This window comes from Strix aluco, chromosome 16, assembly GCF_031877795.1.
Source record: "Strix aluco isolate bStrAlu1 chromosome 16, bStrAlu1.hap1, whole genome shotgun sequence".
Taxonomy (NCBI): Eukaryota; Metazoa; Chordata; class Aves; order Strigiformes; family Strigidae; genus Strix; species Strix aluco.
Genome location: NC_133946.1, coordinates 11,020,433 through 11,248,065, shown reverse-complemented (window position 1 = coordinate 11,248,065; position 227,633 = coordinate 11,020,433). Strand labels below are relative to the sequence as shown.

At 55.1% G+C, this 227,633-nt stretch overlaps 26 protein-coding genes across 52 annotated transcripts; 15 read left to right on the top strand and 11 right to left on the bottom strand.

The window, feature by feature from the left end:
• Nucleotides 1-222: 222 nt before the first annotated feature.
• Nucleotides 223-9,727, top strand: PLEKHG3 (pleckstrin homology and RhoGEF domain containing G3). Of its 6 annotated transcripts, none has more exons than XM_074842088.1 (16): nucleotides 223-324; nucleotides 3,550-3,869; nucleotides 3,975-4,075; nucleotides 4,168-4,237; nucleotides 4,320-4,366; nucleotides 4,435-4,585; nucleotides 5,472-5,606; nucleotides 5,695-5,877; nucleotides 5,949-6,041; nucleotides 6,119-6,205; nucleotides 6,325-6,358; nucleotides 6,443-6,550; nucleotides 6,687-6,761; nucleotides 6,909-6,947; nucleotides 7,070-7,374; nucleotides 7,681-9,727. In XM_074842088.1, exons 2-16 carry the CDS (start codon nucleotides 3,588-3,590, stop codon nucleotides 9,313-9,315), a joined length of 3,345 nt encoding a protein of 1,114 aa, XP_074698189.1. In that variant the 5' UTR covers nucleotides 223-324; nucleotides 3,550-3,587; the 3' UTR covers nucleotides 9,316-9,727. The 6 variants fall into 6 exon arrangements, with proteins under 6 accessions (XP_074698189.1, XP_074698194.1, XP_074698192.1 ...); XM_074842093.1 differs by lacking the exon at nucleotides 223-324 and having other exon boundaries at nucleotides 2,743-3,869; nucleotides 7,681-7,752; nucleotides 7,951-9,727; XM_074842091.1 differs by lacking the exon at nucleotides 223-324 and having other exon boundaries at nucleotides 2,743-3,869; nucleotides 7,681-7,752; nucleotides 7,825-9,727.
• Nucleotides 9,680-30,037, bottom strand: SPTB (spectrin beta, erythrocytic). Of its 2 annotated transcripts, XM_074842072.1 has the most exons (37): nucleotides 29,972-30,037; nucleotides 28,959-29,033; nucleotides 25,432-25,629; nucleotides 25,200-25,351; nucleotides 24,839-25,012; nucleotides 24,630-24,721; nucleotides 24,467-24,547; nucleotides 24,249-24,364; nucleotides 23,922-24,034; nucleotides 23,654-23,841; nucleotides 23,454-23,571; nucleotides 22,705-22,863; nucleotides 22,327-22,629; nucleotides 22,001-22,151; nucleotides 21,040-21,907; nucleotides 20,824-20,961; nucleotides 19,970-20,729; nucleotides 19,681-19,883; nucleotides 19,502-19,592; nucleotides 19,284-19,430; nucleotides 18,920-19,183; nucleotides 18,503-18,718; nucleotides 18,337-18,426; nucleotides 17,959-18,234; nucleotides 16,386-16,516; nucleotides 15,896-16,100; nucleotides 15,440-15,814; nucleotides 15,105-15,349; nucleotides 14,868-15,006; nucleotides 14,710-14,794; nucleotides 14,417-14,613; nucleotides 14,189-14,298; nucleotides 13,769-13,847; nucleotides 11,752-11,921; nucleotides 11,502-11,675; nucleotides 11,381-11,423; nucleotides 9,680-10,766 (listed from the first exon to the last, which is right to left on the bottom strand). In XM_074842072.1, the coding sequence occupies exons 3-37, from the start codon at nucleotides 25,577-25,579 to the stop codon at nucleotides 10,590-10,592; spliced, it is 6,978 nt and encodes a 2,325-aa protein (XP_074698173.1). In that variant the 5' UTR covers nucleotides 25,580-25,629; nucleotides 28,959-29,033; nucleotides 29,972-30,037; the 3' UTR covers nucleotides 9,680-10,589. The 2 variants fall into 2 exon arrangements, with proteins under 2 accessions (XP_074698173.1, XP_074698174.1); XM_074842073.1 differs by lacking the exons at nucleotides 9,680-10,766; nucleotides 11,381-11,423; nucleotides 11,502-11,675; nucleotides 11,752-11,921; nucleotides 29,972-30,037 and adding an exon at nucleotides 13,039-13,523 and having other exon boundaries at nucleotides 28,959-29,114.
• Nucleotides 30,038-30,539: 502 nt separating this feature from the next.
• On the top strand, nucleotides 30,540-32,473 carry CHURC1 (churchill domain containing 1). The gene is made up of 5 exons (XM_074842210.1): nucleotides 30,540-30,638; nucleotides 30,712-30,847; nucleotides 31,309-31,379; nucleotides 31,998-32,107; nucleotides 32,247-32,473. Exons 1-4 carry the CDS (start codon nucleotides 30,600-30,602, stop codon nucleotides 32,088-32,090), a joined length of 339 nt encoding a protein of 112 aa, XP_074698311.1. The 5' UTR covers nucleotides 30,540-30,599; the 3' UTR covers nucleotides 32,091-32,107; nucleotides 32,247-32,473.
• Nucleotides 32,474-32,970: 497 nt separating this feature from the next.
• GPX2 (glutathione peroxidase 2) lies at nucleotides 32,971-34,511 on the bottom strand. Its single transcript, XM_074842190.1, has 2 exons — nucleotides 33,582-34,511; nucleotides 32,971-33,502 (listed from the first exon to the last, which is right to left on the bottom strand). The coding sequence occupies exons 1-2, from the start codon at nucleotides 33,804-33,806 to the stop codon at nucleotides 33,152-33,154; spliced, it is 576 nt and encodes a 191-aa protein (XP_074698291.1). The 5' UTR covers nucleotides 33,807-34,511; the 3' UTR covers nucleotides 32,971-33,151.
• A 145-nt stretch (nucleotides 34,512-34,656) lies between these two features.
• RAB15 (RAB15, member RAS oncogene family) lies at nucleotides 34,657-38,221 on the bottom strand. Of its 5 annotated transcripts, none has more exons than XM_074842173.1 (7): nucleotides 38,007-38,221; nucleotides 36,570-36,630; nucleotides 36,352-36,412; nucleotides 36,159-36,236; nucleotides 35,974-36,063; nucleotides 35,244-35,309; nucleotides 34,657-35,160 (listed from the first exon to the last, which is right to left on the bottom strand). In XM_074842173.1, the coding sequence occupies exons 1-7, from the start codon at nucleotides 38,128-38,130 to the stop codon at nucleotides 35,005-35,007; spliced, it is 636 nt and encodes a 211-aa protein (XP_074698274.1). In that variant the 5' UTR covers nucleotides 38,131-38,221; the 3' UTR covers nucleotides 34,657-35,004. The 5 variants fall into 5 exon arrangements, with proteins under 5 accessions (XP_074698274.1, XP_074698276.1, XP_074698272.1 ...); XM_074842175.1 differs by lacking the exon at nucleotides 38,007-38,221 and adding an exon at nucleotides 37,390-37,452; XM_074842171.1 differs by lacking the exon at nucleotides 38,007-38,221 and adding an exon at nucleotides 36,995-37,357.
• A 1,280-nt stretch (nucleotides 38,222-39,501) lies between these two features.
• Nucleotides 39,502-44,304, top strand: FNTB (farnesyltransferase, CAAX box, subunit beta). The gene is made up of 12 exons (XM_074842146.1): nucleotides 39,502-39,669; nucleotides 40,917-40,981; nucleotides 41,207-41,279; nucleotides 41,609-41,700; nucleotides 42,140-42,286; nucleotides 42,404-42,487; nucleotides 42,601-42,687; nucleotides 42,780-42,909; nucleotides 43,044-43,176; nucleotides 43,513-43,624; nucleotides 43,712-43,826; nucleotides 43,943-44,304. The coding sequence occupies exons 1-12, from the start codon at nucleotides 39,577-39,579 to the stop codon at nucleotides 44,051-44,053; spliced, it is 1,242 nt and encodes a 413-aa protein (XP_074698247.1). The 5' UTR covers nucleotides 39,502-39,576; the 3' UTR covers nucleotides 44,054-44,304.
• Nucleotides 44,305-44,466: 162 nt separating this feature from the next.
• On the bottom strand, nucleotides 44,467-48,217 carry MAX (MYC associated factor X). 4 transcript variants are annotated; one of them, XM_074842192.1, is made up of 5 exons: nucleotides 48,099-48,217; nucleotides 47,859-47,885; nucleotides 46,297-46,404; nucleotides 45,591-45,714; nucleotides 44,467-45,501 (listed from the first exon to the last, which is right to left on the bottom strand). In XM_074842192.1, exons 1-5 carry the CDS (start codon nucleotides 48,132-48,134, stop codon nucleotides 45,314-45,316), a joined length of 483 nt encoding a protein of 160 aa, XP_074698293.1. In that variant the 5' UTR covers nucleotides 48,135-48,217; the 3' UTR covers nucleotides 44,467-45,313. The 4 variants fall into 4 exon arrangements, with proteins under 4 accessions (XP_074698293.1, XP_074698292.1, XP_074698294.1 ...); XM_074842191.1 differs by having other exon boundaries at nucleotides 45,591-45,721; nucleotides 46,298-46,404; XM_074842193.1 differs by lacking the exon at nucleotides 47,859-47,885 and having other exon boundaries at nucleotides 45,591-45,721; nucleotides 46,298-46,404; nucleotides 48,099-48,211.
• Nucleotides 48,218-48,396: 179 nt separating this feature from the next.
• UNC93B1 (unc-93 homolog B1, TLR signaling regulator) lies at nucleotides 48,397-51,244 on the bottom strand. Its single transcript, XM_074842631.1, has 9 exons — nucleotides 51,064-51,244; nucleotides 50,866-50,995; nucleotides 50,678-50,771; nucleotides 50,464-50,588; nucleotides 50,208-50,390; nucleotides 49,863-50,136; nucleotides 49,501-49,619; nucleotides 49,114-49,378; nucleotides 48,397-48,986 (listed from the first exon to the last, which is right to left on the bottom strand). The coding sequence occupies exons 1-9, from the start codon at nucleotides 51,201-51,203 to the stop codon at nucleotides 48,397-48,399; spliced, it is 1,920 nt and encodes a 639-aa protein (XP_074698732.1). The 5' UTR covers nucleotides 51,204-51,244.
• A 42-nt stretch (nucleotides 51,245-51,286) lies between these two features.
• Nucleotides 51,287-63,174, top strand: LOC141930799 (aldehyde dehydrogenase family 3 member B1-like). The gene is made up of 11 exons (XM_074842135.1): nucleotides 51,287-51,408; nucleotides 55,014-55,208; nucleotides 55,590-55,752; nucleotides 58,259-58,369; nucleotides 59,102-59,222; nucleotides 59,343-59,428; nucleotides 59,644-59,725; nucleotides 60,050-60,436; nucleotides 60,518-60,684; nucleotides 60,889-60,988; nucleotides 62,601-63,174. Exons 1-11 carry the CDS (start codon nucleotides 51,332-51,334, stop codon nucleotides 62,792-62,794), a joined length of 1,683 nt encoding a protein of 560 aa, XP_074698236.1. The 5' UTR covers nucleotides 51,287-51,331; the 3' UTR covers nucleotides 62,795-63,174.
• A 319-nt stretch (nucleotides 63,175-63,493) lies between these two features.
• On the top strand, nucleotides 63,494-70,707 carry LOC141930801 (aldehyde dehydrogenase family 3 member B1-like). Of its 2 annotated transcripts, XM_074842137.1 has the most exons (10): nucleotides 63,494-63,821; nucleotides 63,998-64,160; nucleotides 67,103-67,213; nucleotides 67,330-67,450; nucleotides 67,579-67,664; nucleotides 67,880-67,961; nucleotides 68,407-68,793; nucleotides 69,037-69,203; nucleotides 69,384-69,483; nucleotides 70,435-70,707. In XM_074842137.1, the coding sequence occupies exons 1-10, from the start codon at nucleotides 63,736-63,738 to the stop codon at nucleotides 70,626-70,628; spliced, it is 1,497 nt and encodes a 498-aa protein (XP_074698238.1). In that variant the 5' UTR covers nucleotides 63,494-63,735; the 3' UTR covers nucleotides 70,629-70,707. The 2 variants fall into 2 exon arrangements, with proteins under 2 accessions (XP_074698238.1, XP_074698239.1); XM_074842138.1 differs by lacking the exons at nucleotides 63,494-63,821; nucleotides 63,998-64,160; nucleotides 67,330-67,450 and having other exon boundaries at nucleotides 67,191-67,213.
• A 284-nt stretch (nucleotides 70,708-70,991) lies between these two features.
• On the top strand, nucleotides 70,992-73,085 carry NDUFS8 (NADH:ubiquinone oxidoreductase core subunit S8). Of its 3 annotated transcripts, none has more exons than XM_074842187.1 (7): nucleotides 70,992-71,057; nucleotides 71,821-71,868; nucleotides 71,951-72,013; nucleotides 72,145-72,234; nucleotides 72,343-72,515; nucleotides 72,620-72,748; nucleotides 72,848-73,085. In XM_074842187.1, the coding sequence occupies exons 2-7, from the start codon at nucleotides 71,829-71,831 to the stop codon at nucleotides 72,977-72,979; spliced, it is 627 nt and encodes a 208-aa protein (XP_074698288.1). In that variant the 5' UTR covers nucleotides 70,992-71,057; nucleotides 71,821-71,828; the 3' UTR covers nucleotides 72,980-73,085. The 3 variants fall into 3 exon arrangements, with proteins under 3 accessions (XP_074698288.1, XP_074698289.1, XP_074698290.1); XM_074842188.1 differs by having other exon boundaries at nucleotides 71,028-71,057; nucleotides 71,787-71,868; XM_074842189.1 differs by having other exon boundaries at nucleotides 71,041-71,057; nucleotides 71,801-71,868.
• Nucleotides 73,086-73,671: 586 nt separating this feature from the next.
• TCIRG1 (T cell immune regulator 1, ATPase H+ transporting V0 subunit a3) lies at nucleotides 73,672-79,941 on the top strand. Of its 2 annotated transcripts, XM_074842120.1 has the most exons (20): nucleotides 73,672-73,778; nucleotides 74,150-74,323; nucleotides 74,926-75,004; nucleotides 75,095-75,324; nucleotides 75,428-75,522; nucleotides 75,940-76,066; nucleotides 76,139-76,221; nucleotides 76,368-76,461; nucleotides 76,544-76,756; nucleotides 77,111-77,261; nucleotides 77,361-77,500; nucleotides 77,720-77,877; nucleotides 77,951-78,041; nucleotides 78,122-78,240; nucleotides 78,392-78,605; nucleotides 78,799-78,915; nucleotides 79,011-79,121; nucleotides 79,207-79,327; nucleotides 79,420-79,591; nucleotides 79,687-79,941. In XM_074842120.1, exons 2-20 carry the CDS (start codon nucleotides 74,207-74,209, stop codon nucleotides 79,766-79,768), a joined length of 2,514 nt encoding a protein of 837 aa, XP_074698221.1. In that variant the 5' UTR covers nucleotides 73,672-73,778; nucleotides 74,150-74,206; the 3' UTR covers nucleotides 79,769-79,941. The 2 variants fall into 2 exon arrangements, with proteins under 2 accessions (XP_074698221.1, XP_074698222.1); XM_074842121.1 differs by lacking the exons at nucleotides 73,672-73,778; nucleotides 74,150-74,323; nucleotides 74,926-75,004; nucleotides 75,095-75,324; nucleotides 75,428-75,522 and adding an exon at nucleotides 75,578-75,600 and having other exon boundaries at nucleotides 75,656-76,066.
• A 67-nt stretch (nucleotides 79,942-80,008) lies between these two features.
• TBX10 (T-box transcription factor 10) lies at nucleotides 80,009-82,864 on the bottom strand. The gene is given in 10 exon segments (XM_074842630.1): nucleotides 80,009-80,387; nucleotides 80,476-80,543; nucleotides 80,629-80,784; nucleotides 80,874-81,045; nucleotides 81,115-81,216; nucleotides 81,289-81,472; nucleotides 81,740-81,893; nucleotides 81,895-81,945; nucleotides 82,033-82,189; nucleotides 82,758-82,864. Coding segments are annotated over 10 exon segments (1,530 nt in total).
• Nucleotides 82,865-85,759: 2,895 nt separating this feature from the next.
• LOC141930817 (olfactory receptor 5G25-like) lies at nucleotides 85,760-88,136 on the top strand. The gene is made up of 2 exons (XM_074842163.1): nucleotides 85,760-86,675; nucleotides 88,120-88,136. Exons 1-2 carry the CDS (start codon nucleotides 85,760-85,762, stop codon nucleotides 88,134-88,136), a joined length of 933 nt encoding a protein of 310 aa, XP_074698264.1.
• A 5,004-nt stretch (nucleotides 88,137-93,140) lies between these two features.
• LOC141931020 (olfactory receptor 5AR1-like) lies at nucleotides 93,141-96,637 on the top strand. The gene is made up of 7 exons (XM_074842628.1): nucleotides 93,141-94,121; nucleotides 94,755-94,824; nucleotides 95,245-95,383; nucleotides 95,509-95,565; nucleotides 95,677-95,723; nucleotides 96,247-96,294; nucleotides 96,573-96,637. The coding sequence occupies exons 1-7, from the start codon at nucleotides 93,141-93,143 to the stop codon at nucleotides 96,635-96,637; spliced, it is 1,407 nt and encodes a 468-aa protein (XP_074698729.1).
• A 1,238-nt stretch (nucleotides 96,638-97,875) lies between these two features.
• On the top strand, nucleotides 97,876-98,874 carry LOC141930812 (olfactory receptor 5AK3-like). Its single transcript, XM_074842155.1, has one exon. It carries the CDS (start codon nucleotides 97,876-97,878, stop codon nucleotides 98,872-98,874), a length of 999 nt encoding a protein of 332 aa, XP_074698256.1.
• Nucleotides 98,875-102,241: 3,367 nt separating this feature from the next.
• On the bottom strand, nucleotides 102,242-105,477 carry LOC141930816 (olfactory receptor 9G19-like). 3 transcript variants are annotated; one of them, XM_074842161.1, is made up of 3 exons: nucleotides 105,453-105,477; nucleotides 103,734-103,746; nucleotides 102,242-103,166 (listed from the first exon to the last, which is right to left on the bottom strand). In XM_074842161.1, exons 1-3 carry the CDS (start codon nucleotides 105,475-105,477, stop codon nucleotides 102,242-102,244), a joined length of 963 nt encoding a protein of 320 aa, XP_074698262.1. The 3 variants fall into 3 exon arrangements, with proteins under 3 accessions (XP_074698262.1, XP_074698263.1, XP_074698261.1); XM_074842162.1 differs by lacking the exons at nucleotides 103,734-103,746; nucleotides 105,453-105,477 and adding an exon at nucleotides 103,429-103,445 and having other exon boundaries at nucleotides 102,242-103,178; XM_074842160.1 differs by lacking the exons at nucleotides 103,734-103,746; nucleotides 105,453-105,477 and having other exon boundaries at nucleotides 102,242-103,177.
• A 3,199-nt stretch (nucleotides 105,478-108,676) lies between these two features.
• LOC141930818 (olfactory receptor 5T17-like) lies at nucleotides 108,677-110,134 on the top strand. Of its 2 annotated transcripts, XM_074842164.1 has the most exons (2): nucleotides 108,677-108,712; nucleotides 109,241-110,134. In XM_074842164.1, the coding sequence occupies exons 1-2, from the start codon at nucleotides 108,677-108,679 to the stop codon at nucleotides 110,132-110,134; spliced, it is 930 nt and encodes a 309-aa protein (XP_074698265.1). The 2 variants fall into 2 exon arrangements, with proteins under 2 accessions (XP_074698265.1, XP_074698266.1); XM_074842165.1 differs by lacking the exon at nucleotides 108,677-108,712 and having other exon boundaries at nucleotides 109,190-110,134.
• Nucleotides 110,135-113,102: 2,968 nt separating this feature from the next.
• On the bottom strand, nucleotides 113,103-114,062 carry LOC141931019 (olfactory receptor 5AP2-like). Its single transcript, XM_074842627.1, has one exon. It carries the CDS (start codon nucleotides 114,060-114,062, stop codon nucleotides 113,103-113,105), a length of 960 nt encoding a protein of 319 aa, XP_074698728.1.
• A 4,323-nt stretch (nucleotides 114,063-118,385) lies between these two features.
• Nucleotides 118,386-119,333, top strand: LOC141930815 (olfactory receptor 5G9-like). The gene has a single exon (XM_074842158.1). It carries the CDS (start codon nucleotides 118,386-118,388, stop codon nucleotides 119,331-119,333), a length of 948 nt encoding a protein of 315 aa, XP_074698259.1.
• A 6,272-nt stretch (nucleotides 119,334-125,605) lies between these two features.
• LOC141930811 (olfactory receptor 5G9-like) lies at nucleotides 125,606-127,597 on the top strand. 2 transcript variants are annotated; one of them, XM_074842154.1, is made up of 2 exons: nucleotides 125,667-126,578; nucleotides 127,267-127,597. In XM_074842154.1, exons 1-2 carry the CDS (start codon nucleotides 125,667-125,669, stop codon nucleotides 127,351-127,353), a joined length of 999 nt encoding a protein of 332 aa, XP_074698255.1. In that variant the 3' UTR covers nucleotides 127,354-127,597. The 2 variants fall into 2 exon arrangements, with proteins under 2 accessions (XP_074698254.1, XP_074698255.1); XM_074842153.1 differs by lacking the exon at nucleotides 127,267-127,597 and having other exon boundaries at nucleotides 125,606-126,605.
• Nucleotides 127,598-131,659: 4,062 nt separating this feature from the next.
• Nucleotides 131,660-137,282, top strand: LOC141931018 (olfactory receptor 8U3-like). The gene is made up of 2 exons (XM_074842626.1): nucleotides 131,660-132,478; nucleotides 137,142-137,282. Exons 1-2 carry the CDS (start codon nucleotides 131,660-131,662, stop codon nucleotides 137,280-137,282), a joined length of 960 nt encoding a protein of 319 aa, XP_074698727.1.
• A 1,920-nt stretch (nucleotides 137,283-139,202) lies between these two features.
• On the bottom strand, nucleotides 139,203-143,389 carry LOC141930814 (olfactory receptor 5J3-like). Its single transcript, XM_074842157.1, has 2 exons — nucleotides 143,078-143,389; nucleotides 139,203-141,541 (listed from the first exon to the last, which is right to left on the bottom strand). Exon 2 carries the CDS (start codon nucleotides 141,514-141,516, stop codon nucleotides 140,548-140,550), a length of 969 nt encoding a protein of 322 aa, XP_074698258.1. The 5' UTR covers nucleotides 141,517-141,541; nucleotides 143,078-143,389; the 3' UTR covers nucleotides 139,203-140,547.
• Nucleotides 143,390-145,285: 1,896 nt separating this feature from the next.
• FEN1 (flap structure-specific endonuclease 1) lies at nucleotides 145,286-149,406 on the bottom strand. The gene is made up of 2 exons (XM_074842147.1): nucleotides 149,374-149,406; nucleotides 145,286-148,905 (listed from the first exon to the last, which is right to left on the bottom strand). The coding sequence occupies exon 2, from the start codon at nucleotides 148,902-148,904 to the stop codon at nucleotides 147,762-147,764; it is 1,143 nt and encodes a 380-aa protein (XP_074698248.1). The 5' UTR covers nucleotide 148,905; nucleotides 149,374-149,406; the 3' UTR covers nucleotides 145,286-147,761.
• A 103-nt stretch (nucleotides 149,407-149,509) lies between these two features.
• Nucleotides 149,510-150,634, top strand: TMEM258 (transmembrane protein 258). Its single transcript, XM_074842211.1, has 4 exons — nucleotides 149,510-149,596; nucleotides 149,723-149,832; nucleotides 149,942-150,115; nucleotides 150,488-150,634. The coding sequence occupies exons 1-3, from the start codon at nucleotides 149,594-149,596 to the stop codon at nucleotides 150,066-150,068; spliced, it is 240 nt and encodes a 79-aa protein (XP_074698312.1). The 5' UTR covers nucleotides 149,510-149,593; the 3' UTR covers nucleotides 150,069-150,115; nucleotides 150,488-150,634.
• A 1,032-nt stretch (nucleotides 150,635-151,666) lies between these two features.
• On the bottom strand, nucleotides 151,667-215,815 carry MYRF (myelin regulatory factor). 6 transcript variants are annotated; one of them, XM_074842083.1, is made up of 28 exons: nucleotides 215,694-215,815; nucleotides 189,832-189,919; nucleotides 188,706-189,032; nucleotides 185,124-185,185; nucleotides 179,158-179,467; nucleotides 178,525-178,697; nucleotides 178,088-178,211; nucleotides 169,349-169,544; nucleotides 168,826-168,902; nucleotides 168,424-168,534; nucleotides 168,020-168,110; nucleotides 166,093-166,293; nucleotides 165,338-165,446; nucleotides 164,763-164,872; nucleotides 163,271-163,431; nucleotides 162,674-162,746; nucleotides 162,308-162,396; nucleotides 162,046-162,114; nucleotides 161,283-161,363; nucleotides 159,363-159,448; nucleotides 158,993-159,154; nucleotides 158,093-158,198; nucleotides 157,905-157,993; nucleotides 157,267-157,354; nucleotides 156,919-156,993; nucleotides 156,680-156,782; nucleotides 155,806-155,880; nucleotides 151,667-155,552 (listed from the first exon to the last, which is right to left on the bottom strand). In XM_074842083.1, the coding sequence occupies exons 1-28, from the start codon at nucleotides 215,737-215,739 to the stop codon at nucleotides 155,466-155,468; spliced, it is 3,369 nt and encodes a 1,122-aa protein (XP_074698184.1). In that variant the 5' UTR covers nucleotides 215,740-215,815; the 3' UTR covers nucleotides 151,667-155,465. The 6 variants fall into 6 exon arrangements, with proteins under 6 accessions (XP_074698184.1, XP_074698181.1, XP_074698185.1 ...); XM_074842080.1 differs by having other exon boundaries at nucleotides 157,905-158,198; XM_074842084.1 differs by lacking the exon at nucleotides 161,283-161,363.
• Between the last annotated feature and the right edge of the window lie 11,818 nt (nucleotides 215,816-227,633).

Genomic DNA, 227,633 nt, shown 5'->3' with positions numbered 1-227,633 from the left:
GTGGCCCCGTGGCCAGTGGCACCCGGGGGCTGGACCCCACGGGGTGTCCGTGTCCTCTCGGGCAGGGACCCCACGGGGTGCCCCGGTGGGTGCGGGCTCCCCCCACGCCGTCTCTCCGGGGCAGTGCCAGGACCGTACCGGGACAATACCGAGACCGGAGGCTCCGGGACCGTGTCCGGGAGCGGGAGGGGGGTCGGGGCGATGCCGGAGCAGCCCGGCAGCCCGGGCGGGGCGGCCGCAGTCCCCGCCCCCGGGGCTCTCCCGCCGCTTCCTGCGGGCACGGCCGGGCCGGGGCGGCGGCGGCGGCGGGAACGGGGGCGCGCGGTGAGTCCGGCCCGGGGCGCGCGGGCGACGGGAACGGGGGCGCGCGGGGACGGGGCGCGCCGGCGGGAACGGGACACGACGTGCGCGGCGTCCGGGGTCCCCGTGAGGGAAGCAGATGTCGGTCCCGGTGGGGAAGGAGGTGGCGGTCCCGGTGGAACGGGAGCTGTAGGGGTCCCCGGGGGTGCCCGGCCCCGTGGAGGGGTGGTGGTGTGGGAGCCGTGGGTCTCGGTGGAGCAGGCGCCGTGAGTCGTGGGGGTGCCCGCTGCGGTGGGTGCCAGTGGGGTGGGAGCCATTACATCCCAGTGGAGCCGGATCCGTGGGTCCCGGTGGGGTGGGAGCTGTTGCACCCCCATGGGGCAGGAGACGTGGATCCCGGTGGGGCAGGAGCCGTGGGGCCTGGAGTGCTCAGTGCTGGGGGTGCTGGTGGGACAGAGAGCTGTGGGTCCCGGTGCCCGGCACTGTGGGTGCCAGTGGGGCCAGTGCCTTGTGTCTCAGTGGGGCAGGAGTTGTGGGTCCCAGTGAGCTGGGAGCCATGGGTCCTGGGGTGCCCAGGGCCGTGGGTCCCAGTGGGGCAGGAGCTGTGGGTGCCAGGGGGAGCGTGGGGGTGGAGGGTCCTGGTGAGCTGTGGGGCAGGGCCCTGGGTCCTGGGGGGTGCTGGGAGCCAGGGCAGGCAGCTATGGGGCTGGGGGGGACCCCAGGCCCAGCCAGGGGGTGCAGGACAGAGGCTGTGGCATGTAGGGTGACCCCCAGGAGTGGAACAGGGGGCTGGGATGGGGGTACCACACCGGGACCCCTAGCCACGGGTGGGTTGGGGGGTGCCCTGCGCCCCTCTGGTGGGATTAAGTGGCTGCTGGCCACGCAGGCCACCGCCAGCACTTGGCACTAAGAGGCTTTGGCAGCCCCGCAGGGTCCTGGGAGCGTGGCACTGCCGGCGCGGGCTCTGGTTCCGCCCAGTTATGGTGCTGTGGGTGCCGTGGTGTGGGGGACACCCTGCTGCGGCACGGGGACCCCCGTCGTGCCGGCCCACCTTGCAGCACCGCGATGCCGCGAGCAGGAGTGCCAGCACCCAGCTTGTGCCCGCCGGGCACCGGCGGTGCCAGCCGGGGCCGGGAGCGACGGCCGCGCCGAGCCATGGCAGCTGGGCTGGAGGCGGCAGCGACCTTCCCCGCTTCCCAGGGCTGCTGGGATCCTGGAAAATGCCTGGAAATGGTGAACCGCCTTCCCTTATATGGCTCCGCCAGGCTGGCTCTCCTCCGACCCCGCTCGGCCGGCTGCCCGAGCCGGCACCCCCGGCCTGCCCGCCCTCTCCTCTCCTGGCGTGCCGTGCCGGGGCCCTGGGAAAGCGCCGTGGGCCGTGCCTTGTGCCCCGTCTCCCGCTCAGGAATGTGCAACCAGGCCGGCGATCCCACGGTGGGGAGAAAATCCCACCTCCGTCACGCCAGCACCGGCAGCTTGGCACAACCCCAGCCCCTGCCTCAGTTTCCCCCAGCTGGGGAGTTTTGGGGACCCACCGTGCCGGAGCCAGGCAGCAGCCCCCCGGTGTCCTTGCCTGTGCCACTGGCAGCACCCAGGGGCCACATCCAGCCCGAGGGGCTCTCCCGTCCCCTGCGGCAGAGCTGGGGGTGCCCAGGGGGTCTGGCAGCCCCCAACTTGGGGGGAGTTGGGGGGCGCAACCAGGGGTGAAGGTCAGGGCTAATCCCCACCCGGAGCAGGCGGAAGCCCAGGAGCTCTGGCCAGACCGCAGTGGTGCTGGGGGGGTAAGAGGATAAACCCCCCCTGCCCGGCGGGGCGGGCCAGTGGTGGCCGAGTGGCCGCAGTCCCTGTGACGTGGGGCCGGCGCCGTAATCCCGGCGCGCTGAGCGGATTAGGGCGGCCGGGGGCGGCCTTCGGGGACGAGCTGCGGTGGCCACAAATCCCTGACTGGACATCGTGTGGGGGAGCCCCCATGGGCATCGGGGTGCCGTCCCCTCATAGCTGGCATGGAGCAGCTGTGCCCCTGTCTGCCCCCCGCCCCAGTGCCACTCGGGTGTCCCCTCTTGTCCCCCGGGAGGGACCTGGTCATGGGTGGGGATGGGGGTCGGACCCTGCTGGAGGTGGCTGCTCGGGGTCTGCTGGCCCCAGTGTCCCCGGTGGTATGGGCTGCCCGTGAGGCTGTCCCCCCCCTGGCTGAGGTGGCCGTGGGGCTGGGGCAAGGCTGAAGGATTTGGGGTTTGGGGGGGCTGCTCCCCATATCACCCAGTGATGGGGTGCCCCACAGCAGAGCCAGCTGTGCCGGCACCTGGGGGCCCAGGCTGGGGCACAACCTGGGGATGTGGGGCTGGGGTCTGCTTGGGGGGCACCACGGTGGGTTTTGGGGGGGCTCCTGGCTTGCACGGGAAAGCCATGGGGAAGGCAGTGGCAGGACGGCGGCCATGCGGCACGGTGGGTGCGGGGAGGAGCAGGCGGGAACCGGCCTGACCGGTTGAGTGCCGGCACCCCCAGTGCCGGGGGGCTCGGGCAGCCCCGCCGCCGGCACGTGGCCTGGCTGAAGGTCACTGTCCCTGAGGCCACCCGCCTGCCAGGGTAAGCGGGCTTGGTGCCCTGCCACAAACCGTCCCTCTGCCACAAAGCACGGCCGTGAGCCCTCACCGCTCCGGCACGCTTTGCCGCTGGCGGCTGGTTTTCGGGTGCCCCAACGGGTTGGGTGGCACCGAGCGGTTTCGGTGACACAGGAGGATCCCAGTGCCACGGGGGAGCGGCCAACGGTACCGACGATCCGGAAGGGCGAGCCAGCGCTGAGCTCACCAGGAAGGTGTCCTGTGGGCGCGGCAATGACGCACGGTCCCGGCGCGGGGTGGCAGCGGGTGGGGGCTCGGCGATGGCACCGGTCCCACCAGGGCACCTCGTCCTGTGGGAGCATGGCCCCCGACTCCTGGGGCGTATCGACCAGGTCTGGGGTAAGGTGGAGGTGACTCCCCAAATCTCAGGGCCCTGGCGGGTGGCAGACCTCGGTGGGTTGTGCCAGGATCCGGCTGGGCCGTATCCTGCCTCAGCTGATCCGTAGCCAGGGATTTTTGGGGTTCAGGGATGCTGGCACCCACTAGCCTGGAGGGTTCAGCCATCAGGTCAACCCCAGGGGGTTGTGAGCCATCACCATGGGGGGGTGTGAGCCCCCCTCAGCCCCAAACACTTCCCAGACCTCAGGGGGTCTCCACACCCCCTAACCACGCTGCTCTCCCCCCCCAGACCCACCCTGTGCCCCACCGGTGCTGGGGGATGCCGGCATGCCGGTGCCTGCCTGCCCGCAGCGCCCTGCCCTGAGCCCGGTGCCGGAGCCCGGCCGTGCCATGGAGGAACCAGCCGGCGGCGGGGCTGAGCCGTGGGCTGAGGGGCTGCGTAACAGCAACAACAACGCTTCCCCGGGGGGGTGGCCGGGCGCCCGCGGCAGGCACCCCCTGGCACCTTTCGGCAGCCCTGGGGCCGAGCACAGCTACCTGGGACGGGTGGTGCTGGAGATCGTGGAGTCGGAGCGCACCTACGCCCGCGACCTGCGCAGCATCGTGGAGGTGAGTGCTCAGAGAGGGGGGGACACCCCTCGGATGGGGTTTGGGGGGGGAGGGGGGGGCGCATCTGGGTGGTGGCACCGGTGCTGCAACTGCCAACCCTGGCAGGGTTACCTGGGCAAGATCATCGACACGGAGGAGCCAGTGCTGCGGCCGGAGCAGGTCAGTGCGCTTTTCGGCAACATCGAGGACATCTATGAGCTCAGCAGGTGGGTGCTCCCGGTGCTGCCAGGGTGGGGGCACAGCTGGTGCCACCCCTGGGGGGGGTTTGCCATCACCCTGTCCCCTCTTTCTCCCCTAGCACCCTGCTGCAAAACCTGGAGAGCTGCGCCAGTGACCCCGTGGCCGTGGCCGTCTGCTTCGTCACCCGGGTAAGGGTGGGCACAGTGGGGGGCACCGGGGTGGGGGGTGCGGGGCCGTGCCGCGCTCTCACCGCGCTCCTGCTGCCCGCAGAGCCAGGAGTTTGCCATCTACACCCAGTACTGCAACAACTACCCCAGGTGAGTAGCTGGGGGGATGCAGGCGGGCAGGGGACGGGCAGGGGGTTGAGCCCGCTCCCTGCCCGCAGCTCGGTGGCGGCGCTGGCTGAGTGCATGAGGAGCAAGCCGCAGGCTCGGTTCCTCCGCGAGTGCCAGGACCGGCTGCGGCACGCGCTGCCCCTCGGCGCTTACCTGCTCAAGCCCGTCCAGAGGATCCTCAAGTACCACTTGCTGCTCCAGGTGAGTCGGCGCCCGGCGCAGCGTGGGCATATGACACGGTGTGGTGAGCACCCGGCGGGGCGCTGGCACCCAGCACGGTCAGGGTGCCTGGCGTGGCGTGGGGATGTGGCAGAGCGTGAGTTCCTGGCACGGTTCAGGGAGCTGGTGTGGCACCGGCACCTGGCACAGCCTGGGTACCCGGCACAGCACAGCCTGGGCGCCTGGCACGGCACATTTCCCTGGCACAGCTTGGGCACCCGGCATGGTGTGAGCTCACGGCACGGCATGGGCACTTCACATAATCACAGACCCACAGAATCATCTGGGTTGGAAAAGCCCTTGAAGATCATCCAGTCCAACCATGAACCTCACCCTGCCCGTTCTCAACTCCACCAGATCCCTCAGCACTGGGTCAACCCGACTCTTAAACCCCTCCAGGGATGGGGACTCCACCCCTGCCCTGGGCAGCCCATTCCAACGCCCAACAACCCCTTCTGCAAAGAAATACTTCCTAAGAGCCAGTCTAAGACTTGGCGCAGTCTACAGACACCCAGCACGTCACATCTCCCTGGCACAGCCTGATCCCCTGGCATTGCATGGGCACCTGGCATAGTCCAGGCACCTGGCGTAGTGTGAGCTCACGGCACGGCGCAGGCACTTGGCACAGCCTGGTGCAGGCTCCCGGCACGGCACGTCTCCCTGGCGCAGCCCAGGCCGCTGCCGTGGCACGGACACCCTTCCCTGGCACAGCCCGGTTCGCCGGCATGACATGGGCACTCGGCACGGCACATTTCCCTGGCATGATGCACACACCCAGTGTGGCACACATCGCTGGCACAGCACACCTTTGGCACTGGGCACTGTAGCCCCGTTGGCGCTGCCCTGACACCGCATCCTTTACCGGCAGGAGATCGCCAAGCACTTTGAGCACAAGTCGGGTGACGACTACGAGGTGGTGCTGGAGGCCATCGACACCATGACCTGCGTCGCCTGGTACATCAACGACATGAAGCGCAAGCACGAGCACGCCATCCGCCAGCAGGTCGGTGCCGGCGGTGGGGCAGGTGGCACTGGGTGGGCGCCACGGCAGCAGGTGACCTGATGTACACGTCCCTGGGGGACCCACACAGGAGATCCAGTCACTGCTGCTGGGCTGGAAGGGGCCAGACCTGACCAGTTATGGGGAGCTGGTGCTGGAGGGCACCTTCCGGGTGCAGCGGGTGCGCCACGAACGCGCCGTCTTCCTCTTCGACAAAACCCTCCTCATCACCAAGCGTCGCGGTGACCACTACATCTACAAGAGCCACATCCCGGTGGGTGCTGGGGATGGGGGGGGCCCGGGGTGCCCCCGTGGTTGGGGATTACTGATGGCTTCTCCCCGCAGTGCTCCTCGCTGATGCTGATCGAGAGCACGCGGGACTCGCTTTGCTTCAGCCTGGCTCACTACAAGCATGGCAAGCAGCAACACAGCCTGCAGGTAGGGGGGCACGGGGTGGGGGGCACCCTAAGGACCCCTCCCCTGCCCGGCCCCACCACCTTCCTTGTCCCCCTCAGGCCAAAAGCGTGGAGGAGAAGCGCATGTGGACCCACCACATCAAGCGGCTCATCCTGGAGAACCACCATGCCATCATCCCCCAGAAGGTGAGGGTGGAGGGGGGTGGGCACCACGCTGGCACCGGGGACCCCCCCCACATGGCAAGGAGGGGGTGACTGCACCCCGGTTTCACCCCCCGCCTCTCTCCATCCTCCCTCCACCCCAGGCTAAGGAAGCCATCCTGGAGATGGACTTGTTCTGTGAGTGCCGCCGGAGCCCCGTGGTCCCCTCCCTGCCCTCTCTTGTCCCCCCCCATCCCCCAGTGTCACCCCCTGTGCCTGCAGGCCCCCCGCGCCTGCCCCGCTGCAGCCCCGAGCGCCTGAAGAAGAGCTGGTCCTGCCAGCCCCTGGGTGACGCTGCTGCCGAGCCACGCCAGGGCCGCCGGCAGTCTGGTGAGAGCTGCATGTCCCCGGTGTCCCTGCTGCCACTGTCCCTTCCCCAGGGTGAAGCCACTGCCGGGTCACACTGATGCCCGTGGGGATGGTGGGCACCGGGTGCCAGTGCTGACGGGTGCCCCTGTCCCCTCAGAGCCCTTCCAGTGCCGGGACCGTGCGGAGACGCTGCCAGACCGGCTGCACGGGCCCACGGGGCGCAGGCAGTCGGGTGCGGACACCGGTGGGGAGTGGGGACCCCAGTTGGGGCGAGGGGCTGGGGGCTGGGTTTGGGATGCTGGTGGGGTTGGGGACGGGTTGGGGGATGCAGGGATGATGCCACTGTCACCCGATTTGGATGGGCGCCTTCTCCTCGTAGAGCCCGCCAAGCAGATCCTGCGGCAGCTGGGCGAGCAAGGTGAGCCGGCACGACCGCTGGCACCGGGCGGGGTGGGCAGAAGGGGACTGGGGGCTGTGGAGGGGGGCTTTTTGGGGTGCTGTCCCTCCCTAACCTCTGCTTTTCTCTCTCTTGGCTGGCAGAGCTCAAGGTAAGGCCAGGGCAGAGGGTAGATTGGGGTGCCTGGTGCCCCCCAACCCTGGCACGCCACTTGCCGGGGGGGCACAGGGCGCTGAGCCCGGCGCTTGCCCCCGAGCAGCACGCTGGCAGCGACGGGGCTCTTCTGGATGTGGGGGAACCCTCCCAGCACCCCAGAGCCTGGGCGGTGGCTGAGGGCCTGGTGGAGGAGGAAGAGGAGGAGGAGGAAGAGGAGGAGGTGGCTTTGGACAAGGACTGCCAGGAGGAGTTGCCCAGGGCCGGGGACCTACCGGTGGAACCCCAGGAGCAGGTACCCGCCTGGGCCCCCCAAACCCTGGGGAGGGCACCCACAGCAGAGTGCTACCCAAGGCACCCCGTATTGCTCCTGGGGCACCCTGCATCACTCCTGGGGCACGCCATGTTTTTCCCAAGGCACGCTACATTGCCCCTGGAGCACCCCCAGCACTCCTGGGGCACCCTGTATCACTCCTGGGGCACCCCATGTTCCTCTTGGGGCTGCTGCAGGGCCCTCAGCCATGGACCAGCCGTGGTCCTGCTTGGAGCAGCTGGGGGTTCCCCCCACAGCCCATGACACCCCACGTTTGCTCTTGCCCAGGCTGGGGGGCACCCACCGGCAGCAGAGGGACCCAAGCGGCCGAGCAGCTGGGGGCCGGGGAGCTGTGAGAAGGTCAGTGCGGCCCCGCAGCCCCTGCCTGGGGGTCCCGAGAGACCCAGCACCCACCCACCCACCCCTCCCCAGGCCGGCAGTGCCGTGGAGCACCCCGATGGGCTGGGGGCACCCAAAACCCCATCCTCGGCGGGGACCCCGGCACCGGTGCTGCCTGGTGGGGAGGGGGAGCTGGAACGCGCTGCGGAGGATTTGCAGGGGCTGAGCAGCGAGGAGGAGGAAGAAGAGCAGGAGGAAGAAGAAGCCGCCAGCAGCATCCTCCCACCCTCAGTGCTGGACCAGGCCAGTGTCATCGCTGAGCGGTTCGGTGGCGGTGGCAGCTTCTCCCGCCGCAGCAGCCTGGCGCTGGAGGGGCCAGCGGGGCGGCCCGCTAGCCGCAGCGGCAGTGCCCTCAGCTTGGATGGTGGACCCCAGCTCGAGGCTGGGGAGCCCGGGGGTTCCTGTAGCACCATCCCCTCACCCGAGCCCCTCACCGGAGCCCGCCGGGAATCGGTGCTCTCCAGCCGGGACCGCCTGCTCCTTGACAAGATCAAGAGCTACTACGGCCATGCCGAGCACCGGGACGCCGGCTTCAGCGTCCGCCGCCGTGAGAGCCTTTCCTTCATCCCCAAGGGGCTGGTGCGAAGCTCTGTCTCCCGCCTCAACGGCCTCCCCCGGCCTCCGGCGAGCCCTGAACCCCCCGCCCAGCTGGTGCCAGCAGGGCCCGAGGCGTCACCGGAGGAGCCATGCCGGGAAAACGGGCTGCAGCCCCCTGAGCCGCTGCTTATCCTCGAGGAGGACGACCTGGGTGCCAGGGGCGAGGGGCCACCAGCCGGGCCAGCGCCGCGTCTGCTGCTGACCCCCCCGCACCCTGGCACCAAGGTGTACCAGCTGGCGCGGCAATACAGCCTCCGCATCAAGAGCCGCCGTGCCGGTGCCCGGAGCACCCCAGTCCAGCCAGAGGAGGGGGACCCATGTACCGGCACCCCCTTGGCAGCTGTGCCACAAGATGGGGGGCTGGTGGTATCCTCCTCCCCGGCTGCCTCCCGCAGCCCCTCGAGCCCCAGCGCTGCCGAACCTTTCACCTGGCCTGACGTGCGGGAGCTTCGTGCCCGTTTCGGTGCCCCACGGCCCCCGCCAGTGAGCCGCAGCCGCTCAGCGCCTGAGGGGCCGTGCCGGGGTGGCCGGCCGGCCGAGAAGGAGCGGGGCAGCGGCCGGAGCCGGAGCGCCGAGGCAGGAGGGGGGCCCAGCACCCCCGGGCCGGCACCGGCACGGCACAGCAGTGATGGGGCGTTGTGGGTGGCGGCGGAGGCCCCCCTGGGCACCGGGCAGCGGGTGCTGGTGCTGGAGCGGCTGCCGGCCCCCACTGAGCCCCCTGCTTACGTGCAGATCCGCTCGCCCACCACCCGGGAGAAGATCTGCTTGAAGGCAGTGGTGGAGCGCTGCAAAGCCTACCAGGCCTCTGAGGAGTATCGGCGGCGCTGCCCTGAGCCCCCCGACACCCCTGAGCCCCCCTCACCCCCTCGCCACGGCCTCGTCAGGGACCTGCGGCAGAAATTTCAGACCCTCGATGCCACCAGCTAGGGGGGAGAAGGGGCGTCCCATGAAACCCCAGGAGAAGGAGCACTGCATGGACCCCCAACCTGCCCAGGAGAAGGGGCACCCCATGGACTTGCAACCTGCCTCGAAGAAGGGGCATCCCATGGACCCCCAACCTATCTGGAAGGAGGGGCACCCCACGGACTTTCACTTTGCCCAAGAGAAGGGGCACCCCATGGACCCCCAACCTACCCAGGAGAAGGGGCACCCCCTGAACCCCCAGCTCACCCAGGAAAAGGAGCACCCTGTGGACCTCCAACCTACCTGGAAGAAGGGGCACCCCGTGGCCCCTCCAGTCCTCAGAGGTACCCCACACCCTCCCCCGCCGGTGCCCAGCACTGCGCCCAGCTCGCTTTCACATCTTTATTAGAAAAAAAAAACCCAAACTGAGCCAAAAGTTCCTCTCTGGTTGCCTGCGCTCCTCCCCCGCTGGGGCTGCTCAGCCCAGCTGTGGGTGCAAGGTGGAGGGTTCCCCCCGCCCTGGCAGCGCCAGTGGGGGGCACAGGTTGGTGGGTGTGGGCAAGGGGCGATGGCGAGTGGTGCCCCCCCTTCCCCCACGCCGTCACTCTTTGGTTGGTGCCCACAGGGGCTGGGGCTGCCCCCTCTGCACCCACACACTGTGGGGGGTGGGGGGTGTTTGTGTGTTATGGCTTTGAGGGGGCACCCACAGCAGACCCGTGAGGTGGGGGGAGGGGGGGGGCATGCACGTGTGTGGGACATGCACACCCGTGGCCGTGCACGCGGAGGGGTGGGTGCACCTGCATGCGGGGACACACATGTGCACACGTGTGCATGCAGGGATGTGGGTGTGTGCGTGGGGGGAGGGCACCCCTGGGTGCACACACGTGTGTCCACGGGGCCGTACGTCTAGAATCTGTGGTTACCTCCATGTCGGTGTGTGCATACCCTTAAGCATGGGAATGTATGTATATATATAAATATAAATATATATATACACATGTGCACACAGGCACGTGTGCGATGGGCACGCGCGTACGCGCTGTTCTCTGCGTACACGTGAGCCCACGCGGGCGCTTGCAGGGGTGAGGGCTGCGTCTCCACGTGCCCGTATGGGGGCTGTACGGCCCCTGCACGTGCACGAAGCCTGGCAGCTGCCCCTATAGATCCAGCTGCACCTATAGATACGCGCACACGCGGGTCCCTGGGCACACGTGGCCGTGGTCATTGCCAGTGTGACAGCTTCCCAGGGCGTGAGGTGTTTGTCATGTGTGTCCCCCCCCCACCCCGCCTTGGGGGGGTTATTTCTTTTTTGGAAAGAAGCTGAACCGTTTCTCCTTGTCCTTGCGGGGTAGGGGGGGCTCAGGGGGGGCCGGGGCCGGGGGCAGGGGTAGGGGCAGGCTCTGTGCCTTCCCCTGGCTGCTCCGGCACTCGGTTATTGCTGTGCTCAGCCCCTGCAGCCAGGCCTGCAGCTCCTCCTGTGGGCACGGGCATGGGCTCAGGGGGGGGCTACCCTGGCCCCCCCATCACTTTCCTGGCCACCCCATGTCCCCCTGGGTGATGGCAGCTGCCCCACATCTTCCCCAGCCACCTGTGTCCCCCTTGGGAACCGTCAGCCCCTCAGCACATCCTCGTGGCACCTCTGGCCACCCAATGGCCCTGCAGGCAGTGCCAGCCACCATGTGTCCCCTCCCGGGCCCTACTGGTCCCCCCTGTGTCCCCTGGGCATCTCTGGCCACCCTCATGTCCCCCGGGCACTGCCAATGTCCCCCATGTCCCCTGGGCATCACTAGCCCCCCTCTGTCCCCCTGGACATCTCTGGCCATCCCCATGTCCCCTGGGCATCACCAAGCCACCCTATGTCCCCCTGCCCCCCCTCCCTGTATGCCACTGGCCATCCTGTGTCCCCCTGGGCACTGCTAGTCCCCCCCATGTCCCTTGGGCACTGCCAGCAACCCTGTGTCCCCCCTAGCACTGCTGGCCACCACCATGACCCCTGGGCACCACCAGCCACCCTGGGTCCTCCTGGGTGTCCCCTCTGTCCCCTGGGCATCTCCAGCCACCCCACGCCCCACCCCGGGATGCCCCTCACCTCATCCTTGCCATGGAAGAGCCACTCGCTGCCATTGCTGAGCCTGGGGACAAGAGCAGAGGTGACTGTGAGGTGTGTGCCACACCACGCCATGCTACGCCACACCATGCTGTGCCATTACCTGAGTTTGAAGACGTGCTTCTTCTTCTTGTAGCCGGCGGCCACCTCGCAGAGAGCATCCTGGAGCCCCAGGGGCTCCTCGCCGTGGCAGGGCAACCCCAGCGCCCGGCTTTTGGCATCTTTGAAGAAGGCGAGCTGGCCACCCCGCAGCACACAGTACCGTGTGCTCCATGACCTGCCACCACACCACCACATCAGCCCGGTGCGTGCCCACACCGCCTGGCACTTGCCACCATTGCCACCGTGCCTACCGGTTGGATGCCCGTTTGGTGGCCGCTTCCAGGTCGTGCTTGCGGCCGAGGTAACCCTCCAGCTGGATGCTGCAGGTGTGGGCCGGCAGCGTGGCCGGCTCCTCTGGTTCCTCCCGTGGTGGCCGTGGGCTCGGTGACGCCGGCTCCTCGTTACCCATCATCCGCATCAGCTGCCGCGAAGTAACAGCCGTGTTACACCACGATGTCACCGCCCGCCACCAAAAGCCACATCTTGCGGTCCCATCCCCTCCCTGTCCCCAGTGGGGGCTCATGGTCCCCAAGCCAGTGGCCTGGTGGTGGGTGCCAGCTCTCCCAGTACCAGTGACCCCACCAGCTCCCATACACCAGAACTGGTGGCTACTGGGAGGATCCCAGCGAGTGGCTGGGACATGCTCCAGCCCTGGGAGCTGCACCCTGGTGTCAGGGCCCCCCATGGATTTGGGGTGATGGGGTTGAGCTGAGCCAGGTAGACAGCCCTGGGAGCCACCCCGGTGTTGTCCCCTGCTCAGGGGGCTTGGGGACAGTGGGGGATGCCAGCAGGCAGACAGAGTCCAGTCAGGGGCCGTGGTGCCTGGCGAAGGGGGTGTCACAGGAGGGGCTCAACGATCCTGGGGTGCCCGTCCCCTCCTCCTGCGCCCTGGGAGGGCCCCAGCCCCGCACGGCCACATCTGCCAGCACCACAGGGAGCACGTGGAGGTCCTGAGGTGTGTCCTGCCAAGAGGGACAGGAGGAGGGACAGCTGTCCCTGGCAGCTGGAAGGTGACTGTGTCCCCAAGCAGGCAGGCAGTAGTCTTGTACCCAAGCAGAGGGGGCTCCTGTCCCCGAACAGGTGAAAGTGGCTGTGTCCCCAAGCAAGCAGAGGGAGGTCCTTGTCCCCGAGGAGCCAGAAAATGTCCATGTCCCCAAGCAGGCAGAGGGGGACCCTGTCCCCAAGGAGCCAGAAGATGCCAGTGTCCCCAAGCAGTCAGAGGGGGACCCTGTCCCCAAGGAGCCAGAAGATGCCAGTGTCCCCAAGCAGGCAGAAATTATCTTCTCCCTGAGCAGATACTCAGGGATCCAGTCCCCAGGCAGGCAAAAGAGATCTTGTCCCCAAGGAGCCAGAAGATGCCTGTGTCCCCAGGCAGGCAGAAGAGGCAGAAGGGGTTCTTGTCCCCAAGCAGGCAGAGCAACCAGAAAGCAATCCTATCCCCAAGCAGGCAGGAGGAGCAGAGAGGGTGGCAGCGAGCGCAAGGTGGCTGTCACACAGGGTGGCAGTGCCCTGCGGGGTGACGACGCCTTGTAGGGTGACAATGCCGTGTGGGGTGACAATGTCTCACAGGGTGCTGATGCCTTGTAGGGTGACAGAGTGACAATGTCTTGAAGGGTGACAATGCCCCATAGAGTGATGATGTCTCTTGGGGTGACAATGCCTCACAGAGTGACATCTCCATGGGGTGATGACGCCCCAAGGGCCATGTGCCATGGGGCTGACGTGAGCAGGGCCAGCAGAGCCGTTGCTGTGTGTCCGCAGGCAGCTCTGCGCGATGTCCCCTCCCAGGGCTGGGTGCTTGGAAAGCTGGGTGCCACAGGGCCAGGTGGTGTCCCCCAGGGGTTTCTCCCGGGACTCACCAGCAGCGGAGGATGATGGCCGGGATCAGCCCACCCTGGGACGGATGCTCTGTCTCTGGCTGCTGCCCCAATCCTGGAGACACCCAGCACCCATGGGTGCCAGCCCGCATCAGTTGGCCCAAGCAGAGGTGGTCTGAGCCACCACAGGGACTCCGCGGTTGCCTCTGGAGCCAGGGCAAAGGGGAAGGTGCAGCACCCGCACGCCCACCCAGCCTTTTTGGGGTCATTTAGCATTTATTCAACTCAAGGCAAAGAACAAGGCAAAGGCTGGGGGTGCAGGGAGCCATTGACACGCCATGGCCACAGTCATGGCCACAGAGAATCCATGGGGTCTGCCAGGAGCCTGTGGTACACGTGGGGACACTTTTTTTGTCATCAGGGAAGGAAAAAGCTAAACTTGAGAACTGACCGGCTCTGGTCCATCTGTAGTGGGCGGAGAGGCGTCCCGTGTGCTCACGCCCTTCCTCTTCTCCTCCTCCTCCTCGGACCTGTGGCAGGGAGGCAGCCCTCTCAGCATTCCCAGCAGAGCATGGCACCCCCAAAATCCTCCTCCCAGCAATCTCACTGGGGAAACACAGCCGTAGGCCTGCAGGGACCTGGGGCTGGCTGCTGGTCCCCACCAAGGGTTGAAAGCCCCGACATGGCAGGGTTTAACCTTCATCTCTCTTCACTGCATCAATTTACTGCTCAAAAATGGCAAATTGCTAAAAATAAACCCTAAATGCTTTGAGAAGAGGGGTGCTGGAAACAATGCCCATGTGCCAGGTGGGAGCTGCAGGCTGCCCCGCCTGAGATGCTGCCATGGGCACTTGGTGCCGGTGTCTCTTACCCGGCCTCCAGCTCCCCATCCAGATCCAGGTGGTATTCAGGAGCTTCAGGGTGCGTCACCCCGTCCCGTGCCAGCCCCTCACGCAGCGTCCGCCCGCCCAGGAGCTCCAGCTGCCGGGGAAGGGAGCGGGGGTATTAGGGACTGGTGGGGATGTGGGGTGGGGAAACTGAGGCAGGACAGGCAGAGACAAGCCAGGACTGTCTGTGGCCCATCCTGAGCCTTCCTCACCGTTGTCAGCTTCCTCAGGGCAGCGATGCGCTCCTCCCAGGTGGCCGAGGACTTCTCGAAAGCCTCGTGCCGCTTAAGCAGCTTCTCCACCGCGTCCACCGTCTGCCCGTAGTCGCTGCTGGCCAGGTAGGGCTCCTGCGCCATGAGCCACGACTCAGCCACTGAGGCGTCCCGGGAGAACTGGCACACCTCCAGCACTGCGGGCAGAGACAGGCAGTGCTCAGCCCCCTGCCACCACCACCACTACCCCCAGGCCGAGCCGCCATCCTCCCCAGCACCACCAGCACACTCACACAGCCGCAGCCGGTCCCAGCGCTGCTCCCACATCTCCATCATGGCCTTCCTCTTCTCCACCAGCTCCACCAGCTTCGCCTTGATCTGTGAGGGGACATCGTCACAGGGTGGCCCCGGTGGCACCGTCCCACCACCCTCCAGTCCCGGCTGCCCTCACCTCGGGCGAGTCCTGGTGCTTGCGCTGCACCAGCTTCTTGCCCAGCTCAATGCAGGTGGTGAAGTTCTTGCCCCGGGCATCCACCTCAGCCCTGATGGTCTGGTGGTACTTCATCAGCAGCTCCACCGAGGAGACATCCCTGGAGACAGAGGGGTGATGGTGTCGGTGGCGGCATCAGTGCTGGGTCCCAGCCAATGGCGCTGGGTCCTAGCAAACAGCGCCGGGTCCCAGCCATACCTGGGTTTCTCCTGCGTCTCTATCTGCCGGACGGTGCTCTCCATCCAGGAGAGCAAGTCCCGTGCCATGCCAAAGAAGCGGTGCTTGTCGGCCGTGTCCACCAGCCGGGCCCGGCGCCCGCTGCACGCCTCCAGCAGCGCCCGCAGGGCTCGTGCCACCTCCTGCTCTTGCTCCTGGATGCCGGCCGCCTTCTCCCCGGCGTAGGCAGTCTGCAGGCGTGCCGCTGTCTCCCGAAACTGCTGTACCTACCCGGTGGAACCAGAGAGCGTGGGGGATGCTGAGTGCTGGCAGCGGCAACGCCAGGTAGCCCTGTCGGCTCTGGGGTGCAGCCTCACCTGCGTCTCCAGCAGCTGGAGGTCCCGCTCGAAGGCGCTGTGCATGCGGTGGAAAGCTTCCACCGTGCCGGCATCCTCGCCCAGGTCCTGGGGCAGCTCCTGGCGCCGGGCGGCGATGAGGGCCAGCAGCTCGGTGCCGTCATAGAAGTACTTGTGCAGGTCGTGGGAGGCGGCGAGAAGCTGCATGCGGGTGTCAATCAGCTCCAGGAGATCCGCCCAGCTCTCGTTCAACCCGTCCTTCCACTCGGCCATGGTGGCCGCCTCCGCGTGCCCCGCATCAATGAGGTCCTCGATGGCCAGGTTCACCCGGTCTACGCGCTCCTGCCCCACGCTGCCTGTCTCCCGTGCAAACTCCCGAAACTTCTCCCGCAGGAGCTGCACAGGGGAGAGAAAAGTTGAGTTTGTCCCTCCAAAACCACACACTGGCACTGCTACTCGCACCCTGGGTGTCCTCACCGTGACGTGGTCCAAGTCCTGCCCCATCTCCTGGGAGGAGGCAATCACATCGCGCTCGGCAATCCACTGCTCCAGGTCTTCCACCTCCCGCTTCAGCTGGAAGAGGTGGGACATGTTCTCCAGGCGCCGGCGGCGCTCCTCGGCCGCCTCCTTCAGCCTCGCGTAGTGCTTGTCCACCTGGCCCTGCAGCCGGATGATCTGCTCCCTGCACGGCCCCGGCACACAGACACCCCAGTTCTTACCCAGGAAAAGGTGCCCCTGACCCACCCATGTTGCCAACTGGGGGGGTTTTTAGGGGAGGAACCCACTCTGCGCTCCCCGTGTCCCTCTGCCATCCCCTTCCTGCCACAGCCGGGGCAATGCCACCCAGCTGAAGTGAGGCACCGGGGCGGCCAGTGCTGCTGGAGCTCCAGCCAAACCACCCACCCACCCTGGTGCTGAGGGCACGGGGTCGCCCCAAGAGACAGGGGACATGTGGTATGGCACCTACCCCTCAGGGTGGCCGGCGGAGAGCAGCTGCTGAGCCCTCCCCGCCAGCTCCTTGATGGTTTGGCCGTAGTCCTCGATGGACCGCTGCTGCCGGACATGTCTCTTCAGCATCACCAAGCTGCTCTCCTCATCCTGTGGCACGGCAGAGACCAGCACCCATCAGCACCTGGCACGGCTGTGGGAGAGGAACCAGGGTCCAGCCCTGGTGCCCATCCTACAGGCACGTCCTGCCTCCATGTGATGTATCAGGGAGCTCAGGGGGGTACAGCGTGGCGTGGCCCAGACGGTTGGTGTCGTGGTGTGTAACAGTATGGCATGGCACAGGGTGGGATGGCATGTAATGGCATGGGGTGGCACAGGACAGAATGGCATGTAATGGCATGGGGTTGCATGTAAGGGCTTGTAACAATGCAGCACGCCATGTAATGACAAGACACGGCATGGCGTAGGGTGGAATGGATGGCAGAGCATGGCGTGGCATGTAACGGCACAGCATGACACAGCATGAGATGGCGTGTAATCACAGAATCGTCTGGGTTGGATTGAAGATCATCCAGTCCAACCATGAACCTCACACTGACCATTCTCAACTCCACCAGATCCCTCAGCGCTGGGTCAACCCCACTCTTCAACCCCTCCAGGGATGGGGACTCCACCCCTGCCCTGGGCAGCCCATTCCAACGCCCAACAACCCCTTCTGCAAAGAAATACTTCCTAAGAGCCAGTCTGACCCTGCCCTGGCGCAGCTTGAGGCCATTCCCTCTTGTCCTGTCGCTTGTTCCTTGGTTCAGGAGACTCATCCCCCCTCTCTGCACCCTCCTTTCAGGGAGTTGTAGAGGGCGATGAGGTCTCCCCTCAGCCTCCTCTGCTCCAGACTAAACCCCCCCAGTTCCCTCAGCCGCTCCCCATCAGACCTGTGCTCCAGACCCTGCACCAGCTCCGTTGCCCTTCTCTGGACACGCTCGAGTCATTCAATGGCCTTTTTGGAGTGAGGGGCCCAAAACTGAACCCAGTCATCGAGGGGTGGCCTCACCAGTGCTGAGTACAGGGGTAAGATCCCTTCCCTGTCCCTGCTGGCCATGCTAGTGCTGATACAAGCCAGGATACCAGTGGCCTTCTTGGCCACCTGGGCACACTGCTGGCTCATGTTCAGCCGGCTGGCAATCAACCCCCCCAGGTCCCTCTCTGACTGGCAGCTCTCCAGCCACTCCTCCCCAGGCCTGTAGCGCTGCTGGGGGTTGTTGTGGCCCAAGTGCAGGACTCATCCAGTTGGCCTTAGCCCAGCGACCCAGCACGGCATGTAATGACATGGCATGTAATGACACAACATGGCATGGGATGGACAGTGTGTTAGAACACGGTGTGACACAGCACGTAATGGCACGGCCTGACATGCCCTAGGATGGGATGGATAGCCTGTAATGGCACAACATGGCATGGGATGGCATCTAATAACATAACACAGCATGGTACCGGGTGTTAAGCACGGCAGGGCCTGGCTTGACATAGGATGACCCAGCACGGCACAGAGCCCCCCCCAAGACACAGGGGCACCACGTGGAGCCACCCCTCACCTTTGGCTTCTCCTCAGCTCCCATGAAGAGCTCCTGCTCGCTGACCCAGGCCTCGGCCTCGCCAGCATCGAGGTAGTACTGCTGGGCCTCACCGGCCTCCCGCAGGCGCCGGTGCCGGGCGGCCGCCTCCTCCCTCAGCGTCTCCCACAGTGTCCGCAGCTCCTGCGCCCGTGTCTCCAGCTCCGGGCTGGGCTCGTCGCCGCTTGCCACTGCCTCGCCACGGCTCAGCACCTCGGCCAGGCGGGGGGCATGACCCGCCAGCTCCTTCTGCAGCGTCTGCCCGTGGGATGGGTGGTCATGGTGGGGCTCACCCATGGGATGGGTGGCCCCAAGGGACCGGTTAGGGTGGTGGGTGCTGGCCACTGCACCTGGGCTCACCTCGTTCCTCTTGGCCAGGCGCTGCACGCTCGGGAGGTCGGTGCCGTGCTCCGTTGACCTCGCCAGGGGCAGCCGCTCCTGCACCCACAGCTGCAGGCGAGAGCACACACTGAGCACCCATGGGTGCCCCCAGCACGCCAAACCCCACCACAGCAAGGATGCTCACTGTCTCATCCTCCAGATCCCGCCCGAGCTGGTATATGGCCTTGGCGGTCTCCAGCTCCTTCCTCCTCTTCTCCAGCGGCTCCAGCAGATCGAGGAATCGCTGCCGGAGCCTCTGCTCATGCCCATCAGTGTCTGGCACATCCCCAGCAGCAGGGAGGCCCTGCCACCCCAGATCCTCCAGCTCCTTCATCCGTGCTCCCACTTGCTCTTCCAGTCTCTGGTGGGGCAGAGCCGTGTCAGCCGGGGGGGCAGAGCCAGGCTGGGGACACCCAAGGCACCAGCCAGCCCCATTTGGGGATATGACCCAGTACCTCAGACCCCTCAACCTTGAATGGTGGGGGGCCAGCATGAAGGAAAGGGTGAGGTGCTAACACCCTTCCTCCCTCCCAGCCGCTCGCCTGGCAGTGCCACCACCCACCATCAGCCTCTTCAGCAGCAGGTTGGTGGCGGTGAGGTCCTTGGCCTGCTCGGTGGCGCGCAGCTCCTCCTCCGCCTGCCCCAGCCAGCTCTCCAGCTCTCCGTAGCTCTGGGCGTACAGCGCCGAGCGGTTGGCCTCAAAGAGCCGACGGCCCTTCTCCTCGGCAGCACCACACAGCCCGTCCCACCGCCCGCGCAGCTCGGCCAGCCGCCGCACCACCACCTCGCTGTGCTGCGGCTTGCGGCTCGCCAGCTCCTTCCCCTCCTGTCAGCAAAACCAAAGAGGTTGGTGGCCACCGTGGCACAGAGACCTCCCACCTGGCTGGGGGGTAACAAGGCTTCCAGGCACCGGTGCCAGCACCCACCGTCTCAATCTTCTCCAGCCAGCCCTGGTTGGGTGCCAGCTCAGCCATGAACGCCTGGTGCTTCTGCCACTTGCCGTGGAGGCCGCGGGCTTCGCCGTAGGAGACATCCTGCGCTGTCAGCATCTTCTCCTCCACCCAGGTGTTGAGCTGCAGACCAGGGGTGTCAGGGCTCAGCTGGCAGGGACCCCCTGGCTCCACCAGCCATGCCCTGTCCCTACCTCCCGGCAGCTCTGGAGGAAAGTCTGCAGCTCATGGTTGTCCTGCAGCAAACCTGCAGCCTCCTCCGCCTTGGCCACGACAGCCCCGTGCCTGGCAGAGCAACCAGAGACAGGCAGCATCAGCGCTACTGCCTGCACACCGTCCACCTGCCTGCCCACCGGCCCCTCGCCGAACTCACCGCTCCTGGAGGGCCTGGCACTTCTTGGTGATCTTCTCGGCAAAGATGTTCCCCTTGTCCACCAGCTTGGTGCCGCTGGCCACCACCTCGGGGACCTTCTCGGCGCTGCTCTCCACGCTGGCACGGAAGTCCTGGAAGCGGCGCAGGGCAGCAGTCGAACCCTCCAGTGTGGTGGGCAGCTCCAGATGGGCCAGCGTGTACTCCTGGGGGGGCACAGCAGGGGTTTGGCACCTTTTTGGGGCACCCATGAGCTGCGGACACCCCCCCGGGACCTACCTTGGGCACCCACCTGGTTGGTGAGGAGGATCTCTGCCTGCTTGGCATCGCGGAGGAACTCCTGGAAGCCGCGGCACTGGACTAGGAAGCGGTGCCGGGCTTCTGCCATCCTGCCCAGGGCGGCCCAGCCGGCCTCCACGCCGCGCAGACGCTGCCGCAGCCCCTCATACTGGGGGTCCTCCTGCTCCCCCACCACCCGCTCCCCCGCTTCCACCAAGGCGGCAAAGGCAGCCGCATGCTCTTCTGCGTCCCGCTGCGCTGCCTCGTGCCGCCGCAGCAGCTCCTCCGCCTCAGCCAAAGAGGCCGGCACCTCGTCGGTGGCTGCAACGGCTTTCTGAGCCCCAAAGAGCCAAGCCTGGAAGTCATCCAGGTCCTGCAGGAAGCGCCGGAGCTGCCCAGCTTCCCCCAGAGAGGCTGCCTGCTCCCCCAAGGCTTCCTGCAGCTCCTCCCAGGCGGCCACCACTGCCGCTAGCCGCTCGGCCACCTCCCCAGCCACCTCGGGCCGTTCTTCTGACAGGCGGTTGGCTTGGGAGCGCAGGGTGGCCAGGCGGTCCTGGGCAATGGCCAGTTCCCGCTCGATGCCATAGAGCTTGCGTTGGGTGGCCAGGACGCCGGCCAGGTCCTGGCCCAGCTCGGCGGTGGCCTGGACCGCCTGGGCTTTGCTCCGCAGCCATTGCCGGGTCTCCTCGCACTCCAAACGGTAGTTGAGGAGGCGCAACGCTGAGCCCACAGCCCGGCAACGCTCGGCCACCAGCTCCCTGAACCGGTCCCACCTGCATGGCGGAGGCGGGTGACAGCGGGGGATGCAGCTGGTGGGGACCAGCCTAACCACTCCAGCGTCACCCACTCATCCCAGTGTCACCGTACCTCTCATTGAGCTGCTCTCGGCACTGCCGGACTTGGGGGCTGCGGGGATGGCCGCTCGCCAGCAGCCCGTCGGCTGCCTGGTTGACGGCGGTGATTTGGGAAGACACGGTGGCCATTTCCTGCTTTAGCCCGTCCAGCCTGCAGGGATGAATGGGCTGAGAACGGACCACACCTTGGGACACGGCACAGCAGCAGCGCCACTGTGGGAGCCTCTACCTGTGCTGTGCCACATCCAGGTCCTCCAGCGCCTGGGGGACCTCCGGTTGCCCCAGCCAGGTCTCCTTGGCCCCCATCCAGAGGTGACAGGCATCGCTCTCCCCAAAAACAGTGTAGAGGTCAAGGGCATCCTGCAGCTGGCGGCCTCGCCGCTCAGCCAGGGCGGCTGCCTTGGCGTGCAGCTCCCGCAGGGCCGCCAGCCGGCTCTGTGCCTCGGGGCCAGCCCGCAGCTCTGGGGGAAAGCCCTCAGCTTGCCGGGCCAGCCCGTCCAGCTGCTCATGGGCAGCTGCCATCTCCTCCAGCAGCTCCCGGTGTTGCCGCAGCAGGACCCGGGTGCGGGATTCATCCTGGCCCAGCTCTTCAGCGGCCGCCCGCCGGCGGGCATCCTGCAGCCCCTCTGCCAGCTCCTCTGCCTCTGCCTGGAACTGGAAGAAGCCTTCGGCCTCCCGCAAACCCCGCCAGCGGAAAGCTGCCAGCTCCTCCAGCTGCGCCCACAGCGCCCGCACCGTCGCCCCCCGCTCCCGCAGCTGCCTGGCCGCCCGACCTGCCGCTGCCAGCCCCTCGCCCGCCGCGAGCACCCGCTCCAGCCGGCCGCCCCGGTTCCTCAGCTCGGCCTCAAGGATGGCGTGTCGGCGCTGGAGCAGCAACACGCTTGGCAGGTCCTTCCCGAAGTCCAGGGAGGAGTAGAGCTGCTCCTGCTCCTTGATCCAGCCCTCTGCCTCGTCCAGCTCCCACAGGCAGGTCCAGAGGGACCGGGACTGCTCCAGCAAGGCTCTCCTCCGGGCTGCCAGCACTTGCAGCTCCCGCTGGCACAGCTCCAGGTGGCTCACACGGTCCCGGATGATTTTGGGGTCGCAGGGACGGTAGCCTGGCCAGGGAGCGGGGTGGGCACCCATCATCAGGGTGTCCTGGTTTCCCTCACCGGCCGTGCTGCGGTCCCAGGGTATCCCAGCGCACCTACCCTCGGTGTCGGCGAAGCGGAGGGCAGCGGCGCTGATGGCCCGTGTCTTCTCTGCCTGCAGGGCCATGTCTCCCTCCAGCAGCTGGTGGGTCTGCAGCAGCTCCTCCGCCTCCAGAAGGTGCTTCCCGGATTCGGGCGATGCCAACTGCACCTGAGGGAGAGCCACAGCCATCATCCACTGCCAGCTCCGGCAGACAACACCCGCTGCTCCCCAAAAGCTGCCACCAGCACCCCAGCATCTCAGCTGCCTCCCCAGGGGCATCCCACCAACACCCAGTGGGACAAAGGCACCCCATGCACAGTGGCACCCAACACCTGTGGCTCACCTTGACCTCATCCATCCAGTCAATGCTATGAAGCATCTCCTGGAAGAGGTGCTGCAGGGCGAGGTTCATCTCCAGGCGCTGGCGCCGGGCAGCCAGCAGCTCCAGAAGGTGCTCCCAGAGCCGCAGGATGTTGTCCTTGCGCCCGTTGATGCGCTGGATGTCATGGTAGCGCTCCACCTCCAGCTCCTTCGCCACCGCTTCAATGGCCTGCACTCGCTCCTTGTAAGCGGCCGTGTCCGTCTCAATGGCCTCGTGCTTCTTCTTGGCTGCCTCCACTGCTGGCAAGTCCTGGCCGAAGTTGTCCTGTCCCAGCACAAAGCCTGTGGTGAGGCTCTGGTGGGGTGCCCTGGTCCCCAGAATGGGTGTCCCCAGTCTCACCTGGGCCACCAAGCCCTGGTTCTCGCTCAGCCAGGCCTCCCGCATGGCTGCTTTGCGGTCGAAGCGCCGTGCCAGCTGCTCCAGCTTCTCCTGCCGGATGAGCTCGGTGCGCAGCGCCAGCTCCCGCTCGTGCTCTGCCTTCTCCAGCTGCTCCCAGGCCTGGGGGAAGGTGGCACAGGACCAGGGTGGCACCCGTGTCTCATGTCCCCCCACCTACCCTGTGTCTTGGTCTGCTGGCGAACCCCAGCGAGACCTGCGGGTGGGAGTGTGGCTGGAGGAACCCAACCTGCCCTGGGATGGACCTGACCTGTCCGAGGATGGACTCAGTGTGTCCTGGGATGGTCTTGAACTTCCTTGGGAGATGGACCCGAACTGCCCCAGGAGATGGACCTGACCTGCCCCCAGGAGATGATGGACCCAAACTGCTCCCAAAAAATGGACCTGATGGACCCATACTGCCCCCAGGAGACGATGGACCCAAACTGCCCCCCCAAACATGGACCCTAGGATGCATCCTAGGACAGACCTAAACTGCCCCAGGACCTGAACTCTCTGGGATGGACCCTACCTGCCCCCAGGAGATTGACCCAACCTGTCCCTGGACAGCCCTGACCTCCCCTGGGACAGCTTGGGGAGCAAAGTCCCCAGAGATACCAGGGGAAGAGCTGCCCCGCCGGTCACAGGGTGTCATGGGAGCAGCCGCCCGGCAGGGCATGGCACACGGGCAGGCTGCGGGATGGGGCCCGTACCCGGTTGATGTCGGAGACCAGGCGCCCCTCGTGTGGAGTGTAGACACGCTGGTTGTTGGCTCGCATCCGCGACTGGATGGTGAAGAGCAGCACCTCCAGGTTGCCCTTCTCCTGAAACCTGCCCCAGAGAGAGCTCAGCCTGGGGCACCCATGGGTGCTCAACACCACCACGCGGCCATGGGGGGCTCAGGGGTGCTTACTTGGGGGGCTTCTCCACAGTGCGGTAGGTGCTGAAGGCTTGCAGCTGGTGCTGCACCCCGGCCAGCGAGTTGGCGAAGTTGCGGCTGTTGAGGGAGACAATGGTCTGCTCGATCCAGGTGAGCAGGTCGGAGGCCAACCCCCCGTAGCCCTCGATCATCCGCTCCGTCTCCTTGGCGTGCTCAATGACCTGCAGCAGGGCCGGTGGTGAGCGCGGGGTGCCGGCACCCCCAGCAAAACCACCCCGCAACCTCAGCGCCATTCCCTCACCTTGCCCAGACGCCTGCCCTCCACCTCCAGCACCTTCATCTTGGAGAAGTAGTGGTAGAAGGCCACCACGTAGGTAATGATGGACTTCTCGTCGGGGTTCTCTGTGAACACATCTGCCCAGTGCGAGCGAGAAGCGTCAGTACTCACCCAGCCTCTGCACTGCCCCGGCATCACCCCAATAGCAGTGGGCCACCACGGCCTCGTGAGGTCCCCACCCAGACCCCCCTTCCACGGGGTGGAAGCCTCTTTGTCTTTCCACAGGTCCTGGGCGTGTCCCAGGGTGTAATGGGGAAACTGAGGCAGGAGAGTTGGCAGCGGCAGCCTCACCTTCGGGGTCGAGGAGCGGGGTGATGCCCAGGTGCCGCTCTGCCACGCTGAACGCGTGCTCCAGGTTGTGCCGGGCATTGGATTTGGTCAGGTTTTGGAAGTCAACCAGCTCAGGCCTGGGGACAGAGGGTGTGGGACAGCGGTGGCGCTCCCGTAGGACATCCCCTGGTGCCACCGGTGCCCTGGCACATCCCGGTGCCCACCACTGTGCTGCCTACCTGTGCTTGTGGATGAGGGCGTTGAAGGCCAACCCGTCCTTCCAGCTCGAGGTGAAGTTCGTGATGTTCACGTGGGGGTACCTGCGATGGGGACAGGGTGTCACTGTCACCCTCCGGGCACCCCCGCTCAGTGGCACAGTGTGGTGTGGGTGCCACCACCTACCCCGCTGTCTTCATCTGGCACCAGAGCAGCAGCGCGTCCCTGGCAGAGCGCGTCTCCTGGCCCTCCTGCGTCTGCACGATGATGTCCTGGATCTGGGGGCAGAAGGACATTCTGGTGTCAGAAGGGGACATCCACGAAAGAGGGCTCTCACCCGGGAATGAACCATGGGGTGCTGAGCTGAGGGGTGCCCCCCACCAACCCGGCCCCACCTGGAAGCGAAGGATGATGGTCCAGATGAGGCCAAGGACGAGGCGGTGGTTGCCATCCACGATGTCGTGGGAGCCCATGTTCTCGAGGTGGACCCTCTGCTCCTTCAGGAACTGCAGCGCCTTGTCCACATTCTCCAGACAGTGGATCCGCATCCGGCCCTTGGTGGGCTTGGGCTGGGGTACAACAGTCAGCACCCTCCCCTTCCACTCCAGGCACCCCTGACCCTTGCCCTGGGACACCCCTGTGCCACCCCAACCTTGGTGGAGCCTTGGTCAACGCCAAGGTCAACAACCTTGGTGGAGCATGGCATGGCATGGCATGGCATGGGTCCCAGGGTCTCTGGCCGGATGGGAGTCCTACCAGAAGCTCTCCTGACAGCACCTCCAGCAGCTTGATGAGCACCCGCCCATCCCGGAGGTCCATGTAGAGGTCTGAGATACGACAAGTGACGCGAGCCAAGTGCGAGTTCACCCACTTGGTGAAGGTTTTCTTCTGCACGGCCTCCCGCTCATCTGCAATGAGAGCGGGCATGGTGGCACGGGTGGCAGGGAGAACCTGGGAGGACTGAGGGGACCCGAGACCCGTTCCCGACCTGCCAGGGCTTTGATGCGGGAGCGCTCGAAGAGGCGCGCCGAGCTGTTGTCATTGTCCAGCTCATCGTCGGAGGCTTCCCAGCGGTCGTTGATGCGGCTGTACGGCTGCTGCAGCTCCAGCTGCTCGTAGTCGTTTGCTGAGGTCATGGTCCCGGCGTCCCCCGGCCGGGTGGCCGTTGGCTACTGGCAAGAGGCCCCTGGGGAGAGCGGGGGGCCATGGGCATCGCTGCGGCACCTCGCCAGCCCTGCCGCGCATGGGGATTTGTGGCTCAAAGCTGCTGGTTAAGCTGCTCAGAGGGATTTAAACTCGCCCCCACCCAGGTGTTGGGGGGCACCTGGGTGCTGCACGCTTGGGGACTTGCCCTGCTGGCACGAACCCCCCATACCAACAGCGACTTACAGCGGTGCTCCCCCAACCCAGCATCCTGGGCCAGGTCCCCAGGGGCGTCCCCCCAACCCTTGGGTGCCCCCAGGGGGGAAGCAGGTGCTGCTCGCACCCACCCCGATGCCGGCAGGGTGAAGGAACTTTGCCAGCGCCTGCAGCAAAAAGCGGGTGACAGCTGCCGGGGGGGGGGCCTGCTCGCCCCCGGGGACATTTGAGACACAGATAGGACATGGCTGGTATCTAAAAATGCCAGCGAGCAGCTGTCAGTGGCCGGGCTGGGCAGGAGGAGGCTGCTGGGGGCCCCCGAGGGGTGCGGGAAGCCAGGCTGGGACTCCCCTCAGCACCCCAGAGCTGCCAGGAGCCCTGGGGTGCATGGCACAGCTTGGGGAAAACCTGAGTACCCCCAAACCCCTCGTGTGTCCCCATGAGCCATGACAGCCCATGGCCACCCGGCCCCCAGGGACCCCCCAACAGCCGGCAGGCAGGGGAGCTTTATCGGGGCCAGCAAGGGCTGGGCTGGGCCCCATCTCCTCAACCTGCACCCTAATCGCAGCCACGCAGGCAGGGCCTCGCCTCAGGGACTGGCTTGCACCCAAGAGTGTGCAAGGACATTAAGGAGCATGTAAAAGCATGCACATGCGAGCAAGGACATGTAGGAGCTTGCCAGAGCGTGCATGTGTGAGCAAGGACATGTTAGAAGCGTGCCAGAGCATGTACATGTGAGCAAGGACATGCAGGAACATGCCAGAGCATGCACGTGTGAGCAAGGACATGCAGGAGCGTGCAGATGCGAGCAAGGACATGAGAACTCATGCAAGAAAGCACATGAGTGTGCAAGGGCATGCAAGCGTGTGCAGGAGTGTGAGAGCAGGGCCCGCAGCCCTCCGTGCCGTGGCACCAGGCTCGCCCTCCTGTCCTGCAGGAGGAAACCCCTGGGGAAGCCCAAATTTGGGGACACCCCCCCCACCCAAAAGCACAGGAACTGCAGCCGGTCTGCCTGGGCACCAGGAATGGGCTGGGTGTGCCGAGTTGTGTTGGGTCTCTGCGGCATGCTGCAGCCCGGCGCTGTCATCCCAGTGGGAGACCTTGGCCTTAGCTGGGCCTCCCCCACACCACCACCACCACAGCGGGGCCACAAGCATCCGAGGAGGAGGAGGAGGAGGAGATGATGATGCTGAAGGGAGCCACAGCGGGGCCCAAGGGAGCCACCAGCGTGCATTTCAAACGCAGACGCTCACCAACCCTTTAAATCTCCCTCTGCCGCACCGGCGCCTTCCAAACAGCCCCGTCTGGCAGAGCCACGCCACCGTCGGCACCCGCCGCCTGGGGATTGCCATTCTGCCAGCTCGGCAGGAGGAAAGCCGAGAGTGCCGGGGTGCCAGCCCCACCGCAAGCATCCTGCGGCCGGGGCCAGGGCAGCGTCGCCTTCTCCAGCCGGCGGCTCGGCGCCGTGAATCAGCACTTCCCAGCAAAGGGCTGGCATCATGCTGCCGCCGAGGTCCCCCCACCGGGACCGGGAGACGTCCCCCCTGCACCCCGAGCGCAGCCGGGGCAGCAGTTTGGTGCCTGCCACCCGCAGCACCCTCAAGCCCCTTCCCTGGCTCAGCCCTCACCACCGCAGTGCGTTGCTGAAACAGCGGCTGCCAGTGCATGAAAGCACATCGGGGTTCCCCCAAACACCCCAAAATAGCTGCCCCATCACCTCCACCCACAGCCTGGCAGGTTCCTTTGGCACCCACTGCCTGGCATCGCCCCGGCTGCTTCGCTTCACCAATTAACACTTTTATTTTGCATCCCCACCAAGTCAGCCAGCGGTCTAGCCCCCTTGGGAAGGGGCAGAAGAGCTGGGGGGCATCCCCACAGCCCCCCGACAGCCACCTGCCTCCCAGGCACACGGCCAGGGCCAGGAGCAGATGGTCCCCGCTCCGCAGGGCCGCTCGGCACAGCATGGGGTCGTTAGGCATGGCGAGGCACAGCTCCTCCGGCTGGCGATGCCCCGCTCCGGCCGTGGCTCCCCGGCCACGCTCTCACCCGGCGGGTGAAGGTTTGGGTTTCCCCAGGGCCGGAGTCGGTGCGGATGCCGGCCATGCCAGGACTGTTCCATGTCACCTAACCCGCCAGCGCACCGAGCAGTGACACACACACGTGCTGACACTCCACAGACATTTTTGGCTATAAATAGGCCTCCCCTGCGCACGGCGCGGGCCAAGCCCCACTCCCTTCTTAGGAGCTGCCCCTCTGCACCTCCTCGCCTACCCTAATATCACCAGCTGGGGCCCTAAAAACACCCAATAGCTGCAAAATATTCCTCAGGGGGCTCTGCTGGAAACCACTGGGGTTGCAGAGGGTCTCCTTTGCTTGTCACCCCCTCAAACACTTCTCATTGGCTTAATGCAGTGGAGCGAAGGGTGCTGCAATCCCCTGACTCCAGGAGCTGGAGATTTGCAAAGGCAAAAGCCACCTGAAAGGAGGGCTGGGAAATCAGATCCCCAGCTTATTGGGGTGCGGGCAGGAGTTCCCCCAGCTCAAGAGCCACCCACAAGCATCCTCCTGCCACCACCCTGGGATGAGGGGGGCCAAGGGCATGGCACCCAGAAAACTCTTCCGAGTAACTCCAGTTTGTCCAGCTGCTAAAAATCAGTGGTTGAAGCGGGCTGGGTGATGGGCCCCACCGAGACCCGGGCACGTCTCCTCCGCAGCCGACTCGCCCACCACGTCCCACCGGCACAGTCTGGGGACCCCACTGGGGGTTGTCACCCTGCGGAAAGTGTCCCCAGAAAGCCACCGCCGCTCACCTGCCCCGACCTTCCCGGCAGCCGCGTGTCCCCCGCGGGGAGGGGACACACCGGGTGACATCGGGCCCCCCACTGTGGGGGAGAAAAGGGGGTGCTGAGCACCCCCCCCCCCAGGAGGGATTCCCTCGCCAAACTTTGCTCTGTGCCCGCAGCCCCCGGTGCCGCACCCCAAACCCGGTGTCCCCGGGGCGGGCAGCCTGTCCCGGTGCCCCCCGCTTTTCCCCGGGGAGCGGCGCCTCCCGGTGCCCTCCGGTTCCTCCCGTTACCCGCCCCCCCCGGCTCCAGCCCCCGGAGGCGGCGCATCCCGGTACCCGCCGCCGGTGCCCGGGGCGGCCGCGGTTCTCACCTGCGCGGGGCGGCGGGCGGACGAGCGGCGGCGGCGGGCCCGGGACCGGAGCGGGGTGGGGGGAGCAGAGCCGCCCTGTGCCGCGATATAAATAACATTATCTTGAGCGCGCAGGGACATTCCTGCCCTGGGCCAGCGAGCGGCCCGGCCCAGACAGACCCGCTCCCCCCCGGGAGGGCCGGGCGGAGGCGGGCGGGGACGGGCCGCCCGCCCCGCAATGCAGCACAACGGCGCCCCCCGGCCACCGCCGCCACCGGCACCTGCCGGGCGCGGAGCGGCGCAGCGCCCCGCTGCCACGGGCGGGGCTCCCCGGCCGGCCCCGCTGAGCCCCCCCTCAATACGGCTAGCCCCCCGGTAATTCGGGCTGGCCCCACCGTACCACCCCGCCGCCCCCCCGTCAGCCCCCGCTGTCCCCCAGCTAGCCCGGGGCACACCCCAGCTGTCCCTGGGAGGGGGGGTGTCCCCCAACTAGCCCTGGGCAATCCCCCAGCCAGGCTTAGGTGTCCCCCAAGTAGCCCTGCTTGTCCCCCACTAGCTCAGGTGTCCCCCAGCTCTCCCTGAGTAGCCCTGGTTAGCCCCAGACAGTCCTGGCTAGCCCTGGCGGTCCCTCAGATAGTCCCAGGCACCCCCCAGCTAGTCCTGGGTACCCTCTGGCTAGCCCTAGGCATCCCCCACGAGCCCTGGGTGCCCCCCTCTAGTTCTGGGTTAGACCCAGGTACCTGCCAGCTAGCCCTGGGTGTCCCCCAGCTAGCCCCAAGCACTCCACAGATACTCCCAGGTGCCCCCCACTAGCTCAGGTGTTCCCCAGCTAGCCCTAGATACCCCTCAGCTAGACCTGGGTGTCCCCCAGCTAGCCACAGACACTCCACAGATACTCCCAGGTGTCCCTCACTAGCTCAGGTGTCCCCCAGCTAACCCAGGCACCCCCACAATTAGCCTCACTTGCCCCCAGGTAGTCCTAGGACCACCCTAACTCAGCACTGGCTACCCAAATGCACAGCTGTAGGGCTCACCTCTGAGCCGCTGGCCTAGCCATCCCACCTTGCCTGAGGTAGTCCTGCAGGGGCCCAGCCCGGGGCGGGGGCAGGCTCTGGTTAAGGGCACCCTTAAGGACCCAACAGAGCCTGCACCCACCTCACCTTAACTCTGCCCTCGATGGGAGCTGCCACTCTGGCCCCACCCACCCTCACACAAGCCCCACCCCACATATACAATCTCCATGCACAAGCCCCGCCCTCCTCAGCACCAGCACTGCCCATATAGACACTCTCCGTGCTCAAGCCCCGCCCACCTCGACACAAGCCCCGCCCACTTGTAGACACTTGTCGCACTCAAGCCCCGCCTCCCTTAGAACAACCCCGCCCATATATCATCTCCACGTTCAAGCCCCACCCCCTCAGTATAAGCCCCGCCTTCCTTAACTTAACCCCGCCCTCCCTAGTGCAATCCCCGCCCATATATACCATATCCATACTCAAGCCCCGCCTACCCAGCGCACGCCCCGCCCCACACACGCCGTTCTCTGCTCTCTAGCCCTGCCCACAAAGGCGGAGCCAACACCCCTCCGTCACGCCCCCGGCGCCAAGCCCCGCCCCTCCCCTCGGCGGAAGGCTCGCGAGATCTGCTGGCGGCGGCGGCGGGATGTGCGGGGGTTGCGTGGGCACCGAGTACCCGGAGCGGGTAGGCCGCGGGGGTTGGGCCCGGTGCCGGTAGCTGGCCTGTCCCCGGTGCCAGCCGTGTGCTGTCGTCCTAGGGCACCACCTGCCTGGAGGGCGGCTCCTTCCTCCTTAACTTCGTGGGGTGCGCGCAGTGCGGCCGCCGGGACTTCGTGCTGCTCGGCAACCGGGCTGCCGGCCTGCACGGCGGGGAGGAGATCGTCACCTACGACCGTGCGCCGGGATGGGGGCTGAGGGGGGACGACCCTTGGGGCCTTGGGGTGTGGGGCTTGGGGGGGGGGTGGGGGTTGCTGAGGGAGGGTTAATTTGGGGGCCCAATACTCGTGGGGGGATGATTGATGGTTTTGGGGGGCCGCAGGGGCTGGGGAGGTGATGCCTGGGGGGATCTGAAGGCTTGGGGAGAGGAGTGGGGTGTCAAGGAGCTGATGGCAGTTGAAGGGCGGTTAAGTGTGAGAGGGGAAGTTGGGGGGTTTGATGTTCTGGGACCCCCCTGGGGACTGGGGGGAGGTCAGTGCCCCAGGGGGTGAGGGCAGGCACAGAGGGTGGGGGCTTGTCCCCAGGGGACTGAGGGGATTTGGGGAGGAGGGAAGGGATACCCCCAGGACAGCAGCACCAGGGCTGGGAGCAGCCGCATCCCCTCAGCTCCTGACCCTGCCGCCCTCCCTCCTCCACAGACCTCTGCAAGAACTGCCACCACCTCATCGCGCGCCACGAGTACACCTTCAGTGTGGTGGATGACTACCAGGTACCCTCGGGGGAGCCACCTTCTCCCCCCACAGCCCCTCTTCTGCTCCAAGAACATCCTAAACTGAGCCCTGGGCTGTTCCTCTGTCTCTGGATTTCCAAACCCACCCTGCTGTGGCCAGCCCAGCTGATTCCCGCCCACCCCGGCAGCCGCAGGAAGGAGCCACGCAGCTTCAGACAGAAGCCACAGTGCTGGCTTTGAAGATTTCAGAGCCACGTCCCTGTGTTCGGGGCTACCTAGAGCCTCCTGGCACTAGTCCCTGCTTTGTGGGGGGCTGCCCATCTCACCTCTCGCCTCCTGCGCAGTCCCTGCGTGGGGATGTCGGTGATGTGCGTGGCCCAGAACAGCAAAATGTGGCTGCATGGTGGGGCGGGGGGGCCTGCAGCTCTCCCAACCCTCCTCCCTGGCACATTTCTTATTCAGCAGCTAAACGCTGGAAAATGGGCTCAGGGAAGCTGGTGGGGCTCATCCTGGGGGATGAAACGAGATCCCCCCAGGTCTGATTGCAATCGAGGATCGGGTGCCGGCTCCAGCTCGGGTTTCCCTGGCTGTGCCTGGAACGGGGCTGTGGCAGAGCATGGTTACGGCAGCCCCCCCCTCTCTCCTGTCCCACCGCAGGAATACACCATGCTGTGCCTGCTCTGCGGCCGGGCCGAGGACTCCATCAGCATCCTTCCTGACGACCCTCGCCAGATGACCCCGCTCTTCTAAACCCGCTTTGTATCCTGGTATGAGCCCCTGGGTGCCCCTGACCTCCCTCCCTGCTCTCCACTGCGCAGAACCGCGGCACTGGGAGCTCCCTGGATCCCTGGGCGAGCCCTGGCTGCAGCATCATCCCTTACATGAGTCTTTTCTCCAAACCTCCAGCCTGGATGTGGCCGATTGCCGATGCCGGATGCTCCCACGCGGCCCCAGCTGCAGGGATGGGGTGAAGCACTGTGGCCTGAGTCCCCCTTGTGCTGAAGACATGAGGGGGGTCCTTTGTCACCCCAAAAAGGGGTCCTAAAGGATGTCCGCCCCATCCTGCCTCAGGAGCCCATGTGTGTGTGGGCAATAAATGTGACGTTACAGCTCGGTGGTGCAGGCAGGAGCGCTTTGGAAGTGGGCTTCACTCCTCTGGACACCCCATAGTCAGTGAAGGGTGTTGGGGCCCAATGCAGGGGTTGGGGGGGGCTTTTCCCTTCCTGCAAACCTGTGGAATCCCTCCCCCTGTAGCAGATCTGGCCCTTCTCCGCATCCCAGAGCCCACTCTGCTCCCCGGCGCTCTCCCAAACCCTGCTGAGAAGTGACTTTATTATTTTCGCTCCTCCAGGGGCTTCGTGGAGCTCGTGTGGGGTCCCTGCACACCCCACCCACCCCGCGGGGCCCATTTCCCTGGGGAGTGTAACCCATCCCTGCCCCGCCGGGGGCAGGAAGGAGCTGGGTGCTGAAATCACTCCCCTGCGGTGAGGTGCTGCTGTTGGCACCCAGCCCTGGCAGCACCGGCGGGGAGCTCCCGGCACCACCATTTCCTGGATCTGGCACCACGGGGCTGCTTCCTCCTTCCCCACGGCAGCCCCCTCCCCTCAAAAACCACACGGCCACGGCCACGCTCCCTCCGGCTCATTTATTGCCACCAGCCCGCGCCGCCCCGGTTGCCCCGGCCCTCTGCCCCCATCGAGCCCCCTCCCCGCGGCAGTTTCGGAGGGGGCTGTCACCCGGCGGAGAGCTGGGGCTGTCCCGGGGAGGGGGTGGCAACCGGTGGAGGGTGGGGGGGGATGCTGGAACTGGCCCTACTTGGCCAGTTTGAGGAGACGCTGGATATCAGGCTCCAACTGGGCGGTGGGCGTGCGGGGGCTGTAGCGCCGGAAAGGTTCCCCTTCGGGCCCCACTAAAAACTTCTCGAAGTTCCAGGAGATATCGGAGCGTCGTACGGGGCTCCAGGTGAAGAAACGGGGCTCGGCCATCAGATGGGCCACCTCGTCGGCCGGCGTGGGCAAGTGAGCCTTCAGGTAGGCAAAGACGGGGTGGGTGTCTTGCCCGTTCACCTGGCACTTCTGGAAGAGGGTGAAGTTGGGCTCGAAGCCGCCTCCCGGCCGGACGTGCTTCAGGCTGTTGAGAATCTCCTCGTTGGTGCCATTCTCCTGTGGTGGGGAAGGGAAAAAAGCCAGCGCCGTGCCCCCCTCCTCGCGCCAGGCGCCACGGTGGCCCCCAAGAACTTACCTGGTAGCCAAATTGATTACAGGGGAAGCCCAGCACGACCAAGCGGCGGGGATAGCGGGTTTGCAGCATGTTGAGCTGGGTGTAGTCCCGCACCGTGGTGCCTCAGAGGGATGCCACGTTCTCGATGAGGACCACACGGCCCCGGAAGACGTTAAAATCCACCTTCTCCCCGTGCAAGGAGGTGGCACTCAGGTCGTAGAAGGACTTGGCGATGGGGACGGTCATGGCTGCGGACGCACGCTTCTGCCTTTCCCCGCGCGTCCGTCGGGGCGTCTTAAGGGCTGCCTGGTGCCCACGTGATGCACCAGTTCCAAAGGTCTCCTCGCCTCGCCGTGACTTGGCAGAAACCGGAGCTGTCCCACCCGCTGGCACCCACCCAGGGCGGGGAAAGGAAGAGGCCAGGGGTGGCGTGGGGCCAAGGAGATGCTTCTACCTGCCTCAATAATTCATGGCATGGTCTGGTACAACGTGGCTGCTCTTACCCGCGCCTGCGAGGTGGGGGATGCTGTGGGGCTCGGCACCTCTGGCTGGGGATGCTCGGGGGAGTCGGGAAATAACAGGACTCCGGGAGCTGGCGCTGTGCAGGGTGGAGGATGGGGTGACTTGGACCCAGGTGGGGGGGGGGACAAGGCAGCCCCAGCGCATCCCCTTGGCATCACCTGCGCGGCCTCCTGTGCTTGCCATCCCCCCCAGTGCCCACCAGTTCCAGCACCCAGTGGTCCCAGAGCCACCCTCCTGGTGGCCGCCGCCATCCTGGTGGCCACCACCGGCGATGTCCCTGTCCCCACCGGGGCTGTCTTGTGGGAAAAGCCCCCCCAGGCCAGTGGTGGGGGCATGGTGCCCTGCCATCATGGTGTCCCACGGACCTGTCCCCCCACCCGGAAAGGGGACACCGTCCCGGCAGCCCCGGAGCAGCCTCAATTATTGATAACCGCTCAGGTTGCTGGGGCCTGGCTCGGCCCGTGGCACGCTGCCCCACTTGCCCGGTGGCCAGTGGCTGCCCCGTAGTGCTGGGGGCTCCACAGTGTCATGGCACCGTGCCCGCAGCCTCCCCCCAGCAGCAGACGAGCCACTGGCCACCTCCAGCATCACCTTTATTCTGCAAACTCTGTGTGTGTGTGTGTGTGTGTATGTGTGTAAAATCGAGGGGGGAGGGGGGCCACGGGTACAGGGTGGGCACACAGCGCCCGCGACACCCCCCACCCCATCCCCACATGAGCGCCGGGATGGGGGGGGACCCCCGCCACGCCTGCCCGGCCCCCACCATCTCTGGGGGGGGGGGCGGGTCCTGGGTTGCCACCAGGCACCCCCCCGCCTTTCCCGCCCCTCCATCAGGGCTGCCCCAATCCCGCACCCTCTGTGCCCCCCCCACCCAACACAGCCCGGCAGGGACGGGGGAGGGGGGTCAGGGGGGATCCAGGCTTCAACACCAGCAGGTTTTGGGGCTGTCCTCGCTCCCCACGGGCTGCTGCTCGTCCTCATCCAGGCGGGCCAGGGTGGGGGTGCGGGGGGGGGCCCGCAGCCCCTCCAGCTCCTTGCGGTGCGCCTGCAGCACCAGCTCCGTCAGCCGTGTGAAGGACTGTGGGAGAGGAGGGGGAGCGGTGTGTGAGCTGGGGGACTCCCCCCAAATACCCTCTCCCCACCCCTCCAGTCCCCCGTCACCTCCTTTATGTTGAGGTTGCTGCAGGCGCTGGTCTCGTAGAAATCCATCCCGTACTCCCTGGCCAGCTGCAGGGCGAGGGGCCGGCGGCAGCACCATGATTTTTGGGGGGGGTGGTGTGTCAGCACCCCCCCAGCACCCCCCCCCCCCAGCTTGTACACAGCTGGGCATGGACAGACGGACGAGCTGTGCTGCCCATGCTGGCACTGGGGGGGGCTGGCGTAGGGGCGTCCCCTGGGGCTGGGCACTGGGTGCAGGGGTTGCAGGGGGTGGTTACTGGATGTTTTTGGGGGGCACTGGCCATGCTGGAGGTGCGGGGGGAGGTCTGGGGGTCCCCGGGGGGGGACTATTGAGAGGCTTAAGACCAGCCCCGGGCACTGTGGAGGGTTCCCTGGACTCACTGCGGGGTGCAGGAGCCCATGGGGGGGTTGTCACTGGACACACTGGGGGCTGAGGGGTGGGGGGCGTGGGTTTAGGGGTCCCTGGCTTCAAAGGAGACTGCAGGAGGATGGGGGGGGCCTGGCCATTCTTGGGGGGGGGTGTCCTGGGGATGCTTGGGGTGCCGGGGGGATCCCTGGATACAGGCAGGGCTGCAGGAAGGTTGTTGGGGTCCCTGGAAAGAGCAAGGGGGGCTCATAGGGGGGGTCCTGGCCATGCTGGGGGGGCCTGGCCACCCTGGGGGCGCAGGGGGGGGCCTGCCCCCCCCGGGGGCACACGCCAGCCCCCGCTCACCTGCAGCCCTTGCTCTTTGGCCACTTGCCTCTTGTGCTCCTCGTCCGCCTTGTTCCCGATGAGGATTTTCTGGACGCCATCGGGCGCGTACTGGGGAGGAGGAGGCAGGGTGAGGGGACACCCCCCACCCCGCCATGGTGGGGGGGGGGCGCCCTAGACCCCCTCAGACCCCCCAGAACCCCCACCTCATCCACGTCGCTGGCCCACTTCACGATGTGCTGGTAGGAACGCTCGCTGCTGATGTCGTACACCAGGAAGATGCCCTGTGGGGGGCGGGGGGGGGGGGCCAGAATTTACACCCCCCCCAAGCCCCCCCCGTGCCTCAGTTTCCCCTCTCCTATGCACCAGGATGGGGGGACACCCCCCCCTGCCCCGTACCTGTGCCCGCCGGTAGTACTGCTTGGTGATGGTCTGGTACCGCTCCTGGCCTGCCGTGTCCCTGCAGCCGGGGAGAGCGGGGTCAGTGCCACCACTCACGGCATGAGTTACTCAGGGCTCAGCCTCCACTCTGGTAAGGGGGTGGGGGGGGCCACGGGATTTGGGGAACCTGCCCCCTCAAATCCTCCCCCCCTCCAGGGCTCGGCGCCAGCACTCACCAGATCTGTATCCGCACTTTAATGCCGTCCACTTCGATGGTCTTCATCTTGAAGTCGACGCCTGGGATGGGGAGGGGAGCGGTTACGGGGTGCCCCGGTGTCCCCCCATCACTGTCACCAGGGTCCCTCCAGTCCCCTCACCCTCTCCTGGCCCACCCCACGCTCCGCCGTGGCCCAGTGCCCCAGTAGCAGCCCGGTGCCAGTGCCCACACCTGGTCCCAGGCCTGGCAAGTGGCCCCGGTGCTGGGTCACTGCGCGGGCGCTGGCTCTAGCCCTGCTGCCGGCGGGTGCTCCCAGTGCTCCCCATACCCCCAGTTTCACTGTGCTCGGGCTTCCCAGTGCTCTCAGTTCCCCGGTGCTGTGGCTGCCCAGTGCCCTCGGTTTCCTGGTTCCACAGCTCCCTGGTGCCCCCAGTTTCCCGGTACCGTGACTCTCCGGTGTTCCCGGTTTCCCGTTTCCCGGTGCTGTGGCTGCCCGGTGCTCCCGGTGCCGCAGTTTTCCCGGTGCCCACAGCTTCCCAGTTCCCAGAGTTTCCCATTTCCCGAGTGCTGTGTCTGCCCAGTGCTCCCAGTTCTCCGGTGCCACCACTCCCCAGTTCCCTGGTGCTCCTGGTTCCCACGATTTTCCCATTCCCAGGTGCCCATGGCTGCGCATTTCCCACGGTTTCCCATTTCCCCGGTGCTGCGGCTGCCCAGTGTTCCTGTTTTCCCGGTGCTACGGCTCCCCAGCGCTCCCGGTTCCCCGGTGCTCACGGCTGCCCGGTCCCCATAGTTTCCCATTTCCCTGCTCCTGCGGCTCCCAAATTTCTCCCGGTGCTCACGGTTTCCCGTTTCCCTGGTGTGTGGCTGCCCGGTGCTCCCGGTGCCCACGGCTGCCCGGTTCCCTGTTTCCCCGGTGCTACCGCTCCCCTGTGCTCACGGTCTTCCCGTTTCCCCATGCCCACGGCTGCCCGGTTCCCCTGTTCCCCGGTGCTGCAGCTTCCCGGTTCTCCTGTTTTCCCGGTGCTGCGGCTCTCCAGTGCTCCCGGTGCCCACGGTCTTCCCGTTTTCGGGTGCCCACGGCTGCCCGGTTCCCACGGTTTCCCGGTGCTACGGCTCCCCAGTACTCCCGGTTCCTCGGTGCCCACAGTCTTCCCGTTCCCCGGTGCCCACGGTATCCCCATTCCCTGGTGCCCACGGCCCCTCGGTTCCCCATTTCCCCGGTGCTACGGCTCCCCGATGCTCCCACTGCTCCCGGTTTCCCGGTGCCCCCTGCTCCCCGGTTCCCCACTTCCCCGGTGCTACGACCCCCCGATGCTCCCGGTACCCACCATTTCCCGTTCCCCGCTGCCCACACCTGCCCGTTTTCCCCCGGTGCCGCCGCCCCCCAGCTCCCCGCTGCTGCCGGGTGCTCCCCGCTCCCCCTCCCCCGGTTGCCGGTTGCCGGTGCCGGTGGTACCGATGGTGGAGATGTGGGCGGGGTGGAACTGGTTGTCGGTGAAGCGGCAGAGCAGGCAGGTCTTGCCCACGCCCGAGTCCCCCAGCAGCAGCAGCCGGAAGAGCACGTCGTACTGCTTGGCCATGGCGGGCCGGGGGGGGCCGCGCCGGGGCCGCCGCTGCCGCCGTTACCGGGGGCGGGAGAGCTGCGCCGCCGCCACCGCCGCGCCGGGCTGGCACCGGGGCGGAGCGCGGGGCGGAGGAGGAGGGGGGGGGGGGGGGGATGCACCGGGGAATGAGGTGGGAGGGGGGGAAGGAGGGGGACATGGATGCACCGGCGGGGGAGTGGGGGGCACCGGGGACGGTCTGGGGTACCGGGAAGGGGATGCGGGGGGCACCGGGAGATGCTCTGGGGAACGGGGGGAACACCGGGGATGCACCGGGGGATGATGTAGGGAACGGGGCGGGGACACACACACCGGCGGATGGTTTGGGGAACCGGGACGGGGGGGACACGGGGGGGAGCATCAGGGGTGTACCGGGGGATGCTTTGGGGAATGGGGGGGGGGGACACGGGGGATGCACCGGGGGGGACGCCGGGGGATGCTCTGGGACACCGTGGGGAGGACACGGGGGATGCACTGGGGAATATGGGGTGGGGACATCCGGGGACGCACCAGGGACCCCCCCCCAAGAAGAGAGCGGGGGGGTGAGGACGGCCGGGGGTGCAGCAGAGGACACTGGGCTGACACACGGACTAGGGGAGCCCCAGGGGACCCCCACCGAGGGACTGGGGGGGCACCCAGGGCCGCATCAGGGGACACCGGGGTGTCCCTGGGGCTGAGGGACCCGGAGCAGCGCAGGGGGCTGGGGGGTCCCCGGCGGGAGGGGGGCTGCAGGGGGTGCTGGGTGCTGTGCTGGGCGCTGGGTGCAGCGCTGGGTGCAGTGGTGGGTGCTGGGGTGGGTGCAGTGGTGGGCACTGGGTGCACTGGTGGGTGCTGGGGTGCACTGGTGGGTACTGGGTGCAGCACTGGGTGCACTGGTGGGTGCTGGGGTGCACTGGTGGGTACTGGGTGCAGCACTGGGTGCACTGGCGGGCGCTGGGTGCAGCGCAGGGCAGCACAGGCCGTGGCGGCACAGCACGGGCCCGCGTAGTGGTGACCCCGCCACGCCACCCCGCCACAGGGTGCCGTGACACCGCAGCACCCGCCCGCCGCGAGGCAGCGCCACGGCATGAGGGCCCGGCACGAGGCGCAGCGGCGGGACCACGATGACGCAATGCCGTGGTGATGTGATGACGCAACGCAGCGCCGGAGCGTTGTGATGCGGTGCGATGACGCAGCAACGCGGCGCGATGACGCAATAACGGCAGCACGGCGCCTTGCCGGAGTCAGGTAGCTGGGGTGTGACGTCACAGCGCCGTGACGCAGCGCCCGCCCTTCTGGCCGGCTCCTCCTCTGCGCATGCGCGCCCAGGGCGGGGCGGGGGCGGGGCGGAGCGGGGCGGGGCGTGGCCGACTTGGGGGCGTGGTTAAGTGTCCCCGCCCGGCCGCCGTCGTCCCGCTGCCCCCGCCGGCGCGAGCCGCCCGCAGCATGGCGGGAGCCTCCCCCCTCCTCCCACCTCCTCCCGGCGGGCGGCGGCGGCTGCGGGACGACGGGCTGCAGACCGCCACCTCCGCCGAGCAGGTGCGGGGGGCGCGGGGGGGGATGCGGGGAGTCCGCCGGGCCGGGGGGTGCCGGGGGTCTGCGGCGGGAGGGGGCCGGGCTCGGAGGGCTGGGCTGTGGGGTGCCCTGGGGGTGGCTGTGAGGGGGCCAGGCTGTGGGGTGCCAGGCTGCCCTGGGACTGGCTCTGTGGGGTGCTGTGGGGCTGGCTCTGAGGAGGTCAGGGTGCCATGGGGCTGGCTGTGAGTGGGCCAGGCTCTGGGGTGCCAGGTTGCCGTGGGACTGGGATTTGGGGTGCCGTGGAGCTGGCTCTGAGGGGGCCAGGTGGCTGTGGGGTGCCAGGCTGTCATGGGGCTGGCTCTGTGGGGTGCTGTGGGGCTGGGCTGTGGGGTGCCGTGGGGCTGGGTGATCCCTACCCCAGTTCCTCCCCACACCCGCCTGTCAAAGCAGCCCGGGCACCCTGGGGTTTTGAGGGGCTTGGGGGACTGCTACCTCCCAGCCCCAGGGGGTCACCCACCGGGGGCTGTGACACGTGTACCCCAAAACCAGCTTGGTGGAGGGTGAGGGGGTCCTGGGGTACAGCCAGACCCCCCCCTTCCCTGCTCCGCCTGAGCCTGATCCAGCCCTGGCCTGGTGGGGTGAAAGGTGACGCTGGTGTTTCTCAATCCATGGGGTTCCCGCTCGCCTCCAGCCTGGCAGGACACGGTGGAGGGGGGCTGCCCATGTGCCCCATCTCCTCACCCCCCCTAAAGCCTGGGGTATTTTCTGGAGGGCTGCGGGGATTACCCTGCCTTGGGACGCACCGGCTGGGGTGCTGCGTGTTAAGCTCAAGTCTAAAGTGAGGGGACGTTGTCACAAGTCCCCAGTGTTAGCAGGAGGAGGGTGGCCGGGGTGTTTGACGTGAGGCTCCTGGGACAAACCGAACTCTGTTTTTAAAACTGCTGCATTTGAAAAGTAACAGCGGACGGTGCTTAAGTCTAATCCTGGGTGCAAAGCTCCTCGGCAGCTCCCACTAAGCTGCTCCATGGGCAGGCAGGACCGAGCGGCTTTTGGTTGCTTTGGTTTTCCCAGAGAAGGTGATGAGATGGTGCTGCCGGTAACAGGGAGCGGCCGTGAGCTGGATGAACCCCTGGGATGGGGCAGGAGCCTCCCCAGACCGGGCCCATGTTTTGCGAAGGACAGAGCCACTTTCCAGAGCTCACCGTGGTCTTTATTTCTTTATTTCTCCCCTGCCCTCGCCCTGCTCTCCTCCACGCTGCGGCCGGCGGCAGACCAAGGTGGAAGAAATTGTGCAGGAGGTCTTTGACGCCTGCAAGACAAACCATCACGCCTCGCAGTAAGTTCCTGCGGCAGAAACTCTCAATAAATAAATAGCACCCCTCAAAACCAGTGACTCCAGTGGCTGCCGAGACCCCCAGCGAGGGACTGGCTGCTCCCACAGGCGTTCGAGTGGGATCTGGCCACAGGCCCTGAGCACAGTGGCATCGGCTCGGGGCTCATGTCCCCTCTCAGCTGGGCTGTCCTGCCTGCCAGCGCTCTGCCTGTCCTGCCTGTCTTCCAGATTCATCCTGCAGCGGGAGAAGCACTTCCATTACCTGAAGAGAGGCCTCCGGCAGCTGACCGAAGCCTACGAGGTACCTGCGCTGCCAGCAGCACTGCTGGGTGTCCTGCCCCAGAGCTGCCGGCTCTGCCCTCCAGCCGGGGCCAACCCTGCGCCCCGGGGCTGCTCCTGGAGTTGTCACCGGGGTGTTTGCCATCCCTGATTTGTCACTGCCAGCCTGGGGGCAGAGGCAGCGGTTCCTTATGTCCCCTTGGGTCATGCATGTCCCCATGGTGATGCTCTGGAGCAGCAGCGCTGGGGATTTTCCTGCCTGTTCTGCGGGAGCTCTGCCTGCTCCTGCCTGCACCCCCAGGCCCCGCATGGCTCCCCGGCTGCCCTGACTGTCCCCTCTGGTCCCCGCAGTGTCTGGACGCCAGCCGCCCCTGGCTCTGCTACTGGATCCTGCACAGCTTGGAGCTGCTGGATGAGCCCATTCCCCAGTCCGTCGCCTCTGAGTAAGTGGCACTGGCACGACAAGAGCTGGGGGGACCCCAGTGGCAGCCTGGGGACCCCCACTGCGGACCCAGCTGTGGCCAAGAGGCCCCACGGGCCACCCGCGTGATGCTGGAGGTGCCACCTCCCGCTGTCCCCGCGCGCTGGCGGGAGCAAAGGAGTGCTTTGTCTTCTCCGCCACCGTCAATGCTGCCTATTCTCCCAGCCAGCGCCTCGCGCTCTGGCGTCTCGTGATGGATGGAGATGGAGGAGAGAGATAACCCCCAGCTTTGACCTCTGGGGGGGGGGGGAACTGGGCGGGGGGGTTAACAGGGCCACCACGAGCCTCCTGTGGACTGGGGGAGCGGTTTTCCCTCACCCAGGTGGGAAACCTCACACCACCAGGGGTGAGTCTGGGGAGCGCCAAGCCCCTTCCCCACCCTCCCCTCTGTGTCCCCGCAGCGTCTGCCAGTTCCTGAGCCGCTGCCAGAGCCCCCAGGGTGGCTTTGGGGGGGGCCCCGGCCAGCACCCCCACCTCGCCCCCACTTATGCCGCCGTCAACGCGCTCTGCATCATCGGCACAGAGGAGGCGTTTGGCGTCATTGACAGGTACGGCCATGCGGGCCTGGTTAGCTGGCGTGGGGCTGGCGCGGGGCTGGCGGGGGGGGAGGCAGGACGTGTTTTGCGTGTGTGTGTGTGTCCCTCACAGCCTGCTGGCTTTCGCAGGGAGAAGCTGCTGGAGTATCTGCACTCGCTGAAGCAGCCTGATGGCTCCTTCCTCATGCACGTCGGTGGCGAGGTAGACGTCAGGTGGGTGAGCACCACAGTTGTGGGGTGGGAAACAAAACACTGGGTGGCGCGGCGGGGAGCCAGTGCCGCAGCAGGGAGCTGGTGCCGCGGCTCTGAGCGCCTGTTTACCGCAGGAGCGCCTACTGCGCCGCCTCCGTGGCCTCACTGACCAACATCCTCACACCCGCGCTCTTCGCTGGGACGGCTGAGTGGATAGCGAGGTGAGAGCCAGCGGGGATGGAATTGGGGACACACACACACACAGGAGCCCCTTGCCTTGGTGCCGTCCTGACCCTGCTGCTCGCTGCTCCAGGTGCCAGAATTGGGAGGGTGGCATCGGCGGGGTGCCGGGCATGGAGGCGCACGGCGGTTACACCTTCTGCGGCATGGCGGCCTTGGTCATCCTCAAGAAAGAACATCTGCTGAACCTCCGGAGCTTGCTGGTGAGCGGCCCCACGGCCCCGCAGCTCTCGCCGGGATTTGGCTGGGGGTGGGGGGTGTTTTGGCCCGTCGGCAGTGCCGGGGAGGGGGGTCCCTGCCCTCGCACTGGTGTCTGTTCCTGTTTGTCCCCGCGCAGCACTGGGTGACCGGCCGGCAGATGCGCTTCGAGGGCGGCTTCCAGGGCCGCTGCAACAAGCTGGTGGATGGCTGCTACTCCTTCTGGCAAGCTGGCCTCCTGCCCCTGCTCCACCGTGCCCTCCATGCCAGGGGTGAGTTGGCTGCAGGGAGTTTGGGGCGTGGGGGTGGCTCTCAGCTTCCTCCATCCCCAAAACGTCTCCGTCTCCGGAGGAGACTCTGTCCGCCTCCGTTTCCCAAAACGTCCAGCGTCTCTGAAGGTGTTTTAGCGCGGGGACAAAGCGCGGAGTAACTCAGGCGTCCAGATCTCCTTGGTGTTGTGTGTGTGGGCTGCTGAACTGTGCTTCCCTGCAGGCTTTTTGGCAGCAAGGCTTCCTGGGGGGGTGCGCAGGGAAGGCACTGAGTTGCAGGCGGGGGGTACCTTTTTGGGACCCCCCCCCTCAGGCATTTCAGCGGTTTTCCCCCTCTAGGCGACGCGGCGCTCAGCATGACACGCTGGATGTTCGACCAGTCAGCGCTGCAGGAATACATCCTCCTGTGCTGCCAGTGCCCAGCCGGGGGGCTGCTCGACAAGCCGGGCAAGTGAGTGGAGCAGGGAGTGTGGGGGGAAAACTGCCTGGTACCCCAAAACCCCCCACTCAGCACCCTAATATCTCCCCCCCACCTCAGATCCCGGGATTTCTACCACACGTGTTACTGCCTGAGTGGGCTGGCCATCGCCCAGCACTTCGGCAGCGGCGATCTCCACCATGAGACGGTCCTGGGTGTCCCCGAAAACCGCCTGGTAGGTGCCGGGTATCGCCAGGGCAGGGTGGGCTGAGCCACGCGGCCTCCCCAACACCAAAAAAAAGGCGTTAACCTCTTTTTTATTATTTTTGTTTTTTTCTTCCTCTCTTGCAGCAGGCCACGCACCCTGTCTACAACATCGCCCCGGAAAAAGTGGTGAGCGCGGTGATGCATTTCTTGCAGCAGCCTGTGCCCAGCTTAGGGACAGCAGCTGCTGCCAATTAGGGGCCCCGCTGCCCCCCCCCCCACTGTGCGGAACAGCCCTGCCCGGGGCCGGCGGGGAGCCCCCCGCGGCGCGGACGGGGCAGAGAGCGAGGTCCTCAGGGTGCTAGCAATACCAAAAACCGGCCCGCTCCGTGGCCACCAGGTCCGGGCACCCCGTTGCCCTCCCGGCAAGAGCCGAGCTGGCCGAGACGGGGAAGGGGGGGACACGGGACATGGCAGAGCTTTTTGGCATTAATAAAACAGAACCGTCACCTGCCGTCTCCTGTGCGCGGGGAGGGCAGGTCACTGATGGTGGCTTTGGGGGACATGGGGGCAGGAGGTGACACCGAGCTCAGGCTGTTCCCAGCCCCCACCCGGAGGCTGCCCTGGTGCCACCTTCCCTCCCACCCCAAGAACATGCGGCTACTACGGGGAAAGGATAAAATAATTTTTTTTTTTTTTTATTATTTATAGTCTTATAGTAAAGGGAAGCCTTAACTTGCAAGACAACTCTGGGCAGTATGTACAACATACCTTAGATCCATGGAATGAATGGCATCAAAACGGGGAGGGGCAGGGGGGGGGACAGGGTCACCTACGGGGCTGGGACGGGACACTAGAGTTCAGAAAATGCCACGGAGGTGGGGAAGAGCCAGGGGAGGTGTGTGGGGGCGAGGGAGGGAAGGAGGAGGGGGCAGGACACACACGCAGACCCCCCAGCCTGGCCCCCTCCCGGCTCTGTGCCGTGAAAAGGGGTGCAAGGTGCTGCCCCCCCTGCCCCAGCTCTCGCAGGTGCTGGGGGCAGGTGGAATTGCAGACGCAAAAAATAAATAGCGAGGCCCCCCAACGCTTGCTGGGGAGGGGGGGTGGGGGGCAGGCACAGTTCCCTGCGGGGCCTGGCCTTCTTGGGGGGGCGCTGCCTGGCTCCTGCACAGCCTCACCCTTCAGCTCAGGACTGCTGTGGTCCCCGGGTATAAATAGAAATGCTCATATAAAATCAGAAGGGAGAGGGCAGAGGGGCGCGCTAGGTGTAGGAGGGCAACAGGGGACATCTCCTCGCGGCCCCCCCCGCAGCCCCCCAAGTCTGTCGGGCGGGCGCTGCGAGGCCCTGCCTGGCCGGCAAACACCCCCCCCACCACCACCTCCCCGGGGCTGTTGCGGTTTGAGCGGGGAAAGGGCCGGGGAGGGCTTGGGAAGCTGCAGTCCGAGAGCCTCTACGAGAGAAGAGAGAGAAGAGTCCTTACGCAGCCGGCGGGCGGGCAGGGGGGCCGCGGGGGGGGCCTAACTGGCCTCCATGCGCAGTTTCTTCCTGCTCTGCGGCTCGTCGGGCTCCGAATCGGAGCTGGAGTCGGAGCCGCCATCAAAAGCGGAGATGGTGCTGCCTTTGGGGTTGGTGTAGAGGCTGTTGTCCGTCGAGGGGTAGTTGGCCTGCAGCTGGGCACTCGACCGGGCCTTCTCCAGCGCCCGCACTGCAAGGCAGGGCCACCGTGTCACCCCCGGGGGCTCTGTCCTGGGTGTCACCCCCATCCCCTGCTCCCCTGGGACCCCCCTCACTCACCTTGCTGCTCCAGGAGAGCGTTCTGCCGCTTGAGGTCATCAATGTCCTGCTGGTGTGTGTGGTTTTTCCGGCGCATGTACTGGATGTACTCTGTGGCTTTGTCCAGGATTTGGGCCCGGGATGCCTGTTGCAATAGTGGGAAAAGACAGAGGCGAGATAAAGACCTTGCCTGGGGGTTACCGATGGCGTTTTGTCCGCCCTGTCCCACCCGCCGCGCAGCAGAAAGGATTTTGCCGTCGCTTTGCATTGCCGGGCAAACCGAAGCGCAGGTCTTGTCCCCGCCGGGGACCCAACCGGGGAACCGGGGACCCAACTGAGGACCCCCGTGGCAGGGCAGAGCCTCGCTGGCACCAGGAAGGGTCATTTCTAGACCCCGCCGAAATGGCTGAGCTGTTCCCAGCCAAAACAAGAAGCCACCGAGGCTGCTGCCGGCCGCCAAGCAAAGCGCCGCTATCCCCGGCGGGCAGAGCTGCCCCGCGGCCAAGCACGGAAGATCCGGCTGCACGAGGTGGATTTACCCCCTCCACCTTCCCCCCAAAAAATCCCGGCGGTGCCGGAGGCTGGCTCCAGGCACAACCTGCCCCCAGGAATGCCGCTCGGCAGGCCCTGCGGGCAAGGCACTGCAGAACTGCCCTCTCTGAGGTGGAGATCCCTGTCCGGTCGGGTGGGTGCGTGGCCGGGCTCCCACCACGCTCCATAAACTCACCTTCTCTCCTTGGAGGGAGGGGACGGAGTCCCGCAGGCTGTGGAAGCTGTCCTTGATGTGGTCCCTGCGTTTGCGCTCCAGCGCGTTGTGATGAGCCCGTTTGTCGGCCTGCGAGGGGAAGGGAAAGGGGAGCCTGAGCGGGTGGCACCACAGCAGTGGGGTAGCGGGGGGGGAAAACCACAACTGTGGGTGCTGCAGGGCAGCCCCCTGAGTCCCAGAAACCAACGGGAAAAGCCTCGTTAGCGTGGCGGTAGCCACCCCTGCTTTGCTCGGGCAGGAGTAGCCCGGCTGCCGACCTTCACCCCGAAACCCCGCGCTGGCAGCTCCGGCTGAGGTGCCCGGAGCCGGGGCGGCAGCGCCAGGGCGTGGGAAGGCGGCGGCTCCCGTTGCTTTCGGTTTCCCCCAGCCCGTCGGAGCCCACAGGGAGCTTCCTGCTGCCAGGGCGCCCCAAATCCTGCCAGGGGTGGGGAGAGCACAGCAGCGCCCCGAGGGGCTGCAGCACCTCGCAGCCCTCTGTCCTACACCCCCCGAAATATCTCTCCCCACCTCCCAAGACCCAGGCCCATTATCTACCCTCTGCCAAGAGACACAACCCCAAGTGCCCCCCCAAAACACAACCCCACGTGTCATACCCACCACATACACCCCCAAGATCTGTCTCCCTGCCCCGAGACAGCCCCCCGCCGAGAGCTCCGCAGATGCCCCCGAAAGACACAACCCCCACATCTCCTCCCCCCAAAAGGACACAGCCCCACACATAACACCCCACCCCTCAAGAGAAACACCCTCACTTCCCCCCCAAAAGCCCCAGCCCCACATTCCCCCTCCCCTAAAGAGCCCCAGCCCCACAGATCCCCCCCCAAACACATGCCCCTCAGGAGACACAAGCCTCATATGTTACACCCCAAACCCACAACCCCACCTTCCCCCCCCAAGAGCCCCAGCCCCACAAGTCCCCCCAAACCTATGACTATGCCCCTCCCCGCCAAGAGCCCCAGCCCCACAGGTTTTCCCCCCCTCAAGAGACACAAACCCCATAACTGTGTGTCCCCCCCAAAAGCCCCAGCCCCACAGGTTCCCCCCACTTCCCACCCATCTTAAGATACAGAGCCCCACAGGTATGTCCCTCTTCTGACACCCAGCCCCACAGATTTCCCTGCTGCGAGGGACACAAGCCCCACAGGTCATCCCCCCCTCCAGAAGAGCCCCAGCCCCACAGATTTCCCCCCCCCAAGACTCCCAACCCCACAGATTCCCCCCTAAAGACCCCCAACCCCACAGATTCCCCCCTAAAGACCCCCAACCCCACAGATTTCCCCCCTACAAGAGCTGCAGCCCCACAGGTGCCCCCTCCCCAAACACACATCTGCCCCTCAAGAGCTCCAGCCCCCACACGACGCCCCCAACCCCCCCCCCCCAAAAGACAGGGCCCCACAGGTGTGTGTGTGTGTCGTGTGCCCCCCCGCCCCCCCCAGCGCAGGCGCACTGCACACCCCCCCCCCCCCCCCCCCCGCCCCTCTCGCCCCCACGTGCTCCCGGTACCGGGGGCGGCAGCGACATACCGCGGACTGAAACCTCGGCTGCTCCTCCTGAGGGGACCAGGCCAGCGGGGAGGAGGAAGAAGAGGAGGAGGAAGAGGAGGGTGGCGGTGGGGGGGGAGCACCGGGAAACGGGGCCGTAATGGGGAGGGGGGAAGGAGAGAGAGAAACCAAATGTTACCCCCCCGCTACCCTTTCCCCGGAGTTGCGGGCAGCAAAAAGGGGGGGTGGAAGGTGTTGTCCCGGTGGCGGGGACCGACTCACGTCACTCTCCACCTCGATGTCATCGTTGTCGCTCATCGCTACCGGCCGGGTGAGCCGCGGGCCGCGCCGCCACAACAACAGCCCGCAGCGCGCATGCGCCACCGGCGACACACGTGACCGCTCGCCCCCCCACCCTTTAGGGCGTGGGGGATTGTGGGTGTGGGAGTCCGAGGAGGGAGGCGGGGCGGCCATGTTCCCTGGGCGGGAACTACAACTCCCGGCGTGCACCGCGCGGCCGCGCGGTGCACGCCGGGAGCTGTAGTTCCCGCCCAGGGGCGGCACTGATGCCTCTTCCCCCTCATGTAGGGCGGTGAGGCCGCGACGACGCGAAGGCAGAGTAAGGCGGCTGTGAGCGCAGCAGGTGGGGGGCAAGAGAGCTTTTATTGAGTCCGAGGAGAGCAAAGGGGAGGCGGGCGCTGTTTGCATGTGGTAACTCAGGGGGTGGCGGGGCCCTGTGGGCCTGACCCGGGGGGCTGTGGGCCTGCCTAGGGGTCTGTAGGCTTGGTCTGAGGGTCTGCGGACGTAGCTGGGGGCTCTGCAGGCTTGGCTGGGTGTTCTGAGGGTCTGTGGGCCTGACTGGGGGTTCTGCAGGCTTGGCTAGAGATTCCGTGGGTTTGGCTAGGAGGTCTGCAGGCTTGGTCTGAGGCTCTGTGGGCTTGGCTGGGGGCTCTGCAGGCTTGGCTGGGGGTTCTGAGGGGCTGCAGGCTTGGTCTGAGGGTCTGTGGGCCTGGCTGGAGGCTTTAGGGGGCTGGCTAGGAGCTCTGTGGGCCTGGCCTGAGGGGCTGCAGGCTTGGCTAGGGGGTCTGCAGGCCTGCCTAGGGACTGCAGGCTTGGTCTGAGGCTCTGCGGATCTGGCTGGGGGGGCTGTAGGCCTAGCCTGAGTGGGGCCTATGGAAGTCTGGGCCTGTTCCAGGGGGTTTGGGCAGCCCCAGGGAGGTGCTGTGGACCCCTTCCTCAGATTCAGAAAGTAGTGGGGGGGCACCACGGCAGAGGGCCAGGACAAGATATCTCTAACCCAGCTGGTCGTCATCATCTTTTGGCTGCTCATCCCCGTTGGTGGCCTCCGCTGGGTGGTCATCACTGTCGTCTTTGCTGCCATCGCCCTCTGAGCCTGTCTCATCCGAGTCGTCCTCCTCCAAGTAGCGGTAACCGCACATCTTGTGGCGTGGGCGGGGGATGCGGGGCAGGCGGTACGCCACATGCTGCGCCAGCTTGTGCTCCATCCAGAGGTAGGTCCCCACTGCCACTGCCAGTGTCAGCAGCATGATGGAGAGCTTGGCCTGCAGGACGGCAAAACAGGGGATTAGCATGGCACTGCAACCCCCACTCTAAGCCTGGCAGGCCCCAGAGGTGATAGAACCGGTTGGGGGGACACAGCGGGGATGGCCACCCACCCGCTTACCTTCATGGGCAGCCCCGACCACAGGTAGACGGTGAAGATTGCCAGGGCCTGCCACCAGTGGTAGATGGTGAAGATGAAGTCCTGGCGCTCCTTGTCCTCATACAGCATGCCCAGGAGGACTGTGCCGGAGGAGACCGGCTGTCAGCATCTCCCCTCCCGTGCTCATGTCCCCTCTTGGGGCACTGTTAGCAGGACGCAGCCGTGAGGGGTCTGTCCTGCTCCTTGTCAGCAGGTCCAAGGAGCTTGGGGGGCACCAAGTTGCAGTGCAAGGGGACGTGAGAAGATGCATCGGGGAGCTGGGGGCCAACCTGGCTGTGCCAGGGGACAAGAGAGGCTGCGTCAGGGACCTTCACGGTACTCACTGCTAATGCTGGTCTTGTTGAGGGCGCTCCCTGTGCCCCAGAGCACGATGATGGCGTAGAGTAGAGGTGCCTGGACCAGATTCCGGGGCTCGGGTGCCCAGCAGAAAAGAGTCACCAGGAGGGCAGCGTGGAGGAGGGCTCCGGCCAGCAGCGGGATCTGCCGCCGCAGGCGCAGCATGCAGAGGGCCAGGCTGGAGCAGGCCGAGGCGGAGAAGCCGTAGGCCATGAGGAGGTATGCCAGCTTCTCCAGCCCCAGGGCACACACACCGTAGTTCTGCAGCGAGGACAGGCTCAGCGTCGCTCTGTCCCCGCTCTGTCACCCCCCGCCCTGTCCCCGGGCCCTACCAGGGAGAAGCCAGTGCAGACGAAGAGCACCTCGAAGCCGCTGTAGATGAACAAGGGGAAGAGGTGGCGCAGGCGATAATCCCGCATGTGCTTGAAAGGCAGCTGGAAAATGTTCCCCCAGCCGATGCTGCGCAGGTCGATCTCCTCCGTGGGCCGATATGCTGAGCCGCAGAGCACCAGGACCTGCAGCGCAGCCGTGGGTGAGGCACCAACAGCCTCCCAGCCCGCCCCCTGCCCTGCCTGCCCCGGCACTCACCACCAGCATGGCAAGGAAGGCAGCCGCCATCAAGGCGCTCTCCACGATGATGAGGTTGACGCTGCGGGGCAGGCTCTGCAGCACTGTCTTGTTGAAGCCAGGCAGCGTGCCGTGGCTCAAGGTCCCTGCCGGGGCAAGGAGGGGAAACACGCCGCGGCTCAGCCCCAACCGGCAAGCTCCCCGCACCGTCCACTGTGCCATCCCATGCGCTCACCGCAGTGCTTGACCCCAAAGAGCGTGTGGTTGAGCTGGTAGAGGTAGTTGTTGAGGAAGAAGAGCATCGGCATCTGAGCGCAGACGAAACTCAACTGGAAGACGTATAGAGGGGGATGCTCAGCCCCCCGGGCTGCCCGGTGTGGCCTCCCCACCCCGACCCGTGCCGCGCTCCCCGCCAGTGCTCACGTGGAAGCAGGCATAGAAGACGGTCTGGAAGACGACGACGTAGGTGTTGCAGGCACCCCGCGGCGCCCGCTGCTGCTCCTGCACGTGCTCCTCCTTGTAGTTGACGTGCTCGTAGTACTTCTGGGCCATCCTGCATGGCATGGCGGCTCAGCTGGTGCCCCCCAGATCCCCCCCAACTGCCCCCCCCCCACTGCCTACCGCGTGATGTAGTTGCCCATGGAAGCCCAGAGGGGCACGATGGCCACCCCGATGGCTACGGCGGAGGGCACCAGCGTGTAGTAGCGCTCCCAGTAGTTGCTGGAGACGAAGAGGGCGTAGATGCCCACCGCCAGGAACATGGCCCACTTGGTGCCGAAAAATCTGCCGGGGTGAGGAAGAGGAAGAGTGGGTGACCGTGCCGGCGTGCTGGCGGGGAGTGTGGGCGGCGCTGTACCTGATGAGGACGGGCGTGTAGAGCAGCGCCGCGATGGGGGTGATGTTGATGCCCATCAGCACCTTGTGGTCGATGTCCTCCAGTTGTATGTTGCTGTACTTCACCTCCCGGTAAGTCTCGTCGTAGTGCAGGATCAGCTGCATCTGTAGAAGGCCTGGCGGGGGGGGGGGGGGGTCCAGGGGCTGTCACCCCCCTCCCTGAGCCCCCCACAATGCAGCGGGGGGGGGGTGTGTGTGGGGGTGTCCCCAGGGAGGGGCAGGGCCATACCCAGGTAGACACCGTAGGTGAGCGTGCCGGCCAGGCTGGCAGCCACCACGTTCTTGACCACGCCGAGGCGTTTGCGGCGGAAATATTTCTGCTCCTCCTCCTCCTCGTTGTAGTCGGGGTGAGCACCCACAAAATCATCCAGCTGCGGGGCACCCTGGCTGTCAGAGCCCTGGGGATGGCCACCGAGGGCACAGCCCCCCGTGGGTGTCCCCCCCCTCAGCCTCACCTGTGTATCTGTCCCCTCGGCCCCCGGCCCATCGCCCGCCACTGTCTTGGCTGCGTCCTGGTAGCAGCTGGGGTCTTTCTCCATTGCTGCCTCTGCAGGGGGGTGCCTGGATGGTGTCAGGGGACCCCGTTGGCACCCCCAAACCCTGCACCCATGTGTCTTGTACCCCCAGAGCTGCACCCATAGGCCCAGCACCCCCAGCCCCTGTACCCATGTGCTTTGCACCCCTATGTCTTGCACCCCCCAGCCTCTGCACCCATGTCTTGGCACCCCCAGCCCTTGCACCCTGCACCCCGACGCCGTGCACCTATGTGTTTTTCACCCAGCACCCCCAGATCCTGCACCCAGCACCCCCCGGGACCCTGCACCCCAGCCCCAAGCTCCCCGGTACCGGCGCTAAACGGGGCGGGGCGGGCGCCGCTTCCTCTTTCGGACAGCGCGGGCGGGACGGGGGCGTTTAAAGGGGCCGCTCCCGCACCCCCTAGCACCCTGTGCCCCCCGAATCCCACACCCCTCGTGTCCTGCAGCCCCCCCTGGACCTGGTCCCGGCCCGTCTGCGCTGCTGCTGCTGCCTCCGGTCCGCACCCGTTGCACCCCCAACCCGTGCCTGTTCTCAGCACCCTGACCCCCCCTGCACAGCACCCTGACCCTCCTGGACAGCACCCATTGCACCCCTCCCTTGCACAGCACCCACCCCAACCCCCTCAGCCCCCATTCTGCTCCCTGCACAGCACCCCGCTCCCCAGCACCCCTGTGTCCCCCCCCAGCACTCCCACCAGGCCCTGGTGTGGGTGCTGCCTGCTCAGGCTGGTGCTGAGTGCCTGCTCTGCTGCTCTCGCTTCCCCTTCCCGGCCCGGGTGATGTGGCAGGGTGTCTGGGTCGGGGGGGGGGACGCTCCATTTTAGGGGTGTGAGGCTGGTTTGGGGGGTGGTAGGGCATATGCCTCTCCCCACATCACCCAAAACCCGGGGTCAGGCAGGTGGCGATGCTGGGGTGCCCGTGGCCGTGCTGTGTCGGTGCCCCAGGGCAGGGTGGGGAGGGGGAAATCTCCGTCACGGGGGCAGGATCCGGCCCAGCCGGTAGCGGAGGATTCTTGAGATGCGGTGGAGGAGCAGCCAGTGCCACGTGGGGAGGGTGCTGAGCCAGGAAGGGCCACAGCAACGGTGCAGGATGCGGCCCCGGGGGCTGCCAGGGAGCCACACCCACCCGAGACCCCCTTTGCCCCGAAAAGAGCCAAGAGGAGCCACATTGGGGTGCCAGGGGGAAAGGGCTGTTCCTGGGGGGTGCAGGTTTGTGGCCCCGAAACTGAGCAGTGGTGGGCAGGGGGGACAGTCTGTGGGTGCAACACCTCCTGCAGCGTGTTCCCTCTGGGACCAATTTGGGTCCCCAGCACCCTGCAACCCTCAGGTCTGCAGCCGCCTCCGTTCGGGCTCTGGTGACACCGATGGGCAGCGGGTCCCCTGGTTTTCCCCATCCCTGGGGGCGGTGCAGGACATCTCCTCCCCGGTCCCAAATTGGGATGGGGGACCCTGGTACGCCCCATGAGCTGATTTGGGGTACTGATCCACTGCTGTCCCTTGCGGGTGGACATGTGGCATCGTCCGGGGAGGCAGGGGCTGCTTGGCGACAGCTGTGCCCCTCTCAAAACCAGGGTTTCCCCAGGCATCACGGCCCAGCTCATGGTGCCAATTTGGGGTGCTGTTGGGGACACACACACACACACACTCCCCCATTCCCCTTTCCCTGGGGGGGCTGCTGTGGGTCCCTGGGGAGCATGGCCAGGGGGGCTGAACCTGGGGCACAGTGGCAGGGTGTGTGGGGCAGGGCTGCTGCCCTTCCTGTTTACAAAGTGGGGTAATTAGGGCCTGGCAGGGGGGAATGGCGTGTACAGTGATGGGTGTCTCTGGGGTCCCCGTGGGTCAGGATGGTCCCAGAGAGCTACGTAAGGGGTGTCTGTGGGGTCCCCATGGGTCAGGGTTGCCCAGGGAGCAGGGTGACGGGTGTCTGTGGGGTCCCCATGGCCCAGGGGAGCAGGATGATGGGTGTCTGTGGGGTCCCTGTGGGTCAGGGTGGCCCAGGGAGCAGGGTGAGGGGTGCGTATGGGGTCCCCATGGCCCAGTGGAGCAGGGTGAGGGGTGTCTGTGGGGTCCCCATGGCCCAGGGGAGCAGGATGGTGAGTGTCTGTGGGGTCCCTGTGGCTCAGGGCGGCCCAGGGAGCAGGGTGAGGGGTGTGTATGGGGTCCCCATGGCCCAGGGAGCAGGGTGAGGGGTGTCTGTGGGGTCCCCATGGGTCAGGGTGGCCCAGGGAGCAGGGTGAGGGGTGTCTGTGGGTCCCAGTGGGTCAAAGTTCATGGTGGTGGTTTGGTGGCCATGGGAGTTCCCCAATGTCACCGTCCCATGGGGGAGGTCCCATCCCAGGCCTTGTCCCCACTGCCAGCCCCACGGAGGCGGGGTGCTGTCTCCCCACTGCCAGCCCCACAGAGGCGGGGCACAGCCCTGCCCGCCCCTGGCCGTGGGGCCTGGCCACCAGCCCCACAGCATTTAGGAGGGGGCACCCCAAACCTCGGCAGTGCCAGCCTGGCCTCGCGCTCTTCTGGCCACCCCTCAGCGCCCCCCGGTAGGTTCTGGGGGACTGGGGACACCCCTGTGCATGGCCCCATGCAGGTGGAGGCTGTGGGGCACTGGACACCCCGCTGGGTGGGTTTCCTCAAAGGGTGGGTGCGTGGGGCAGGAAGGGGGGCAGATGTGGGGCTGCAGCTCTGGCCCCCAGCTCTGGGGATGGCTGCATTGCGCTGGGGGAGCGATGCCATCACCCAAAGGCGAGCTGGGCTGTGGCAGAACTGGTGCTGGCTCACACAGCCCCACAGCGGGGTCCCTGGGGACCCCCATGGAGCAGCTGGGGATGCTGCCCCACACCGGGGTCCCTGAGGTCCCCGTGGGGTGACCCCACATCAGTCCTTGGCTGGAGGTTGGTGGCCATCCCAGAGCACGGGGAGGGCCCGGGAATCTCAGGCATCCCCCGCTGGGCGCACCGGGGCCTCTGGCAGCCGCGCCGGGCTGAGTCACCCCATGGCTGGGACAGCCCCGAGCACCAAGTCACCCTTCAAAGGTGCCGCGGGCAGCTCAGGGCACAGGTGGCTGTGGGGTGACTCCTCTTGGGACCAAGCCGGCATCTCCGGCGTTTCCAGCCCCGGCGTAACCCACCCCGTGTCTCTTCCCCAGGGCCACCACGCTCTCCGTGGAGACCAGCAGCTCCTCGCCACAGCTCGGCATGTACCAGTCCCTTGAGCCCTCTGGCCAGCAGCCCCCGGGCTACGGCAAGTGCAGCTCGGTGGGCAGCAATGCTGGGAAAGCTGCCAGCTGCGGCGCAGGCAGCGGAGGCGTCGGGAAGGGGCCGGAGATCTGCAGTGCCGTAGGGTGAGAGCGAGGGGCAGAAGGGAGATGGGGTGCTTGGGGTGAGGTGGGCAGGGAGGTTGCTGTGGCAGTGCGGGGGGTCCCCGGGTTGGTGCTGATGAGGGGTGCTGGGAGGACAAGTTTGGGGTCCGTGGGCCACCACACCCCAGCGTGGCCCAAGGGAGGAGACAAGGAATGGTGCCGTAGGGGAGCTGCTCCTGGCAGCAAGGGGAGGACTCAGGGTGTGGACTCCCTGCCCTCTCCCCAGGGACTCTGGGCTCCAGTTTGATACTGGATTGGGGCGACGCGGGGCTGGGGTGATGTGGAGCTCCTCTCCCTCCTCACTGGGAGTACAAGGGGCTGGGATGGGGCTAGGGGGTCCCTTTGACACCCCCATCCCCGCAGCGGGAACCCCTACGCTGGGCTGGTGAGCCACCTGCGAGCAACCTGGCTCTCGGGGAAGACACGGCCCATGGAATATCGCGTGGCGCAGCTGGAGGCCCTGGGCCGCTTCTTGGATGAGAAGAAGCAGGACATCCTGGAGGCCACCGCCGCTGACATGGGCAAGGTGAGAGGAATCCGGGTGCTGAACACTGGGGTCACGTCTTTGGGGCCCTTTGTACGCCCCTTGTCTGGGTTTTGCATCTTCTTGGGGGCAGATGTGGAGCTCTGGGCATTGGGCTTCCCCTTGTCAGGGTCCTGCATCCCCCTTGATGTGCTCCAGGGCTGGTGGGGAGCTCCCGTGGGTGCTGGGTCTGTGGGGAGCACCCATGGGTGCTGGGTCCCTGTAGAGCTCCCCACAGCCAGGGTTAGCAGAAGCGTGTGTAGGGCAGGCTCGATGCCACTAAGCCTGTCCCTGCTGCGCTTAAACCGGGCAAAGCCCCCGTTGGCCGCTACAAGGTGGGAACCTTGGCATTCCCGAGCTTCGCCCCCATGCATCGAGCCCCCGGTGGCTTCATGCGACCACCGCAGAGGGTGATGTCCTGGGGTTGCTCCTTGCCAGCCCGGTCCCACCTGGGATTATCGGCGTTGTGCAACATGCTGGCCTTGCACATTCCTCCCAGGGCTGCTCAGGGCTCATCGGCCTCGCAGGGACTGGTTTTGCTGGCACGGCGCTGAGCCGTGTGGTGGCACGGGCAGGGATCTGGATGTGGCTCTGGCTATTGCGGCATGCCAGGAGCTCCCGGATGATCCGCTGAGGAAGCGGAAGCATTCTCAGCTCGCTTCGTTGTCCAGCTGCTTCAGGACCCTTTTCTCCCACTTTTTCCCTTCCTGGCGTGTGCTGCAGCCCACCCCACGCTTTGCTCACGTATTCAGAAATGTTTTCAGAGGTGCGGCTTGCCCTGGCGCAGTGTAACTGGTCTTATCTGGTAGAGATAACACTCGGACCCAAAGGACTTGTATCTGTGGGCGTATCGGCGCAGCAGCCCGTGCCCTCAGACACAGCTTTCAACACCCTGACATCTCCCAAAGCTTGTAATTGCCTTGTTTGTTTGAGGTGAGGGCCTTCTCCTTCAGCCAGGGCTTGATAGGCATCAGCACTTGGAGTGCGTCCTTCATCTCTCCTAATTGTATGTAATTAGAGCCGGTTGTCTAGTAATATGCTTGTTATGCAGCCGGGCCCTCATAGTTAGATGGACAATTCATCTGGTCTTACGTCTCTGAGGTGGGTACCTCCCCTCCAGGGATGCCGGTTTCTGTCTGTCGATGATTGAAGGCCCTTGGATGACCTCAGACTTAATATCCCATCTTACAACCTTCGTGTCCTGTCCAAACCCATAATGGCTCATCTTCATCGGCAATTTCCTCATTGTCCTAGTGATGCAACTGTCAGCCCGGGCCAAGAGCGGCTCCGTTGCTTCACCAGACATCCGATGGGCCCACTGTGAGCCCTCATGTTGAGGAGCAGCTCGGCCTCCTGGCAGCGGCGCCTATCCAGGCGCTTGAGCGGCGTTGGGGACCTGAAAGTCTCTTTGAGCTGGGCTTGGTGATGGAACGAGAGAACTTTCTAACCTCAAAGCGGTGTTTTGCTGTGGTGACGGGGGAAGGCTCCTGCCCAGGGATGCTTTTTGGTTGGAGGAGTCCAAAGGATGTCGTGGTGGAGCCCACTGCGCTTTGCCAACACGGCTTTGCAGCACGGGAGCTTTGCTCCTCCCGCTCTCCAGGGCGACGAGGGGCTTTACTGAGTTATCTTCTTGTGTCTTCACGCTTCTCCCACAAGAAGTCCTGAGCTGTGTCTTGCGGCTGCGCTTACAGCAGCGGGGAGCACCCACTGCGGGCAGGAAATGCCTCGGCGGCCCCTGTGATCCCGGCTCTGACATCCCGCCGCCGCTCCCGAGTCACTGTCCATTTAGTCATTGCCTGTTGGGACAGTGTATCTTGGAGAAACCTGCTGGGTTTGTTTAATTCCTCGACCGGGGTGTCTCACCCAGCCTGCCTCTCCCAGCCACGTGCCGGCTCGGTGTCGGAGCCCCGGCAGCTACAGGGGGGTTTCTGCCTGGAATGGGGGTCTGGTGGCGCTCAACCAAGCTCTGTCACAAGGCGTCTATTTGTATTTCTTTTGGAACAAAGCAAGGGCTTAAGTTCAGCTTTTGTGCATGGGCTGTAGGAGGGAGCTCAGGGCTTTGTTTCCAGCTCATGTCCCCAAGTGGAGGGACACAAATGCACCAGTGCCAGAGCACTGTCCCGTCCCAGGACAGCAGCGCGGAGCTGCCTCTCACACCAGTACCAGCTTCTCTGGAGCTCCTGGAGCTCCGGTGACGTCGCTTGGTCCCCTCTTGGCTCAGGGCCCTGTTGCCAGGTGAACAGTTCACAGATGCTGAGCTCAGGAGGCTGTTAAATCTTGTGAAGATGTTAAATATGTTTTTTTTTTTTTTCTTTCTGGCCATACACCTATTTTCATAAAATTCCAGGGACTGTGATATTCCCTGGGGGTTGCAGGAGGTGACAGCAACTTCTGCTTAAAGCTTCTCCTCCTCTTCATGGGCGGAAGAGGGGGGAGATGTCTCCTGCGGAAGGGGAGGAGATGGGGTCAGTGTTGGGGTGATGCTCATGGGATGTCTGTCTGTCCCCAGCCGTCCTTTGAGGCTTACTTCACGGAGATCCTCCTCTGCAAGAACGAGCTCAACGACACCCTGAATAACCTGTGCCACTGGATGAAGGACGAGCACGTGGACAAGAATCTGGTAAGGCCGAAGCTCTGGGCTGACCTGGAAGGGAAGAGGGGGAGGTGAATTACCAGCAGGGACAGGGAAGGGATCTTACCCCTGTACTCAGCACTGGTGAGGCCACACCTCGATGACTGGGTTCAGTTTTGGGCCCCTCACTCCAAAAGGCCATTGAATGACTCGAGTGTGTCCAGAGAAGGGCAACGAAGCTGGTGCAGGGTCTGGAGCACAGGTCTGATGGGGAGCGGCTGAGGGAACTGGGGGGGTTTAGTCTGGAGAAGAGGAGGCTGAGGGGAGACCTCATCACCCTCTACAACTCCCTGAAAGGAGGGTGCAGAGAGGGGGGATGAGTCTCCTGAACCAAGGAACAAGCGACAGGGCAAGAGGGAATGGCCTCAAGCTGCGCCAGGGCAGGGTCAGACTGGCTCTTAGGAAGTATTTCTTTGCAGAAGGGGTTGTTGGGCGTTGGAATGGGCTGCCCAGGGCAGGGGTGGAGTCCCCATCCCTGGAGGGGTTTAAGAGTGGGGCTGACCCAGCGCTGAGGGATCTGGTGGAGTTGAGAATGGTCAGTGTGAGGTTCATGGTGGGACTGGGTGATCTTCAAGGGCTTTTCCAACCCAGATGATTCTGTGATTCTGTAAATTGTGGTGGGAAGGGGCCGAGCGGGCTGGGGAGGGTAGTGCCGCGTGCTGGGCTGTGGCGGGGCAGGAGGTGCTGGGACCGGTGCTGAGGTTGTGGCCTTTCTTGCAGGTGACGCAGCTGGACTCGGCCTTCATCCGCAAGGACCCGTATGGGGTGGTGCTCATCATCGCGCCCTGGAACTACCCCATCCACCTCTTCCTTGTGCCCCTCATTGGGGCCATTGCTGCTGGTGAGCTGAACCTGGAGGATCGTGCCCAGCACAGCACCTTGTCCCCAGTCTGGGGTGGGGGGCAGAAGGGCTGGCAGTCACCATGTCACTGCGCTGACGGCCTGTCTCTCCCCCCTCCAGGTAACTGTGTCGTTGTCAAACCCTCGGAGACATCCAAGAACACGGAAAGACTTGTTGCTGAAATGCTGAGCTGCTACCTGGACAATGTAAGCAGCTCTCCCTGGCCCTGTCCCAGGGCCGTGCTGTCCCCAACCCTCCCGTGCACACACCAGCACCACCCCGGGGGGTTTCAGGTGCTGCCGTACCTCCTTCCCCCACGCTCAGCCGGTGCCCACCAGCCCAGGCTGCTGGTGGGGGGGACAGGGACAGCGTGGCCCCGGGAAGATGCTGACAGCAGGGGACCCTCCCTCTCCTTTTTCAGGACTGCTTTGCTGTGGTGACAGCTGGCGTGGAGGAGACCACCAGGCTGCTGGAGAACAAGTTCGACTACATCTTCTTCACTGGTACGTCCTGCCGGCCAGAGCAGAGCCTGGTTCTTGTGCAGTGCGAAAGAGGGGTTCCCTCTGACATACCACTGTGGCTTACCCTGCCCCTCGATGTGAGACAGCAGGCAGCCTGCCTGCAGACAGGCCCCCTTGCCCGCCCATGAAGGCGGCACGGCTTGTTGTGTCGGGGATCTGGTGTCAGGATCCGTTGGAGGATCCAAGGGGTGTGTTTCCGAGGCTCTGGGGGGACTTGGTGCATTTCCCCTGGCCCCGGCTCCCCAGAGCACCACATCCCGCAGCTGGTGGGATCCTCACCGCAATGCACCTCTTCCCTGCCCGCAGGCAGCCCCAGGGTGGGCAGGATTGTCATGACAGCCGCTGCCAAGCACCTGACGCCAGTGACTCTGGAGCTGGGGGGCAAGAACCCCTGTTACGTGTCTGACACCTGTGATGTGCAGAACGTGGCCCGGCGGGTGGCCTGGGGCCGCTTCTTCAATGCAGGACAGACCTGCATCGCTCCTGACTACGTGCTGTGCAGCGTGGAGATGCAGGAGAAGCTGATGCCCGCCTTGCGCGAGGCCATCACTGAGTTTTTTGGCTCCAACCCTCGGGAATCCCCCGATTTTGGCCGTATCGTGGGGGACAAGCAGTTCCGCCGCATCCGGGCGCTGCTGTGCAGCGGGCGCGTGGCTATTGGAGGACAGACGGACGAGAAAGAGCGTTACATCGGTGAGGGCCTGGGGTCTGGGGTTTGTGGGCCCACCCGTGCGTGCGCCCGGGGTGACACGTTGCTGTAACCCTTCTCCGCAGCTCCCACAGTGCTGGCGGACGTGCTGCCCTCTGACCCTGCCATGCAGGAGGAGATCTTCGGCCCCATCCTCCCCATCGTCGTCGTGGCCAACATGGATGAAGCCATTGACTTTATCAACGCGCGGCCGCGGCCGCTGGCCATCTACGCCTTCTCCTGTGACAGCAAGGTGCGTGCGGTTCTACAGAGCGGAAGGGGGATGAGGGAAATGGGGTGGTGGAGTCAGTGCCCACCTCAGCGAGCTCTGAGGGGTTTTTTGAGCCCAGCTGCTCCGGGACAGTGGCGTGATGGATGAGTTGGGTGATATTTGCCAAGCGCTGCTCATGGAGCCAAGGTGCAAGATCCACGTCCACCTTCTCTGTTTCCCTCCCAGGTGGTGAAACAGGTGCTGGAGTGCACAAGCAGCGGTGGCTTCTGCGGCAACGACACCCTGATGCACCTGACATTGACCTCGCTGCCCTTCGGTGGGATCGGTAAGTCCAAATCCCCCAACCTCCCAGCCCCGGCCAACGTGAGCCAGGTGTGATCCTACCCCTGGCGCTGAGCCATGTGGGCCATGGCGAGGAGGGGTCTCGGGGTAGATGGGGCACCCAGGCCTGGGCTGCGGGTCCAGGGGGCTTAATGCTTTGTCAGAAAATCCAGGTAGGGCCCCACCAGAAACCCTTTGCTTTAGTGCGCCAGGGCTGAGCTCTGGGGTTTTGTTTCTGCTGAACACACATGGAGCACTCTGAAGTTCCTTCTCTCTGTTCAACCGCAGCGTTGCAAATTCTTCATGTAGAAAGCAGGGAAATCTCTACCACTTGATTATTTCCCTGGTATTTCTGAGCAGTGTGGGCATGGTGAGTGAATTTTGTGCCGGGGTGGGGTTCCTGCGCTGCTCAGGCTCACCTGGGAGCTCCTCAAGCGCTGCTCCCGTCGGTCTGTCCGTCACTCTGCCCCTCGGGTGGGAGCACGTCCGGCTCGTGCCGCTCCCTCCTGCAGACAGCGGGGTGCTGGATAGGAGCCCTTAAGGTCGCTCAGGAGCTGGCTTGTACGTTCATTCTACCTTTTAGGAGTAAATATGAGCAAAACACTTATAAATGTTTGGAGAACCTGCTTGTGGTAACTTGGAGGTTGTCCTGGGCAAAGAGGGAGTTTCTGCTCTCCAGGGGCAACAACAATTGTTTTTCCAGGTGAAAAATGAAGTCTGCCCAGCCCTGGGCCCTGGTTGTAGCATTGCCCAGGGAAGAGCACAGGAATACAGGGAGCTGCTGCTGCTGTTTCCCAGCGATACTTTCCCAGGGTCCTGGTCTCTTCCCCAGAATATTCTCTGGGGAAAATACCTCGTTTTTACACTGCACGTGCCCAGCATCTCTGTCGGGGCTGAGGGCTGATTCAGACATAATAAGACACCGTGACAGCAAAGCACAATTAATTCCTCGCCTGACTGTGGCTCAGGGAACAATTTTTGGTGGTTCCCATCCTGTAACTTATCTTTATGGAAATGATTCAGACAAAGGGCCTCAAATTATCCGGTGAAGCCGTTTTTATAGCAGCCCGGTCAGGTGAAGGGTCTGAAGTCATCGGGGTGAGATGGCGTTCACCAAAGCTTCCACGGTAGCTTGGATGTGAAGTCACTGGGCTGTTAACCACGACGTGCAATCCCGAGCTTAAACCAGCCACAGGAATTGGGAGAACTGGCGTTGCCAATGTGGTTCCAATTTTTTTAAGAGCTCTGGGAAGAAGCTGCCCTTTGTAGGGGCCACGCTGGCGGCTCCTAACCAGGGGTAGGTACGGTAGAGCACTGTAGAGGTTGGAGAGGGGAATGGAGCCTCATAGACCCAGCAAAATTTATGTAGATACACGTAGGCCGTAAAAATAACGCACCAGGGGTGAGCTGCGGAAGGATTTGCTGGACTGAGTAGCTGTAGAACTGGAAAAGGTGCAGGGAAGGGTGAAATCTCTGCCGCCGCGTCCCCCTGTTGCTCAGCAGCGGGAGCGTTTGCATTGAGCAAAGCCTGTAAAGTTTTCTGTGTCTTGCCGCTGCTCGGCGTGGGCAGGACCAAGAGTCCCATAGCAAGTTTGGACCTGTGCTGTGCGTTGCAGGAAACAGCGGTTTGGGGAAATACCATGGTAAATTCACCTTCGACACCTTCACCCACCACCGTGGCTGTCTGCACCGCAACATGGGCCTGGAGGCCCTCAACGCCCTGCGCTACCCGCCCTACAGCCAGCAGAAGCTGGGGCTGCTGACGGCCACCTTTGAGATCAAGCGCAAGGGCACGTGCACGCTGCTCTGAGCGTCCCCTGCTGCTCACGGACTCGGCGGTGGGGGGACGACACGGACACTCCTGGCTGGATCCCCTGCCACTGGGGTGCGAACCCCCCCCTCCGCAGCACCTTAGTCCATGTCTTTTTGCCTCACTGCCACCCTGCTGCACATGGGACGGTGGGGACGGACATGCCGCTCCTGCCGAGCTGCCTCAGCTCCGGACCGTTTGCCACATTGGAAATGGCAAAAAGTTCTGGGCTTTTTTTGCCCTGTACTTCGAGAAACGGACCCTGCCAGGCTGAGGACTGGCTGTTAGCCCCACCACCTCTTAGACAGACCTTTCCTTTGCTTTCCCCCGGTGCCGGTTGTTGCTTTTCCCTCCAACTGTAGTAAAGACATTGCATTGAACTCTCCTGCCTGGCCTCGCCTCGCGCCTCAGTCACCCGGCTTTTGGGGGGGAACTGGGCAGGAATCTGGCAGCCGGCCGGACCCCCAGACCCCCTCTCTGTGTCCCCATCCGTCCCCCTGCCACCCTCAGCCCCACCATCACACCCCGCTGGGGTTGTGTGTGGGGCTGTGTGGCAATGGGGTGCCCCGGGGTTGGGTTTGGGGTGCGTTTTGCATCCCAAGTGGTTTGGAGCGGAGCCAGCGGTGACGCGCGGTGGGGCGGGCAGCCAAGGGGCAGAGCAGGAAACCGTCAGCCTCCCTCCCCTGAGGGAGAGCGGGTTGTAGCGGGGACTGGGGTGGCTGCCTGCACCCTGCCTGCACCCTGCCTGCCCCACGACTCGGCAGGGTCCCAGTTGCAGTGCCGGGCTCCCCGAGGCCACCTCCTGGGGGGGGGTTAAAACAACCCATTAGCTGGGGCGGGGGACCTGCAGTTTGCATCCCAAACAGCACAAGACCGCCGGCTGCCTGTCCAGCCTGTGGGCAACCCCGGTGTAACTCGTCCCACGCCGCTCCCGTGGGACCATGGAGACCGGCAGCAGCGGGGCCGGGAAAGCCCCGGAGGATGATGGTGATGGCGGGAAGGGGAGCATGGACGGCGATGCCGTGAGGTGAGAGCGTGTGGCCGGGATAGAGGGGAGGCAGGAGGGGTGCGGACGCTCTGCCCTCACCCCAGGGCTCCGGTTTGGTGCGAGGGTGGAGCAATGTGGAGCTCCTCTCTCATCACCGGGAGCATGAGGGGCTGGGATGGGGCTGGGGGGTCCCCCTGACACCCCCATCCCCGCAGCGGGAACCCCTACGCCGGGCTGGTGAGGCGCCTGCGAGCAACCTGGTTCTCGGGGAAGACACGGCCCATGGAATATCGCGTGGCGCAGCTGGAGGCGCTGGGCCGCTTCTTGGATGAGAAGAAGCAGGACATCCTGGAGGCCACCGCCGCTGACATGGGCAAGGTGAGAGGGGGGGCTGGGAACTGGGGGACCCCATGGCCAGAGGAGCTGAGGGGCTGCCCTGCCCACAGCCCTGCCCGCAGTGTGGGCAGAGCGGGGCTGTGGGGAGCGTCCAGCTGTAATTCGCCATTCCCAGCCTCAGTTTACGTCTTTTCTGGGCAGGTTCATCCCCAACTCCTGTCACCCCCTCTGTGTCCTCCCTGCTTTGGATTTTCCACCTGATGTTGTCCCAGTTCCCCTCTCCCAGTGCTCAGCTGCAGCTCTCAGAGCTCCAAACCCACGGCTTTGCATCATCCCCTGCCTCTTTGCTCCCCCCCTCCCATGTCGGGGTCACCAAGAGCAGAGCAGACCCATCCCCTACGTCTCCAAAAGTCCTCAGAGAGCTCCAGCCCCTCCCTTCCCACCCCCCAGCTTGATCGTTCCCCCTTTGGTCCAGCTCATCCACCCACAGCCAGAGCCTCACACCCCACCCAGGGCTCATCATCTACTGTTTTCCACCCTCAACTTCCCTTTGCATGCCCTCCCCACCCTCACCGTGCTCTGCATCAGGGGGATCCACATCACTTGTCCTATTTTTAAGCAGCCAGCTCTTGTGCTGAGAGCAGACGTGCCTTAGTAACACCCCCGCCAGCTCACACAAGGAGCGAGACCAAAGGTCTGTCCAGCCCAGGCTTGCAAAAGGATGCTCAGAAACAGGGTAAATACAGACGATACTTCCAAATTATTTTTGGAAGGCAGCAATGCTGCCTCCTGTCCTCATCCTTCTGTCTGTGGTTCATCCAGCCTCTTCTTACAGGCTTGGGGAGGAGTGTCTGGAGAGCTGCCAGTCAGAGAGGGACCTGAGGGGTTTGACTGCCAGCCAGCTGAACAGGAGCCAGCAGTGTGCCCAGGTGGCCAAGAAGGCCAATGGCATCCTGGCTTGTATCAGCAATAGTGTGGCCAGCAGGGACAGGGAAGGGATCTTCCCCCTGTACTCGGCACTGGTGAGGCCGGCCCTCGATGACTGGGTTCAGTTTTGGGCCCCTCACTCCAAAAAGGCCATGGAATGACTCGAGCGTGTCCAGAGAAGGGCAACGGAGCTGGTGCAGGGTCTGGAGCACAGGTCTGATGGGGAGCGGCTGAGGGAACTGGGGGGGTTTAGTCTGGAGAAGAGGAGGCTGAGGGGAGACCTCATCACCCTCTACAACTCCCTGAAAGGAGGGTGCAGAGAGGGGGGATGAGTCTCCTGAACCAAGGAACAAGCGACAGGACAAGAGGGAATGGCCTCAAGCTGCACCAGGGCAGGGTCAGACTGGCTCTTAGGAAGTATTTCTTTGCAGAAGGGGTTGTTGGGCGTTGGAATGGGCTGCCCAGGGCAGGGGGGGAGTCTCCATCCCTGGAGGGGTTGAAGAGTGGGGTCGACCCAGCGCTGAGGGGTCTGGTGGAGTTGAGAACGGTCAGGGTGAGGTTCATGGTTGGATTGGATGATCTTCAAGGGCTTTTCCAACCCAGATGATTCCGGGATTCTTGAAGACTCATTGGACCCTTCCTGGTCGCTGGGTCTCTGCTTCTTCTTTCTTCTACTCTACAGTGAGGTACCAGGCTCGGTGTTTTCCAGCCTCAATTTGGAAAGCCCCGGCACAAACCCAACTGCTCCAGCCCACCTGAGACACCCCGCTCGCCCCAATGCCCACCGCAGTGGGCCAAGAGCCATCGTTAGTGTTGGTTTTGCTTCCTCATTTGCCTGAGGTTCCCTTTTCCTTGGAAGAGCCATCCAATGTGTCAGTCTGCTTGTGTTATCCCCTTTCTCCCTCCCTGGAGGGGCAGCCCAGCTTCTCCCTTGGTCCTGCTTCTCCTCCTGATGTCGTGCTGAGCCACGTGGCTGTGCTGCTCCCAAACTCTTCGCCCTTTGGGCTCCCTCTCTGCGTGACCGTCACTCCTCCCGCCCTGCTGAGAACAACCTTTGCTTCCTCTGCTCCTTCCTTCCCAGACTCTGTTGTGGATCTCCTCCCCGCTTTCTCAGCTCACTACCAAAAAGCCCTCCACAAACAGGTTCCAAAATCTGGATATTCCCTTTTCTCCTGTATTTCCTCCCAAATCTTGACACCTGGGTGGTGGATATCCCCCAGGACCGGCTGGTTTTATCCTTCAAACCTGCCACTTCCCCACCAGTCCCTGTCCACCTTCACCTGCCACCGTACCCCTGGGTGAGAAGAAACCCAACTGTGGGACAAACACTGAGGGGTCCCCTGTTGATCGAAGGTGAGGAGCTGCTGGCAGAGCCCAACTCGGCACCGGTGCTATTCCCATGCCGGTGACACCTCCTCAGAGTGAAAGTCAAAGCCAGGTGAAGGGGGATGGTGGCAGGATTTGCACCCGGACGTCTTCTGAGCTTTTATTGATTGGGCTAAATCCTTGAAGACTTAGCTGAGTTGCTCTCTGGCAGGTTGTAAAAACCAGTCTGTCCTGCTGGAGTCCATCAACTTGTTCTGCTTGCGTGTGAAAACACACGTGCTAGAAAAAGGGGTTGTGACTTGGGATGCTCTTGCCTCCAGACCAAACAGGATTCAGTAGCCAGACCAGCCCTTTCTTCCCCCAAATGCCACCACTGCCTTCACAGACCCCTCTCCTCCCCAAATTCTTAATTTTCCTGGACCTCAGCTGAGCTCCCAGCAGGGAAAACCCGGCCACAGGCAGGTTACTGCCTACAGGACAGGCCTGGTGATACTGCAACAGGACTCTGGAGCTCAGCAACACCCCACATTGCAAGCGCAGTGGGGCTCCCCCCTTCCCCGTGGCAGGCTGCGCCGTGCAGCTCGGGGGTGAGAGCGAATTGTGCATCCACCGTGGGACATGAAGGGCTTGGCGCCCTAAATCCTGAATAAAAAAAAAAAAAAATATGCAGGGTAGGGGTAAGAGGTGCTGCAGCACGTGCAGAGCTGACACGTAGGGTGCTCTGTCTGCAGCCGCCCTTTGAAGCCGAATTCACCGAGGTCCTCCTCTGCAAGAACGAGCTCCATGAGACGCTGAACAACTTGTCCCGCTGGATGAAGGACAAGCACGTGGACAAGAATCTGGTAAGGGGGAAAATGAGGGAGAGGATGGGGGGCAGGACCCCCTTGGCCAGGCAGAGATGGGTGGGGTGTGGGCACGGCGGCGGTGGGGCAACGGAGCACTCCGGGGTGTCCCACAGGTGACACAGTTGGACTCGGCCTTCATCCGCAAGGACCCGTACGGGGTGGTGCTCATCATCGCGCCCTGGAACTGCCCCATCTACGTCATCCTGGTGCCGCTCATTGGGGCTATCGCTGCTGGTGAGCTGAACCTGGAGGATCCAGACTGTGCCGGGCACCGGCAAGGGCACCTTGTCCCCAGGCTGGGGGGGCCAGAAGGGCTGGCAGTCACCATGTCACTGCGCTGACAGCCTGTCTCTCCCCCCCAGGTAACTGTGTCATTGTCAAACCCTCGGAGATGACCAAGAACTCAGAGAGACTTGTGGCTGAAGCGCTGCCCAGCTACCTGGACAATGTAAGCAGCTCTCCCTGGCCCTGTCCCAGGGCCGTGCTGTCCCCAACCCTCCCGTGCACACACCAGCACCACCCCGGGGGGTTTCAGGTGCTGCCGTACCTCCTTCCCCCACGCTCAGCTGGTGCCCACCAGCCCAGGCTGCTGGTGGTGGGGACAGGGACAGTGTGGCCCCGGGAAGATGCTGACAGCAGGGGACCCTCCCTCTCCTTTTTCAGGACTGCTTTGCTGTGGTGACGGCTGGTGTGCAGGAGACCACCAGGCTGCTGGAGAACAAGTTTGACTACATCTTCTTCACCGGTACGTCCCGCCGGCCAGAGCAGAGCCTGGTTTTTGTGCAGTGCGAAAGAGGGGTTCCCTCTGACACCCCGCTGTGGCTTACCCTGCCCCTCGATGTGAGACAGCAGGCAGCCTGCCTGCAGACAGGCCTCCTTGCCTGCCCGTGAAGGCGGCACGGCTTGTTGTGTCGAGGATCTGGTGGCCGGATCTGGCGCAGGATCTGCCACAAACCTGTCTGAGGATCTAACAGCCATAACTGGCTTTTGTAATGGCTGAACTGGGGGATGCAGTAGAGCTGGAGAGGGTGCTGGGGGCGCAGGCTCAGCCCTAAGCTGCACACCAAGGTGGGTGCAGGACAGGAGTGGGACTTGACGTATCTCGTCTGGCTCCTCATCAGGTGAAGCCCACGGGTCGGGCTGTAGTGTGGTGGGATCCTCCCTGTGATGCATCTTTTCCTGGCCCGCAGGCAGCCCCTCTGTGGGGAGGATTGTGATGGCAGCTGCTGCCAAGCACTTGACACCGGTGACGCTGGAGCTGGGGGGTAAGAACCCCTGTTACGTGTCTGACACCTGCGATGTGCAGAACGTGGCCCGGCGGGTGGCCTGGGGCCGCTTCTACAACACGGGACAGACCTGCATCGCGCCCGAGTACGTGCTGTGCAGCGTGGAGATGCGGGAGAAGCTGCTGCCCGCTCTGCATAAGGCCATCACTGATTTTTACGGCCCCAAGCCTCAGGAATCCCCTGATTTTGGCCGCATTGTGGGGGACAAGCACTTCCAGCGGGTGCAGACACTGCTGCGCAGTGGGCGTGCGGTCATCGGAGGACAGACGGATGAGAAGGAGCACTACATTGGTGAGGGCTTGGACTTCACCTAAGTCTTCATCTTTCAATGGAGCAGACTTGGATTTTGGAGAGGGTCTTGCAGCTGAAGGGGAGGTTCTAGATGGAAGTGACATTTAGGGAAGGTTTGCAGGGGAATGGGGGAGCTTGGCGAGGCGTCCTATCTTAGAGGATGTACGGGACTTGGCGAGAGGACCGAGGTGTCATCTCCAGCCTCCGGGCATGGCTGATGCCTTCGGGTTTCTTTCTCTGCAGCTCCCACGGTGCTGGTGGACGTGCAGCCCTCCGATCCGATCATGCAGGAGGAGATTTTCGGCCCTGTCCTGCCCATTGTCACTGTGGCCAACGTGGATGAAGCCATTGACTTCATCAATAGCCGTGAGCGGCCGCTGGTTGTGTACGCCTTCTCCTCCGATGACAAGGTAGAGCGTACAGGCCAGGGCTACGCTTGCCCCATGCCCCTTGGCAAGTGTATTCAGCTGTGTTCAGGCTCCAATAATTTTTTTTAGAGCAGACAGCCCTGGTTGTGGGGGAGGGATTGCAGCTGGAGGGGTGGGAACAGGGCACGAGACCCACATCCACCTTCTCTGTTTCCCTCCCAGGTGGTGAACCAGGTGCTGGAGCGCACAAGCAGTGGTGGCTTCTGTGGCAATGACACCCTGATGCACGTGACATTGACCTCGCTGCCCTTCGGTGGGATCGGTAGGTCCAAATCCCTCAACCTGCCGGTCCCAGCCAATGTGAGCCGGGCGTGATCCTACCCCTGGTGCTGAGCCATGTGGGCCACGGCGAGGAGGGGTCTCGGGGGAGACGGGGCACTCAGGCCTGGGCCCAGGGGGCTTAATGGTCTGTCGGAAAATCCTTTTGCACCAGGTAGGGCCCCACCAGAAGCCCTTTGCTTTGCTGCGCCAGGGCTGAGCTCTGGGGCTTTGTTTCTGCTGAACACAGGTGGAGCACTCTGAGGTTCCTTCTCCCCATGTTTGTCATCCCAAGCACATTGTTCCTTGTGTACATGGAAACGTCTTGTTTAAAAGACAGGGCATTTTGAATGTGGCCACCAGAGAAACATCTCTAGACCTTCCTTTCCACACGCAGTGCCTCCGCAGGGCACCAGCAGCCAGCCTGTCGCACCCATCCCACTGCTGTGCTACCCCTTGTCTCTGCAGGAGGGAGCTTGGAAATTGTCACTTTATCACCGTTTTCAGGAACTCAGAACTTCAGTTTTTCATGGATCTCCTTTTTGGGCTGTGGGTCTGAACACAACTTCCTATGAAATCCCAAATGTACACATGTTCCTTTATGCAATGCAGGTCTTAAGGAGTTTATTGAGGAGTAAACAGCAGGGGCTCCAGCTCACAGCACAGCAGAGATTCTGTGAGGGTGAAAAACTTTACAAGCATTTGCCATCATCCCACCTCAGATCTAACAAATCACCCAAGGGTGATATTTTTAAGGCAAACTTACTTAGATGTGCAATTTCTGACGGCCCTCCCTCTTGCTTCACGCGAAGCTTTTGTAAACCTGCAGGCCTTGAAAAGGTCTAAATTTTGTTCTGAACCTTTTTGTTGAAGTCTCCCGCTGGAAAGAGGCAGCCGAGGAGGCTGTTGCTTCGTTTCCTGGTGTCCAATCGGGGCCCTGTGCTCTGCCTTGCAGGAAACAGCGGTATGGGGATGCAGCACGGCAAATTCACCTTCGACACCTTCACCCACCACCGCGGCTGCCTGCACCGCGGCATGGGCCGGGAGGCCCTCATCGCCCTGCGCTACCCGCCCTACAGCCAGCAGAAGCTGGGGCTCGTCCGCGCCGCCTCCGAGGTGAAGCGCAAAGGCAGCTGCATCCTGCTCTGAGGGGCCGCCGCCATGACGCCTCCTGCTGCCAGGGCGGCGGTCCGGGGGGCCAGGGGCAATAAAAGGCGTTTCCTTGCAACCGGTGGCCTCCCGCAGCTCCCCGCCGCCACCGAGCGCCGCGCCACCGTGCTAAACACCCGCTTCCGCTTCCGCAAAACTTCGGACCCGCCCCGCCGCCTCACGCCCGGCCAATGGCCGCGCCGCCCCGCCGCCGCCCCGCCCAATCCGCGAAGCTCCCACCCATCTTCCCGCCCACCCTCCTACCTCCGACCAATGGAAAGCGACTCTGGCGTTGCCTGCCCCGCCCTCCCCCGCCGGGTCCCCGCCCCGTGACCCCGGTGCCGCGCTGCGCCTGCGCACCTGTCCTTCGCGCCTGCGCAGTGCGCTCTGGGGGCGGGCAGGGTCAGGACGCCCGGGTCCTTGGGGGAGGTGAGCGGGGGGGGGAGTCCGGGGCAGCGCGGGGGGGCCCTCGGGAGGCGGCTGGTTGGGGTGACCCGTGGTGGCTTGTCGTAGCCCCCAGATCCCGTTTGTGGGGGGAAAGAGGGTGACCCGGACGCCTGGGCCCCCCCGGGGACACACACACACATACAGGGGGTGCCTGAGGCCTTTTGGGGGGGCTTGGGGCAGCGCTTCTGGGTCCTCTGGGGTGGGAGAGGCTGCCTGGATCCCTGGGTTCTTTGGGGAGGTGAGGGGAGGGCACCTGGGTCCCTTGGGGCAGGTGGGGGTGTAACAGGATGCCTGGGTCCCTTAGGGGGGGACATGGGGCCATTGGGGGAGGTGGAGGGGACACCCAGGACATCTCTTTCCATTGGCGGGGGGACACGATCAGGATGCCTCGGTCTCTTGGGGGGTGTCAGGACTCCTGGGTCCCTTGGGGGGCTTGGGAGGGGTAGCAGGACATCTGGATCCCTTGGGGGGAGGACACCTGGGTCCCTTGGGGGGGGGTGTCAGGACACCTGGATCTCTCGCGGCGGGTGGGGGGGTAGGATGCTTCAATCCCTTTGGGGGGGAAGGACACCTAGGTGCCTTGTGGGAGGAGGGGTGCTAGGGGGTCTGTGTCTCTTCTGGTGGAGGGTTGGGGGTCAGGACACCTGGGTCCCCTGGGGGAAGTGGGGGGACCTGGGCCCCCCCCCAAGCCGCTTGCTGTGGAGCTGGCAGTGAGCATCAGGCAGGGCCCCTCTGCCGGCAGCAGGACCGGACATGGCGGCGCTGCGTCTGCTGTACCGGGCTGCCCATGCAGGTGAGAGCCGCACCGGGCACCCCCTCACCCCCTTTCCCCAACCCAAAATCTCCCTTGACCCCTCTTTTCCCCCTTCCCCCAGGCCCACCGCATCCCCTGGGCTACCTGCGCCTGCTCAGCACCACCCCCTCCAGGGACTCCTACAGTGAGTAGGGGCTCGCTGCCCCCCTGGCCCTTCCCCCTTGGTTCTGGGGGGCCTCCGTGCACCCCATCCCCGCGGATGGGCACAGGTCCCCCCCTCCCTGCAGGGTGGGCACAGCTTCCCTCTCCCCACAGAGTACGTCAACATCCAGGAACCGGCCACAGACATGCGTGCCATCACCGACCGGGCTGCCCAGACCCTGCTGTGGACGGAGCTTTTCCGAGGTGAGTCCTGGAGCTGCCTGGGTGCCACCACGGGTGGAATTAAACCCCTCTCAGCGCCCCCACTGAGCGTGCCGTAACCCCCCCTCCCTTTCTTTCTCTGTCTTCCAGGCCTGGCCATGACGCTGAGTTACCTTTTTCGGGAACCGGCCACCATCAACTACCCCTTTGAGAAGGGCCCGCTGAGCCCGCGCTTCCGCGGGGAGCACGCCCTGCGCCGCTACCCCTCGGGAGAGGAGAGGTGCATCGCCTGCAAGCTCTGCGAGGCCGTCTGCCCAGCACAGGTGAGCCTTCCTCCACCCTCATCATCGTCCTGCTGCCTCCTGGATGTCCCCAGAGCGGGAGCTGATGATGGGGGGGTTCCCCCACCCCCCAAACCTGGCGGCAGGCGATCACCATCGAGGCCGAGCCCCGCGCCGACGGCAGCCGCCGCACCACCCGCTACGACATCGACATGACCAAGTGCATCTACTGCGGGTTCTGCCAGGAGGCCTGTCCTGTGGACGCCATCGTGGAGGTGAGCTGGGAGGGGGGGAAACGAGCTGCAGGATGGGGTGTTTTGGGGTGCTGCGGGGGTCTGGCGAGTCTTGAGGGTGAATGTCTCCCATCCCGGCAGGGCCCCAACTTTGAATTCTCAACGGAGACGCACGAGGAGCTGCTCTACAACAAGGAGAAGCTGCTCAACAACGGCGACAAGTGGGAGGCCGAGATCGCGGCCAACATCCAGGCCGATTACCTGTACCGGTGACGGCCGGGCACGCCCACGTCTCCTCCCTGCTCCCCTAATAAAGGGTCTGGGGGGGTTTCTGCCACCCCCATCTGCACTGGGGGCACCAGCCCCTTCCTAACCTGGAGCTCCCGCTTTCTCCGTGTCTTTTCCTTCCCAGTGCTGGGGCAGGGGAGGGGTTGAACCCCCCGGGCAGGTACAGCCTGGGGTTGGGGGGGCCCCAGGGGTGTGTGGTTGCATCTTGGGGAGGGGGCTGGGGGTCCTGGGGAGGGGGACGGGGGCCCTGGAGATGCCATCGCCCATGTCAGGGTGAGGGTACAGGAACGGGGGGAGCATTGGTCGCAGGGAAAGGTGCAGGACAGGGAGGGGATGGGGAGGCTGTGGGGTAAGGCTGGTTTGGGGGGGGCATGCAGGGACCAAGGGGGGGTTGAGGGGGGTCAGGGGAGCCCCTCTTTCCCAGGGAGGGGCTGTCCCTGCCTGCCTGCACTCAGGTCTGGGACCGCGGGGGACTCATTCCCAGCCCCCTGCTTCCCGGGACAGCCGCGGAGGGGGGTCCCGGTGGTACCGGCTGGGGGTTTCCCGGCTCCTCGGGGGATTTGGGGGCGGGGGTGTGTCCTGGCTCGCAGGATTCCCGGCCTCCTGCTTCCCACGGAGGCGGGGAGTGTGTGGCCCGGCCCGGGGCGGGAGATGTGCTCCCGGGAAAGGGGGTTCCCGGGGAGCGGCGGGGCCGGGCGGGTCGGTCCCTCTCGGTCCCTCCCCGCGGCCGGGCCCTTCCTGGGGAAGAGGAAGTGCCGAGCCCGGCCGGCCCCGCGGCTCCCGGGTAGGGGGGGGCGGTACCCACGGGGAGGGGGGGGTGGGTCCCGGACAGCTCCCCCCCCCCGCCACGCACCGAGGGGGCGGCCGGTGCCCGGTACGGTCCCGGGGGATGCGGTGGCCCCTGACTCAGATGCAGCTGAGCGGGACGGGGTGCGGGGTGTGTGTGGGGGGACGGACACACGGGACTGGAAAGTATTTTGCAAGCCCAGTGCTGGGAAAAGCCGCGTGTGACTGGGGCGGGTCACTTCCCCCTGGCCACGGCTCCAAGGACACCCCAGCTCCGCAGCCCCCCCAGGACCCCCGCTGTGACCCTCAGCGCTTCTGCCAGCCCCCTCTAGCCCTCACCCTTTGTGCCCCCCCCTCGCCTTTTTCCAGGCGGGTGCCCTCGCACCTCTGCACCCCAGGGAGGGAGCGGGGTCCCCGGGGGGCACCATGGGGTCCCTGTTCCGCAGCGAGGAGGTTTGCCTGGCCCAGCTCTTCCTCCAGTCCGCCTCGGCCTACAGCTGCGTCAGCGAGCTGGGGGAGCGGGGGCTGCTCGAGTTCAGGGACGTACGTAGGGGCTGGGGGGCTCCAGGGGTGGTTTGGGGTGCCCTGGGTGCAGGGGGGTTGGTCTGGGTGGGTTTGGGTGCAGAGGGTGGTTGCAGGTAGTTTGGGGTTCTCTGGGTGCAGAAGGATTGGTCTGGGTGGTTTGGGTGCCCTGGGCGCAGGGGGTTTGGGGTGGGTGGTTTGGGGTGCCCTGGATACAGGGGGGTCAGTCTGGGTGGGTTTGGGTGCAGGGGGTTTGTTGGGGGTGGTTTGGGGTGCCCTGGGTGCAGGGGGGTTGGTCTGGGCGGGATGGGGTGCTGTGGGTGCAAGGGGTTTGGAGTGGGTGGTTTGGGGTGCGGGGGGGTTGGTCTGGGTGGGTTTGGCGTGGCTGGTTTGGGGTACCCTGGGTGCAGGGGGTGCACGCAGATAGTTTGGGGTGCCATGGGTGTGGTTTGGGATGCTGGGGGTGCTGTAGATTTGGGGTGCTCTGGGTGCAGGGGGTGGGTGTGGGTGGCTTGGTGTAATGGGGGCTGTGGCACGGTGCTGGGCCAGGGGTGCTGGGGCTGCCTGGCCCCCCCCAATCCCGCTGGTGTTGTGCCGTGACCGTGCCCCCCCGACCCCGGCAGCTGAACCCCAAAGTGAGTGCCTTCCAGCGGCGCTTCGTGGGTGAGGTGCGGCGCTGCGAGGAGATGGAGAAGACCTTCAGTGAGTGTTGGGGTGACGTGGGGCTGCCTCGGGGAGAGGAGGGGTGCCCCCCTGACCCCCCCATCCCACATCTGACTGCGGCTTTCGCAGCCTTCCTGCAGCAGGAGCTGCGGGGAGCCGGGCGGGTGCTGGGGCCATGTCCCGAGAGCCCGCGGGCGCCGCTGGCACGGGAGGCCCTGCGGGTGCAGGAGCAGTCGGAGCAGCTGGCGCAGGAGCTGCGGGAGGTCAGCCACAACCGTGCCTCCCTGCGCGGGCGCCTGCGGGAGCTGCGCCAGTACCTCCACGTCCTGCGTGAGGGCCAACGCTTCACCAGCTGGCCGGTGGGTCTGGGAGGGGGGGCACGTCCCGGAGGTCCACCCTGTGCCCCATTTTCCCCGTCTCCACCCCTCATCAGCCTCATCTCTTTGCTCCCCATCACCGCAGGCTCCCCTGGGATCTCCGCCACGGCCCCGGGCACTCTCGGAGCGTGACCCCCTCCTCGACCCTTCCCTGCACCAGCACCTTGACCGCAAGATCAAGTCAGAGGGGCTGGCATGTGGGGTGGGGGTTGGAGAGGGGCCATGGGCAGTGGGGTGGTCATGGGGCAACTGAGGAAGGTGTGGGATAAGGGTTGGAGATGGGCCACGGGGCAGTGGTTTGGCCGTGGGGAAGGTGTGGGATAAGGGTTGGAGATGGGCCACAGGGCAGTGGTTTGGCCGTGGGGCAAGGATAGTGGGTAAGGATATAGGGTAAGGGTTGGAGATTGGCTGTGGTGCAATGGCATGGCCATGGAGCAGCTGAGAAAGCTGTAGGATAAGGGTTGGACATGGGCCATGGGGCACTGGTGTGGCCGTGGGGCATAGCTGTGGGGGGAGCCATGGGGCAGACGCCTGGCCATGGGGCGGGGGCAGCAGCAGAGTTGTGCCCATCCCAGTGCCCCCGCTGTGTCCCTGCAGCTTCGTGGCCGGGGTCATTCACCCGTGGCGGGTGAGCGCCTTCGAGCGGCTGCTGTGGCGCGCCTGCCGTGGCTACCTGGTGGCTAGCTTCGTGGAGATGCCTGAGCCCATGGAGGACCCGGCCACGGTGAGAGGGGCACCGGGGTGGGGGGCTGGCGGGAAAGGGGGGCTGGGACTGACGTGCTTGTGCTGTCCCCAGGGCGAGAGCATCACCTGGGTCATCTTCCTCATCTCCTACTGGGGCGAGCAGATCGGGCAGAAGATCCGCAAGATCTCAGACTGGTGAGCCAGTGGCCCTGTGCCACGCATCTGGCCACACAGAGGTTTATTTAGCAAGACCCACTCCAGCCCCCCCAGCACGGGGATGGGCTGGACCACCCCGGGGAGCCCCAGCACCCCCCCAACATGGCAACGTCCGTCTGTCCCAGCTTCCACTGCCACGTGTACCCCTACCCGGAGAGCGAGGCCATCCGGGCGGACACCATGAGCGGGCTGCACAGCCAGATCCAGGACCTCAGCGTGGTGAGCTGGGCACTTTTGGGGGGACTGAGGGGCCACGCCGGGACCCCCCCACCCATCCCTGACCCGCGCCAGGCACCCGCAGGTGCTGGAGGAGACGGAGCAGTACCTGGCGCAGGTGCTGGACAAGGTGACGCTGGCGCTGCCCACCTGGCGGGTGCAGGTGCAGAAGATGAAGGCCATCTACCTCGTCCTCAACCAGTGCAGCTTCGACGTTACCGAGAAGTGCCTCATCGCCGAGGTCTGGTGCCCCGTGCGGGACCTCAGCCAAGTGCAGGATGCCCTGCGCCAGGGATCGGTGGGTTGCTTGGTGTCCCCGTGTTCTTGTGCTGGGGTTGGTTGGTGTTCCCATGTCCTTATGCCAAGGGTTGCTTGGTGTCCCCATGTCCTCATGTCAGAGGTTGCTTGGTGTCCCTGTGTCCTTGTGCTGGGGTTGGTTAATGTCCCCATGTCCTCATGCCAAGGGTTGCTTCGTGTCTCCATGTCCTTGTGCTGGGGTTGGTTGGTGTCCCCATGTCCTTGTGCTGGGGTCACTTGGTGTCCCCCAATCCTCATGCCAGAGGTCTCTCGGCGTTCCGTGTCCTCCTGCCATGGTGGGGCGGGTGCTGGGCAGGGGGATGCCGTGGGTCAGGCCTGGTGCTTTTCCCCGCAGTACAAGAGCGGCTCGAGTGTGGAGTGCTTCGTGCAGCGCATCCCCACCTCAGAGAGCCCCCCCACCCTCATCCGCACCAACAAGTTCACTGCTGGCTTCCAGAGCATCGTGGACGCTTATGGGGTGGCCAGCTACCAGGAGGTGAACCCCGGTAAGACACCCTCAGCCCCCTGCCATGGCCCAGGGCTGGGGAGGGGATGGGGGGGGGGGGCGGGGCGGGCTGTGTGACATGGTCCCTGTGCCCCCACAGCACCCTACGCCATCATCACCTTCCCCTTCATCTTCGCCATCATGTTTGGGGATGTGGGGCACGGGCTGCTCATGTTCCTCTTCGCTCTCTGGATGGTGCTGCGTGAGAACAGCCCCAGCCTGCGGCAGTCCAGCAACGAGGTGAGGGGGACGCGGTGGGGGGCCAGGCTTGGAGGTGGGGGGCCAGCTTTGGAGGTGGGGGACATGGTTGGGGACGTGGGATGGGCTTGATGGTACGGGATGGGGCTGGTGGTACCAGATGGGGCTGGTGGTGTGGGGCAGGATTGGTGGGGTGAGAGGGGGACAGTGTGGTGCCAGGGAGGTGGTGTGGGACGTGGGAGCCATGTTTGCCCTCGCCAGATCTGGCTGACGTTCTTCGAGGGGCGCTACCTCATCCTGCTCATGGGGGCCTTCTCCATCTACACCGGCTTCATCTACAACGAGTGCTTCAGCAAAGCCACCGTCATCTTCCCCTCTGCCTGGAGCGTGGCCGCCATGGCCAACCACTCCTCCTGGAGGTGGGACTCCCAACCCCACCGTGAACCCTGCCTGGTCCCTGCCTGCACTGACACCCCCTCGCTCTGCCCACAGCTCTGCCTACCTCGCCACCCACCCATCCCTCACCCTGGACCCCAATGTCACCGGTGTCTTCCAAGGGCCCTATCCTTTCGGGATCGATCCAGTGAGTGTCCCCTGGGGGAGAGGATGAGGTGGGACCCTCGGTGGGGTGTCCCAGAGTCTCACCCACCTTGTCCATGACAGATCTGGAGCTTGGCCACCAACCACCTGAACTTTCTCAACTCCTTCAAGATGAAGATGTCGGTGGTGCTGGGCGTCGTGCACATGGGCTTTGGCGTCATGCTGGGTGTCTTCAACCACATGTGAGTCCCCGTGGCTGTGCCCGCAGGCTCTGGCCACCCATGGTCACGCTAAGGGGACTCGGGGTGGGCAAGTGGGGTGCTGTACCCCTACATCTGGACAGGCGAGGGTGCGCCATGCCGGGCTGAGCGCGGCTGATGTCCCCCTGCTCAGGCACTTCCAGCAGTGGCACCGGTTGGTGCTGGAGCTCCTGCCCGAGATGGTTTTCCTCCTGGCGCTCTTTGGCTACCTTGTCTTCCTCATTTTCTACAAGTGGGTCAAGTTCAGCGCCGCCAACTCCCTGGAGGCCCCCAGCATCCTCATCCACTTCATTGACATGTTCCTCTTCACCTCCAACACTGCGAACCTCCCACTCTACCAGGGGCAGGTAGCACCATGCCGAGATGGGGGGCAACCGTGCCCACCCTCCTCCTTGCCCAAACTGGGGAACTTCCAAACAGGAAGCCTTGGTGGGGCTGGTGTGGTGGGGACGGGGTCTCATCCACGTCACAAGCAGGGCTGTTCTCAGCTCACGTAGCCGGTGCCGTAGGGGACCCCGAACCGCTTCCCCTGTGCCACAGGTGCCGGTGCAGACCGTGCTGGTGGTGCTGGCGCTGGCGTCGGTGCCTGTCCTGCTTCTGGGGACGCCGCTCTACTTGTGCTGCCGGCGACGCGCGCCGAGGACGGGCCCCCCTGCGGTAAGGCTGGGGTCACGGCGGGGGGGGGCGCTCAGCCGGGGCGGGGGTGCACAGAGGAGTCTCACTGCCGGTGCCACCCCCCCCCCACGACGTAGCCGGTGGCCACGGAGGAGCAGGAGCCGCTGCTGGAGGGGCAGGAGGCCGGCAACTCCGTCAACGCCACCAAGGAGGACGTGGAGAGTGGAGGGCACAGCCCCGACGCCAAGGTGAGGGGCACCACGGCACGCTGGGGTGGGGGGTGGCCGTGGTCCCCCACTCCACTGATGTTCTGTGTCCCCTCTGTCCCCACAGCATGTGGACTTCGCCGAAATCTTCATGCACCAGGCGATCCACACCATCGAGTACTGCCTGGGCTGCGTCTCCAACACCGCGTCCTACCTGCGGCTCTGGGCCCTCAGCCTGGCCCACGCCCGTGAGTCCCCTCCAGCCCCTCCTGTGCTCCCCCCAACCCAGGGCCACACAGAGCCTCACCCCTTGTCCCTGTCCCACCCCGCCTTGTCCCAGAGCTGTCGGAGGTCCTGTGGACCATGGTGATGCGCCAGGGCTTCGTGCGGCTGAACTACGTGGGCGGCGTGGTGCTGTTGCCTGTCTTTGCTGCCTTCGCCGTGCTGACCGTGGCCATCCTTCTGGTGATGGAGGGGCTCTCCGCCTTCCTCCACGCCCTGCGCTTGCACTGGTGAGCCCAGCTGAAGGCGAGGGAGGGCTGGTGGGACGGGGTGACTGACCCCCTCCACCCCAACGCTGCTTCTCACCGGCCCCTCTCCTCGGCAGGGTGGAATTTCAGAATAAGTTTTATGTGGGCGCCGGGTACAAGCTGTGCCCCTTCACCTTCGCGCCTGACACCTGGGAGTAGCTGTGCCCTGTGGATACTGGGGGGCTCGGAGCTCAGTCGGGGGGTGCTGGGGGGGCAGGGTTTCCCCCCCCAAGACCCCCAGGGCTGAGGAGGGCGCAGCGGGGGTCCAGCTGCAGCATCCTCCCCATCCCCTCCTTGGCAGTGAATAAAGCCGTCGCCATGGCTCGGCCCCAGCTCTGCGTCTCTGTCTCCTCTCCTGTGGGTAAGGAGGTCCGGGGGGGTGGGGGGTGCCCCCCCCCATCACTGCTGCCCGTAGCCAAAGGCGGGGGCCGCGGCAGTGCTGTAGGTGCTGAGTGGGGGGAAGGGGGGCAGGGGGTAGGGCAGGGTGCGGGGCTTGGCCCCCACATAGACACCAGGGGGGCAGGCGAGGGGCTGGAAGGGGGGTGTGGGCAGCTCAGGGAAGCCAGGGGGAGCCCCCGGTGAGGATGTTTGGGGGGTCACAGTGGCAGCCAGTGCCCCACGGTTGCGGGGAGCCCCTGGGGGGGGTAGAGACAGCAAGAGGGGGTCAGCCCCCCCCTCAGCCCCCCTACCTTTCTCCTGCTTCTCGGGGTGGGAGGGCAGCGCCGTGGCCCTGGCGCGGGGCATCACACCCAGCAGGGACCCTGCTGGCACCCCGCACCTGCAAGAGACATGGGGGGGCTCAGGGTGGGGGCTGCGGAGCCCCTCATCGTGTCATCAGGGTAGTGTCAAGGGGGGGATGACCTTACCACGGCTCGGGGTCACCATCCCGAAAGCCCTTGGCGAAGGGGTTGCTGGCGATCTTCAGCTGGGTGATCTGCGGAGGGGAGCAGGGTCAAGGGGTCCTGGGGAGGGTGGGGCACCCCGATGTCCCCTGCCCCCCTCCACACGCCAGGGCTCACCCGGTGGTTCTGGTAAGCCGTCACCGCCATGAACTGGGTCTCGGGGAAGCTGAAGGACTTGAAGTTTTGGTGGGCGAAGCGCTCGCTGTCCCGTCGCGGGTCCACGAAGACCACGTGGAAGCGGGGCTGGTAGCGGTGCATGGAGTTGAGGATGATCTGGGGGGGTGGGGAGAGGGGAGGTGGGCAGGAACCCCCCATACAGGGGGTACATGATGCCCCCACCCACCCCAGGGCTGGGTCCTCACGTGGCCGTTGTCGTCCAGGAGGTTGTTGGTCAACTTGAGCTTGTCGAAGGAGACGATCTGCCTCATCCACTGGGCCCCCTTGGCTGGGGAGTCGGGGTGGAAGTGGACGCGGCCAGGGGCTGCGGGGTCAGCCCGTCCCGCCGCCAGCCAGGAGGAGCTGTGGAAGGCGTATCTGTGGGGCAGGGGGGGCTCAGCACCACCAGGATCGCTCCCCCCCCCCCCCCATCGTCCTCGTCCCCACCTGTATCTCTTGTCATCCAGTGGGATGAAGTCCATGAGCAGGACGTAGTCGGCCAACGGGTCTAGCCCTGACAGCTTCACCTGGAAGGTGGGGAACATCCTCCTGTGGGGAGAGGGAGGTGGGAAGGGGGTGCTCCCCACCCTGACAAACCCCCTGCCTTGGTCTGGTACCTACCTGCCTGCTTTGGTGACAATCATCTCGGTGCCCAGGCGGTTGAACTCCTCCCAGAGGCTGCCCATCTCCAGCCGTGCCGCGGCGTGACACACGCGCCGGTTCTTGCCGCTGGTCCCCAGCCCCTCGCCTGCCCACCCCAGGCCGGTGCTGCAAGGGGGGCCCTCGCCCGGCCCCCCCAGGAAGGCTGTGGAGGGGTGAGGGAGTGTTGGGGAGGACCTGATCCTGCACTCCAGATGTGGGAGCAGACCCCACCAGCAGCCCCATTGCGTCCTCCCTCCGTGGAGAGGGTGGGAGGACTGGGAGAGTCCTGGCTCCCCGCTGTAATGGGGTTTTATCCCCCTCCCTGTTGCCACCCCACTGTCTTGTGGGGCTGGGTGACCCCCCGCACCCCGAAAACACCACGGGACCCTGCTGCTGGGTAGGGGGGAGTGCTACCGCCAGTGGGTTTTACCTGCCATGGGTGTAGCGGGCGGGCAGGAGGTGTCCGTGGCTCCGTCCCCCAGCACGGCGGCAGCGGGGACCCCAATGAAGCCCCTTCCCAGCGCAGCACCAGCTCCAGACTGTCCCCCGCAGTTTGTCGGGGGTTTTATGCCCCAGCTCGGGGGGTGGAGACGCAGCAGCTGGAGCACGGCCCCCTTCCCCGACCTGCCTTCGCGCCTTGATGCGATGATGATGGACAGGAGGCAAGCGGTGGCCCTGGGACTACTGGGACCACTGCTGGTCCCCAGCTGGCTCTTGGGGTACCTTGGGCTGGGAGAGACAGCTCTCTCGGGGTCCCCTTGTCCCCTTCACGTCACACATCTGAGTGGGGTGAGATGGGGGCTGCTCCAACCTTCTCCCCTGGGCAAAACCCCTCTTGGCACGCGGCAGCTGCCTGTGCACCTGCTGCTCAGCCAACAGCCTGCCGTCAGCACCCGGTATTAAAAATCACGGCGAGGTGTTGAGGCATCTGCTACGTGCTGGCTGCTCATGCAAAGCCTCTGCAGCCCCGAGGAGGACAGGGGAGAAAACCACTTTCCCCCCATCCCTGGTCCTGTCTCTGTCCTGGGACTCCCGGGGCTAAGCCCCCTCCACCCTGCGCCTGCCATCGCAATGTTCGATACCAGCCTGACAGTGGGAGATGGATGGGGACAAGCTGGTGCCGTGGGGGCAAGGGATGCATGTGGGGAGGTGACAGACACAGGGCTGGGGGGGGGGGGGGGGGGCGGAAAGCAGAAGGTCTACTCCAGAGCTCCCTGCTCCCCTCCAAACGGCAATGGGGCCATGGGCACCATCACATTGCACGTCACGGGGGTGTATTTGGGTGGGATGAGGGATGCTGGGGGTCTGGGATGGGTCTAGAAGGAACAGTGAATGTCCTCACGGGAATGCTGATGTCTTTCTGTCCCCAGCAGTACCCTGGTGATGGTGGTACTGGGCAAGGGCTGAAATCCCTCCCTGCTTTGCACAGTGTGGCTGTTTTCTCCAACCTGGACTCAGCCTTCACTTCTGCTTTGGTGTCGGTGCTTAAATCCTTCCCACAGCCATCGTAATGGAGAGGAAACCCTCCAGCCCCCATACGCTGCAGGGTGGCCATGGGGGCTGCGTGGGCAGCACTGGGTTTTGGGACCAAGACTGATGCAAAGCAGGGAGAGACCATCTCCCCCCAAGCCCCCCTGCATCCGTCACATCCCCGCATGTGTCCCACGCCCCGCGGTGCCGGCTTGGCCCCATCCATCTCCCGCTGTCAGCCGGGCTGTGGCCGCAGGGCCGGTATTGAGCGGGGAGATGAGGAGGTGCGAGAGGCAGCGCTGACAGCAGGGAGGAGGATGGAGGGGGCTCTGCCTCAGGCAGGACCAGACCTCACACCGTAGCTCCTGTAGCTGATTTTTCTCCTTGGAGAGAAAAGAAAAGGCGAGGATATATCCTTCAAAGGGTTTTAAACCCCAAACGCTGCCCGAATTGTGGGGTTTTGCTCACACTGGTGCACCGTCAGGGAAGGGCAGCCTCTAGCTCCAAGTCTAAAACACCAATTCTTGGTGTCCGAGGTGATGTCTAACCCGGGCCCGCTTTGAACAGTTTTTCCTTACAGAGAGCAGAGGGACAGCCCGTATCTGGCTGAACTCTGGTGGGAATCTGCATAACATTTACTTTCCTTTTGCGTTTGAGAGGCTTCAGCCTGCTGCCCCACTGGTGCTCAGCAAAAGGTGTGGGTCAGGGATTTCTGTGCCTAAACTAATTCCCATTCTGCAAAATACGTCTGACCTTATCCCACACGGTTTCTGCTGCCCTTGGCACTCACCTTTGCTGGCTGTGAAAAGGTTGTAGAAAGAGGTACCCCGCATCTCCATTTGGGCTTGGGAACCTCTATCAGAGCCACCAGAGACAGGGCCAGCCCTAGAGCTTTCCTTCATCCCTTCAGAAGGGGCTTTTCCCCTCTTGCTGCCCCTTTCAGTCCTTTACCATGCTCCCCATCTGAGCCTTCCCATCACCTTCCTTCCAGTTTTGGGCACCTCTCCCTCATGTTCTCAGTTTTCCCTTGTGGCTGGTGCGTTTCCAGCATGATGGGTGAAAGAAGTTAAAGGTCATCATCAAGAAGGAGGGCAGAAGGACTGTGGGCTGCCTCAATCCCCAGTGTGATTATGAAGCAAATCCCATCCTGGAAGCCCTCTCCAGGCAGAGGAAGAACAGGAGGGTGACCATGAGTAGCCAGCATGGATGTATCAAGGGTAAGTCATGCCTGACCAATCTGAGTGCCTTGGGTGATGAGAGGATTGATGGCAGTGTGGGCAAAAAGAAGAGCAGTGGACAGTGTTTACTTCAACTTTAGCAAGTTCACCACCATCTTCTGTTGGCTTCTTTCAGCCAAACTTGTGAGTTATGGTTTGAGTCTAAGGAATTTAAGATGGGTAGAAAAGTCATTCATCATCCATGGTGCCTGGGACTGCTGACGGACCCTGTTACCAGCCCTGGATCAGCTCCTGCGGGACTGTGTGTCCCATCGGTGAGGTCCCCCTCAGCTCCCTGGCATGATAATGTCAAATATGACACTTGTGGAGCTGTAACTGTCTCTGAAATGCTCAAAAACTGGACAGAAAAGATGGGGTGTTGTTCTGTGGTTTGCTCTGAAGAGAGCCCAAAGCCCTGTTGCTTACTCAAGCTGAGGTCATCTCCTCTGGGTACACTTCTCCAAACTAAGAAGCGCAGAGAAAAGATAATGACCTGCTTTGGGCTTTGTCACTCTCCTGGGGCTCAAAGAGATTCACAGTCCCCAAATCCCCAAATTGTGTGAAATAGTAAGGGTGTTTGCTGACAGTGGTTTATTTTCAAGCTCCCCTGCAGAGCTTCAGGCAGACGCATCTTCACATCCATCTCCAAGAGCATCAGGAAGGAAGCAGAGATAGTGCTGAGATGTAAGTGAGGGCCATCATCTCTCAGCCCAAGGTGGAGCTCCCCGTACCAGACCCACGAGCAAGGACAGTGCATGTTGAGCCACCCATCCCCTGTAGCTTTCTCTTGCAAAGAAGAAACAGCTCCTGTCTTCATCTCATGCCCTACCTGCAGGGTCCTGGGCTTCAGTTCTTTATGATACTCTGGACTTTCCACCAAAACCAAGGATCTGGATGTCCTGTAGCCTCATCACACAACTGCTGAGAAGGGCAGTCTGGAGATCGCCCTGTTGGAGAGGACGCTCAGGAGGATTCCTCTCCCCACTGACCACAGAGGGCTCCTGGATGAGGACCAGAAGCTTTCCTGTAAAGAACATTTAGGCAACTTACTGTTGCTGAGATGAGCCAGGTCTAAAAGATGAATTTTTCCCCTCCAAATATTTTCAAGGAGACAGTGGTTACCTTTGGGGGTTACCCATTTCCTTTTGAAGGCTCTAGGAACAGTCCAAAGACTCAGGAGAAATTTTTATAGCTGAAACAGAGTGTCAGTAGGAAGGGGAAACAAATGTAAACCTCTGTGTAAGGTTTCATAGCTAGGAAGAAGTCCCAGCAAAGAGGGAGGAAGTGGGTGGTTGGCAAATGCCAACAGGAGGGTGAATGATCAACTCTGCGCTGTAAAAACACTGTGTTTCTCTGTGTTTCAGGTTGAGCTGGATGGTCTCAGAGTCCCAGGCTGAACGCTAATGAAGGGGACGAAATGCAGCACCAAGGTAAAGCTACTCAGGTGTGTAACTTCCCTACAGCTTTTCACGAAGGTCGTTGTTGAACATCCAGAAGTGAGCCAGAGGACCACGCACCACGCTGTGCCACGGCATTTTACAGCTTGAGCAAAGCTTTGCTTTTGCAGCACCCTGTTTGTTCTACCCATGGTGTGCTGTGACTTTTGGCAAGTTGTTTCTAATTGGTCTGTGCCCAAACTCTTCATTTAGATCTTGTATGATTGTCTCCGAGCAGATCCCACTGGGGAGAGGGTTTTCCACCTGCCTGTTGTAGAAGAAACCTTCAGCAAGGAGTTCATGCAGAACTCCTTCACACATCCAATAATGGCAGAAAGCAATTGCACCCAAGCAACTGAGTTCAGCTTAACGGGGTTCCCAGAGAACCTGGTGACTCAGGTCACCCTCTTTCTGATGTTTCTGCTCACATATCTTGCCACCATCCTGGGGAACCTTGGGATGATTGTGTTAATTAGGGCCAGCCCTCAGCTCCACTCCCCCATGTATTATTTCCTGGGCAACTTGGCTTTTGTAGACTTCTGTTCTTCCACTGTCATCACCCCCAAGATGTTGGTTGACTTTGTATTGGAGAAGAAGGGCATTGCTTATGCTGGGTGTGTGGCTCAGGTGTTCATTTTTGATCTTTTTGCAATAACCGAATGCTTCCTGCTGGCTACGATGGCGTATGACCGTTACGTGGCCATTTGCCATCCCCTGGTTTACCCCCTTGTCATGTCCCCAAAATGCTGTTTCCAGCTGGTGACTGGGTCATACCTCATGGGGTTGACAAATGGCACAGGACAGACTATCAGCATGTCCAATTTATCCTTCTGCGGCTCCAGCGTCATCGACCTGTTCTTCTGTGACATTTCCCCTCTGATATCACTCTCAACCTCCGACACCACCCTTAGCCACATTTTCCTAAGAACTTCAGCACTTTTATTCGGTGTGTCCAGCAGCCTGGTTATCCTGGTCTCCTACATGGCCATCATCTTCGCCATCCTGAGCATCAGGTCAGCCGACGGCAAGCGCAAAGCCTTCTCCACCTGCGCCTCCCACCTCACCACTGTGAGCATCTTCTATGGGACATCGCTTTTTATGTACTTAAAGCCCAGCTCAGACAGCTCAAAAGAAGATAAATGGGCTGCGCTGCTCTACACTGTGGTGACTCCCATGCTGAACCCCTTGATCTACAGCCTGAGGAATAAGGATGTGAAGGAGGCTTTGAGGAGACTCATAAAAATAAAATGATCTTGAATGTTGTAAATTTATGGCCAGACAGATTGAAGATGTGGATGATAGTCTCAGCTTTTGATTAAATATCTCAGATTGAGAACATTTTGGGGGTCTTTTGCACTTTGACTTAGAAGCTGCACTGGTTGATTCAATATCCTCATCTGTTCAGGATACTAATAATTTCAGTTCTCCAAACCTTGCTAATTATATTTAGTAGTTAATTTAACCAAATGAAGGCACAGGCAGAGAACTACAAGCATACACTTATCCTCATTTTAAATTTTGCCCTTTACCAGTTTTTCAACCCAGGCCAAATTAAACCGGAAGAATATTGCAAAAATTTCTACAATCTGCTGGACTCAAATTATGAGCTTCATGTGTTGCTCTCCCTTTTGCTTAGCAAATCAGAGTAAACAGGGGGTGAATTCTACTATTCTACTAAATGAAATTCCATTTCAAGACAGTGTTGTAAAGTCATTAAGGGCCATAATAACTGGCCTCAGGATGCCAACACCTTTAGCAAGAAAAATAGAGATGACAGCCAATAGCTGGTAAGCTATGGAGGAAATAATTTTTCTTTTTCACACTCAAACCTCATTAAATGATTAACAGCACCATACATCCAATTTAATTTTAGACAACTAAAAGTTTAATTTAAATATGGTATTTTTTTATGGCATAAATAAATATATGGTATTTATATGTATAATAAACATATATATGGTATTTATTTATGGTATAAATATGGTATAGCCCATGCCAGCCTGGACCAATGTCATTGCCTGCCCTGATGTCTCTCCTACCACATTCCCTCAGAGAGAGCTGCTGGGTGGTGCACAAGTGTTGCATACATCAAAAAAGCAGAAATATTCCCATTTGTGTATTACCTCAGGCTCGTACAGACCGCAGACTCTGTCAGGACTGTGGTGAAATCTGGAGCAGTGGTTTAGCCTTAGTGCTAGCCTAGAGACAGGTAATCCCTTGGGTTGGAGGGAGAAGCTGCACAGCTGGATTAAATCAAGTCAGGATCAAAGCAGTTTGCTGATTTATTAATGACACACAACTAACGAGCACCAAGGGTCAATCAGATGAATCGTTCTTTGTTCCCAAAGCTTCCTGATAATTCCCTGGTTATTATTTAATCCAGCCAACGGTCGGGTGCCTGGCTAGCCGTCAGCCTGGGGCAAATGTCCTCCCAGGCTGTTTGTGCTCCCGTTCCTCTCTTATCAGCTGTGCTGCTGTTGGGGCCGCCCTGAGGGCTGTTCTGTCCCCCGCCACAGGGACCCTGGGAGGTGTCCGGTACAGCCACCCACACCAGCCAGGGCTAACTCACACCCTGTTGTCCTGCTGAACCTTGGGAACCACCCTGAACAGAGGTTCCTTCCTGGCCCTTATTTCAGTGTTTGACCACTCTTACGGTGGTTTTTTTTCCTCCCTTTGTTTCTAACTAGAACTTTCCATGTTGTAAATTCATGATAGAAAGTCTCAGATCCACCTTCATCTGCAACATGAAGCACATGGAGCAATTGCTGGTGGCATCAAATCACGAAGAACTAATTTCTCCATATATCCTTTCTTCATCCCTGAAATGGGTTACAAAACTGCACTTAGCCATAGTTATTTCATGTGACATGCAGACTACCCGTTTCATGACGATGAGAGCCTGGACACAGCCGTAGTGAACAAGGTTCCCCTCTCTTCATCATCTCACATGCCTCTAGATGTGTTCATCAGGACCTACTGTGAACAACTCCTGCTGTTCTCCCAAACCTCTGCACCTCTGCAACTGTCACCCTCAGGATGCTATTTAATTTAGGGAAGAGTGCCACCTTTTTCTTTAAGTAAAGGACTCAAGATTATTTTTAATGTTTTATTTACAGTCCCAGAGCATCTCTTCTTGCTGCAGTGACCTACAGAAGATACAACAATATTCAATAACTTTGTGTCCAGCTGGTCTTGCCTTCACCATCACCCAGTGTTTAAACAGGAACATGAGCTCTTAGTGTCTTAAAAACACAAGTCCGTGGCTACAGCACTATTGCTCTGCTCGTTGTGGCTTCCTGCTGGAGCCGCCGCTCTCAAAACCGAAAGCTTTTTTGCTCATTGTGCAAGCAGTGCTTGCTGTGTTTGGGGAAACCAGTGGTTAACTGCGTCTAACGGCCTTGCTGACTTCCCTGGGTTAGACCATGAAGGGTGGGAAATACCCCGCGTGGCTCCAAGAGGAGAGTTACAGAAGGGAGAGGGAGCATCCAGCATTGCAGTTCCCTTTCCTGATGGGTCATGATGAACAGGCAATGACATGGCTGGCATCTTGCATCTCATTTTGCGTTCACACTGATAGTCACCAATTGCTTTGGAGCTCCTCTCCTCTGAAAGGGCAGGAGCTGCTACAGCTACATCCTCAGAAAGGTGTTTAAGCTCATCTTTGTGTCAGGTTAAATGCTCCAGGACTCTACATGCAAATGAGTTTCCAACTGGAATTCATTTTACTTAAGAAAGCAGAAATAAGGCACTCAAAACTGTTTTAACACCATAGTTATAGTGTGTCTGGGGTCTTGTGTCTGAAATTGTCCTCTGGCTCCCCTGCAGAAAGCACACACTGCACCTCAGAGTTTAACTGGAGCCAGCTAGGCTTTGCTTTTAGGCAGAACTGCCTCAATTCACTTAAATCTGTTTTAAAGAGAGAGCTGAGCAAACACTGCAATTGCAGGGGTAGGAGCCACCTCCCCTTGTTTAGGTACTTAGTGATTAGAGTTGGGAATCATCTCAAATATCTTTAGGGGGAGGATGTATCTCCTTAACTTTAAATAAACACCATGCCACCTCTACGCATTGACTGGGTATGTGGGCTCCCTTTATGACCAAGAAAGATTTGGTCAAGTCCATTAGTGGGGTTTGGTGTGGCTGGCTGCGAGGCAGACACCTACATTTTGTCAGCTGAAGAGATCAATCAACTCTGCTGATTGTATCAGCCAGAATCGCGTTAGCTATAACGAGACCTTAGCTGACAAATAGGTAATGACAGACACTTGGATTTGGGTCTTAATATGAGCTGAATCTAAAGGAGGATGAAATGAATCCCCTTCTGGAGGTCTCCTCTAGCTGGTGGGTGAAAAAAGGCACAGAAACAATGTATTTTTTTTTTCTTTAATTAAAAAGGAGTTGAAGACTTTGGTTTACAAACATGTAAATCTGCACTGGGGTGGTGACTCCTCTCCATCGTGTGTCCTTCAGATGCGTGAGAAGAACTAGGAATGTGGAGCACAACCCTTTTCTCTCCAGGCTAGCTGGAAACCAAACTACCTTCAGTTCTCCTTAGTACAGAGATGAAAGGGAGAGTCTTGGTTTGGCCTTACTCCCTTTAAAATTGATGGCCAAGACATCTCTCACTTTCAAAAGACAATTATAATGGCTCATTTTAGACACAGTTACTGTCCTGGAGCAAAAAACCCTCCTGAGGTCCTGGTGGAAGAAGCAAGGAGACCCTATCCAAACACTGGTGAGTTCCTCTCTGTGTCTGTCTTTATTCGTGTCTCAGAAAGACATTCTGAACCCAGGAAAGAGAAATTTGAATTTTCCGCATTTCTTGAGAAAGAGGGAAAGTAGAAAGGGGAAGGTTTGGTTGAGCAAGGACAGAGAGACATGGGGCAGGACTAAGCTGGCTTTAGACACCTGCAGTTATCAGCACGTGCATCTAAGGCAGACACCCCAGAGGAAGAGCTGCTTCTGTGTGCCGTAAAATCTGGGTATTTGAGATGGGATGGATGGTGTTTTACACTATATGGACTAGCAGTGGCATTGAGAATGGCTGGTTTGGATGTTGTTGTGTGTTTGAGATGTCTACATGCAGTTACATAAATACCACCCAAGATAAAGAAGGAAATTAATGAGGATGAGGAGATGGTCACCCAGTGTGTGAGACATTAGCAATGGGAAACAGCAGTTTCCTCCTTCACCCTGCCCAAGGTGGGTGTAGATGTCTGCAGCTGGATCTCCTGAACCTGTTTAAAGGTGATAAAGCAATTTAGCATAACCCTGTCTGCAGTCAGCGGCTCGTTTCTACAAGGAACACGTCACACTACCAGTTTTCTTTCCTGCTTTCACAAGCACCGAACGTCTATCCTGGGGATATTTGAATTTTGAAGCACATGATGCAAAATGGGTTTTCAAAGGCAGTGTTTTTGTCCAAAATGGGCAGATGGGAATCACACAAATTTCAAAAAGGGAAAATGCTGAGTCCTGCCCATGGGGAAGCTCCAGGGGAGGCTGGAGAGCAGCTTGGCAGAGAAGGACGTGGAGGCTGTGGTGGCCACTAAGCTGAAGATGAGCCATCAATATGTCCCTGCAGCAATGATGCCCACCAACACCCTGAGAAGAGTGTTGGCAGCAAGTCAAGGGACTTTCTGCAATGAACCTCTGACCTGTAGCTCGAGGAATGGGGAAGTAAGAGCTGCTTTGAGAAGGGTGATGGGAGAAGAGGAATTGTCCTTAAGAAATGGTCATCTTGGTGCTAGAAAACAGATAGCAAGGGTGATGGAAAGAGGGAAGTGAGAAGGGAATAAATAGTAATACTCATTTCTCAAATAGGCAATGCACATATTTTAAGGTAATCTCTAGTGGATAACATGAAAAGCAGTCTTTTTTTTTTTTTAAAAAAAAACCCCATGAATAAGAACAGAGGAAGAAAAATATACCAGGTAAAATTATAGTGATACTGAACACCAAAGTGTGTGACCAGCAGATGGGTAGTAAAAAAAGAAAGAAAAAAAAAAAAAGGAAAAAAAGTACTAATTGGAATTCATGCACCTAATTGCAAATGTCTAGAAGAGAGCTGCCTGAGTTCACTGTCCTGACATACGCATGGGTGATGCGTCCTATCCTTGGAGACAGGCTTTCCGAGCTGCATCCCTGCAAATGCTGCTTATAGGACCTGCTCTGAGACTCCACCTCCTGGGAAGCAGAACATATACAAGTGCAAATGGGAAATGACAAGTTATCTTGGAAAAAAAAAAAAGACAACACAATGTCGAATTGATATCTGTGCTTCGATCCACATTTTCTTTAATATTTCCGCATCTGCTCTATGGAAATATGTAGTACAAAAGAAAATGAATCTAACTGATCACTGCAAATATAAAGCAATAATTTCATTAAATTAATCCATTACAGTTAGTGTTGTTTTTTTTTTCTCCCATATTCCTGGAGAATAATAAAAACACTTTCAAATTCAAGCCTTCAGCAAAAATGCACTGCCTTGTGTTTCACTCCTCATTACAATGTTGTGTACACAAGTTGAATTGCTCAGGCTCTGCAGGCATCATTTCTGATGTGCCCTGGGTATCCTGTCCCTAAAACCTCGGAGAGAAATCTCGGTGTTTATCCCAGGCTCTCTGGGGAAGGCTTGCTCTGTTTTCAGGTGCCCCAGAGACCCTTTGGTAATTTGTCCTGTGGGCGTGGGGTAAAACTTAAATCTTCCAGCCACGTTAGAGGATGTAATAGGGAAACCTTCCCGGTTTTGGAAAGACCGATGGAGCTTGTATTTTAACTTCAGCTCAAGGACCAGTGAGTATGTCTCTGAGAATGACTTGTGATGCCACTGACCAGAGAGGGTGAAATTTTAAGAGGTTTTGAGACAATTTTTTGCTGGATGGGGAAGGGCTTCCTTAACCGGTGTGTCCACTCCCTGCAGAAGCAGGAACCTCTCCATGAAGCAATATTGAAGTTATTCAGGTCCTTCCTGAAGGACAAAATGCATAGTCCTGTATGTCTGAATCTTAATTCCTAACTCAAATTTTGGATAAAAATTCCTGATATTAGCAGATCCAAGAGATGCAAGGAAGATGATGTGCAAGTATAATTCAGATTAGAAGGAGGTGGTTTTCCCTTGAAGCTCCATGTACATGAAATTGCAATCAGGCATGCTGGTCTCATTTTAATTGACCCAAACATATCACTACAGAGTCAGAAAATCACTTCAGTGTGGTCTGTTATCTATTTAATGCAACACTAATTAATGTAGCAAATTAAGGCAGGATATTATTGTATTTACTTGTCCCTAAATAAGAACATCCTTCCCAACAAAGGGAAGGAAATCCTCCCAAACTTGCCCACATATTAGAAAGAATTTGGATGTTCATGGGAGGACATCATTTGCAATATCTTTTGCAAGACCAATTATTTCCATAATGGGCCAGCCAGAGCTTTAAGATTTAAGCTTTAAGACTTTTTTTCCATATATGAACCCTTGGCTATTATTTTGTCAGTATATTATTTTTCAACATATTATTTTGAATCTTCAACCTGCCTATCGAGGATAAGTATAGTATTTTTTTCTCCAAATGAGTGGGTGCGCTCATCCAGGAAACATCAAATCCTGCATTAGCCTCAGGCACTACATATTCCCATGAGCTGGAAGAAATTATTTAACCTCTTCTTCGTGTTTCTTTGTCTCCTCTGTGCTGGCACCAGGAGAATGGCTGGGGGAAACCACTCAAGTGTGACAGAGTTTGTTCTCTTGGGCTTCACTGATCTGCAGGAGCTACTCTTTGTGATTTTTTTACTCATCTACATCACCACGCTGGTGGGGAACATGGGGATGATTGTCCTCATCAAGACCAACTCTCAGCTTCATGTGCCCATGTACTTCTTCCTCAGCCACCTCTCTTTCCTGGATGTCTGCTATTCTTCATCCATCAGTCCAAAGCTCCTGTTGGGCTTCCTTGCAGAGAGAAATATTATTTCTTTTAATGGCTGCATCACACAGTTTTTCTTCTTTGCGATATTCGGCACCACGGAAGCCATCCTTCTGGCCGTCATGGCATACGACCGTTTTGTGGCCATATGTGAGCCTCTGCACTACTTGGCTGCCATGTCCCATGGGGTTGGTGTCCAGCTGGTGGTGGGGTCCTATGCTGCTGGGATCCTGAATGCCCTCGTGCACACCAGCACTCTCCTCCGACTCTCTTTCTGTGGCCCAAACCTTATCAATCACTTCTACTGTGATATCCCACCACTCCTGCTGCTCTCGTGCTCTGACACTTGGCTCAACAAGGTGGTGATGGCCTCATGTATTTGCTTCATCATAACAACCTCAGTCTTGGCCATTGGCATCTCCTACACCTGCATCCTGTTCACCACCTGGAGCATCCGCTCTGTGGAGGGCAGGCACAAAGCCTTCTCCACCTGCAGCTCCCACCTCATGGCTGTTGCCCTCTTTTATGGCTCTGCGGCTTTCTTGTATTTCCATTCCTTTTCCAGACATGCAGAAGATCAAGGGAAAACAGCCTCCGTCTTCTACACTGTGGTGACCCCCATGCTCAACCCTTTCATCTACAGCCTGAGGAACAAGGAGGTGAGGAGCACCCTTAAAAGAGCTATGAACAAGCTCCTCTCCTCCCTATATTCCCACAGATCCCATTCTAACCAAACCAAAGCAGATATCACCTGCCACAGTGTAGTCAGCAGAAGAAATAAGGCTGATACCTGATAGAAGAAGGGCACTGTACATTTCTGCACACCTGGTACATGCTCTACCTTGTGCTGAACACCGCAGAGTTTGAATTATGAATTAATTCAGGTCCCTTGGAAAATAAATTACCTGTAGTTACAATGTCTGAAAGAAGGAAAGAGTGCAGGAAAGACAGACAATCCTAAAAACACTTAAATTGTCAGTGAAACTTTTGGAGTAAATGAATTTGCAAGCAGCTCCAGGACATGCACAGTTGATACTTTTTACCAAAGAGGATTTCCTCAATGTTACAAAAATATTAAATTCTAAAAGAGTTGGCTTGGAGCAGAAGGAGACAAGCTAAATAAAGACTGCATATTGGAGAGGGACAATGTCTTTCATAACTGTTTTCAGATTTTCTAAGTAGTTGCCTAAGGTTTTGCTTTTGTACAATAAACCTGATGTATTATTTTCTCTGATAAGTCCAAGAATAGTCTTTACGGGAAGATAGCACATTCCCATGCTACATATATGTTGCACACAGACCACCTGCACTGGGCATCTTGCTTTCCTGGATGGGTCTCCCCCATGGAGAGCTACCAGCCTGGAGCCACCATGCTGACATGTTCCTTTGCCTAGGAGCAAGGTGGAGTTTTATCCCATGACAAGCAGTCACTCAACTTGGTCCAGAACAGTCTTTCAAGACACTGTCTGAGCAATCCTGGCTTTCCCAGGGTGTCATCTGGTGTTGACAGCACAGAAAGCCTCCATGCTTCTGGCCATATATTGTAGTCAGAAGCACCCAACTTGTCTGATGTCCAAACGTTGTCCAAAACTCCCCCACCATCTCCTTTCCTTGTGTCTCTCTATCCAGGCAAAGTTTATTTTCCATCCCAGCTGCAGCTTATTCATAATTTCTGCTTCCAGGTTTCAGGGGTTGAGTCATCTTGGTCCAGGAGTCATCCTATCTAATTGTAGGCCTTCACATCTGAATTAGTCACCATCAGTTCCCCTTATGGAGAGAACGATGCATTTGGGGGCTTTGATTCATCTCATCTATATTAAACATCAGGGTGAGATGAATTTTTCTGGAAAAAATGTATAGTTTTCTCTGCTTGCTGCTTGGCAGGGGAGGGTGATGGGCGACACAGCAAATGTGGATTTTGCTCAGAGCAGTCACACTCGGGGCATAGTCTGAAGAGTCAGTTTAAGCCTAAGGGGAAAACTTCAGCTCACCATGTGGTGTTCTGGAGTCCTTCAAAAATGAGGTGAAACTAGCTTTTAATCAGTAATTTATAATTCAGTTCAGCATCACAAAACACTTTCTGGAAAGAACAGAAAAGCAAAATGGATGAAGATAGTGTCAGAGCTATGCTTCTGCTTTGATGTAAAGGTCACTAATGCCAGATATTAACTTCCTGAAGAAAGGTTTATATTTTTTCCCGGATGGGTAGGAAATAATTCCCTACAAGATCTAATTACAGATACTAGTACCATTTTGTTCTTTTAAGAGAAAAAAAAGATAAACTTTTCTCCATGAACCTGGCTGTGACTCTCTCAGATGCCTGGATCTAACTCTCTGGGTTTTCAAACAACAGGATATCCCAGGTAATATTAAAATAAATTGCAGCAGAAGGGTTCCTGAATAGTTTTTCTTTTCTCCTCAATAACATTTGCAACACTTCTCCAAATACTGAGCTATTTCTTAATCCTTGAATCTCTATTTCTTACACCGGTTCTTTTTAATTCCCCGTGATGCCAAGAGATAAATTACATATTCCAAGAGATAAGTTTATATATATATATAAAAAAATTTTTTATACATATATAAAGAAGTGAGAGAAAATATTCAAGCTTACATTTAACTTGCTGAAACTAATTGTGTTTATTTATCAGTGCATGTCTCCTTAAGGAGCTGTTTCCCAAGTCATCAATTCCCAAGAGAAATTTTCTGCATGACACCAAGGGGAGGGCAGTGACAAAACCCTTGGTCTTCAATGAAAGAAGCCTATAAACAGCGGCTTTTCTTGGTCAAGTATTGATGGCCTTCATGACTGGCAAATCTTTTTTGCTTTTAACACCAACACTGGGAGAAATTGGGGTTTATTTCTCAGATAAAATTTTTGTCTAGGAGATAACACGTTTCTGATAAACCAAAAACTGAGATGTGAGCAAACAGGTGAGTTTTAGTCTGAATAATGTTACAAAGGGTTGATCTGTTGCAAGGGGAAGACTTTAGGCAGGAGCCTGTTTTCACACGAAATAGTCACCCAAGGTCAGGATATCCCATGTGAAACCCAGACATTTATAAGTTGCTTTTCCAAATTTAAGGCAGCCACTAGCTGAGGCCATGAGTAAAGCCAGCCGAGATACATAGGCACTGCCAGAGGTCAGCAGCCCCTCAATCTCAGTTGATTATTTTAATTAAGATTACTGGGATTCCTAATTATTGTCCAGGGGCTGGAGAGGACAGCAGCTTGGACGAGCTGATGAAGTGGATCTACAAAGCATCGGAGGTGTGAGGCATGTTATCGTGGTGGCAAAAACCCCTCGCTGTCCTCGAGTTCTGGTTTATCTCAGACCTTTTACATGAAGCAGATAAGAGGACCGATGGTGCATGGTCTATTTGTTCTGCTATGAAGATCACAGATTTCTCACTGTTTAGCTTTTCTCATATTTCCAACACCTAACAATGGCATAGAAGCACTATCTGAGTTGTCTGGCAAACTTCAAATTCTTTTAGAGGGGTGTGAAAGTTTCTGCAACTGACTGAATGCTAGGAAGAAATATAAAAATTTGTTTGACTAAATCCAGATTTAAGGGAGGCTCATGTGTAAGTCAAGCAAGGGCACATGTGTTGAACTTTCCTCATGCAGAAGGGTCCTTTCCAAGGGTATAATTTGGTATCTTATTTAACAGTTCAAAAACCCTCAGTGAGCAATTTCTGTGACTATTCCTAACTCCTGTTTTAAGGAGACATGAACTTAATTTTACCTTTTTTTTTTTTTTTTTTTTAAAAAAAACCTCACATTATCAGCATCTTATCACATTATCAGTTCATAATGGCAGTGTAGCATTGTTGGGGTTTACACTGGTATCAATCTTTTAAAATGGTTTCCACTGTCTTTCTCAGTTCAGTGGCATCACAAGAATGATATGGGTTTCAGCATATTTATAGGGGGGTTAATACTTACATGAAACCTCCTGTTTCAAACTTAATTTCAGAGTTCTTTCATAGGAAGGAAGGGAAGAAATTAGAGTTCTATTTCAACTTGTCCTGACTCTCCTAAATCAAATTATTTAATGTCTTGATCTCTTCTAAAGAAAATTATTTAAAGAATGTCATGATCTCTCACCAGTCCTTTCTCTCTTCCAATCTTCTGAAACAAGGGTGGGGTTTTTTTTGATTTTGAGGTTTGTTTGTCTGTTTGTTTGTTTGTTTTATAAATGCAGACAGATTTCTAATGTCAGAATAAATTGCTGTGGTTACCTCTTTGGATCAGAGGAGTAACAAACTTCTTAACTTCTTCAGGAGGTAGAATAAGCCTTCTGATTTGCGGTGACTTTATCAAACCAAATTAATAGTGACTAGACCAGAATAAAACCATCAGAAATAAATGCAATCATGCACTCTCTTTACTTTAAAATGCATTTTGAGGCAAACACTGAATAAGTTGTTCAATAGTTCTTGTCTCTGAAATTTGTATTTCCTGATAAAAATAATGCATCTTTAACATTTTTTTGTGGGGAAAACAGGAATATGCTGACTCTGTGTTTTGCTGCATCTCTGCTTTCCTACAGCAACTGTGTCATGATGATGGCCAAAGGAAATCACACCCCCAGTGCTGAATTTGTTCTCTTGGGGTTCTCAGAGCAGGGGGATGTCCAGGCTGTCCTCTTTGTGGTCTTCTTGGTGATTTATGTGATCACTCTGGTGGGGAATCTGGGGATGCTCGCGTTAATCAGGCTGGATGCGCAGCTTCACACCCCCATGTACTTCTTCCTGAGCAGCCTGTCCTTCCTAGACATCTGCTATTCCTCCTCCATCACCCCGAGACTGCTCTCAGATCTCCTAGCAGAAAGACAAGTAATTTCTTACTCTGCGTGTCTCACACAATTTTTCTGCTACGCGGTCTTTGCCACCACCGAGTGCTACCTGTTGGCTGCGATGGCGTATGACCGCTACGTGGCTATCTGCAGCCCACTGCTCTATGTTGTCTCCATGTCCAGCAGAGTTCGTGTGCTGCTGGTAGCTGGCTCGTACCTCGCTGGGATCGTGAATGCCACTATCCACACCGGGTTTGCCCTTCGGCTCTCCTTCTGTGGTCCCAACACCATCAACCACTTTTATTGTGAGGGGCCCCCACTTTATGCCATTTCTTGCACAGACCCCACTGTCAATGAGATTATGATGTTCATTGTGGTTGGCTTCAACCTGTTTGTCACCATCCTGACCATCCTCATCTCCTACACCTACATCCTGGCCACCATCCTGAGGATGCGCTCGACGGCGGGCAAACACAAAGCCTTCTCCACGTGTATGTCCCACCTCACTGCCGTGACCCTCTTCTACGGATCTGCTGCGTCCATGTACTCACGACCCAGCTCCAGGCACTCCCAGAACCTCGACAAAGTGGCCTCTGTCTTCTACACTGTGGTGACACCCATGCTGAACCCCCTCATCTACAGCCTGAGGAACAAGGAGGTGAAGAATGCGCTCGGGAGAGTGATGGAGAGGAACTGTGCATCTGAAAAATAATTTTTCCTGGTGCATCAGAGGAATTGAGAGGTCGCCTCAGAAATGTTTATAGTTTCCATTTCTGTACTGCTATGGTATAAAAGAAGCAGTGCTCTCCTGTGAGCTACTGGGGACGATTGTGTTGGGAAACCTCTGCCTTGATGCTAAATGCTGGGTCATTAACTCCTCTTGGATTAGGCCATTCACTGACCTGTCTCAGGGATGCGTTAGCTACTTTTAATTGTATTTACAGCCTGACATTATTTTAATTTCAAGAATTGAAGCCCTTCTGACCCTTTTTAGTTTGAGAATGCATTACCACTGTTGTCTTGAGCAATGACAACAAATAACACTTATCACTTCCAGCGTGACCATGATGACCAGAGCTCTCTTCATATTAAACAATGGGCACATTTCTGTTGAACATAAGACTCATGTAATTTAGTGCTTCCAGTACAAGCAATAGACACTGGGTTTGACAACAACAATTCACTGTAACAAGGCTTGTCAGGCCTTTTCTGCAACTTATTTTAGCTCAACTGTAGCTTTACTCTCAAATTTATTTGAGAAACTTCTGCAGTGTTCTTGCTCAAGGACCAGAGAGCTATCATCTGGCACCTCCTGCTACTAATGGTAAAATTACCCACTCGTCAGGTACCCGCTTCCTATCCTGGCATTTTGATCTTAGTTTGGATTTATTATAATTGTTTTTGTTTAGTTTTGAGCAATTGTGTGATTTCCCCTCTGAAATAAATCGAGATGCAGGGGAATGACTAATAAACTTTAGCAACTACAGTATGGCTAATTCCGTAGATCAATAGGAGAGAAGAGTGCTGATCAGGAACAAATATGGGATAGAAATATTTAGAAGCAGTCCTGAGGAGACCCAAGACTGGCATGGTAGAAGCTCCCACCACAACCAGTGCTCCCACCAAGCACACCATGATGCCTCCTCAGCATGGAGCTCAGGGTGCTGCTGGGTCACTGCATCACCCCCCTCAAGAAAGAAGGACCTCAGTCTGCAGGTGGGAATTTAACTTTGGGGATGAGGGGCAGGCACTTTAATCAGAGAAACCTTGAGGACCATTGCTCTCCATCCCTCCAGGCCCACACAATTGTCCTTAATACAGTCACATGCCAACACACTGACCCTCCAACTCACCAGCTTCGGGGCCTGGACTAGCTCTGACAAACAAGACAACTGTAGAAGTGCACTTTGTCCTTAACAAGGAAGAAAGTTTCTTTCTTGTTAGCCCCTGCTAATTAGTCTCTCATGGCTTGTTAAGAAGAATGAGGTAAATTGACTAGAAGCCTGCTGAGAAGCTTTCATGGTGATTAGGAAACTTTCTTGGTAAACCCCAGAAGGTCTTGTTAAACTGATGACTCCTGGAAGGGTGATTGGTCCCCAACGACCACTTCTTGCTCTGGGAAGGGGAGAAGCATCACTTGTGATGGAAATAGCTGTAACCACCTGTATGGCGAGAGCCTGGAGCTCAGGCCTGCTGGAGGGCTTTCTGTGCCGGTGCAAGCTTGGTCATACACTCTCGTTAAAGAAAGAGACATCTTTGTCTTCATGACATGTGCAGATAAAGTGGTTCCTTTGGTTCTTGCTAATGGGGTGATTTGTCCCTGCCTGCTTTTGGCCCCCTAGCAGAGGGAGCTGGGGAAGCTCGTTGCATTTCCCCTCACCTTTGGACCTCATCAAGGACACCTCATACTTTGAATTTCTTCTCATTAATTGCCTTGAGATAGATTTGCTTGTGTCTTTTTTAATTCTTAAACTGTGAGGCAAGTTGAAGTACACTACATACATCCTCCATATCTGACTGGTTTTCATAAACATGATTTTCCTACCATTACAAATCTGGGGCTGGAGAATAAACATGGGAATGGGTTCACCTGGCTCTCAACATCTAAAAATTTGGTTGTCTAATTATGAGATAGTCAGCCAGATCCCCTCTAAAATGGGAATAAGAAGGTGTTTTAACACATCCTAGGACAGATGGTTAGGACGGATGTGGTGCAACGGGAGCAGATCTGAACATCAAAAGGACTGGTACCATGAATATACACATTTCAGAAGAGTTTTCTCTAGATTCAATTTATTCTGGTCTGGGGATCTGAACACCTACTGGAGGTCTAACTGCATTAGGTGCCCCCCTCAAGCCCATTTTCAGTTTGTTTTCATCCAAAAGGATCCCAGCTCATGTAGCCTGACCCCAGTCTGCAATGTGAATGAAAACACAGTGAGGGGAGAAAGCTGGGAGATCTTCAAACTTGAACTCTTTAAACTGCACTCTTTGTCTGAACAGAAAACAGAAAAATAGAAACACACCTTTATTAATCGCAAATGGAGACATGGAACTCTGACTTAAACACTCAGTTTTTATTTATCTAAATTTGAAGGAGATGAATCTACTTCAGACCGCCTAATCCTTCCTCTCAACAGTTAATAACAACAACAACAACAATAATAATAATAGCTTTATTGTGTCTTTTTTTTTTCTTTCAGTAGGACTGAAAATTTATAAAGGGAATAAAGATACTTTAATAACTAAGAAACCACTTCACCTTTCTTGCATGTTTTCCTACAAAGCAGTACTGGGAAATTTTTGCTAAAGGTGCAGGAAAGGAGCAAGATGCAGTGAAATTCCCCAGGTCTGGGTTTGGTTGCCCTCATGTAGAAATCTGGTGCCATTTGCTCTGTTCTGAGGTGCCAAGGACCTTGGTGTGCATTTGACACATATGCCATGCAACCTTCAGAAGAGGTGGGCCATTCTGGAGTGACATCTGAAAGCTCAGAGGCATCCCCAGCGGCATCTCCAGGGTGTCAATAGTCTATGTTCAGGCAACTGAACTCAATCCCAGATGCCTCTGCGCTTCTTGATATTGGTTCTTCCAGTCTGACCCACCCTATTCACACTGGTGTGAACGTTTCACTGGGAAAATAGTGTAGGACTATAAGAAGTATGTTTATGTGGTGCAATACGGCATCATGAAGAAATAATTGGGACAGCTCAGGAGCAGAGGCATGTTACTTCATGAGACAGCCTGGTTTGGGCATAAGTAAGGAATATTTAATCCATATAAAGCACAGGGTGAAGAAGATGATGTACAACAATGAGTCCAGCCACTACTAAGATCCCATTTTATAGCAGATATAAATTATATATGGGGACAATGGGAAGAAGAGGAGGTCTGTCTGTACAGTCACATCTCCTGTCCATCAGGAAGCACTTCGGGATCAGAAGAGCTTATGCTCCTACGTTGCATGCTCCTGCACCTATTATGAAAAACAACAAACAAGAAAATGAAAACACAAACAAGAAAAATAGGTACACTTCTTGCTGTATGCATCTTTGGGGACGTAATCCCTGGTTTTCTTCTGTTAAGAAGCTGTCTGTCTCTTCACTAGTCTCTTCAGTGCCTCCTTCACCTCCTGGTTCCTCAGGCTGTAGATGAAGGGGTTCAGCATGGGCATCACCACTGTGTAAAACACAGAGATCACCTTGTCCCTCTCCAGGACGTAGGTGGAGCTGGGCCGAGTGTAAATGAAGAGGATGGAGCCATAGTAAAGGGTGACTGTGGTGAGGTGGGCGGCACAGGTGGAGAAGGCTTTGTGCTGCCCCTTGGCCGAGCGCATCTTCAGGATGGCAGCCAGGATGGAGGCATAGGACATGAGGATGAGCACAGAGGGGAGGATGACGTTGGAGGTCAGGATGAAATACAGAAGCATCTGGTAGCTGTCTGTCACATCACAAGAGAGCTTCACCAGAGGGGGCAGGTCGCAGAAGAAGTCATCGATGACATTGGCGTCGCAAAAGCTGAGGGCAAACGTGCGGCTGGTAATGAGGGTGGAGTTGGCAAAGCCGCTGAGGTAGGAAGCAGCCACCATCCCCATGCACAGCTTCTGGGACATGGCAGAAGTGTAGAGCAGTGGGTTGGAGATGGCTGCATACCGGTCGTAGGCCATTGCCGCTAGCAGGTAGCACTCGGTGTAGGCCAAGCCACCAGAGACAAAGAACTGAGCAGCACACCCAGCGAAGGAGATGCTCTTGTCCTCGGAGACGCAGTTCAGCAGGACCTTGGGGGTGTAGACGGAGGAATACCAGAGATCCAGGAAGGACAAGTTCCCAATGAAGAAGTACATTGGAGTATGGAGCTGTGAGCTACGGCGTATCACCACGATGAGGGTGATGTTGCTCATGAGGGTGGTGACATAGGCTAAAGTGAACACTATGAACAAGAGAAGCTGCAGCTTCGGGTCAGTAGTGAACCCCAGGAGGATGAAGCTAGTGACCAAACTGCGGTTCCTCTCTTCCATGGGCAGGTGAAAGGCACTGACCTGGAGACACGGATCACGGTGGCTATTTGGTATTTGCAGTGCAGGGTCTGGAGACACCGACTAAGAGAAGGGCTTCCATGTTGCTGGCATTGTTCTCTGTACCAAAACGCAGCTACACACACACACACACACACACAGAGACACAGAGACAAAAGAAAAAAAGCAGAGTAAATTTTGTATTGAGAAGGGCTGCACTGTTATGATTTTGGTTGTGCTATTTTATGTCAAATAAAGGTTTGGTGTTTGCGTTACTTTGAATCACTTTGAAAGCTGCACTTGCCGTGAACGTACGTACACTGTACATGGTGCAGTGCATACGGGTATGCACACAAACAATTTCTATAAATTGCATATAATGCATTAAATTCTGAATAAAATATTTACAGGAAACAGGCTATGAAAATATGGGTGGGTATATACATGTACATATGTATACATGTATCTCTGTAGGTATTTGCTGACTGTGTATTCCCTGACTTTTGTGAATGTGAAATCTCAGTCTTGGTGTTGCATTAAATTACTCGTACACTGAGACTGCTTAATTTGAACTATATATGGAGAAACTGGAGGTGCACATTGAAGACAAATGCCTGTAGACTTGCCATCTGGTACAAACCAACACAGTGTCATTACATTTGTTTTCCTGAGTCATACCAGTAAAAGCACCATCTCGTTAAGTTTTCTGTTTCCCATGAGCAAACATTGAATGGTTGGATGTATGCCTTAAAAGTCATAATTACAAATGTGTGTATCTGGGAAGATCTCTTTTTAGGAACATTATTGTACTGAAAGCAGCAGTAATTTAGTGTGTGCATCTGCTTACCCACCTGAGAACAGACACACCTGCATCTACTGAAGTTGTAATTCATTTCACCTGACATTGTCAGTCCAAAAACTAATTATTTAAGCTCTTTCATAGCCAATGAAAGTGATAGACACTTCCATAGGGAGACCGGAACATGAGCTGTGTCCTGCTGCTTCCTTGCAACTTTCCCTGTGCTCCAACCAGGTTTGTGAAACCCTCTCCAAGCACCCCTAGTGTTGCAGTGAGCTTGATGGTTTTCTCATCTGGTCTCATATGTTGATTCTAATATTTGTCATCAGGTAACACAAGGGATAGGCAGAGAGATGAGGAGACAAAGAAAAGGAAAATTAATCCGCTTGAAGGTTTGTCTTTTTGTCTATCTGTGACACCATATCCTTTGTTGGCTGTTTTTGCCCTGAAATACTTACTCATGGTCTTGTCCAGCAAGCGCTGATGGGATCACAAGTTTAGAGATCATGAGAACAAAAGTGCGGTGATGCTCTCTGCATGACATCCCTGCACCAGCTCATCTCACAGGGCAGAGCAAGCAGGTATGTCCTTGCCTGTCCTGGCACTGCCTGTGGCGTGTGGCTGGGGGTATTTATCTGTTGCTTCGTTCCGTGTTTCCTTAAGGACCCAGTCCCCGAGGTGTGTATTTCAGCTATTCACTATGGCCTTTGCACCGAACAAAATATTGCTGCACAGTTGTGCATCCCCCTGAGACCCCCTGAGTTACTCCCTGCACCCCAGAAAGAGACTTTTTGGAGTTTTCATGGCTCTCCATGTTACCTGCTCATTATTTTCATCACTACAGCTGCAGAACAAAAGTGCAATCTCAAGAACATCCAAGTTACTTGAATTTAGTTGATTATATCTTTTCACCAGTCTGCATCTGGGAGGAAACAAGAAGCCTTCTTAGGAGTCTCCCCAGAGCATCCTCCACCTTGGTGTTCCTCAGGCTGTGGATTGGGGGAGCTCAGCATGGGGGTGACCAGGGTGTAGACAACAGACACCATTTTTCCTGGTGCAAGAACTTGAAGTCTGCAGTTAATGGGGAGAAGTGGGAACTTTTATGCAATATTTGGATAAGCTATTTGGGATACTTATTTTGGAACAAGATGAATTGCTTCCTAGAGCACCTGGCAACAGGGTGGAGCATGATCAGATGAAGAAGTCTACACCTGTATAAGACAACATTGAGCTAAATCATGCTCAAACTCAACAGCTGGTATGTTAAATAAAAGCACTGAGGTAGCTATAAATGGTCTGGAAAAAGAAAAAAAACCCACAATACAACCCCATAATTAGCTTTTCATTTCTCAAAAAATGTTGTTTTCAATTTCATTTTGGTATTTCTTTCTGGATTCCTGCAGGCTGGGATGCACAATGAGAAATCCCACGCTGATCCAGGGGACTGGCCTTGGTGACGAGCACCAGACCGTGCACCACATGCTGATGCCATCGAATGATTCATTTCACATCTCACCTTTTTCATTTTTTTTTTTCGCCCTTTGAGCAGTTCAGTGCTCATCAAGTCAGTGTTGAAATTGCATAGATTTTGGTGGAATGAAATGAAACTTCAAGCACAGCTTATGAGGGAGCTGTGTGCTGCTGTTAACCCATGCAGACCAGCTGGTTTCCGGAGGTGAAAGATTTGTCCCAGCCTAATCACAACTCTGTTTATGAATTTGGGTGTCTTCTCTCTTACTCTCAGGACAAATTTTTAGGAGCTAGAGACCCAAAACTGCTAGGTATCTTAGGGAAAGAAGCCACACAGACTCTCAGTAGCTTATTTTTTTTCTTTTCTTTTTTTTTGTAGGTTTTGCTTTCTGCATTCCTTTAAATTAAAATTCATTAGAGGATTTTTGGCATTGTTGCACACTTGAGCACAGATTGTGTTTTTGTATGTTTTCCGAGTGACTAAGATTTAATGAACAGAATAAGAATAGGGAGTAAAAGCAAGAATACAGACACAATCTGGCAGACTTTGTAATATTTTAAGCTGATGATACTTTTCCTACTTTTGACATTACCTTGGACACTGGACAGAAAATGCTACTCTTGTCCTCCTAGACTCAAATTCTGGTGGAAAGCTAGGGACCCAGTGGCATTTATGTAAACTGGGAATATGGGATCAGGTAGGTCTTTGGTGAGTTTGCTGCCAGATAAAGGCAGAGTGACTTCAGAAGGGGAAATTACCAGCTGGTCATGTTCAACTGCTCCTAAGTGCTGCCTGTATCTCAGAGAGATGTAATGGCTGCAGTGGCTGTACACAGCCTGCCGAGGGTTTTGGCCCCAAATCTCATTAGGAAAAAATAACATTGAAGAAAAAGTCTGTCTTGGAACTTAATAGAAGACCTACTTGTGAGAAATTTTGAAAATAATTGCTGCCTTTCTTTAAATATTCATATATTTCACTAGATGAAGGCATCCCTCTTAGCCATGGGGCCATTGACACCAGTTGTGAAGTGATGGGGAGAGCTTGTCACCAGGCAGCCTGGGTATAAGCAGAGTTTGTCTGAGGGGGTTTATAACAGCTCTGAATTTTCATTGTCAAACAAATACACATATGGACAGACCCGCTAATAACAGCGGAAATAAGTGGTCCCTGAAATGCAGCTGTTGGAGGTTCTGAAAGTCAAACAAACTAATACAGAGGGACCACCAGCTCTGTAAACTAAATCTCTTTGAGAAAGCAGGTAGAAAAGTGTTTTGTGAATCCTTAAATCAAGACCACAGTATTGTAGATAATACATGTCATGGCACTTGGACCCCATGGACAGATCTCAGTGAAAAGAATTTTGTTTAGGTAAGACTGCAGTTCTGGTATTGATTTGAGTTTAGGTGATTGATATTGCCTTGTTCTTCTTATCAATGCTCATAGCAAAAGTAAAAAAACACCAAACCGTGAAAAAATTTAGTAGAGGGACAATTACTGTCTTACCAAAGCCAGCAAAGACAAAGATCAACATTTGAGGTGGCTTTTGGAGCAAGACGGTGGTAACAAGGGGAGATCATGACAGCAGGAAATAGTTGCAAAAAATGTCTTTGGTTGCTGAAATCCAGCTTAAGTGTCACTAGGAAAGACACTTGAGAAAGTTAAATAGTAATGAGGAGTAACTGCAGAAAAAAGTTGGGATTTGCTTTTGGTGAATCATGTAGACATTCACTTTTCATCCGCTACCTCTCCTCAGCATGGGAGAGGGGGCAAGACATTTTCTTAAGTCCAGATATTTAAAGCAAATTGTTCTTGGGCTTCATTAGTGAGCCTGGAGATGAAGAAACTTATATTCCAGGTGGATTTTGCTTGTTGTCAGGCTTCTATTCACCATGGACTCGAATGCCTCCAAGGTCACAGGAACGAGTATAAATACCACTTGAACACTAGAAAGTACAGAGGGGGCTTGTCTGCCCTCTGGAAGGTGCAGCAGCAAATCATCCTTGGTGCGACTTTTAAGAAAAGAGTTCTAAAATTCACTCTCAACGTTTGTTTGTAGACGAATTATGACCTTGGTCATCGTCTGGAGCAGCAGCCAAACTCATCCCAGGTGCTGAAGGAGCTGCATGGATCTGCACCAAAGATCTGAGTTTTGTTGGAGAAGTCATGTCTAAGGTGAGGGCATCTCTGTTCTGGCCAGTCCTCAGCCCTGGACCTTCTCTGAAACGGTGCGACATGAAGGGACATCATGGGACTAAAGTAAGCACCCCTTTCTTTTTATCTTATGGACTTGAAGGTAGTGAGAGAGAGGAAAGAAAGGACCAGAGGTGTAAGATATCTCATTTATAGCAACAAGACAGAAGAGCAGAAGGAATCCTACATGGGAGAGGACTCTTCTGCTTGAAAGTTTAGATGATGTAAAGCAAGGAGACATGTTGTGTTTGATCTTTTCATAGGTGCCTCTGTAACGGCAAGGGATGGCCCTGATGGCCAAGGCAAGAGGGTGTTCTCTACCTGCAGCACAGGCTGCGTTACCTCCTCTCCCTGCCCTGCTCAGCTCCTGTGTTGGCTTGTATGACCTTGGCTCGACTTCCAAGTTAGTTTCCCCGTCACCACTGTGCCAGCATGATTTTCCTTTCCTATGGGGCTGTCAAGACTGTGTATACTGAAAACTGTGTGTTCGTATCAGCTTTAAAAGAAAAATGTGTACAATTTTGCTCTGCTTTGTTTTGCAAAGGGAAATGAAAGTTAACAGAAAAAGTGTTTCTGCGAGTTGAATTGTTCCATGTTGGTTTATTTTTAAAAGACAGATTATTTTCAAAATGTACCTGTTATTTACTAAGGAAAAAAAAGGTGCATTAAATATCTTAATTTAAAAAAAAAAAAAGTTTATTACTAAGAAATGCCCAGTGTATTGACCTTCCTCCTGTGTTAAGTGTCCCCAGGAAGGCACAAATAGGAACCTGTGTAGGAGATGAAATGCTAAACCCAGGTGGGAACTCTCACTGTTCAGCTTGACAAGTAGGTTTTGGTTTCAGGATCCTTTCAAAGCCTCTGGACAGAGGCTTGGTTCCTCCGACAGATATCCAGAGTCCAGCTGACATTTTATGACCCTTGGATAGGATGGGCTCTGTCTCCCTTTGGTGACACTGAGGAAGCTGAGGGTCCTGCTGAGCTGCCCAAATAATTGTCTATCACTTTACTTGTCTCCCACAGGTTGAATGTGTTAGAAAGAATGACACCTGTCAATCACACTGATGTGCATGAGTTCGTTCTCTTGGAGCTGACCACCCACCTGGATCTCCAGGTCCCCCTTTTCTTGGCTTTCCTGGCCATGTACACAGTGACCCTCTTGGGAACTTTGGGATAATTATATTAATAGGACCGATCTTCACCTTCACATGCCCATGTACTATTTCCTTGGCCACTTGGCTTTTGTTGATGCCTGCTATTCCTCTGTCATCCTCCCCAAAATGCTGGTGCATATCTTGATGGAGGAGAAAATTATCAGCTTCTCGGTGTGCACAGCCCAGCTCTGCTGCTTCATTGTTTTGGGGGTCACTGAGTGCCTCTTGCTGGACGTGATGGCCTACGACAGGTGTGTGGTCATCTGCAAGCACCTCCTGTACCCTGCCATCATGGGTGGATGGACATGCCGGTGGCTTGTTGGGGATTGTTGGTCTTTTTAGGTGCTGAGTCTCTCCATTAATTTATTATTTTTATTATGGCTCTATGAACATAACTTACAGTGCTTTTGAAGAAGATGGCTGAGGAAAATCAAACCGAGCAAGTTACGGAGTTGACTCTCGTGGGACTGACAGACAACCCACGACTACAAACACCTTTATTTGTCCTGTTTCTCCTCATTTACTTCATCACACTGGCAGGGAACCTGGGCATGGTTGTGTTGATCAGGAGCAGCAGTCAGCTTCAATCACCCATGTACTTTTTTCTTAGCAATTTATCTCTCCTAGATGCTTGCTACTCATCAGTGGTGGCACCAAGGACATTAATGAACCTTCTGATGGAGAAGAAAACAATCTCTCTAGCCGGCTGCGCCGCCCAGCTCTTTTTTTTTATAGGTTTTGGGACCACCGAGTGCTTCCTTCTGGCTGCAATGGCATATGACCGCTACGTGGCCATCTGCTGCCCTTTGCTTTACCCATCCATCATGTCTCCCAGGGTCTGCATCCTGCTGGTGACCAGTTCGTACGTGCTTGGCTTGTTACACTCTTTGGTGCACACGGACTTCACCTTCAGCCTGCCTTTCTGCCAGCCAGCCAAGGTTGACCATTTCTACTGCAACATCGTGCCTGTTCTAGCGCTCTCCTGCTCTGACACACACTTCAACAGGCAGCTGATATTTGGCCTCGCAGGACTGGTGGAGATGGTGACCATCTCAGCCATCCTGGTCTCCTACACCTTCATCCTCTCTGCTGTCTCAAAGATCAGCTCTGCTAAGGGCCGGCACAAAGCCTTCTCTACTTGCACCTCCCATCTGGCCGGAGTCACCATCTTCCACGGGTCTATCCTTGCCCTGAACTTCCGACCAAAGGCCAGCACCACCCTGAGCACGGACAAGATCTTTGCTGTGTTTTACTCGCTGGTGGTGCCCATGCTGAACCCCCTGATCTACAGCCTCAGGAACAGGGAGGTGAAGAATGCCCTGAAGGAGTTTGTCATGTGGAAGTAGCTTTGGCATGATAATTATCTGCTGGTTTTGTGACAGAGGACACCATAGCTTCACTTGAACCGAGGATTTTTGTTTCCCCACTCCATTACTTAGGCTTCCAGATTTGTTTGGTAACATTTCCAAGTCTTTCTTTCTTTCTACTACTGGCTTGTGCCAGTCACCAGATACCATAGACACTCTGATTAGTCTTCTGTACTTTATTATGTGTAACTTTTGTTCCCCTCTCTTGGTCTTTTCAGATATACGCTGGATGTTAGCTCCAGGTTCCTTGATACCCCTGTTAAAATGCTCTTCCACAGTCATGAGCATCTCCCAGTTTATAGCTTAAAACCTGCCTTATGACCTCACTTTATTTTCAGGGCCTTGCTCCCTTATCTTTAAAGGGCAATGAATCTTTCCTGTACAAGTACAGGCAATTTAATGAAATTAATTCATGAAATACATTTTTTTTTTTTTTTTACAGGAAAAACCAGCATTTATCTCATCTATGTTAGGCACTGCTCTGAGATATCTGTCCTATTACCTAAAGGATAAAGCTAGATAAGATATCTAAAGCTTAAGGTTTCGTAACTAATTTTTAGATAGATAAGTCTAGGTTATATGAATATAGTTGTAAATGCTCAGGTCAATACAGGCCAGGTTTTGAATGATCTCCAGGGCATCCAGTTTTCTCTTTCCAAAACATTCAGACTGGTCTAACTGCACCTGAGGCACAGGGCGAAGAGGCACATTTCCAGCTCTTCCTGCCAAAAAAAGTTGCTTGATTTTTGAGTTGTCAGAACCACTTACGGAGAGGACATCTATTATGTATTTTGTGCGGGAAGTTTGTGTCTACAGCCATGGGTTTCTACATTTTGTAGATTCCTTCTCTGCAAAGATTGAAGCAAAATAATTCAATGATGCTCTTAGTAGAAAAAGTGTTTCCAAAAAACAAGCCTGTTTCTCATATTGCAGTTTATGATTCTGCCTCCCCTGCACTTTAGACTGAAGTTCCTCTTGGAAGTTCACTGAGTTGGATCCACCACACACAAGACTATGGCAACCCAGACCTCTTTTAGGAGCGTAACACCAAGTCTGGGTAAACCTTTGAGCATTTTAATTGTCTCCGCTCTGGAAACTTAATTAAAAACAAGAAGCAATAAGGACACCCAGAGTGGGGTAATTCATCAAGCAGCAATGAGCCCTACATATTATATTTCTCATCTAGGCTCCCTTTCCCATGAAAGGTCGGACCAGATGATCTTCCAAGGTCCAACCTGGGCTTTCTGTGGTTCTGTGACTCTATTATGTATAGCATAAGCAAAAATATCCACCAAAATAGAAGGAAGTAAACAATGTGTGGTGAGGGTTTTAAAAGAAAGAAACTATCTGATATCAAAAGTCTCTGTCTTGCCAGGTTCTTTAGCATTTAATTATATCGATTCTGGCTCCTACGTTCAGCTGCAGCTGGAAGCCACTTTTCCCTCAGACCTAAGACAACGTCTCCCCTCTCGCTGTTGTTTGCCAGAGCACAGAAAAGAGACTGTTCACCATCTACTTTCCAACTATAAACTAATTCCTACTCTACTCACAACAGCTAAGGGAAAGATATTTTCCTGCTGCAGCGTTTCCCTGCTGCAGACAAGGCAGGTGGGTCGGTAACTCATCACACCTCCTGAAGGTGTCCGAGTGGCATCAACAGGCAAGGGGCAACCAAAATCAAGTGTGCGAGGAGGAAGACCCTACGCTGAACTCATCCATCCAACCTGAATTTCACCAGATTTTGCAAGGAAGTTGCAGAATTGCACCTAATCACAAATGCTTATGAGTGTGCACACAAGAAACAACAAATGTCCTTTGGAATTAATTAGTACGAGCAGAAATTCGGGTGCTTTTTCTCTTACGTGCCTGCCAGGTAAAGATAAAGGATTGCTGGTCCCTCCTCAGTGTTGTGGCCATTTCTATCTCCCCTTCAATGAGCTGTAATTTGCAGAACTGCTGGGTTTTGGCTTTTTTTTCAGACCCAGACAGCTATCAACTACCCATAGATTATGTGTTCGGGATTGTCTTTCAACTATGGAAACTAGACACATGCTTAATTTTTAAACGAAATACGCCATTTGGTTTTCATGGTGTGCTTTAGCCTGAGCTGGGTGTTTGGATGCGGGACACTGATGCATATCTCTGGGTGTAATTCCATTTGTCTCACCACTTAAGTAAATGGCACTTAAGATGAATGTAAAACACCACTTAAAAATGAACAGCAGCCCCCCTTGACACTATCACTGTGCAGAAATTGTCCTTAACACTGGGCAGTCTCAGCATAGTTCATTGTGTAGTTTTAGTTATATTGCCCACACTTCATTCCTTTAAGTGAAGATGAATGCTGAAGTGTGCAGTCTAGGGAGGGATTCCCCTGGATATTCAAAGGTATAGCTTGAAATCCCGACTCCCACCAGCTTTTTCACTTTTTAAGTCAGAAACAAATGCACTGTATTTTTTCAAGACTTTTATCTTACCTTTTTTTTGGGCAAGCAAATTTCAAAATACACTTACTCTTCCAAAATGTTCCCTCCCACCCCAGCAGCTTAACTGTAATAAATACCTGGCAGGTAACAGTGAGGAATTTTATTGGAGTTTAGGGATAAGGTCAATAATTTTGCAAGAAAAATACATGTTTATCAGTGAAAAGAAGTTATAAATCAATAAAAACATGATTCATGCTTCCTGTGAGAAAAAAAGCCTGGAATAATTCAGAGAAATTTCTTCCTACAGGATGGTGACTGCAAAGTGAAATAAAGTTTGAGGCTCCCACTCTGCCTGGTTTCCTTCCAAGGAAGATGTGTTTGTGGGATCTATTTCTCAGGGCTCAGTACTGTAATTCACTTTTGTGCAGAAACTGTGGAAGAACCTACATAAAATTGCTACGCTTAGGGAAAAATCCAGTCATTTCAATGCATCATAAACTTTCTCACTTAAGATAAATTGTTCACTTCCTAGCTGATACAACTCTTCTATGTTGACAGTGGTTTAACATCCTTCTCCTGCACTTCACCAGAGCACCCTTCACCTCCTTGTTCCTCAGGCTGTAGATGAATGGGTTGAGCATGGGGGTGACCACAGTGTAGAAGATGGAGGCCACCTTATCCAGGCTTCTGTGGCTAGATGCAGGTTGTAGGTACATGAAGAATATTGTCCCGTAGAATAAGGAAACTGCTGTCAAGTGGGAGGTGCAGGTGTGGAAGGCTCTGGACCGGCTCCGTGCTGAGTGCATTCTCAGGACTGTGCGGAGGATACAGATGTAGGAGAGCAAAATGATCACACTTGTGCCCACTGCGTTTATCACAACAAAAGCGAAGATGACCATCTTGTTGCTGTGGGTGTTGGAGCACAGGAGCTTTAGCATGGGGCTGATGTCACAGAAGAAGTGGTCGATTTGGTTGGGTCCGCAGAAGGAACCCCCAAAGGTGCAGCCTGTGTAGATGATGGCACTAAGAAAGGCAATGAGGTAGGACGATGTTACCAGCCGCCGGCAGACACGGCTGGAGATGACTGTCACGTAAAGGGGGGGGTTGCAGATAGCAACATGCCGGTCATAGGCCATCACAGCCAGGAGGTGACACTCAGCAGTCGCAAAGAAAGCAAAGCCATGGAACTGCATCACGCAGCCAGCAAAAGAAATGGTTTTATTCTCTGATAACAGGTCTGCGAGCATTTTAGGGGAGATGACTGTGGAATAGCAGACATCGGTGAATGAAAAATGGGTGAGGAAGAAGTACATGGGGGTGTGGAGGCTGGGAACCACCCAAACCAAGACCATAATCCCCATGTTCCCCACCAAAGTGACAATGTAAATCAATAGAAACAACCCAAAAAGAGGGGCCTGCACACATGGACTGTCTGTAATTCCCAAGAGGACAAATTTAGTCTGCGTGTGATTTCCTCCCATGGCCAGATGTTACCTGCTGAGACAAAAGGAATAAAAATATCAAAATGATAAAAAATAGAGTTTCACTTTTGGACCATATTTCATTCCAATCAATCACCAGTTTAACTGCCCCATTTTGGTATATTCTGCTGTATTTTCTAAACTCAAATTGTACATGTTTTTTGTTTTTCAGTTGAGGTACTTAGAAAAGCACAGGGAGTGAGCTGAAGCAATAATAATGTCAATTTTGTTTTTCTGTGCTTGAATACTTAAAACAATGGATTTATTCTAGCAAGTGTGTTTTCAGATTTACGAAAAAAAATCAGATCTGTATTAACTTTCAGTTTGAAACAAATTTGTTTCAGAAGACACCTCAGAGGAACCTCATAGGAGCACACGTAAACCTGGAGCAAGAGAAAGTCACAGTCCCAGTGAAATCACAGATTACACAACATTAATGACCTGCAGACATTTTCCCTTGGCTTTTAATTTTTATTCCAGTCTTCAAATTGCATTTATCAAACTATTATATATCATTCACAATGGATAAAATCCACATTGGTAAATTCATGATTTATATACCTTTATGAATTCCAGCACACTGAAGCATCCTAAAACCATGGGCATTAAGTTAAGATGCTTACTTGAGAACTGAGTTAAAAAGTGGTGATTCCAGAGGCTGCTTTGTTAATGACTATACTCCGCTAACAATTTGAAATGTTGCATTTCTTTATAACAAAATAAGACACATCCTTCTTTAACACTTGAATAAACCAGTTCATCTTGCTTTAGCTGCTTAAGTAAGAGAAAAACAATTTGCATAAGCCATTACTCGCTCTTATTATAAAGAAAACCTACTTTGGTGAGGCTGTTTTCCGATAGAGCCCAAAAAAAGAGGACATGAGGACATGAAGAAGAAAGCCCACTGCCTAAACGCAGGCGAGGCTCTGCTTTGTCTTGGCGTTACGGCTCCTCCTGTGTCTCCTCTGCTATCGAGTGATGGGAGTCAAGGGTTTATGCAGCAGAGAGCATCTACGTGTCCACATAACCTCTATTAACCACCCGATGTGACTTCCCAGACTCCAGTAGCTGAGCTTGTGGATGATGGGACTGTAAATATGGTTCCTCATGCTCTCCTGGGAGAAAGCCCCTGGGGCTCCTCATGGCAGGGTTTAACAAAGCAAAAAAAAAAGGAAAAGGTTGAAATACAATTCTGAAAGCCATTGTGCTGCTTCGGGTATCTGAAAGACGTCATGTGGATGCACATCTGCACAGTGATGACCAGCTTGTATGATGCTTCTGAGATACTTGTGGAGCATGCAAAGGTTTCAGTCTGACCTTGCTTACAGAACTAAAATGGGTTTAAGAGACATTTCAGATCTTTCAGAGGATCCCCAAATGGTACATAAAGCACAACTGACTGGCTCTAGAGCTGCTGATGTCCCTCTGTGGACACTAGACAGCCCAGTTTTCCAACAAGGGTGGGATTATCCACATTTAGGTACCTATAGCCCAGATGTTCACACCTGAGCTGGTGACTCTGGGCTTCCACTATACTCAATGGTGAGAAATGGGCATTTTCAGAGAGCAATTAATTGTCCCAGAGTGAACTAATAGGCCTTAATCACCCTGACCAGCCTCACCTGGGGCCTCCATCCCCACCCTCTGCCCATTTGCCCATGAGCTCTATTTAAGCTCAGCCCAGGGAGCATAATTCTCTTTTGGGTTATGCTAGAGCTGTCCTGGTTTCCAGTTTAGCAGTAGGTGTGTATGCCTATGGATTTGTTTGGTCTGCACCTAGGCTTGATCATGGACCTGCTTAGCAATTGCTGGACCCAACCAGGGGATTGACTTGGCTTGACTTTGGACCTGCCTCATCATCACCAACTTGCCTGACGTTCTGGAGTCTTGGCTGAATTTGGTCCAGGTGTCTGGGTCTGCTCTACTCGCCTTGCTCAGGTACTGTGGGATGGTCCCCTGCACACCATGGTGTCCCCCTTGAGTCTATTTAAAGAGATTAAAGAGGACAAACCCCTGTGACACTCCCCAGCCCCCAGGCAGAGTACAACCCATCACCCTCAGCACCCAACAGCTCAGCCAGGGCTCCTCTGGCTGTCTCTCTCCACCCAGACCATGTGTACTATGGGACACAGTATTCTCAGTGAGGGGAATGGAGTAATAAATTTAACATTATATTCAAGTGTTATTCTCTGGTCTTTAGTACCTCCTTCATTTCCTAATTAGATATTAGAATTATGGTCTTTAGTAGGTTGGTAACATTTTGTTTTGAAAATGGGTAGAGTATTCCTTATGATTTTCAAGACTTAGTAAGGATTGGTAAATCTTTCTGGCTTGAGTGTTTCCATAGCTACAAGATGCTGAGATGCCGTCTCTAAGAGATGTTGTTTCTCAATAACCTCACAGCAGTTTCTGATCTCAGTGTATTCTGGCTCCCAGAAGACAACCCATCTCAAGGGTTGAGGAAGTAATAGCTCCAGACATCTAACTCTTGAAATCGCTAAGGGAACTTTCCAATTATATCTGAAGGGGAGAAAAAACAAGAGTGATTGGCATGGGGTGATGTGCCCAACGAGGCTGTTGGCAGCTTACCCCAACCACCCAAGCTGGAAAGCAATAAATAGTGAAGACAGGAGCCTCTGGGAGACACAGCCATACATGGATGTTCAACACCATGTAGCATTAAAGAGAGAAGAAAACCTAGAATAAATTTGTTTCCCTGAAGCTCTGATTTATAAAGCAAGTTAGAAGGTGGAAAAATAAGTTTTTTTCTTAAGTCAGTGATGATTCTGTGTGATGCAGGCAGGTAAGAAAGATCTGATTAGACGCAATGCCAAAGAAATGTAGCAGTGATTGTCACAAGAGCAAAAACTGCCACTTCTCTTTGGAAATGTATCCTTGGCTACTGGTAATAGCTTTACTGGGACAAGTATACACACGTACAGAAGAGATCTTTAGTATGTCTTATGTGTTTACTCTCTTCTCAGGCACAATCCTTTTTGGGGACATAGTAATTATTTTATCCTGTTTATGAGATGAGTACACACACTTTCAAGTGAACTTAATAGGATATTGTCTAATTTTCTGTATTGTTTTCCTCAGAAATAAAAAGGTGCAGATTCTCTCTGTCTTTTGAATTATCTCCTTGGAGAAACTAACAGCAGAGGCAGGCACAAAAGTAGTTCAGACTGAAAAAGTCTGGATCTTCTACAGGAAACTAGAAGAGGTGGCATCTTGGGTGCTGTTTGGGGGATGGTGGTGGAATTGGTGGCAGCAGGAACCCGGGGCAGTGAGAGTCTTCAGGGTCAAGCAGAGGCCTGGACTAGGGAATGAAAAAGAAATTGAAGTCCATTCCAGACGGGTATGAGGGCAAACTGAGGCTTTCTTGGAGAGAAAGGGGAGCTACATTTGAACTGCTCTCAAATGTCTGAGATACAGACTTATGTTACAACTCTCTTCTAAAAGGATATTTTACTTTCTAACCTTAATTTGGCATGGTAATCTGTTGTTTGAAAGTACTTGGGAAGTTACTGTTTGCTTAAAAAGTAAGTTAAATGATAGAAAAAAAGGGAAGAGCACAATTTTTAGCAAGTCACCAGCTAAGCTGGAAGATATTGGAAAAGGAAAGATATATACATATGCCCTTCTGTCCGTGTATTCTTATGAGATGAGAGCAGTTATTGAAATGCAGTTTATTTCCCAAAGTAGCCACTAACTTTATTAGTAATCACATTTCTTTTTTTAAAAAAACCCAAACATTATTTTTGTTTCTGAGCACTTAGAATAAGACGCCCTGAGCAACAAATTCAAACCCTGAGCTACCTGGGATAATAAAAAGAGTCTCTGGGACATCATCAACCTGAAAATCAGAGTGACCACTAATATTCATCCAGTTTGTGTATTATCAGAACAAACATTAATGAATATGAGCTGCTCGTCTCTTAAGGTGGAGAAAACTGCAGATGGATGGAAATCATGCCCATAGTGAAGACCATAGTGGTGTCCAAGGGGAAACTTGGTTTCTTGGTTTTATTTTTTCCTTCAAATCAGTGCATGAAGGTGAAAGATAAGCTTGGTTTTAACCAACAAAAGCTTGGTTTAAGATGGAAGATGTAGTCAGGAGACGGGTCTCTGCATGGCCAGGTGGTTGTGGGCCTACTGAGCATCCTGCCAGGATATCTGGCAGTGTTTCATTAGGAAATGTCCTCATTATCTACAGAGCACAGGTTTAAAAACCACTAATAACGAAGCAAGGGATCAAGTCAGCATAACTGATCCCATGGAAATCACCTCCCTGTCTGAGAGCTGGGAGTCTCTTGCACACTGATGGCTCAGGAAAACTGGACTACGGTGACAGAATTTGTTTTCAAGGGGCTCACGGATTGCCCCGACCTCCAAGTTACCCTCTTTGTGGTTTTCTTGCTCGTCTATGTCATCACCGTGGTGGGAAACCTTGGCATCATTGCTGTAGTCCGGCTTGATTCCCAGCTTCAAACCCCCATGTACTTTTTTCTCAGCAACTTGTCCTTCTTGGATCTGTGCTACTCCTCAGTTGTGACACCCAAAATGCTACTGAATATCTCATCAGAAAGGAAGACCATTTCTTTTGCTGGCTGCTTCACACAGCTGTATTTTTACGCTGCTTTTGTAACTGTGGAGTTCTATCTCCTGGCTGTGATGGCGTATGATCGCTACGTCGCCATCTGCAACCCCCTGCGCTACTCTATTGTCATGTCCCGGAAGGTCTGTGTTTCCCTCTTGGCAGGCTCCTACGCAGTTGGGTTTTTTGATTCTGTGGTGCTCACAGGGTTTGGGCTGAGAGTGTCTTTCTGCGGCCCCAATGTCATTGACCACTTCTTCTGTGATGGGCCACCACTGTCAAAACTGGCCTGCTCTGATATTCGCCTCAACCAAGCGCTGATACTTGCTTTTGGGGGCTTCAACGAGGTCACCACTGTATCAGTCATCCTCATCTCCTATGGCCACATCCTGTTCACCATCCTGAGGATGGGCTCTGCGCTGGGCAGGTGCAAAGCTTTCGGTACCTGTGCATCCCACATGGTGGTTGTCACCATCTTCTATGGAACCCTTCTCTTCATGTACCTGCGGCCCAGCTCCAGCTACTCCCTGGGCAGGGACAAAATCGTTTCCGTCTTTTATGTAATGGTGATCCCGATGTTGAACCCCTTCATCTACAGCCTGAGGAACCAGCAGGTGAAAAGTGCTCTGAAGAGAGCAGTGGGGAGAGTAATTATTTTCCTGCTAAAGCGGTAAATGGTTTGACATTTAGGCAGTGATGGGAATGGGGTCTGTGCTTTGGGGTCTTTTTGAAATCAGAGAGAAGCTGTGTTAATTCTTCTGGATATTATTGTCCATTTTGTAGTTTGGCTCTATTGATGTGGGATTGTTTTGTTATACCTCAGCCTCTAGATAGCGCTTTTCATAACAGGAGAAATACATACTCATTGAAGACCTAGCAAAGGTCAGTTCATAGGGAATGTGCTAAAATGTCCAGATTTTTTTCTGAATATTTGGAGAAAAACATATGCTGGCTTTTCTCATGGACCTGCCATTTCTTAGGCAACCCCAAGTCACCTCTCTCTTGAAGGGAAATACAATGACAAGGCTCAGCCCTGTAAAAATAACTCATTTGTGAGATTTTTTGCTGAGGACTTGGACCATTTTTTTCTCAGCTGTCTTTGGCCCGAGCCTGCTCGTGGTCATCCTCAGCACAGCGGACTACATCCCTACCAAGTGCTGTGCCTCTTCTAGCCATGAGATGGGATCTACAGATTTAAGGTGAACTTCAGTGCTTTCAGGTAATTCCCATGACAGGTGGGAGCACGCAGGAGAACGTGTGGAGCAGACCAAGGAGGCTTGGATGGGAGAGGAGGAAATGTTTCCCTAAATCTGCAGGAAGCGGTGGAAATTGAGAGGAAATTCTCCGAATCCTCTTCAATATTGACCCATCAAAGTATGTTCAAAGGTATTTTAAAAATGTTGCACTTCAAGCCTTCAAAATGTGTTTTATAATGAATAAATACTTCAGATGACTTTGTTAATACACAACATTAAGTATTGGACAGTGACAGTTCCTAAATGTACTGTTTAGTGGAATTTTTCAGTACATATTCAAACTTAAGGATGTACAATAAAGCCATGGTGCATTAGTTGCAATAAACCTGATATTTCTAATTTTCTCAAAGCATGTAGTTACCTGTATCTGAAAGACCATTAGCTGTGGGATTTAACTGGCCAAATTTGAAGTTTAATGGGTAAACATTAAATCTGATCTTAGTCCCCCTCCCTAACAGGAACGAAAGACCATGATTCTTGTTAAAATAAACATGGGAAATGGCTTGGGTGAACTATGTTGCATAAAGACACAGTATGATGCATATAGGAAATGTGACATGACTCTGACATTTAACTTCAAGACATCTGAATTTATGGGGGCTGAAACCCACCCAGCCTATAAGTCACGTCCTTTCCATATGTCAGATTTCAGTTTATGTAGTTTTCATGGGTTTTTATTTGAAACTCCTCCTTTCCATTTCTACCTCCATTATAAGAGGAAAATTAATAGGCCAAAAATACCCTTAGAAGCAGCAATATACAACAGAGCTGCATAGCTGATACAAGGGAGATGAAGAATTTAGTGATATACATTTCAAAGGTTTTTACCTGATAACTGTGTAACTGCTTTCTACAACTTGTTTTTCCTTCTTTGTCATTCTTTTGTAAGAAGAAAATTTTATTTTGGAAATAACTGGAATGCATGTTTTTCTTGACCTTCTTGAGAAGGAAGGGGTGTTTTGAGTTGTACCTGGAGGTTTGGTAATAGAGTGGGGACAAATATGAATTGGTGATGAAAGTGTTGGTGCAAACTCCCCAAATACAAACCCTGCTGTTAAAATATTGCCCTTTGTAGAGCTACACCCAACCAAAACCCTGTCTGGAGTCAGCACAACTCTCTGCGTTGCTCTTCTCTGTCAATATTTGGGTTTGCTGGTGCAGGTGCTGGTCTGTTGCTGGTTGTGCTGGCTCTGGTCCCCAGTGCAGTTGAAAGTTTCCTGCTGGGCTCCAGCTGCTCCTTCAGAAGGTCACAGGGTCCTGTAAGTCCTGTAGTGTTTCTGCCTGAGCCACCCCTTTGGCCAACTGAATCACACAGTTGGAGTTCACAGACTGGAAAAGAAGCTGGGACACCTATAGTTCATGTGTAGGTCCATAGGTCATGTTGACCTGCAGCAAGGTGAGTCCAAAACCATCCTATGTGTCCATCTCTCAGCCAGTCCTCTACACTCTCAGTAATACTGACGGAGAGCTTGTTCATGTGAGCATGTGTGGGTCTCCTTTGGACATGACAAACCCTCCCTTGGGCTACACTGAGTCTTTTGATCCATCTAATTCCACCTGAGGACACCATAGGACATATGGACACAGGTTTGGCAGATATGGTACAAAATGTAGGGAGACTTGTGCCCTTTAGGGGAGCAGGAGAGATGTATGGGGAGTCTCGGGTAGTCCTGGGCACCCATGTCTGAACAGCTGAACCACCACCTCCATTTCTGACTGCAAGAAGAGCCTAGGCAGCTGGCTCATATGTCTACACTTAACGTTGTTGACAACTGATAGATGAATAAATCCCATCTATGGATCAAATATGATCCAAATATGGACTGCTGCTTACATGGTGACTACCCATGCTGTCAGTTTAATCTAAAAGCATGGGCTTCTATCATTTAAAGGGAAAAAGAGCTATACTGAAAGAAACAGTGTGAATTTTAAACTCCTGAAAATGTTCCAGACACTGACAGAAGCTGGTATCTCTTGGGTGTGTTGAGCAGAGATGAATTACACTGAAATTACCATGAATATGTTATAAATTTTCTGCTAGACAAAAAGTTTGCAGAAAAAACTGGCTTAGCACCATCACTTTTTAAAACAGTCTGTGATGAGAAGGTTTTGATCTTGCAGTAGAGGTGGAGCAGCAGAATGACCTGGCTCTCTGCGAAAGGGAGGATATAACAGGCAGCTGAGATATTTCTGGAAATATCTGGAGCATAGTAAAAAGGTTTAATGGACTGTCAGTCGTGTTCTGACAGGTGGGTCCTGTATAGACCTGCCCATTCTTACCTGTCAGTAGCCTGGAAGCCTTTCAGGCTCATTCATTGCGTGGAGGCTTGGGTCAGCCTTCATCTTCTATAATCCCAGCCATCTGCTCCAGGCACCCATCCAGAGCTAATTACAACAGCCTAAGCTGCTTGCAGTAGGTAGTTAAGATACTTGGAGTAAACTGCCCTTTGGATGCACCTTCTTACCTCCCCCTTGATTTTCAGAGAGGCTTGTGAAGAACAACTTGTGCTTTTTTGGATCTCTACCTTTTCTGCCCCTTGAGGCTGCTGAGTGTTGTAACAGGTTATTGATATTGGTGACAATAATTAGCACAGGATTTTGCATCCTCCTGCATGCATGGCTAAGTCTTTATTAGTCATTTAGACTGTTGTGACTCTCATGGATTCACATGAAGGAGCCAGCAGTATACCATCAGGATTCCCCTCTCTTAGAGACCTGAACTGTAGCCAAAGCCATGACAAACATTCGCTCCCTGAGGAGCAGTGCCCGTTGCCCACAAAGACCTGTAGAGAGATACATAAAAGCAACACGTTGCTGCAAGTGAAGAACTTCATCAGATGAAAATGTGCAGTAGGCTCTCAGATGCTCAGGAGAGACGTTCTTGTTTATCTGGAAGCTAAGAGCATGGCTCCAAGGGTTAGTCCACCAGATTTACTGTGCAGACATCCTGAGCCTGGAGAGTCATCCAAAGTGGAAGAGACCTCACAGCTGGTAAGAGGAGGTGACCCCCAGCCAGAGGTAGGTGTGACCATTCCCCGAAAGGTCCAGGTGAGCTCTGCTGGGACTACCCTGCTCTGGTATAAATCACTGCAGCAATGTTACCTTTGAGGAGGCTGCTCTGATTTTTACACCAGGTAAAGGCTTGCTCCTCTGCTTTGATTAAAGAAAATGAAATATTTCTGCTGGGATGCACTTGGGATGCACTCCAGTATTTTGAAATCAAAAGATCGGAAATCATGGTGCTTATGTTTAAGGAGCCTAGGAGAAGAAGAGAGGAGAATGCTCTTAAGGAAAGATTAACCCACCCACTGACCCTGAAATAAAGTGATATTCACCTTAGAAAGTAAAGAATGCTTCTTTAAAGAAATATTCTGCTGATGGAGAATGGTTCTTCAATGAGTCTTCTGATCCTGGTGCTCATCTGGTGGGGTAAGATGGATTCTCATTTTTAATCCTGTAAAGATTTAATTGTTTTATTCTGAACCTTCATGTTATCAGGGACAAAAACCTGTATTTTGCATTTTCATTAGGGCAAGCAGCTTAACTAGGTGCCTAAAATAAGGCAACTGGGGTTGAGTGAGTTTGGCTCAGCACAGATCCGTGGTCCCTTCTGTAGCACTGACTCCTCTTCCAGCTGAAGGGAGAGGCAGGAGCTGCTGGGGTTTGCCTGCTGAAAATACAGGCTGGGTGAGGAGTGGCTGGAGAGCAGCCCCAAGGAGAAGGACTTGGGGGTGTTGGTGGATGGAAAACTGCCTGTGAGCCAGCAACGTGTGCTGGTAGCCCAGAAAGCCACCCGTGTGCTGGGCTGCATCCAGAGCAGTGTGGGCAGCAGGGCGAGGGGGGGGATTCTCCCCCTCTGCTCCACTCTCAGGAGACCCCCCTGCAGTGCTCGGTCCAGCTCTGGGGGCACCAACAGCAGAAGGACACGGACCTGCTCGAGCGGGGCCAGAGAAGGCCACGAAGATGCTCGGGGGGGCTGGAGCAGCTCCCCTGTGAGGACAGGCTGAGAGAGTTGGGGGGGTTCAGCTGGAGAAGAGAAGGCTCCAGGGAGACCTTAGAGCAGCCTCCCAGGACTTAAAGGGGCTACAGGAAAGGTGGGGAGGGACTCTTGATCAGGGGGTGTAGGGATAGGATGAGGGGTAACTGCCAGAGGGGAGATTTAGATGAGATCTAAGGAAGAAATTCTTCCCTGTGAGGGTGGTTGAGGCCCTGGCACAGGTTGCCCAGAGAAGCTGTGGCTGCCCCTCCCTGGAAGGGTTCAAGGCCAGGTTGGACGGGGCTTTGGGCAAGCTGGGCTGGTGGAAGGTGTCACTGCCCAGGGCAGGGGGGTGGAACTAGATGATCTTTAAGCTCCCTTCCAACCCAAAACAGTCTGTGAAAAAGGGGTGAGAAAAGTCCTCGTGAGTGCCCTAACCACCAGGATGCCATGCTGTGCCACCATCAGGCTCCCTCTGAGAAGGTTTTTCTCCTCAGATGGCATCTTAAAACAGTGAATTCTCAGTCTGGCTCTTTTTTACCCCTTGACCATTCCCCTCCCTTGTGCCTTCTGCCAGTGCTCTCAGCCGTACTTTTTCAACTGAATCACACTTTTGTCTGGGCTTAGTTAATCCGTTACAGCTGGTTCATGCTCATAAACACTCACAGCTACCTCCTGACACTTAAATCACTTCTGTAAATCAGGTTTCATCTCCCAGTCCTCTTCTGGAAATACAAAGCGTGATTAAAGTCATCAGCATATCGTGGCAGTTCATGGTGCCATGGACTACTGCATCATGGCAAGGGGAGCCGTAAACAGGGATGCGATGATTCATCATTTGTTAAACCCACATAAACTCTTTATACTGGACCCTAACACCATGGCTAGTACCTTTGCTCTGAATGTCATGGGGAAATCAAGACAGATTTTATGGTGTTTAGTCTCTTAACTGTATATTCTCTTAATTGTTTGATGCTTACCCCAGTTCAAAATAACAGCTTTGGACCCAAATTTTGTTCATGGTCTCTGTGGTTTCATCTCCCCAATGTTTCTGAGACTGTAATATTAAACTTCTCATGTCCTGCATGAGTTTTAGGATTGTGCAACATGCCCTTCCTCTCTCCCTCCCTATTTCCTAACAAATTTTTTCCTTTACCTCAGTGTTTTTTTCAAAAGCAACAAAGGAAAGCTACAGTATTTTTACTTCTTCTCAAAGCTATTACAATTATAGCCATAAGCTGCTGCTAAAATCAGAGTTGTCTTGTTCTGGGCACCTTATGATTGGTTTGAAGTAGGGAGGAAGGGAAAAAAACGTGGTGAAAAACTTAATCACCGGCGGTCAAGGGCGGAGCTGATGATTTGGTCTGTGTCACCTGAATCCCGATCTGCTGCGATATCCATTGATCTCATCAAACTGTAGGTACCAAAATGGGATTCTGCGGTACAAAGGAACCTGCCCAAAGCTCTGCCCACAGTGAGAAAGCGAGAGATCCTCCGCAGTGACTTGCTGCAGGCAGGGAAGGTGTTTGGGAAAGCTGTGATGATGCTCTCCCTTCAGAAGGGGACTCCTCTTTCCTCGGACTGTAAAGGAGGCCAAGCTCAGAGCAGATGGCTACAGTGCAGTCCATCCCACTAGCTCCCTGGAAATGAGTGGTCTGGCTGCACAGCGTGTAAATTATCAAGCTATCCCATTTCAGTTCAAATAAATAAAGGCATGATCTCCCCTGTCCTATATATTCAGGCTCTCTCCTTCCTCGGTGGACGTGAAGCCCTGAATGGCAGAGCAGAATCACACCTCAGTGGCAGAGTTCATTCTCCAGGGACTGAGTGACCAAGCGGGGATGAGGGCAGCCCTCTTTGTGCTGTTGCTGCTCATCTACACCGTCACCCTTTTGGGCAACACAGGGATAATTGTAGTCATCCGACGTGACCCACGGCTCCACACATCCATGTACTTCTTCCTTGGCAGTCTCTCCATTGTTGACATCTGCTTCTCCTCCGTGATTACCCCCAGGACCTTGGTGAACTTTCTATCGGAGAGGAAGACCATTTCCTTCATTGGCTGCATGGGCCAAGCCTTCTTGTACATCGTCTTCGTGACGACGGAATGTTTCCTGCTGGCCGTCATGGCGTACGACCGGTATGTGGCCATCTGTAACCCCCTGCTCTACTCCTCTGTTATGACTCGGAGGTTGTGTGTGCGGCTGGTGGTGGGGTCCTACATCGGGGGTGTCCTGAACTCCATTATACAGATGACTTTCATCATTAGGCTGCCCTTCTGCAGCTCCAATGTCATCAATCACTTTTTCTGTGATGTTCCTCCCCTCCTGGCTCTGTCCTGTGCCAGCACGTACACTAATGAGATGATCCTCTTCTCCTTGGCCGGCATCATTGAGCTCAGCACCATCTCCACCATTCTGGTCTCCTACATCTTCATCTCTTTTGCCATCCTGAGGATCCGTTCAGCTGAAGGCAGGCAAAAAGCCTTCTCCACCTGTGTGTCCCACCTGACGGTGGTGACCATGTTGTATGGGACAACCATCTTTATGTATTTACGCCCCAGCTCGAGATACTCCCTGAACACTGACAAAGTGGTGTCCGTCTTCTACACGGTGGTCATCCCGATGCTGAACCCCCTCATCTATAGCCTGAGGAACCAGGAGGTGAAGGATGCTCTGAGGAGAACAGCAGAAAGAATCACAGTCAGGCTCTGAACCCTCCTCAATAAAACCTGATACAGGAATGTGGGTAACAGGGATTTGTCCTAGAGGCTGTGGAGGCTCCACCCATGGAGATACTCAAATATTGCCTCCATGAGGCCATGAGCAACCTGATGTGGCTGGGTAGTCAGCCGTGCTTTGAGCGGGACATAGAATAATTTTTGATCAGAAAGGACATCTAGGAGGTCTCTGGTCCTATGACTGGCAAGTTATACACATATATACATATTAAATGTATATTATACTATATATTTATATATAATACAATATATTCTTGTGTTAAATGTGTATGTTAACAGACACATATTACTAATTTTCCTTGTTATTCCCTATCCCAAATTTATCCGGAGTCTCAGTGATTTATGGGCTGGGTCAGGGAGGCAGCTCCCGTGAAAAGCTCTTCCTAGGAAGGATGGAAACACAAGATCTAAATGGATAAACTTTGCAGTTTTAATGTAGTTAGGAGGTAATGGGATATCGTGCATAAGCCAAGTGAATAAAACATAAATTCTTAAATAGGTCTGTCTTTGAAAGCAGGCTGCTGAGTTAAATTGATCTTTGTCACTTCTTTTTAGGCAGTGATACGCCTTTGTCCTTTCATTTTTTTCCCACACAACTTCTGCCTTTTGAAGCCTTGAAACAAAGCTCTAACTAGTTTTCTAATTTATGCCCACAGTGGTTTGTTAAAAACAAAGACAATAATAGTATCTGTAGAGTTTGCGTCCAGAGATTTGTACTTTAGTGTGAGGCAATGGGGAAAAGGAATTAAAAGAAAAAAAAACAACAAAGGAACAGAAAAAATGAAAAAAAAAAATGAAATACCCTGAGACAAAAAAACCTGAGGGTGATTAAAAAAGGTCTTATGCAAGAAGTAACTCCTGCCAGCAACTGCATCTCCCCCCTTTCACCGTATTCTGAACAGAAACTTGTGGTTGCTGTGAAAATGCAATGCCACCAGGGAACAGCAACCACAATATTTTCCCCCCCTGCCCCAAAAAAACTTTTATATTTCTTTAGCAACTCATCACTCAAAGGCAAGAGGTGTCCCTGATCAAATCACCTTAACAAGCTCCTCTGGGAGGGGATTTGGGGATGATCGGCTGGGACGGGGAAGGCTTGGCTGGGCCCTGGATGAGTATTTGCCATCTGCAGTCACTTGACTGTCAACAGTGGGAAAAATACTCTCTAACACAGTGAAAATTAACCTAAACGTTGATGTGGCCCTGGTCAGCACCTAGAACTTTTAAAAAAATTATTATTTTATTATTATTTTTGATACTAAAGTTACCAGCCTGAAGCTGACTTACTGTTGCTGGCAAGGCACGACGGTGTACAAATATGCCTGTTCTTCAGGTGCCCCTTTTCTTCTCAGAAGTTGCATTTCATCTACTTCTGAATAAAATCCATTCCTGTTTATATGTGAAAGACTTATTTTTGTTCCTTCTATGTATCACTGTGCTCGGCTGTCAGCCCAAGAGATGCAAAATGGCCATAACAGTCCCTTTCAGATACCAAAAGGGGGTGCTGGAGGGGGGAAATTCTATGTAAGTGGATAGGAAAATACTGAGCAGGATTTCCTATACATCATCACCATCTGTTGGACATTGTTGGAAATATCTTCTCCTTTTTATTATAGATAAAAACTTCTTTTTCTTACGTGCTAGCAAGCCTCGGGTAGCTAAGTGGCTTGTCCTTGTTCAGGGAACTGAGAAATAGCATATAAATAAAATAAGACCATCGTGCTGCCTCTATAGTTGGCTGATACCATTTAGGTTGTTTCTTTTCTCGGCATCAGCTTCTGAGCCTGTTAAAAATGAACGGGCAATGTCAGATGTTTGAACAAGCTCCTCGCCACGTTCCCTTCGCATTAGAAATGATGCTTTAAACCGCACTTTTTTTTTTTTTCCCCTAATGCAATTCTTGGGCGAGGTTTCAGATTGTATGAAATCTAGATTATCAAATTCACTCTGCTTTATGAATTATTTGTCTCTTAAGTAGTCTGGGCTAACCATACACAACTTGAAATGATAATTCCTGATATTTTAAATTATTGCCTCTTACATCAATTGTTTCCTACAGATCACTCTCGGAAAGGGTCCCTCCAGCACATCTTTAGTCCTGACAAAGCTATCCCAGATTTTACAATAAAAGCCAATGAAAATACATAGATTTGAACTTTTATCCCATGTAGGTGAAGGATTTAATTTTCTGTTGTTGATTTATGTAAATTGCATCCATCATTACCTAAATAATCCCAGGTGAGCAGCTGCCCTCAGTGCTCTTGGATGTTGAATTAAATGGATGAGGCTGCCTATATAGTTACCCAGTTCCTGGGTCAGCACAGTGGATTCATCTAGTGACCTTCACAGGGAAGAAACCCACCCTTCGCTATGACCTGCTGAGTGCTGGGTGGACAAAACTGGGGTCATTCCCTACTAGTTTGTTTTTTTTTTTTTTGAGCAGACGAAGAGGTGAATTTTGTCCTTTTCTGGAAGGCACTGCAGGGGTGCAGCCCCCTCTCATCTTTGGGAGCAAAGTATAGGAAGAGTTTCTGATTGAAAAATAAAGGCAGATACATCAAAATGAAAAATAAGGTGCTTTTTTTTTTTCATTCTAAACATCAGCATAAAATGAAAAGAGGGAGTGCTGGATTTCTCATCATGTGCAGTCTGTGCTGAGGGTTGAAGGCTTCCAAGAAGAGCTGTTCTGTGGAAAAGAAAAAAAGAGGTTTTTGAATACAGATATTGCACATTATGCACAGATATCACAATAAACTACCTTTCGTGATTTTTTTTTAGGATGCATGAAACTATTAAAGGTAACCTCCTGGTGTCAATTTTAAACCCCTGTTAGCTGTATCTTGACCTGGCGGTGGAGGATCTCGGGACCCCTCTGGGCTTGGTGGGGCTGACCCTCGCCTGGTCTGACAGCTCCCTGGAGGTTGTTATCCCTGACTTGTTTTATCCCTGGCTCTGTGAACGCTGCGAAGGGCAAAGCTCTGGAAGCACGGGCAGATGCTGCATGGGAGAAGACCTGGTGTACCGGTCCAGCCGGAGCGGGGAGCAGCTGTGAGTATAAAAACTGCTTCAGCTGGAGCTGAGAGAAAAGTGAAAGAAAATCCCGCTGTGAAAATCCTGCTTCATCCTGCGGCATCTGCAGGATCCCCAGGACTTGTGGCAGACTCTTCCCCGCAGAGATGGTCACCCTGAGAAACCAGAGGGATGCTGGAGGCGTGAGCGCAGGGTGCTTTTGCTTCACATTTTAAACCATCCCATTAACGAGGCTTTTCTGCATTCACTAGTTTGGGCTGTAAGACTTAAAACACCAGCTACCCTAACAATGTATTTTAGCTCTGTAGATCTGACACCTTCCCCTTGTTCCCACATGGAGCTTTTGAGGATAATGGCCATGAGAGTGGGCTAATGGCCATCTAGCCAGGAGATGCACTACAAGGCTTTGCTCGGCTTTGGGGTTTTGGCAGTGGCTGGTCGTTCTCCAATCTAGAACATCATGAGTTACATCTTGGAAAACACTAACAAGCTGCTGGGTGAGTCCTAGGGCAGCTTGTTGGAAGGTCTTGTGCTGGCTTGCCAAGGAGATGCAAGATCTTATCAAATTTGAATAGGAAATCGGGAGCCACAAATTAAGGTCCTTTCCCCAGGAGGACAGTGATAAATATTTGGGGTTTGCTGGTGGTTATTTAGCAGAGTGTGGACCAACCACCTGCCTGTCAGCATGAATAATACCTAAGCTGAAGCAGCAAGGTATGGGTTTTTAATTTATCTCCCTTCCAGTCAGATGTCTTCAAGTCACAGGGAGATGTGATTCCTGGTGGGCAGGAGCCTCATACACCGCCTGGGTTTCATATCTACATCTTGAATCGCTCCACACGAAGCCGTTGGCTTGTCAAGTAAGAAAAAGTGCAGGTGAGCCTTAGTTAATTGTAAAATTCAGGTCAATTCTCCAATGGCAGTAGATGTCTACATCCAGGCAGGTGGATGCTGCCTCTGGGGGAGGATTCAGCTCCAGACCCAAACAGCTCGATTTTCATTAGTTGTAATACATCTTCCAGCGCCATGCGGATGTCTCAGACGCTGCTTTGCCTCCGGCATCTCTACATGGGCAGTGAAAAGCAGCTCTAAATCCCCATTAATAACTCCAGGAGACCAGACATGTTGCTCACAGGACATCTGAAATGAGATGTCTGGATCTGGAGGTGAACCTCACCCCTTCAGCAAAGGGTCATCAAATAATTATGACTTTTAAGTTCGGATCTGCTTGTCAGATGCTGAGCAGTATGCACTCTTGTTTTGCTCTCTGGTGTAACTCTGTCAAGCAATGATTAATGTTATCCAGGAAAAATCAATGTTTATTTATTCTATCTGTCATAGAGTGTGATTTTAAGAGCTGCTGATTTCTCCCTGGTGAGCAGAGAGAGCAAGCCTGAATTTATCTTTTATCTCCAAGTTAGGCATCGCGTCTAAAGCAAAGCGCGGTGAGACAAATCCTGGCTCTTACACTGCACCATCCTACACGAGGAAAAATTACACTAAGGAAAGTTACACTTTCCAGTGCTTTCACCTAGAAGAGGTCTTCCGGGACACAGGGAACAGATATTTATTCTTCATGTACTCACACTGGACTGGGCGCACTCGAAAGATGAGAATTGATTTCATTTTTCCAGCAGTTATTGTGAAAATCATGGACTTCCATGTGTAAATGGCTTGAGAGGAACTATGAGAAAGCCCTGTAATTTATTTATGTTTTATTCTGGTATGGCATTACCCTCCTTCCTTGCCTTAAAATATTCACCCACTTCCAGGTGTGTTGCTGATGGTTGTATGTGTTTAGCTAAGGCTGAACTGGGAGACCGGCCTCGGGAACTTGAGGTTTTCCTCTCTCAAAGAGAATTTACCTTATATTGACTTAAAGTGGTGTAGCTGCTTGATAGACAAAAACTAACATACTTAACATTATTGACAGATTTGGGCCTATTAACCTTTTCCATTTGAAATACATAAAGCAGCTGAACTGCTTATATATTCAATATGGATGAAGATAATTATACATTTGCATCTGAGTTTATTCTCCTGGGCTTCACAGACCGAGAAGACCTGCAGGTGATGTGTTTTGTCTTATTCCTTGTCATCTATGTGGTCACTCTAATAGGAAATCTGGGAGTAATTATATTAATCAGAATTGATTCGTGCCTACACACCCCCATGTACTTCTTCCTAAGCCACTTGTCTCTCCTGGACGTCTGTTACTCCTCTACCATCATCCCTCAAACCTTGCTGAATTTTTTAGTGGAGAAAAAGGTTATTTCCTTCGTTAGGTGTGCTGCTCAGCTCTTCTCCTTTGCGACCTGTGCCACCACTGAGTGCTACGTGCTGGCTGCCATGGCTTATGATCGCTACATGGCCATTTGTAACCCCCTGCTCTACTCTGTGGTCATGTCCCAGAGGTTTTGCGTTGGGATGTTGGCTGGTGCCTACTTAGCTGGTGTGATCAGCTCCACCATACACACAGCTTCCATATTTCGTCTCCTGTTCTGCTGGTCCAAGAGGATCAATCATTTCTTCTGTGACGGACCACCGCTGCTAGCCCTTTCCTGCTCTGACACCCGTGTCAACGAGGCGATGGTTTCTGCCGTGGTGGGGTTCAATGTGCTAAGCACCACAGTCTTCATCCTAGTCTCCTACTTGTCAGTCCTCTCCACTGTCTTGCGGCTCCGCTCCGTGTCTGGTCAGCACAAAGCCTTCTCCACCTGTGCCTCTCACTTGGTCTCCATCGCCTTGTACTACGGGAGCTCCCTCTTCATGTACCTGCGCCCCAGTTCCAGACACTCCTCGGAGCACGATAATGTGGTCTCCATGCTGTACTCTGTTGCAGTCCCCATGCTGAACCCACTCATCTACAGCCTAAGAAACACAGACATGAAGAATGCCATGAGGAAAGCAAAAGGTAGAGTCCTCTCCTCTTTGTCTATCCATGGTTCCTGGTCAGCTGAGAGGAGAGGGCTATGGTGAGGAGGATTAGATATCGCACCTTCAGGAAGCAGGGACTAAGTGCACCTGGAAGCAGGACACCTGGAAAACATATTTCTCCTTGAACCAAGGAGTTCACCCTGCACACCCTGCACTAGGAGGGATGGGACTTTCCTTGGCTGTAGCGTGAGACCTGACAGTGACCGTGTGCTGGGCAGAAAGTTATTATCCAAAGTAAATTTTATTTAAATATGACTTGAAATAGATATTATTTATTAATTAAATATAATTAAAAATAATAATCAACATTTCAGGCTTCAGAGAACAAAAAGGAGAATGCTGGTGGTGGCTTTGCCCTGGTGACATCAAACCAGTAGTGTCTGATCTCTCATGTTTTATATTAACAGGTGTCCTCTGGTGATGTTCCTGGTATTAGGAGGTTGTTAATTGATTTTTTTCAGGAGTTTTAGCTTCAGACCACAAAGTAAGGTCACATGAAATAATGCTGTGACGGTGTGTTGGTCACCAAAGCACTCATGGTAATGGAGAACAAGACATATTTGAGCCTCTGCTCTGCTGTGAATTTAGCTAGGTCTGTAAAGAGCCAGACTGCTGGAGGGAGGGAGGGAGGGAGGGAGGGAGGGAGGATTTTAGGTCTTCCTTTCCCCCAAACAGCCACGGTGCTGGTGACCTGGGGTCGTCTTACGATGGAGATGGAGCAAGTGCAGTATTGAGCTGTCTGCGTCTGGGATTTCAAGCTGCATTACTCACGCTGCAGATGCACACCCTACCCAAGCAGGTATTCTTAGTGGATTATTTTTCCTTCCAAATATTAAAAAAAAAATAAAATTTAAATCTCTTTTTTTTGTCCTAAAGTTGAGTGAGGGCTTTTTCCCCCTTATTATGTTGCTTTTCCCACTCCACAAGCCTTGGTTTTAGCCCAGTGCTGAATGGGGAAGAAAGAAATTAAAAAACATGGGGAAATCCTTTTTTCCAAGACTAATAGTCTGGTGCCTTCCAGCAGAAAAATAAATTTACATTAAAAACATCTAAACCCATCTGTATACTTCTTCATCTTGCTTCCCCACACTCTCATAGTTCGGTATTCTCTCACATCTGCCCCATCCTTTGTGTTTTTTAAATGTCTGGGACAAAGTTATCATTTAATATTTGTCCTAGGGGTTTTATAATGTCTCTTCACCTAGTAGAAGCTTTCAGGAAACATTGGCTCTCAGGATTCATCAGAATAAAACTGGTAAATCTGAGTTAATTCTGTTATATCCTCAAAGCAACTGTGTAAAATGATGCTTTTGAGCAAAGTGCTGTACAGTGGTCAGTAAAGTGTATGGAAATAAATATATCTGCTGGTGAGGGCTTCCCATGGCCACGCTCAAACCGTTCATACAGTGGATGGTCCATCAGGCTTGTTTTCAGCACCCTTCAATGCAATATTAGATGATCCATCAGGTTTCCCTGTTGGTAGTAAAGGGGTTCCTCAGTGAAAGACTGAAATAGAGAAGTTTGTGGTAGTTGGATAAATAAAAAGCAAACTGCCCTGGACTTGTCTTTGGTGGCATGGGCAGCCTTGTAGGTCTCTACAGCAGAGCTGGTCTTGGAGGTGTTGGTACAGCCCAAAAGGTTTTGGGGGTGGAATTGAAAGAGGCTTTTTCTGATCAGGTCAAAACAATTATCAGCTGGATGAGGGTCCTGAGGGAGAGCGGCTTGCACAAACATCTGAGGTAATGCTTCATCTGGGATAAAACCCCTCTGCCAGCCAGCCTGGGCGATCTCCTCCCGAGCATCTCTCCTCCTGCCGTGGCTTTGACCCATCGGGTGGGCTTCTCAAGGAGCTGCAGGCACCACATCTACTGACACCTTTCCTTTTAACCAAGCAGGTAAAAAAGGGTTTGACATTTCCACTTGGTGACCCTAGTCGTTCTGCCTTTCACGTGCTTGAAAGCATTTTTAAGTGCAGGTGGTGTAAGAAGACGCAGCCCGGTGCTTCGTTGTTCTCTCCATTATCCCTTAACCCGTAACACATTTCACGACACTTTGTCTCCACTGTGACTCGTCCGCTTTATCTCTTTAGCTGTTTGTATACTTCATATTGCAAAAAATACCTTTGTATTGATTAACACCTCAAAAATATACACCAGTCCCTTTTTGTGGGAGCTGGACTTGGTGTAATAAGGAGCCTATTTTTTTTTTAATTTCATGTCTCAGTAGTAATTTTTTTAAAATTTCTGTATTCAAATGATCAATTGGCAAACCTAAACCAAAAAAAAAAGCCAACCCCCCCTAATTATACTTCTGTTTTGTTTATATGTCTGAACAGCAACCAGCTTTTCTGTTGAGATGAGAAGAAAATTCAGAATAAAAGCTTCTGCTCTGTGAAGTCCTGCAACATGGGTTCATGCTCCGGAGTAGCTCCATCTGTACTTGGCAAGATTTTAAACATTTTTTTTATTATAAATAATTTATTGAATGTTTAAATATTTTTTTAACATTTAGCATGTTCTTAACCTTGAAGCTGTTTAAGATATGATTGTCCTCTCCAGGGCTGCACGTTCACGTATGAGCTGGTCACCAGAGGTTGCCTCTACGGGATGGAAACGTTCACCTCTAGGACACAATCAATTTAATCCCAGTGAGGAAATTTTTGCCAAAAGACAGAAACGTGTGCTTCAAGGGTACGAGTTGTCCAGACGGAGCTACAACTACATCTCCATTACCAAGCGATATTGACCAAAAAGATCTGAGGTCAGTAGAGTAAGACAAGTGGCACTGGGACTTCATTACCCTCCTGAACTCATTTCTGCATTCTGTATTTTTTTAATTCAACTTATTCTGGGGGAGTGGATGCTGTTTCATGGCTGGGATGTGCTGGTAGAGCTGCAGCTAAAGGGAGTCCATCTGTGATCTCCAAGAGCATCCATGGTGTCAAACCAAGTGCCCTAGCAGGGGCGAGGAGGTTGGTTTGAAAAAACCACACTTCTGACCCCATCTACAACTGATCTAGGGACATTTCAGCTGAGATGTGGACATCTGTAGATAGATCCTCCATCAGATATTTAATCTGCAGAGGAGCTGAATGGGAGAGATGGGAATATCCAAGATGAAGCTTTAAAAAGTTTGGTTTGTATATAATATATTTTAACATTGTTACGTGGATATTTGATCCACCTCTGACACAGCACACGCAGGGGTTTTTCTTCAAAAGCCTATAAATTTAGAAATTAAAAAAACCTCAACAATTTCAAGTGCACAGCTTTGTTTCATGATGAAAAGGCTGCATCAGATCTAACGAGGCCACAGAAGAGCACTAATCCAGTCTGAAAAAAAAAGAAAGAAAAAAATCCTTAAAATTTCCAGAAGTCAGTGGTGAGAATCTGTATCTTCTCTGTTTTCTACATTTTGGAATGTGTTTATTTGACTTTTTATACTTGAATAAACATTTTGATGTTTCTTAGTGTATCATCTGTACAATGTATATAAAACATGGCAGAATTATTCTCTTTTAATATGTGAGTAATAGCTCCTTCATCTCTTTGGCTTCGAAGCTTGGGCTAAAGGCAGAAATACAGTTGCCTTGCATTTGTCTCAAAAATATAGCATTTTCTACTACATTTACTTTATGGATTCAACTCCCATGTTTCCAGGGTATTTCTCTCTTAGGGATTTATTTCACTGATTCATTTTATTTCTATGCAAATTCATCTAACTTGTAGAAATGATGGATGGAGAAAACATCACTGTTTTGTCTGGCTTCATCCTCTTGGGCTTCTCTGATGTCCCAGAGCTACAAACCACCATTTTCACAATTTTCTTATCCCTGTATGTTTTAATGGCACTGGGGAACCTGATGATGATCCTGCTAATCAACGCCGACCCCCAGCTCCACACCCCCATGTATTTCTTCCTGACCCACTTATCTTTCATAGATTTTTGCCTTTCCTCTGCTATCATCCCAAAAGCGCTGGAGACCTTCCTGCTAGGGAGCAGCCACATCTCTTTTTTGGGTTGTTTTGCCCAGATATATTTTTTCCTTGCTCTGATCATCTGTGAGTGCTTCCTCCTGGGGGTGATGGCTTATGACCGATACACAGCTGTGTGCAAGCCGCTGCTTTACACCACCACCATGACCAGGGCGCGTTGCTCCGGCATGATGGTGCTGGTGTACACCACGGGCTCCCTCACCTCCCTTGGGCACACTGTCCTGGCGGGGAGGTTGTCCTTCTGCCGGGCCAGGAGCATCAACCACTTCTTCTGCGAGCTGCCCACGATCCTGCAGCTCTCCTGCTCTGACACCCGCACAAACGAGATCCTGCATGTCTCCAATGCTGGACTTAACATCATGGGCTCTGCCCTGATGATCCTGGTTTCCTACACCTGCATCCTTCACACCATCCTGCACATCCCTTTGACCAAGAGGAAGCTTAAAGCTTTCTCTACCTGCACCTCCCACCTGGCTGCCATCACCATCTTCTACGCACCGGGGATGCTCACCTACGTCCAGCCTCACAAGGCGTGTGCGTGGGATCAGGCAAAGCTGGTTTCAGTGTGTTACACTGTCCTGACCCCCACCCTCAACCCCCTCATCTACAGCCTGAGGAACAAGGAGGTGAAGGGGGCCCTGAGGAGGTTGTGGGTGCGAAAGTTGGTGCCATGTCTATCCAGGCTTTGAAAATGCATTTTCAGCTCTTGGGTAATGAAGGAATGTGCATTATCGGTCATTACTGGTCTGCGTAGAGATAAAGAGATCACACAGCAGAGGGTATGGAGAACCACCATAACAAATCGTTCTCTTCAAACTATGTCAATTTATTTTAATTGTGGTGTGAGCCTTCAATAATTAACAGTTGTCAATGCTTTCCTAGCAAAAATGAAACAGTACCACGATGTTTTGTGTCTAAATTGTGTTAACTGAAAATATTGCCCACGAAAAGGATGCTCAAATTGGAGGTAAATAATTACTAATATTTCCCTTGCCTGCTTCATAATCATTTTTCCTAAATAAGCTTGAAGAATCTGTTTAAGTCAGTGATATATGGAGAGCTGCAATGTGGGCCAGACTCTGAATTTTTCTAGGAGCATTATTAAACCTTGTCTTAGGAAGGCTTTGCTGAGACAGGCATCAGTGAGGTCCCCTTCGTAAAGGCTGCAAGTGGGACATAGCGGTTGTCTGTAGAAGAAGGGGCTGAGAGGGTTGCAGGACGCTGCCGGAGGTGACCCTGATGAGAGGGGGATGTTTATCCGATGTGAGTGACCTGGTGACAGCAGGGAGGAATGTGACTATCCGGGGGAAGGTCCAGCTGTGGCCTCAGATGCAATTTTTGACCAATGTCTAGAAGAACCATCAGAAAGCACAAAGCCATGGGCCTGGCTCAGGGGACCTGGAGCTGTGCTAACGACTTGTTGGGGGCACACGTACATTAGCACGTTGCCAGAATTGTGTCCCACCCAAAATCTTCTTGAGACGTGTTGTCTTTACATCTACTAATCTTTTCCTTTTTGGATGATCAGTATCAGGTTCATGCCTTGTGTGACTGAGTTATGACTCTTCTGAATGTCATTGCGTGGCTGAGGTGGAAGATGCTTTAAAAAAGCAGAGAAAGGTTTTTTAACACCTAATCGAAACACACCTTGTATGTTTAATGAACTACACAATTCCTGGAAGAACATGTAGCTTGTATAATGACAAAGTGAATAAATTTTATGTTTTAAAATAAGTAGCTTTGTAAACCGTAGTCTTCCTAAAAGAACTGTAATGAATAATGAATGAATGCAACAGCAACCAGTTAAAACCAGCTTTAAGTGAAATTATAAAGCTTTTAATCAAAGCTTGCAATGGAGTTTTCATGAAAAGTAGAGACGTTTGGACAATTTCCCCAAGAAAATGAGAATGTGACATCTGAAGCACCTTATTCTGCATGACTCAGGAGGAGGGACAAGAATCACAAGCTCATCGCTCCTCTCTGCTCTGTCCTTCCACCCCCTGGGCATGGGGACACCTCAGAGCATGCTGGATATGGTGCTGGGGCTGTGTTCAGGGCCTGGGTGGGGAAAAAACCCAGTTCCCCTCTCCCTGAGACATCAGGGAGTGCACCCACCGTAATTGCCATGGCCAGCATCACCTGGGGCCTCCACCCACACTCTGCCCCAGGCTCGGGCACTATTTAAGCTCAGCCCTAGGTCTTTAACCACTTCCAGAGCTGGGCTGTAGCTGTTCTTTGTCCTGGTCTTCAGCTTTCCTGGCTTGAATTTGGCCCTCGGTTTCCCCTGGGCTATCAATGGGAGCTGCTGCTGTGCTGGGTGCTGTGGGACCGTGCCCTGTGTCGTGGCCACCTTCAGCTCCCAGTTTGCCTTCCCTAGGGAGTAACTGGTCCTCGCTGCTCCCCGAGCCATGTTGCATTATGCAAATAGAGTGAACAACTCCTAACGTGAGACAAGACCCTGTAGTGTCCAAGCTGAGGATAAAGCAAGCTGTTACGGAAGGTAAGTGTTACAAAGATCTCCTGCCCCCCACCTTTTCCTGTGGCTGGCTTTTAAGAAAAATGGCCCCTGCTCAGCTGCATGCTCTGGATAGATTTTTATTTTACTCTATACAAGGTATCCACAATCTTGCATCTGAGATTAAAAAAAAAAAAAGGTTTGGATTATTGGTATAACAATACAGTGGGTGTGCTTAGGTCATGGCTTCTATTGCCATCTAAAAGAAATCATGCTAGGAGTATTTATTTTTTATTTTTGCTATGAAAAAAACAATGTCTGGACTAACTCAGATGCAGCCATGTACAAATTAACATTAAGTGGCAGGTGACCTCGCTCTTCTCTCTGTGGGGACGTGGCATCCCAGTTCTTGCTCAGGGTCTCTCTTGGGTCATGGTCAGTTGTCTCTGCTCTGGAGAGCATGAGATTCTGCAGCATCCCTTCGTGGCACCTTCTCAGCCTTACAGCTGTCTTGGGGAAGAGTCAGCTGGGAGGAAATATAATTTACAACCACCCCATGACAAGAAAATAGCAGGGAGAAATTTCTTCATTGCTAGTTACAGTCAATCCTGCTAAACCCCTTGCTAATAGGGAGAAATACCACTCCCAGCTGCTGCTGCTTCTCCTCCTAAAGCAGATGGAAGATGAAGCCTGTTTCTCTCACAGAACAAACCTGTTTGGCTGAGTTAAACGTCTTGCAGCTGTAGGAAGCAAGGTGTAGGATGAGATCCATGCGGGTGGCCAAGAGCCCTGCTATGCTGTTGGGTACAGGCAGAGACAAGCTGCAGCTTTCATCCCCCAGGGAGGAAAATGCCTGGGAGTTCAGCAGGGAAACCTCCCAGCTGCACGGTGGAAGGTCCCTCCAGGGCTGGAGGCAAAGCAGCCGAGGTTTTTCAGCACAGACACAGCCATGCTGGGGCGTTCTGGTCACTCACCGATTTTGCATCTTCCTGATGCTAGAGCACAGCACTTGCTGCTCTCATCCCCCAGCAGCTCAGTGGTCTCTGCTTCTCCTCCCTTTTCTTACTTTCCATAGCACATTCCCCTGGAAGCAAAAGAAATTTTTTTCCTTGTAGTTAGCCCAAAGTGAGGTGTGCGGTGGCTTTTTTGGTGGTGTTTTTTGGATATACCTCCCCAAAAGCCTCCAGTCCTTAAACTTGCCTCTGGAGGAATCAGTGCAACTTCTTAAGAAGCTATGCTTAAGAGGGAAATTCCTTATGAGCTTATTTTTACCACCTCCCATGATATGACATCATTTTACAGGAAAAAACCCCAAGAGATGACAAGGAAATGTTTATCAGAGGCCTGTAATGGCTGGATGTTTGGTAACATTGAGTCTCTGCAGATTTTAAAGCATGCTTAAAATTTGCTGTACCTGCTTCTGTAAATAGAAGTTGTTCCTTACTCCTCTGGACAGCTGACTTAAGACTATTTAAAAAAGGGAAGCAGCAGGGGTTTTATCAACTGATTGGGGTCAGTTTGGTCAGCAGGCAACTCACAAAAATATTATTTGCTGTTGCTTTTCTAAGTGCATCCTTGACATCCTTGTTCCTCAAGCTGTAGATCAGAGGGTTGAGCATCGGGATGACCAGGGTATAAAACAGGGCAGTGACTTTCTCCATCTCCAGCGAGTACTTGGAGCCTGGTTGCATGTGGCTCAGCCCTGCGGGCACGTAGAACAAGGTCACAGTCAGGAGGTGGGAGGCACAGGTGGAGAAGGCTTTGTGCCTTCCTTCGGCAGACCTCATCCTCAGGATGGAGAAGAGGATGTGCACATAGGAGATGAGGATGATGATGAGCACAGACATGGAAATGGTCCCGTTGAGGGTTACAAGCAAAAGCTCGTTGAGGTGGTCATCAGAGCAGGTGAGTTTCAGCAGAGGGTTAGTGTCACAGAAGTAATGGTTGATGACGTTGGGTCCACAAAAAGGCAACAGCAGCAAGCAGCACGTTTGGATTGATGAGTTCAAAATCCCCCCAAGGTACGACCCGGCCACCAACTGAATGCAGACCCTCTTGGGCATGGAAATAACGTAGAGCAGCGGGTTGCAAATGGCTACGTAGCGGTCGTATGCCATCACAGCCAGCAAGAGCACCTCTGTGGTCACAAACACAAGGAAAAAGAAATGCTGGACAAAGCAGGCAGAGTAAGAAATGGTTTTCTTTTCCACCAAGAAGCCAACAAGCAGCTTTGGAGAGAAGACAGAGGAGTAGCAAAGATCAACAACAGACAGATTGCAGAGGAAGAAGTACATGGGGGTGTGCAGCTGGGGGTTTGTCTTGATCAGCATGATCAGCCCAAGATTGTCCATCAGCGTGATGAGAGAAATCGTGAAGAAGATGAAGAAGAGAGGAGTCTGCAGCTTAGGCTCACTTGTCAGTCCTAGGAGGATGAAGTGGGTCACCATGGTGTGATTGCCTTGAGCCATATTACTGCACTTCGTAGCAGCACACCTGTCGGAAGGAGGAGAAAGAGTGAAATAGAGAAGAGCGATGGCATGGCCTGCTGAGGATGCTGCTATCAGCACGTGCTCCGTTAGGCTGTCCGTTGAAAGTACATTGATACTTGAGATAACATCGACCTGTGCTTAGGGTCTCAATAAATCCTCACAGGCAGAGCAACTCATCCAAAACCTTTCAGAAATTGCATTTTGTCCTTACTCCCTTTAATCAGGAGGCTGAATCAAAAAAATATTTTTTTTTTTTAAAAAAAACAACCAATATTGAATGATTTGAAAACTGGAGAAGCAGTGAAGAATTTAACCTGTCACCTTGCTTCATTAGAATAGGAGGCAGAAAAAGGGAGTGTATTTAATTTTCTTCATGAGAAGACTGAACAAAATGAGTTATGCCAACCCTGGGTGCCCCAAATGCGCCGTGCCCTCTGCTCAGCTTTGCCCCAGCTGCTCACACCAACTCAGCAAGCGAGCTGCGGGGCACTTGGGAGGGTCACTTGGCAGCCTGGGACAGAAATTCCTGGTCAAGTGTAGCAAGAACAGGCTGAGCTGCCACATTTCTGTCGATAATCTTGGTCAGGTTCCAGCACAGAGGGAAATATTCCCCCCAGTGTTGCAAATCACAGTGAAACAGGGTTTTATTACACTCAAATTTTTTATCTGATCCAGCTCAACTATTATTTACATGTTTTTTTTCCACTCAAGGTAGGGAAGGAAGGCATTTTCAGGCTGCTTTTCACAATTGTGAGACTGAGAAATGAATTGTACGTGATGTGTTATATATGTAATAGAAAGCTGTTAGCTGTATTCATGGGAATCCAGGAGGTGAGGGGAAAAAAAAAAAATAAACCACTTATCAGAAGGCTCCATATAGCAGAAAGAAAACTGGTGCCTTTATTTTTGAACCCCACACCACCTTGCACCCAGGATTTTTTTTCTAATCAAGCCCCTCCAGTGCCAGTTACTCTTTCTGGCAGAGCACAGCAGATGTTAGGAATCCTGAAAGACTTGCTTCTGGTATCAATAGTGGTACTGGTATTAATTAACAATATTATCAGTGTGATAGTAGTGGAAATCTTTGTTTAGAACAGAAAATATAAGGGTGAAAAACCCCAACTGGTAGTGAAAACAACATGAACTACAAAGCAGGCAGGCGATGGTGTGGTACTTGAGCTGAAGAACAGGGAAAGAGCAAAATCTGAGCAAAAGATTGATAGCTGGTAGGATATTTCTAGGTTTTGGCTGCAGCTGCTTTTCCACTAAATGAACATTTTTTTTTTTTTTGAGAACACTCAAACATCTTTATGTACAAAAATCCATAACAGATCCACCCAACCCCACTGCTGGGACGAAGCTTTAATCAACCACCCCATCAGTAAAACCTCTTCCTCATGGATCATCCCTGCAATTCCCCTCCTGCAGCAGGGAGAGAGGATAAACTATTTCTCTGAAATAACAAGACCAAATGCTCAGCTGGCTCCTGAGGTTCAAAGCTACTTGTAATACCTTTTGTAAAGGTGCGATTGGGACTTACCGAAACAGGGGATGTTGCTGTTCCCCCTGCAGCACAGTCCCGGGGCTGCACAGGTGCCGTGGGTGATGCCTGGCAGTTCTGCTCACGCAGCTGGTGCCACCGAGTGTGTTACTTAATCGTCATTCTTGGGTTTAGCGGTTCCCCTCAGGGTGGCTGTCTCATGCTTCAGATATATCGCTGCTCTCCACTTCTCTGGTACAAAACCAGATTCTTACATGTATCTCTAACAGACAGTTTTCACTTTACAAATATTTATGAGGTTCCAACATAGAAATAGTTGGTAGGATATGTCTAGGTTTTGGCTGCAGCTGCTTTTCCCTTTCACATCTTTTGAGAACAAACATCCTTATATACAAAAAATCTGTAACAGATCCACCCAACCCTACTGCTGGGACCAAGCTCTCGCCTTCTGCAAATGAGGAATGATACTGCAGCACAGGCAGAAGCAGAAGGTTGCTCTAAGCTTTGCAGTGTCTTTTTATTCTTTCTAGAGAAATATCTTGAAGACTATTTCCTCACGGGCTGAGCCCCGTGTAACGCTCCCAGGCTACGGGGCTTTCCGTGCCGCTGCATAGTGCAGTCCTGCTCATCTTCCAGCTGTCTTCCCTGTTCAGTTTACACATGTTCAGGGCAGAAGAGCAGCTTTTCAAATGTTTTCTCAGAGGTTTTATCACAGTAAGATGGGGACAAATACTTAGAAAGCTCTGAAGATAATGCTTAGAAATTCAGACATATGGAAAATACAGTTTAGGTCTATTCTGCTAATGAGTTTTTGCCCTGGATCAGTAAACTTGCATGCTGGGGGGCTTTAATCTTGCTCTACATTTGAAGCCTGTGCCTACAATCCTGCTTTCCTGTATAACACCACATTCTTACCCACCCTCCACGATGCATGCGATGTGTGCGTCGTCCTAAGGCAAAAAGAAGAAATGTGACCTGTTTTCCCCCATTCTTCAAATGACTGGTGCTGCAGGAGGAGGGAAGCAGCACTTTGCAGATGTGACGCTCCAAAGTGAGACCGAGCGCGTGGCACCCGGTTTTTGACCAGAGTGGGTGGTGACACTGTCCCAGAGGAGCTTGTGCAGGGTGACAGCTTCTGGGTTTATTTACTTCTTTGGCCCTCATCACTAAAAAAATCCCTGAAGTAAATCTGAGGTGAGCAAAGAGCTTCACGCCAGCCACGGAGGGGATCATTAGGAACTCTCAGAAGAGTCTGGAAGGAGTTTGGACTTGGGTCCTGTCCCCCACAGCTACTGTGCAAGGCTCATTAACCTCTCTGCTCAGTGCTGATGTGGAGGGGGGGAAGTTTTCATCTGTGCTGAGCCACAGGTGGGAAAGAAGCCATATGAGTGTGCTAAATAACACTTAACAGGATGCTAGGGTTTGGAATTTATTCTCCTGTTTGAACTGTGCAATTTCAGAGCTTCACTTAAACTATCCAGTTGAAGGTAGCTGAAAGCGTGAGTGCTGTAACCAAAGTCAAACGTGCACAGAAATCACTTTCCCTCCCTGCATGTGTAATAGTTTTCATGGCTTGGACTTCGAAAAAACCTGATTTCTGAAGTTCAAGATCACCTCTGTGGCTGGAGATCCCCCCTGCATCCTTCACCAAACGCCCCAAGGGAAGCCACAGAGGGGAAGATGCATTTCAACCCAAAGGTACGAAGCACAATGTGTACCCGGGTGTAACAGCACAGGCCAAGTGCACAAACACTGAACTGCACTTCTGTCATCAGGGTGATCGTGTGCATGATTTTACTTCAAGCTCATTAGAGAAATTAGTCACTTAAAGGCCACTTTGTGTGCATCCCTTGACAAAATGATAGGCAGCAAACTTTTAATGTTCTTTAAGCGAATTAAAGGTATGTGAAAAAGCAGTTAAACTTTCTTAGAAATGCTCCATCATTCCCATCTCATTCCTTGAACTATTCTTGGCATCGTAACAACGTGACATGTCATAACGTGACGAGGTAAATGCTGTTCAGGTCAGCAAGAAGTGGGCAGGATGAAGGACTCTGAAACCAGTTATGGAGACCAGGGTCAGGTTGAAAACAGCAAGTTTGCAGGTTTTTTTTCCTGCTGCTGACTTAGTGTACTTCCTTGCTATAAGCATTTTCCTGACTCTTACTTCCAAATATTATTTTTTTTATCACTAATTTCCTTACCACAAAAGAATTTCACTGTACTTTTCCACGTGGTCACAAGGTATTCACAGATAAAACAGGATTATTTAATTATGAAGCTCCTGTTAGGACAAATTACAGATTGAAACATTTAAGAGAGTACACATCAAGCAAACACAATACTAAGCTTTTTGTCATTACTGCACTTTGAAATAACATAATATAAAGAAATGAAATGTGAGTAGATAAAATGTCTGAAGCACGGTGACTCCTGGGCTAGTATCAGTTAAACACAACAGAGATCTTAGCAACGTCATAAAAATTTCAATCCCTTTTCACTGACAGCTTTCTACATGTAATAAACACATTTCAAAAGATAAGTATCTTTATCATTTGAAACTCATGTAGTAGATAGTCTCCTGTGTATCATAAGTGTATAGCCTACTATATATCCTACTACAGAACATACAATATGGGCTACTCTATATCATATATACTGTCCTGTACCAGTAGTATAGCCTACTATGTGTTGTAACAGTGTAGGGATAACTCACCCCGGTGACTGCGTAAATCTGGATGGAAGGTAATGAGGGTGGAGGGTACCTGGGAGGGGGAGGACAGGCAGAGGGACGGGGACATGGTGGACACTGAAACATCCCAGAAGAGCCAAGATTTCAAACTAACCTGCCCAGCAAGGCTGCACCTTACAGCCTCCGGGGAAGACTGCAGTGAGACCTTCACCTGGGCTCCACTCCTCCCTCAGGAAGCACAAACCAGTGAAAGGACGTTTAGAAGTTACTTAAACTGTCTGAGCAGGTTTTTTTCCAGCAGAGGGAAAAAAACCTTGTGGCTCAGTGACAAGGATTCCAGGCTGAAAGCACAAATACTTGCAGATAGAAGCCTTGTTAAATATATATATAGTTATGTATATAAATATACAGACCATATGCTAAAACATCACCCCTCAAGTTGATTTTTAAATCTGATTTTCCCTGCAGCACTTTCCTGGCTCTCTGGGTGCAGATTTTGCCAATAATGTGATGGGATAAGTGCTCATGGAGAGAAGATGTCCCTCTCAAAGCACACCAGCTACAGCTGCCCTTGCTGGAAACATCCAGGCTTCCTCCTGCCAAAATAGCTCCAGTTTAGGGCTTGGAATTAAGGTTAAGCCAAGACTCTGTGAAAAACCACTGAGACTTGCAAGTTTTGGGTGCTCTGCTCTGGGTGCCCTTTCCCACGCTCACGGCAAGTCGCAGCCAGCCAACTCGAGAAGCTCCACGTGCAGCAGCTGCTGCCATTCTTCACATTACATTTAAGAAAATTTCAGAGGTGGCTTAAAAATCAGGATTATTTTAGCAATGTTAATGGAATTCCCCTGCAAAACAAGCCCAGCTTCTTATTTTGTAACTTGGCAGAGTTCACCCACAGATCTTTGATGTCTACAAAGCATCCAGAAGCTTAAAACTCAAATTTCCTGTATTCAGGCCTGTGCTTGACTTGTTGGCTGTTGTCACTAACAGGTTTCCCTCTAAAACTGGGATTTTCCTTCACCTGTGCAGCCTTCAGCAGCAAGGTTTAAGCCACCTCTTCAGAGAATAAGAAACACCGTATTTGTGTATAAATTTTATTCTGAAAACAAAACCCAGCACATTGCTTAGACAAGTAAGAGGAAAAGGCTATGCAAATACAGAAAAAAATAAGAAAAAAAAAGAGGCACTATCCTTTTTTCTTCTTAGCCTGGGACCTGTCTCTGCGTGTACAACACAGAAGGATGCCTCATGCAACCAGGGAGTGAACACGCTTCCATTCTAGGTTTACTGACAATTTTTCTTTTTAAACATCAAACAGAACCTACCAGCCAAATTCAGGTATGGAGAGCTGCAGTCTCAGCTCAGCTTGCCCTCGCTTTAAGCACTCAGAGCAGGCAGAACTTTGCTGGAACCAGGATTACAACTTTTTTTTTTTTAAACAAAGAAAAGTGACTACAATAAGAATGAACCTATACCAAATCCTCAGCAAAGGGAGAATTTTACCTCCTTATTTCAAGTCTCCTTCCCAACTCCACCTTGCCTTCCATTCACATCTCCCAGTTTCTCCCTCAGCCTCTGCTGCTTGCACCTACCTCTTTTTTGGATGGATTGTCAGGCAGAAATTTTACCATTTGTACCCAGTTTGCTCTCTAACTGTTCACTTTTATTTCTTAAATCATAGAGGGTGTTTGTGATCAGCACCTCCCTTTAACTCCACGGCCTGGGAATCACCTCTGGTCCTGGTGGTCTCATCGAGTCTCAAATGGATGAATGCTGCTGCTGAACGGGACCCCCTGGTTCCTCACCCCTCCATGTTGTGGTTGTTTCAGCTCTTTCCTCGCTTCATACATTACTACTGCTGCGCAGGAAGACACTTATCTGATTCACTAACTTAGCCTTGTTGGGAAGCACTTGAGCAGGATCCTTCCTAGCACTAACACGCAGAACAGAAAAACGACCGTTTGCTATTAGCCTAAAATTCCTGGTTGAGCATAAAAACCAATCAGAGGGGGGTGTGGTCGGCCAGTCTGGTTATTTCCCCTTTTTGCTCTTTGCGGCGTTGTTGGTCTTGGCTTTTTTCTTGGCCGACCCCTTGGTCTCCGGCTCTTTGCGCTTGGCTGAGGTGATGGAGCCTGTCACCTTGAAGAAGTCATCCAGCCTGCCCTGCGTGCTGCCCTGCCGGCTTTTGCTCAGCCTCTTGACCCCGTTGCGGATCCTTTCTTCGTTGAACTGCTTCTCCCCACACATGAACTGGACGAGCTCCTCTTCGTTTGGCTCGGTCCACTTCAGCTCAACAGTGTCGGGGTTGACAACATCAGGCTCTAGGAAGAGCTTCTGGGCCTCTTTGTGCAACCAGTTCTCGGGCAGAGGGTACTTCTTGGTGTCTATCTGCTGAACGATCTTCTCAATGGTTTTGTGCTCCCTGATGAGCTCAACAGCACGTTTGGGCCCAATGCCGCGGATGCTCTCGCAGTAGTCACAGCCCAGGAGGATACAGAGATCCACAAACTGTTCCCAGGTCAGGTCAAGATCCTGGAGAATACGGTTCAGGTGGAACTCCTGGATGGGCAGCTTCTTGGTTTCGCTGGCTGTGAGATGCCGCATCAGGACGGGACTGCCAAAGGTCAGGCAATCCATATCTTCCGTGGCAGCTGCGTAGACCTTCCCAGCCTTCACCAGGGTAGCGCAGCTGGCTTCGGCCTCCCCTGGCGCCTCCAAGTAGGGGATTCCCATCAGTGTTAGTAACTTCTTGCACTCATCGGTGTGCTGCTGGGTCACCTTGACCAGCCTCTTGCTGTACTTCTCGATGTTGTTCTCCTCCCCGGCCTCCTGAGCCTCCTGCAGGTGTTTCTCAGCCTCAGCCCGGCGCTCAGTCCGCTTCGCCAGCTCCCCCGATTTCAGCTGTGGGGGTTTGCCATCAAAGACGTAAACCGGCTTGATGCCGTTCTCCACCATGCGGATGGTCCGGTAGAACATGCCCATCAGGTGGCTCGTGGTCTCGCCATCCTCGTTCTGAAGGACTTCAGCTCCTTGTCGCACGGCGATCAGGAACTGGTAGATGCTCATGGAGGCATCTATAGCGACCTTCCGGCCGAAGTAAGACTTGATGTCATTCTCCCGGATGGCGCTAGGAGCCACGTCGGCAATAAGCTTGGCCAGGCCATGGATTCCCATCCTGGGGAACAGAAAAGGGGATGTTGGGATCAGGCTCAGCTCACGGTGCTGGGGGGCGCGGGGGGTTCACAGCAGGGCTGTGGGGGTGCTGTACCACCTAAACAGCAGGGGCCAAAGGGAGGTGGCAAGCCATTACCCCATGGGCTGCAGCCCCCGCTGACTGCCATCGCCCTGCTTCCCACCTCAGCCTCTCCCGGCCCGTCGTTATCCTCCTCTCCTAATCACAGCCTCACCATTACCCCCCCACCTTGCCGCTGCGGCCTCTCCCAGCCCGCAGATACTCTCCCCGGGCCCGCCTCAGCCGCCATTAATTCCCCCCACCCAGGCTGGCCTCAGCCTCCTCTATCCACCATTATGCCCTTCCCCGGCCCACCACAGCCTCCCCTAACAGCCATTATCTCCTCCCCGGCCCGCCTCAGCCTCCCCCAGCCGCCATTATCCCCGCCGCAGCCTCTCCAGCCGCCATTACCCCGCAGCTCGATCCCGCCACCGCTCCCGCGCTCCGCCGCAATGCCCGCCGGGAGCCGGCGGAGCCAATAGCGAGCGGCTCCCACTCGCCCCGCCCACCAATCCCGGCATGCCCCGCTCCTCCGCTCCCTTTCCGCTTCCGGTGGAAGGAGGGAGGAAGGGCGGGCAGTGGTGGCGGCGGCGACGTGTCGAAGCGGAGCGGGAACCGGGACTTGGGCGACATGGTGAGTGGTCGCGACTTGGGGCTGCGGCCGCGCTCAGGAGCCGACGTCCCGTCCCGTCCCGTCCCGTCCCGTCCCGTCCCGTCCCGTCCCCCGGCGGCGCCGTTCACCTTCTCCTTCTCCCCGCAGGAGCTGGAGGCGATGAGCAGATACACCAGCCCGGTGAACCCGGCTGTCTTCCCCCACCTCACCGTGGTGCTGCTGGCCATCGGCATGTTTTTCACCGCCTGGTTTTTCGTGTATCCCCGGGCTGGAGGTGGGGAGGGGGGGTGTGTGGGACAGGGGAGCGGGCGGGTGGTCCCCTCACCTCACTCTACCTCCGTTTTTACCTTAACCCCTGGGCTGCAGCTACGAGGTGACTTCTACCAAGTACACACGGGACATCTACAAGGAGCTGTTGATCTCGCTGGTGGCCTCGCTCTTCATGGGCTTCGGCGTCCTCTTCCTGCTGCTGTGGGTCGGTATCTACGTCTGAGGCCCGGGTGGAGGAGCACCGGTAGCGCCCCGTGAATCCTGATGGCTGTAAGCTGCCCGAGGTCTTAACGCTCTGGGGTGCGGGGGGATCCTGGAAACGCAGCTCTGTGACAGCTGAGCTTTACAAAAGCCATTTTTCTTTGGGGTGCAAAGTTAGGATGAGCAAAAGGCTGTGGCCTCATCCCAGCAGCGACCTTTGGGCTTAAGCATCACGGCTGCTCCGAGCTGCAAAGCAGCTGTTGGGTAACTTGGCTGGAGAGTGTGTCCGTGGCCACATTAACTGTGGGCAGAACGGGCGTTCATCCCCGTTTGAGGCACAGGGAATTGCATCTGCTGGGTATTGTCATTTGTGGTGTTAATAGTGCAGAGGCTGGCCCTGGGGAATGCTGTCTCACCAACCTCCTCCATCTCTCATTCCAGGTGAGAAGCCTGGCAGAAGCTCTTTTTGTATTTCTTTTATACTTCAACGACAAAGCCTGGATCAGGTGTGGGCTGTGCTCCTGGCGAGTGACTTCTGCCAGCCCAACAAACCAAACCTGAATAAAGCCAGCTCTGTGATGCACCTGCCTTTGGACTCAGGATTTGTCTTAGATCTTTTTTTTCACCTGGCTTTTCCAAACCACTTTGATATTGGCACAAGGTCCATGTGCTTTGGCACGGGCCCAGTGTTTATCATTGATTTCCACAGCTCTGTATGCCCAGAAGCATTTCAGTTCCACCGTGCACCCTAGTGCAGCTAGACTCTAGAAAATAAGTGCTTCCTGCTGCTTCCTAAGCCTGCTTTTATATCCCTCACCTCCATTACCATTGTGTCCCCTCTTTTTGGAAGGCTGTGCCCATTCTCATCCCGAGCCAGCAGCGCTCGTGGCCCCTTGTAAAGCAGAGAGGGACACGGCACCACTCTGAGGTGCTTCGCTTCCCCTGGCAGCGCATGCTGGGGCCCTCCCATGCTAGAACCGGAGCTGATGGTGGACGTACTGGTTGTTCTGGGTGAAAGGGCGCATGCAGAGCAGTTTCTGGCCAGAGATCTGCGCTGGTGCGGCTCCTCGGATGCAAAGCAAGAATACTGAGTGTCTGGGGGGCACTGTAGTGGGTAAGCCAAGCTGTGTTTGTGGGAAATGAGGTTTTGGGAAGAATTCTGAAGAAGTACAGGTCAGAATAATCTTGCAGCTGGATGGGCCCTTCAGTTAAGTAGCGAATTAACTGCCTTGCCTATAAAAGAGGAGTTTATGGCATGCGTAACTATTTTTATAGGTAGCTTTGAATTTGTAGCCTGGATTTCAAAGCGATTAGATGTCAAAATCAGAAATTCAACAGGTGACTTAGAGATTTCAAGCCCTAATTTCCTGCCTGGGAAGGCAGCTTTCCCTCTGCGGGCGCTCTTAGATGCGTCTGGACGTGGCCCTGACCTCTGAGGCGTGAGGAACGAGAGCTCTTTAGCAGCGAGGTGTCCTGACCCTGCATGGGCATGACTGGAAACTCCTGCTGGTTAATGACACGGGGTGGGTTGTTCCTCTGCCTTGTGGGAAGCAGTTTTGTAGCTCCTGACCTGAAAGATTGTTATTTCATAGCAAGGGAGGAATGTGCCAGGAGCCATCCTTGGATACAAAGCAGTATTTATATATTTATTTATATGGGCATATTTACCTCCAGCATAAAACAAAGTCTAAATAAGCCAAACAAACAAAAAAAAAAAAGTGGGGAATCCGGAGACTCAGCACTCAAAATTCAGCAAAATATAAATATAAATCAGAAAGAAAGGAGGGAAACCACGCTTGTTCCCCACAAATAAAAACCGATAATCAATAATACCTGCTAAGAATGCAACTCTACAAACTTGCTGGCAATATACAGTGATTAAAGCTGTGACAGCAACATTTAAACCAAACAAATTAGTGCTTTGCTTTTTTTTTTTTTCCTTAATTCTTGCAGTGGTGGCATAGTCTCTATTTACAGGCTTTAAGCTCTAACAGTAGGACAGAATGTTTGTGAATTTGCTTTTGAAACAAACTCCGAAACAGCCAAACTTTGGCAAGTGGCCTCGTTTCCACACTTGTCTTCCTTCCTGCCAGGAATGTCTGGAGAGATGAAGCGTCTCGTTTCCAGCGGAAAAAGAGGGTTTTCCCCAAGCTGGAGACATTGGCTCAGAGCTCCCTCCGTCTCATACAGGGAAAGGCCTGATTGTTACCTCTCTTGTTACTGATTGGGGAAGGGGCACCCTGGGGGGGAGGCTATGCAAACAGCTGTTTCCGCGGGCTTAGATGCAAATCCTGTGACCCTTTAATTTATTACAAACCCCTTTTGAGCTCGTTTCTGCCGTGCGGTGGCTGGCGGAACTGGCGTACACTTTGGGATACGCTTTAAGGCAAAAGATAACTATTTGCGTTATAAGATGCTAAAAACCACGTTCTGAATCCCTCTCCTTTTGACACCAGGGATTGCTGTCAGCCCGGTGCCGCTCTGCTGTGAAACAGTGGGACGTGGGTAGGGCCGGCCTTTGCACTTTAGGTTTTTGAGCTAACTGGCCACTGTTTTTGAGGCACACAGCGTTTTACACACGTATGGGAAACACGCTGTTCCTTCGGGCTGTCCTGGTAGCAGAAAAAGGCACTTGAGACATTCCCGTAGCCCTCAGGCACTTGGTTTGCCAGGGGCCCTTGTAAACCCCGTGGCGAAGCATTGCAGGGACACCCGAGAGGCTCCATCTCCTCTTGGGCCACCGCTGCGGGCACGTTTTTTAGCGATTGATTGATTCTTTCCCCTCCAGGAGCTGCTTTCCCTGCGGTGGGGCGAGATGTGCTCATGGGTCTGGGCTGCCCTCAGCCAGGCCCACCCCTGAGCAGGGGTTGGTGGTGGTTGCAGGCAGAAGTTTCCGCTCTGGCCCTCACAACACCACCAGTTACCTCCGCAGGGGCTAAATGAGCGCGCAGGCATTAAGCCCAGCTCAATAATACAAGGGAAAAGAGCAGGTCTGAGAAGGCTACCTCTCAGCTGAGCAGACGTCGAGGAGCACGTGGCATCCATCACCTGAATAAGAACTTGCCAGACTGGGCCACTGATTGCCAAATGGAGGATAAAAGCTGCCAAGAAAGTAACTTCCCGGTTTAAGGCCAAGCAAAAAAAACTCAGGGAGGGAAGAGCAGTGAGCTAGAGAGCTACATCAGAGCGTTTCCTTCCCAGCTGCAGGGAGAAACAGCAAACCCTGCTGAGCGTGGAGCTGACCTGCTCGTGATCAGCACTCCCAAGCCTTGGGACCTCTTGTTTTTTTGTTTTTTTTCAGGGTAGTCCCTTAGCTTCACTGCTGCTTGGCTGCCCGGCCTTCCCTGCTCACCCTCTGGTTCCTGCCTGTCTGGGGTGTTTTAGTAACTCAAGAGCGTCACCAGTGTGTGGTAAAGTGTTTTTATGGTGGGAATGAAAACCTTGAAACAGAAATAAAGAGCCTTCGGTGGCAGAAATGCCAACTCCTAGCGATGTTGCAAGGGCTGTGGCTGCTCTGCTGGGCCAAGCTCAGGAAGAAGTTCTGAGATGGGTGATGGGAGATAAAACTCCCCAGATGGGAGAGGCGGCCGCAGAGTGTCCCGCAAGATGTGCACAGGAACCATCCCTCTATCTGGATAAAAAAACCCAAAAATCTTTGCAGCGTGTTTCCCTGGAGCAGCAGGGCCAACCACTCACTCCTCGGTGCTGGTAACACCACGGCCAGCACTTGGCAAAGGGAGGGATCGCTGCAATCTGCTGAAAGCACCAAAAAGCAATGGCCAGAGCCTGACGCAGCTTCCCAAATCCAGTTTGGTTCGAGTTGTCTGCGTCCGGTGAGGGGGCTGCGAGGGGCAAGGTGTGCTCCTCTCCGAAGTGTTTCCCCCTTGACGCCTTTCCCCAGCCACGGCTGCTGTTGTTGTAAAGAAACGTGTCTTGGGTGGAAGAGCCTGGCGGTGGCTCGGCCTCGGGAAGGCAGACGTCTCGTTTTGAGCAAGAGGGGCTGGAGCAGGACAGGGAGGAGGAGGCGGCATGGTGCTGGTCAGTCGCTCTGACGTGTCCCAGCCCCGCTGTCGCAGTCAAGCTTTAACGTGGAGCTTAGCAGTGGCCCCCTTTGGTTTCTTATGTGAGACACACGTAGCTCAGGAGGGACAGAATTAAGAGACCCATTTTTATACGGCTTAAAAAAAAAAAAAATTCAGTAGTTTAGCAAGTTAAGAACTTGTAACAGTAAAATACCCCAAATACACTCAACATAACTGCTTTCTGAGAACAGTGACAGCCAGGGCCCCCAGTCGCTGCCATTCTTTGTGGGAGAGGATGGGCCGCTCCCGTGCCTGGCAGAGCTGTTATGCCCCGAAGCCACGTCACGCGTCCCCAGCGCCTCGGCCTTGCTCTGCAGGGCGCACCAGGCTCTGCCAGTGGGCTCTTGTCTGCACATCTGGGCAGAGGTGGGTGTGTTGGCTTGAGAGCTGACCAGGCAGCTCCACACACACTGTGAGAGGCCACAGGCTGTTGCCAAATCTAAAAAAAAAAAAAAAAAGGTCCCATGACGATAATGCAGGTGACTCAGGGTAATTTTTCTCCCACCACGGGTTGATGGCAAAGTATCCCCACATGCGGTTTGGCCTGGGCACAGCCTCAGCAGCATCTTTAGTGGGGTTCTTGAGTTCATCCAGAGCTGGATACGGTGCAAGTTAGAGTACAGCAAGGAGGGGGAGAGACAGGGCTCACGTTGAAGCTGCACCTTCTCTCGTTGTCCACAGAGGACAGTCTGTTTGTGGGTCCGGGGGGGTCTCTGGGGGTCTGTGGAGTGGGGCTGCGGGGGATGGCCCTGGGCCAACTCGAAGGAACAGCAACTCCAGTGTACGTACGACTTCCAGTACGTCCAGGCACAGCCTTCCTTTCCAGGCCAAACTCCAGCGTTTCGCTCTCGGAAAGGGCTCCAGTGTTGAGCAATTCCAGTGTTGGGTGAAGAACTGATGTGGGACATCTGGGACCGCTGGGCCAGGAGAGGATGGAGCTCCCATCTGCGCTCTGGGACGCAGCAGACCCGTCCACCTTCAGTCCAGTGTAATGCTTTCAAATCCAGTGTTGCAAAGGGAGGGAGGAGTGATGGAGGACACAAGCATCCCCAGAAGGGAAGGAGAGAGATGTTGGGGGCGGCGTGGGATGGCGGGAGTGGGTGCGAGGTGAGCCCAGGAGGTGCCACAGGGTTGGTTTGTGTTCCTGTGGCTCAGGTCCTGTGTTCCGCGTGTGCTGTGCTTCAGTGCCTGCGTCACCAGCCCCAACCAAACCAGCTCCACGCCCCACGCAGGAGGCAGGGGGAAGGTGGGGCTGGGGGGCTAGCGGAGGAGGAGTCTCCCCAGTGTCACCAGTCCCCCTCCTCTCTCCAACCAGAGGGCACTGGTGCTGCCAGGACTCACTCACAGAGCCAGTAAAACTGAAAATAATAGTCAGTGAAAAGGTGGCCCAGCTGCTCGGGAGCAGTGCTGCAGTTGGCTTGGCCCTGAGAGAGAGCAAGAAAAAGAGCTTACAGAGAGGAGTAGGACACAAGGGCAGAATTGTGCCTGAATTAGGAGCTGGGGCAGAGAAAAATCAGTCCCCCACCACCCACATAACCGTGGAAGGCAACAGCCATGGCGGAGAGGGCTGTGGAAGCCTCTCAGTGCGCTGTGGCTGCTAAACCTGCCGTGGTCCCATCACTCTCCTTCCGCTCGGCCCTGGGCAAGAGGAAGGACAAAGCAGCTGCTGGTACTCACAGGCTGGGCTACTCTGAAGTGGTAGGTAAACTCCTGGAAAGACATCATCACGAGAGGCCAACGGTGCGTCATTTCCTGGGGAAGAAAATAAAAGAGCCAGGATGAGATGGGGGCTGAGCGTTGGGGGATGTTCTCCCAGGTCGGACTGACAGGGAACCACAGCAGCCCGCGCTGTTGAGGGGAGAGGTGACCTCTCCAAGGTCAGCAGGCGAGCTGGGCTGAGGGGCAAGGAGGCACTCGGAGGTCTGATGAGGACCTGCAACCACCCCCCAATGGGATTTCATTAGGATGCATTACGGCAGCTTAAAAAAAAATTCATAAATTCAGTAGTTTAGCAAGTTAAGAACTTGTAACCGTAAAATACCCCAAATACACCCAATGTAACTGCTTTCTGAGAACAGTGAGAGCAAGGGCCACTGGTTGCTGCCGTTCCCCGCTTTGTGGGAGAGGATGGGCCTCTCGGCAGAGCTCTGTTAGCCCGGGGCTGCCGCGAAGCCACGTCATGTGTCGGCAGCGCGTGGCAGACCTGTCCACGTTCAGTCCAGTGTAATGCTTTCAAATCCAGTGTTGCAAAGGGAGGGAGAAGTGACAGAGGACCGGTCTCTTGTCCCCACAGCCCCGGGGCTCACGCAGAGGGGCTGCGTGGGATGATTTTGGATGGGTGACCGCATGCAGTAGGTTTACAGACACCTCCCTGTTGGGGCTGCAGGGGTGCCTGAGGGTCGCTGACGTTAGCCAGCGCAGCGCACAGCTATGTTGGAGCATGAATTCCCTCCTGTGCTACCCTAGCCAGGCTCCTGTGGTCCTTTCTGGAGGGATCGGCGTGCTGGGATGACACGAGGCATGTGGTTTTTGTGAGCCGTACCCTCCTTACCTGTGCGTCGGTGGCATCAGTGGAGCTGTTCGTGCTTGCGACATCCTGGCAGGGGTTGCTGGAGACAAGGCCACAAAGGGCGATGGACACAGCGGAGGAGGAGCTGGGGAGACAAGAGACAGTGAGACTCTGCTGGTCTCTTCCCCAGCTCAGGCAGAAGACACCATGGCCACATGGCATGGTATCCGGCTGATTTCAGGGGTCCCGAAACGGCTGAGAGCTGAGCCCTGTCCACTCACTTCATCTCCAGGGTCAGGTTGGTGTTCACTGCTGTCAGCGAGTTGACAGGGATGCGGTAGGTGAAGTTTCCAGTCCTGGGGACACAGAGAGAGCATTAGGCCTCCCCACAGCATTTTGGGTGGCTGTGAGAGGGCCAGGACAGGCCCCAAAATCTCTGTTGGGCTGAGACTTCTGAGGGGAGAGCGTCCTGAGGATGAGCTCATCACCAAACACAATTTTCCTGCACTCTGAGAGAAGGACTCGGAGCCTCAGCTTGTCTGCCCGAGGAGCAGCAGGGGCTGTCTTGGGGGGATGGCAGAAAACAGCCCATCTGCTGCTTCCCCTGGAGCTCCCACTGTGGCGCTCACCTGCATGCCTCGGCGGCTGCGCAGTACTGGGACTGGATGGCCATATCGATCTCCACGATGCGGACGGAGCGCAGCACTGGGCTTGGCCCTGTGGGTGCAAGAAGAGGCTATTTAGGAACAGCAGAAGGGAGGGCGGCTGGGGTACCCCGAGCGAGAAGGGTTGGAAGGGATGCCTGGCACTGAGAACACCTTTCCTCATCATCCTGTCATCAGAGAGGGGGTCAGATTGTCAGATTGACTGCGTTAATGCCATGTCCCAGGCAAGGAGAGGCAGGAGAAGGGGTGCCCTGGACTATACCAAGGGCTGGGCATCGACACGCCTTTCTCACACGACCAAATCTCTGCATTTCTTCCTCTAAATCCAATTTAGAAATGGCTGAGCAAGCCGAGATGGGGGTAAGAATGGAGACACCGGTACGTCAGCCTCAGAAGGGAACTAGCAACTGGTTAATATGGCCAGAAAGCGTAGGGCAGCGTGGGGGAGGAAGGGCAGGGCTGGAGGTTGAATCTGGGGGCAAACAAGCTGTGGGATGGGGACACAGAGTGCTGTGCAGGACAGATTGGTTGAGGACACCCCAGGAGAGAACCCAGGACCACAGTGCTGCTGCAGGGAGGGAAGAAGATAAGAGTCCACCTACCATCCGTGCCGGGATCCTCCGTGCGAGGCCACTCGCTCACCGGCTGCTTGACGCTGCGCTGCTGCCGGGCCTGCCCCAGCGGGGAGTTGCTGCGGGAGAGCGAGAGGTTGGAGATGTACTTGGATTTGCCCTGGATGTGGGTGAAGGGGGAGGAGGGGCTGGCATTGGGGCTGCCGAAGCTCTGAGACCTGTCAGGTGTCTTTGGCCACTTGGTGTAGGAGGTCGCTTTCCCAGTGATGCCCCTGGATTTGGCTTTGATATTTGTCACTGGCAGGAGTGAGGTCTGACTTTGGTCTGTGAAGAAAAGGGAGAGGAAGGTGGTGCTGAGAGGCAGAGCGAGGCTGGCAGCACTCCCGACCTCTGAGGCCAGCGCAGAGAGAACAGCTACCAGCTCTGGGATTGTCCTGTCCCCGTGTCACCTCCCCTGTTACCCCTCTGCGTGCAGCCCAGGCTTCCCAGCCTGACGGCGCCGGTGGGATCCTTGCAGCAAAGGGAAGCTAGAGCAGGCTGCGGGGACACAGAGGGGCACAGCCCTGTGTTTGGGTAGGACATGGTGTTTAAGGTGAGCTTGAGACATGACTCCAGGGGTGTTACGGCTCCACAGCGACTGCCTGAGGTGCTCTTCCTCCCGCAGCAGCAACAATGATGGAGCGAGCAAGCTTGGAAAAGCCCTGCTCGGGCAGGCAAGAGGCAGCACACCTCCTGGCGTGTCAGAACCCTTCTCTGAGCAAACAGGAGCGAGGTTAGACTCTGTGCTGGCAAAGCAGGCAGCTCCAAAGACTTTCCAGCCCCCACTTACCCCTGGCAGCATGATCACGGGTGTCTGAACCCTGCCACGCGGGCAGCAAAGGCTGTTTAGCCTGGAAGTCCCATTTTGCCCCGCAGCTGCCTGCTGGAGCGCGGGTCTCAACCCAGGCAGCAGGTGTGGAGGAAACCCGGAGCATTTTGAAGGGCAGGCTGCACGTCCTTTCGTAACGTGCAGAGGTGAGACACAAGGTGAGATGGGGCTGGGGATATGAGGTGATGCAACGGTCAGACAGACCTCGGTGTTGTTCCAGCACCTCCCGGGTGCCTGGGCTGGTACTTACCTGTCCGGTTAGTGGCATGAGTGGGGCTGGTCTCAGAGAGGGCAACAGAGGAGACGTTGGTGGGAGCAGCAGTGCAGCACATGGAGAAACACGGTGGGCTGAAGCAGGCTAGCAGGCTGTGACCAGCTGAGCCGAAGGCTAAGTTACGCGCATCCTCTGTAACTGCAGGGCAAACGTGGAGTAAACCCAGGGGAGAGGCATCTAACAGGAGCAGCACCAAGCATCCCTTCCACAAAACCAGAGCCCCAGCACCTCCCAGCACGAAGGCAGCACCGTACCAGCGAGCCCCTGGCATGGAAGAGCAGCCACGTTCACCACTTTGCACCACAACCCACCATCGTGTGTGTCTGCCAAGCCCTCTGCGACCTACCGTGGTGCGTGGGGGTCCTGCCACCGGCTCCGTCTGACGCAGCTGTGGAGCGCACCATCTGCGTTTTATCAAAGTTCTGGCTTGACCTGAAATGCAGGAAAATATGGTGAAAACCTCTACCATGGGGGACAAGGGTGTCACTTGTACATGAAGAGAGAAGCGGCTGTAGCAGTGAGTGGGGCGATGGAAGCAGGTACATGGAGCAAGAGCAGATGAGGAGGGCGCAAGGGTGAGGAGGAGCACGGACTGGAGGGATCTGGGAAAGGAAAGGCAGGAGAGGCACGCAAGCTGTGAAGGCAGCAAGGAGAGCTAGGAAATGCCACAGCAGATCATGTGGCAGCCCCACGTCTGGCAGAGACGAGGCTCAGCTGGCTCAGAGGACACCAGCAACACTCCCTCAATGCTCGCTGTGAAACAGGGTGTACTCAGGGTGCTTGATTTCCAGCAGCGATCTCCGGGGTGGATTTACGTGCTCCAGTCTCAAGGCGTTAGGCCATAATGGGCTCCAAGCACTCACCATTCCCTAAGGGAGGTGCCCCTTATCTCTCAGAGACAGACTGTTCCTCACCTTGTTTTTTAGAAATACACACAATCCCACCCAGATTGATTTCACGTAATTTCAGCTGTTTCACTAGAACTAGTAAGATCCGAGCTGAGGACACCACAGGCAGATGGGAAAGGGAAGGAACTGCTGCCTGGTGCTGGTTTTCTCCCATGTCTGCACGGGAGCCCAGCATAAAACCACTTCTGGGCACCAGCTACCACCTACAGAGACACGGGGTAAACCAAGGCCTTCATGGGCTGTAACTGCCCACTGAGCAGAAATTTTTACTGAGCTCCTAACAAAGATGTTAAAGATTTTACCTGTCCAGACCCTGCCCAGTTCGGTTTTATCTGTCCCACATTTTTCTTGCCCTGGACCCACGTCTTGCCTGTCCCCTTAGCACTGCTCAAGGTTTCTCAGAGATAAATGGAGCTTTTACTCATTTAGAGAAATCAAAATAGCACATTGTCACCTGCAAGACTTACCTTACTACACATATTTATTTTTCTGGTGGAAGGAGACTCAACGCCGCTCTCCTGGAGGGAATGTGGGCACCAGCCTCTGGAGAAAACCTTCACCCCAGCCAAAAACCCACCCCCACTCCCCACGTTCCTCCACTGCCTCATCAACACTTCCCATGCGTGGCTTTACCTTGCATCCCACAAGCAATTACTTTTTTAATAGCTTCCTGTGAAACACTCTGATGTGGAGTTCTTAAAAGAACAAATTAATTGTGCCTTCCACCGCTCTTTATGCAGTGTTTTGTTCAAAGGGTGCTGACAGACAGGTAGGGCCCGTTTTCCTTTTAAGGGAAGTATTTTGCAGCAGCCCTGCAGACTCCATTAACTGAGGTGCCTTACAGGTCTGTACCTAATGAGTAACTCTCTCAGTACCTTTCCAAACATTCCCAGTGGTGATGGCTCATAAAAAGAAATAATTTAGGTTTTTTGCTGTCCTCCTTTTGCACAGTAAGCTGTCTTGTACTTGAAAGTGACCCTCCACAATAAAGCTACGCACATATGGAGAGAGGGTAGAAACATCTTTTTGGCTAATTCTTCGAAGTCTTCATTCTTTTTACATACTCCCTCCACTCCTTTCAGACTGTCTGCTCCTGCTCTACCTGTAGTACATAATTTCTTTATTTAGCCTTTGATTAATTGGTTCTTCAATCTCCTAGTCCTAATTTCCCCTTTCCAATGGGGTCCATAATCCTTCCTCCCAGAGTCCCACTTCCTGAAGTATATTAATATCCCTTTCTTTGCTTCCAATTTTGCTTAAAAGATTCTTGGTCTTCTGTGGTGCAGATGGAAGAAAGAAGAGGAATTGAGGGAAGGGATGCAGCAATTAAATAACAGTAAAATGAAACAGTAACATACCGTGGACACAGAGCGATCGGGACCCCAGGACCCCTGTGCCGAAAGAGGGCCAGGAGACAGGCAGTGGGCACAGCAAAAGAGCTACAGGACAGTGAAGGGAGACGGGAAGAAAAGGCAGGTTGGTAGAAGGTGAGGAGGACAGAGGGGAACAAAAGAGGATATGGAAGATAATGGAAATAAAAAGACAAGAATGGGAAAATTAAAGACAAAGTGGAAAGAAAATGGGTTGGATGAGAGATGTAACAGAACAGGAGGGAGAGAAATAGGTCAGGGAGAAGAGAGAGAAAAAGAGACTCATTATCTGGTAACGCGAGGTCCCAAAGGAGTGAAGTGTGCCAAAAGGGAATGCCCAGCACAGGCTGCCCGTGCACGCGCCTGCCGGACCAGGACTGTTCCCTCAATGCTCTCTCCACGCTACGGACACCATTTGCAGAGGAAAACTCTTGCCTAGTACAGACTGGCCCAGCCCCACTGCAATCAGTGGGACGATGCTGCTTTAGTCCAGCTGAAGAGGCATACAAAGAACACTCAGACCGGCCACGAGTGGATTTGCAGCCAAACAACAGGGTATTTTCTTTTTCCTCGTTCCTCATTTCTTGCTGCAGATAATTTAACTGAATCAGGGTTGGATGTGTGGATGCGTTTGCTTGGCTTTATAGCTTGTCTCACTGGAACTGTGCTCAGTAACCCCATGGTAGCTGTTTTTTGCGTGTCAGACTCCCCTGGTCACCACATCCCTCCCACAGAGCCCAGAAGTACCCACCCGTCGATATCCACCAGGTCCTCTTCGCTGCGCAAGCTCAGCACGTAGAGCGTGGACATGGACACCACACTGGAAAGAAAGAGAGAAGAGGTGCAGGCTGAGGGCGGGCGCGTGGAAAGGAAAACGTCACGGTAGAATCTGCTTCCAAGGGATTTCAGCCCATGGAAGAAGTCGGAGGTCCACACCCCATGGAAGGCACGGGCCAAACGGATGAGCTGGAGAGAGGTGGCGGCCAAGCAGCAGCCCCGGCGCATGGTCTCACCTGAATGCCATGATGATGACCAGGGCAATGATGGTGCCTTGGAGGAAGCGTTGGCTGATGCAGGCCTGTTCTGGGACAACCGACGGTGACTGCGAGAGAAAAAAAAACCCAAGATCAGCTCAGGACTCCTCACTGCTCCGGTCATCGCACAGATCTCACCCAAACTCTCTTGCTGCTCCCCTGCAAGCCCTGAACCCTCACAGAGCAGAAGCCAGAAAACATCTTCATTATGGATGGACAAAAATAATGGAAATGGGAACAAACAGGGTGTCTCCTGCAGTGTGTGTAAGAAAACACACGAGGACCACGCAGATGAGAGGCCGCCTTCCCTGGCACAGCACTGCTCCTTTGGGAGCGGTCCCTTACCTTGCTGGCTACTTTGTGGGGTCTCTTTTTGTGGGGCACGCTTCCCGCACGGCTGAACTGGCTTCCCGTTTGGCTGCAAGGAGAAAGGAGGAACAGAGCTGAGCTGTGCAGGGACAGCACTCGACGTGATTCCCAGGCAAAAATGTGATTCTCTGGGAGGGGAGAGATCTCTGTGTGGCATGCCGGTCACAAACTCTTGTTACTTCATCTGCTCGGGGGGAGGTGCAGTGCTGGCCCATTGCCCAGAGAGCCTGAATTCTGCCCCAAAACCTGCATAAACTGACCAGGGTCAGTATGATTTTGGAAGCATGAGAAATTCTTTGCCCTGAGAAAGCCACTCACTTACTTTAGGGAAACGCAGAGGCAATTTCATACTGTTTTTTTCTGGGCTGGTCTAAGAGCAGGCTGTTGGAATGTGTTTGCCAGACCGGTGTCACCGATCTCAGCTCCCTGAATCTACCCCAGGCCACATGACAACTGCCAACACCCCACAGCTCCTCCTCATCTCCCCTTTCTCAAACTGAGCTGTCGCTCAGGGCTGTCTGGGCTGAAAAGGAAACATCCCTTCTGGCTCCCGTGCCCTCAGTGTGCCTGTACCTGAATGCCCCAGAGCTCACAGTTGACTTCATGCTGTCCAGCCTCTTGAGCTTGGCCAGCTTGTGACTCCACCTCTCCAGCTCGTCGATGCGAGTCTCCAGGTTGTCTGTCAGTTTGCAGAGCTCCTTCACGGCTCCCACGTTCTCCATGAAGATGCGCTCCTGCCAGGGAACAGGTCGGCAGGCTGAGTGGCCTAGCACGTGGAGGCACTCCTGATCCCAGGGGAGTGGCCACCCTGCCTGCTCTCCTGTGCCCTGCCCCAGGGGAGAGGCTACACAACACCCAGCTCTGTGGGCAGGGAATCATCCAACATGGCACATCTAATCTCTGCACAGCCCCTGGGTGCAAGAACAAGAGATAACCTCTTCAAACCCAACCAAAACAGTAAATAGCGGTGCAGGATCCCTGAGGTCTCCTGCTGGTGCTAATCCAAAGAGTCCTCCTCAGTCACAAAGGACAGATACAAAGTCCCCAACATCATCAGGAGCCCCTGGGCAAATCACAGGAGCAATGCTCCCCATCTACCACTTCTCTGCCCCTCCCCAGCTCTCTAAGTCTGACTCCTGCTCTACAGTGCAAGCTGCCAGCCTTATTCTGCGGCATTATCCAACAGACAGTTGATCCAGACCAAGGGAGAGCCCAAATCCAGAAGCCTCTGGAGAGCAACCTTCCTCCTGAAGCCCCTCTGGCAAAGGCAGAACGTTCCTCCTGCCCTGACTTTGTGCAGCCACGTCCCACGTACTGACACTGTGGTATCACCCCTGTCCCTTATTCACCCCTGGGCTCTGCCACTCCACTACCCCACACAGAGCTCCCCGAGGCCAAACATCTCACTGGTGTCCTGGTCCAGCACCATGCGCAGAGGATCTTGGACACCGTGGCCTGGCCACGTGTAGGTGGGACAGAAAAGGTCACGTTCACAGCTTCTGCTGGCTGGGGATATAACTGTAGGGATTTAGGCTTCCACAAAGGAGAAACAAGGCCCTAAGGTCAGTCCTGGCCATTCCTGCTCTGGACAGAGTGATGGAGGAGAGAGTTGGCAGCTTTGGGAGGCTGTCCCCTCCGTGTGTGCTATAGGATGTTGTCCCCTCGATGCCCAGAGCAGCAAACAGGCTGCCACAGGTTACGGAGAGGTCAGGCAGCCAGGTGCTCTAGGTTATCTTGACATAACCACCTTATCTTATCTAGAAAGGAGAGATTATGATGAAGAGCCTCCCTACAGGAGGCTGCCAACAAGGAGCCCTTCTTGAGGGAGATGCTGCCAACTTTCACCAACATCAGGCGAGTTCCTCCCTGCTGATGTCTGCCGTCCACCCAGGCCTGCTCCTGACATCTGAAAGACCAGCCAGGTTTGCAACTCATATGGGTGGTGTTGGCTTAGAAACATTTCCCAGGCATCACAATTTCTCTCATCCATTTTCAGCTCTGCAACACCCTTGAGCCAAGTTCAATGGCCTTCTCAGACTCCCCACCCCTCCTGGCTGCCACTGACCTTGTTCACCACTAGGAAGTTCTCAAGGGTCTTCCCATTGGAAAAGACCAGGTCCCCAGTGTCCTTCACAGCTTCAGGGAGGATCTCCTTTACCTCCTGAGCAATGACGCCTGCGTGGAAACACCACAGTAGGTCAAGGTGGGCTGGGCAGGGCTCCTCCTGCCACAGATCTTTCTCTGGCCCATGCAGTTGTTGGCAGGAACCCTGTTCACTGGGGACAACGCAAGGGCTGTCCCTCCCCTCACCCCGGCCCGTGGCAGCCTCCTCGGAGGCCCCGTGGCCTGGGCAGCCCATACAAGCAGTGACATTTGCAATTCTGGTATTTTTTTTCTCCGCAAGCCTCATCGCAGAAGCCCTATAAGCCACCTGTGGGAAGCACCATCTTCTCTCCCGCTCACTGAAGAGGGAATTTCATTAGATGCCTGAACTTCAGGTGGTGAGAAGCCCCCTCTCTCCCACCCCATGCCCACCCCAGGGCAAAGCTGTGCCGCTCGGCACTGGGAACAAAGTGGTGCTGTGGGTTGGGGAGCGTCGCGACACAAGCAGGGCAGCGGGGTGTGACACAGGGCCCGTACCTGTCTCAGAGGTGTTGTCAATGCCCACTGTGGCTGCAAACTCGGGCTTGTAGTTGTAGTGTACTAGCCGCATACGGGAGATCCTCTTCAGCTGCTCTGTGGTGTCCACCTGGGAGAAAACACGTAACTCCTAAATGGGGTGTTGCTTCTTCAGTTCTCAGAACTCTGAGTCCGAGCAGCAAAACCCACTATGGCTCACGGTAATGTCTTTGTGAGACAGCACGGGGCAGCTCTGAACCCTGCTCAGGCCAGACATTAGGACAAACAGCATTTACACGGGGGTTAATCTCCAGTTCTCATCACCAGACAAGGGGTAGGGAAGCCAGGAGGAGACTGAGTCCCGTTGCACAACCAGGCTCAGGGCAGTTCTCGTGAATATGAGACATGGTTGTACCCAGCTTTTCTAGACAGGCACATCCAGCTGATAGTCCTTCAGAGCAGAGCTGAGCCTCTCACCCAGGCTCTGGCAAACCCCAGCGTGCTATCTGATATACTCATCTACTTCCAGGTTTGTAACTTCTGCGTTTGCTAGTTCTGGAAGAGTCAATATTCCCTAAGACACAGTGTACAGGCTGCGTATGGGACAGACAGACTTCTACAGCACTTCCCATCTGCTCAACAAGAGCTCAGGTTGCCCATAAGGATTAAATCAAAATCAGCAGCTGAAACAGGCTCGCAAGGACACTGATGCTTCCTGCAGTGCCTCCTCAGATCCCTGATCACCCCAAACCTACCCTGGTTTGCCGGGCTCTTACCTCCTGGATGTCCTCCTTCACTCGGACGTCTGAGGGGTGCATCAGTGAACCCATGACCTTCACATTGCCATGGACCACGAGGGCTTCATCGGGGCGGTCGGTGTTGATGCCAACCCGGCCGTGGTGAAAAACAGTATCAGGGAGCTGTGCCCGCTGCCAGAGCACATCGCTGTCGCTCTCAAACTGGCCGGGGTTGGAGGCCTGTGGAGAGGCAGGAAAGTGGGGACTGAAAAGCAGCAGCGAAACCAGGGGGAGAAACATTGCGGTGCTGCTGGGCAGAGAGGCACTCTGGGATGCGGATGGAGGGAGGACAGCAGGAGAGCTCCAGAGACCCTCCCTCCAGGCGTGGTGCAGAAGGACCGTATAGCAGGAGAGGTCATGGGCAAGAGATAGATGTCAGAGAGCCCCAAGTTGCTGTGGTGGCCTGGACAGGGCCAGGCACCCCACTGCACCTCCCATTAGCGTGAGGGGGGAAGAGCTGCGAAACAAGGCTTGGCATAACTAGGAGCACCCAGGAGCGAGGGTGTCCTTGCTCCACAGGAGGGAAGCAGAGACAGGAAAGATCTTGGCTGAAACTGGGGTGTGTTTCACAGAATCCCAGAATCATCTGGGTTGGGAAAGACCTTGAAGATCATCCAGTCCAACCATGAACCTCACCCTGACCGTTCTCAAATCCACCAGATCCCTCAGCACTGGGTCAACCCCACTCTTCAACCCCTCCAGGGATGGGGACTCCACCCCTGCCCTGGGCAGCCCATTCCAACACCCAACAACCCCTTCTGCAAAGAAATACTTCCTAACAGCCAGTTTATCCCGATACCCTGAGAACTGGGAGGGGGCTTTAGGGATGAACAGTCCAGGTCACGAGATCCCGGCATGGGTGCCCTCTCCAGCCCGCAGCGCCCTGAATTACAGCCTGAGGAAGACCTTGAGGCTGAGTAGTGGCAGCCCCAGCTTCAGGGGAGGGACAGCAGGGAGCTGGGCAGACAGGCAGGGCAGAGCCAGCACAGCAGAAGTGAGGCCATGGAGGTGTGAGACAGAGCTTTGCAGCAGCACAAAGCAAAGTGGCAGGGGCAGGGAGCCAGGGAACAGAGCGCAGCCTGCCCTTACAGCAGAGACAGCCTTGGCACACATCGGCTGGCCCTGTCGAAGCCTCTCTCCGCAAGAACCAGGGCTATCCCTGCTCTGCTGCGCTCCCTAAAGGAATACCGTTGCTTTCTTGAGCTGTCTGTTATTATCTCAGCTACCAGAGCTGTTCCAACAGCCCCGACCAGAACCACACAGGACAGCAGAAGGAGACCAAGTGACACGGCTGTTGTTCCTGGGTCCCAAACCCTGGGGTTCTGCCCTGCCGCCATGGTTCTGTGTCCCGCTTGCAGGTTGAGACAGGGCAGTCCAGGCTGCCTGCAATTCCCTGCAGTCCTGCGCTGGGCACCCCAGAGGCTGCATAATTCACTGTGGACTTACTTTTTGCAGACTCTGAGGTCCATCTGTTTGTGTTTTACCCCCTGCCTTCATGTCTCAGAGCTGAGCACTCTCGCAGAGCCCTGAGGATGGTGTCTACCTCTTCCTGCTCCTCTGCATTTGAGCACTGCTGCCTCAGCACATGCCAAAGGTGCTGTCCTGGGAGGGTCCCCAATCTTCCTGCACCTGGAGGCCTTGTCCCTGCTGCAAAGTCTCAACAACATTGTTCCCTCGCTCCCTTCCCTGTCCTGTAACAGGTTCTTGCATGCCCTGAGGCTGCTCTGATGAAGCAGATGTGGAGCCAGAACCCCTCCAGGTAGAGCTACAAGCAAAGCAGTGATGGTTTGGAGAAGGTAGGCAAGGGCTGGGTGGAGAAAGCACCAAAAATCCAGAGGGAGGTAGGAGGATTGCCCAGCAAAGGGCTGTGGGGCACCTCCAGAGGCTGAGGAAGGAGAGGACTTACTCTGACGATGATGCGCTCAGAGATGTGGGCTGCGAGCGTGTAGTTCTGGTTCTGGGCGTGTGCCTGCAAAGCTACCACGAGCATGAAATACCTGCCAAGAGGGGAGAGAGGTCAGGGTGCCATCCTGCACTGAGTCTGCCTCCCCTCTGGAGGCAGAGGCCCCGATCTGTCACGGTGGGCTTGGCACAACCCCTCTCTTTGTGCTGTGGGGCACAGGGACTGTCCCCAGCCTCTCAAACAATGGGGGAAACCCTTCTCGTGGCCACAGCAGACACCTCTTTTCCTTCACACAGACAAGGATGGGCAATTCAGGACATGTCCCCCTCCCTCCAGCCACACTCCCCAGGCTGGGGACAGGCCTCGAGCGCCCAGGATGGCTTGAAGAAGGCATCTGAGCTCCTCACCTCTGGTCTGGGTTGGGTTTGCCTTTCTTCCGCATGTTGTTGGCCGTGGTTTCGCTGAAGTGCAGCCGCCCCACGGTGACCTTGGTGACCTGCTCTGGAGGCAGGTTGACCCTGGGGAAGGGAAAAGAGAGGAGCAAGTGAGGAGATGTTGGGAGAGGAGGTTCTCTGGGGAATGGCTACCTGCTGGCCTGCTCCACCAAGGCAGGTCTATGAGCTGAGCACAGAGCAGAGCAGGGAATATAAAGAGAGAAAACCTTTGCTGTGGGAAACAGAGGAGAAAACTGGAAAGCATGACACCCACAGCACTATCCTAAGAGCTCCAACTCAGCCCCTTTCCTCACCCTCTCCTCTTTATTCCCCAGCAGCACTTCCCCACGTGAACATACCCCAGGCAATACTCACGTGACAGGGTTGAAGGGCCGTTTGCTGCGGTCAGACTGCGACTGCTCTATATTGATCGACTGGTTCAGGGCCTCTAGCTGGAGAGAAAGATTTGGGCGTGTGACAAGGAGCAGAAAGCTGAGACCTTCCCCTTCCCACCTCCTTCTCCCCAGCACGGGCCAGCTGTCTGCCCAGCCCTCCTACGACTCAGTACAACCGACTTGCAACACCCAACTTGAGTGTGGTCGTTGCCCAAGTGTGGGTGCCTCCCTTGGCAGGGGCGGGGTTGAGGGTGAAAGGATCTTCCCAAAGTGCCTATAAACCTTCAGAGTCAAACGTGAGTGAGAGGCAGCCCTGAAGACACCCAGGCAGCAATTGACTCCATCTTAGGACTCATATTTCAAGATCTGCCTTGTTCTGGCCTTCAGCACTCTCCTACACGCTCCCCTACAACTTAGCACATGAGATGTGGTGTTGCCTGACCCCAGCCGCCTGCCAAGCACCCCTTCTCCCTGCTGGCTACTGGCCCTTATCTCCCGCTTGCCTTCACTCCGTGCAGCTTCAGGTAGAAGCACTCTAAGGGTTTCAGGCCCTCGGGGGTCTTCACATACTTGGGATCTCCAAGCATGCCGATGTAGACCGTGACCTGGAAGTGATTCTTCTTCTGGCACACAAAGGCATCATCACCCACTGAGAAGTTGAAGCCCTTGTCAGCATCTACGCGGTAGGTCAGCATTGGGCTGTGGAAAAGGCAGCAGGTGTTAGCGCAGAGTCCTGTGTGCACCACGAGAGGCTGACGCTTGCGGGGGGGGCAGGAGATAAGCCATGCACCCAGCGGCAGAGGCAAGGAGGGATCCACGTGGTGTGGTCCATGGCCACATCCTGGGGTGCATGTGAAGCACCTGACCGCGGGGCGGGAATGGCTGGGGGGACAGTTCACCTCCATGTCCCACCACACATGAACAGCGACTGCGTCGTGAAGAGTCCCACCTCACCACAGACTGTGAAGGTCACCTATACTCACGCATAACAGCCACAAAATAATCCTGAGGCACAGCAGGCACGTGGGAGGGGAAGGAGGGTTGTGTTGAGGCAAAAGAGACAGCCTCTGATCTGTCCCTCCTCCCGTGTGCTCACGCTGCTCTTGGGTGCTCACAGGGCTGCTTGGCACAGGCAGGCCCTGCCTGACACGAAGCCAACACCTCGCCTAAGCCCACACAGAACCTATCCTGCTGTGCAGGGATGGGAGTTCAGGGAAGGTCCATATACCTCCTTGGAGTGAGCTGCAAGCTTTGCTTTAGGTGGGTCTTCAACTGGAAAGGAATATGGTTCCTGGGATTTGATGAGGATGCTGGGGCAACCACCCCTCTATATGCTATTGTACTATAAACATAGTATAATATGAGCCTAGAGAAGAGGAGGCTGAGGGGAGACCTCATCGCCCTCTACAACTCCCTGAAAGGAGGGTGCAGAGAGGGGGGATGAGTCTCTTGAACCAAGGAACAAGCGACAGGACAAGAGGGAATGGCCTCAAGCTGCGCCAGGGCAGGGTCAGACTGGCTCTTAGGAAGTATTTCTTTGCAGAAGGGGTTGTTGGGCGTTGGAATGGGCTGCCCAGGGCAGGGGTGGAGTCCCCATCCCTGGAGGGGTTGAAGAGTGGGGTTGACCCAGCGCTGAGGGATCTGGTGGAGTTGAGAACGGTCAGGGTGAGGTTCATGGTTGGACTGGATGATCTTCAAGGGCTTTTCCAACCCAGATAATTCTGTGATTCTGAGCCACAACAGCCCAGCATCCCCTTTCTGAGCGCTGCTCCCAAAAAGTGCAGCTGCTTAGCCCTGGCTCAACACACACCAGAGATACCAAACTCCAGAGCCTGCCCAAAGCCTGGAGCAGACCCCTGAATGCTGCTTGCTTGGAGAAGCAGCTCAGGCTGACCCTGGGGTGGTCCGACACCTCTGCTTGCTTCACTGGTCACATTCCCGACGTCGCCTGCGCTGGCCCTGCTACCAGGCGGTACCGCCTGCGTGCCGGATTCCTGCCGAAATCACAACCACCTGCTCCGGCTGCTATGAAAAGCTTCCAGCTCCCAGTGGGCAGGTCCAGAGGAGGAGGAGGACGAGGAGGAGGAGGAGGACGAGGAGGAGGAGGCAGAGGAGGGGGGCCTGGCTGCCCGATGAACACACACCAGCTGGGGAGGTTTAATCTACATCTCCTTAATGGGCTGGTTACCATGGGAACAAGGGAAATATGTGGCCTTTGCAGCAAGTCCCCTTTCTCTCACCATCCAAAAACCCAGATCTGGGCTGGTGGGCCCCCGGGGTGCTGCCTGCCCAACGAAGGGGGGATGGAGATGCCTCTCATCCCGCCCGCCCCATCAAGCAGTTCTAGCAGAACACCAAAATCTCATTGTTTTTAATTAAAGAGCTATGGATGAGGTAAAGGGGAGCTCAGCCTAGCTTTTGACATCAGGCTTAAAAATTATGGAGCACTCTTCCACAAAAGCAAACTACTTCTGACTTCCACCTCCAATTCTTAATACAGGCAGCCAGACGGGTACTGCCCAGAGCAAGGGGAGGGGAGGTGGACAGACTGACAGCGATGGACGAGCCAGACCTCAGCAGGCTCTGGGAAGCAGGAGATACAGACAGGTCACTCTTGTTTCCCTGGTGTCCCTTCCTTCCTTCTGGGAAGAAAGCCATTCTCCCCCCACACACATGTGAGGGGTTAACGTGGATGAAACCTGCGGGTGTTTCCAGGCAGCCATGAATAATGCTGGGCTGGCCAAGAGCAATTTATGCATTTCTTGCACCCAAGGGACCGGGGGCTGCTGTGCCGTGCCCCGAACACAAACCAGACGGTGGGAACAGAGCACTACCTTAGCCCAGAAGCATGAGAAGAATTCCCCTATGCTCTCGCCCTCCTCCCAGCCTCAGACCCAAATTCTCCATCTGGCTCTTCTTGATGGGGAGCTGTGGCTTGGGCTGGCCTGAGCACCCTCTGTGCTCACCCTGGGGGTGGCAGAGCTATTCCCTGATGTTTTCACCAAGACCCACGTCTGTCTCTGTCTGCCCAGGACCCTCAAGCGTTCACCACTCGCCCCACTGGTTTTTAACAGAGAAAGCCGAGGAGAGGGAGGGTCTGACCACATTTCCAAAGCATGGGTGCTTCCAGAACATGCTCTGGTTAATGTCACTCAAACTGATGGCTGCTAAACATGTGCTGATAGAGGGGAGAGAGTCAGGCTCCCCCTCTGTCTTCTAGAAATGCCTGGTCCTTCCAGAGTCCCCTTTTCTCTGAGTTTTCCCTGATAGCTGTGGCTGGTGCATCCCCCAAAGCAGGATCCCTGCGCTGGGGCAGGTTGGAGGCAAGGAGCTGCTTTCCAGGTATCAGAGAGAGGCCAAGGATCTCCCCAGCCCTCTGTCTTCAGAACCAAGGAGCTGCTCTCAGATTACTCCCACTGCAGGGTGGGGTACCCCCCCGCATCTCCTATTCCAGTGTTTTTTCACTCTCACGTTGTAAATCCCACCTGGAAGCAGCAAACCCACTCCCCTACTGCCATGTGGTGCGAGGACATCACCTCCTGTGGCATTATAAGGACTGTGGTGACACTTATAAAACAAAAATCATCCTCCCCTTCATCTTAACCCACAGGGACCTTGGAGTCACCACCACCCTGCCCAGACCCAGGCGGCCACGATGGGGTGATAGGAGAAGGAAGGGCAGGAGACCCCGAGGCAGAAGCGGTTCCTGGGATTAGGAATGACACCAGCCACCGACAATGGCCCTGGGGGCAGCCAAAACCCTGCTGACTTTTCCCAAGGAGAGTGTAGGGGTCAGGGGGCAAAGTGTCAGGAATAAAAGGTCTGGGGTCAAATGGATTATTTTAACCAAAAACGCCCCCCCTGACAAAAGCAGACTAAGGCAGGACTTAGAAGGCCAGGATCAGAGGAGGGGAGGTTTCTCTCAATCTGAGTGAGGGTGAGAGGTTACAAACTCTCCACAGCCATGTCTGGCATCCACGCTTAGGGGAGCAGGGAGCGCCCTCACCCTCCACATTAAAGCGCAAAGGGAAAGTCACTGCAAGGAGAAATGTGTCTCTGATGAAAATGGAACTGTACTGGGATCTGTGGATGAGAGCAGGATTGTCAGGATGCTCACATGCCTTTACTGCTTCCTCTCTGGAAGAAAAATCTCCCCCACTTCTCTCCTTCCTTCTAGGTTCCCCAATATCTCAACCACTCCTAAGACACAATGTCTGGAGAACCCTAATTCAAGAGCCACTCACTACTTCCACACAGTCCCTGCTTTGTTTCTCTTCCAGGATACAAACACCAGGATGGAGGAACCTCCAAGTCGAGCAGCACGATGCCGCCGTCTCACCCAGTCCATGTTAGACTGACACAACTCCACCAGCATGTCCACGGCTCAGCACTGTCTGTGGTCCCTTCAGCTGCCCGAGATACACTCGCAGCATGAGAGACTGAGACCTCAGCGATCCACCACCATGGGATTAGCTAAACTGGCCAACACACCAAGTCACCAAAGCCAAAATGCACCCAGGAGGACTGGACCACGTCACACTGGTCTCTGTCCCCGCGGTGAGGTCGAGGATTTGCAGCAAGGTCAGGTTTGGTGCTGATTTTAAAGACGTTTCTTCCAACCAAGGAGTCGAAGCCTGAAAGCTCCGGCTCAGTCCGTAGACCTGAGCTTCAGGGGAGAGCACCAGTTTGCTTGCTGGGAAGAGAATGGCCCCAGCCCAGTTCCACGGGTCAGAGCAGAGAGGCTCTGGCCTCAGCGTGGAAACGTTTCTGTGAAGCACTGCACTGCCCTTCGCCAGCTGCCTTACCTCAAACTGTACACAAACGGGGAGAGGGAGGAGGGAGCCTGCTGGCATTTATCAGAGCATGCTGTCAGGGAGATGAATTACTCCTGCTCCCAGGAGTAAATTAGTGAGCTGCCTGGTTCCAGGCCTCTTCGGCACCGCTGCTGGAAACCAGCTAACCCTTTTGAAGGTTCAGTGAGTCTGAAACCACAAAACCAGTGCAAAAGGCCAAAAAGAAACATATTATCAATAAAACTAATCCAGAGACTTTGGTCTCTCTCGACCAACAGAGATTCCTCAGCCCACATAAGCAAAGCCTGAGACACAAGCCCAGCAAGCCAAGACACAGATTTCCAGGCACCTCCACTCAAATCCATGCAGCAATCCTTCCTTCCTTTCCTCCATTTCCTTAATCCAGCCTACTTCTAGGAAGTCTGTGTCAAAACTAAACCTGTGTGGTTTGTGGGAGCCCAGCTCCCCTTTGCTCTTCTCCTTGCAGAGGGCTGCTCCACTTCTCCATGCCTGCCTGGGGACAGGGAATCTGTTGCCATTCACACAACAAAATTCACTGTACAAGTCTCTAAGAAGGCAGAAAAATCTACTTAGGAACTACAGAATAAGTTCAGACCCCCCCTCTTCTGTCCTCATCTCATCAAGCCACGGCAATGGCTCCAAGATCTAGCCCAGAACAGCAGAAAAAGAGAAATGGTTGAAGGGCCCTGACTCTAGCTTTCTGCCAGGAAAATGCCTGAACAAAGATGAAATTTTCCACATATTCACAGACACAAGATACAAATATGATCTGATGTGACAGCTACACTCACTGCATAAGAAGAGAGAGCTGTTAAATGGGCTTGAACAGTGCTGATACAAGCTGGAACAAATTCTCACAGGGCTCTTGATCCTCACAAACCATAGCAGGAAACTATTCTGAGGAACAAAAAAACTTTCAGCGATGGTTACTAATGGACTTGATGATCTTAACGGTCTTTTCTCACCTAAGCGATTCTATGATTCTATACTAAGGGACCTAATTTTGAGTGTGCAAGAGGAGGAGAACATGGAATATCATTTAATTGTATTTTTTGCCCTTTAAGATTATACTTAGCACAGAACATTACGTAAATCCACAGGCACCAGCATAAACTATCCTGTATAGGTTCAAAAAAATATTAAATAAAGTACTGACAAAGCAATTACTCCACTAGCCCAAGAGAAAGCGTCACTCCTAGATGCAGAAGCAGAGCTGGGTCTCTCCTGTGCAGCAGGAATCACTGGACTGGCTCCCTCTGAGGCAGAGCAGGAAGAAGCACCACCAAAGATGGACGATTCCCCTCCATGGGGGCTGCATAGCACTTGCCCTGCAAACGCTGTTAAACCACGGACCATGCTGGGGTAAGAACCTGACCAGCTTCCGATGGTCTCCCTCTTAAACCAACCTTCCTCGTCTCTTTTCTTAAGAACAAGAGTGGGAAAAATCAGATGGTTCAGATGATTCAAATTCCTGGGGCTGTGAAAAGGTTGTGGGCACCTGGATCACAGGGGAAAAAAATATGTTCCCTCTAGGGGCAGGAAACTCTAACAGCACATAGAAACTAGAGGACAGCTTCCAGTGGAAAACGGACCGGGAATGGCTGGTCCTCGCTTTATGATCTCAGAGGAAACTAAATTGCAGAAATACTCACGGATCTCGAAGAGACACAGCTGCCTGCTCATTTGCTGAGTACGCCCAAAAGGCAGGCAGGAAGGAGAAGACTCCTACCTCCTAAAACATGAATTAGTCAACCTAACAAATGCCATTATGGAAGAAGGAAGGGGAGAGCGATCTTTTGGTGTTTCTCACAGATCTATTCTGGTGCAGTGCTGCACCAGGAGAACTAAGTGATCTTCCATTTAGGAAGAGATGTAGGTTGAGCTTGCACAGGCTCTCCTAGAGCTACCTGGCCTCGAACCCACCGCAAAGAGGAAGAGTCCACCAAGGTGGTGTGTAACTAAAAATTAATCGATCAACCCTTGGACCTTAACCCTTAATTCTGGTCAAATCCAGCGCCACAACAAACTGCACGTGGTTTCCTAAAATCTACATGAAGTCAGTTAAAAGGAATTTATTCATTACACAACGGGATGATGACCTAAATGCCACAGAAGTAGGTTTGCTCTGGCTTTCACCCTAAATCCTAAAAGCAGGTATTAGGCAAGTGATCTTGAGCACAGATCTAAAGACCATGGTAGAGCAGGGCTGGGTTTGCAGAAGTTAAAAGCTGCGGGTTGTAGAACTCCAGCAGAAAATCTTGTGCAGTTTGCCTCTGCCAGTCTACCTGTTATGATACTGGGGTGCACGGCAAATCTCTGGAACAGGGACTGTAACACCTGCAAACGGTCCGTGACAAGCTGAGAGACTCATGACGCGTTTCAGGTGAGAAACCGTTTACCCAGCGCAGGTAAACAGTGAGATGGAAGGAAAAGGGGGACTCATTATGGGAAAGAGAAAAGCAAGGCCACACGGAAGGTCTGCTCCTACGATGTGCAGGGCTCTTTGGACCCTGCTGACTACACAAGGTGCATTTGTGCTTCTGCCACACAGTGAAAGGAAATCGATGGTGGAAGAGAGGCCACTCCAGCGACTGGCAGGCTGTGACCAAGCACTGCTTGAGTTAGAGAAGAGGGGTTTGCTTCTCCTGGTGCTTCCACTTCTCTGAAGCCCTTTGACATGGGGCAAAGATAGTGAGGCTCACAGTACTGGCACAAAAACAGTCTGGGAGAAGCGAGAACAGCAGCAGAAGCCAAAGGTGGTTTTGCCAGGTAGGAAAACAGCAGTAGCAGCGTCACAACTGCCCAGTGATGCCCAGGCCCTGGTTGAAAACCAAATGATGGAGATGACATGTCCAGGCAGCGCTCCGAGGAGGTGGGAGCTGCATGCAAACACTGTCCAGTGCGGGAAAGCGGGAACTGGGGCCTGGTCCAGTCTATAGAAAAGGAAACTGGTGGTGGAGAGCAGGGGCAGGGCCACAGGACTGGACCTCAGAGCTGCTCATAAGTTCCCAGAAGTAGTTGATATTCCATCTGAAGGTGGGACTTTCTTCCTCTATGGAAACAGTTTAGTAAACCAGAAGTAACCACCTCCCCAAATTACCTCTCTCCTGCTGCGGTCAGGGAAACAGCCACAAACGCAGTCTTTGCAAATGACAGGATGTCACCAAAGAAGTAACCAACTGCAACAGCCCCTTCTCCGCAGGGGAACAGCCCAGAGTGTGCCCCAGTCACCACCAGGTCTGCATCGAAGATGGTACAAGGGCTAGGGCTGGCTGAGAGGGAGATCTGTGTGCAGGAGGGCTGGGGCTTGCAGCAGCAGCTTCCCTGCACGTCACAGATCCTACTCTGCCTCTGGCCTCGCCTGGGTCCTTGGCTCCCATCCTGAGCACCATCCAGGCAAGGTGTGATAATAGTCTTGGGTTATTTGGTATCACAGATAACAGAGCACCCCCTCTTCCGTGTCCCCAAGAGGACTCCCACCAGCCACTGGCTGTGCAGAAAGAGCAGGAGGGGAAATGGGGGGGTTCATTTGCTCGACAAGCGGTTCCTGGAACCCAACCTGCTGCTTGCCAGCTCTCTGTCACCTCCGAGGAATGCAGGGAGGATCCAGACCGGTTTCCTCCTGATCACTCCTCTTCCCCTGTGCAGCTTGGCCATGCACTGCCTCCACCCTCCTCTGCCCCAGGCTCTCCGTCCAGCTCCCAGCCCCGCACAGCCCCCCCAGCCCACCTTCCCACCCAGCCGCTTTCTGCTCCCCCATCTGCCTCAGCCACCCCAGTTCTCCTCTCCATGCACTCCCCTTGCCTCTCTGCCACCTCGCTGCCCTTCCTGGCTTCCCAGCTTTCCTCAACCCCCTCCCTCTTCCTTTCTTTTTCTCCTTACCCCCTTCTGCCCATCAACCACGCCCTCTCCTCCTCACACTCCTTTCTATGCTGCTCTCAAGCTGTGCTCAAGTGGCTCTAGATTACCTCCAGCCATTCCTGCTATGCATTGTCTAGGAAATCCTAATACTTATTTTAAAATCCAGGAGCTTGGTAAGCCTGGGCAGGAGGGAAGGGTGCTGCTGGCCCAAACCATGCTCAGGACAAGGCTGTATTTGCCAGTGCAACCCTCCACGGCAGAGCAAGGTCTGAGTGGCTGCTCAACAGCTTTCTGCTGGCTCCTACAGAGCGAGCCCCATTTCTTAATCCTCCATCAGCCCTACAGAAATGCAGAGAAGTCACTTTCCCAATGGCAAAGGTACGGTGGAGAGAGCATCTCCACCACAGCGCAAGCAAGCAGAGATCAGCAGGTGACAGGAGAGGACACGGGGAAACCCAGGAGAATCCTTGTCCCATCTTGTGAGTACGACACCCCCAACCCCAGTCCCTTGCCACTGATACACAAAAGGCGAATCTGACTTTCTCCAAAGGTGGATGAATTACTCACAGTTCTTTGTAGTTGGCATCGTACAGAGTTGCCCACTTGTTCTGTTGATGTGGCTGCCATTTTATAGACTGGTAGTTGGGATCCAAGTAGGAGCCATTCAAGCTGTCGTTATCTTGAATCAGGCCTGCAGTGAGGGGAAAATACCAATTTCAGTCACTCTGACAGAGTGTCCAGCTGGGTAAGAGCACAAGGAAGCAACTGGCATTGCTTGAAGCTTGCCAGGGCACCACCATGGGCACGAGATCTGGCCCAGGACGAACTCACCGCCCTGCTCTCCCCTTCTGGGGACCCAGCCGGGGTCGGGAGCCCCCCCATTTGGCACCCTGTGGTGCCCACGCGCCCTCCCCCCAGCGCCCAGGGGTGCCCGGGCTGGCAGCAGGGGTTTGCATGCTGGGGATATTAAGGGGAGGGGGATAGGGAGGGCAAAAACCACATACCTGGTGAGAGCGCTCCCGGCTGATGCCAGGGAGGCGTTTGGACTCTGTCAGGGTTGAGTGGCACGGACCCCATACCTGGCTCCTGCTTTATCAGCCCGTTGAGCATCTGTGCATTGAGGGTGTTGGGGGGTGACTCGGAGTGTTTCCGCTTCTTGGCAGGGTGCACCGGGAGGCTGCAGAGACCCGCGGGAAAGCAAAGGCTGAGCAGGGAAGCAAGAGGTAACAGCCGTGTCCAGGAAAAAAGCTGGGATCTCACCTAAAAACCAAACCCTTCATGCAAGGAGCCACGGGTTCTTTCAGCACTATCACCACCTTCTCCCACCAGGCTCTGCCCACCCACCCTGTAACCATCAAGCTCTGGGCCACCTGGGCACAGAGCCACATTTTTGCTTTCCTCTCATCTGTCCCCACCACCCAACTCTGGAGCCGTGCACTGCAAACCCCTGCCCCACACTTTGGGCCATTTCCACCTCGATGCCTCCCCAGAACCAGAGCACGCTCCTTAATTTGCAGTTAAAGCCACTCATTTTGCTTACGCATTCTGCAAGCTTCCAGCTCCCATCCCCTCATCCCACACTGCTTCCCCAAATCACACAAATCACTCCAAAAAGCCCCAGTGCCCTGAGGCCTTACTCTGCTCCGTGTTGCTGGAGGAGCTGGTGCAGCATCTGCGACTGCTGGGCGTGGTGGAGGTCGGCAGGAGCCATGCCCTGCCCAATGCCGTACGGCGGCATCAGGGGCTCAGCCTTCATGTACATGTCCCGCTGCAGGCCGGGGTAGTGAGGGTTGTGCTGCTGCTGGTGTGGGTGAGGGGGTGGCGGCGGGGGACCCTGGAGGTGGGGGGGTGGAGGTGGAGGCGGCGGAGGAGGAGGGTGCTCCAGGCGAGAAGGGGGAGTCATGTGGCACATGTTTTCGGGGGTCATGGTCCGGAGGAGGTGAGGATCTCGAAGGAAATAAAGTGGAATAGCTGTTAGACCAGCATGTCCTAAGCCCAGGTCCAGCACTCCTCTGCCCCTGAACTGTCCCAGTCCTGGTTAGCTTCACGAACCCACATCTCTGCCTCACCTCAGCACGGCCGTGTCCCCTCGGCCACCCCATGTCCCTTGCAATGGCCACCTTGCCCTGCGTTGATTTCTCCTCCCAGGTTCCTTAATGGCCTCAGACACTGCCAGGGTTGCCCAGCATGAGAACCAGAGCAGGGCTTCCTTTCTCATGTCAGCAGCCTTGGCTGCCGACTTCAGACACAGCCTGTCCCAGTGGTGTTTACAGAGCAAGGACACAGCAGGGTCCTGGATGGCCACCTGATACAGGGACACACAACACTGCAAAACCACGTGTCTTGTACCATTCTGGAGCACATGTCTTATGAGGAGTGGCTGAGGGAACTGGGGGGGTTTAGTCTGGAGAAGAGGAGGCTGAGGGGAGACCTCATCGCCCTCTACAACTCCCTGAAAGGAGGGTGCAGAGAGGGGGGATGAGTCTCTTGAACCAAAGAACAAGCGATAGGACAAGAGGGAATGGCCTCAAGCTGCGCCAGGGCAGGGTCAGACTGGCTCTTAGGAAGTATTTCTTTGCAGAAGGGGTTGTTGGGCGTTGGAATGGGCTGCCCAGGGCAGGGGTGGAGTCCCCATCCCTGGAGGGGTTGAAGAGTGGGGTTGACCCAGCGCTGAGGGATCTGGTGGAATTGGGAACAGTCAGTGTGAGGTTAATGCTTGGACTGGATGATCTTCAAGGTCTTTTCCAACGCAGATGATTCTGGGATTCTGTTCATCTTCTGAGAAGAGGTGAGACTGGACAGGGTAAGCACAAAGGAAGTAGGCAATGCTCACCTTGAAGCTCAAAGGACCAAAACTCAAAGGGCAACCAGGTCCTCAGGCTGAGGGACACCAGGGAAGATTCCCACAAGCATTCCTGATATTTGCTAAACCTAGGTATCGCGTGTGGATGTTTTGCAATGAAAGCATGACTTTAGGAATTCCCAGGCAGCTTTTGTTTTAGTTTTGTATTTCCCTTCAAATAGAAAATCCATCAACTACAATATTCCTGTAGCACCAAGGAACTGCATAGACCAGAAAGTACAGCTGGGGACAAAGGTCCAACAGTCAGCAACAGGATCCGAAGCCTGAGCCTGGAAATGCACAGCTGGAGAGAGAGCACCTGAACTTTGCCTAATTTTACTGATTCTGGGCATGGCCCAAGGAAAGTGCCCAGCAATATGCTCTTGTGGCAAAGAAGATCCACTTCATGATGCTAGAGCTCCTCGTAGCTGTGGGCCACCACACCCTGCCCAGAACCCAGAGTCTCACCCGCTGAGGGAGCCTTGAGAAGCTGAGGGTGAGATTGACCCCACAGAGCACTGCTCGGCTGAGAGCTCAGGGTCCCAGCTCGGCATGGTGCCTGGACACTCCACAGTCCCAGCAGAGATGTCCCAGGGATGCCCACACCCAGCTTGGGCCAGAGGCACCAAAAAAGGCTTCTCACTGACTACAACCATGCAAGGACAATCGCTGTGCTCTTCTCCAACGAGAGCATGCACAGGTATGGGAACTACTAGGGAAAAGAAGAGACAACTGAAGGACCTGAACACCTCCAGCTCATCAGCACCACTGGTGGGGATTCCTGTGGGGACACTTGTTTGTTTTGTTTTGTTTTTTTTTTTTTTTTAATTTAAACCAGAAGGAGACTTTGATCTCTAAATTTAAATAAACAAAAAGGGACATTCAAATGGGATCCTACCTTTCTCCTCCTCTATTTGGAATTGGATACTCAAGCCATGCCATGATTAGGGTCGATTTGACTATATCACCATCAAAAGAAATGCTTGGTGTGTGGAGGTGCATGCAAATCCATCTGCCTTTCTGCAGCTGCTTGGATCTCCAGCTACCCATAAACCCAATGCACAGCAACACCAGTGCTCAGCTGAGGGCTTTAACTAGAACCAAAACATTTTTGGAGGCTAGGAGCAAAAAGTAAAGTGTGTAAAGTAAAGCAACATGGCTGAATTTCACCCAACGTGCCTTGAGAATTCCTAGAAATAGTGATTTGACCAAAGGAAATAATATGAGTAATTTTACTAAAGAAAAACACATGCGTTGGTGAGAAAGTTGGTGTGCTGGCAAGACGTGGAACAGGCTCAGCGCTCACCTCAGATGGAGCAGGATGTGATTTCTGTCTCCTTTGAACGCAGGTGTTTGTCTGACGCTGCCCACAGCACCGAAGGACTGGTCCCACTAGTGACCACACCGGTGAAGTTGTAACACCACTCTCATCAGAACTCAGCCTTAATGACAGGATTAAGTGTGTATTCAAACGTTCTGAGATTAATCAGCTCTGGCGTCATTTCAGCACCTTATTTTTATGTTTTAATGCAGCCTAAAATAGAGTGAGCTTGTGTCATGAGCAAGTGGAAGGCAAAGATCTGAGTCTGATGAATTGCAATGATCTCTTACATCAGCTTCCCTACCCTCACTGCAGAAACTGTGAAGAGGAGAAAGAAACTGTAAAGAGAAGAAACTTTCCACCTGGAACATGCTTCTTTAGCACAATCAAAACCTTCCACAGCTAGATTCCGCAAGTGAAGAAAAGCAGTGAAGAAATACAGGAAAACTAAAAGAACGATCACTAACTTTAGTGCAAGACACATGAGAAATGAGCTGACAAAGAGTGTGAGCAGACCTGCGCAAGAAAATCCACGCACAGAAAAATCTCAATACTCAAGATTTTACATGTGAGAGAAACTCATCAGAACAACACACGCTGATGATGTAATGCTGAGAAAAATATGAGTTGAAAGAATTTACAAATTTTCCCAGGAAAATGAGTGAACATCCCGGATGTAGATGAGTGGGAATTTGAGGCATCTCCTGGAGAAGTGGGTAACAGAAGCCTCATGTGGAAGTTCAACATTTCTCCTGCATGGAAGCCCTTCCCTCCCATCCTAGCATTAAAACAGATCTCAATACCACTCCCAAAGCCTGTGCTTGCTAAGGAGATTGACAGCATCGGCCTTTGAAGAGCAGCAAAAAGATCAGCTTACCCTCCTGAGACCTCCCCAGGATCTCACACACCAACAAAACCCGGTAGCAAGCCAGGTGCTGATGCCCACCTGAAGCACATCACCTACGAGAAACTGGAACTGAAAGGCCCAGGCAGTGATGAAATGTGCAGCTGAGCCATGGCCTCAGAACCGGAGCTCTTCGCAGGGTTTCCCTGGCTGTGGGAAGCTCGCAGCCTGGTCCCCAGCCCCACAAAAGAAGCCTCCACCCACCCTTTCTTTGCCAGGCCAAAGCACATCTGTTTTCACAGACTTTGCCTAATGCTGGAGGTGTGTCTGCCTCAGCCTGAGTGTTCAGGTGTCCCCACAGCGTACACCAAGGTCCCTGCAGAAATGACGGACTGACTCTGGGGAGGAGGAAGGGACAGTGACTCTGCAGGTGATTTAAGCGCAAGACAAAACTTCTTTGCAGCCCGCTGGGGACATCTGATTATGCCAAGCACCAGCAGGAGGGAGAAAACACATCCAGGGACTGTCCAAGCCTGTTAGAGACTATGGGGACATGGAGGGGGATAGCAGGGAAGAAATCTGCTGGGTCTTTTCCAGGCTGCTCCCCTAAGCAGGTGCCACCAGCCAGCCTTGAGCCAGACGCTGGGCTGGGTGGACTTTGGTCTCCGAACAACCAGCCAGTGGTTGACTAATGAGGCCAAAGCACTTGACCAGGAATCAGAAAACTCCTCCCGTTGCAAGGTCTGGAAAAGTGAAATGTATTTACGCTGAGCCTTCCTACTGAAGGCTGCCAGGGCAGGGCTGCTTCCACCCATTCGCCCATTCTGCTCCCTTCAGAGGCTTTTTGCTACCTGTCAAGATCTCTCATTGCCCTTTTCCAGCACATATCAAGCTGGATTCCTCTGCCCATGCTCACGGATCCTTCTCCTGGGCCAGCCGCCCTTCTGGAGGTGTCTCAGGGACGTACTACAGCTCAGGGAGGATGGGAGGTCTCCATCCTCGGGAGTTTGGGGATTAGGACCAAGGAGCAGCCTTGTTTTCACGCAATGGCCGGGGCTGGCAGTGACATCCCTGGGGTAGAGCATCTCTGTTTTATCACGACATCCCCCTTACCCAGCTCTGCTCCTGTCATCCTGACAAACACTCAACTTCCACCCATAACCTGGAGCAAAGACTAGCATGGCTCAACAACGCAGCCGGCTGGGCAGCTTCGGCACCGCTCAGCCTGGCTGATGGATACAACTTCCAACAGCCGCAGAACAACCCTCAGAGACCAAACCCACGCAGAAGGACAGCCGCTTCGGGGCTGGGAGAGGAGCCTCGCATCCTCCCCTACAAAACACTGCAAGAAATGGGTCTTTGCATCATTTTAAGTGAACATCCTGACCCTGTAGCATGGTCAGCCTTGGCACTGGCAGCTTGGGTACAAGCTGGGAGACCTTGTGCAGCTTTCAAGGGACACACATGGGTGTCCAAGAACACGCCCTCACAGCCAACAGTGCCTCTTCACTGTGTCTGCAGCACGTCGCAGTCTCCACAGGCTCCTAACCAGAGTGGGGACAGGGGTCAATGCATTTGCCAAACACAGGACCCATGCTCTGCACTCCCAACTCCAGGGAAAAACCAGGTCTGGGAATCTGATCCCTCCCTCGCGAGGAAGGAGCTGCTTTGCTCTCTGGAGCCTCCTCTCCTCCCCAAGCAGAGGTGCTCCTGCCAGCACGTCAAAGTAGCTCTCCCTGTGGTGAGCAACCCGGCCTCTTTGTTATATTTAAGGAACGGCCAGGAGGAATTCCAGGGATTTTTTTTAGCAAGATAAACAGAACTCTTGACCTCTTCCATTAAAAAAAAAAAGAGCAGGCACTGTTCCTGGTGGGGACTGGGCTGGAGCCTGGGGAAGAGGGTGCTGCTGCCGAGGGGGAAGGGAGCCCAGAAGCAACCTTCCTTCCTCACCAAGGAGTTTCTTCCACCAAAGAGCAGTGAAGGTCACCAGAGGAACCAAATAACACTCGGTTGCTTCCCCCGGGGGAGTGAGGAGGGCCTGGCAGTGACCCTGCCTGCACCTGGGGGCACTCAGCTCTCCCTACCCTTTGCAGGGGGAGCAGAAGACCCCCAGGATCCACTGGCCCCACTGGAGGGGAGGGAAGGGCTGGGAAGGAACTTACTGCTAAACGGCGGGTTCATGTCTGTCTCCCCGAGCCAGGCTCCATTTCAGGGACGCGCTCACAATCCTGGCCTTTCGCTCACCCGAGGTGGAGGGCAGGACAAGGAGGCTCGCAGGCTCCACATCCCACCCTGCCTGGGGACAAGCCACACCGCCGATCTCTCCCCGTGTAAGTGGATTCCCACCTTGCCTTCTCTCCCGTTCCCTCTCTTGCTCGCTCTCCCCCCTTGCAAAGACTAGCAGCAGAACAATAGGCGAAAGTCTAGGGATATTTACTAACTGATAATCTCCCCACGTATTGCAGCCGCCTGTTTTCTCCCGTCTGATAAAGATTTCAGAGCCAACCACTTTCACAGAACAAAGAGGGGGAGGACGTCGGGTTTGGGGTTTGGATTATTAATTTCCCCCCCACCCCTCTCTTTTTTAAGCACTTACCATTCACCTGCTGAGGGGAGTAGGCTTCTGATCCAGAGTCGGGGGGAGAGTCAGGTAAAGTGCTGCAGAGCAATGGGGAAAGAGAAGGGAAGGTCATTTTAAACCAGCTTCCAGCTCAACTGATAGGTCCAGTTTGATCAAAGCACCCTCCAGGCTCCAGTTGGAAATCCCAGCAGCGCCCGCAGCAGCTCCCCGACACCCTGAGCGTGTCCAGCTGATGAGCTCGGGACTGCCAGCGCTGTCACTGCTACCCCGCTCCCCAGAGTGGTTCCCTGGACCTCAGGAGCCGGGACAGACATTTTGTTGACCTGCCAGTGAGACCTCCAGTTAAAAGAAGCCAAACTGAAATTCATCCGTTCCCCGGAGAAGGACAGTGTGCTTCACCCTGGGTAAATGGGAGGCTCGGGGGCAGCTGGGCTGGGACCTGGGATCTGATGCACCATGGGATGGATTCTGCCTTGTGACCTGTACGAACCTGAGCACCACCACAGCTGCTGGCTGTATCACCCTGGCTTTACTCCAACATCACCAGGAGCAGGATTTGGCCCTGACTGCAAAATGCAACCAAATGAAAGCGGGAGCTCTCAGCTGCTTTCTCCAGCACACCCACGGCTCGGGGACGGCAGGATCAAGGACCAGCCCTGTCATGTGTGGTGGCAGCGCAGATGCACTGCAGGGAGCCAGTTGGCTCTTTCATCCTTCTTTATTTTACCTCAAGCCAGCACAGACTCCAGTCAGCTGGGCTCTTCAGCCATTTCCAAAGCATCTCCTTGGAAATTCATTTGAACCAATTTTTCTTTTTTCTTTTTGCAGCCCCTCCTCAACATGCATCCCACTGCAGCAGAAGCTTGGGCCTCACACATCTTCAGGGTAAAATTTCCACCACCCTGGTGCACAAATAAAGGACTTGCCTGTCTCAGGTTCTTCTCTAGCAACATTTTAGAGATCAAGTGCACAGAAAAAGTTGAGGCCCTGCTCCCAGCTAGACTGAGCCATGGTCACTGCAAGCCAAAGCTGCCGCAGAGATGGGCAGGGAGACGGTGGCGCTGGTGCCTGTCCTCTAGAAAAAAGCTCACTTCACCTTTGCATCTGCAGCGTTTTCTGTCCTGTGGAGATCTTGGGCAGGGAGATACCTTGTCTGCCCACCCATATCTGCTCCATCGCTGGTGTCACACAGCCTCCGCAGCCCAGTTCCTCGGCAAAGTCTGCTCCATCTAAGACAAACATGGCTGCTTTCCTCCCCATCTCCTGACACCTCGTTCCTCATCACAAGTAGATTTTCAATGGGGATCCTTTTCCACTCCCCCATCTTACACCACCAGCTTTGTGGCTGCAAAATAATCCCAGACAAACCAGTGCTTCTTGGATGAAAGCTGGCCAAAAAGTTAACGAGGCCCCTTGGGCTGCAGTACACCACACACATGCCTCTGAAACTCTGCTCCTGACAGCACCCACTACTACAGCAGCAAACCAAGACACCCAGCAGGCCCTTCCTGCACTAGAGGAGCCCAAGACCAGGCAAATGGGTTCTCCGTGGTAAGTGGAACACAGCTGGAGAGGGCATAATACCAACAAAGAGCCCTCACTGTACTTCCCTCATCTTCCACCTTCACTTGTAGCACCTTTCCACCGCTCCCCTCCTACACTTGGTCTGGAGCATCTACCACCAGCCCTATTTCCAGGCTCCTTGCCATGCTGGCCATGACTTCATGCTATATTTCCTAGGAATTTATCAGGATTTATGCCTCAGCAAGCCAAGTTTTGGCCAGTAACAAAAGGGCCTGGGACAATTCAGGCTGGAAAAGGCCTTGCTAAAGAAAGGTGGACACTGCAGAATTCATACAGAGAGGTAGTGTGGATGTGTCTACTCTAAGGAAGGGTTTGTTGGTATCCAACACGTGAGATGTTGCTCCTCTAGGAAAAGCCCAGTACAACGGGGAAGAGACATTCTGGGATGCTGAAGAAATGCTGCCATCAAAGCTGACCCAGCTCATCTACATCCAAACCAAGGTCTCCACTGCAAGCTGTGATCCTTACTCAGGACCTCTCACATCCTGGAGAATGTCAGGTGCGTGCAGAAGAAAGGGACACGACAAGGCATCACGTCAAGCTTTTGGGCATGGCTCCCCCTAAGCTGCATGTAGCCTTCTGGGTACACAGCAAGGGAAAACTCCCCGGACTGGGGACAAAATAGGGCAGATTTTGTTTAGCTCGTCTCTTTCTGGAAGATCTTTCCAAATTCATCCAAAGGACCAAAGTCATCCCAATGGAGCTGCATTATGGCTGAATCGTTGGTTCAGTGTGCTGGAGGCTTCCAAATCCAGTATCACCAGGCCGCACTCGCTGGCAACCCCAGAGGGCACAAGGCAGAGGGAGAAAAGCCAGACAGGGGCTTGCAGAGATGAGTCCTCCTGGTGCTGTCCTGGCCCCCTTGTCCCTTACATCCACCACCTCCACTGGAGAAGGTTCAGAGATTGGCTGTGCAGAGAGCATGTCAGGGCCACCCTGAGCTGCAGAGACAGGTCGGACCGTGGCACGGCTCCTTGCAGTGTGGCTACTGCCGACTGTCAGGGCCTCCTGCTGCTGAACATGCTGCTGAACACTTTGATTTTCATCTGTCCACCTTCAGATCATCTTCTTGTTTCACTTCCCTATGACTGGGGGAGAGCAGCCCAGACCAGAGAGGTGCATGAGGAGGGAGAGACCAGACACATTCTTCCCTTTGGGTCTCCAGGCAGTAAAGCTTCTCTCCCAGACACCGCTGTAGGGCCACACGCTCTCAGCGTGCCACGCCTGCCCAAGTGCTCTCTGCAGACACGGTCTCTGTCTGGCCCTTTGGCCGCTGCAGATGGCAGCTGCAATGTCGCTGTGCTCTCCCGGCCTGCCAGTGTCATTCCCTTCCTGCCTGTTCAAGGCAAGGCCATCCCAGAGAGCAAGAATCACAACTTTTCTCCTGCCAGGACTAACTGTCCAGTTGAGTCCATCAGCAATACTAAAACCCGGTCATCTTCTTGCCCTTCAGCAGGTCTGCATCCAGAGCTTGTTGCAAAGGAGTACAAACCCAGCTCAGATACCATTTTTTTCTTCCCTTGAGTGGAGTATCTACAACATCAGGCCAAGAGAAGTACATCTCTCCACTTAATTTAGTTAACATCTCCTGGGATAGTCATGGGAACGTCCTGGCGACTGATTTTTGTCTTGTTCAAATTTATTCTTTGTCTCTTCCTTCTTAAAAAAAATACAACGCTATGATATTCTCCCATCACACACTTGTAGATGAACAACAGAGGTATCCTGGTCACCCAGAGCCGACGGCACTGACACCACCTGCAGACGTGGGGGACGTTACTGATCCTCTCTAACTCAATGCACACAGACAAGATCCACCAAACAACCTTTCAGGAAACTTCAGGACCTACACATGTAAAAAAGCATCTCTCTGAAGCAAGGGCTTCACACAGACTGATGGTGCCAGCAGTTAAGGCACGGTGGGACAAACTACCCCAACCCTCCAGGCCCCACCAACCTGGAGAACACTCGTCCCACCATTTGCCTTTGTTCTGCCACCCCAACCCCACTTACCCAGGTGCGTAGGAGGCCTTGGGCTCTGATTTGATTGGAGGGACCACGTTGTTTAGGCAGTGGCCACCAAGGTAGCCCTTGGGCACCACCATGCCATTGTTGTTATTGCAGTTGAGGTGAGCACCGTAGCCGGGTCCGCAAGGGTTGGCCAGAAGAGGAGCATGGCGGATGGGGAGCTGGCTGCCCAGGGGAGGAAGGTGGAGGGAACCGCTGGAAGCGGGGTTGGTCACATTGGTGATGGAGCTGGCAAGAGGCGCGTTGATGGTGGTTGAGCTGGAGGGCTGGGGGTGTGCATAGCTGGCTGAAGCAGGGATGTCAGGGAAACAGCTAAGAGAGAGAAGGGGACAACCTCAGCAGAGGGACAGGTAGATGGTGCTTTCTGCCCACCCCTCCCCTCCCCAGCCGTGCAGCAACGGGGACGGAGCCACTCGGGTGCTCTGGGAGATACAGAAAACAGCAGAACAGGCAGCGCTGTGGTGGCACCAGCAGGAGCGTACAGGGGGGCAGGTCCATCACCTGGGTTGGTGGGATGCAACCCCAAGGGTGAAAAATCCACCTGTGGAGCTGTAAAGGCCAGAAGCGCCCAGGACACCAACCTCAAAGCTTGTGAAGACAACAGGATCTGCTCACCGTGCTTCCACTTACAGGCCAGCGCAGGGAAGCCACTTTGTCCCATCAGCCCCAACAATCCTGCTCCCACCCCATGGCCCAGATCACCTTGGCTGCTCCCCACCTTTGCCGATGTTGGTGCACACAGGGAGACCCTTCCCTTCTCCACACTCGTGTCGTGCTGGGGATTTCACACCGAGCTCCTAGCGCTTGCTTTCCCATTGTTCAAATTAAGGAAAAGTCTTTTGCGGTGCCCTCAGGAGGTGAATGCGAGGGGACAGAAGAGACGGGGGAAATTCAAAGGCAAGAAGCCAGGAAGAGACAGGAAGAAGAACTGGAAATGAGTAAGGAAGCAAAGAGCAATAAAGGAGGATTCTAGGAGGGACAGAGGTGTAGCTGGCGTGCACAGTGATTTCTAAATGATTCCCCAAATCGTAGGGCTGGAAATTGCTCAATGTCTCTCCACAGAAAACACCAGTGAAGGCTGTTCCTGCTGCAGAGCAAGGGAAGCACTTACATATCTGGTGAGTCCTCCTTGCTGATGTACTCTTCCAGGATGCTAGTGTCGATGTTAGATGGTTCCAGAGCTCCATTAATGTCATGGCCTGCGAGGGGAGAGGAGGTGGAAGCATGAGCCATGAGAAGAACAAGAAAGGCCCTTGCTTCGCAGGTGAGAAACATCACCAGACCTTTGCAGAGCCCAGAAACTGATCTGAGAAGATCAGCAGATCCTTCAGTTTGAGGACTGCCATCCGTCCATACCCATCTACATCCCAGCATAAAACCAGACAGAGACGGGGCGTGTGGGATGAGCCAGGGTGGTGACACAGGGGTGGGGTTTGTCTCCAGCAATTTGCAAGCCCCGCTCTGGCTGTGGGACATGCGGGCTTCCCAGGGCCAGGCTCAGGACACGTGGGAGATGGGAGATCACAGGGTCAGGCCAGAGCTATGTGAGACACATGGCTCCACAGAGCACCAGAGCCAGGTCTTGCCCAACCACCACCACGGCGCTGACGTGGCCTGCAAGAGCTCTGTCAGCGAAGCTGCTGGCCTTGCCGGGGCTGACGGAGGGGCTCCCCATTGCAGGCCGCAGGAGAGAGCAACCCCTGCAGAGGCAGGGCTGTAAGCGTGGGCTCAGGGGTTGCTCCAGGAAAGCCGGTTCCCTTCCCTTTGGAGCCTTGCCTCTGCTTTGCAGAACGTACTGGAATTTCTCTGCTGCTGCCATGACAGCTCTGGATCAGCTCCCGACCCCGCAGGAGACCTCCTCCCTCTCCTCTCCTACGCGGGCAAGCGGTGGACTTCCCTCTCCTTTCTCCCAGAGAGCTCCTCCTCCGCTCTCCTGTTCTGGGGAAGCTGGGCTGGGTTTTGTTGACAGAAAGTGCTTTCTTTATCTGTCTCTCTGAAGTGGGAGTCTGCAGCCCTCTGGGGTCGGTGCCAGCCCTCGGTGCCAAAGACACTGCCAAGAAAGTGGAAGAGAAGGCCCAGCTCCCCCCACCTCCCCCAGCTCAGATAACGAAGATGGCCCCTTCCTGAAAGACCCCGCGGCTCCACGTTAAAGTACGACGTCCCTCACCCCCAGGAGAAGACCCTGACCCCCGCCTCCCCCCCGCAGACCATGCGCCAGGGAAAGGTCAGTCGCTGAACCACAAAAACCCAGAATGGGGGGTTTCAGCCCACCCCTGGCCAATTGCAGCTCTCCCCTCTGCAAATCCCTTTCATACCAAGACAAGCAAATCGGCAGAAATAAATCCAGCTAGGAATTCTGCCAAACGGACAGGGTGTGTGCACGGATAGAGGGATCTCTCCCTTAGTAACCCTGACTAGAGGGGAAAAAACCTGGGTAGCCATTCACACTTGCGAGACATCTAACCCTTTGTGCGCTGTGTGCCTCCGCGGCAGAGCCTGGGGAGTCGGGGGAGGAGGTGGTGACGCTCTGCCATTGCTACGTGGAGCAGGGACAAGCGGTGCTGCTGCCAGGCGAGCATCGTAGCGAGAAGAGGACAGGGCAGGCCTGGAGGTCCTACGCGGTGCCAGCACCTCGCTTCTACAGTTGCAGACCCCAGGTCGGAACGGGTGTGGTACTTTGTGACAACCACATCATCTCCTGAAGTTGCAGTGACGTGGTAGCAACCACGCTGTTGTCCTGCTTTGAGTTACGGTCGGCTGGAAGAGCTCACCGATGGCCACCACCATAGGTGCTCATGTACCTTGCTCGTCCCCAAGGACCTCTGCTATAGCCTGGTCCCGATGCTTCACCATGCGTGGCTCTACCAAGGCCCCTCTCCTACAACAGCCACTCCCCAGCCGATGTGACCCCTCAGCATCAGCTGAAACCCTTCTGCCAGGGGCTGAGCACTCCCTGCTGCCTCACTCTTGGCCAAAAGAGACCGCACTCTAAATCACATGATGCGTTTGGCAAACATCCGCCGCAACAGCTATCAGAAAACTTGTCTTCATCCCAAGTTCCAGGGTTGGGACCCAGGTTCAGAGAAACAAAAAAAGGCACTTTACCAATTTTGATGCTTTTCCACAAGCTATGGAGCCTATCCAAGAAAAGTCTGACCCCAGTGTGTTTGCCTCATGCCTTCAAATTCCAGGAGCTTCTCCGTGGTAGAAGAGGAGACCAGGACCTATCCAGAAAGGACAGGAGGCCCTCGATAGACAGCAGTGTGCTGGGCTTTCCTAATTTTTTGCTACCTTGTCTTAAAAGTCACCTTCAGGAGCCCTCAGCTGAGATCCAAGCGAGGGGGAGATAAGCACCGTGACGTGAGAGGTGTAGCAGCTGCGCTGCTGGGGAGCTGAGATGTGATAACAGCCATGGCGGGGTCCAGCCACACATGTGCCATGGGAAGGGGCTGCCCACTAAAAATAAAGGGCTTTCCTCTGCTTGGGGACAGAGGCACTTGCACCAGCCAGGGTGAAAGGGGATGTCAGAGCAGTGGGTCTCGCTGGCAAACCTGCACAAGGAATGTCCCACTGCCTGTAGCTTCCATGCAGGCCAGGCTCTCACCAAAAGCCAGCTTAGGTGATTAATTAAAAGCTAATACTTCTCCATAGAGTCACGAGCTCCTAAGGACCCTCCCCCTCCAAAGGGGGGATTAGGAGGAAGCAGGAAGCCACCAAGGAGGGACCCTGGGAAGCTCGACACCCACGCGGCTCCGCACGAGACAAGACTCCCACATCTCCTCATCACAGCAAAAGAGAGACAGAGCCCAGGGAAGCTCTGAGCTGCCCCGTGCTGCCGGCGTTCACCCTCTCGCTGTGGGAATTACAGCAGCAAATCCCACACAGCATCTCCCATCTACGGCCCTGCTGTGAGCTCCTGTCATCTGTAACCCCTTTGATGTCCCCAAAGCTCAGCAGGATGAATTCTGCCTCCCATCCCAGAGCAGCGCCTTGCAAACCAGCTTATCAGTGCTCTCTGCACACAGTGAACATCCCAGGGCAGGAGGGTACCAGGACAAGTAATTCAGCCCCTTCTAACACCCTGACCTCCCTGTCCTGACATGGAGATTCCTCAGGGCAAACTCTTCCAGGACAACCTTCTATTTCACAACTCCTTCAGTCAGTGCTGATGCAAAGAAACTCCCAAAGCTGCCAGGCCCCTGTGTCCTGTCCTCCCTTTTGACTGCCGTGTTGCACGCCCATCCCCCCCCCCTCACACCATGTCACCCCTCTGTCTGCTCTGCTTTCTAACCCCTGCCTTGCAGAAGACTTGAGGAGATCCCCAAAAAGTAAACTTTGACTGAAGAACAAGAAGATGTTAAACCCGCAGCACCCTCCTCGTGAGCAGAGCCGGGCGAGCAGAGGCCCCCATACGTGTGAGAATGTCAGGAATCCCAATGTTTGGACTGGTTTTCTCTGCCTTCCCCAAACCTCCAAACATGAACAACATCCAAACGGAGGTGCTTCCCGCACCACTGTCTCCTCCCTGCCCCTGCTCCGACAGCGTGGGGCTGCCAGCTCATCCCTCCTGGTGACATCCTTGTGGCTCAAGAACTTGCTCCCCACCCCATTTTCAGGGGTGCTGATTCATTTCCACTGCATCCCGCTTCTCCTCAGCGATGGGCATGCGTCCACGGGGGTATGAAAGAGTTAACGGTGTCTGGCCCCCGTGAGTTGTCATATTTACAGGTCTGAGAGATTAAAACCAGAATTTACCTCCAGTGATAGGCTGATAAGTTTATGGTATTTCTATTTATAACCTCCCCCACCTATTCTCGCTCTGTTGCCTGTCTTTTAATCGCCCATAATCCTGCCTGGGTCACCTGGGGGTGGGAGGAAGGGAGAGAGCTAAAGATCTTCATCCTGGGGTCTGCTAACAAGATCCAGATGTGGGAAGCTGGAGATGACAACGAGGGCGACCGTTTTCAGGGGCTGCAGAACATCAGCGAAGGGTGGGGGGACACCGGTGACCCTGGTGAGCCCATCCGCCGCACATTCCCATTCCCTGACATCTCAGCCCAAAACGGATGGGTACAAGTGACGGCCTCCACCACGGGCTGCTCTGAAAGTCCATCTCTTTCTCCAAAACGCTTGCCCGAAGCGCGGCAGACGTCATCAGTTGCGATGCTGCCCCACATCCACTTCAAACAGGACAAGGAGCGCTCCAGTGGCACCGCGGCAGCCAAACCTCCCACCCCATTGCCAGCATGGCTGGGCCGGGGGCAAGCGGCTGCGATCCCAGGGTTTGGAGGAGCACTGCAGCCCTGCCCTAGAACCAAGCGACGCACCAGGAGAGGGAGCAGCCCAGGAGATCGTAGCACCGGGTTGTTGCTTTGAAGTCCTTGACCTACAGACGGGCCAGGTCCTTTACCCTGCTGCCTGCAAACCTTCACCTGAAACGTGGTGCAAAGGGCAGGCAGCTGGCTCGTGGCCCCAGCAGGCCAGGGAGACGTCAGCCACAGCACAGCGGGGAGAGGACACGGTGCTGGCTTCACCCACAGCTTTTGGGACAGTCCTTCAGCTGGTCACTGCAAGCAGCAAAGCACATCCACCTGCCCAAGGACCTCTGCTTGGTGTTAGGGCAGGGTGTTCACGGGGAAACTGAGGCACAGAGCACCCTGGGGACAAAACCACTGCTGAATAGGGAGATGATAACAAAATATCCAGTGGGTGCATAGTGGAACCGGGCCAGGAGACCCCAGGAGCTCATGGTACCACATGGCAAGGTGCAGTGTTCCCTCTCCCAGGGGCTCTCCGGCACGCACTGGAGCGGGTGCTGAGCATTGGTGAGACACAGGGCTGAGCGGGATGAATGCAGCCAGCCTCAGCAAACGGTGCTGGGTGCAAAGACCCACCAGCCATTACCTGGCACGGCATCACCCATGAAGCTCAGTCATGCCGGGGCGGCTGGTGCCACAGTGAGGTGTAGAGCCCTGGCGCGGCCCTGAGCACGTCCCTGCGCGAGGCGTTGTGCAATCGGCAGCCCGGGCTGCCGCATCGGCACATTCCCGGGGCCTTGCATTGCTCAGTACCCCTTCTGCTTCCTCCCCTGTTTATCCTTCGGCCCTGGCGGATTGGCTGCTGGCCTGGCGGCGAGCACGAGGAATCCACGCTGTGGCTAGCTAACCAAACACTGCCTAAGCCCGGGGAGCTGCGGGGCCAGTGCTCGGCTTCAGACCTACTTCCCCAGCAGCAGGAGCCCAGCTGGCTCGGCCACACAGCACAGCAGCCCTGCTTTGCTCTGGTCGGGGATGGCATCCCTCCCGTGCCGGCCCTGCCTTAAGAGAGCCACAGCGAGGGGCCACGACAAAATCCTGTGTTTGCCCAGAGACCTGGGCTACTCATCTGTCAGCTGGGGAGAGCCAGCCATGGGGACGCAGCTCCCTGGATAAGGGACAGCAGGATGATGTCCCCATCTCTCCCTGTACCCAACCCTGGGATGCCCAGAGGGTCCAGAGTGGTGGAAACATCCCCTCCGGCAGGAGAGATGGCAACCCTGCAGCCCCTGCCTCCCCCCAGATACCAGCCCAGCATTCCTCCTTAATTAATGCTCTTTATTACCTGACTGTAACGATAACCAGTCACTCCCAGCAGAAGTGGCTCCTGTAACCCGAGCGGGATGCCAAGCCAGACCACTCCCCCGTCTCCCCCAAAGCACTCTCGGGACCACCCCAGAGCAAAGCCCTGGCTGCCCGAGGCACTGACAGGGGCCCCCAGGCCCCCTTCCCGAATCGTAACATGGTTCCTCCATGGGGTGAGCCCCTCCTCACGCCAACCCCTCTATCGCCTTCCTTCAGCCCCCTCCAGGACACCCTCCTGGGCTCTGCACAGGCTGCCAGCGGGGGAAACTTTTATGTGGTGTCAAGTGCTTGACTTCAGGGGCCTTCACTTGATCCGAGGCTGATGGAGCTACGCTGAGCTACACCAGCTGGTTACTCACTCCTAAATACTATCACCGAGGAGTTTCAGTTGCCTTAGGACACTCTTCTCCCGCACACATGCAAACACAGCGCGTGCCCCTTCCCATCGCAAAAAGTAGGGCTGTCCCAGTCGATGCAGAGGTCCAGCCACCACCCTGTGTCCCATTCTGGGGACATTCCCTTGTCAGCCCATCACCAAGGACAGCCATGCCCTGCCAAAGCCATGGGGGAGCTCATGCATCCCCCATTCACGCCAGAGCAGAAAAACCAAGATCCAAAGTCACATCAGAAACACAGCCAAGGCTGAGCTCTGGGAGTCTGTGGGACAAGATCCTGGGGAAAACACCAAACTCAGGTCTAAGGAGATGGGGGTTCCTGAGAATTTGGGCATTACCCAGAATGTGTGGGCTCCAGGGAGCCTAATTTGTGTGTCACTAACGAATGGAGCAACTGAGAGGAGCTTTGAACACACACATACAAACACACTCGCACGCCTTCCCCCACACCTTCTCCATGGAGAGGCCAAGACTGTACCCAGCCAGACTGAACCTGGCCCCTTCCTCCCTGGCAGCTCTCCTGGTGAGCTCCCAGACATCACCCTGCTCCCACATCCAACCCCACTGCAATCCTCTCACTGCTGCTGAGAGGAGAAACTATCCCATGCCGGCTCCGGCGGGATGCAGAGAAGGTAGTGCCTCAGAAGGAATGGAGATACAGGACTGGTGGGATTTAGCCAAGACTCCAGATTTACCATAGTGAGTAAAAAGCATCACAGGGTCTCCATTGGCCAGGAAGACCCTGGAGCAACAATCCAGATAAAGAGTGAGCCAGTGCCAGTGGCAAAACACTCCGAGTAATGAACCGCACTGGCACAAGGTACAACCAAACCATCGCCAGCCCAGTGCCCACAGTCAGTAGCACCATCTGCAGCAGCATCTCCACATCCCCGGAAAAGCTCCTTCTGCTCTCACACAGGCCCACAACTCCTTAGCTGCATGCACAGAAGAATTTATCTGACAAAAGTGCCCTTGGATAAGCTGGAACATGTCTCTCACCGTTTAACGTGTCAGGGCTGAGGCCCACAGCAACCCTCACTGCCGTACCCGTTGCGCAGCACTGCTGTTCCTGACCTACCAGCAGGAAGGGGATACGAGCCAGTAGAAATACCCTCTCTAGGTGTATATAGAGAGATAACACCCTCTCTCCATCTCCCAGGCCTCGGGGAGGACAAGGTGTGTGGTGAGAGACATCCCAAGACAGAAGCAGTGTGAGGAGCCAGAGGAAATCATCCTGCTGCTCTTCAGCAGGGCACTGCCAGGTCCCTCAGGGAGCCCTGCAGGAAGAGGCAGGCAGCTCCATGCAGAATTGATGACCGAGCCCTGTCCTCCCTCCTAAACCACCTCAGCCCTCCTCTTTCTACTCTGTTCTTCCTCCTGCCCTCTCTGTCCTCTCCGCCAGCCACCTCTCAGCACCTTCTCCTCTCTCCCTCTTCTAGTCCCTCTTGAGTTTCCCCATCTCCCCTCATCGCTTCCCTCCCTGAGCTGTTCTCCCTCCGGACCCTCCTGAGTCCCTTCTCCTTCCGGCTCTCCACCCTTGTCCTGGCCTCTCCTCCGCCCTTGCCAGCTGTGAACCTTGGCATGGATAGAGCCATTGTCCTCTGGGCATCAGGGCCGAGGAGGAGGAGGGGAAGGTGTGAGAGGGGACACAGTGGAGCGTTTGTGTGTGTCCCCGCAGCCGTCAATGCCCTGCTTGTCCATTCATGCACTAAGATGGCAGGAACAGCAGCACCCACACAAGCGTCGCCATTTGGCGGGGTCCAAGGTGCCTGCCCAGGGGGGCACATTGCCCTGTTTGTTTGGAGTCCCGTAGAGGCAGAAGACAACGCCTTTATCTCCCTCTCTGAACTGAGGGTGTTGGAGGGCTGGCAGGGGGGACAACAGGACCAGAGAAGGCCACCTCATCTGGCATCTCCCAAGCTCAGGACTGACAGGGAGGTACCGCTGCACGAGGCTGGCTCTGCGACCCTCGCACCTCCGCTCCCCAGTCCAGGAGGAAAATGGGTATGGGAAAAGGTTCTTCAGCACAGCCTCGGGCTCCCTTCTGCGAGGCCCTTTCGTGCTGGTGGGCTCACCTGACCTGAGGCAGAGCAGCACCAAGCACCCAGCTCCTCCAGCTGTGCCCCGAGCGGGCTTATGGCACACTGGCCATGTGGCCACCCCGCTTCACCAGGCTTTAGTGGGCTGCAGTTAAAGGACTGGACAATAAAAAAAAGGAGACATAAGCCAAAGCTTCTGCTCTTGTGTGCTCCTCTCTGCAGCCCACTAACTTTACCTAGATTGCAAGTTTTAGGGGGTAGGGGTGACCTTTTTCTATAGGGTAACACCCATCTGCAGGAGTTCCCTGTCACCACTGTGGCAGTGAAGGTCCAGCACAGCTCTTTCCACTATCTTCAGTGTGATTTATTACCAGAGCATATCAGCAATACAAGAAAAAAAAAATAATATTTATTACCAGCTACATACTGGCATTAAGTAGAGACTACAACCATAAACTGCTGCAGGGCCACCAACACAGGGCTCGTGGCTCCTGGAAAGGCTCTCAGGAAACTTGGAGATCCAGGAGCCACTCCAGAGCCCACTTCCAGCCCAATTCTGAAGACATGCACACCACACACATATGGGGAACTGGGGATTTGGAGCTGCGCTGCCTCTCCTGGAAACCCCCCAGCACAAAACAATCCTTAGGCAGGAAGATTAATAATCAAACAGCAAGAGAATACAAGCCTACAGGCAGCCAAGCATCGCCTGGAACACCACGTCCAGATCGGGCGTCTCGTTCCTCCCTTGGAACTGGGAGGCAACAAGGTCTCTCCTGTCCAGCCTGGACAGCTTCCAGAGGAGAGCGAGTGTAAGAAAGCAGAGCGATTTATCTAGATGGGACTTTTGCCAGGGCTTGGGGAGGGCCATCACTACTTTTGTGCAACCAACACCGATCTTTCACAAACAGGAGTGTCAGGTCATCAGGCTTTTCCTTCTTCGCGCACAGCTGGGACGTGCAACCACACAGCACTTGCTCTCAGCGCTACACTGCAATAGCATTTGCTCCAAAATTCTGTGAAAATCACAAAGGGCACCAAAAGCTTCTTATGTTGTTGGGTTTCCTCTACTGTCGCTGCCGTTAAGTCCTCATCTACCTCTGCTGCACACGTGGCACAAACTTCCCAAGGCCCAAGGTCACTTCCCAGGATTTAAGAGCAGAGCAACACAACCAAGAGACGTGGACCAGTCAGACACACAGGTACAGGGCAGTCACGGACCGCAGGACACAGCGGACACTATTTCTCCCTGATTTCATCCATCTTAAGACAAGACCAACCCTTATATCCCCAAACCATGCAGGACACAGAATTTTACTCAGGGTGTCTGTCCCCCACCAGCCCCAGTTTCTCACTGTAGAGGACACGTCCTTTGGGCAGAAGAAATTCTGAATTAGGCTTCAGCTGACTAATTCACCTCCTGGGGAAGGGGCCACATGAATCCATTTCCACCCTTTAGTCCCTCATCTTAGTTCACACGATCTCCATACATATAACTACCAGACTAAAGAGCTCTCTGCTCCAAGAAAGCTACTTTTCAACCAAGTGTTTGTGGACTAGCTCAGTCACCTTCATGTTTTGCCTTTTCCTGAGCTAAGCCAAGCTCCTCTAGCCACCCACAATAAATAACAAGCAATAATGCCATTAAAAATAATTATTTTTTAGAAAAATCCCTAGGGATTACTGCCATGCTGGCTATTTCCATATAGGCTTTCAGCCTGAAAAAAAGCTTTTTAAAAAAAAAAAAGTGTTGTTTGCATTTTCTGACTAACTGTGAGCCGTCTCCAGCACCAGAACATAGTTCTTGCACCAGGGATTTAGCAAACAGTTACCAGACAATACAAATCAGATACCAAACGTGCTGCTTGGATCCCATCCACCCTGCAAGCTCGCTGTGTGTTCTGGGTCTCACTTCAAAGCAGCGTGCTGTCTGGAGAGGTCCAAACCAAGAGGGAAAGTGCTTGGCACGCTCGAGGAGGCTGTGTGGGGAGGGCAGCACACGGAGGAAAGGATGAGGAGGTCACCCTGGGCCCGGGATGGGAGGCACCGACTGCACACATTCCCACAGACAGAGCAGCTCCTCAGGCTCTTGCTGCGCAGAACGAGGGGTCTCCACGCATTAGCCAAGTGGAGGCAATACTGGGACTGAAATAAGGGTGAGATATGCCCCAAGTGAGATAAACCTCATGGCAGCGCTGCACAAGCTGCAGGTGCAGAAGCACAAGGGATGGATGATGATGGGTAAGACCCTCTCACGAAGGACTGAGTGCAGAAGAGACACATGAGGAAGGTCGGGGACCTGTGAACTAAATCAAGAGCCCTCTCCTGGTACCCAGCCCAGGCAGATCTCCGGGACCCAACTCTCCTCTGCTCCCTCCGTTGCCCTCCAGCGCAGAGGACAAGAGGCAGTAACTGCTGCTGCTTCCCGGCACCGCTCACCCAGCTCCTTCCTCCAGAGCAGAGATCACGCGCTGCTGCTGTTTTAAAGCACCTGCTGGGGAAAGCAGCGTGGAGGTCCTGAGTGAAGAAGTCTGTCCTGCTGCCAGCCAGAACTGTGACAAAGAGCTGAGTTATGAGGGAAGAGTGGGAAGGCAAGGAAATTACACAAATTGTATGAGTCATTAGATCAATAGATTAAAAGACCTCTTAGAGCCTTCTGTCCAGGCTGGCATAAGGTCATTCATTCCCAGCTTGCTCCTTGGGGCTCTGCCCTGTGTGTCTGGACTTTCAGCACTTCCATTCGGGAGACGATGCTGCAGCTCCACACTCCTCCAAGTCTGGCTGCCCTCCTCAGAGCCTGACCTGAATGCTCCCTTTCTTATCTCCACTCACCGCCAGCGTCCCTTGTGCTAAACAGCACAAGGATTTCACAGCTGGGCCATTCACTATCTTCTAACCACAACTGCTCCCAGGCCAACTCCTCCAGTCCTGACTACCATCAGCCCAACATTATCTGTCTCCTGTGACTGTCCCGTGCACAACAATCCCCGTGCTATTGCGTCCCACGCCGCCCCAGCATCTGTCACAGCCAGGAGCCGGGAGGCTGTTTCTCTCCCTTTGAATAGCTATGTTTGGAATCACTTTCCCCCAGATGCGTTTTCTTTTGCTTTCCCCAAAAACGAGGGCCACAGCTCCAGCTGGGCTGAATCACAGCCGTTCGGCTGACTTCATCAGAAATGGAGCAGAAAGCCCGGCTTTCCTGCAAAATCCACTTTTCATCTTCTCCCTCAGTGCTTGTGGCACTGGCAGCACCTTTAGATCGCTAAATATGCTCTTCTGAGGTGTTCTCAATTCAATATCAGCCACACAGCCCCTGCCCTGCAGCCTTTACAGCCTTGAATTTCTCCTGCGTGTTTCACTTCATGCCAAACAACATCCCCATCGGAAACTTCCCCCGCGTGGAACTGACAGGGAGAACGTGAGAGAGATCAAACACTGCGTCACAGACAGAGCTAAAATGCAGCTGTTAATATAGACATCAAAGAGTGGGGGGGTTACTAGCAGAGATCCCCAGGGACCTGTACCTGGGCCAAAGCCATTCAGCTTTTTTTTTATCATTGTTCTCCACTGGCAAAGTTTGAAGGCAGCACAGCAAAGCAAGGAAAACATTCTTACAGAGAGTCTTGAATCATCTGGTAAGTGACAGCGAGCTGCTGCATAATAACAGCAAAAAGCAAGACAGTCGCCTGAAAGTAGCATGTACGGGCTGGGAAACTGTTGGAAAAAAAAATGACTGTCAGTTTTCAGGACTAACCACAGCCACGCAAGCCCTCGACATGATGTCATGGCTCTGACGGTGACTGCAGAACTCTCCGTGCATGAGGGGACCATCAAGCAGAAGATAGAGAAATGGTCCTGGCTTTTCTGCGTACTGCTGCTGGAGTCGGTGGCTCACCTCTGTTTGGAAGAGGGCATGGAAAAACTGGAGAGACTTTGGGAAAAGGTCAAAATAACGCTGCTTGGGATGCACAAGAAGCTTCACAAAAGTCCCTGTCTGGTCTGTTTATCACCAGGAGGCTGAGCAGTGGTTGAATCCTCAGGTACATGAACTCACTTTGGAGAAAGGAGCCTGCTGGGAGGGAGTTTCAGCCCTGTGAGGAGGGTACAGCAGTCGGAGTGCAAGATTTGACAGTGTCAGCCATGAAATAAGATGTTGCTCCTAGCAGGAAGCAACAGCTTTCCCAGAGAGGTAAAACACGCTGGTCAGGGACCATCTGCTCCTCTGTGCTTGCAACACACACCCACAGCAGGCCATGGCCCTCATGTCTGACCGCAGTAAATATGAATATTAACGTTACTGGTCACCACCTTTCAGAAACTATAACAAATTACTCTCAAAGAGATGCTCTAGGAGCAATTCTACCTCTCAGATATCTCGGAGGCTCCTCCTAGTTGTCGAGCCCACAGTGCTCTGAATCTAACACAACACAGAGGCAGCAGACAAGTGTCTCAGATACAAGAAGCTCAGGGAGACAAACCCAACTTTCTCAGCACAGAAAACCACAACCGCGGCTCACTCACTGCTCGACTGCCCTTCAGGTTCTCCACAGCACTGAGTTAGAGACTTTCAGTTATGGTTTCAGAGGTAACTTAGTGATTTAGGATTTTCAGTAATTCAGAAACACTTTTGACAATATTATCCTACTTATCCCCACTGTAGCTCACCGATCCTCCCAAGAGAGTTCTATTAGCAAAATTCATTCACAGCATGTGTTACTGCAGCTCCATAAATTATGAGTTGTCCACGGAAGGGGAGCAGGGAGAGTGCTGACTTTGTCCCACTCCCACCAGACACCTCCTCTAGCCCAGCATGCTGGGTTCAAGCCCTTGCCCCAAGCCTTTCAGCCAGTCCCCAGCTGTGAAGGGAACTTCCCTGAAAGCTAACACACAAGTGACAAACCATTCCTTAACCTCAGAAGAGAAGTGCTAACATTTATTCCAGAGATAATCTCCCTCCAAAGGTTGCAGGACAATTTCTCACTATGAACAACACTGGGAGCTTACGAGTGAAAGGTGATCTAAAAGGCTGAAATGGCTGCAGTGGTGACTGTGACCAACTTGGGGGGGAAAGCTGAGCCAAGAAGATAAATTAGAGTTGCAGTTACCCAAAACTCCCCCAAGAGAGCACAGCCCCCCACTCTGAAGTTTTCTAAGCTTTGTTTCCCCACTTTCCTTTTTTTTTTGTGACAGACCCTGGTATGTCTTTGGATCCAGACGCTGTCAGACCCTCACTCCACTTCTTTTGGAGGTTCATTGGGGGTCTGTCATGATAGAAAAGCCACCCTCCCCTTCTCCAGATTCCTGGGTCTCTCCTAGAAGTCTGCTCACACACAAAGCAGGAGGAGCAACGTCACGTCACTGGCGAAGTATGTTGGTGCTCATGCCTTAGGTCTAGAGGGGACTTTCCACTTCCTGCACCTCCCCCTGCACCTCCCTTTAGGTGCTCCGTAAGCTTTCTGCAGCTCTTCCACCCAACTGCATCTGTGAACGGGAAACGGGCTGCAACTGTCCTGCAGAGACTGAGCGTCCTGCCAGCTCCCCAAGCTGGCAGAGTTGTCCTGCATCTGTCCTGCTGTCTCCCCGTGCCGGTGGGGTTGTCCTGCAGAAGCTGACCATCCTGCCATCTCCCTGTGACCGGAAGGGTTGTCCCCAGGGCTGGAGCTGCCCTGGCTGGCGAAGGGCACCAGGAAGGCCCCACCGGGCCGCCACTGCTGTCCAAGGTACCGCCGTGCCATCGCCTCTTCCCGCACACCACGCCAGCACGCGCTGCCCTGGCCCGGCAGCAGAAGGGAAAAAGCAGAGCAGACCCTGTCCCAGAAGGACAGTCCACACACTTCTTGAACAACCACAGCAGCCTCCATCAGTCATTTTTACAGTGTCCAGAGCCCTGATCCTCAGGACATCTCTGCCCAGATGGGGCGAAAGAAATTCCCAAGGTTACTGGCCTCTTTTCTGTGTGGTTGCTAGTGCAAGGGGCTACATGAATACAAGAAAGGAAGAGATGGATCTTGCCCCAAAACTGTACAAGTCTGTTACACAAAGGGCTGACACAGGCAAAGCAGCAGGGAACTGCCTGGATTCATGCTGTAAAACGTTGGTGTAGCCCAGAAAAGAAAACCACATCCACAGATGTGCCCAGCGTCCTGTCTGGAAGAGACCCCTACTTATCCCTTCAGAAAAGAGCACACAGACCTGAAGATGTGTGGAAGGAGCTGGCAGACTTCACCTCTGCCTCTGACAGGATGGATACAAAACCTGCTTTTATAGACCCGTACTGAGACCAGCCAGCAAGTCACACCCTGTGCTCATCGTCCTGTCAACTACTGTCAAATCAACTACTGACAATTTCTGACTTCTAGTACTAAGTCTTTTTGACTTCTCCAGTCCCTCAGAGAAGTCCTCAGCCCATACAGACTCTCAGGGCTGAGCCAAGGGCAGAGACCGACCACTTTCTCACAGTTCAACAGGACGTATTCCTTCCTGTAAAAGCCCCAAACCATAGCTATGGGGGTTTTGGTTGGTTGGGTTGGCTTTTTTTCTTGCAGATGAAACACAAACCCACAACCGCACATGATGAGAAGCCCTGCAGTTCTCCTGGCAAAGCTAGGGTGTTAACCTCAACCTCACAGATAAATTCTGCGGCAGTAAAAAAACCACCAAACCTGTTATTCCTCCACAGTTTCAGGTGGAGGTTGCACTGCTCAAAGCTGTTACATGGGTCAGGCTAGAAGTTCTGAGAGTTCCTTCTAACCTGAAAGCCAGTTTAGCATCTTTATTTTAAGAAATGATACTGTCAAAGTAGGGAAAAGCAGAAGGTGATTTTATTGAAAGACGTACTGCCACTGCCTAGGCTTTATGAAGTTAGCAAGCAAGAAAAGAGGAGCAGAGTGGGATAAAAACAGAGAGGAGAGGTCACTTTATCCCAGGTGGGCTTTAGCTGCCTCTGTCAGCAGGGAGGCTCATCTCTGTGCTCCTCCACGCTCCACCTGAACCACAATAACTTGAGGGCAAGTCTCCCACTGCCAGTCCAAAGAGGTTGGGAGCTCACACCTGCTGCAATGCAATCAGCAATGAGGACAAACACCTTAACAACATGAGACCTCCCACCCGCTCATTGCCACAAAGCCTCTGGATTTATTGAGTGCTATAAAGTTTGTGAAACGGCAAAAAGATTGAACACGGCTCTGCTGCATTGACAAAAGCCTTAAACCAACATCCACCACCCTGACCTGTTTAAACAACAGGCTGATCAAAAAAGAAACAACTTCTACAAAACTTGGGGTTTAGTTCTGAAAAAAACAACATTCACACTGAGAACAATCAGCCACTGGAATAATCTCCCCAGGGAAGTGGTGGGTTCCCCAACATTGGACAGTTTCAAGATTCAACTGGACAGGTGAATGGACCAGCTTGGCTAGACCAGGCTTTTGCCAGTAAGGGTTGGACCAGGTGATCCTTGAGGGCCCTTCCAACCTGGGATTCTGGGATTCTATGAAAAACAGAGACCTCCACAAGTCTCCTTCAGGCAGTGACTATCCCCAGGGAGCAACCTGCACCCCTAAAACTCACAGCCCCTTTTCACTTGCTAAATCTGATTGTTCACTGGCTGAGCAACCGCATCTTAAAACACAAAACAAGGACACGTCAGACCAACTTTCTCTATCTCAGTCCTACTATCCAGTTCTCAAAGCTCACTCTCAGTGTGGTTTGGTTTCCAAAACTGGAGAGAATAGGGTTTAAACAAAAAAGCTGAGTAAACCCCGCTACTCCTCTCCTTCGGAGAGCCAACTGAAAGCATTCCAGCTGACATGTTATATCCTCCTGACAAGGCCTTGCTCTGCCCCAGTGGTGGGAAATATTTGTGGTGTCTGGTATCAACTTTACCACACAGCACAGCTCGCTGGCACTGGCACTGCTCTCATCTCTTTCAAAGCCAAGCTTGGCCCAATGTCTTGATCACCTACAAATTTGTGCCTTGACTAAATTAAGAAAGCTGTGCTGAAAATTCATGTAAAAATTATGTAAAAATCTCTACCAGTGATCATCCATGATCCACTGCAGCCACTGATACGTCCTGGGTGTACCAGAGCTGCAGTAGCTGTGTCTAAAAGCAGAGGAGTAGGAAAGGTCCCTACCCTGGTGTTCCCCAAGACCAACCTGTTGGACTGGGTTGACTTTTGACCAGTTCCTCTTCCCAAGCCCCTGCACACCAGCACCACCTCCAACACCCAAATGTCTCATTCTGGGCTGTGAAGCTGTCCCCAGTCTGCAGGTACCCACATTGCTGTTTCTTGTGTCCCTTCAGCCCCTCAACACCAACGAGATGAGTTTTGAAACATCATTTATTACCCCTCTCTCTTCACTACATGTTCCACTATGTTACATGTGAAAACTCATCACCGTCCACCTTCCATTCCAACACCCCTTTCCAAAGACCGAATTAAAATAGACAGGAGGGAGGGGAGATGGACAGAAGTCCTCCTACCTCCTCCCCACCCAGAACTTCTCATTGACCTCAAATTTTGATTTGGATGGGACCTAATCAGAGAAAAGACCATTTCTGTTTTTATATTGAGCAGAGCATTGATTATATATATTATCAGCAAGCAGCCAACTGTGAAATGGCTTGATGGCCCACATAACACACAGTTTTTAAGCTTTTGCTTTACTTAAGCAGGTGCTTCATTTCCAATAAAGTCTAAGCGCACTTTTTAGTGCTTTATTGAATCAATGTCCATAACCATTGCTTGTCATAACAGAAGAGATAAGCCAAGATCAAGCAGGCTGATAAATTGTTTGGTTTCCTGTTTATCTGAATTTCTAGCAGTCAGCTGCAATCAGCACATGGGATTACAAGTCATAAATGATAGTTGTTGATTAATAAGTATTGTCAGACACAAACTAAGCGAGTCTTCATATTCTAAATTAAGTTGAATGTACTCTTTACATTACATCCACTTCTCAAGGCCGCAAGCAAGAGCGTCTTGGCATGCTCTATGGTCCTTGCCATCAAAGCAGACAGAAAACTTGCAGGAATTAGGCCTCAAACTCTTTTGGAAGCCCTACCTGTGTCTTCAACAAATCCTGTCCCATGCCCACCCCCATGCCCTCTGCATTGCCTCCTCTAATTACCATCATCATCTCCTTGGGTAGGAAAACCAGATCAATTTGGCACTCCAAGTCTCCTAAAATAATACACTGCTGCAACACAGGGGTGATGACAGAAGACTCTACAGGAAAAAAAAAAAAAATCCAAACAAAAAACCCCAGTCCCAGCAAAAATTGCTTTAATTACTGTTTTTAACAAAAGCAGAGATCTCACCAAAGCTAGACCGTGGCTGTTGGCATCGCACATGGCTCCTGGTCCCACCCCGCACTACTCCAGCCAGCCTGTTCAGTCTCTGTTCACACCACACCCTGGTCTGCAACCACAGCCCCACTTTTTTTTTTTTTTTTCCCTCCTCTTCCTACTGATGCAGTTTGCAATCACTTAGGGCATAATTCTGTACATCTCCTTCAGCACACTGCAAATGAATGATGAGACCAGCTGAAAAGAAGACTGGATAGAGCACAGGGGATGAGGAAGGGGAAAAGTGGAGGGGAAAATAAAATAGGATGTGCCAGAGAGGCTAAGAAAACTTTAACCATTGCAGAGACTGATGCCAGCTTTCCTCTGACCAAGCTGGTCTGTCCCAGCAACTGGGATGTGAAGGACTGATGCTGGGCTGCTCCAGAGGAGATGACTCCTGGCCCCGGCCATGCCACGGGATTACGGTCACAGCCACGTGGCACTCCCAGGACTGCTCTCCCCAGTTCACCCCAGCCTCTGCCCTCAAATCCTGGATCCGGGCACACCAAGGGCTATTTAAAACTCCAGCCTTGGCCTTTCCACCCAGCCCTCTTCCCCATCACCCCAAAAGTCAGTAAAATCCGCAAGTGTACACCCTCATTCCACAACAAATCTGGCAGCTCCGTTTTGCAGTCAGGGCTGGTCCAGCCCCGCAGATTCTCCCGTTCGCCATTTTGAGTAACTGCATCAAAACAGACAAAGTTCAGCGAGATAAGTGGTGGACCCTGAGTATCACGTTACATTTTCCCTTGGGAAGGAAGCTTTTCATTCAAATGTGCTTTGAATGCGTTCCGGGGTGGGCTGGAAGGTGGCGGGGAGCACGGGGTCCTGGGCTGACCAGATCATCCACCTCCAAATCAGACAGAAGACATCCTCTGTCCCTGCTGTGGGGGGCAAACAGTGCCAACAGGAGAAGGAAGGTCTGGAGGATAAGCAAGGATATGCCAAAATGTGCCAGACAGCAGGAATAAGAGGGTATATCCATGAAACCATAAGTGGGAGCCACCAGATAGCCAAGGTGGTATCCAATGTAATCCACCCTCTACTTCTAAGAGCCCCCTTTTCCCTACGGTGCAGCAATATCCTCCCATGGACCCTGCACCTCCCCTGCTGATCTGACAGCCTCATCCCTCTCTGTCCATCCCTAGTTCTGGAATGTGCTGGGAAAGCACCACAGTGGCCTCAGTGTGGGTTTCTCTCTCCTGAAGGATGCTGGCGCATGGCGGGGGCATCCAGCAAGCACCAGCTCGGGCCCAAAAGCCACAGGCCTGTTCCTGTTTGTGTCTCTAGTCACAGCTGCTCCCCTGTCCTCTGGCAACGCACAGGCTAGTTAATCATTCCTCAGACACATTTAGCTTACCGGGGTTCTTATCAGAGAGTGCAAAGTCCAAGTCCAATCAGCAACACTACTGGAAAGAGGCAAGGGGGTTACCCAGCAAGCTCTGCAAAGCTCAAACGCCATCCCCAGGCAGGGAAATCCCCAGGCAGGGACATGCTGGAGGGATGCCAGGCCATGGTCTGGGACCCTGGCTGGGCAGCACAGAGGAAGGGCAGATACCTGCAGCGGGTCAGGGGTTTGGTGGCCACAGCCTTCCTAGCACAGCTCCCAGCTCCACATCACTCTAGTCTTGTCCCAGCAGGAGAAATCCATGAGGTTCCTAACCAGAAGAGGGCAAGAACAGCAGGGCCCCATCCCTCTTCCTTCTTTGAAAGGCCTCTTCCGGTTTTCTTTCTCACTAAGTGACCATGGGCAGAAAACAAAAAGCAGAAAGCAAAAAGACCACCACTGAGCTCTGACAGGAGGCAGAAAGCCCATGGGGAGAGCAACTTCCCTATGCACCACTCGGGTGGGGTTGTGCTTCTCCAGGCGATGCCCAGCTCTCTGCAGACTAACCATGTCCAGGAGCCATTTTATTCCACGTTTATTGCAGCCAGTGACATGGCAGCTGGGATGACTGAACTGGGCCCAGAAGGCCAGCCCCGGCGAATGCGTTGCTCTAGGAGAAAAGGACAAGGGAGCGGAGGGAAACCCTGCCTACCCAGCATCCCAGTAAGGCTCCTGCCTGTCCAGCATCTCTTTCCCACATCCTTGTGGGCAGCAGCCCTTGCACAACTCCGGCCCAGGCACGGGGAGCAGCGCGGAGCAGCCGGATCTCTGAGTCACCAACGAGCCCATTTCCACCAGCCCAGTCACACCTCCAGCACAACTCCCTTCTACCCTGCCCCGACGGCCACCTCTCCCTGCTCCCCCTCCTCCCAAACACCCTGCTGGTCCACGTCCAGGCATCGCTCCCAGAACACCAACCTGTGGAAGATACATTAACCAGAACACGGGCAAAGTACCTCTCTCCATCCCCGATGGAGCCTCTGCGGGTGTGTGCTCACGTCGCTCTTTCTGAATCACAACCCACCCCTTATCTTACGGGATCCACCCTCCTGCCAACAGCTCTCTGGCCTTACTCCATCTGGATGTCTCCTGTCCTTCTCCCACCCAGGAAAAAGGAGTTTTAGGAAAACTGAGGGGAGAGGACAGACCCGAGAGGAGTATCAGCACAGTCACAAGACTGGAAGCAGCAGATTGTCCTGCACTAGCCTTGCCCTGAGGAGTGGACGAGGACAAGTGCTTTGGCTGAAGACTTTGGGACCCTCCTGCTGCTGGTCCTGCTGGGATGGAGATGGCAGCTTCCCCCTGTGCCCAGGAATGTCCCCTGGGCCTCAGCCAAGTGCTGCAGGCTGCTGGCGATGAGTTCAAGGGAACATTTTTCTCTCCTCCCTCCTCTGCTTAGGCCCTAGGATGGAGCTGGGCTCACCCGCATCCTCATGTTACCTGCTCTTGTTGAGGGCACGCGCTGACCAGAGGCAGACACCAAGTCGGGCGGACAGGGGAAGCTTGAAATAAGAGAGCAGAGATAGGAAGACCAGAAAACAACCACAGCAGAAAGAGAGATGGAGAGGCGGAGGGGAAAGCAAGCTGAGCCGTGGAAGGGTCAGGGGAGCTGTGCTGTTACCTGCTCGGATCCAGCGCATCCTGAGCATGGCGAGAGCAGATGTCAAGCTCCCGCTGCGTCCCTGCTCTCTCCCTCTGTCATTATGCTGCCTAGCTCAGCTTCTCCAGGTCCCAGGGCTGCTGCCTGCTGGTTTTTCTATTCCCTGAGGGAAGAGTGGGAGGGCCAGGGAGGAGGCTGGGAGGCTGCTGCTACACGCTGGGATTTGGGTCTGCGAGGGGATTACCAGGAGGGATGGTCATGTGTTTGTGCTGTACCAGGTTCCCCAGGACCATTCTGTCACGGGCTCTCTCTGTCCAGCAAAGCACTCCACACAAAGCCTCTTACCTTCCCTGCTGCGCCAGCCAGGCCCCGGAGAGACTGTCACACCGCAAAGCCACCACTTCCCCAACCCCGCTCCTCCAAGAGTCGGGTCTAGGCATGAAACACCCGCAGCGACATGTGGCAAAGATCACATTGTGCTTTTCGCACGGAGCTCGCGATTCTCCATGGCCTTTCCTCAGTGCTTTCCCGCTGCCCTTACTCTTGCCACGTCAACCAGCTCCATGAAAGCGGCGCAGGGAAGTCTTGCTCCAGCATAGCACCAGAGCTCGGGGATGAGGGTCAGGCAGCCATTGGGCAGGCAGAGGGTGAATAGCGAGCACAAAGCCCAGCTCCCCAGAAAAGCTAATTAAAACTAATTTAAAGAAACTAGATGCTCTGATCTGCTGTAGTTGCATTGCTATGCCAAGCCCAGGTACCTAAAAACATACATGGGGCCAGTTGTCCTGGTTTGTGCATGGCTTCTGCCCACCAGCCAGCACCACAACAGACACCACAGCCTTTGCTCTCAAGGCCCCAGGTCTACCATCCTCCTGCCCTGTCTGCCCCCAGTGTTTTCAGCCTCAGGAAACCACCACGGTCCCCCCTGCACCCCTAAGCAGCCAGGAAGACCCCAAAGCAGCCCCTTGTTTCTCTGTGACTCTCTTTCACAATGCCACAACCTCCTGCCTGGCAGAAACTGAAACTGCTTCAGCGAGCTGTAACTCGCAGGGGGGCTCACCAGCACTGCCAGCGCAGGGATGCTTCCCCCCACCACGAGGTGCTGGCTGGCTCTGAAGAGAAACCATTATTCCCCTTCCCTTAAGCTCATGGCTTCACTGGTTTACATCCCTGAAAGTTTTACCCGTGAAGTCCTTCTTCGCGTGTTCCCATCCACCACCAAATCCTCCTGCAGGTGCAGAGCATGCAGAGACCTGACCCTTACCACATGGCACGGTGGACGAGGTGCAAACCCGCGAGTCCTGGGTTTAACTCTCTGCCTCATCCTTTCCTATCTCTTCATCCATAGAGTATGGGGAAATGGCCCAGACTTCTCTTGCAAGGCTGCAAGGCGGAATTTCCTACTCCCATACAGAAAGTGCTCCACAATGCACAATAAAAATCACCAAGAAAGTAGCCGATACCATTAACACGCGTGTACACGCGCTCCTACGGGCAAAACCGTTCGCTAATACAAACACATTTGCTGATAAAACACTCGGCGCTCGCTTGCTCGCTCCCTGCTCAGAGGCTCCTGTGACCCCTCCAGCAGCACCCGCAGCCCCACTCACGCAGGCACAGACACGCGGCCGCTCGACAGACACACGTTCCAGCCACTCGTGCTCGATGCAAAATTGTAAAGAGCTGCTTCATTCCACAGGACTGAAATCTTCTCCCTCACTGAAATCTGGCCCTTTCTGTTTAACCAACTGCCATCTTTCCCAACTACAGTTCAACCCCAAAACCTCCAAACTTTTCACGTTCACTGCTCTTTCTCCATTTCTTGCTCTAACCCCATTCAGCCATCTGCCAAACCGCCCACTCCCCTGCCCCCCAAGCCCTACTCTGCACATCTTTCCTGATATACATTCTTTAACCACCTCTTATCTCATAAATTAGCCGAGAGAGAGCGGGATCCCGAATAGCTGAGCTCTGTCGTAACTGTTTCCCTTACGCGAGTGGTAGGCAGGGAGGAAGGTAAGGTTTCTAGCAGGATGCCAGCCAAGGGTCAGACGCTTTCAACTCCCTACTTTTCCTTTGATACAAAATACAAATGCTCTGGGTAAACACTCCCAATACTATGGAAAGACCAAACTGAGCTCCTTCACCTCTGTTGCCAGAACACCCAGCATCCCACGCTCTCTGCCTTCAAGTGTTCTGCCCAAGCTCTCTGCAGCAGGATGGTCCTGGGCACCACCAAACACATTTTCCAGCTGTGCTGACACAAGCCAGGAAAGCCCCAATCTACTTCACGCAGGACAGGCCCATCTCGAGGACTCTGAGAGGCCACACTGCCAGCCAGACTTGCACTCACAGCATCTTCACCCCAGGAGGGCGTGAAGTTACACCCAGTCCATCTCTTCTCTCAGAGACTGCATCCGCTTTTCCCTAACTCCTTTCCCAAACCTCAGAACAAAGCTCTAAACTTTTCACAACATTCTTCTGCTTCTCTGTCCTCGCGTGTCTCAGCTCTCACTCTCAAAGAGCAGACAACTACATTCAAGGGAAATAAGGATATCCTGCCCAAGCAAATACCGAGAGCCCCCTTTGTGAAAATAAAGGTCCATCTCTTGCAGCTGAGAAAACCAGAGACAGGCAGTTGGACCTGAGATCTTGGGAGCCCTTGCTCCCCAAAACGAGCCTTGCTCTGCAGTGGGACCTGCTGCACTGTTGCTGGAGCCAGCCAAATGCCAGGATTTGGAATCAGCACAGACACCAACTCTCTTCCACACCTCAGTCAGCACAGCCCCCACTCCCCAAAAGTCTGCAAGAAGAGACCAGTTAATCCTCGTCTGACACTTTGAAATACCGAGTGCTATATGAGCACTAAAGGATTACTCTTAAATATGGTGGGATTGCTTACAGCAGGCTCAAATCCCGGGCAAATCAGAGGCAAGCAAAGGAAAGGGAATTCCCAAATTATTCCAGGGTTTTCAGTGTACAGGAAGAAATCTCTTTAGCGTAAAATCTCCACTTGGTGAGGTGATGATCTGTGAGAATAAAAAATATTTCACCGTATGAGAAAAATATAGTTTGAACATGTGTTCTCCCAGGAATCAGCAGACACATTTTAAAGAAGTGATGGGGTAGCAAGGAATTGGCTCTACTAATTAATTTATTCCTGTACATTAATAAACTTTAACAGATCTGTTGTTGACCACTACATAATACATGTCCAGAAACCATTAATTCTTCGGCACAGTGAGATTCCAGAGCAAATCCAATTCCGTGCTACAAAGTTAGCAATTGAAGGCGCTAACCTTCCCTTCCAAATAACAGAGGATCAGTTTGGCCGCATACTCCTTCAGAGCACCACGATTAACGTGTGCACAAAAGGAAAGAACCTTGTTTCTTCACTCGCTGCACAAACTGAACTGAGCAGCAATCCTTCGTGGTAAAACTTTCTCCTCTTCCCCTCTCACCCTCAAATGCAGTGTTGTAACAGATGCTCTTTAAGAACAAAAGGGATCTAGCTGCCCAAATGAAATAAACAGCCATGTTGGGCTCCACGAAAAAATGAAGCTCTAGGAAGTTCTAAAAAGGAAGTTACACAAGTAAGTAAATAGCAGAGGCTAAGAAATATCTTTCATCCCCGGTTTCCCTCACTCTCAGTTTTTACAGTGATGAGATGGTCTTAATTCAAAAGAGGAAAAGACACACAAAAAGACAAAAAACAGAGAGAAGGCAAGAGAGAGAAGGCATCCCAGAATGGTTGAGGTTAGCAGGCACCTCTTGAGGTCATCTTGTCTGACCCCTGGCTCAAGCAGGATCACCCACAGCACCCAGAAAAAAAAAGAACAAGACAGAAAAAGGAAGAAACCTTCCACTCTATAAAAAGATGCTCCGGGGGAGAGAGCGAGCGAGAAATTCCACTTCTGCAAATGAAGAGACAGACAGTTGAAGTCTAATGCCTGTGAATAACGTTGGGGTGCTGAGCAAGGGCTGCGCAGGATGCTGGGGAGGTGCTGGGTGCCCAGAGGACAGGAGGTGGGTGGGCAGGATTTAGGAGACTGATCTGAGTGAAACCTTAAAAACAAAACAAGCGGCCCTGAAGGCCGAGGAGAACACGGGCTGGGAGCACACGATAAGAGCCCACGTGGCGAGGCTTCCCGTCCTCGCTAATCCTGTCGCTCCTGGGAATCCAGAATCACAGTTGGAACAAACAGGGGATGATTTTTCCTTTGAAGAAGCAGCGATGCATTACTGAGGCATCACACGGATGCCAGAAGGGAGGAAAGTGAGAAGTAAGCAGCTTGAGCCTCTGTTCGCTCTCGAGAGCATCTTCTGTTTGTGGTCCAATTTCGCTTTCCTCCTCAGGTTAAGTCCTTCTGCGAGCCAAAGAAACAGAAGGGACGCAGTGCCCCCTCCCCAGCCGCCCCAGGCACGCTGCCCGATCCCACCGCAGGCGAGGGACATGGACTCTGGAGGGGAAACATGCTCTGGAGCTGACCCAGGCATGCAGCCGGGCTCTCCGCAGACCAGGGTCCACCCCAGCTCTGCCACCAGCAACAGGATTTATTGACGCCACAGAGCCCGGCGAGGATGGGCACGTTGTTCCCCCTCCACCAGCACACCAGGGGCTCGTGGCAAGGTGTGCGGCCTGTGCAACCGAAACTTCCTCCTGGCAAACGGCCCCACCGAAACAAGGGGCACGCGGTGCAGGGCGCAGCACCCGAAAGGGAGAAACAAAGCCAACGAGCAAGGAAGAGAAGCAACAATGCAGTCAACAAGGAAGAGTGATGAGTGCCAACAAAGGCAGAGCGGGGAGAAGAAACACTGAGCTGAGGGAGGGACAACAAAAGGCATCAGGGTCCCGACACCTCCCCAGCTGCACAGTTCAGCCCCACCAACCTCTCAGCGGCCACAAGCCACCGTGTTTCACCCCTGCTTGATAGGGAGGCCAAATCCTCTTTACAACCACTTTTCCGCTCTTAGTTTCAGTAAAAGCTGCCTTTGGTGTGCACTGATGGGAAAGAGACTCTGATCCCCAGACACACGGTGCCCAATGGGGCCGCAGGCCCTGGCTGAACAACACCGGCCTCTGGACACCGATTCCGAGATGGCGTGTGGTCTGCCGCTGCGGGATTAGTGATCTTCTACACCAAAAAGGAGCAACAGCCCCAGTGAAGCACATAGCGGCGAGCCCACTGCCAACACACTGCGCCCAGTGGCCGCGGGACGGGTAAAGAGGCTGTGGGTCCTGCGGTGAGCAGAGGGGGTGGCCAGGAGCTTGGCCCCGCAGTGACGTCCACAATCCATATGCCAAAGCTACTGCCACCGCGAGCCTGCGCCTGCCCTGAGGAGCGGCGAGGGCCACCCCAAGGTCCTCCAGCCATCTCGCGTCTGACACGACGCGTTCCCCAGCCCTCGGCGTGCCACAACCTCCCACCTCGGCGTGACCGGAGGATGCAGCCCTACGCCTGGATTCTGCCTAGGGAACGGGCTCGGACACTGGATGGGGCGGTTGTGGGTGCTTTGGGTTGGGGTCAGGGGCCACCCCGCCTGCGGCCGGGGCGAGCTGGGACTCGACGGGTCATCTCTTACCTTCAAAAAAGCGCTGCAGAGCCTCCGTCTCGTCCACCACCTCCATAGCTGGGCCATGCACCGGGCAGCCGGGCTAGTCTCTGTGCCCGCAGAGGGGCATCCCTCCCCCCCGCCGCCCTCAGCGTCCCACCCCGCCGCCCCGCCGGGGTCCCGGAGCCGGTCCCGGTCCCGGCACCGAGCGCTGCCGCCCGCTGCCCATCGGCCTCCGCCGTGCACCGCCGAGCGCTGCCCCCAAACTTGGGCTGCCGCCGAGCGCTCCTCCCTCCCGCCCTTCCTCCCCGCCCTCCGGGTCCCTGCTCCTCCTCCTCCTCCTCCCGCCTCCCCGGTACTCGGGGCTCCCCCACACCCACTCTCCCGGGACCTGTTTCCCCCGACACACACACCCCGATGGCTTTTTCCAGCAACCCCAGGGGGCTGACCCCCCGCGCTCAAAGCCAGCCATAAATCACCCCCAAAAAAATCCTTCCAGCACAGGGGCTGGGGGAAGGGACAGTTGTGTTTTCTTCCCCAGATGTGCCCACAATCAATAATAATGCCTCGAAAAGAAAAAAAAAAAAACAAACAGTACAGTATCTAAATGAAGTTACAGTTATCTGACCACAGTTAACCAAACGCAGAGCCCCTGCCAGGCAAAGACTGTGGGACCATTCTCTTCTGGGCAGATAAAGCGCACAATGAGGTTTTGTCCATCCCCACAAACCAATTCAGAAGGGCAGATTCTCTTATATATATAAATATATTTTTCTCGCTCACACAGCTGTGCAGTGACCAATTCTTCTCTGGGGAGGGGAGGGGGGCTGAGGTTTGGGGATAGTAATAGGTCTATTATTTCGGGGATGGAGAGAAAGAGCTCAACAGCCCTTTTTTCTTCTCCCTCTCTCTTTCCATTAAGACAATTGTTATTCTCTGTTACCCCACGCCCCTTGTTCCTCCGCACACACTCACCTCCCCCATCTTCAGGCACAAGCTGCGTGGGAAGGAAGCAAAAATTTATTTTCGCCATGGAGCCTGAGTGCTAGCCCAGGCCTAAATTTGGTTGGTGCCAGGTTAGCTGTTAGGCCCTAGGAAATCAGACCCCAAAACTAAATGCTCCTGCTCACAGTTCAAACCCCAACCCGCAGTCCCCCGTCCTCGCAGCAGCATGTTCTCTCTGCTCAGCATGAGCCTCCTGTGTGAAAATGTCTGGAACAGACCTTCCCCAAGGCACACAGCCCTGTGCAGCCAAGTTCCACGTGAGAACACAGCAGAGGATGTTCACAGGCACACACAGAACCTGAGAGTCCAGCTCAGAGAGTCCAGTCTTACTTGCAGAACCTCCTCTCTACTCCCTGAGGGTTCCCTGCAACATTGCCCACCTGTAAGTCATCTTCTTGTGGCATCAGGCCTACGGTGCATCACCTACATGTTTCTCAGACATCTAATAAATTATAGGAGTGGCAGGAGGGAACTGGAGCTTCAGCTGCTCAGGCACAATAAAACAACAAGGGAAGGCCAAGGCTATTCTGGGTCACTTCACCGGTGACTGTCAAAGCCAACAAGAGAACCTGTAAACAGGCCAAGCTGGCAGAAGAACAAGTTCCTGCCTGTTATGGCATTGGACCCTAAAGCTGGGTCCAAAGATGATCAAAAGATTTGAAAGGCAAATGACCCTGAGACCGATCGGCCTCGGATTTGTAACCCTCTGGACCGACCGCATCGGTTGTCACCTGGGATTCCCCACCCCCAAGGTGCAAACTCCTGCACAGCGACTCATTCAACATAAAACTGTGACACCTCTCTCCTTTCCTTAGTAGCGATGTGACTGGCCCCACAACACGCTCTCCCCGTAACACAGAAGAAACCAGCCAGCCCTCCCAGCACCATGCACCCCACTACCGAGAGGTGAAAAGCCCTTTGGGAGCACCCCAATAATGACTCAAACCCCAGCAGAGCAGCTGCCACCCCCAGCAAACCATCCTGATAAATACTCTAAGTGCATACCGTGGGGGAGCAGGAGAAACACTCGCTTCTATTGTCTGTGCTACAAAGTTATAAGAACAGGCAGGCCAACGGCCCAGAAATAATTTCTGAAATAACTTGGTGCCTTTAGGCAACAGCATTAAGCCAGCCAGGTATCTGTACCCAGCGCAGGGCCATGGGATCTCAGCAGCTCAACGCGGTTTCACCCATGTGGTACTATCAGCACAGTCTCACCTACTACGTTACGCTAAGAGTAAGATCCATCAGTGATTAAGCCCCACTTTGCACTGGCAAGGCAGAGGTTAGGGTGGCTGCACTTCTAGTCCAAGCAGGCAGCCTGTCTCCTGATCCCAAGCCACTTGGGCCTAACTCCCTCCCTAGGGCCGGTTCACCCATCTCTGCTCTTTCTCTGATGTCTGAATCATGTAAGGTACCGATGGTCTGTGTCCTCCTCACCTCATTTTTCTCCATGCCCGTTTACCTCTCAGTCCTGCTCAGCCCTCTGTCCCAAGAAGCGTCGCTGTCTCCCTTCCTGGACCTAATTAAAGGGAAAAAGTCAGGTTGGGCACATGCTCCTGATGGCCCCGAGGAATGCACCCAACCTCATCCCTTCCTGAAAGGGGAGGGAGCAGCTGGTCCCTTACTGCAACAAGCTCAGAATCCAGTACTTCAGGGTTGTGCTTGTGTAATCCCCAAGAGCTACTAGAGGGATTTGAACCCAGAAAAGTTAAAAGGTGTTACTTTGATCTACTATTGCAGCCCAGAAGGCAGCACCAAGGGATAGAAATCCCCAGCACAGCGTGCTGTTTGCTTTCCTTTCTGCTGTCTCCCCTCTGCTGCTCTCCCTCCCTGCCAGCCCATGTCCTCGCTGTTCACTGCGTCTCTCCCCCTCAGACACACACACACACACCCCCCTCCCTTCCTCATTTCCTCCGGGTCACGCTCTCTCTAAACACCGCTCGCCCTATCCCATGTGGTTGGTTGGGAGCGGGAGCCAAGAAGGGGGTGGAGGGATATTACTCATGGAAGGTGTGGCTGTTGCTCCCTCCAGCGCCAAATTTCAAAGTCCAGTTTAAAACAAAAAAATAATTCAGCAGTGTTCCCCCTCAGCCCATCCCTCCCCACACCCCAGCTCCCAGCCAGGCTTCTCCAGCACAGTTGGAAGGCTTTTTTAAGCCCTTTTTTATCTTCCCTCCATGGACAGACACCTCAGTCCCTGCGGGAGGGCTGCAGGCACGTGCCCTAAGGGTGGCAGAACCACAGATCACGCTAACGTGAGGTTCAGCTGATCAGGGCCCTTTGGTCAAGAGATGGAAGATTGCTCCCAACACAACGCTGCCACCAGATGCCAAACAAGCTGCTGCTTGGCAGTGGGAGATGCTGGAATACCCGGTACCTCTCCCTAATGGTTTAGGTGTCATATGCTCAAGAGTGTATATCCATTTGTTCAGTAGATTAAGGCTACATCAGTTTTGATTCTGATCTCAGGTCACTACAAATGTTGCTGAATTTCACTACAGCAAAAATCAAGGTGCAAGGGGGCTGTGCCCTAGTCAAAGGTGGTCAGACACCAGCAGTCCTCCCTCCTCACTAACTGGATTTGTCTGGCCTCCTTCGGGAAGCAGGTTTACAAAAATCACCTCCCCAAACTTCAGACTGTGCTAATCAGTCTCATCGGCATTTAAAAGAAGGACAGTTAGGCAATATTGTAGAGATTTTGTACTACATTAAATGGGATGCACTAAAACTTTCACATGGACCACCTGAACTGGATTTAGACAGCCTCCTTAACTATCCTGACATTGGTTTTTTTGGTTTTTTTTAAAAGATGTCAGCCAGGACAGGGTAGCAGCTACATCCTAAAAACACCCATTATCTTAGACAAGACAAACTCTCTGACTGATTTTATCCTCTGATGGAGTCTCCACACCTTCAAGGTGAGAAGTAGAACAACTGCAAGGCCTCCTCTGCCAGGATAGAGTGCAGTGGTATGTAATCCATGAAAGCATTTGGGTGTTGGGTTTTTTCCCCCTGCTAAAACATGCCTACAGGCAAGCAGAAGCAAAATTGTAAACAAGATAAACACTCTTGATTTCGTCACATTTTACACAAGTGAAAAATGAAGCTAAGCCACAGCACATGTGGCCCTTAAGAGTTTTCCACAGGTTGCTGTAATCACCAGGTTTAAAAAGCAGAGAAACTGTAACATGAGCCATCCAGTGTCACTCCTGAGGCTGCAGAGAAGGGCTGGAGAAGGCAGCCTGTGGCAAATATCAGACATTACTGTCCACAGCAGAGAGTTTTGCTCTTCACAGATGCCAGGAGGGTTAAGAGAGTTGCAATTCAGGAGGATGTTGAAGCAGTTCCCCTGCTCAGCTCCCATTGCCCCCTTCCACGACCTGGCAAGTCTCTGGGGAGTCACCGGGGGTGGTGGCCACTCCCGGCCACTGCAGGAAGGGTCTTTGGACTTGCCCGCAGGGTGAGTGCGAGCGTAACCTGGCAGCCACCCCCACGGCCACCATCCTGGCTCCCTGACCTGCGGCGGTGTAGGTGAGAGGGAGAACAACCCATCTCCAGGAGCTGCCAAGGTTACCGGGTGCTTGGGTGAGAGTCTGTCTGGGGCTGGTCCGTGCAGCCTCAGCGCTGCTCCACAGTTTCTATCTGAGCAGGGTTGTGTCAGCACAGCCTCAGGGGACGCACAGAACTTGTATTTCCCATGGTTGATTTGGCTGCAGAGGACAGTGAAAACTTCTCTCCTTGACCCCACCTGACTTCCCCAGGGAAGAGCTGTTGCTCTTATCTGGTGCAACAATGCTTCTTTGAGTCAGGCAGTGAATTCAGCCTGATCACTGAGAGATCAAAAACCTTCAAGTAAAGACTATGGCTTCAATGAGTAACTCCATGGGAACACAGTGACAGGAGGCAGCAAGCTGGCAAAGAAGCTGCCTCTGATGCAACACTGACCTTGGACAACTCTGTGCTCTCCCATGGTCATCCACCTCTCTACAGGCTTCCACCTCCTGCTCAGCACTTCCCAGAACCCTGCTGCCAAACAGGACACAAATTGAAGGAATTATTTCATTGTTACGGAGATGAAGATGATGCACCATCACCACCTGAGCTACCAGAATGGTGCTTTGAAGAAGATTAACAGGAGGCCAAGAATCAGAACATGGATCGTCAAGCTCTTCCTTTGGCAAGAGGAGAAAAGAGTGCCTAAAACTGGGTGCAATTTTCTTAGAAGGAATAACAACAGTTAAATGTGTGATCCAGGTGACAACACAACCAAAGTTAGGAGGAACACAGCAAAAGTGTCAGCAGTTCTGTGTATGGGAAGGGTCTGGATTCCCTGGAGCACAGCCTGTTTCCATGGACAAGCAAAATATTAAATTTTTGGAGCAGAAGCCATACAAAGTTAGCTGGAAAGCAGACGGCACTGGGGAAGTTTTTACCTTTTTTTTTTTCTTTTTCCTTCTATGACATCCCTCTTCTCTACTGACCAAGGCCACCAGAAAGGCACATCCCCATGCAGAAGGAGCAACAAGAAGCCATCGCTACTCGTGGACCACCACAGTCAAGATGCAGCTGGGCTGAGGAACAGAGAGGAATCTCTTCCTCAGGAGTGGGGAGGCACATCTAGCAGTGACACTCGTGTCCTCTGCAGGGCGGTGGGTGAGCGTTGCTTGTACAGGAGAGCTGGCAGAGCTCAGGGCCCTGCTTTCCAAAGGCGGCCTTTGATTCAAGTTCAGACCTTTTCCAAACCACCTTCAGCATTTGCAGCAGCTCCTGCAGTTCTGGCTGAGTTCCACCGAATGAAACAGAGTGCAGCATTTCCAGACCATGAGTTCTGCTGGTATCTAAAGGCAGAGGGCCCAAAACAGAGACTGCATTTGGGAATGAATCCTTCTGTGACTGAGTTCTGGATGGTCTCACAACAAGTGAGTGTCACAAGCAAGCTCAGGACTGGGAATCTCCAGATTTGCTTTACGATGCTTAATTCACTGGACCGTGCTGCCAGGCAGAGCTGGGGAGTTTGCAAACCTTACAGGCTCTCCAACTGGTTCAAGGCACTTTGGTAAATCCTCACACAAGCATGAGAAGAGCTCATCAGACTGTTAAAGGATTGATAAAGACCACAGCTGAATTTCTAGGGCTGCAAGGCAAGCGCTGGTGTTTAGGAAAGATCCTCCAGGCAAACGTTTCCAACTTGTAGTGCATGCAGGATGCTCTTGAGAGGCTACCAGCCACCTAAACTGCACTCAGGTCCTCAGTCCCTTTCGTAGGGATCTAACACACACGATCACCTAAAAGCTATCATCAGCTGCAACTTTTGTTCCTACACAAGAAACCTACAAAGGTTTCTAGATTTTAAAGCTAGAACATTGCAGCAATTCAAGCGCAGTGTTTCTTGATTTGCCTGAGCAGGAAGAATTAATTTAGTGCTCTGAAGAGTGCAGGAATCCCTCCTTCCTAGAGCTCCAGAGAAGGCACCTACTTTCTTGTTTCACAAAACCCAACTGCTATTCTGTACAGCACTCTCCAACTTTATTACTCCTGAAGTGCTCTCTCTCTTCACATGTACCTAAGGATGAAGTTTCCAAAGGCACCAGCGGGAGTTTGGAATCAGTTTTAAGTAGGAACTGAGTGTTTAACTGCCCCTTGCACCTTTGAAAAATCAAGCCTAGAAACAAGAGCAAAGCACCAGCAGAACGTCAACGTCACGTGGCAGCGAGGAGCTAAACTGCTTCCTAAACAACACTGCCCAAGGTGGGGCAGCCCGGCAAAGCCCCTCCACCAGCTCTTGTCAGGGTCTGCGCCACACAGAGAGAAGTTCTCTTCCACATCTCCTCGCAGGATGAATGGGATGTGCCCCGAGATTGCACCGTGTCCTCCCCACGCTCTGGGCCAGCCGTATGTCACAGAGCAAGGACTCTTACCTCTTGCGTTTCCTTGTTCTGAAATAATGAAATCTGGTTCGGGTCTTGTTGAATTTGATGGAATATGTACCTCTGTGCCAGCCTTTAACAGAGGGCAGCCTAGCTTACCGCTAAATTTAGCCTGTGTGGGGAAAATAAGGATCTCTAACACCTTCAGCCAACACCTGAGACTGAAATCCCTCCAGATAATGTGTAGTGTAGTGGCGTGCGGAGAGGAAGGATGCTAGGATGGAGAAAATAGATTTGGAAATGTCACTGAGATTGGATGCAGCACCTTAAAGCTCGCAGCCAAGGGCTGATGCACAATCTCTTTGATCGGGGTAGCTGAGTGTGGATTATTTTGTGGTCTCAGTAGGAGGAGTTGAGATGAGGGTCAGATTTTGAGCTATACAGTGGAATCTGCCAGTGAGATACCACAGCAGGTGTACAGAAGAGCTATGACCAGGCAGAGGACGTGTGGCCCAGGGAGCGAGCTGGCTGGCAAGAGGTTACGGGAAGGGTTTCAGATGCTGGTTATTCCATCCTGTTCTTACCTCACCCGCTGGTCTTGGGCAGGAGGAGCGCTGGGGTCTGTGTGGCTCAAACGGACAAATAGTGGGATGTTTGAGACATCTCTGCTGAGCTGGGGACATGAGGGATGAGAGCCTTAACACTGCTCTTTCTTGTTACTACGCTCTACCAAAAACTTCCCTTTGTTGAACTTGGTACCTTCCTCCTGTTCTTGTAATTGGGCTTTGTCTGAGGAGGCAAAGGCAGAGGGAAATGCAAAGAGAGTGGTGAGAGGGAAGGTTAGTGCAGTACAAAGCAGAGTGTCATTTGCTCTGGGGTCATTGGCCTTGTTAGCTTCAACATCACTGATACTGTTATCAGGGATGCGTTAAGGTACATCCTAGATTGCTCTTCCTGCGTCCCGGGACCAGCCTGCCTCACTGAGACAGCCCAGACGTGGAAGCAAAGCCTCTGCCCAGCCTCAGGAGGGCATCCACCACCAGGCAGGGGGGGTTTTCCTTTCTCTCTGTGGCAAGATGCCCCCCGCCCTACGGCCAGCACTTCCCAGCCTAGGAGAGTCCTCCCTGCTCACGCACCGAGGCAGCACTGGATGAAGGGTTGGTGGATGCAGCCAACTCTCCAAACTGCCCAACATTCCCAACTCACTCTCCCTTGAACAGGGCTGCTGTAACTGATTGAGCAAGACTAAATACAGACCAACTAAAGAGCCAGAGCTTGTACCACATGTCCAACCAGTCTTTCCTTGGTTTTACACTGAACGCATATTCCCACCTTAAATACCCTTTTTCTCCTTACCGTCCATCCTCCTTTGGCCTTGCACACAAGTATTCTTCTCTACAGCTCTCTCCAAGGCAGCCAGCGCAGCAATCAGCAACACAACCCTGTGAAATCACGGTATGTTTAATTCTTCCCTCGGCCCCCACGCGCATCTCCCCTCCTCTCTGTGGGTCTCTCCCTCCGAGCTGCCTGAAAGCTTTCATCTTTGTGTGATAGCATCTCCTTGCCTCGAACACTGTTGCAATTCTTCCACTCCTCAGCGTGGTTATTCTGAGAGCCCCCTGCCAGCTGTGCGGAACGCTGGCATTTCATAATGGAAGTCGTGCAGCCACCTAAACAAAATGCTGCTTGCTTGGGCTGTCTCTCACTCATGATTCAGGCAATTCCTGCCAGTTTCTAGGCAAACTGGGACTCCAGGAGGCCTTGCTGGGAGCCTCCTCCTCAGCCTAGAGGGTCTAAAAAAAGAAAAAAAGTTCAGTGAAGAGCCTCCATTCCCAGGAGCATTGTGTCCAAAACACAGGGAAAAGCCAAGCAGAGGTACCCCCCAATAGTTTTGGGACAAGATGTCTCAAATCACCACACAGCTGCGGCAGGAGACCAGTTTGGTTCTGCTGTCACATAGCCCAGACAGAAATGTCAAAGTGAGGGCACAGAGGCCTTTGTGGACATGATGAACTATGGAAGTTGAGGAAGATGTCCTCAGCAAAGTCCCTGCAGATCAGTACTCTCTCATCAGCAACACCAACGCAAGAGCATGCACTCGTACAACAACACACAACCACCTCGGTCCTTCCAGGTGACCCAACACACACCACCACAAAGGCCAACAGACAGATCAGGCAGGCCGAACTTTGTCAGCCCGAGGAGATCTGTCCTCAGAGGTGGCCTGCTCTGAGTGTGAGTGTCCTTGTGCTTTGCCTGCAAGCTGCCTTGGGTATCACCCGCGGATGGGTGAGACAGTAGAGGATGCAATCTCCCCCTTCTCCAACGCCCTGCGCACACCCAAGGCAGCTCCCACACTGCTGGAGGCGGAAGCAGACCGCTGCGGGCTCATGCTGTTATCTCCTCTTGGCAAGAGAACTGCACTGATAAATCTCTTGCTGGTTATTCATTAACTGCAAGAGGTTTGTTCCCAAGATGGAGAAAACACCGACCATTGATTTAAAAAAAAAGAATAAAGGATGGTCGTCAGTGAGGGACACCCATTCCGGGCAACCTCTCCTTCATGGGAGACCAGCACAAGGGCTCAAACCAGCACCACTGGGATTCAGAACTAGGGCAGAGGGAGAGTATTTGCACAAAAAAAAATTAGGCCAAAGCTTTTTGGGCAGGTTGGAAAGGAGCTCGTACTGCATCCCTGTTTGCCTGAGGCCCCTCACATCTCTTATTGTTATTCCCCAGGCCTGCACTTGCCAGCTGCAGAGCAAGCACTGGGAGCGGGCACAGAGCAATATTTCAGTCCCGGGGTGCTCAGCTGAGCACTGGGAACCCCAGCACAGGGGAAGGGCCCAAGGCCAGCAATGCTGCCAGCACGGGCACAGCACCCTCTGCTGCAACACAACTGCCCAACACCAGGCACCTCAGAGCCAATGGCGGGAAGAGTCACACATCCACCTCCGCATCTCCAGACAAGGAAATGGAGGTTTGATCGAGCCCCGCTGCTGACTTTGATGGGAAAAACCCACCCACAAAAGCTGGGCTTGCCTTTCAAGGAAGCTGTAAGTAGAGATTGCTGGAAAAGGCAGGGAAATTCAAATGCTGCCAGAAGAGCCTATGTATTCTCTTGCACGAGTGGTTTGAGAGCAGGATGGGCTATGTGGGCCTCCACCGCATCCTTCAATACACTCCAGGTCTGCTGCTGTGGCCTCTCACGAGCTCTGACCCACACTCTTCCTCTCCTATACCACTACATGCCCTTCTTCCACTTGTACAGTTTTCCAAGTTTCTCCTTACACTGAGGCAGACTGACCTGGCTCCTGATCATTTTGTACCAACCTGACCTCACAAGACAAGTGAGCATCTCTAATTGCAAGTTACACATTTTCTCTATTTTGTACAGTTAATTGAAAGCACTAAGTTATCAAAGCACTAAAAGCCAGAGATACCACCCAGCTAGAAATCCTTCCATACATAAACTTGTTTTATTTCCCTTAACACTGTTCCCAAGAAAAGTCAGTTGGTCAAGTAAGGTTTTTTGTGCAACACAACTGACCACCATCACCTCTCTGAGAAGTACAGACTAATTAAATAACCTTTTGTGGAGTGACTTTTTAACATATGCTTTCTGTACCATCACCTTCAGATCACTGTTTTTCCTTTTTCTCTTCTCTAACTGAAGTACAACCTAGCATCCTTGAAAAAACCCTAATGAACTAGTTTGTGCAATGCTCATTTCCATTTACAAGTAAATAACAATTAAATCACAGCTTTTAACTACTTTTATATTTCCATTAGTTTTCACACATTTTCTTCACCTGCTGGGGAATGCATCAGTCTGGCTTACCAATTGTTTGAAAATTTTGTTTTCTGGTGCAGTTCTGAATGCTTTATGGCCAATAGCTTGAAAAACACTTTTCTCAATAAGCTGGAAATTTTTCCTACTGCCACCGACACACCAAATAGCTAGAGAGCTTCCTTGGAAATAGCAGCTACATCACTAGCTAAGGCTTTTAATAGTAAAACAGGTTTTAAAGCAACATCCACCATGCCTGCTATGTACACATTCATATATTTTTCTCCTTAGTAACTGTATTAAAACAGTCACTCCTAAGCATGGATTATTTTATGTTTATACAAGGGTAGTATCCAGAGTTTTATGTTCTTCTTTCCCCACGAGAGGAAGTGTTTACAGAAGAGGCAATATCCTTTTATGAGACTGATATAGTTACCGGTAGGAAAAAAAAACACAAAACAAACCCAAAGCATCAGGCAGGCACTTATACATACCAGCACTTTTTATAGGCATTTTTATAGGAACTCAGTAGTTCAGCCACCTTTGAGCTCTTAATTCCCTGATAGTACTTAGTCTCTTCAGGAGCAACCATAAAAACTATTCCATGCAGCCATTAATAGGATTACTTTCCTCCAGGCATTCCTTTTCCTGCCTGGATTTCTGATGGCTGGTCAGAAAGCTCCTGTTCCTCCCCTGAAGCTGTTCCACTGGCTCCCCTTATTCTCCTCCTCTCTGACCCTGTAAGCCACAAGCACCACTTCCCCCTTTCCCCAGCATGAGTTACTATGGCGTTATTCCGTGCCCCGAGACCCCGCTTTACAAACCTACGCAGAACATGGCCCTTGCTCTGCAGGGCCCTTGCTGCCAGGCTTCTGTGAAACTCTTGCTCACCAATTCGAACTTACCTTCTCTACAGAAGGATCCCAGCACCTTGCTCCAGTTCTACAGTGCAGACTTCTACGCTATTCTCGCTCACGCTCAGCCCTCCTGTCCCTGTCACTTTCTCTTCTCTTCCAGGGAGCCCCTTGTAACCAACTGCCTTTGTTTGCACTAATGTCATTCCTTTTGTATGGCATGTTGAATCCAAGCACTTGGCAACTCAAAGCATTGAGTTTTTCTGAAGAAAAGAGGTTGCTAGAGCTGAGTCTCCTGCAGTTTCCAGCCTTGGCTGCACAGGGCCAAGCTGGACAGACTGCTGCACAGAAAGGCAGGGCGTAAAAGTGTCAAGCTGATCTCAAGGGACAGAGATATTCCCCAAAGCATTTTTCCCACTCCAAAGGCTGAGATCCAGAACAGACAGAGCTA

Bases quoted from the DNA above. Each gene is read 5' to 3' on its own strand.
- PLEKHG3 (XM_074842088.1), top strand. From the start codon at position 3,588: ATGCCGGTGCCTGCCTGCCCGCAGCGCCCTGCCCTGAGCCCGGTGCCG. The intron at 4,586-5,471 runs GTGAGTCGGCGC...CTTTACCGGCAG, and splicing joins AGTACCACTTGCTGCTCCAG to GAGATCGCCAAGCACTTTGA. The intron at 6,359-6,442 runs GTGAGTGCCGCC...CTGTGCCTGCAG, and splicing joins CCTGGAGATGGACTTGTTCT to GCCCCCCGCGCCTGCCCCGC.
- SPTB (XM_074842072.1), bottom strand. From the start codon at position 25,579: ATGACCTCAGCAAACGACTACGAGCAGCTGGAGCTGCAGCAGCCGTAC. The intron at 14,614-14,709 runs GTGAGTGTGCTG...CTCTGCCCGCAG, and splicing joins CTGGGACCGGCTGCGGCTGT to TGCTGGAGGTGTGCCAGTTC. The intron at 11,676-11,751 runs GTAGGCACGGTG...GTGTGGTGGCAG, and splicing joins ACCAAACGGGCATCCAACCG to GTCATGGAGCACACGGTACT.
- CHURC1 (XM_074842210.1), top strand. From the start codon at position 30,600: ATGTGCGGGGGTTGCGTGGGCACCGAGTACCCGGAGCGG. The intron at 30,848-31,308 runs GTGCGCCGGGAT...CCTCCTCCACAG, and splicing joins GGAGATCGTCACCTACGACC to ACCTCTGCAAGAACTGCCAC. The intron at 31,380-31,997 runs GTACCCTCGGGG...GTCCCACCGCAG, and splicing joins GTGTGGTGGATGACTACCAG to GAATACACCATGCTGTGCCT.
- RAB15 (XM_074842171.1), bottom strand. From the start codon at position 37,223: ATGCGCAGCCATGGGCACCTGGGAATGGGAAAATCGTGGGAACCAGGA. The intron at 36,413-36,569 runs GTGAGTGCTGGC...CCCCGGCTGCAG, and splicing joins AAAGTGCGGATACAGATCTG to GGACACGGCAGGCCAGGAGC. The intron at 36,237-36,351 runs GTACGGGGCAGG...CGCCCCCCACAG, and splicing joins AGTACTACCGGCGGGCACAG to GGCATCTTCCTGGTGTACGA.
- FNTB (XM_074842146.1), top strand. From the start codon at position 39,577: ATGGCGGGAGCCTCCCCCCTCCTCCCACCTCCTCCCGGCGGGCGGCGG. The intron at 39,670-40,916 runs GTGCGGGGGGCG...GGCCGGCGGCAG, and splicing joins CCGCCACCTCCGCCGAGCAG to ACCAAGGTGGAAGAAATTGT. The intron at 42,287-42,403 runs GTACGGCCATGC...TGGCTTTCGCAG, and splicing joins GCGTTTGGCGTCATTGACAG to GGAGAAGCTGCTGGAGTATC.
- MAX (XM_074842191.1), bottom strand. From the start codon at position 48,134: ATGAGCGACAACGATGACATCGAGGTGGAGAGTGAC. The intron at 45,722-46,297 runs GGTGAGTTTATG...TTTCCCACTATT, and splicing joins CCCTCCCTCCAAGGAGAGAA to GCAACAGGCATCCCGGGCCC. The intron at 45,502-45,590 runs GTGAGTGAGGGG...CCTGCCTTGCAG, and splicing joins CGCTCTCCTGGAGCAGCAAG to TGCGGGCGCTGGAGAAGGCC.
- UNC93B1 (XM_074842631.1), bottom strand. From the start codon at position 51,203: ATGTTCCTGGCGGTGGGCATCTACGCCCTCTTCGTCTCCAGCAACTAC. The intron at 50,589-50,677 runs GTGAGCGCATGG...TTGCCCCGGCAG, and splicing joins CTTTGGGGTCAAGCACTGCG to GGACCTTGAGCCACGGCACG. The intron at 49,620-49,862 runs GTGAGTACCGTG...CCTCCGGCACAG, and splicing joins CAACAAGACCAGCATTAGCA to TCCTCCTGGGCATGCTGTAT.
- LOC141930799 (XM_074842135.1), top strand. From the start codon at position 51,332: ATGGGGGTGATGTTGATGCCCATCAGCACCTTGTGGTCGATGTCCTCC. The intron at 59,726-60,049 runs GTACGTCCTGCC...CCCTGCCCGCAG, and splicing joins CGACTACATCTTCTTCACTG to GCAGCCCCAGGGTGGGCAGG. The intron at 60,685-60,888 runs GTGCGTGCGGTT...TTTCCCTCCCAG, and splicing joins CCTTCTCCTGTGACAGCAAG to GTGGTGAAACAGGTGCTGGA.
- LOC141930801 (XM_074842137.1), top strand. From the start codon at position 63,736: ATGGAGACCGGCAGCAGCGGGGCCGGGAAAGCCCCGGAGGATGATGGT. The intron at 64,161-67,102 runs GTGAGAGGGGGG...CTCTGTCTGCAG, and splicing joins CCGCCGCTGACATGGGCAAG to CCGCCCTTTGAAGCCGAATT. The intron at 69,484-70,434 runs GTAGGTCCAAAT...TCTGCCTTGCAG, and splicing joins GCTGCCCTTCGGTGGGATCG to GAAACAGCGGTATGGGGATG.
- NDUFS8 (XM_074842187.1), top strand. From the start codon at position 71,829: ATGGCGGCGCTGCGTCTGCTGTACCGGGCTGCCCATGCAG. The intron at 72,516-72,619 runs GTGAGCCTTCCT...ACCTGGCGGCAG, and splicing joins AGGCCGTCTGCCCAGCACAG to GCGATCACCATCGAGGCCGA. The intron at 72,749-72,847 runs GTGAGCTGGGAG...CCATCCCGGCAG, and splicing joins CTGTGGACGCCATCGTGGAG to GGCCCCAACTTTGAATTCTC.
- TCIRG1 (XM_074842120.1), top strand. From the start codon at position 74,207: ATGGGGTCCCTGTTCCGCAGCGAGGAGGTTTGCCTGGCCCAGCTCTTC. The intron at 77,262-77,360 runs GTAAGACACCCT...GTGCCCCCACAG, and splicing joins CTACCAGGAGGTGAACCCCG to CACCCTACGCCATCATCACC. The intron at 78,606-78,798 runs GTAGCACCATGC...CCTGTGCCACAG, and splicing joins TCCCACTCTACCAGGGGCAG to GTGCCGGTGCAGACCGTGCT.
- LOC141930817 (XM_074842163.1), top strand. From the start codon at position 85,760: ATGGCAGAAAGCAATTGCACCCAAGCAACTGAGTTCAGCTTAACGGGG.
- LOC141931020 (XM_074842628.1), top strand. From the start codon at position 93,141: ATGGCTGGGGGAAACCACTCAAGTGTGACAGAGTTTGTTCTCTTGGGC. The intron at 95,566-95,676 runs GTAGGAAATAAT...TGACTCTCTCAG, and splicing joins TTATATTTTTTCCCGGATGG to ATGCCTGGATCTAACTCTCT. The intron at 95,724-96,246 runs GTAATATTAAAA...ATTTTTGTCTAG, and splicing joins CAAACAACAGGATATCCCAG to GAGATAACACGTTTCTGATA.
- LOC141930812 (XM_074842155.1), top strand. From the start codon at position 97,876: ATGCTGACTCTGTGTTTTGCTGCATCTCTGCTTTCCTACAGCAACTGT.
- LOC141930816 (XM_074842161.1), bottom strand. From the start codon at position 105,477: ATGAATCATTCGATGGCATCAGCAT.
- LOC141930818 (XM_074842164.1), top strand. From the start codon at position 108,677: ATGACACCTGTCAATCACACTGATGTGCATGAGTTC. The intron at 108,713-109,240 runs GTTCTCTTGGAG...CAAGTTACGGAG, and splicing joins ACACTGATGTGCATGAGTTC to TTGACTCTCGTGGGACTGAC.
- LOC141931019 (XM_074842627.1), bottom strand. From the start codon at position 114,062: ATGGGAGGAAATCACACGCAGACTAAATTTGTCCTCTTGGGAATTACA.
- LOC141930815 (XM_074842158.1), top strand. From the start codon at position 118,386: ATGGCTCAGGAAAACTGGACTACGGTGACAGAATTTGTTTTCAAGGGG.
- LOC141930811 (XM_074842154.1), top strand. From the start codon at position 125,667: ATGGCAGAGCAGAATCACACCTCAGTGGCAGAGTTCATTCTCCAGGGA. The intron at 126,579-127,266 runs GCAGAAAGAATC...AGCTCTAACTAG, and splicing joins AGGATGCTCTGAGGAGAACA to TTTTCTAATTTATGCCCACA.
- LOC141931018 (XM_074842626.1), top strand. From the start codon at position 131,660: ATGGATGAAGATAATTATACATTTGCATCTGAGTTTATTCTCCTGGGC. The intron at 132,479-137,141 runs GTCTCCATGCTG...GCGTGGGATCAG, and splicing joins CCTCGGAGCACGATAATGTG to GCAAAGCTGGTTTCAGTGTG.
- LOC141930814 (XM_074842157.1), bottom strand. From the start codon at position 141,516: ATGGCTCAAGGCAATCACACCATGGTGACCCACTTCATCCTCCTAGGA.
- FEN1 (XM_074842147.1), bottom strand. From the start codon at position 148,904: ATGGGAATCCATGGCCTGGCCAAGCTTATTGCCGACGTGGCTCCTAGC.
- TMEM258 (XM_074842211.1), top strand. The intron at 149,833-149,941 runs GTATCCCCGGGC...CCTGGGCTGCAG, and splicing joins TTCACCGCCTGGTTTTTCGT to CTACGAGGTGACTTCTACCA.
- MYRF (XM_074842080.1), bottom strand. From the start codon at position 215,739: ATGGAGGTGGTGGACGAGACGGAGGCTCTGCAGCGCTTTTTTGAAG. The intron at 164,873-165,337 runs GTACGGGCCCTG...GTTTCCACGCAG, and splicing joins TGACAACACCTCTGAGACAG to GCGTCATTGCTCAGGAGGTA. The intron at 162,397-162,673 runs GTAAGGGACCGC...TTTCTCTCGCAG, and splicing joins CCCACAAAGTAGCCAGCAAG to TCACCGTCGGTTGTCCCAGA.